Source organism: Chlamydotis macqueenii, chromosome 6 (assembly GCF_036417535.1).
Source record: "Chlamydotis macqueenii isolate bChlMac1 chromosome 6, bChlMac1.mat, whole genome shotgun sequence".
NCBI lineage: Eukaryota > Metazoa > Chordata > Aves > Otidiformes > Otididae > Chlamydotis > Chlamydotis macqueenii.
The window spans coordinates 23,058,447-23,326,751 of NC_141561.1; the positions used below are offsets into that span (position 1 = coordinate 23,058,447).

Sequence of the window (268,305 nt, forward strand, 5' to 3'; positions counted from 1 at the left end):
TTCCTAGTTTAGAAAAAATTAACAATTAAATGTTCTTAACATGATTACAATTAATTGTCATCAAGACATGCAGACTTACCCACATCGAGGAATAATGCTTTTTTTTTTTTTATGTACATTCTAAGCACAGACTGGAGATACACACCCTTTCTCCTTGCAAGCAGAGTTAGTCTATTTCTTAGACATGCTCACTATTAAGTATATTATGTGTTAGAGCTGAAACAAGGGAGCTGAGAGTGTTGCAATCTATTAGGTACCATTTTCTTTCTTCCTACCTCTTTTTCCAGTTTCCAAAAGCTCAGGTCTAGCATCTAACTTTTTTTCAGTTCTGAGGAAAAGTTAAGGATGTGATGAACAGCTTCATGGATACCAGGCTTATCTAACTTCCTAATTAAGCCTGACTAGTGAAATTTATCTTCTGTTTCCCTTGTATAGATATAACATTATACTTTTAACATGTTGAGATCCCCAAGGAGAAGCGATTCCTACCAGATCTTAAGTATTCACTGCTATCTAGTGAAACAGCCAGCCTTGCTGGAGAACCATTGCTCCTTCCAGTATTCTGCAGCTTGCTGTACAATACGTCCAAGAAGCCATGGATTTTGTAAAAGGGATTATCAGAAGTCCCTATGATAAATGGCTAAGTTTGTACAAAACTCTCACCCTCCTTTCCACAGTTAAAAACACCTAAAGTTCTTTGATTCAATTTCCAAGCAGTCTTTTCTTGGTATTTGCCTAACGTCCAAACCATGTTGATGTCATCCCTCAGAAAATGAAGTCGTTGGAGTAGAAGAAAGATACTGGAGATGTCAGACCACAGTAATGCAGGGCACTATTACTATTACCTGCAGTTGTACTGAGCTCTGCAGTACTGTGGTTAGCACGTTCCTGGGCATGGAGCACCTAAAATACAAAGGAGGAAGACAAACTCTCTTGTAGTTGCTCTTTGTGCAAGGATCTTTCAGCCAGTGCCACCAAATTCCACCAGGTGAGGGGGGTTATATTTTGTTTGGCAGCTTATCTGGAACCACAGCTATTCATCAGCCAGTGTTGGTGAGACTGAGGTCCGTCCATGTCTGTCGCAACATAAACCTAGGTACTAAAGAGACTTTATGAGAGCAAATGTTAAGTGCCATGAAATACAGACTCTATGGAGTGAAGCAGCAGCTAGGGTGTATCTAGCCTAAGGTCCTATGCACAGTTAATTGCCTACAGTTTACTTGGAGGTAATGCATAAGAGGGAAAAGTTGCACATTGGTGAAAGTCAAGGAGGCTGTTCTGGTGACATACAGTTACAAATTGGTAACTGCACTGTACTCATTCTGGTGAAATTTGATGGAGGCCAGATCACAGTCTGGCCACAGCAAGGAGACTGAGTAGGAGATAATGATCTAACAATCTCAAGACTCCCCAGGTTTCCTTAAACTAAACAACCAAGGGACAAAGCCCAGCTCATTCAAAAATGTCCATTAAATAGGAAAAAGTCCTTTCAGGTATATGAATTCCTCTCAGCAACCCTGGGTTTACCTACACACCTTTTTCTCTTGCCTTAAATTAAAGATGTGCTTGAACAAAAAAAACCTGATGGCACAGGACAGCAGTGCTATTTGTCGATGTAGACAAATTTTCTTTAAAATTATTTAAGTAGTGCTCAAGCTATGGAATTGGATCTATCTAATGTGGTACTGTATAGCTGGATGTGCAGAAAACGGTCTTAGATGACAGAAATGTCAAGGGTTTTCTCCTGATGCTGAGCTCCTCTGATGTATATCCTAAGACATTGCCAATGCATGCCTTTTGTCACAGTTCAAAGAGGATTGTATGCTAAAGTCTGCAATTGCTGAAAAAGGTGTAAATGGTGCTGGAAAGTAAATCTAATTTGCAGCTTTGGTTTGAATGACAGGTTCATGTTCAGCATGTTACATATTTTTATATTTTTCTTAAACTTGTTATAAGATTGTCTCATCTGATCAATTGATCTAAAAGTGAATGAAACCTAAGGCATCGTTTGTTAACATGTTAGTTCTCTGAGGTAAAATGCTTTGTTGTATCCTGCTAATACATCCTCAGTTTTTTGGTATGACTGACTTACAAATCAGAGACACCAGACTAAAGCAGGCTGCTTTCTTGAGGGCTGGGAGAAAGACTCACATTGGAGTGCTCCCGCTTGACCTCCAGACAAACCCTTTATCTTCACTAATGTGCATTATTTTACTTTTTGCAACATATACCTCAATTTCTGTTTTGCCATCTGCCCCATGGCAATTGAAACTTCAGAGGCTTGGCTATTTATTACTTACTAGCCATGGAATACAGTAAATTCTTTCCAAAATAAATATCAATGCTCACTGACAAACTGCGTATTGAAGAAAATAATTGTTTATGGCACTCGGCTTAAGCTGTTCTGGTAATCACGTTGAAAAATACAATATTTATTCATTAGATCAAATTTAATGAGGCCTCCTGGCAGTAATTATAAAAATTACTGTAGCAGTAAATTACTAATGAGTTGTGATGTGCTTCCTACCTGTGAGGAAGGGCTGGGGGTTGAAAAACCTGATATCCAGACAACACTAGGGAGGGTGAGATCTTGAGGCTAGGAGTCAGGCTCACAGCAGCGCGGAAGTTGTTCACTGCACCTGAATAGTAAAAAAAAAAAAAAAAAAAAAAAGCAGAGAGACTTATAATCAGGAGTTTCACTTTAAATAGACAGTAACTCTAGGTTTGTTTCCAAACCAGCACATATAGGTGAGGGAACAATGTTATCAATGGGAGGAAGAGACTTTTTTCTTTACCTACATCATCTTGTCTACAAAAGCAGCTGACATGACGTAATTTACTGTAGTAGATCTTAGGCTAGGAACAACTTCTTGCTTTCTAGTTATAAAGTTTCATGCAAAACATGGCAAAGAGGACAATGTTTTCTTAGTGCCCTTAAATCTTCAGAACAGTCACCTAAGGCAAAGGTTGAAATCCCCCACCAGCTTGCTTTGATGCAGGGAGTTTGACCTGGATTTCTTTCTTCTTCTGAGACAAAGCCTTAAGGAATGCAGAGGTTTTTGGTAGCAAACACAGTATGAATAACACCAAGGCATAAAGGTGTAAAAATGGTGCCACTTCTATCAAAAAGCCAGATTTCTACTGAATACAGGGTGTTGCTGCAGTAGCAGAGGCTAGCTAGAGAAAGGGGTTCTCCACGTGCTAAAATTAATGCACAAGTCAGTTGGCACATAATTATGTTTCTTTCTGTAGCTTGCAAAGGTGCCATAGATTTGACAGGTAGCCTTTGGTATTGTAAAACAGTGAACAGGCTAGCTTGTAGCAAATATTTGCTGCAAAAGATTGATCTTGGATTCAAATATCTACCCAAAATCAAACAGAAACAGGCTGTGAATTTTAATCTCTCATGGCACAGAACTGATCTTAAGAGCCTGAGGCTTGAAAAGGAGTGGGGAAGTCTAGCACAGTTTATCTCCTCCCTGTGCTGGTATGTTGCACTAAAAGGGACCGCTGGGCATGGGTACTTCCACACACTCATACACGTTGTGAGGTCAAAGCGGAGAGAAATGTGTCCATCCACCCTTGGGTTGTCTTCCAAAGCCCTTGAAAGAAGCAGAAATTTAGGTCTTTTGCACACAACCTACTTGTGTGCAGAGATGCTGGCTTTTGTGAAGCTGTGAGTTTCTTAAGCCAAAAGAGCCCCTAAGAGTCAAGCATTGCAGTACTGAGCCCAAGACTGAGTGGCTTTAGCCTCACACCTAAATAAATGTATATGCTGAAAAATACATACAATTGGGTCTCACAAAACCTTAGGCAAGCTAATAAATGAACAGCAACAGGTCAGCATACAGCAGGACTATTTTGCAGTTTCCATAGTTTCAAGAAAAATAATACATTTTCATTACCTCCACTAAAAAGCTGTGGTTTGCAGTGATTTACCTAATTCATATTATCTAGCTTCTTGTTATTGAAATAAGGCAAGAAGAGCTTTTGCCATGATGCAATTAGAAAAAGGCAACTTCTCTCTGCCAACCAGAAATTAACCTTATCTAACTTCATTGCCACAAAATTCACATAGCCTGCTCTGTCTGTGCTGTTCTGTCACCATGACAGAGCTAGGGCAGTCACACTGCAGAGAAAAAAACATCCATTTTTGGCTGTGAAGATGGTATCTCGGCTGCTCGAATGCTGGCTGCTTTTCCTAGCACTGCCACGCGTTTCCTCACGGACCTTAGGAAATTCGGTCTCTCCCTGTTTCCCTTTTTAAAGCAAGGAAATCCTCTCTAGGCTTTCCCTTGAAATCTGGTCCTGTCTGGAAGAGAAAATAAAGTGTGGGTTTTTTTATTATTAGCTAAACTGAATTTGGCAATGGACAGATGTTCACTTTGCATACAGCTGTGCTGGCTGAAGATGCATTTTTCTGTCTTTCTGGAGCTGTTGTGAGGCTAAATTAACACTGATAGAAAATTCTGTGATCTTCAGATAGAAAACACTTTAGAAATAGGAGTTACTGTGGGTTGGATTTTCAGAACTGCTGTCAGCCACAGCTGAAATCAGTGGAAGCTGTGGGCTGAAAAAGCTGGAACCCTGAACTACAGTAGTTTACATGAATGTAGAAGTAGTTCATGGCTGGTACAGGAATGTGGATCAATCTACATTAAAAGCTCTCAGGTAAATACAAAAGGTAGACTTGGTGGAATGATCCTTTTTTTTTTTTTTTTTTTTGCATAGGATTTTTTTTTCTTTAAACTGCGGCTTGCAGTTCTGAGGACTTATGCCCAGAAGGCTAGAAGCTTTCACCACAGGCTGACTGACTGTTGTCTCACGATGCAAAATAGGTTTTCAGTTAGTATTGTGAATTCTTATGGAATCTTACAGTGGCAAAATGGGAGCAATTTACCTAATATTTCTTCTTCTACACCTATGAAATTAATTTAATGTGTGTGAAGGGGGGGGGGATACTGTGGAACTAAACCTAAAAACTAAATAATAATGATGAAGCTTTTAAGAGAGAATGTCTCACAATCTGACATAAGTAGTAAGATTGTTACTGTGCACTATTACTATAATTAAATTACATTATACTAGTGCATTAAACTAATCCGTCAGTAATACTGTACTTAGCAGTAAGATTTTGTCATGTAAACATTATAAGCCTTTAAACTTCTGCATTTTATCTTGCAAAATGCAGGGAAAATACAGAAATTGGAGCAGCAGAATACAACATGAAAAGCTATAGCAGTGGAAAAAGGCCAGCTGGTTCAACATGCCAGTCCTTTTAAAGCAGGTAAGTTAAGAGTGTTAGAATACATTTACGAAAAGGGTGAAACATGAGATGTATGCGTGAGGTGCCTGCTATTACTTTGAAAATATTAGATACCAATCTAAAAAATATCTTTTTAGTATTTTCCTGAACTTCAGAACACATAAGGTTAAATCAGAAGCTGCTGAAAGTAAACTGTTAAAAAAAACATGTGAACAATAACTGAAATAAAGCTGCAATCTTTTCTCTGAACAGAGGCAGAAAAAGAAGGAGGCTACAGATCACTTAGACTATGATCAGTGAAACAGGGCAGCTGATCAGAGGGATGCAGCCTTTAGAACGACGTTAGCTCTTGCAGACCCAGGAAGCAGAATAATATTTTTCAATCTGAAGACTTCACTCCCATCGTAACAGATCAAACCATCATTCGGACCAGCAGATCCCATCCTCTCTCAGCCTGGTAAGCTGTTGTACATTTATTCTGGTGCTAGATCTTTTCCAAATGGTTTACTGGAGCTTTCATCCACACCCCGTTGACAGCTACCTCTTTCTCACCTTTGCAAAATACAGACCATCTTAATTGTTCCTTTTTGTAACAATGCACAAAAAATTACTGGGATTTTAGTAAAAATTATCAAGGAAAATTACAAGCAGATTTCTGTCCCTTTGCTTATGTCTTCCATAAAGAGTATACAAACACATGCTGTAAACTTACTGTATGCCACAGTGCTGTGACTGGAAGAACAGCCAATGTATTTGCCTCTGCCTTTAAGTGTTTAGTGAACCATCTTGGTCTGCAGCGATCTTGCGATCTAATTGTGCACTGCGGCCATGCTATTCACTGAAGATTCAGAATGTATACAGGGGTCTTCTTCTAGCTCCTGGGTGTAGGAAGAGGATGAAAACATTGAGAGTTTATTAAGTCTTACAAGACCACCACGCCTTGCCTCTGGCAGCCTCAGGAGTGGGAATTAGCCTTTACAGGGAAGTTATCATCCATAATACGTATTTATGCTGTCTCCAGCATGTGTAAGAATGCTCTCAGCAAAACTTAGGCTAGGCTATAATAATACTTTGCACTTCTTTGTTGCCTTTCATCTGAGGATTTCATTGTGCCTTTAAAAGCTTTCATTAACTAAAATTCACAACCCTGTTGTGCAGTAACTGTGCATTAACACCTCCACCATATGCAAAATACAGTTCAGAGAAGCAAGGACTGGTGTAAGTGGTTTAAAAAGCTGGAAAGAATGGGGAAAAAAACCCCTGGAATTGATTATTCCCACATCTGTGTGCTAGCCCTATGTTTTCTATCTAAAATACCTTAAGTTTGGGTTGATGTTTTGACTGCACTTTGCTGCATTTTTAAATGCTGATATGTGCCAAATTTAGCATTGTTTCAAAATTCTCAAGACATTCATTTCCAGGTTCATTTATTATCTGCTGGAAATCTATCCTTTGATAACTGGATGCAGATGTAGCAATGAGAGTGATATAGTTGCCTGTGGAGCAAGGTATGCATTTTCACTATTGTTAAGCTACAGGGTCTAGTTTCCCCAGGATGTGTGTGACTCTTGTGAATGCCAGTTACACACATCCCCGAGAAGAGAATATGCCCCTAAAGCTACAATGTCCTTCTTGCATAGCCTCCGATCCTCTACAAAGCTTACATTTCACAGGATTCAACAGTATCGCTTCTTTTGGGATCAATGAGAAACTCACCACCCATCTCCAGTATCTCTGAATTACAGAGCAGAACCAGATCAAACACAGAAGAGTTCCCTCATTTATCCTGTCTCTGTCATACATCAGAGTGTGTGCTGCATTCATTTTGTGTAGGCGGACTGGTGTCTAATGTACTCTGTGAACATATTTATAAAGGATTAACCTGTGCCTGGTATTCCTAAAAACTGATTTAGTTAAAACACATATTTTATTCTACTTGTCTCAACCATACAAATCAGTCCAGTTTAGCTTTGATATCAGTCATTTTTACTGGAGTGTAAGATATGGCACATTACCGGTAGTCCTGCTATGTATGACAGGCTTTTTCTTCCCCAGCCAGTATGTCTCAGCCAATTGTATGATCTGCGTCTGAGAATTTTAACCTGCAGTGAAAGTGTTTGCTAATAGAATATGCTACTCGGCAAACGCTGAAACACTGAGGATTTGAACAAGGTTCTCTTGCTTTAAAAGTGTTTAGAGGCAAACTGGGAGTAAAAGGTCAGGAATGACAGGCGCTGGGAAGGACCCAGATGCTCTGTGTACCTGGGATGCTGTGTGTGAGCACACACGCTCTGACCTGGTACCTGCCACGCTAGGAAGGATCCAGTCATGGGAAGCTCCTGAACTGCAAACCATTGCAGCCTAGCCCTCCCACCAGCCACCAGTTAAGTATATCTGTTTTAAAATATTTACTTTAACACATGCAATATTTAGATATTTGTTTTGTCTAGGAGAAGGATTAACAGGAAATACAAAGAATAGCTTAGCAATGGGAATTCTGACCCTCATCTGCAATACACAGAGAAAACTCCAAAATGTTAATGGCAATTTGAGAAGTTGCCTGCTAGGAACTTGGGATAAAACTGAAGAAGGGCAGATTTCTGATGAAGGGTTAGGGGTACTTTACCAAAGATCACAGCCACATGGAAAATGACCAAAGCAAACACTGGAAAACCTATTACTTCAGATGTGTGACAGCCAGACTTAAGGTTTCTTCTCACCTTGATTTTCAACCTGGGATTCAGGGCTTGGTTTTGGTTTTGGTGTTTTGTTTTGTTTTTTTACTTTGTATCAGCCTATACTGGGATACCAACTGTGTGAAAAAGCTTATAGAGTTTTGTTGTCAATATTTAACATCTTCCGGTAGAAAGGTAGTTGACTATATTTTTTACATTTATCTGGTTGCCTTTGAATTCAAGGAGTTCAGCTTATTTTTAATTCTGTTCTTGATACCATGATTTTTTGTATAATTTGTGTGTCAGATATTATTTTTTGTACCATCAATCTTTCATATTAGGGTGTAAGAAAACACAAAAGTCAGTGTTTGTGTGGGGAGGAGGATTCTTCTCAGCAGCCCATCAAGCAGTTTTTCTAGTTCATTTTCTTCCCCATTGTTTGAATAACAACTCAGAAGCTTGCAAATGTTTCTTTTTCTTGCCAAGACAGTAGTACTTTTGCCCTGGCACACATTAATGTTTTTTTTTTCCCTTTTCTTGTGTTTTGAGTGCAGCTGAAAAACAAATTCCTCTCTGTTTAACAAGCAACTTCCTCATATTAAGTTTTTTTCCATACCAAAGTATCTTTTTATATTTCAGCAGAGCTCTGCATTTGTATTTGTTAATTAAGTACTGACAAGCAAATAGCAGCAAGTGCAGCAATATTGTGGGCTTTCAGAACAGCCCCTCTGGAACCTGAGCCCGCCTGTCTCAAGGAACCATGGCAGCAGCCGTGCTTCAAGAGGTAGCCAGTAAGATAGCAAGTCGATATTCAGGAAACGAGAGTGGCTCTTTCAGAATAAGTCTAACCTCTTCTGCTATTCCATGTGCATTAGACTTAACGGTAATCTCAAAAATTTTCATGCAAGTAACACCCGTTTCACACTCCTCCCTGAAACCTAGATAATTTCAAGTTTTACAACAGCAAAATATTTTGCTGTCTGACTTCTCACCAATGTAAGAGACTTTCTTTAAGTGGAAGTTCGCTCATCAGAGGCCCTAGGAGGACATGGGCAGATGGATGGATGTATGTGTACATGCATCTGGAGTTCTTTTGTTCTCTCTCAGTTAGCTTTGATTCTTGAAACAACCATTTCAATAATTTCTTGGCTGGCTTTGCAGGGAAAAAATCTTGGTCTTTGCTGCTCCTGAAAGAGAGGTTGTCATAATGTTGCTCCCCCACTTGACTGGCAGGCACCTTTGCGAACACACAGCATGTTTCATCTCAGAGCACTCGATGAATATCCTTACCCCCCCGCTCTGGACCAGCCCACCTCTACTTGCAATGCTCCTTGCTTTTTCTCGCAGGATTGCAATCCCTGCCTTTTGTTCCTCCTTCTCAGGAGTTAATACCTCCCCACCTTACAAGTCAGCAGTGGATTCTGTCAGTTAAAAACCCCAAATAACAAACCCTCCTACCCTGAAGGCCTTTTCCTTTCAAGCATGTATTTTTCTAGCCTGCAAGGGAGTCAGTGCCATAACCCTGAGCTTTCATGGAATAGTTTCTAAGCCTGTATCTATGTATTATGAATATCTTCCAAAGGGGCAACGAACATCCCCTTTTCTGGCAGCTCCTGCATTTCATGACTTCCTCCCCCCCGCTACCCTCTGCTCCTTAAAAGCCCCTTCACTTCATCCCCTCTGCATGTAATGTCTCCTTTCAAATCCTCCTGCACTGCTGCTGTCACCTCAGCCTGCTCCAGCCATCGCCTGCCAATGCAGTCACAGCCCAGAGCCCAAACATATTCGGCTCTGTTAAGATGTCCCACTGTTGGTCTTTTGCAAATTTCCAGAAAGCTAAATGACCTGTGACACAGGCTTCCAATCTTTCTCTTCCATCCATGCACTTTTTCCCTATCTGGTGGATTTTTTTTCTGAATTTCTGTGGCCTGAAAAAGAAAGCATCAGCTTGTTTTTTTTTTTCCTTTTACCCCATTTAACATCAGTGGCATCACGTCCCCACCTTTCTAGCTGAGGTCTTCTTTTTTTTTAGCACTATTCAGTGTTGCTTCTTCCTTCCTAACAAGCGGCTATTAAGAAATGCTAGACACATCTTCTGCCCTGGGGATAGTTGACTGTCTCTAACCCAGAGACAGGAGACTGCTGGCTCAGGGGCAAGAGGCGACTCCTACACAGAAATGTGAAACACTAGGTGACATACAGGGCCAGCTTATAAAGGGAAGTATTAACAGAATTCATGTTCATTTCACAGACGTAGAAAATGATCCTAAAGACAAACTGAAGATCTGAGATTATTAGGGGATCTGATATAATCTTCTTCATTTAATCACTCATGTTTCCTGTTTCTGACACATTTGCTGAGCCCATGGTGCTTAAACTGTATGTATATTCAGATTTTTTCCCTTCACCTCTTCACCCCCTCTCACCTTACTGATGTCTCAGAAAGTGGCATGTCAGGTAGGTATGTAAGAGATGGAGCAATTTAAAAAACAGGGAGGATAAAACTGTCAGGATGACTGAGGCCTTCTTGGGCTTTGCAGGGCGGTATAGAGAGGATGTGCTTCCCTGCAGGAAGCTCACAGCTCCTGCTACTGACAACAATTACCATGAGATTTTTAGATGTGACAGTGATTCAAGTTTTGTTTTCAGTCTGTGTGGTTTTTTCTTCATCTCCCAGAACCAAGGGACTGATGGCCAAGCAGAAATGGCCACTCCACTAGTCATGTCCATGCATAATCTCTCTGGTGCTCCTGACAGACCTTCCTTTCACCTGCTCCCCAGTCCCTCCCCACATGTGCTCTGTTCCAGCAGGGAGGCTGTAGTGGAGCCCAGCTGCATAACACAGCATCTCCTGGCAATGTTTTTGCTCCCTAGTGACTCACTGGATTTTGCACTTGATGGCAAAAGATAATTTGTCACCTCAAATCCTACTAGTTCTACAAGACAGCTTTTATATAATCAGTGGGTACTTTTACCCTCTTTTCTCAAAACGTGAATATAAGGTCCAGCTTGACTCCCCCGTACGATTTTTTAAAGAAAGCAGCTGTGTTGTCCTTCAGTAAAACAGCTTGTAATTTAGCATTACTGCATTGTATCCCCTAGGCAACGCTTTCTGTCTTCAGGACATATATTTATCACAGACATCAGTATCTCTGTGATGCTTTAGTTTTCTATCAAGGGAAGCTAAAAGAGCATTTAATTCCACAAAGCTCTGATTGATCTTCACCACAATGTATCTCTGGTGTTTCTCTGTGTCTCCTCTGCTGAACAAGATTTCTTCGTCCTGTCTTGATCTCTTAGAAGGCTGAACTGATCTCAGAAGCGTGGGCTTGCTTTGCCTTCTATCGCTGTCTTTGTGCTAGGCTGAGCTTTCTCGTCCTTTGGTCAGCTCTCCAGTCCAGGTTAGCTCCATCAGCCGGCAGCTCCGTGCCTTACTCAGGAGGCTCCCGAGGACAGTTCAATGTATGTCAGCAAATAAATAATTTGCCAGCCTTGGATGGCTTTTCACTTTTTGTTCTCAGTTTCACTTTTGGTATTACAAGACAGCCATGGAAAGTAGGTAGATGGACACATCTTAAAATGAGTTCAGTTAAGATGAACAGAAACATGATGGTCCCACTACTTGCTCTGAAACTTTTCTCTAAGTTCTTAATGCAAACTGCTTTGTTAATTGTTGCTCCTTCTAGTGACCATTTCACCCTTGAGCTCAGAGCAGTACACTTCAATTGTTACAAATTTTGATCCTGAAAGACCCAAGAAACCAAGCTTGGTCTTCTGAGTAGGAGATACTGTGTGCTACAGCACTTGCCAAACCTATTTGATCAGCACACACAACTGGAGAAAAAAGCAAGCAAGCAAGGAAGAAGTGGGAATGCAAATTTTAGAGAAATCTTTCAAAGTCTGCAGTAATTGGCAAGGTAAATGCAAGGCTCTTTCTGCTTTTCATAACACTGGTAATATCAGTTTATGATAAAAAGCTATTCTGAGTTACACAATAACGTGAGATATTTGCCAAAAAAAAAGTATTTGGTTTCTATTCTATTTTTTATGATGGGCAAGAAGCACCATCCATACTGATTGACTGTTGGCATGCGACTTACCACTGAGCAACTGTGTGTTGATGGATAAGCCAGTCTTATCCAAGTGTCAGGAAGATTATGAAAAAAAAAAGAGCTGTCTGTAGTTGCTCCATCTCTGAGGAGATTGCCAACTCACCCTAACAAAAGAAAACATTAGTGTGCTATTTGCGTCTCACAAAGAGACTGTGATAAGATGACATGATAAATGATAGAGGGCTTTTTTTTCCCCAGTAAAAACACATAAGGTAGCTAAATCTTCAAGTGTAAAGAATATCTTGGCTCTTGCAATTGGGGTGAGTAATTTATTTTTTAAAAAGGGGAAATGGTCAGAAAAAGAAGAACGTAGGTTCTGGGTTTTCTGTATTTCTTAAATTCACTCTAATTGCATTAAGTAATTATATGATATAGTAATTCATATACATACGCAGAGAAGCACCCGCCTACGCATCTGTACAGGGAGAAAATGATAAAGGGCCAAATTACTAACTTGCTTTCAGATATCCCACAGAAAATTGTACACGCAATCAAGCTACCATTCTGCTGGCTTGCTTGCACTAATGGCTATTTGAGTGCCCATGTTTTGTTACTCTGAATTAAAGATCGAAAGGAAGGTAATTCTAGGTGGTGAAAAAGGAGGTCCCTTTAAAAAACTAGCCTTATGAATTAGATTTTCAGTACCTAGTCTTGGAGTGGTATGCATTAACTACAGCTGTGCAGGCATATACCATGATTGTCTGTGTAAATTGCTAGCCATGCCTAAGAAGCTACTTGGTTGCCCAATTCTGTGATTTGAACATATATTAAATGTTAGTGCAGCAGGTAAATTGCTGTTTGAGATTGCTAGATATTATGAAAATTTGGCCCTGCATGGTTAAGAATGTTATATGTTGCTATTCAGCACTTTGTTGAGACATATTATTAGCAAAAAATGCGAAAGAAGTATGATGAGTTACTCCTGTCCTTTTTACCTAGCTTCACTGCCTTTACCAGAGACGCAGTGAGATCAGGACTTGGGTGTTACTGTTACTGCACCTTTACTCACAGTTAATGGCCATCTCCTAATGATGGTCAAATGCCACATACCGATGTCTTTGAATGTGTTGATCATTTAACAGGATCTGAACTGTGTGCCTTATCCAGTGGGGATCTATATGATATAGAGTTCGTTTTTGGCATCAGAGTGTGTCTGAGGTATCAACAGCTGCCTTTCTTCTCTCCTATGGATTGCCTAAACCACACATGAACACACAGCGTAACTAGCAACCAGATCTGTTAGCAGTTACAGCAGAGGAGCCAAATTTCTACAATGTCAGAAGAGAAGAATGTCCCTGTCTTACCTCCGGGTCTCCAATGAAACAGGAGTTAGATCGTAATTAGAGGCCTTGTGTTTTGCTTCCTAATATCGAGAGAGAGAGATTTCAATCTCCTGAACAGTTTCGTGATAATTTTTTTCACACAAATTAAAACAAATAATTTGATATACAGAGATGAGTTGCATGTTTGGAGTAGGCAGTTTATGAAAGCACAATTTTTTAATCAATGAAATCAGGAAAAAAGCTCCCCTAGTATCACTCGCAGCTGCCTGTTACTGGCATCTACACTGATGCTATGTTTAAACCCATGCATCCCCTGAGATTAGTAAAGCAAAGCACACATATCTTCAGACCTAAATTAAGTTCTTGAAGAGAATGCCTTTCCTCCTATATCAGCAGATCTAGTCTCTCATATTCTGGAAAACAAATCAGTTTATGTGAGGAGCATTCTGCTGGTGTTTGGATGAAATATATTTTCTTCTGATTTTTTTTCTTTCTGTATGTAATCTAGCTCTGCCTTTACCTTCAAGAGATACCATGTTGTTATGAGGCAAGTGTTTGGTGCACCCACTTCTGCAATAATGTAAAGGAAATTATAAACTTTGTGTATCTTAAATTTATGCAATGAAAGCAGTTCTACTGCCTTCCTGTCATAGTATGAAGGATATGGAGGATTTATCCTGTGAAATGGAGAAGGAGTGGAAGACCTATGCAGCAACATTTCATGCTGTTAGGAAGAAAGGCAAATTCTGCCTTGTAGTTTGCAAATAATGGCATTTTTGCAACCTGACAAAGGATCCTAAATGGCCCAACCCTATTAATATATGGTAACACTCCAGCAAGATCTTTTTTCTATGTGATGCAAAATAATGCATATATTTATGTTTCACGTATACTAGAGATTCCTTATTACAAATTCCAGATTGAATTCCTGTAAAAAAACAGGTATGAAAATATCTAATTCTATTGAAATCGGGGGCCATAGGAGGAGAAAACATAAAATCAGAGACATCACACCATCTTGTGACAAATTTGCAGCCTCTTCTGTGTTTTGACTGACCTTGTCTTCCACAGCTTGGGAGACTCCTTTCCCAGTGACTGAGTATTTGAATTGCAGCTCTAATAGCATACGGAGCACGTTGTCTGCAGTTATTATTACAAAAGCAATCTTCACATTGGGGTGCGGGCCATAACGGACGGGGCTTTGGGGAGGTAAGATTCCATCCATATTTTTATGGTAACCTTCATAATCCAGGTTTGAACAGACTGCGAACCCAGAAGCAAGCACCGAATTCCTATCAAACTGTCAAATAAATAATAAAAAACCTGTCACCAAAACACTGGTGGCAATCCTCGCTAGAACGAGTAAGGAACCTGCTTAGGCATAAATGGAATTGTTCTGTTATGGAGTCATTGTTAAGAACAAGACTTTTATAACACTTTTATATCCATGGAAATTAATCTATTTTTTCCCCATTTTAATTAGCCTCTTTATGTCACACCCAAGTTCTGATGCTTGCAAGAAAAAAAAAAAGAATTTTCTAATAATCAAATTATTCTTCAGTTAGAAAACAGCAGAGAGATAATTTTAATTTAAAAATAAAGAGAGAGAAATATTTTAAAAGCAAAATGTTATTTCTTCCAAATTACAAAGTGCTGCTCTCTGGTGTAGCATTATTATTCTGTGTAGCAACTTATTAAGTGAAGCAATTTATGGTAGCATCTCTGAAAAATGCCATCCTTTATTGAAATGAAAGTGAGTAATAGCTTAAGGACTGTAAAATAAAAAGGCAGAATATCTTCTTTTAGACCATTACAAAAATACATGTATTGTCTATTTGACAATCAATACACTACCATAAAATAAAATGGAACTGTGATATCATCATCATAATTTCTATTTCAAATGGTTTGCTGAGAGCCAAATTGTGTCTTTTATGGAAAAGAATGACAAATGGTTTAATTCAATATCGCATGCATGTGTATGTATGAGCTGAAATTCTGTTGCAACTCAAAGCTGTTAGGCAAATATTTTAGTATCATCACAAGTTTAAAAACAACAGACATGTGGGAGTACATCCATTTATTTACACTTGTACTGACTTAAAATTCAAAATGTTATTTCATGCTTTTAAAGTACTGCTGTGGGATGTTAAATTACTGCTGAATTCTTACTGTTCTGAGATACCTTTCAACCTGCCAAGATGCATGATGATGATGATGATAATAATAATAACAGCAGTAGTGCTTTAAAATAATGTGGGGCTTCTTCCTGTAAGATAAATACCATTTGCACTAACCTCCGTTTTATGATTCAGCATTTCTGATGCAACAAAGTGAAATAATGAAAGTAAAATAACAACAGGTTTGTGTGGGATGGGAAAGGGAAAATGAGCACGTGCGTTGTCAGAATTTCTGCAGAAATTATAGGAAAAAAAAGCTCTTATAAATGGCACTTCCCTTTCCCCCCTCCCCGGGAAAAATTCCTCCTCTTGTTTTTACTATTCACTACATTTCCTTCTTTTATTCCATTTTCTGATCTCATCCTTTTGTTCCCCTTCCCTCCTCAGATGCTTCTTCTTCCTCCTCGCAGCGGGAGGCTCCTGGCAGCTGGGGACAGAGAGCCACGGCGGCAGGATGGCGCGGGCCTTGTTGGCAGGTGAGCGGCTGCTGGCTGGGGGCTCCAGCATCCGAGCAGAGGGACGACAGGAGCCCATGGTTCACTGCCGTGTACGTACAGACCCTATTTCACTCCTGTCTTCCTCTTCAAAATGCCTCTTTTCCCAGGGACAGGGTGGGTACAAAGCACTCGTGTGTGGCACTGGGAGCTTTCTACACCTGCCTTGCTCGGGGCTGGGGGGGAGGAGGAGGTGAGATGGCAAATGTGTTCTCAGGTGAGGATGGGGGCTATGAACCACCCCTCTCAGCTGTGCTCGGTGTGGGCTGGGAAGCAGAGACATAGGAGCTGCTGCTCTCTGCCTCCCATCTCCATCCAACAAGACGCTGAGTTCAGTGAGGGTCCCTCTGGCCGGGCATGGCCACTGCTGCAGGCAGCGATAATAACAAACTGCCCCACGGAGATGGAAGGGAGAGGACTTTTTTGCCTCCCTCTTACCGAAATAGTTTTCTCACCCACAGACACTTTGTAAGCATTGCCGCTTGGCCACAGCCTTCCTGGCACAGCATTACAAGACATCTTTGCTTTGATAAGGGATCAGAGGTCACCGCTGCAGGAGACCAGGGACTGATTTATTAAACAGCTAATCCTATTTAAGGTGTAATTCCTCAAAAAGAGTAGTGTACTGGCACCCACATAAATGGGTAAGAAAGTACAACAGCTAATGCCTGTATTTACTTTCCCAGGCACAAAACTCCAGCGCAGCGGGTGGACGCAGGTGGTTGCCGTTGACCGATTTGCCTCCAGCCCCGCAGGTGTGTTCCTTCTCCGGGACTGGTTTCTGCTCATGTCACAGCCCTGTCCTCCGACTGGAAACAGCAACAGAAGGCGCAGTGCGTGCCTTGCTTTTGCGGTCATTGCTTCAGCAACGCTCGAGGGCCTGGGCATCGGTAAGGGCGCACATCGACGGCTCTGGGATGGGGCACAGGTTCGGTCCCACCAGAAAGTTTCCCCGCAGGCTCCGGGGAGTTTGGCAGTGGTGGCGCTGGGGGTGCGACCCGGCGTGGAGAATCCCGTACGTGCGGCAGGAACACCTCCCGAGGAGATCGGCCGGCACCCCAGCCCCGCGGCCCTGCCCGGGGCCGGAACCGGAGGGCACACACCTCTTCCCCGGGGTCTCCCTCTCGCCCGGGGCAGCCCCGCGGCGGCCGAGGCACTTCCAGCCGTGCGACCGCGGGCCCCCCAGCCCGGGTTCGGCTGCCGGGGCCAGTCGAAGCCCCTTCTCCTCGGCGCCCGGAACGGGCGGTGCCCGCCCCCGCCTCCGCCGCGGTGGCGGCAGGGGCAGCTGCCGGCAGGGGGCGCTCTGGCTCCGGGAACGCGGCGCCACCGCCGCTCCGGCCGCGTCCCGCTCCCCGGCTCCCCCGCTGCAGCCCGCTGCCACCGCCCCATGGGGATGGGGACGGGGACGGGCGGCTGCCCCGGGCACCCAGCAGGTACCGCGGGTTCGCACCGCAGCGCGGGCTGCCGCGGGAGAGCGAAGAGGTTACGAGCTCCGGGGCAGAGCGTGCCCGCCGGCCTGAGGGGCCCGGCCCGTGGCGGCACCCCGCAGCCCCCCAGCAGGTGCGGCCCGGCCCGGCACAGCAGGCCGCGGCACCCCGAGGTACCCCGAGCGCACCAGCCGCAAACGGCGGCGGGCGTCGGCGGGGCGGCGCGGGCAGCGCGGGGCCGGAGAGGCTGCCCGGGCCCGGGCCCGGCCCGTTGGGGCCCGCGGGCGGGCGGAGGCGGGCAGCGGGCCCGGCGGGGGCAGCCGCCGCCAGAAGTTGGTGACAAACGGGTTTAGCCCGTGCCTGCGGCCGGCGGTTTTCTTTGTGCGTTTGTCAGCACTTCGGGTGACATTTCTTCCTCTGTGCCGTTGGCTGGCAATTTGTCTCTTTTTTATTGCTGGGGGAGATTATTCTGAACAAGAGGAAAAGGAGAAAAGCCTTTGTAATTTTTACAAAGGATTGTTAGAACATACTGTTTAAATAACAGTTGAAAAATAATTTTTTTTTTTTTGTAATTGGTGAGTTTCTTAGCATTCAGATTGATGCTCTTTCTTTAGTACAGATATGTATTCCAAAGAGATACTTGATTTCTTTGACTGTACCTTTGATCATAGCTTATAGCTACTACCTGTATATGCCTATGTTTGTATGTATCTTTTGAGAGTTTGTAATGAAAATTGTTGTTATTAAAAGCCTTCCAAAACAAAAATTAAAAAGGACAGAGGAAAACATGATAACCTAGCAGCCAAAGCACTCTTTCCTCTTCTGTATGATCCAAACATTTTGGACCAAATCTTTAGCGATAGAAACCGTTGTAATGAACCTAACTGATTTACCTTAGCTGAAGACCTAACTCCAGTGCATGACGTACTCAGAATATGTAAAAGACATTCCAGAGATACAAAAAAGCACAGTCTTTCATTTCAAGAAAAATCAAACTAAGCTTGACTAAATAAAAATAAATTCTTATTCTGTACTACAGTAATTATCTGTAGTGCAAATTCTTTTTTTCCCGTGCGCACAGGCATGTTTTTAACCAGAAGTTATCACATACACACCATGTATGTGATGCTTTAAAATGAAGAGAAGTAATTTCTTGTTTGATTTTTTTTTTTTGTGATAGTTATGCGGTTATTTCATTCTAGGATATGTGAACAAATCTTTATGAAATGAAATACATTCTGCTTTATTATTGCATATCCTGTACAGGCTTTTAGTGACTTCACCATTTCAAGTGATTTTAAAATGACAAGTTTAATAGTCACATTTTTGAAGTTTTATTTCTGTGGTGTTTTATTTGCCTGGTCAAATTTATCCAGTGCAGCAGCATGGTGATCAGGCAGCATTTCAGGTAGTGGCTTATCAGTTATTTTAATAGGAGGTTTCCCAAATGCCCCCTGGAATTAGATGTTCTTTAGGAGAAGAGGCAGGTTCCCCACACTCAAAACCGATTGCCCTGCTGACTTCCTTCCCTAGGTTTCTTCAATAATTTCTCTAATGTGTCAAGCCACTTTGCTACAAAATAAATATTCAGAGATGGGAAGGGAGGGGGGGAGAGGGAGGAAAAAATAGGCTTCCCAGTGAGCTATTGATTTGAAATATGAAACATTTTATTGATGCAAGAAAAACTCAGACATAAGGAAGCAGTTTGATATTGGACAATATTTGAAAAAAATCGTGTGCATCTGTTTAGCACAATATACTGCATAATGACAGCAATCTTCCCTGTTTGTATCTATTCATCTGATTATACAGCATAACAATTCTTTTTGCTACACATTTATTTACTAAAGGATTTTTTTTAATGGATAATAAATGAGTAAATCAGATATCATGTGCTTGGGAAAATACGTTAGTTGACTCCCTACACACAAGATAGTTGCAATTCATATTTTATGTGATATTCAGTGATTCTGGCATATACAGATGAAGTTACGTGCTTCCCTTGTGGCAAAGACAAAGGAAGTTTTAAATCACTATTTAGTACTCTTTCATCTAGGCACATGTTATTTCGAAGAGCTTCAGTTTTTAATACTGCAATGCAGCACTGATGTAATGAAGCGCTTTGACTTACTTGAAGTATAACCCAGTGGCCTTCTTTTGATGCTTTTTCCATAGCTATTTCTGCTACAGCTTCCTGTCCTTGACCCAACGATACATTGTGAAGTTCTCCTGACTCAATGGTAAATTCAAACTTGTTCCCTAAACAGAACAATATACTGTACTACTTCGAGCCAAATAATGAAGTGTTCAAACAAGCATGTGTTCTACACACAGTGTTTAAATGGCACCACATTGCATGAGTCACGAGAGTAAAAAAACAGCCCTCAAAAATATAGTTTCAATAAATCAGCTGAGCTAGGATATTGTATTACTTTCTGGCTAGGTCTTCTGTATTAGCAAAATTCTACTGTGTCTGAAAAGCAACCCAGAAGGGGAACAATTGATTCCTGCTAATGGATTCCCTACCTCTTGCCTATATAAATATTTCAATGCACACGGAAGTGGATACGTTAGAAATGTATCTGAAGAAAAAATAAGAAATTAAATTAATGTCTCACTAAAGGTAACATTGTGCACAGGCAGTACAGGGAGCTGAACAGAAGTCCTTACACTGGCACAAGGAGGTACTTTGGTCAGTTGAGGGTTAGTAAGTGTTCAGCATATCTAGGCAGTAGGGTCAAATCTGTTGCCCAAGTATACTTATGCAAAGTTGATAACTTGTGCTCGTAAAATGCAGAAGAGCAGACCGCTACCTCTTATTTCAGAAAGCAGCCAGTATTCACCCAGGCAGCTGTCTGAGTCAACCACTGTAACTTTCGTCAGATAGTATATATTCCAGATATAATGCTCTCTGTGCATTAACATGTGACAGCACTCAGCAGTAATGGGAAGGCTTCATTTGTTTCTCTGTTTTTGGTAGTTAAAATATCTAAGACCAGTGGTAGTGCTAACTAATTTGGTAGAAATTTCTTTTATTTGATGGTAAATGCTGTATTTTCTTGTGATTGTTAGTAAAAGGGTCTAGTCCAGACTAATCTAATGGTTCAGCATTGATAAGAGCACAAGTCCAGGAGATAAACATTCCTGGGGAACAGCACTACCTTCTTCAAAAATTTTTGTGGACAGTGAACACATTTTATTCCAAGTTACATTCGGGCAAAGTTCCCATAAATTAAGAATTACAGTTGACAGAGCCTTGGGGAAAACAACAGTTAAGGTGTAAGACCCGTCTATGGGGCATAATATTTTATCATGACTTCTATTTGGCAGAGATCCAAGTACAACACACGTTAGGGTCAATCACAGTGCAAAATCTGTCCTTCAAAGGACTGAAACTAGTAATGCAAACTGACAGCACGAGACATCCCGGCCAGTCTGCTGTCTCACAAAATTATTGGGTTCAGGAGAGAACTTTTTTGCTTTTCATTCTCTTAGAAATTTCTCTTTTTTGGACATTCCAACTCCATTGCTTCTGCTTATCCTTTCCAGGAGCCTTCAGTATCTCTGTTCAGGTAACAATATATATTCATCGGTGTCCACGCTTGACGGTGTAGAGCCAGTAAATTTGAGCACGAGCATATGGATTTTGAAAATCAATGTAATTAAAGTTTTTGATTTTTAAAAAACAGCATGTTGGATCATTATTATAGACATACTGTACCCTGATTTCTCTCCATGCAGAGTTAGAGAGAAAAATCAAGTAACTGTTGAAACAGTGGTTAATGTAAATTCAGAGTTCACAAAGCATCAGTTTCTTTTTCTGTAATGAAAAACTTTAGGACAGAACAGCTGTGAAATTAATAGAAAAGATTTGTAATATTTATCAGCATTTATTTTTGCAAAAGATTTGGATTTTATTTGTGGCCAAATTCCCTGTTTAAAACAGTTTTAAAGCTTTTTAAACCATGCAATACAGACTCTAGGTATCACAAGCTTGTATCATACACATATAGAAACATTCGTCATATAGTACATGAATCTGTTCACAGATTATGATTGTGTCGGCTTGCAAGACCAGCTAAGCATTCATCAATATATGGATACAATTCTAAACACAAGGCTTCTCTGAAATGTCTGCCTTCACAAATTAAATGTGGACTTTTGTGTGTAAGCCAAGCCTTTTAGTACGTCAACAAGGCTAGAAACACTGAATTGTACTAAGAAAGAGCATTAATTCAATATTCCAAGGTCAGTTGAACTTAGATTTCTCTAGAAGAGGAACAGTTTCTATTAGGAAATTGCCAGATCAAAGATATATCGTGAAATGCTTAAAATTTTAGAAGTCTCTAAGAACCAGACCTAAATTTGCCACTGTTGTAAAAAACAAAAAGGGAGCTCCACACCATTATTTATTGCATTGTACAGGGATGTGCTGTGTTCTGTTACTTGATATTTAATCCAGAAGTGCATTCAGCTATGTATTGGTAGAGAGCACTGAGTTATAAGCCATCAGAGCAGCAAAAGATAGGACAGAAATAAACTGTTGGCTGCAATTACCCCTTTGAAAAAGAACAGGAATTTTGAGAGGGGAGGGAAGGAGTTTCCTTGTTCCCGGTGGAGTTTATTATTCTCTGGAAACAGGTAAACCAACCCTGGCTCATGAAGATACTTTAGAATAGGAAATGTTTTGCCTTTGAAATGTACCAGATTACATGTCATTTCAAATTGTGTTCATGGTGAAGATACCCCTGGGACCACCTTACAAGAGCTTTATTTCTTGCCTGCAAATTAGTCAGTTCAAAACACTTCTCCTCTCATCTCTGCCTTCAGCTCTTAATACCACGCGCGCCATTCATAAAATAGGGGAAAAGAATGAAAAGACCCTAAATACAATAGTACAATTTAAAAAATAAAACAAAAGACTGTAAAGGCAAGAACAAGATGGGTTTCAGCCGACAAGGAAAAGAATGAAATTTTGGTGCATTTTTGGAAGCATTTCAATAAACCCTCTTTCTTCCATTTCAGCAGGGGGTCATTGAAACAGCTATGTTTTCTGAGTGGCAGACAGACAATAGCATCTAAATTATTTTTAAGAAAGCACTCATAGCACTAAGCACCCACTACTACTGAATCCGTTTTAGAGGAGAAGGGTGGAGGAAGAAGAAAGGTCAACAAATGTATCAAGTTCTTTGTGTAATGCCTCACTGACATTTTCCAACTCCCTCAACTGGCTTTTATTTTTTTATTTTTTTTTTCAGAATCCTGGTAAAATGCAGTAAAGGATTTAAAGTTATCGTCTGTCTCTTTCTAACTTCTGACATCTCTTTATAACAAGAAAGAGTCACAGCCAACTGTAACAGGAGGGCAACACAATGGATCCTGGTAAGACAGGGAAGGGGGGAGGTTCAACTTTGCTGCCCCTTTGCCCCTATTTCTTCCTCACAGAACAGAAATGCCATCTGTTCCTAGTTCTAACATGCATGCATTTGGTTTTCATTCAGTAATAACTAACACAGGAAAAAGATTATCAAGTGATCTAAAGCACTATCAGCATTAGCAAGTCTTCCCTATCCAGTGTTTTGTTTGCACCTCCAAAGACCTGCAGATGAAATGGATATGGGCAAGTGCCTTAATTGCCTAGAATTATTCTGTTCTTTGGTAGAGGACCGTATGGTCAAGGTGCGGAACATGACCACACTGAGGATATTTAGGTGCTTGGGTCAGAAAGAGATTTAGGAAAATCAAACTAGAGGATGGATGTTTAGATTCTCCAACCTGAATTCAGTACACTGATCTCTGTTACTTGATGCTGCAATACATCATCATCATAATGCAAAATCAAGTCACAGCGTGTTGTGTGAGGCTGGACAGTCAGTATTGAAATCTAAGCCTGTTTCAAAAGAGTCTGTGAAAATGTTTCTTAGGCTTCACGGTCAAATTTTCTGTATTCACAAGTAAAAAGCCCAACAACACCGAAACCACCCAACACCTTCCAGTTCAGCAAACTCAGTTTAAGATCAAAAAAACCCCAGTGAGAACATATTTTCTTCCTAACTCCCAGCAGGTGCTGAAGACCCCATGGGTCCCTCGGTTATGCCCAGTTATGCCCGATTCCTTGTTGTTGAAAGCAATGGGGTGCAGCAAAGGCAAGGCGCCTACAGTGTGCTATTTGCAAAGCAAGGTAACGTTTAAACAATAGGTGCAGTGGGATTTCTCTGTCCCAGCCCTTCAGTCATTTCACTGTTCTTTCCTCTGGCTGTCTATACCTGATTATTTTAGCAGGCTCTCATTTCTTCATCTTCTCATCTTTTCCCCGTTTGCTGCTGCTGCCTGCCCACTTTGTTACTTAAAGCACTTTAATGGCTAGAAGTTGACCACGTTGCCAGATGCCAGCTTTCTTCCCAAGGACTGGGGAAGGACCTCAGGTGTACCAGAACTGTTACAAATGTAAATAAACTTGTAAAATTGTTCAACAGGGCAAAGCCAAGAAAATGCCTAGTGAGTAGCTTGTGCTTCAGACTAGCTTATTTTGCACGAGTCAAGTATGTCTTAAGCTGTATCTGAAATCTGAAGCTGATCTGTCTGGCAAACCTACTGATGTCTACATTGTCAAAATACATGAGACAAGGTTTCATTTTTCCAAATTTCCATTAATTTCATTGCCTTATTTTCTTTCTTTTCCTCCTACACCAGGATGACATTTTTGAAGTGTACTTTTAAGAGCCTAATTTGATCAAATGATCCAAGGGAACTCCCTATAGACATCCATGATTTAATGCTACATCTGTTCTAAAGGTTGGCGTGCCTGACAATGGCAGTTGATTTAACCTCAGTTAATTTTTAGTTAATAAATATAGTGTGCTTTTTTTCTGAGTCAGGACTGTATTTTGTTTACACAGCTCAATCAGAAATGTATCAAATAAAGGCAGGGCCCAGCCAGGCACGGTGGTGAGCGTTCTAAGCATCCCAGTGTCGAGGAGAGCAGAAGATGCTTGGCACCTTGCTGGAGTCAGCATTGTGCATGTCCTTGTACGAGATGATTGTAGGTGACTTCCAGATGACCTTGAGGAGACTGGGCGGGAATTCACTGGTTGGCTGATTTATAATTCAGTACAGTAGATACACTGTGCTCTGAAAACAAGTAGGGTCAGCAGCTGAATCTGAATTTCTTTGTCCTCCCTTTCCCTTCTCCATTTGGGATTTCACTTTCTGGCTCACAGCACATGCACTCGAAGCCAAAGAAGCCTCTTTTATTAGGTTAGTATTTTCATCCTAGTCTTGACTCACATCCGTGCAGGCTTTGGGCTCCTCTGCTTTGTACCCATTTATCACTCTTTTCAAAGGGAAGAAGGAAACTCTTGGTATGGGTGCAAAACTTAGAAGAGATCTGTGCAGAATAAGAGCAAGAACACAGCTGCTCAAGACTCAGCATACTTCTCACAGACAAAATGCAGTGAAGGAAAAGATGGCACTTTAAGCTAAATCAGAGATCATTATACAATACTCTTTCCATTCAGCTCTTTCTAGAAGAAATATGTACATGTGGCAACAGCACTCAGGACATGAAGAGCTACTTTGAACGTAGATGAGGTTCCTGGTGTTTGAGATGAGCATGGATAGTGTAGAGTGAGAAAATCGGCTGTCCCTGCAGAGGTGCCCCCCAGCCACCACAATGTCTGTAAAATTGTGCTTTTCTGTCCTTAATGAGAAAGCAGCCTGGACTGGCTGACAGCAAATTCAATTCGTAGAAAGAGTTTCGGACTGACATTTTTTGGCTGAATAGGACGTTTCCAGGGGCCCGGCAGAGCTGGTTAGCAGCATGAACATCTCAAGCTACAGCAAGGAGACCCGAGCAGGAGTACACGAACCTGTCCGTATTCCCTTCTACTGTGGTGAAGCAGGAAGGCATGCAAATGAGGCCTCAAAATCATTAGACAAAGGACTGTTCTGTGGGCTGCATGGTCACATGTACAGATATACACACACAGAGTCACAAATGTGAGGTGTCCAGCGTTCATGCTGTACTGGTAGAGCTAACTGGTCTGCGAAAGCAAGCTTTTCTCTTTCAAACAGACCAATGTAAATGATAGCTGAGGGTGAAATGCAGGCGGTCAGGTTCTTTATGCTCAGCCTCACGTTGCCAGAGGGTTTTGCTCACTGCACTGCCCTGTGAAGTACAACAGTAAAAGCCTGTGACAGGAGGGAAAGAAAGGTGTAAGCCAGTGGTAGCACTAGATTAAAACAGCAGCACGCAAACACACTGACCTCTTCCTGAGTAGTAACCTTGAGTGAGAGCTAATTCACTAGATTGATTTTATTCAGCTTGTCCATGAGAAAATAGAGCACGGCAGCATTGACTGCAACTGGCCAAAAGTGCTTGCAAGCTTCAGCGATCTTTATGGTATTTATTTCAGCTTCCAGGTCCTTAAAGATATCGGAGATGTTAAGATGTAGTATTACACTCAAAGGCTTCTCATTGGAAAAAGGCACAGTATGTACGGATCTAAGAATTTTTTGTTAGTCCAGTTAATGTTTGAAGCAGTCTAGTAGTCAAAATTACGTAATAAATACAGGACCTCTTTAAAAATAGAGTTAAAATTGCTACACAAATATTCCCCTGTTCTCTAGTGTTGTGCTTACTCCTTCACTGCTCCTTTGGGTCTTAAGATTGACACTTTAGTATTTCTCAAAAGGAATGGGGGAGTATTACGATGAGTCATCACCAGGAGTGTGGTATTCATGGGAGGGGGATGTCTTTCTCCTCAGTCTGATGTCTACTTGGATTTAATTTTATATGTTTTCTTAACACTATTAGCGTACTGTGATTAAGTGACTGATTTGTATCATCTGTGTCTGCACTCCTCCCCATAATATATTCTAGAGCTACAGGCAGTTCAGTTCACAATAAGTAACCATTGTTTATTAATATAAAGTAGAGTTAAACTAAACCAAATCTTGTCAAGAGTACTTCACTGCTAGGCAATTGCTATCACAGCTAAAACAAGTCAAAATCTACTTAGGCCCAGACAACCCAGAGAGTTGCTGAGACCCTACATGTCTTAGCATGTCATGTCAATATGAACCTTGTTGCTTTTTACTGATAATGGCAAAATCCCATTTATTAGCCTATGAAGTCCCTTTGGATAGTTTGTGAATTGCAGAGTTCAGCAAGGATTGCAAACCCTCCTGTGACTGCAGAATCATGACTGAGCAGCAGATCTTGGAAGTATTCACACCTTCCTATCTTCTCTTGCATCATGACAATCTCTACAGGTCTGATTGACTTGTATTTCTTCATTGCCATTAGGAGACCAGCTAACAAAAAGTGTTTGATTTTCATCACTAATATAATTTGCACAATCAGCAGCAACACTGTGATTATTGAAATGAGAGCTATAGATTGTAGACCTAAGTTAAAAATTCCTGCAGCTGGAGGAGACCATGATGTCATCTGTAAGGGTATAGGATAATAAAGATCACATGGTTAAATCTCACATGCACTCACAAAAACATGCGTGCAATCAGGCAGGTTTTTACACATGAGGTAATTCATAACAATTTCTGAAATTGGGTCTGTACATAAACACAACTAGATCCCATATATAAGATTAGAGACTGATTAGAAACAGAAGGTTAAATGTCATAGTCACATCTGGTTAACTTTTGAGCTAAGCGAAAATATGAAGACTGGAAACTAGTATCCTCACGTATCTAGTGCATATTTCAATTCTATTTGCTGGCATTCTTCTGAAAAGACTCACTGGAATATTCTATTTATTTTCTTTCACAGTCTGTGTTCACAGATGCACATCTTTAATAACAGAAACACTTACACATTTCCAAAATTATCTGCTCAGCTTCTTGGTAACAAAAAAAAACTTTTCCATCAACTTGATACATGACTACGTATCTTACATATATGCAGTGTTTCTACCATGTGCTAAATAAAAGAGGTTTTGAAATACCACCAGTACAATAGTGACAAATGATGCATTTATTTTAAAAATATTATTTTCCATGGCAAAAAAAAATTAGACCTTGTTGGTCCGTTTTTGTTTCATAAGCACTCAAAGTTTCAACCATACCTATAAACACATGTATACTTACAAATATAGACATTCGTATCCTGGGGATCTGTTAAGTGTGGTCACTTTCAATGAGAGGATGGACAGTCCTCCTCATCTGGAGCTGCGCAGTGCTTACACAGAGTCAAGGCCTTTTCTGCTTCTCACACCACTCCACCAGCGAGGAGGCTGGGCCTGCACAAGAAGCTGGGAGGGGACAGAGCCAGGACAGCTGACCCCAGCTGACCAAAGGGACACCCTGCACCATATGGTGTCATGCTTAGCATCTAAAATTAGAGGGGTAGAAGAAGGAAGGGTGGGGGGGACAGTTGAAGTTATGGTGTTTGTCTTCCCAAGTCACTATTATGCCCTGCTTTCGTAGGGATTGCTGAATGCCTGCCTGCTGATGGGAAGCAGTGAATGAATTCCTTGTTTTGCTTTGCTTGCATGCAGGGCTTTTGCTTTACCTATTAAACTGCCACAAGTTTTCTCCCTTTTACTCTTCTGATTCTCTCCCCCATCCCACCAGCAGCAGAGTGAGCAAGCAGCTGTCTGGTGCTTGGTTGCTGGCTGGGCTTAAACCGCAACAGGACTCTGTGATGGTAATACCATGACAAGGCAAACACATGCATGCTATTAATGCCTGGATCATTGTTAACTTTTTTCTTTGGAAATCTCTTACTTTCCAGTCGTTAGGACAGCTCAGGCATGACACTACATGTGGCTCCAAGAACATTTCTACATCCTTTATGCAGACTGCAGGACAAGCCTGAAGCTATAAAAAGTCATCCAGATGAGTCCTAATTTTCAACTCTATGCCCATTAAATTCCTGCAACTTAACTGCAAAAACCTTTTCTTCATTATTTTATTGGTAGCATTCATTTTGAGTTTACTGACTTGCTCACTCTTTGGCCAAGTCCTTTGAACTCTGCTTCATTCACCATCTGACCAAAGCCTTGTTTTCCTATTTCAGAGACATACTGTCCATAAATGATAAGGTTTTTAAAGCACTCTGATGATGGAAAAGATACGCAAGTACAACTGATATAATCTGACAACATTTGCTTACTATTAAGGGTATATTTATCTCTTAATTAAATTAGATATGATTCCTCATTTAATAATGCAATTACTTTTAACATCCACTTCCTGGTTTGCATGTTCAGTAACTGCTTGCATAATCATGTGCATCACTATAGCAGAAAGGAATACCATACTCCCTGTAAAGCAGTTACGGAGTTGGAAAATGCTTTTATTAACTTTTCAGTATCCCCAGCTTCCATGTGGAGAAGCACAAGTTCAGTGGTCAGATGTTACTGCAGCCACTGTGGTAGAAATGAGTGTCTGAGCAATGCCTCCTGCTCACTGATCCATTGGTTGTGCCTGTGTTTTAGCTGGTCTTTTGGGGAAACGGTCCATGAGATGCAAACAGCTCAATGTAGTCCCAGGCTCCAGTTAATAATAGAAATAATGATACAGTTTTTGACAAGTTAGCACTATAAGGAGCTGTGGAAAAATGTACCAGAGAAAGCTACATTTATATGGTATGTAAAATGGAACACTAAAATTCTCCTTTTGCAGCTTTTACTTTAAATAAATTAAATAGTTTTATGGTGATTTTAAAAGTTTTGATTTATTTTATTTTTCTTGTGATGGAGACACAGCAGTTCTTGGAGAGCAGACACATATACATAGATACATTCACCATGGATAAGTGATTTGAAAAATACAGACTATGAAAGAAATACAATTCTAAAAAATAAACATATTTGGTTTAGACCCAAAGGAGACAAATTCAGCATCAAAATGATTATTATTATTGTAGCTGATGTAATTATTTTAGTTGTTTGTCTTCATTTCTGCTTCTGCTGCTGTGGGACGACTTGTTTTTAGCTTCTGAGCCAGAAGACTATCCCGAAGGAAATTACTGTCAGCAGCCAAAAAGAGTATCAGTAATTCATCCTAAAGCACTGTCAATTTAATTTTAAAGAAGTAATTTTTCTGCTTTATGAGTTCAAGCTGAAGTGGTAAGTTTTCAATTCCATAAATCAAACTATATTAATAGATTTGTGACAGACAATTTCCTCCAATTATTTCTGGGCGGAGCCATATACAGGCTGTGTCAGCCTCCTTCACTGAAGAAAAATTTGGGGGCGATAATCTTCAGTTGGTGGAGCTAACTGTTGAGCAGAAGTACCAGAATGGCATCCAAAGTATCACATCTCAAAACATTCCCAAATTCAGGTCATACCTGCAATGTATCATGTGAACATGGATGTGGTGTGTCGCCTGTACGTGGAAGTTTTTAAAGGCTTCAGTGTACTCTGATGAAGTTGCTATTTGGTTTAGTTATTAACACTCATATTTTGGCATTCAGACAGGGAAGCTGTATGCTGCTGAGGCTACCAAAAACCTAACATAAAGTAACAAGTACACGCAGGATCTTGAACCTTAGTAAAAGCTCTACTGTATGCTTAGTGGGAGACTTTTTGTCAGTGGTTACATGAAATGGTACCTACCTTTACTGTGCCATTCGATTTGTTTAACTACAGGCAGCAGGTTGTCAGCCTGAACAGCGTCTGTGCAAGGCAGCTCGTCCCTGAAGGCAGTGCCCTGCAGGCAGCGGACTCGGTGCCCTTCACTTTGCCTTGCCTGCAGAGCCTTTGATGCAAAAGGCTTAGGGCCAGGATAAGGAATTCATTTTTGCATTGCTTCAAATACCTTAACATTTGACAGTTTCAAGTGTGGGGTTTTGCTGAAATTGGCTGTAACGATGAAGATAATTTATGAATTCAAAAGCTGAATCCAAGCTGGTGTTCTGGTGTCCTCTGAAGACTGAAACTGTTCTGCATGAGTCTTGGAGTCCTGTCATGGGTATATTAATGTCTCTATGTCCACAGTTCAACTGTGTGTATATGCTGTCCATAAGAGATTTAACAGATTCAAAATGGAAAGCAGATTTGCGTATAAGCATTCTTTGTAGACTAACAAATGGTATCTGGGAACACCGATATAATTCTGTTCCTAGCTGTGTTGTGACTGCAGAGCCATCTCCTGGGTTGTAGTAAAGTTCTTCTAGATTTACAATAGCAGAAATGAGTTTAGAGTGTGTGTTCCTCTGAGCAGAGTGAGGAGCATGTTTGTGTATCAGGCTCAGCCTATTGAAGGCAGTAAAAGGTACGCTGTGCTGTGAGGTCTCCAGCATGATCAAGTGCTATTCCGGGAGCCTGTGACAGGTGTGAGAGTAACGCAGACTCTCATGAAATGTCCTCAGCTTGGGCCTTCCAAATGTTTCCAAACTGGCCTTATGTATCCTGAGTAACAATAAAACTAATTCAAGTTCTTTAGGTCTAAAAGTCCATTTAGAGAGCATGCTTGGAAGCTTTCTGTGGAGAATCATGAAAAATCTGGTGGAATCTACATCCTTGAGTCCAACAACAGCAGCCTGGCAGGCAGTGTGAGTGTGGTCCCATTTCTGCTCATCTGCACACTGGGGAAAAAAGGGCAGAATTCATTTTCCCAGGACACAGCTTATTGCTACAGAAAGAGGAAAACCTCAGCGTGCATTCAGACTCAGAACCACAACCAACATAGCAGCCACTTTCTAAGTCCCAACGGACTATAGAAATCCTTGAATGAAATGCTCCAGGCAGAGCAAGAAATTAAAGATACTCTTCCACGCTGGGGTGGTGCATGCGTCTAGATCAATACTGAGCGTAAAGAGCTTTCTGCTTGTCAATGCAGTATGAGGGTGGCAGCTGGGAGGCAGGGAACACACTCGTCCTAACAAGCAAAAACAACAGGCAACAGGGAAGGTAACATGAGAAAATGAAGGTAGCAATAAAGATGAGGTGGAAGGTACAGTACTGAGTAGGGCACTGTGATGGCTGAATTTGAAAGCATTTTGCTTCTCAGCTTGAAGTTTTTAATTAAGGAATTTCACAGTAATTTTGACTAAGCTTAAAGAGTAATAATTTCAGTGCTCTGGCTTGCTAAATACTTTCTTGCCGTCTAACTAAGCAGCAAAGATCAGAGCTGAAGGAACTCAGTGCATTAACGGCACTTTCTCTCCAGCCTGCGCTGTAGGCGAGTGCTGTCCTGTGGCAACCTTCTTGGAGTGAAATGATTTAGAGAGCTCAGACAAGGCAGGTAACGCGATAGGCTGGGGCTCAGGAGCCCTGTACGCTCAGACACAATCCTGAGTAGCAGAGGCTGTAAGGAAATATTTTCTGTCATTTACTAGAGGGACAGGGGAGGGAAGGAAGGATGCCTGGTAGCTGTAGGAGGGGAAGTATGTACGGCTAAACCAGAAGGATGGGAAGGGCTCAGGAATATAATGAGGAGGTGGGGGAAATGACACTGGAATAAAAGGGTGAGTGAATATATGAGATACCAACTCATCCTGGCCTTTCTCTGTTCAAAGCACCCCCTCAAAGGGTGGGTACAAGACTTGAATAGAAGGGATGGATGTCAAAATATTTCCATAAGGAATACAGTGTAATAAATCAGAGAAAAAGGTTAGAATGGAGGCAAGGAGCAAACGGTAGGAAAATTATTTTTATTCTAAGTGACTGGTTATGTCTCCTGGCTGATTACACATGAGGATGGTGGTGTGTTGGGGAGGACTATTCAGCCAGATAGAAAGGAGTGCTCAAATTGCAATCATTGAGCTATAATGTGTGCAGGGGCATAAATAAGGTAAGAAAGGGTCAAATAGACAAGTAAAAATCCAGCTAGAGTCAACATGTCTGGGGCACGGCAATCCTCAAGAGTTAAGATAACGATCATACAGGTGTAGGAAGACAGCTTTCAGGGGAAGATACTTTGAATACTTCCAGAACATAATTAAAGAGATAGCTGATGGAGAAAATAAGAGATTAGTAAAAAAATACTTTGAACGTAAATAACTTGCAAGTACTGGGTCAAATACAAGATCTATCATTTCTTCCAAGTTGTCTACCAAAACAGGGCCTTCAGCAAGAAATACCTGCTGTGTATCACACACCTAGAAAACCATACCAGCACAGGGCTGGCAAAAGCCAAGGGGTACAATGCTGGTGTACTGTATCCCATTTATTATACTTCCATAAGCTTAATGGAGGAAAATGCTTTAGCAGAGTTGTTATGGTTCCTGGGGCATTAAGAAAACACCTTGTGCAACAGCCAGAGTTCAGAAAAATATAGTTGCCGTGTTTCCTCTATAGCTCAGCAGGTGTTTTTACTCTCACTAGTACTTGTAGCTGCCAACTAGCTCTTTCTCTTTTTGGTTCAAATAGATAACTTTTACACCTGCACCAGGTGTAACTTTTATCCATTTGATCTCTGGCGCTGAGGATTAATCATTATATGCCGGGGGGTTTTTGTATGGCTATGGTATTGCTAGGCACTGCCCTTACTTTTCTGTTTAGCACTTGTTGTATCATCCATCTATACAGTGACCAGATCAAGACCTTCTGTTCCTGGAATGGGGACTTGGAATAATAAAGATTAAGTTTTAAATTCCTAGTTATGGAGGTGGTATGTCTCAGCATTCACTCGTTTGATTTTGTTGGGTTGGGGTTTTTTTTGGTTTTTTTTTTTTTGTTTTGTTTTGTTTTGTAAGAACAAACAGCATAGGTGGGAAAACCGTATCATTTCTCCTCACTGCTCTCAAAAGTCAGGGAAAAAACAGATGAGGACGCCTGCACTGAATCCAGCAGTCCTTAGTTTGCCTCCAAGAGGTTACTGGGAACTTAGTGCTGGGGAACTTCTGAACCCATCCAGCAATTACTATGGGAACCCTTGCCAGTTATACTTTCAGATATTTAAAGTGACAGTTACACTGCTTTATTTACATGCTTGTGTTTTATTTCCAGGTGTTTATGAGAACACAGAAGATTGTGCCTCAGCACCTTTTTTCCATGTGGTGACGGGAGACCGTTCTAACACTCCTAGCTTCTGCTGCCCAGGTACCCTCCACTGAAGCAATCCTTTGGTATGGTGGAGAGTCACACAGTGCTGATCGGATTACGTGCAGGCTCTTCCGTCCACTAGCACACAGAAATATAGCAAGGAAAAGAGAATACCAAAGCTTAGGCGGCTTGGTGTCCCTGACAGTCAGTGTAGTAAGGTGGAACAAACCGCAAAAACTCGGAGTTATTTTCCGTAGCAGCCTGGCGTTCCGAGAGACCCCGGACACAGAGACAGCAACTGCCACTCCACGCCGTTTCCCCCTTCCCCGGGCTAGCTTCAGGGCTAAGTTAATGATTCAGAAGATTCGGCACTGATTTCACTGCAAGCTTCCACATTTGCATAAGTAAAAGCTTATGCAGCTTCTGTAGGGAGATTCTTAGTGAAATTGCAGTACAAAACATTGATATTATGTAATTATAGCAGTTCATCGTAACTTAAATGAAATTGTTACTTTAAACTTGCTCTAAGTGGCTCACAATAGAACTTCTGTATGACACACCTACAAAACAAATGAGTTAATCACAATATGTGTCATTTTAAATTTTTCTCTTTCATTTTTCTTTCAATCATTCTCTCTTTGTAATTAGCATGAAGACTATCCTTCAGTCAAAACTAGCCACCTGGAAAGTTTCAGCTTGTAATATGCAGCTTTTTTTTTGTGAATTATGAATGTGCAAAAAAAAGAGACCTTTCTCCCCACACCCCCTTCCTCGCATATTTCAAATATGAATGAATGAATTTTATTCAGGCTTGCAAAAAAAAAAAAAAAATCATATTTCAGTTGATAACAAGCATGAAAAATTTCAGATGAAAGGGATTTTTTTTTTTAAAAAAAAAAGAGTATTATAAGCATGGGAGAACAGCAGGTTAAGACGGAAGTCTCAGTGCAGCCTTAACTATAACAATTGCTAGCAAGCAAATACTATATCCAAGCACTAAATCTTGCTTTGTGCTGCCCTGGTGCACAGTAGTGGGGAGAGAATAGAATAATAAAAGCCAGTCCCCTTATGCAAACAGCAGGGCATAGCACTCAACAGAATACAAGAAGAAGGTGAGCCTGCCTACTGTTATGGCTTGCTAAGCATATTCCCAAGGTCTGTGGGTTAGTTGTCACCGCTAGCTCCAGTCAGCTAGCAAAGGTACTTCAAACACTAGCAAGGGGCACGTTTTGGTCCTTTCCAGAAGAACATTTTACCAATTCATTTCGTCCAAAAATATACTGTTCTGTTAAATAAAGTGTTTGAAAAAAGTTCATATAAGCAATGTGGTGGTTTAAGAGGTCAAAAAGGGAATGGAATAGCTGCTAGATTTTTTTTTTTTTCTGAATAACTGTATATTTTGAAAAATACAGCACTGTGAAGAAGGTATTATATGCAAGCCCTCACTTACCTTATTACTTTCCAAGCAAAGCAGGCAGAGATTTTGGCCTACGTCAGTACCACTTTGAAAATGAACTATCACAGGAATGAAAGACTGTGATCTGGAACATATTTCTGCATCGCATTTTCCTTGTTCCTAATACTGCTCTCTTGATAAGCCCAGCTCTCGTTTTCTACCTAGAAAACAGGATTAAAGAAAGATTGCTTTACTCTTTATCAAAAAACTGCCCACTACTGTGGCTACACGGTAGTGAGTATTTCACTATTACCTTTTGGATTCGCATCGCTTAGAGGATCAACAGAAAGTATTTGCATGCGGTGAGCCTGGACATAAAAAAATCCCCTTCTATTCTGACACGAGCTGACTGTTGCAAGTTGAGTTTGGCAATAAGTGACCAAAATTGAGTTGTCAGCATCCTTTTGCATAGTAGAAAAAGTTGTTGCTTTCTTGTGCAGATGCAAGAGTTTCTGTGGGAAAACAGAACATAATCATGGTTCTGAATGTCTCTGTGGATTGGTAATGTCTCTAATACATAGATCGCTTGTGCAAATTCAGTCCCAGCTGGATGGGAAATTATTGAAAATGGTTGTTGTTTGATTGATATAAAATGAGTTGTCAGCTTGATTCAATGCCTCCAGGGCAGATGTCCACGGCATAATTGGCACCTGTCAGAAGCAAAGAATTCCTTGGTACAGAGTAACAAGTACTCATGCAACCACCCAAAATAGTCCTTGCGTGCCAGGGCTCAGAGAAGAAGGCAGGAAAAAAACAGGTTCTACTTTGGGGCAGGATCTTTTATGCCATAAAGTCAATAAGAGATTTGACACGACACTTGGTGCAAGCTTTTCCCTGGGATCCTGGCTAGGCACTATCAGAGCTCCTGCTGTTTGGTCAACACTTTCCCTAAGAATGAGAAGAAAACACACACACACATTAGGTTATTGTTATTATTGCTATGGTAAAGGTGTATTTATAAAGAAATTTTTACATACTTGCTAGCTATAAGAAATGTTGTGAACAATTATATATTCTTATTTCTTGAGCAGCTCTCCTCACAGCAATAACTTAATCTTACAGATAGGGAAATGCAAGAGAATCTTCTCAGCAAAAAACAAGGCAAAGAAACAGCTGGGACTGACAGTGCAGCAGTGTCAGCATTACACTGTTTCTAATAGTAAACACTGACCCATTGTTTAACACAGCCTGGATTGCAACGGATTGTTTCCTGTAAGTCACCAGATAGCTGTCGTATGGTTATTACTGGTTTTGACCGAGTGTGATACAGCTAACAACAGGAACAAATTAAATTTCCCATCACCAATCTGTCGAGCTGGCCACCTTCTTCATGGAGCGGGTGCTCTGGGAGGTACCAGCTGAAGGGCTTTCCATTAAAATTCATTTTACTGTCTTCATCTAGTGCATGGCTCAACTTTCCTGTTTCCTTTCATCTCTGTTTCCTCCTTTAGATTATTTTTCATTATGCCACCCCCCCCAACACAGACACGCTTTGCCTTTCATCTCTATATGTACGCTGTTCCAGCACTTGTCAGCCCCAGCAGGAGGGACGTGGTAGAACCAAACAATATGATATGTAAGGTGGAAGAAAATATTATTATCAGACGCCTCGGAACAATCATTTATTGTCACACTTTAAAGAGGCCTGTTATGTTATTTATTTTATTATTCTGTATTAGGTACAATGGTTTAATTTTACAGGCATTATTAATCACTAGAATATATTACACTTTCAGCCAGGATGTTAACATTTTAAATGCATTCATCTTGCTTCTTTAAACAGAAACAATGGGCCTTCTGCACTGCCCCCCCCCCCCTCTAGTCAATAAATCCTTTCTATTGATTCAGGAAATAACTCTAAGCACTGTTTGATATTTTAAGTTCCACTAGCCAGACTCAGCCATATAATTTTGCTTAATAACAAATGGATCTTCTATATTTTTGCTGGTTACTACATGTTTGGTTATAAAACTCTGCTCGAAAGTACTGGGTAGAAGATCACAAAACCTATAATGGCAGTGAGGCACCACAAGAGATTTCCTAAATGAATGTTACAATAGAATAAAGTATCTGTAAAAAGTGTGTGTGTGTGTACAAAAAGCAGCCTCATCTGTAGATGAATGATAAATGAAAAATCCATCAGTGAGTATGGATTCCCTTGAGCCAGTCTGGATCAACAGACAATATGGATTTTTGATAATTCATGGCTCTGCCATTATTTATTCTCTCCTGAAGTACCCATTGCAAATCTCAGAGAGATAATTAGAGAATTATCATATTGCTTAACTAAGTAGTGCAAATTGTATTATATCCTATGTATCCCAACCCAGGGCAGTATCATTAGCGTTGTTTAATTGTTACAAATATAGTCATCGCATTTTAATAAATTGCCTTCATTGTCGATATCTATGAGCAACTATTTCTCTTCTCTAAGTGTTCGTGGATAGGTTAGTTACCAGGTAATCTTACAGTTAATATATACCACTATGAGGCAAAATGTAAGGAAATGCAAAGGTCAAAAACATGTTTCTATTATGAAAAAAATGAATGATAATGACATAATTTTTTCAGCTCATCAGGTTCTTTGCTAAGTGCCTCTGTTATTGCCAGATCAGTAGTGTATAACAAAGAAGTGCTTTCTGTAGGCTGCTTCATTAGCCTGCCCTGTAGGACCTCACCTCAGACCTTTCACTAATCTGTTGGCCAGCTCAATAGCTTTGTTAGTTCTATTCACTTCTTCCTGGCAGCGGATTTTCTCAGCTGTAGCTCTCTCAAAGGCAGTGGTTAAGGCAGCCAGGATTGTGTCTAGTTTCTTCAAATAAAAACAGTAAGAAACAACTTTGGACATTGTAAGAACACATTAAAATATTTCTGCTGTCCCATTTTATATTTCTGAATGTTAAATTACACTGTGGAGAAAAGATGTAAACATTGACCATGCTCAGAATTTTGTCTAGGTCATGCTCCAATGGTGGATTCGAGAAAACCTGGGGAAAAAATGTGAGTGGTCTTCTGATTTCCCCCACTTGTCCAGAACAGTCTTCAAAATGAAATTACAAACTTAATCTTATATCAGTAAAAAAGAAATGCCACCTTGTCCCAGAGGATTCTGAAATGAAGTGAAATATAATATATTTCTTATTACAGCTGTATGTACTCTACAGGAGGTCAAAAACTCTGCAAAGATGGCTGTTTGAAAACTAAAGAGAACAGAAAGGTTTAAAGATGATAAATAAAATACTTGAAAATGCACAAGTTATTGTCCTTTGCTGACTTTCAGCTGGACTATACTTCCCAGTGCACAAACCGCTTCTGAAAATACAGCCTGAAATCCCCAGCTGCCTTAGATTTGGGAGCCAGCAGCTCAGTGTCTGGTCCATCAAAGCATTTAAGCACATAAACAGTCCCACTGGGTCAAAGCCTTAGTTATTCCCAGAGGGAGGAGTGGAAGATAATTCAGCATGGATGAGCGAGCATGAGGACAAGGCAAGAACAACACGCAACTCAGGAGAGTCGCAGGCAAAGTACCCAAATGATGCTGTGTGCAGAAGAGGAACTGGCTGGGGAGCTGATAAAGGAAAGATCAGAAGGTGCCGTAAGACCTCAGAGTAGCGAGGCACTCGAGAAGAGGTGTCATTGGGCACTTGTGGACAGAGCAAGCAGCTGGAGCCTGGGGCTGTCCAGGCAGCCAGGGAAACACACATGAAAGAGGCGTGATCCCCCAGCAGCAAACTCGGCTCAGCACATAGGTGTCCGTGCAGCTCAACTGATCTCAGCGCTACTCCCCAGGGAAAGTCAGAGTTGAGTACAGCTCTTGGGAGAGGGCTGTGTTTTATCCCAGCTGTGCTGCTGATGAGCTCTGTGCACCTCGGGCATGATCTGAGGACATCGCTGGGAATCTCCCTGGAGTAATGCTGAATGGTCTCCTCAAAGTGTCCTATTGCTTCTTGCCTTGAGGACAGCACAAGGCAGTACCTGCATGTAGTACAGGACATGAAAAGGAACAGGGTGACCGCACAGATGATAGATATTTTATTGGGAAGGTTTAGAAAAACAGAGTAAATTACAGAACAAACATTTCTAAATGGGGCCCAAAGATACCCTTTAAAGAAGGGTCCAGTTGGAGTTTAGCAGCACCCATCCAGCCTACAGGGATTCAGGAGGGAGCAGCGCGGGGGCATGTTAACTCCTGCCTTCGTGTGCCTCCCTGCAAGGTGAGAGCAGGCAGTGCCTGCATTAGAAACGTGCCCCGTCAGCAAGGCTGACTGAGGCACACCAGCCAGACCCTGGCCCTCCTTCCTGCACAGGGAAGGATCCAGGCACTGACTGGGAACTCACTATGCATGAAGACAAGCACCTGCTATGGTCCCAAGGCATGTCATGTGGCTGCAGAGGCTGGGGATGTGGCTCAACCACTTACCTGAAACTATTAAAAATGTTAGTGATAAATTATACTGGCAAATACATTTGCATTGTATAATGAATCATACTGGAAATAGCTCAGACAGCAAAAGGTATTATAAATAACTGAATTTTAGAGGCCTCTAAAATGACAAAAAAAAAAAAAAAAGCTTTTTAAATATATCTAGTGGTCTTGACTTTAAAGTTCAGGTCCCTGGGCCAACCAGGATTCTAACTTTCCCTGAGATTTCTGTCTCCCACTGCAGCGTACTCCTACAAATCTTGGTGCTCGATATACATATTTTGCCTATAGACAAATGGGGAGCAATAGGTCTGCCAGTGAGATCAAGGACCAGCAGTCAGGCGCTCAACCTAAGGGGACAGAGAGAGGAAAAACCGTAAAAGCTACCTGCGGTGCTGAGCATGGATGCTGCAGCTCTCATGATGGGGAGCAGAACTTGCTTGAAGCTGGTTTTAGCAGGTTGTTCAGGAACCAGGAATAATTTTTTTTTTTTTTTTACTGCAGTTTTGGCTATACTGAGCCAGGCTGAAACACATTGCGTGCTGCCCTGTCCTCAGACCATTCAATATTTGGCAAATCTTCTTCTGAAAGAATAAAATAAAAAGGAGGCATCTGAAGCGAAACCATAAGTGGACAACAGAGACATCAAAGATACATACATATGTGGTTTAACAATGGAAGAACAATTCCAGCTCATGCAGGTCAAACCCAGGACTTGAGGAAAGTGCCAGAGGCAGCGACAGCGGCAGCATGTGGATGGACAGGAGCCACACGGGGAACAAAGTTGCCAGCTCCTCCACGTATTTTTTTCATGGTTTTATCACACGCAACACCACATGCCAGGAAAGGTATGTAGCTCACTGTTGGGTACCACTTCTTCCCTCATCTTTTTCTACCTCATTTGCAGTATGAGCACCCCTTCTCAATACTACTCAATTGGCAAGCTGTCTGTGATGTGGAACCGATTTGGGCAAGGACAGAGAGGCCAAACTGCAGGTGAAGAGCAGAGGCGCACAGCACTACTCCCTATTCAAAGGGAAGCCCAGAGCAATCAGGCCCTTAATGTGTTACAATTCATTTGACTATCCACGTTTTTGACTTTCTGTAAATAATGTGCTAAATGGATAAAAGGAGATACCATTTTTCCTTCTTTCCTCTGAGTTACTGATAACAAGACAAGTTCCTTCCCTTACAGTTTGTGCATATAAATGTGATTAATGTAAAAAAAAAAAAAATTAAAGTGCCAAAATCTCTTTCTCTCTCTCTCTTTTTTTAAAGCATTGCCCTTTTCAAAACAAGGGGAAATTCAGTATAGTTTCAGTGCCACAGTGATCAAACAGTGTCACATCACTATGGCAATTGCTGCCCAGGCCAGGAATACAGATCAGCTTTAATTGTGCAACGCCTTATTGCTGGTGCATGTCAATCAGAACCTATGAATTGAGAAAAATTTGCTCTGTTCATTCTGTTAAATGATGTATCCAATTAAACCTGTTAGAATTCATGATCTTCAGTCAAGGTTAAATGAAAGTAGTTACTCCTGTCAGCTAGGTGATTAAATGCTGCCTACATCAGGCACATTTATGTGCAAAATTAAAATTTTGGTATAAAGCATGAATCTTTATGCATGCCAGTTAATTATCTTGCGGTTCCTCCATTTATTAAATGCCCACTGCATTTCTTCTTAATCATCAGCTTCCTTTCAAAACTTATTTCACACTCTGCATTATACCAAATTTCAACGTTTAAAATTAAATGCTTTCTCAATGAAAACTTCCTCTTTTCAAGGGTTTGGCTGTTGCTACGTTACTAAAGATGTCCATTAACAGGTTTTTGAGTCATTATGCAGAAAGTCTATTTGTGTTGTTTTGCTCGATTCTGAGAGAGCGTGATAGGAATCCCTTGAGTTGCTGCTGTCGGGCAGTTCCTCCTTCCCAGAACTATTTGAGCTCTGCTGTACATCAGCCAACTTCAGCACACGACGAGGCAGCGGTAAAAGTGACCGCGCTTGTGCTACTTCTGCTTTCTCGCGCAGGAACGGAAGGACAATGGGGCAGCGCAGCACCACACCACAGGGCACACGCAGCTGCCAGGGCTTTGCTCCCCACTGTCCTCAGCAGCGGGGCCAGCAAACCGAGGCTGGACCCGCAGGTACCGCGGGCACCACAGCCTCCAGCCAGGGCACTGCTGGTGCCCTACGCTGTGGGCTCAAAGGGCTGGCCCCCTTCTTCCTGGCAGCCTTCAGAGCTGTGGTTCCCTTTGGTTTGGCAACGTGATGTGTCCTGTTTGCCCTAGGCAGCTACCGTATTGCAATATCATATTTTAATCAGAAAAAAATTATGTGTTGCATGCTTGAAATAAATAAAATTAAATTGCATATTTATAAGACATAGTATTGGCAGGATTTAAACACTATATGAATTGAAGAACCAGAGTACAGGTGTATTATAGTGATTTGTAGCTGAAACATTTGCTAGAAATACATACAAAGCAGAGAGGGAACCAAATGCTAATTTAATACTCTAAGACAACGCTCCGTGCTCTTACAAGCACAATTTCACATATTCTATGTGAACATTTATCCCCTTTCATTATGAAAAGGTATTAAGAACCTTTGTTACAAACAAGCAACATAAAAAATATGTCATACCACTTCATGACTACTAATGAACAATACAATTTAAAACAGACTGGGAAATAAACTAGTATAACACATTCTACTAAACTAGTACTATAAATACGCACAAGGTTGTTATTAAAGATAAATGCACACAGTAATTTTCTACTTGGAGGTTTTACAGGTATAATTTTGAATCATACAATATTTTTTAAAACACATCACAGGGACGGAAGCCAACAAACACTGACTGGCAGCGATTCCTTGTGATCAATATGTGACGTCTCCATCTATCTTTGAGGGCCCACATAAATTATATCGTGGTAATGTGAACCTTCAAGACGGGTGATGTTATTAACTTGTTCAGGGTCACAACAGGGAGCGTCTGATCACGAGGATCTTCCACCTGTGGCATTGCCGTACAGCAGCTGCATTCGCAGAGATCCCGCAGACGCCTAGCGGGTGCCCTGGTGCCCTGACAGCTCGGGCAGGAGGGCTGTGGGCAGGTCAACCTCAGCTTCACATTTCTGAGGGGCAGCTCGTTTTCTCCTTACCGTATGTGCCTTTCACAGTGTCCAAAGTTGAGACACCTGTTTTGCAGCATGCAAAGGTAGGAATGTCACACACACGACTATGCCTAGCCCATGAGCCTCCCTGGGAAGCCACGGTGCAGAAAGCCACGGTGGCTGCTCCAGCTTTCTCTTCCCAGCCGGCAGCAGCCTCTGCTCCAGGCCCCGGGGAAGCAGCAGCAGACAAAAGACCCCTCCTCTCCTGCTCCTCTATCAGCTGCAAATAATGGACTTCTCTTTCCTGGCAGCTGCGGAGAAAAACACAGATATTTTCTCCTTTTTTTTTTTGTTCAGCAAATATAAGCTGTAAGTTAAAGCCCAGTATCTTTAGATACCTCAACAAAAGAGGAAAAAAGGGAATCTTCACACTCACAGAGAATAATTCCTTGGGGGCTCTGGCAGGAGATGGCGACACACCAGGGAAGGTAGTTGGAAAATAAGCCTCTCGCAGGTCTCTGGGATGTCTGTTGCTGAACCGCTTCAACTCACCCGGACCATCTAGAACTTATATTTAATTCTTATTCTTCTTTCCCTATGTGTTCTTACTTTCATTCCAGTCCTCCAAATCCAGATATCATAAGCTGTGAACTCCAGGCCCAATATGCCTTAATGTTACCCTCTGAAACAATACTGGCAGGACAATTTATTTCTGCTCAAAACAATTTCCCCATCTTAAAATTGTGATTGTTAGGATAACATCCCATTGAGATGAGAGAATAAAAGAGCTGCAGTTTCAGATTGTGTCTAAAATTCTAAGGAAGGCAAGCTGCACTGATTTATCCTTGGCATACTGTTTTATATCCATAAGAGCAAAAAACTTCTTTTTAGTGGCAGATTAAATTGTGCAGAAATGACTGACATTGATAAGGCAAACACTGCAGCCTGCTTAAACAGGCTGAGAGTTGCACATCAAAGACTGCCTGGCCACAAGAACATAACTGTGTATGCACACACTCTCTGGTCTGTTTGATTTCATAAGCAATTTTATGTTTGACACACATATAAAGCAATATAAAATAAAATTGGCATGAATTACATATTTTTAGTAGACAGATTTACAAAGAATTTGTTTTTTAGATTATAGTAATTTTCAGGAAACTTACTTAGAAAGTAATTAAGCATATTTTATCCATTAATTAATATTTTTCTCATTTTGCATTGTGCTACTGAAACAAAACTAAAAACTATGGAATGGAAGGATTTTTTTTTACTGAATATCATAAATGAATAGAACAAGGGTTGTTAATGTTTGTCATTTTCCTTATCTGTACACATGAATATGTTATATGCTCATTTCCATTGCAAATGGAACACCAGAATGATCATTGCAAACTGAAATATACTGTACATTTCATTTCTTCATTTATTGGAAAATACCACTGACAAAAATAATCAATTGCTAGTATTCTTGTCCTAAAGCTTTGCAACTCAATGAAAACTGAATGAATTAATGGTGTCCATCCAGAATAAAGCAGGCAACATACTCTGGAGGGTCATTATTATTTACTGCTGAAACAAAGTCAGTCTATGGAGCCCTGAACCATGATCGGACAATCGTGCAAGGCACTGTACAAACATGTGGTCACCTTGTTTCTTGCACATCTCTCCTCCACCTTCCTCACATTTAATGAAACAAAATAAAGGCAGAGAGGAGATGTGACTCCTTACCATAGCTACATCAGTGAATAAGTGCTGAAGAAGGAAAATAACTATTTGAGATAAAAGACAAGGCTGTCACAAGAACAAATGTGTATAAAATGGCTGTGAATATATTCACAGTGACAACTGGGAGGTTTCTGTCCATCTGAGCAGTGAGGTTCTGGAGTAGCCTTCCTACAGGAGCTGTGGGGCACAAGAAACCTCCCTAGGATTAAGCAGAAACTCACTCTGTTTGGGAAAGGGCTCACAGGCTTTAGCTTTCTGTCTACTACTGTGTTTACTTTGCAAAGTACAGTAATGTCCCATTCTCATTTGGCCCTAGAGACTTCCAAATTGTATTAATTAATTAAAAAATACAGTGAGAGATAGTGTATTCCTGAAGTATTTTTTTTTTCATCACAGAAAACAGAATCAAAGGAAGAAAGAGCTGTAAGAGCAGGGGTTAACCCTGAGCTTAGAATGACATTTGAAGATAAAGTAAAAAAACTACTCAAGATGGAAGACCTAGTACTCTTCACATAATGATGAGGCTCTATTGACCAGGAAAAAAAAAAAAAAGTAAATAAATATGCAGGAATAAAACCATAGGATGAATATACAACAGGAAGGCAAACCACACCATTCCGAACTGAGTGGAATCGACAGCCATGTATGCTTGGTCTTACTGCTAATGGGATACCAGGTCATATCCTGAAACCCCTTACTTATGCAAGTAATCCCACTAAAATCAACGGGAACCCATGACTGTAATGACTGCTTCCTTGTCTCCGCCAGGGATTGCAAGGTCAGGTCCATTTTCTGTGCAATATTGGATGAATGCTAGAAAATCAATATCTCTATTGAGACTTCTTCTTTTGGAGTAAAAATAAACCTGGATCATTTTGAGTTCAAATGTTCATTGTTCCTGAGTGTTTTTATAAATTCCTTTTGAAAGCAAAATGGTCAAATCAAAATGGAGTGTAATGCTCACCTTTTTGGTGTCTTTTACAGCTTGTTGTTATAACTAGCTTTGTAATGCCATAAAGGTTAAAGGCAACTTCGTAGGGTTTTTTTTTCTGTATTATTATCTTTCAGTTAAAATAGCCATAAGATCAAGGTCATTGTTTTATAATATTTTTGTTATAGCAGTTCCCTCTATTCAAATTACTTGGTGCTGAGGAAAGCTGAGGAAAGCGAATGCCAGTGCCCGTGGTTTCAGGAATTTTGCTGTATTATGCAAAAAATTTTGGTCTTTGTGCTATAGAAAATTCAAAGTATGGAGTTTCTTTTTTAATAAAAATATTTCAGTGAAGTCATAGAAATATAACTCATTGTTGTGGAGGATTGCTTGGTACCACAGAAAAAAAAATTACTCAGTTCTGTTCACATTACATGTTATTATTATACTTCACTATGGAGCACCTTCAACTATAATTTTATTTAAAATATCTAAACCTAGCTTGGTATTTTTATTCCTAGTTTGCTACTAATCTACAATTACATCTACTTTTAATTGTGTCCAAATTGAATTTTCATACTGAGATATGTTTAATCCCTGTATTTGGTTGCCTTATACTTCACTTGTGGTGTGTCAAAAGGAAATTCGGATTAATCTAAGGCATACAAATATACTGTTTTAAGGATTTTCTAATAGCTTCAGGTTGTTCTGCAGCAATGGCAAGTCCTTGTTGGCTTGAACAAAAGTTTAAGATCTATTTCATTATGGTGGAGATATGAAATGATCAGCTTCATGTCTGGCATGATCAGTGAACTGTGGTAGAATTCAAATAGTGGTTACAAAAGAGATCATCTTACAGAAAATAACAGCTAATTCCTTTAACCCTGGTTATAATCAAAATAAAGTCACATAATTAAGAGGCTAGTGAGTAGGAATTGGTGTGCTTTCTCTCAGAGAGTTCCTTAAAATTTTGAGAAAATACATCCCAAATCCATTCTGCATCCACAGAACCCTAGACTCGAAGCATTTGGTTGACCCAGCTCAAGTATTTTTCCCAAGGAATTTTATTTACCAAGTATAAATGGAATAATCAGTTCTCTTCCAGTCCAGCTTAAAGGGAATTTTGGTTGATCAGGAAATAAAGCTGCTTTGATGCCCAGGGTTCAGCTAAGGCAATTCTGTTGTTCCCGGGACCAATGCAAAAGTACGGACTTATCCTAGGATTCCAGCACAGCTGGATTTGTTGGTGGGCTGGGGAGCAAATCCAAGCATGCAGTCAGTGCTCGCTCCCTTTCACCCACCTCTGCACAGCTTGTTTCCCACCCGCTGCGTGACACATTAGCCGTAACTTCTTCCACTCTTGCACCGCTGAAGAAGTGACTGTAGTTTGGCTCTACGACTGCTAACAAGATTCTTGACAAAGCAACGCTCAGCAATGTATAACAATAAGCTGTTGTAACGCATATTTACCTAATCATGCACACTTTTCAGATACACCATGATCGTACTGTTTTCAGAGCTGTATTACTCACACAACATGTTTACTAGCAGAAACATTCATAATAGTAAAAAAACCAAGTATCTGAAAATCCAGGAGAACAATCAGGACCATTAAAACCTCACACAAGCACAGCACAACACTACAGCAACTGCTCACCAGTGTCTTCATTATCTGCCCTGCTTTACTGCATTGCCTGGTTGTCAATATTATTAATGCAAAGAAAGCTAACCCAGAACCCAAGGCAGCAGACAACACTATACAGTTGGTTTTTTAACTAACCGTGCTGGCTAGAGCATAAGAATAAAAATATTCCAGTTCTTGGAAAAGTATAAAAATTAGGCATCAAAACAGGTCAGATACTTACATATATCTTTTTCATGTGCTCATATGATAGGAGAGCAGATTGATAAAGGACAGAAGAAATGCTAAATATGCACCATGACAAACAGTGAAAAATTAAGTATTGTAACTAACATTAATTACACTCTGGTAAGATGAATAGGCTGCTCATCATTAATGAGAATGTACACCTTTGTCTAAGTTTCACATCTACCTGTGATAAATGTGCTAATGGCGATAAAATACATCATAGTAACATTTGAATTAACAGCACACTAATAGATTGACATACAAGTATGAACAAAGCATTTAATCATAAACATTGTACCACACCCAACAGCAAATTTTCTTTTTTGCATATATATCAAGCAAAATGGGTAAACATTACAATCTTATTTTAGTTTATGCTGAGATAATCTAATAGTATTACCTCATACTATCCCAATATTTGTAATCCAGATTATTAGATACTTACACAGCATTTTTTGGGGGAGACATCCAGGCAATTTAATTAAACAGTAAGGGGGATTTCCAAATAGAAAGGGTGGGGCTTGATCTCAGTACAAACTACCCACTGACTCTTGCCCATGTGGCAGGGATGGAACATTCAAGCAACTGCATGATGGGCTGACTCAAACGCCTATTAAAGGATTGACTTTAATTTATGCTTAATGAAAATCAAAGTAAGCCCACTAGTCTACAATGCTTATCTGTATCTTTAGGAGCCCTTCTCTCCTTAATTTCCAGAGCCTTCTTCCTGACAGAGAGGCATGAGGGTGACTGAGCTGGGCACGCAATGTGAATGGTCAACGCTACCTTCTGTGTCTGTGGAGCACAGAGCCACAGGCAGTTGCAGCCTCCCCATTTTGGAGGAGCTGGGATGAGCAGCTGCCATGCCATGCCCTGTGCCTCCATAGCAGCCCTACGGGGAAGGTCCTCTAGGTAGCTATGTCAGACCACTCCCAACAGACATGTTCCCATTCACCCATTGCCCTCTGAATGGCTCCTGAGGCACCTGGGCCTGGAAGCTACTTCTGTTTATCTGAGAAGGGCCATCTTGCAACACAGCTATGATGCCTAATGCCACTGCTGAGAAAGCAGATGGAAACACCTGTGCTTGGTTATGGGGTCTCAGCCAGGGGCGAGCAGACACTCTCAACTGAGGTGCTATAAGAGAAAGCTGGAAGTGAAAATTCATCACACTGCTCCGCCAGATTCACAATGCCTCACTGTTCTGCCCTGGTAGGAGAGACTTTGGTCCTTTGGCTGACAAATGATTTATATTGGGCATGGAGCCAGAGCACACGGGCACTAACTGGAACAAGCTTTTCTCCTTGCCCAGGGCCAAAGCTCCCAGTGTGGCTGGGAAGGAAAGGGGCTGGATTTCACTGCCCATCTCCTCTTATATGCTGTTCCCAATGTCTCCACTACAATGAAGAGCCTGGCAGGCAGCAATGGCGAAGTGGAGGGAAGAAGAACAGGAGGAATGTACAAGCTCAGTAGTAGCAAGTAGGGCTCTGCTGCAGGTGAGACTAACAAAACGGTATAAAGCTCAGCTGTAATTCACAGAACAAACATTGGGAATTAGTTAAACAGTGCCAAGAGGGAATTACTTTAACCTAATAGATTCCTGAAGGTCATTCAAACAGTGCAAGCCCATCAGTGTATTTTTAATACAATTAAGCAGATGGTTTAAAATACTTTAATTACTGCCAGGTCTTACCTAGGCTGCACAGTAGGTGACACTGGACCTGTGCAGTACCTGTTACAAAATGCTGTTAAAAAATCCTAAGAGACAGTATAAAAATAATGTACACTACTCAAGTACAATTCATGCATCTGCCTGGACCACAAAAATGCTCTGCAGAAAGTCAGCACGCCTATGGACACAAGTGAAAAATTGTGCCTGCTGCCATCCTTGTAAACCACACTGTGCCAGGATGACTTGTGCTGGTTAGCTGGTGGGGGAGGCTACAGCAGCCCCCCAGTGGGAAGGAAGTCCCCGCATGCAGAACAAGGCATGGACTCACAGCCAAGGCACTTCACTCTAGCTTTCCTCTTCTATCTAAGCTGACAGAGCTCTCCAGGAAAACTGAAAGTCTTGTAAACTAGTGCAGGGATTTCAAACTGTTTATATGTTTTATACTGTTCTACTACAGCACTAGCAAGCAAGCCAGCAATATCATACAGAATGACTGCACTGGTAGCTGTCATACTCGCATTGAAAATATTTATTTTATTCTTTCTTTGTTACACTAAATGGTACATCACCCTAGCACTGTTTTCCTTTGCATTCCACCTGGCAACTTATCGATTAGGGGAACACTTCTAGGCTTCTCCCTCCAATGCAATAATCTTTATAATTTCACATTTCTAAATGCTAAAAGTGCACTAATGCAAGTGGGAAGAATTCCCTCTGCTATTTCACATACTTAAGGATAAGATGTTATTGATTCATATGCTCTGCTCTGAAAGTGCTTTGCAAAGGCCGTAAGTATTATTATTTTCATTTTAGCAAGCAGGAAAATGGCACACAGATTGCCCAAGGTCACCCAGCAGATCAGTGAGAGAACCAGGATTAAATTCAGATCTTCTAAGTCCTCGTGCAGAGACTATTCTGCTGAGCTACTTTTGGAAGGGCAGGACCCTTCAAATGAAGCAAGGCCATGATACACAACCCATTCTCACAGTATAAAAATAATTTATGACATTCAAAATATTTTTTTCTCTAGTACCTTTAATGGCTATAATCATGAAGAGTTCTTTTGTTAAGAAAAGAAGAGCTGTAAGAAGTAAAATTTTAAAATTTCAAGCTGAAGAAATTTACGCCAGTTTAACTCCTACCTCTTGGACTTTAATGATGTTAACAACCCAAGGACTGTGTGCAGCAGCAGCTAAAATTTTGTTTGCACAAATTTTGGTTGAGCTCTGGGTCATTGAGATAATCTTCTTTTGCAGTTTTAACAATAACTGCAGCAATGTATTCCTTATCAAATTAATAAACTTTTGCCGAAATTCATCTACCTAAAGAAAAAAAAAGGAAAATATATATGAAGATTTATTAATCAGGTAATAAAATTTGAAGCTTGTGGAAATTTCAACATGTGCCACAAAAATACCAGCTTGACAAGTTCTACTTGTGTACATTACCAGCAATGGTAAAAAATGCTTCAAATTTGCTTTTCATATATATTTTGAAGGTTAGTTTGTTTATTTCTTCTGACACAAAATCTGTTCTTTCTTTCCAAATTTTCCCTTTACTGAAATTTATTGTGACCTGAAAATACAAGTCTGTCTTTACCAATAAATTGTCTCCCACTCTTTTTCTATATTCCCTCATGTAACAACAGTACCCTTAGGTTTAACTAGTAAGAGCTAAAAAAATATATTAGTACAGGGAAAATTAAATAAATGACCTCATATAGATAGAAAGCAAAATATAGTTTACATATTTCATTATTTTGTTATGCTTGTTAAAAAGAAAAAAAGTAATTATAAATTGTCATTAAAAGTAATTACAATTCGGGGGAACATTGCAGTTTTACTTCAGTAAGGCTGCCAATATATAGCACATAACACTTAGTTCTGGCCTTTACTTTGCATGAGCAGCTCCCACTGATGTCAGCATCTTCAGACTGACTGCAGGATAGTATTTTCCCATTGCTCCTATTGCTATTTTCAAACGGATAATGCTGGTTCTTTTAAGCCCACAGTTCTGAGTACCTTTAGTATCAGGCACAACCTTTTTATGCAGGCTTTTTCTCTGATCTCAACAAGTCTTCTGGGTAATCTAGCAATTTGCTAACAACAGCGCAATAAAGAAAAAATGAAACAAAGCTTTCAATCTACATGCAAACTACACAAATACTGTATGTCTTGATCGTGTTTTGCAATCACTGTTTTAAAAGTCTATGATCCTAGGGATATTCTAGCCATTCCAGGATATGGGACGTATGGGAAGCATGGGAAGCAATTTATCTCTGGAGACAAACATTATTAAATTGGGCTAATGACTGACTTACTAACATAAATTCCACTTGAAATGTGCAGTAATTTATTTATTTTATTCACCAGGGACTGTTGTTTTTCTGAAACAGATCAGTAAGAAACCAAAGTAACAAAGTGTTTTAGATTCGTTACTTTGCAGAAATGTAACTTTAAAATGTCTAATCTAAATAAGGTATTAACTCCAGCGGATCAATCATTAACTGAATTTTAAGCAACAACTTTTCGTTTTGTATTCTTCATTGATCGATAGGTCAAAACTGGGTCTTCCAAGTAGTGGCATGAACAATTCCTAGGACAGAACTGATTAGAAAACTATTAATGACTAACAATGCGGGATAAATTAAAACTCCACCTATTGAGTAGTCAAGATATGATCTTCATACACAGAGTTTCCTGACATGCTTTGCATTCCCACATGGGACTTCTGCAGAGGGATGTGTGTGCAGCCCTGCACAGACATTCCTTAAAGCATACTGGAAGACAGGCAGCTGAAAATCCCATACCCCTTTCAGGCTTTCAGCAGTTTTATGGTCAGCTACTAGGGTCAATTATTTTACTTTTTCATTTCAGTATGTTGTTACTTTGTATGGCCATCAACAAAGTTCCAGTCACTCCTTTTTTTGGAAGACTGGGGTTATATTCTCAAAGATATGGATAGTGACATCTGTAGAGGCTGAAACCTAAACAGTGTTCCTCCATACCATTGTCTCAAACAATTTTAAATGAGTAAGGTCCAGTATTATAAGCCTTTGATTTTCCCTTGTACCAAGGGGGACAGAGCAATATGTGAAGTGTATATCAGTATCTTCTTCACCTCAGAACTGTCAACCATATTTTTGTAATTACTTGGTCCTTTACAACAACACCTAATTAAAGAGAGGCATAGCCGGTATGCTTACTTCCTGACTGAGAACAGAATTTTGCAGTATAATACGATGGGAAGTGTGTCTTTTGAACTCTTTTTATTTATACTTTTCCATCATTTAACTTTAGGTAACCTGGGCTAGGCAGTGCATAACTGGAGAAAAAAGCAGAGACTGAAGACTGGAACACAGCCTTGACACTGTAAGCCTGCTATACCATGACTGCAGTATTGCTACTGGGGACTGCCACACCATCACTCACAATAACCACTACTTCACCCACCTGAAGGCATCCAGTACGACATCTAGTCTTGTTCTTAGCCTAACCCATCGGCAGGGGTTGTGCAGTTACACTGCTGCTGGCAACTAGAAAACAAATCCACAATATTTTTCCTCCCATTAAAGCTTCAAAAATGTTTGCACTTTCCTTTTCAGGGATGTGGGGCACAAAGAAGATGATTTATCTTCTAGGAAATTTAGTATCTGTTAAATGTTAAAAAATGTTAAAAAATCATTTAGCATTAATGAAAAAATTATTTTTCTCTCCAGAATTAACAGCTATTGATATATAACAACTGTAAGGCTTTGTAACCTTACTCTCTATTCTGTATCTCATCAGAGCTACTACAGAATGACTGAGAATTGGAACCTTACACGGAGTAAGTAGGATTCAATCTACCCATGCCATCCCATGAAGCAAGACTTCAACTTTAAAATGTGCTGGTGCTTAACTGGGCCTCAGAGCCTGCAAGAGTTGCAAAGGATGCAATTGTTGAAACTGAACCTTCGGTGCCTGACACTAGCAGGTACATGAAATTCATCAGCATGATAAGTGTTTCCTGCATGCAGTATCAATAGCCATCTTTCTTACATAGGTGAAATTAATCCTTCACTTGAAGCAATTTTCTCTCGGTCACTATATTTTATTTCTTGGTAGCAAATGGACAGGATGTGCTACATAGGAATCCAGCACAAAGGAGATGAGGCAATGTAAACAGGTGTGCTGTAAACCACTATCTACTTTGGCATTTCAGCAGTGCCATTACCAGCTGCTGAGCAGAATGATAGAAGTTAGTATTTCCCAAGCCTCAAGCAAAGCAAATGGGAGCTTTTTTTCCCTTTTCACACATAGGCATTATTTGGGAATTGCAGGCTTCCAAGGCATGGCAAGAACAGAGTACAGTGTTAGGTGGATGTTAGCTCCTCTTGCGACTGCCTGCCTAAAGTACGTTAGAGCAAGCAAGGCCGAACACTCTTGAGTTTTCGGCCTGTGGTTGTCTGATGTAGTCCAGTCCAAAGGAGCCTGATAATGACAGACCCCTCTCAAGAACAGTCACAGAGTTGCATTAATAGTACATTAGACTGAAATTTCTGAAGCTTCTTTGGAGAAAGATTTTCTGTGGCACCCATCTGGGAATCTGGGTTTTTGACATACATCTTGGAGCCTTTATATTGCCTAAAAACATATTGACATTTAAGAAGCGTATTCTTTGGCAATGTTTAAATATGCCACATTTTGCAGAAATAAGATGGCAAAGGGGCTTGCAATTAAGTTGGAAACATTTTTGGAATTTGACAAGCTCCTGCCATTTCTGTGATCTTTGATATTTTCTTGAAATATCATTAGAAAACCTACGCCTAGCAATAAAACTTCATGTAGTTGGACTGTTCAAATATATCACATTTCTTAAATGTACTTACATCACTTTTTCAATTACCTTCTCCAGGCATATCTTTGCAGTTTTCTAGCCTCAGGCCTCTGGACATTTTCCCCTGGAGACACAAGGCTCCAATAGTCCTGCGTCACATTGGTTACAGCTCGAGTAGGTTCAGAAAAGGTCTCAACTCTATCAGGTTTACCTAAAAGCTGACAAGATTACAAATCTCAGTTGTAAGAAGTATAGATCTAGAATTTACAACCAGGGAAAAAATTCTAATAATTCTACCTCAGAGCAAGAAATAGAGACACATTATCATATTTAAAATATTTAAGGCAGCATTTTCTGCAGTAAAAGCAGGGTCAGCTTTAGCAAGGTCATCTTCAGACTCTTGTTGCTGTTTCATATCTTCTGCCCGAGTAGCAACAACTTGGAAAATATCACACCTCCATTTTGACACCCACTGCAGTCATGCTGCATGGCAAACAATGATTAGAAGAAAATGTATTTACAGTCCAATTAAACCAACATATTTACAACCTAGTCCAGCTCAGGAAACCCCTCAACTTCAAATTCAATTGCACAGGTGCAAATGACAGCCTATTTAACACTTGATTTAAATGTCAAGGTTTTACAAATTAAAGAGGCTTATTATATATGCCATACTTCTAGCTCTGAAGGATACCATTTCTATATGAAAGCTACAAGACTTGTGAGTAGTCTATGCAGTTAAACAAAAACATAATTTTGACATCTTAAAATTTAAGCATTATCATTCTAGGAAAAATTGAGGCATATGAAGTGTCAGTCACAAATATGATTAATTTGTATATTTGCAAATGAACAGGTTATTTGTTAATGCAATAAGGCAAGTATGTGAAATCTGTAACACAGTGCCTTCTCTAATATTTTCCATCTCTTATTTCCATTAACACTCAATGAATACACAATCTGAAAGCATAGAGAAGTGCTATGAGGATGACTGTCACCAGCATCAGTAATGCTAACAAATGCCTGGCATTTCAATCAAAAGGAATGCACACACTGGACAGAATCAACCAATGGGAATTGATTCCCAACCAGACACTGTGCCAAATCACTTGAATTTATGCCCAGTGGCAATTGTGCAATAGCTGGAAGTTTGGATGCACATCCCTCATTGTGAGTACGGTCATACTAAAAGGGTGAATTAAATCAATGCAAAGCTGCTTTCAGTTGGATGTGAAGGCTAACAGAAATGTGTTCTAGTTCAAAGCAGAGGAGCAGACAGTGACACTTGTAACTAAACACTAGCTGGCAAACATGACACAAAGAAAAGACCTGAGGCAGCAGTCTCCATGTTGATGGGACGTGTATCACTGATGGAGGAAATCAAGAAGCTACTCTGTTTTCTATATTCCTCATCTTTCTTGGCAGCAAAGGTGAAACTGAGGGGAAGAGGAGGGGGCAGTAGGCAGCATCACAGCGCAGCGAAGCCATATGCCCTGCTCTTTGCTTTACCTTTAATGTAAAGATAGAAGACATTGCTGAGATCTTTGCATAAGACATTAAAAAGTAATGGGTACAGAATCTTCCATACATCAGTTCAAAGAATCAGGTTTTGACAGTGCAAAATTTCTTTTAAATTGCTTACCAGGTGCTTCATTTGGGGTACAAAGCTGAGGCCCTCTGCCTGACGTCATACCTCTGATACAGAGGTCGAGTTGCCATTGTACCCATTTCTATCAGCCATGGAGAAAAAGAACAGATTATCTTGTTCAAACGCACAGCTTTAAAAAATAAACATGGATCCACAGGTATTCAAACAGCAGAAATTCCCCACAAAATGTGCCCCCTCCACACATTGCCTAAAGCCTGCAGCCAGGTCAGTATTGGCGCTAGAGCTACCCACTTTTACAGTTGCTCTGAGCAGCAACCATCCCCCAGACAGAGAACAGCTGGGGAACATGGACAGAGGACAAAAACATTAGTCCTGCAACTCCCCTCCCAGGTGGATACAGCTTGAGCTATACCAGTGTGAATGAATAAATCACTATATAAGCATATATACTATATACTTATATACTATATAAGTATGTATCCGTAGATGTAAATGTTACATTTAGGTTTATATATATGCTGGTCTATTTACATTACAATCATACAAGACATCAGCTCAGTTCCACCTTATGTGGATGTTCATAGACGTATGTATATTCTGCTCATCACTGTCTGCAATGACTTTTCCTTTACCAAGTTTTTCTGTGTACTGTCCTATTTTGTCTTTGTTTCTCTGATGAAGTCCTCTCTCTCAAACAGCAAGCTTAGACCTCAGCTCTTCCACCTAAATGATAACAGAAGAGAATTGGTAATTAAGTTTTAACAAGATTTAAATTATATTAAAACCAGACAGTTAAAAGGAGACACTGCCTTGGGCATCATTGTAAATTTGTATAATTATTTTGAGTCCTCTGGAAGTTGCATGATTATGTTTCTGTATTTATAAAAATACTGCCCTGGAGGCACCAAAATGAATTTTACAGTCGACTGATTTGCATACTAATGTTAGTATTGTGGTATGAAATGTATTTTTTTTAGCAAACAAATGTCCATCACAATTATCAAAATTAAAAAAAAAATATATAATATTCTTGACATGGATTAATTAATTATTTTTTCAAGACAAGGTATGCTGTAAAGACAAAGAAAACCAGCACAGCACACTGATAAACATACAGGAAAGACGTGAAGCAGATGAACTAAACAAAACATATATGGTTTCTTAACCGGTTTTGATTATAAAAGTTTTGGTAAGTAAGTAAGTGTTAAGTAAAACTTGGGGTCTGATCCAAAGCTCCTTGAAGACACTCAAACTGAAGATTTTTAACAATGCAGTTCTGTGCATTTGCCTTCCTACAAAAACATGATCACTGTGAAATATCCTTCTCTTCATCAAGTGTCCTTAGATACTTTTCAGAATGAGAATAAAAATCAGGGATAAAGGAGATTACTTCTACAGCCTAAAATCATAATTAGAGGCTGGAACTGTAATGTCCAAAGTTTGTATCACCAGTATAGCAATGGCTCTGGTTTAATGGTGGAAGATCATGCACGTAGAGCCATCTCCTCTATGCTGCTACATACAGGAAATATTAGTTAGTTTAAGATTTGTTGTTCTCATTTATGAACCTACCCTGTAAAATCCTAATAGATTCACAGGGGGTTTTAATCTCTTATTTATCTTGAATGTCATGATTTTTAAGAGGCATTTTCATAGCCAGAAGTCCTACTCCTACAGTGCTAAGAAACAGTATAGGCTTTTGGAGCTCATTTAGACAACAGCAGAATATCAATAGTGATATCATACTAATCTGGGATCCAGTTCTATTATGTACACGTAGAGAAAACTCTTACCAGCAGTCAGTCAAAAGACAATGAACTCAATGAGAGATTTCTTTGTGCATAGATGGAAAAATTACAGTCATAGTTAACAGTAATCCACTTTGTTATCAAGACAAATCCATGGCCTTGCAGTTTATCTCCCTATGGAACTAATGTATTGTCAGCTGAAATAATGTGTTATTATCAGCATAATAATTATAATTGTATTAATCTTAAACAATTATTTAGATTAGAAACTTGTCATATTGTCCAAGTTTATGAGGAGAGGTAAACAAAAATTTTGTGATTTTTCCACACATAAAGTAGAAATGAGATGCTTGATGTGTGCCAAAAGTTAAAAGAGAAAGTGCTATCTCAGTGTCTAATAGTAGCATATAAGGTGAATTTTACAAAAATGGCTGAGTGTCAGTCAACTGCTAGCTTAGGGTAACACTTATTAGGTCATGAATGAGCTGATTGCATGTTCAGAACTACAATTTCCATGAAGTCTCATTCAAGGAGATATTAATGATCATTATTTAACTGTGACAAAATGGTGTCACAGAGGGAATGTATACCTGACACTCTCCACTGGTCCCTTGCAAGTGCAACTCCTGATACGTGATCTTCTGCCCTTTATACATGTTAACCAGAATGTTTAAAGGAAAAGCAAAAATACTTTCAAAATAAACATAAAATAACAGATGAGCAGTCAAGACTGAGTAAAATGTTTTTGTGATGCTTCAAGGTTGATTGCCAATCATGTGTATAATCTTGGGGATGAAATGAGCTGGTCTGAAAAAGCAAGCACAGAAAATTCTTGTGTTTCTTTTTTTAAAATCAAGAAATCTTCATTGGGTTATTGAGATCATTTGCATTTGGAATTTTGTACCCACAATCAACTGCAGGAAATAAATTACAGATGTGATTCTACAGAACTTGCCCTTGCAAACTGCTAAGCATCGGCTTTGAGAGAAAGGCAGGCAGGGGTTGAAAGCACCCAGATCTTTGGAGTACCAAAGATGAAGAGAATAAATTACAGTACTGACAACAGGTCAGATATGAGCACACAATCACTATTCTGCAGGGTAAGTCACAGCACATGGCACAGTATTTATGCTAGCCTTATGGTGGCTATGAAAAGATAGGCTGTGAAACTACCTGATCCAGTATGAAGTCTGCCAGGCAAAGCTTCTCTTCAGAAATCTTTGACTAAATATGAGCTAGCAGAGTGAGTTGTACTGGTATGGATCTTTGTATATATGAGGTTGGAATATTTTTGACTCAGAATCACATGCAACAAAACCATATTTAGTGTCTTGTACTCCCATGATTTATAATATCTGACTGCAGAGAGAAAAGTATGCTTACTGTTAGTAAAACATACTTAGCCTTTGTTTGTTTGTAAACATTCCATAAATAAAAAGCAAAGTTTGAGGGCAGGACTCATTTACCATCAAGGGTTTGCCAGAGATATAAGGAGGTTTACACATACAAAGTTATAAACAGTACTGCATTTAACAAAAAAGATGTATTTGGAAGAGCTACCAGTAAAGATATAGCTCATTATTTTAAAAAATAATTTTCCATTTTTCCTGTTTTCCCATGCATACCCTGAGGTTAAAAGTAAATTCAGAGGAAATATTTTTACAGGTACCCAATCCCACTTTATCAAGGAGATAGAGTTTAGCAGGCAAATGTTCCGAATTGCTACCTGTTCCAATAATTTTCTTTTTAATCAATGTTAATAATTGGGGATCAGTTACTGCTTGGCTTGACTCTGTGTGTGTGTCACAGAAGAAAGATGAACAGAGAGAGCATGAAGAGACAGCCAAAGGAGCCTTCCTTGTCTTCAGTCAAACTGCAGGAAAAGTCAGTCACAACTGCAGCGCTCTGGGCCAGCCCACTCTGCCCCTCTGGGACACAGCATGCCCCACCAAGGGCCAAGGGGAGGAGTACTGCCATTGCCACAGTTGGGCTCAGTTCACCAGAAGTGTGGCATCTGAGCGGCTCTAACGGTACTCCAAACTAAGGAAGAATCTCGGACTCTTTGAATTTGTTGAGACAATGTAACTCTGCCCTGTCCCTTGCTCTGGCTTGCTTGCATTGTGAACATTTAGTTGTAAGAGAAGTGAAGGTTAAACTGCTGCTAGGGCTACCTTTGAGGCCCTGGTAATCAGATTACACACAACAGTGTCTGTGTACCTGTGTAGCCACATTGTTAATGTAATACTATAGAAAGCTGATTTATTACCAGCATCTTGTTCCAGGAGTTTACAGCCCTTTTTCATACTTCAAATGCCTCATTATACAGAATCTGCACCTCTGGACTCTTTCTTTTCTGGGTGGTGTCATTTTGGAGTTGAACATTATCAGTTTCCATCATCTGGTGATGCATTACCAGAATAGATCAGAAAAACAGCTGGCTCGGTCTCTCAATCCTTGGCGTCCAGCAACAGCTGACTGTGATGATATATTACATGAACTCTTCAGTCTATCATTGTAATATATCAAAACAAGGCACTGGTCTGAAGGTGTATTACTCAAAGAAAGGCAAAGTCAAGTGAACCTGTCCAGGAGAGGGGTTCTGGTTTAATTATGGAACAGAAGTTACAGTACACTGCTCAGAGAAGGTTTGTTAGCCTCAAAATTTTGGTGTATTAGTAAAATACAGTTTGCATTCCTACACATGATATTATAGGAGAAGGTTGTGGTGTTACTCTGTTTGCAGACAAACACCTCAACAAGCAAAGTTCTGTCAAAACGTTGCAGTGCGCTATGTATCAGAGAGGCCGCACATTTCATAATTGAGCCAAGTGGGATTTGAGTTCAACTGATAAATATAAATACTGATTCATATTCTTTTCATTTCTTTATGGAAAATGCAGACAAGAACGTGATATTTGAGTGTAGTACTTGAAAGAGCATCCTACCAGTGGATTCTCACTGCTGCCTCATTTGGTGGCACTCTCAGCAGGTTCCCAGTGACGCTGTGAGTCTGAGGGAAAGCAGCAGCAGAGAAGAGGGCCTCAGGCATTGACAGGGAAAGAGCTGGAGCAGAAAAAAAAAAAAAGAAAAAAAAATAGAAATTGAGACAATCATCAGCAAATAAATACAAAAGATTATTTAATTAAAGACTTTTCATAAGAGCTTAATTTACTGTAGCTATTTACACCAGACTTCGCATTGCTGGATGAACAAGAATCTCCCATTGATTAGGACAGCAAACTTGCCACAGGAGTGTCTTGGGCTCTTAAACTGACGGCAAATCTGTTTCCTCCTCTTGGGTCACAAAGGGTGCAGTTAATAGAGTGTCTACATTTCTCTCTCAATTTAACCAGGGCTTCCATTCTGTTCAAAAGAAAGGAAATGCTCCCAAAATGTTTGCTCTGGATTGGATTCACACAGAGAGTTAGAGTATGAGCTGCATTTTTCATCTGCAAACCCAGTGATGACAGGCAGGGGATGATATGAAGTACAACCAGTTAGAATTAAGGCAGCAAAAAATTCACTTGCCTCTAATGTCAAAAGTGTTATTTCTCAGTATTGTTTCAAAAACTCAGCTGCCTCACTACTTTTCTGCCTAGCTCAAGTTCCAGTTTCTTTTCAGTGGCACTCAGGATAGCTCCTTCAGTGTATGCTACCGACTTCGCATCCCACTGTTTTCTCTATGTCCCTGCAATATTAGCCTCTATAATCTCTTTCTTCTCCTGCCTGTCATGCTGCTATATGCTCAGGTTTGTGTGCTTCCAGCAATGACCTTAGAATTGAACACTTTCCTCACGAAAATTCCTGTAACCTTACTTGAGTCCCTTTCCATCCTATCTACACAAAGTAAACTTTGTTTGGTTTGAGGTAGACTAATATATGCTAAATCAAAGACATACCTGAGAATGAACATTTCACCAATGTGTTATATTCATCAGGACAATTTTAGCTCTATATTTTTGAGAAGATCTAAACAGTCCTTTTTTGTCCTTTATTTATGAAAGAGGTGGCTCACATTGACACACATGACAAGAGCCCCTGAGTAAAACATGCAGCAAGAACAGATTAAAAGTGTCATCAGTAGTTAGTGAGAATGGACTAACATAGGGCTGTTACACTCCCTTTTGTAAGCCCTGAAAATGGTTCAGTGTGCTATAGATTTAGTTGTGAATGTGGATGACATGTCCTTTGCTGCAATATATCGCTGTATTGGTGTGGTGGGAGGGTGCAAGTGAGGATTAAGGACAACAGAGACATGGGATGACACGCAAACACCGGTTACAAAATAGCAGGAAGGAGAGGAATTGATTAATGGATGATATCCCATAAGGATGCCTCAGTGAGGGGATAGGTGAGACAGCTGCCAAGATAAAGAGTGCCTTAGTGAAAGCATCTTCTTTCACTAACTTGCTGGTTTTTAAAATATCAAAGTCCTGCAGAATTCACTTTTTCAGTACAATGTGAAAGAGCAGCTCCATAGTGGCACGGCCACCTGAGGTGTATGCCCTCTTTGTCACACAACACGAGAGCTACTGTGACCTCCCCAGCTTTCCTTACTGATGCAGTGACTCCATCTGTCCCAGCAGATAAGAACTTGGATTTTGTCATAGGAATACAGCAATATGAGTCAGAAATGCTGGGCAGTTAGCCCTTTCCCAGTACCAACTTCCTGGTACTGAAAGCAAAATAAACAGAAAATAAGGATAGGGTACTGTTTAAACACATTCAAGGAAAATCAGGAGATTAGGAACTTATACTTTGGTTGCACTTAGAGCATGTATCTTTGTTCAGTAGGAACACAGCTGAGCCATATAACTACTTATGGTTTTTTGACTGAAAGGGCTGGATTTGTCCATGATGGCCTGATCCAGTTGAAGATGTCCCTGCTCACTGCAGGGGGTTGGACTAGATGACTTTTAAAGGTCCCTTCCAACCCAAACCATTCTATGATTCAGGCCCACCAGCATCAGACCACACAGTGCCCGGTGGAAACCTCACACAGAGCTACAGAGCAAAGCTGGACAGAACCAGCCTTTGGCCACTAACCCTCACCCTCATACTTACGCTTCATCCTTCAAATTCTGAAGGGAATAATCTGGAAAAAACAACAGCTGCTGAAAAGTTTATTGCACCTCACAGACAAAAAAAAAGGCAAAGTATCTATGTTGAGTCATGTCAGCCTTTCTTAGATGGAAAGGACAGAAGGAGAGCTTTTGGAAGAAGGAATTAATTGCTCTACTTCTCTCTCTGGTGGATATTACCAATATTTGACCTGGTACAGGCGTTATTGGGATAGACAGAACAAAGGATGTTTTTATAAACTCTTATGTTTACACCCAGCAGCATTTTTAACCTGAAAAAAGTGTACTAGCCAGTCTGTGAACTCCATATACCAGTGAATTATACAAGAAGCTCCTGTATATTGTGACAACAGCCAAAGCTAGGCGGCCAGATAAGGACCTCGAGAGTTCTAACAAAATCATATTTTTGTTACAATTTTTTGCCTGTTTTCTCTAATCATCTTATGTGACTTCAGGGCACATGTGGTGAGTTGCCTAAACCAGTACCTAATACTGCAAGTTTTCCAGAACATCACTTTTCTGCTTCCAAGCACCACGCCCCGCCAACATGGTGATAAAAACAGTGGTTATATAGTATGCACCTGCTCACACGTATGTATAAATAAATTCATTTTAATGAGTTGAACAAACCCATTCACTAGTCCAAGGCACACCCACACAGTCGGTCATTTTTAAGAGGCACACAGAGCTGATAGACTGAAACCCTCAAAAGTTCATGCAGCTGAATTTTGTCTTCACTTTTACTAGCAAGCTAGTTTAAGATAAAAATGAACAAATCAAGGTCGACTACCTTGCATAGCTTCTTTTTTCCAAGAGCTCAGAGCAATAAACCCTGCAGAGAAGGTCACTATTTTTTTAACCTCATCTAGGAATCTAGTTGAGGTTAGTGTAGCACTTGATTCTGGGACTCTGCAACATCGGTGCTCCATTGTCATTCAGTAGGTGGACACCTAAGTTGCTACATCGTTCTGTTTCTATGAAAATAATTTCTTATCTTGACTACACTTATTTTTTTTCCATATTCTAAATCATCTTGAGCTTATCAGGGATATTTTTAGTAACTTACTGTTACCTTTTTCAGTGTACTTCAAATACCAACATTCCCCAGCCACAAGTGTCAGCATATTAAGTGCCGTTCAGACATTTGAACATAATATACTCTAAGTCTTCCATTGTATTACTAGTATGATAATTATTACAGCAAATGATAAAATACTGCAAAATTGTTTTCTCCCCCTTTAATAACATAAATAAAAGGAGCAATTAATTTCCTACAATAAAAACAGGCAATACAATAACGTACAAATGTGGAGTTTCTTCATTATTGCATCAAATTGCAAAACGGAAACATATAATTTCAAAAGGCTCATAAGCAAAAATGGAAACACAGCTGATGTTGCGTCAGCATGTAGTACAAAACTGTGAAGCTTGCACAGCTCACAGCTAGTTTCCTCAAATGAACCAGCTAGCATTTCTAAATGAAAATACATAACACAAAGAAGCTTTTCCTTTTTTTTAAGGCATTACTTACAGTATTTAAGGCAATTTTCCAGGATGTGACTTCTATATATCCATGCAATACTATAAGCTTATAGCATCACTAGTTATTTTAAAACCTTTCTATCGTGCACAGCTATGCCTATAGCTTTATTGGCACATCTTATGACAGATGACAATAGTGTTTTCAAATTCAATCAACGTACTTGAAAACTGATACACCTCCCTCTACACCCCATATATTTACCAGATGTGTTTTTAAAGCCTCTTTCCACACTGGTACTTCAGTTTGTTTGGTTTTAGGTTGCTGAGAAAAGGTAACATATTTTCTTTGACATCTCATGCAATTTTACAAGTATTCAAGGCACATTCTTTGCTTTGCATGGAAAATGTATTTGCACAGTTGTCAGAATGATGGACAAGGGGAGAATGATAGGAAGGAGCACTGATCTTTGCTTGTTATTACATACAATAGCCCAGTAGGAATCATGATGTGTTGGTGAGACAAACTGTGTCCCATCCTGCAACATATTAAGTTTGTCTCCAGGACACACATGACTTCACTAGGGTGTCTAACCTCATTCATAATAGATGCTAATCTTTTCAGGGCTGACTGATGACAGCACTTCCTGCCCTTCACGGAATTAGAACTGAGTTTTATCAAAGGACTCAAACTGCCTGCTAATTAGACTAATTCCCTTCATCATGAATTATTTATTTCCATTGGTAACCGATCACTGTGACATTAATGGGTTCTGCTCAACTTAGTTTCATACTAATATACACTATAAGTTAAATGTTTAAAAACTCCTGATACTTCACTCCAGGTCAAGTGTATCTGCACATAACTCTTGATGTTTTAAATAAAGTTTTGATAATCAAAGACTGTTAGAATGAAGTGCTCATATCTAAGAAAAAAGACAAAGGAAATTAAGAATAATTTTAAAATTCTGAAATCAAGTCGCTCACCAAAAAGTGAGGTAATACATACAGATTTATTTAAGATTAATAATAAGAGCCTTTTACTGCACTAGTAGGGGTTCAAGGCAATTCACAGACGTGAATGCATACCCTCAGCCAGAATATGTAGTGCCTGTGTATTCAAAATTCTGACCCAGTGCAAGACATTCTGGAGTTGTAATATCAAAAATAATTTCTGTACTTATGTAGCAAGTATCAAATATACAAACACAAGATAAAGAATACCTGGACAGACAGCAGCACTACAGTCCAGTACTGCAGTGTAGAGAAAGTCAAAGGCAGAGTGTGGGTCACACAAAGCATCATTCTGGAATGATGTCTGTCTTAGCAGCAGGATCTGAGCAGGACACCAGAGATCATCTGCAATACACACAAGATCTCTACAAAATAATTGATGGCTGGTTTTTGGCATCATTGTTCAAAAGTTATATTGACAACTGAGAGAAAATCCATAGAAGAGCAACAAAAAATTAGAGCCATTTAAAAAATATGACCAATGGGGAAAGATTGTGAATAATGAGATGACGGTGAAAAGAGATGACAGTATGATGACATCTTCACTTATGCAGAAAGATGTTGTGGTTAGGCTGGTGATCAGTTTCTCCATGTCCACCACAAGCAGGACAAGAAATAACCATTTCACTCTGAAGCCATGAAGATTTAGCTGAGAAATTGTGAAAAGGTCTCCCAGCTGTAAGGAGAGAAGCACATGGCCAACCTAGTAAGGAGGTGGTGGAATTCTTACTGCTAAAGGGATTTTGGCCCAGACTAGATAGGCAGATGATTGTTAGGGGAAGGTTTAGGCATATATGAATTCAGCTCAGTCACAAAATTATTTTCTAAGGCACAAGGAAATGTCAGCTCAGTTACTGTAACATAAATTTCTCTTATAAAATTCTTCTTCAGAATTTTGCTGTTTCTAAAGAAACAAATCTGTGAAGAAGAAAATCTGTGATTATTTGACTATTACTCAATGATAAGAATGTCTATTTTAGGAGCATTCTATACAGAATAACGTTTCAATTTTCTATAATTTAGCTGTTGGTCTTTTCCACTGTCATCACAGACAGTGAAATTGACTTTCATGCAACTAATTAATGGAATTTTTGTGACTCATGCACAGGACCAGTATAGTTTAGTCTGTACATTTTACAATGGCATTGTTTCCTATTGTAGTGGGTTGACCCTGGCTGGATGCCAGGTGCCCACACAGCCACTCTATCACTCCCCTCCTCAGCAGGACAGGGAGGGAGAAAATAAGATGAAAAGAACTCGTAGGTCAAGGTAAAGGCAGTTTAAAAAAGCAAAAGCAAAGACATGCGGGGAAGCAAATGAAAACAAAAGATTTATTCTCTACTTCCCATCAACAGTTGATGTCCAGCCATTCCCAGAAAGCAGAGCTTCAGTATGTGTAGCGGTTGCTCCAGAAAACAAATGTTGTAATAACAAATGCCCTCCACCCCATTTTTTGTAGCTTTTATCAGTGAGTAAATGTCATATGGCAGGGAATATCCCTTTGGTCTGTCTGGGTCAGCTGTCCTGGCTATGCCCCCTCCCAAGATCTTGCCCACCTCCAGCCTACTGGCTGAGAGGCGGAAACATTGCAGAGACAGCCTTGATGTTGTTCAAGCACTGCTTGCAGTAGCCAAAACACTGGTGTGCTATCAATACCTTTCTAGCTACCAATACAAAGCACAGCACTATGAGGGCTGCTATGGGGAAAATTAACTTCATCTCAGCCAGATCCAGTACACCCATTTACCTGAATTCTTTGGAGATCAGGAGACAACATACCACTTGGTCACCTATATCAACTCTGAACCTCTTCTCTTTCAGCAAAATTTAAAGACTTTCTGCACTTTTTACAGCTGGGCTCAAAGTTTCGATACATTTTATGCATACTCATGACTAAATGGTGCATATTCTCACTCATTTCACAAAGTCAGTTTAATTCCAGTTTGATTATCCTGTCTGTGAAATATGAGAAAATGTATACACAACATCAGAAGGATCAATAAGAGGCTTGTTTGGGGTAATATTTGTAATGGTAAGGTGAGTTTAAAATAATAGATGGCAGAAGACAGCTGGACAGAATAGTTTATATCCCTTAGACTAATAAAGACTTGGACTGTGGTATATTTGACAAATAATCTTTCATGTGATAGTCATAAAAGAACACATATCTTTCTAATCCATAGTGATAACAGAGAAGTTAGATAAAAATGAACAGAGATGATATTCAATAAGCCCATGTACATTTCTATCACAGTGTGAGACACATTGGCTGTGAAAATAAAGGTGTTATTTTTCCACTGTTGAAATAATACAGAATCAATGAGAGGCACTGTGAGCCTCAATGGCATCAAGGGGTTTCTGTTGACATTCACAAACCAAATGAGCAGAGCTCTGCTGGATTGAGATGTCACCAGAAACCCCAAGATGGCATTACAGCCTTGTTTTTCTAAGTTGTGGGGTTTTTGCAATAAACACATCCACTGCCTTTTTATTTTAATTAAAAAGTCACTTTAAAAATTTCTTCCCAAATTTTCCTCCCCGCTTTCTTTTCAAATTATCTGTCCTGCTCTGTCTACCTTCCTCCTTTCCTCCACCGCATTCTCCTACCTCCTGCCCCAACCATTCTCTTCTTGCCATTTGCTCTTTTCTCATTTACCTTCTTTCTTTCTGGGTTCTCTGACTCCCCAAATCAAAACATTCTGGAACGTGTGACTTCGCTCAGTGTGTTAGCAGCGCTCCCTAATGTCATTTCATCAGCACAATCCATTCCTTCAGCGCTGGATAGACGGTTCTTTTAAGCCAAAAGAAATGTCACTTGTGTACCGCTTGTCATTTGTATAGAACAAGAGACTTCAAGTAGCTCCTGATGCAGCAATATAAAATAGCTTTCATTTCAGAGCTAATAATACCTGACACTTGAACAGAGACTTCCATTCAATGTTCTCAAACCATTTCACAGGCATTAATGAATTATGTCTCAAAAGTGTGCTCTGACAAACAGGCTATTCCCATTTCACAGACGGAGATAACTGAGGAGGAAAGAGAGGGGTAATTTGTTATTACAATGTCTCTCAGGGCCCAGTTCTCCACTGTTGTATTTAAAGAGTTTCTATCACTGGCTTCAAGTCAACAGTGAGTAAACAACATGAAAGAGCACTCAGATGTTCCAAGTCTCAGTCCTTTAATAAGAGATCCTTCCCCTTTATATAGCAGAGTATGTTCTTCTTGCAAACTGGTTTACAGACACCTTTTTGGACATTTTATTTCATAATTCTAATTCATAAGTTATTAAGGAAGAGGAGATTTTGTGCTAAGTTTCTCTACCATCATAAGTTAAACCCATCTAACCCACCTTTTAATTCCTTATAAGCCTTTGACAGTGGGGGATTTTCTTAAGGCATTTTCTAAAGTGTGACACGAAATTTGTATTTTGTTGTAAAAAAATAAACTGTGACCAGAAATTTATCTTTCAGCATTGTGAAAACCACATAAGATCATAAAATAAGATGAGAGTGGGCAGACAGCCCTTAAAAATACATGTCAAATAATTTGGATAGACTGGTAACGACAATTTGACTGAATTTACAATTAAAATTATGAGTGTGCGGTGTATGCAGTGTTGCTCAAACCGTTCCTGAGCTGTGCTTATCAGAATTGACCAATATCATGAGATGTGACAAAAAGATGTCACTCACATTGTCCATAAAGGTCAGTTCTTTGTAGCTATTTTCAGAAGTTTCTGCTTGTTTGACAAATTGATAGAATAAAAGTTACATGAAAATATATTTAGATATATTTTTATAGAGAGTATATAGATACAAAAGGGGCACCAAGATTCGGTGTGAAAGGCCAGGGAAAAGCAGAGTAATAGGTGGGGCCATCAAAGACAATGCCTTTGAAACAAAGAAGTTTTCACTACGTTCACATGCACAATTTCAGGCAGGGTAAACATGCAGGATTCCTTATGGAACAGGGAGAGGAGAGTTGGTCAGAAAAAAAAATTGTTTGTTTGCTACTATAGAAAAGCTATGTAATTAAAATTGGTCTTGAGCAAAGACGAAAAAGCAAGTAGGTGTTCCAGTTTCTGAAAATAGGCACAGTAGGAAAAAAAATGAAGAATCTTGCACAGACTTTTTTGTTTGTTTTGTTTTTAAAAATCCTGGTCACTGAAGAGTCAAGGAAGCATAAGAAGATAAGTCTGAGTAGAGGGCTGAGGTACTCATGGGATATTGCATGGGACTAAGTGAATAATTTTGTGGGATGCTAGAGCAGTGAGGCAGGTTATTCTGAGAGGCAAAGAGAGCAGGAGGAAGTTAGCATTGCAGGTCTGGGAAACCAGATGTGAGGGACAAGAAAGCAAAAACACCAAAAAAATAATCAGCTATGCTGAGCAGCCACTCATCCTGATTTGCGAAAGGAGGATCACTGGAGTGAGAACAAAGTGAGCTGCACTGGACTGGGAACTTCTGGCAGCTGAAAAACATAATTTCTTCCTTGATTTAACAGTGTCATTATGCTTGTGGTATATATGCCCATCTCATTTAGGAAGGGAATTTATCTCCCCTTGTTTGTGGGCAACACCTTGAAGGCAATGCTGACCGAATCACTCCTGTATTATGACACAGTCTATGTCTTGTCTTAGCTAGAACAAAGTTCCCTGCAAATATGAGGTGCTCTGACACAATACATATAAATCATCCATCAAAACAAAACCATTGTCTCTAGTACCAGCCCACAAGCAAACTTCCATATGAAGCACATCAACCCAAATACACTCAGTCATAAATGAAATATAAATATAAATAATACAAAGGATCTCATGTTATTTACAATGCTTTTGTGTTTCCCAACTATGTAGAGGAACATCCCCATTCAAATTCCCAGCTACGAGTTGGAAAGCAAATATGCTTGCATGTATGCAAGATGCATGTGAAAGCCTAAGGGTACCCAAGTCCCCACCCCTGGTTTCATCCAAGTCTGGCAGCTAGCTCATCCACCCTCTCAGGAAAACTGCTCTCCTCTTTGGAGCTGATGAGATGGGATTTATAGACACCTGCCTAACTACAAAATCCAGCTGCTGCTTTTGAAATAAAAGAACAGGTCTGTGAGATTTGTTACAAGCCACCTACATGGATAAAAGACACCTCTGCAAATTCTATCGGTGAGGGGTTATTTGCAGAACATTGTTTTGAAATCAGTCTCCATGCTAAAATGAACAATTAGACAGTTGCCACAAAACCAGCATCGCGTTGGTTCCACATCTACACATCACCCATCAGAATGGAGCCCATATGTTTCACTGGACTTTGGGACATCATCACAACAAGCATGTTGTGTAGCAGCAACAGTAAGAGAGAACCGGGACCATAAAATACATATTCTACCGTACAGAACACTGCCAGCCACAGCCATGATTTGGAGGCAGCAACGTGCATGTTCAGAATTGTCTTCATATGTGGTCATATGAGAAACAGAATCAACTAGCAGAAAACTTCACAGGGAACTGCTGGATGTTTATAGTGGCCATTTATTAGCACAGCATTTAAGCTCACCAGAAGTCCAGTGCCTATAATACTAATTATTTTAGCCTGGTAATTTACAAGGGCAATAACTTTGAATTTATTTTTTTTTTTTTTTGGTGACAAGAGATCCATGCTCAGCTGAAGTTATGTCCCTGATAGTCCCAAAGGTAAAGTGAAGGTTAGGCACATAATGAGTATTTTGAACAAATATCCATAGGTAAATTCAGCAATGGAAATTAAAATCCTTTTTTTCAGTTCCTATAACTTTCCAATTCCAGGAAGTTAAAATCAAGAGATACCTGCTTTGTTTCAGAACATCCAATTATGCAACTACTACTGTTTCTGGAAATACTGGCCTGTGAGAATTACCCTTTCAGTATGAAGGAACCAAACAAAAAATACCCAAACAGTAAAACTTTGATATTTATGCATGAGAAGATTTTTGAACCATTCAGTGAGTCATTTCATGGAGCAATTAACTTTCCTTTTTATGCAGATATTTTTTCTTCATCTGCCACCTTTTTAATAGTCTTTTGCATAAATTGGTAAAATAATTTCTCATTCCCTCAGAAACAACAGCTGCATTGTGAACTCCCGAATTGGCATGTCTTTGGAATATATTATAATAATTCAGAAACTGCTGCCATTGCTGTCAAGCTTTCATTCATACGAAGGTTGCTTCAAACTCCCATCCTCCCTCCCCCTTTCACTGTTGTTGCTGATCTCAGTTAGATTGTCCAGCCACTTCCCCGGCTCTCCCAGTTCCCTCTCCCGCCTCCAGTCTCAGCCCTCTCTCTCTCAAGCTCTTGACACAAATCTTCTTCCCTTGCCCCTCCCTAGGCTGGCTCTCTGTAGCCTTCTCAGTCGAATTAGACACAAATGACTCGACTTGACTTTCAAAGCCCTTTTTGGCCTATCTGCTCACCACTGACCCTCTCATGTTCAGTATCAAAAGGTCAGCTCTTGCTTCCAATTAGTCTATGAGCCAAGGTACTTCCCCTGACTGTAATGCTTTCAAACAAGCCCAGTCATGCTCATTCCTCTGTTGCCCCTCACACTTGGGGAAGGAATTGCCTATCAGTATCTGTAAAGCCTTCACATTCTGCCTTTTAAAATCCCTGCTCAGATCTTCACTTTGCCTTCAGAAACCGCAGCAAGAACCAGGATGTTCATGTGCCAGGGCAATGCTAACCCACACAACAGGAGGGCTTCCTAGGAGTCCTCCCTTATTTGTACCTGGTTGGTGTTGGTCCTCTACAGTGAAACGCAAAATCTATTTGCCCTGTTTTGCAGCACCTCACTGGGGGAGTTGTTGCTGATAATGTGAACTTGTGGGTCCTGCAAAGATGCAAAAAAATAATGAAAAAGAGAATCAATAATAAGGAAAGCAAAGATCCTTGGTTTCTAGGGCCCAGACTCAACCACTGCAAAGCTCACATCAACTGAAAATTGTTACTGAATGAAAAGTCTTGGTCTGTCACCTACAACTTTGGGGTGGACCTTTCTCATTTCAGACAAAGCTGCGAAGCCTGGCAAAAGTGTACACAGCTCAGCTAAACTTGGATAGAATTCCATAGATTTGGCAATTTTTTTTTTTCTTAATCAGTTTCAGAGCCCTTCCCCAACTACTCAAAATTCTTACATTCTCAAAGAAACAATCGTCAGTGTACCTTGAGCAAATTCACCCACCTTGCCTCAGTGTTTCTGTTGAAAATAGCTGCACTGCTTTGGTTGCAGTTTTCCCCAAATTTCAGACTGAGGTACACACACAGGAAAAATTCATACTGATACAGATTATAAGTAATTGAAATTCTCTTAAGTATCTGAAATTCATTCATATGAATAACTGAAAACATAGCCATTCAATAGGAAGTTTAAGGCAAACTGATAGATGATGCTCCTAGTTCCATTATTATAAACATAGTGGTTTATTATGAAGATAATTGTGGGTTGTTCAAGTGGAGTATGGAGGTGTGTGTGTGGGAAGCAGCAGAATGAAGGTAGCCAAGTGAGCAGAGTGTAGGTGAATAGCTGAACAGCTTAACTGTTAATTTCCTTTTTTTTTTCTTTTTTTTTTTTTTTATAATTTACATTAGTATGCACAGCAGTGGGATCTAACTCTAACAACTTTTCTGAGTAGGGAAAAAAAAAGTCACACATAATTTGTACGTAACCATGTGAAGTACAGAAACACTATGTATTGCATTACGTAATGTATTTGAAAGTTGTAGCTTGTTGATAGAAAGGCCCTGCTGGGTTTCACAACCTAGGAATGTAGCTTTCATGAAGCAAATTATTCTTCAAGAAATGAATAACAATGTCATTTGCTTCATACCTCTGACACAATATTTAGCTCTGTCATTTAAATATAATAGCTCTATTTTTACAATGTTAGTGCTATTGATAAATGCAGATTGCAAGGAGTAAGTAAATTCTCTTAGTGTTATAAAGTAATTGTTTATTAAAAAAAAAAACAACCTAAGAAAGCTGACACTTATTCTACATTCTAGATTTTTTTTAAAAAGTTACCATTATTATGGTAGCTTAGTTATGGTAACAATTCAAGGTTTTTGTGGTCTAGTATTTTTAATACTCCAGTGTTACCTACTGCAGTCATCCTTGAGACAGAGAATAAAGATGAGTTTTCACGGACCACAGCTTTCAAGCTGTGTGGAAATGCCTATTTCCCATCTTGAGAGTAATCACATACATGCACATAGAAAAAGACAATGATATTTTGAGTGGTATTTATAAACTGAATCTAGGACAAAGTGCATGTTTCTGTCAAAACTCAGGTTTTTCATGGCTAAATTCACTGTGTATCCAGAAATCCCATAGTGCTAGTAAAATTGCCATCTTTAATAGGCATTTATTCCCTCTGGCACTGATAAGCGCAGCCTTTAGCACTGACATGAACACATCACCTTAAAACAGCTTGGCCAGCGAATATAAAATTTATACTACTCTACAAAGTTGGAAGAATAAAAAATGCCAAACTCTCTAGCACTTGTTTCATGAGTAATGTGTCAACACATGTATACATATTTTAAAGCAGATATATATAAAGATATGTAAGATATACTTTTTTTTTACACTTATTCAGAACATGTTTGCAAGCTTTTCTCTACAGCCATGCAAGCAACAAAATTATTAGAAAGATAAAAAATAGGGTGATATAAAGAAATGAGGGAAGGAAAAAACAAAGGAAAGAAGGAAAAAACGAAGGAAGGAAAAGGAAAAACAAGAACAACCTAAATGACAAATATCACAAATCTCAGTATCACAAAATCCAATCAAGTTGTAAGAATTTACAATCTTGATTCTTCTGGGTGTGTTCAAAGGACAGCATGTGGATCATTTCGTTCCCATGCTGTGCATAATGTGTAAATTTTGACTTACTCTCTACTCTTAGTTTGGCACCTTTCAGAAGGACTAAGCAGAAATAAAATTGAACAAACCTAAGAGAGATCCTCTAAACCTAGGAATACATTTCACCAGTTGTATTGCCATTGCTGACCTGCATTATCTTTAGCAACATTCAAACTATTCAGTTTTTGATTGAAGCTCTTATTAACAGACAGTCTGAAATAACACAGTATTTTGTGTTATTTCAGAACAGATAGTTCAAAATAACACAATATTGGAGGAGGGGAAAAAATCATATTAACACGTGAAAGAAGTAACATAAGCTTAATCAAATAACTCTACCTTCTCAAGGACACTGCTGCTGAGAGTATCCAAGGCTCCCAGATACCACGCATGAGTCAGTCAATGGCTGTGCAGTTTACCATAACTGGAAAGTTGGTTTTATTTTAAAAATCACAAAATCAGGAGAGACTTTTGGCTGTGTTGTGGGGGTTTTTTCCCCCCAATATCAGATAGGCACTTCAGGAGTTTATCACGATTTCACAGAATTTTATCTGAAGGAAAACCACATTTTCTTAGTCAAAACAATCTAGAAATGAAATTGTTTGGGTTTCTAATTTTTTAAAAATTGAAACTTTAAAATGTATTTAACAGTTTAAAAAGTTGAAATATCAGTATTTAATTTCGGTCAACAAAACATTTTCTTCAGCTTGAAAATTTACTAACACACATGTGGAAAGTATACATGTACAAGTATGTATATAAGTATCTATCTCTATATAAAAACAATTACTGTCTTGTCAAAAAGTCCTTTAAAATAGGTCCTTTCTAAAGGCTACCAAAGAACAGAAGAACTTCTACTTTTAAAATGTAAATCTTGAAAGAAAATTGTCAGGAGACAATGTGCTAAAAATTAGCACATATGCTCCACCAGAAAGTTACTTTTTGCTTGTATTTGCTCCTTCCTAACGTGAATGTTAAGAAGTTATGCAGACAAAGTCCTTTTAAAATCCAGATCACTTCAGGAGGTCTTACAGACTCTGGTACTATTGTGTACTGTCAGTTCAATTATTTTAAGTCAAAATTCAATAATATTCATGACATGCTGTTGGTCTATTCTGTGTTCATCATAAGATATTGGTGCAGTTCTATCCATCAGAGATGAAGAACTAGTCATAAATACTTCATGTCTCTACTATACAGAGCAATCCATGATGCAACCAAGCATATGCACAGCTGGATACAAATGTACACAATGCACAGCATAAGGAGAAGCAACAAAAAGGGGCAGTTCTAAAAAATAATGCCAGTTAAATAGATCTGAAATTAAAAAAGAGTACATTTTAAAAGTGTGCTGGTTTTGTGTAGTGGAGGGGCTACAGTGGCAGCTTCTGCAAGAAGCTGCTAGAAGTTGTTCCCCTTTGTCTGGTGGACCTGGCCAAGTCTAGGGTGGACCTGCCGCTGACCAAGGCCAAGCTCATTGGTTACAGTGATAATGCCTCTGTGATAATGTATTTATAGAAAGGGAAAATTAAAAAAAAAACCCACAAAAACAAAAAAAAAAAAAAGAGGAAGAAGCAAAAGTTGGGGCAGAGAGAGGGAGGCGCAAGCTTTGTGGGCCTCACCCTCTGACCTTCTGCTGGGTCCAACTCAGCCCGGCCTGGTCACAAGAAGTGGAGACGAGATGTGAAAAGAACCTGAGAGGCGTCTGCCTGCTGACTGCAAATAATTTTTTGTGAGAGGAATGGCTGCAGACGCCAAGGTCAGTGAAGAAGGGGAGGAAGGAGTAATGTTGCTCCTGGCAGAGATTCCCCTGCAGCCCGTGGTGCAGCCCATGGTGAAGCCGGCTGTGCCCCTGCAGCCCATGGAGGTCCATGGAGGAGCAGAGATCCACCTGCAGCCCGTGGAGGACCCCACACTGGGGCAGGCAGATGCCAGAAGGAGGCGTGGCCCACAGAGAGCCCGCTGGCACAGCCGTTCCAGAGGGACTGCACCCCTGAGAAAAAGGGTCAGTCTAGTCACTGCCCACTCCTTCACAAAATAAGAATCGCTCATTATTTCTCTTTCCTTTAGTTCAAAATAGCACTATCTGTTGGCCCTAACTTTAAGCACAAGTAGGTACATTACACCCTACATTTCAGTATGAATAATGTGACTGCCTAACTGTGCAGCACAGAACAGAATTGCTTATCATTTTCTTGCTTCTTCAGAGTAAAAGGGGGAATCATGAGGTTTTCTGTGGAATTATGAAAAATTCCTCCAAAGATTTCTCTCATCTCTGACCATGTGTGAGTCACTTTGGAGAACCAGAAAGCAGCTTCAAGACCAGACTTATATTTGCTGGACAGTAAATACCTTATTTTCTCACTTAGGCATCTCCTGTAAATATTTAAACAGTCACATGAAACTAACCTGTTGGAAAGGGCTGGATCACACTTAAAAATAGGTCAAGTACAGATTACAGAAACGTAGAAGTGGATCAAACGACATCCAACTGGTGAAGCTTTGTGGAACCCTACAAGAGGTCAGAACTCAAAATATCTCACTTTTATTATGTTTTGCTTTCTCTGTTTCAGGAAATCTAAATAAATAACAGGAGAACCTACCAGCACGTTCTTTAACCTTTTGTAAACAGGCATGGCTCCTGCATGCCGTCTGAAGAATTACTATATGAAGGTCAGTGCTTGGAGAATCTGATGGTGAACAGCACAGCAAAGATTACAGAGTTATCCAAAGCTATTCATCATCTGAATAAAGGGAAAGCAGTAGGCATTGATCAGTTCCCTGGAGAAATGTTGAAAGAGGGTGCGAAGGTCAAAACATGGAGGTTACACTATCTTGGAAAGGAATGAAATCAAGATCAAATGACAGAGGCAGGACAACAAATTCTCAATGTACTATGCACAGCATGTATGTTGTAGCACAGCTGAAGGGAAATTTCACAAAGCGCACAAACACACAAATACATCATGGAAATATATTGGCTGTCAAAAAGATGAGGCATAGGAATGCCAAAATATGACCACAGACAAGGCAAAGGAAAAGTAGGGAAAAATCTTACACAGCCACTAGTGTAAAAGCCAGTTGTATCTGGGACCTGTTTGTTGCAAATCTATGATTTCTACTAGTTATTAAACAGAATTTGTTAGAGAATAAACCCGAGTATACACAATATTGTATCAAAACCAGATGAGAATTGTGGAAAGAATTGCTGAAAGATGAAGAGACACACTCCTTAAGGCATGCACACTTCTCATTTTACTTTACAAAACCTTTTCCTCCATTTGTGAACTGCTTTTCCTTGGTCCCAGATCTAAAACGGCTGAAGCTGTGAACTTTTGGTTCTAGCTACCTCTATTCAGCCCATCACAACACAGAGACGTATATGAAATATTGGCTGTTATGCAAGTGTGCTCTACCACCAGTCCTACTGACATAAATGCTGTACTGTCTGGTTCAATTAGGAATCTAACACTAACATATCACAAATCAAATAATGAATTTAAAAGAAAAAGTCTAACATCAGAGCAGAGATAATAAAACAAATAAATGAAAAATGGCTTCAGACTGGAAATCTTGAGGAATTATTTTGGAAAAATTATGACGCATGGGGTTATGCTTAGAACCACATGAAACAAGCTATGCTTATGTTCTTTTCAATTTAACAATATTTTAAAGACCACATGTTACTCAAAAGCCTGAAAAATTTAATATGAAATTATTTCTAGAAAAAGACAGGAAATTCTATGCCTGCAACATTAACTCATCTGAATTTTATTTCCCCTTATCTTTAAAGGAATCATGAAGAATCCCATTTATTTCCATGACTAATGACATTACAAACATCAAGTTTGGTCCAGTCATCTGTATCTTCACTTAAGCCAACAACATAGGTCAATAAGCATTTGGCAGAGATTTTAGGTCACTCTATATGTTAAATTACTGTTTTACAACTGAACACCTACTGGGAGAATTGTAACAAATAGGTGAAGCATTTTCCACTGAACACTCTCTTCAGCATCATCTCGTAGTGATTCTCACCATGATTCTAATTGGCAAAATAAATCTGGTTGGTGGAAATAGCACATTAACAGATAAATAACATTTCTTTTCCATGGTTCATTCTCCAGTCCAGGTAAAAAAACCCCTGTGTGTATGTTTGCTCCATGCTAAAAGCCCAGGAAAAGGCATTCTCAAACATGCCCATAAAGGATACAAAAATACCATGCAAAAAGTGTTTGGATTGCTTTCAGCAACACAGCAGTATAAATAACATGAGATTGTATGTGCTTTCAAAATACTCTGGCTTGATTTTTTTTTTCCTTTATGCTGCCTTTACATTTGTGCAACTCACTCTAATTCAGTGCATTTACACTAAGAATGTACATAACTAGTCCCACATATCTGCTCACTTCCTTCATAAACGAATGTTTTTATTACTGTCAGCAGTACAAAGTCAGAAGTGGTTGTGTTCAACTCTCTCTACTTCACCCCGAATGTCAAATTTGTCATTTGTAAATCTGCCAAATTATATCCTACAACTTTCAGAAGTATGCTAGGGAATGCGTCAGCACGTTACTTCGGAAACAACATTAGACTTATGTTGGAAGCTAGAAATGGAAAATAAGGTAATTAGAATACTTTCCCAGTATTTTTGGGAAGCATAATCAAATAGAAAACAGCACTCAACTCGTGTAGCCTTCTGGCATCACTTACCCAAAGTTTAATTCAAGCTTCCAAAAATATCTAACCTCTTCACTTGCCCTGCAGAAGCGTGCCTTACTCAGGTCTACAGAGCTTTTTGCCATTAGCTCACTCCGTCAGGTGAGCTATTGCAGAAAGTCAGTGGGAGTTACTGTGGGATTTACAGTGGAAAGACAGTGGTTAAGTTTACAAACTAGCTGGCTCAGACACATACCTTTTCTTTTTAACGCAACTCGGAGCTCGGGAAGCTACTCTTAAGTATCCTTCAAAATCAATAAAAACATGATTTTGTCATTTCTGTCATTCAAGTTTTTCTCCAGAGGCAAAAAAGAGAATGAGAAAGACTGATCTAGAGTTTCCTTAATTTAGTCTTATCTTGCAAGTAATTTGAGGATTAAAAGGATGATTTTATGAGGCATCCTATGACTGGATTCTGCACATAAAAAGAATAAATCATTACATTGTTTTTTTCCTCACTAGCAAAGATAGTTTACCACAAACACTGTGTTTATTACAATTCATTGTACTGTATTTCTACCTGGTGAAGTTATTTGTCAGTTGTAAAAGGAAAAAAAAAATGCTGTCATCATTCCCATTTATTGTTCTTTCTCACCTTTAAATGTTGACAAATTCTGTCAATAAAAAAATTGCTAGCTATTCTCTCTTGAATCTGCCTAGCCAAACGTTTGTAATTCCATGTCAGTAGAAGAAATGATGCTCTTTACTTTGCCTTGGCTAAACAATGCAGATATAACCAGAAAGTATAAATATTCTCACCTACAATATAAGATTCATTACACAGGACTCACAGCCTACTTTGCAAATTCACACCCCATCACTTACAGTGATGTTAAATAGTGGGGAAAAGTAACAAGACCTTCCAAAGGTCTTAGCACTTTTCACTTTGGAATATCAGAGCACTCTACAAAAATAAGTAAATTCTGCCTCATAAGATCCTTGCAAATTAAAATCTTACCTGAAAGAAAAAAATAGCATCTAGGACAGACCACCCCCCAACCAAAACAACCCCAAACCTCAAAATTAAGGGCCATATTATGAATCTGTTATTGCTTTTGGTAGAAATGACATACACAGACACATTTAAATTAATTGGACTATTTAAGCAAGTACCTGCATACCAGTGGGGATAAGCAGCTCACAATTTGACTGCAGCGACACTGAAAGTTCCACATTATGTCCCTTAAAAAGCCAGTGTGGTGCAATGAGAAAGATATTGGCTGGTCTGGAATCAGTAGAACAGGACTCTTTTTCTCCTCAGTTAGAAAATGTGCTAGAGAGAACTTAAAAAGATAATGTAGTCCAGCCACTTTACCAAAACAGATAATTATGCAAGATATTTATCTAGCTTCCAGTAGAGCTTTCCCAATGTCCCTAGACAGTCTAGGATATTGTCAAGTTGCTTTTATCATCAGATTTTTTTTTTTTTTTATAATTCCCAGGATAAACTTTTGCTGGAAGTTACGTTAACTTCCTTTTCTGTTCTTCCTCCCATCCTTTTACTTATTCCTGTTTATAAATTGCAAGTTTTTTTACAGTGGCAACTGCTTCTAATTATGCTTATATATTAACTGACAGAATCTTTCCACTTGAAGTTTCCAGTTTATATTATAAAACAAATAATTCTACTTATTTTTATTCTTAGTTTTCTGCTCTAGTCAAATTTTCCAATTTTAATCATATTGAGAACAATCAGCCTTCATCCCAGTTTTCACTGTAATAATATTTTAACAGTGAAATATTACTGATTTCCTGCCATACTTTGCATGTTGTTGCCATCCCTCTCACAAGATACTATCAAGCAAAACTGCAAGACATTCTTTCATCTGACCAAAACGTCAAGAAAATGAAGAAGGGTTGTTCTTCTTCACTTTTATTTATTTATTTATTGTTAATAGGTGCTTTTGATTCACTAAAAGCTTTCCATCCTCTCAGCCTCTTATCTTTTTCCTCATCTTCAGGCTTGTTCTCACCTTGAACAGGCTCTTCTGATGTTCTTTCACTACTTCAATCAGAGTTAGGTGGTACTGACTTGGAGTTACTTGCCCTCTTTGGCTTGGATAGCAGTTAATTTCATGCTTTTATCCAGAATTTCACCACAGGCACCTCATTTTCTCAGTTCATCTTCTGTGAACTTCTTTTTCCAGGGATCATCACTAGCCCATTTTACCTCAAATGTGAATGTAAACAATGACCCCTGAACTGGTGAGAGCACAAGAGGGGGTGAGCCTGTACAATGGTGAAAAAAACATTAATTCTGTTTCTTTCACGACATTTTTATCTCCAACACTTACAATTGAAATGTAAAAGGTCTGGTTATCATCCCACAGGCCACAGCTGGAGACAAAACATCTCCCTCTGCAATGACAGCCATGACTGACACTTGCTTCAGGGTCAGAAAGGGATCAAAATATTGCTATTGTTTTAACGTGTCCTTTCAATATTTTTTTTTTAGTTCAGAAATACAACAAATGCAAACTAGAAAATGTCTTTGCCCAATGAAGCTTTTCTGGAAATGTAATTTAATTTAATTTTCTTCATCAGAAAATGTGGTTAATTTAATCTATATTTTTTATTATTTTGGTGACTTTTTGCAAAGTGATATATTTAGTTTTTCTTCATTTTTGGAAATTTTTAGACTGTCAAAATTGTAATTCAGTGGTTCCTTCTAGCACACACCTTTTTTTTTAAAGGTGGTGCAGATTTCTGTTGTTAGAATGGAGGAAAAGAAAGAGAGAGGAAATAGCAAAAAGAGAAAGAAAGGCAGGAAAAAGCAACCTAAAAATTTGGAATTGTTTTCTAAAAACAAAAATGTAAACTAAAATTTCCATATATGTTTTATTAGAAATCACTCATTTTAAAAAATCTTAGAAAAAAATTCAAATTTTTACTGGGATAGGAATATTATTGTCACAAATTACATTGCAGAGCAATAGTTATGACAAACATACTCCAAATCACTTCCAAATTGTCACCTTTTCTTTCTCAGTCTCTATTTCCAGGTTTCCCTTTCTTGTCCTCTTCTATGACTTCCTTTCAACGCACTCACTTGCTCTCTTCTTTTTTCTAGATATAATCTAGTGCTTCTCATCTCTGTACGCTTTTAGAAAATCTCTTTCTATGTAGTACTTCTCCATACCTTGGCTCTATCATCTTTAATATCTCTGCTTCTCTTTGTTTTATTCCTTCTTCCTTGCCCTTATGGTGATTCCCTAATTCGCTCAGCTCAACACTCATTCTTCACTTGAGTCTCCTCTATGTTCTCAATAGAAAACATTGATAATCATTCCTAACAGGACTGGCTTTCTTTTGTTACCTACAATCCAAATTCAAATATTTACATCCGAGGAGGAGGAGGAAAAAAAAGAGGAGGAAAAAGGGAAAACAAATCTTTTTTTTCCTGCGTATGCACCCCACAGATCTGTACCTGCTCTTTTTCAAATTCAAACTTAATCTAACATGGTGGACTGCATGCAAAACACTGAAGTGCAACACTGCTGGCAGACACTGGTGTGACATACTGGTTAGGCATGGTGTTGCAGAAGCACAAGCTACTCAGTTGCATTCTTCTGCTCAGAAATCAGCACAGAACCTCCAACAGCAAGGAACATAACTGGCATGATGTGAGGAGGCTTGTTTCCAACCAGAGATGCTTTGCAACATTCTATGCTTCATCCTCATCCAGGTGACAAGATCCACCTTTCCTGCTTCTCAGATCATGTTCTCTTACAACAAATCTGAGGTTATATCAACTGATTAGCTAAGAAGTCAGTTTCCAAGACCAGGAATAGACTTGTCTGAATTTCTAAAGGGAACAATATGAAGCCTTTCATTTCCATGGTCAGTATGAATGGGAAAGCAGAATAAATTATGATGTGAGAGTCTTCATTTTTTCATGGTTTTCCTCCCTGTGGAGGATTTTCATTTTGTATTTTATAAGAGAGTCAATCTTGATGTCAGTGATCTGAGGGTGGCAACATGGGACCCATCTCAGTCAGTGTCTCTAGGTACAGTACAAATAATAAGTAATGATCTTGGCAATATCCAAACTTCTAAGAGAATTTTTGGAAATAGTATCACGAAGATTAAATGCTACTTCTCATTTTTTAATCAGTTTCTCATAGACAGCAATGCACAGGTGCCTTGACCTTAAACTTAGGTAATTATTATAATTAAAGAGCTGATACTCCATTCACAAATGTCTGCTGCACTATCTCTATTGTCTAAAACCCATTATTCTGCACGTAGTTCCTTTTCTGTTCCCTGTTTCTTTGGAACTCTTCCAAGATTTCCTCAGTTATTGTTTAAAGCCTTTCTCAGTAAGTTAGTGTGTTGGTATTTTGTGCTCTGCATCTTATGACTTATGGATTACTCCAATTTTGGAGAGATATTTTCTATATCCATTCACAGACATTATTCATACCATATCCAGCAAATATAATACCCTTTTAATCAATCATTACTGCTAACTGCCCAAATAAAACCATCCTTTCTTTATTATGTTGAGCAAATTAGCCAAATGAATGTTTTGTAAAACTTGCTGCCTTTTTTGGTCCCTTGGCTCCCAGCCTGTCTCACTCCTCCTCCTCTTTCTTATTTCTTTATCAGTGAACACTACCCATATACTTCAGCTATATTTACAGGACTATTTGGTCTTATGAATTTTGTCACGAGAATGAAGTCTATACAAATGAAAGACTTTGTCAGTGTGGCTGCCAAACTGTATCCTTTTCCAACCCCAGGTTTTTGTCCAAATTAATTTTAAATGGTTTAAGTTGGGGAGTGAGAGGGAAGTACACACACTGAAGATAAATATTTAATTTCAATTTCAGACATTTTAAAGAAAACCAATGTATTTGTTAAAAGAAAGCAGTATCTCTCTCCTGCTTTACACTACAGGTCATCTCAGATAGAATTCCTTCTTCTGCCTGAGGGGTTTTGAACCACATCTCCTGGAAGAATGTTTAACTACCATATTATAGAGTTTTCATATTCTGGGATAAAGACTCTCTTGATTTCTTCTGCTGGTGCTATTCCACTTGGTTTAATATACTTAAATATACCGAGGACAGTGAAAATGACTCAATAACCTGAGGTTTGGGGTACTCATTTGGAAAACGGGACATCAGGGTTCAAGTTCTTGCTTCAATAAACATCTAAATATTTTAGACAAAGCAGAACTTTAACAGGAATAAAATGAAGGAACTTAAACCAAAGTATGACACAACACAGTCTCCAAGGCATTCTCATGGACAGTGACAACTGCTGAATTGGTGAGAGTATTGAGCCCAGGCCTTCAACAGATGAAGCACATGACAAAGTATGGAGATCCACTGATTTAGTGAAACTAGTGTGGACAACTGTTTTTCTCACTTGAGAACTGTTCAGCCACTATATAACAATTTTGCTGATAATTTTGTCATGACATAAAATGTATTTTAGTTTAAAAAGCTTGCAAAAATGTTCATCAAACCCTAATTATACTTCATTTTTGGTAATCACAACAATAGTAAAATATATGTTCTTACATATGAAGCTTGAGGGAAAGAAGGGAGATATTTCTGCCAAACTATATCCTCGGAGTTTAGAGGTTCAGTATAGTTCATTATCACAGAAAATAGATACCAATGTGGGATGGTAGGCAGGACAAGAAGGGAACAGAAAAGAAACAGAGTTATAAATATATAGTAATCTCTGTAACTGACCTTTTCATAAAAAAATAAGTGTTGTTGCTTAACATCTCTGTTGCTGTTCTGTACAACAGATGAAGGATGGATGCTCACTGTGGAGATATAACCTGAAGTTCCATTTCCTGTGAAGTATAGATCTTAAGGTGAAAACACATAATGATTTTTTTATATAACTCATATAAATTTGTGAAATGACATTTTGTATCATTTCTATGGAAAAATGAAAGCATATAGAGATCTGCTTCTGCTCCATAACAGCTTAAGGACTTACTTCAGTCAGACACTTAATAATATACCAAGTTAAAACATAAATGCAGTCCACAAAGACACACATTTACAAAGCTTGCCAAAGAACACCATAAATTACATGTACTACTCCATAGTAGAAATAGTGTAAGTAACATCAAATCGATCTGTTAAAAATTTACTTCTATCATGTTCCTGAATGTCCCTCCCTCAAAACATGGGTGCCTTTTTTAACAGAAATCCCATATATTTTCAGAAATTATGTTTTCTTTTATTCATAAAGTGTTCATTAATTAAAGCAAGCCAATACTGTCAGCAGAGATGCATCTGTTACTCTTAGGAGTCTCCAGGACAAATCCTGTTTTGGTGACGTCTGTCTTATTATTGTCCTAGTGGAGGAAGTGGCTAAAGACAGAGTTCTTTCTGATGTATATGTGTTATATGTGCAATTAAGTCTTGATACAGTGAAGAATCACTGTCAGTAGAGATTATTTTAATGGATATACAGTATTACTTTAAACTAAGTCTTCACCATCTGTTCATCTTAATTATAAATGCAAAACCAACATATCTTACATTAGCATCAGAAAATGGAGAAATATCAGTGACTGAAATGTCCATATATACTCTTTGTGCAGTACTGCATGCATCTGTGCCATTTTTTGTCTCCTCTTCCAAGCAACACAAATTGGGGAGCAGGGAGGAAAGAAGAGAGTAGAAAAGTGCTTATTCCTCACAGATAATTTTCTGGCATGGTTGAATATTTTTTCTGGCAAACAAGGATTCATTACAGAGGATTTTAATATATTATGCTTCAGAATGCTTTCCAAAAGTATGTACTCTGCTTGCACTCGTACCTCATTCTAGCTCTTTTTGACTGCCAGACAAGCAGGGAAAATGAAGGAAAGAGCCAATACATGCTAATACCATCTCATAAATTACCAAAAAGCAGGTTAAAAAAAAATAAACAAAAAAAAAACACAAAAAAACCCCAAACAATGTAGGAATATTTAGGGTTTAACCAGAAGAAGACATAATGAGGAAGTAAAATCTTAAAAATACAGCTCTAAATTTCTGACATATTACTTTTGATGGACCAGTTGGACTCTTAGAAAATAATAAAATAAGTGAGAGTACAGTCTCGATGGTGGAAATCCATATGTATAATCTGCTGCAATTTGATAGCTTGCTAGTAGGGGTTTGGTCCTACAAGCATGCATCACGATGGGAAGCAGCACTACCACAGTTCAGACTGAGCTAAGTTTACTGATTTTTAAATACTTCGCCATCCCCTTGCTGACTCAGTTTATCTGGAAATTTATTGTGCTTTGCAGGTGTCCCAGTCAAGATCAGTAACATGAATTTCAGGGTGCTTGACAATGGGTCCCAAAATACATCACTACTTGATATATGGCTTGAGGCAAACGGATGAGCCAGATAAGGAAAGTTTGCACATTGGTGTCAGTGTGAGTGGGATGGCTCAAGAGAATTTACTGCAATATAAAGTGAAGTTTGCATATAAATTCTTATTCTTGATTTAGCAGCTTTCTGCAAATTTCATATACTATTCTGTAGGTACTAAAATTGCAATATACACAGATTTAACTCAAATTGTAACATAAGAAAAGATCTGAAGTAAAACTATATCTGAGTCCTGGGCCAAAATAATCCCACTGAAATCATCAGCAGCTCAACAGTGAAGAAAGACAGTGACAAACAATGACTCAGATTTCTAATCCTGGCTCTTTAGAGAGATTCCAGCCTTCACAGTCCTGGAATTTGTGACACTAAAAAATAGGTTGCTTTTTTGCCAGAGGTCTAACACTATCAACAGAAAGAAGGCCAGAGCTAACACAGTAGGTACTACTCTCTCTCCTCTGGCTAAGTCTCCAGATACTTTTGAGTTCTACATCTTGTACCCACAGGACCAGGTGGCATCCAGAAATTTTCACTGAGAAACTCTGGCCCAGTTCCACTTGTAAAACACTTTCCAGACTTACATTGCAATTAAGATTTTGTTTTCTCAGGTAATCTAGACATTGTTCAGGGTGACAGAACATGTATCCTTACACGATCATGACACAGAATGAAGTGAAACTCAGGGAAAATGATAAACTAGTGTCTTACAACATACCGTTTTGTGCCAAAAACTGATGCAAAATAACCCCTGGCAAGATTCCATCACCCTCAAATTTTCAAACTAGTCCTCATCAAACATGAGACTCAACTTCTAACCCATCTTGCAATCAAGATGTGTCCAAATTCAAAACTTGGATTTGGCACATCCATCCTGACATAATCCATAGTATTACATAAATATATCAGAAATAAAAATGATGGTATAATTATCCACTCTTAAGTATAAGAAAATGTGCATAGAGCAGTCTAACTCCAAGCTGAGGAGACAAGATTAGCAAACAATCTCTTTTTGTATATTCTTATCACTAAATGATAAGCACTTCAAAGAGATGGTTGGCATTCTGCCATTAGGAAGGATAATCAAACTCAAAAAGAGGTATAGGATGCAGGACTAGTTGATATATAAACATTGTATCAGTTGCAAGTGTCTACAACTACAGTATAAAGAAAAACTTCTACACAAGTCTTTAAATATATTAGTGAAAATAGGTCTGGAGAGGTATTTCCCAACAATTTTTTACTTTGAAAGTTGTTAGGGAAAGCACCACAAATCATTAATGCTGGTAATTTGTACTGAGGAAACGTGTGTAGCCTTACATTATACCATCTTGCATAACAATATCAAACATGAAAATCAAAAACGTTTTGTAATAAACAGCATTTTTACTGATTGCACATGATTATGTTAAGCAGCTTCTTCTAACAGTGTCACAGAGGTGATTTAATAGCTCCTATAACTAATCTTCCCAGATGACCTATCCCCTCTGCTGATGAAGCCTATTCAAAACCTACTGCCCTTTGGCTCATTTTACCATCTTTTATTTTCAAACTCCTTTGATCATAAATACTTTTGGCAAAATTCTTCTTTCCTCTGAACAAATTTTCTGTGGATATCTCAACTTACCTATGTGAGTGATGTAATAGCAAACATGTCCTTATCACTGTTCTCATTATTATTATTTACCTGAAACCACCACATCATCAATAAGTATATTTAAAAAATCATCACTTATCAGGTATCTGACATCTTTGTAACGTACTGCAGTTTCCAGCTTCTTTCTTTCAGCTCTGAAGCAAAACGTGGCTCTGAGAAGGAAATTCACACAGTTTATTTTTTATAAACAATTGAAAAGAAAACCCATTTCCTAGAAATATGAAAAGTAAAGTGAATGTTTAAAAATGTTAGCATCCCATCCAAGTAACGTAGAGAAAACGTAATATGTAAAACCAAATATGCATGCACTGAAAACACACAGAATGCTGTAAAACCACAGATGTTAATAATCGACTTGGAAAAAAAAAGCCAACAAAACTAACCTGGAAGGAGTTAAAAAGCAAGTCATACCACTAGAGCTGGAACAGGAGGAAATTCAAAGTTACTATCAAGGTCAAAAGTACGAGTTCCCTGTGAGGGCTCTCGCTGTAGCAAGGCAGGGTCCCGCGGGCGCGGCGGGCGGCTGCCGGCAGTCCCTAGGGGGCAGTACATAATTAGCGATTTCAGATGCAGCCGTTGTCACAAAGGCAGGACCGCGACTCACAAACGTGAGCAAGCACTTTGTTTTCAGAGCAGCTTGCTGATTACACTGTAAACCCATATTGTTTGCCCCTATATAATAATGAACTACTTTCTATCACAAATATTTTCCTCCAGGATCATTAAATTTTCTAGTAAAATGCAGGAATTCCAGAATGTGTGGACAACAACCAGGCAGAATGAAAGAAAAGCAGTATAACACTCCTGTCTGGGGGAGGGAGGGGAGGTAGAAAGAAGACGAAATAAGCATCAAAATCATCTTGATTACAAAGGTAAAGTAAAACCTGAGTTGATATATATATATATATATTATAATTATTTGTATATAATTTGCAAATAAAGAACTACTATTGAGTTTATAAATCAAATTAAATCATTGATACAATAAAATTTTTATGACTCAGCTCCAAGATTGAATGATTTTTCATACAATAGGGTAAATGAGTCAAATTTGTATTTATGTTTCTAGATAAAAACAATGCAATACTTACAATGTCTGCCTGCTGAAACTATCAAATAGAGAAGTACCTTTATCCTTCAATTTTAAACTCAGAGCTAGCGATCAGAGCAGGCTCAAAGAATACTGACAGAGTACCTGCACTATAGAGGATTGTCAAATAGTAAACTGTGATTTCACATTTTGAATAATGTAGGTGCCAGGATATGGCCACCTTATAAGTGAGCAATTTTAATTGGTGCCTCTACATTGTGTGTATATCTGCAAGTCTTGATAATGTTCGGTTTCTTTTTCCTTGAGAATGCAGATATTAGGGGAATTCTGGCTATCCATGCCATATAGCAGTATACACACAAGAGACAAATATGGCCCATTCATATGTAATTTTCAGCTGCTCTTCCTGATCGCAAGTTAGAGCTGATAAATAAGATTAATGTTCTTTTATACCAAAATCATATTTTGGAAGCAGAAAGCAAATAAGGAAATTACTGCAACTAGACAAGATTTTAATCTTTTCTATGCCATTTCTTTGTTATTGTTGAGGACTAATATCTTTCTCTAATAGTTTCAGCCTTCCAATTCTGTCCTCTAAGCATGGGGTTCTGCACAAAGTGCTATCCTGTCATGAAGATTGCCATATTAAAGTCACTTTTGGAAACGTCACATAAATCAGCAGCTTTGCAGGCATGTGAATAGAAGTTAAAATTTCTCAGACAGGAGGATAAATATAAATTATCAGGACAGAGTCTGTCCCTGTTCTTTCTCAAGGATGCCCATTACAGAATTCAGCAGGAAAAAAAGCAACAAAAAACAAACAAAAAACAAAACAAAACAAAAAAAAACAAACAAAAAAAAGAAGGGAGCATGTTTTGATTATAATACACAGACAATCCAGTCTCCTCAGATGAATTCTTCTGGTCCATTGTAACTGCAGAAGAGAATTTCACAGTCCCTTAAAAGCATACAGTGTCTAGCATACTTAAAGGTCTTCTGTAAGTCTGCTTCATATTTTTTCATTGTTGCTGTTAAGATTTTCACTAACTTATTTATTTTTTTTTTAAATTATCTCTGATCAAAGCTCAAATCCAAGGCCTAAAATTAAACAGATGAAGGTCTGACAATACATTCAGACTGTCTGAAAATGTATAGACCTGAACTCTATCACAAGGGCATTACCTTGTATTTAGAGCAGGTTTAAAGCAGGATGGAAAAATCAGGGTTGCAATTTTATGAGAGATTCTATTGTTCAAAAAGAAAAATTTTGCTTACTAAGAAAAATTACACAGTTTCAAACTTTCCAAAAGAAGGGGAAGAGGAGGTAGTTTTGAGATAATAAAAACATTCTGAAAACTTAAAAATAACATGAAGCCAAGAAATTGAATGATTACTAGATGCAGAGCAGAGAGCCTAGAATCCTTGGAAGCTTAGCTTATATGTTTTTGAAATTCCACAAAACCAACACATGACATTTTGGTTGCCAAAATGGGGTTTTTTTGAGTGAAAATTTGCTTCATTATTATATATCAAAGTAGCTGTATTTCATATACAAGAGATTCAACAGAAACACCATTAATGTACCTCTTTCTAAAATGAAACTAAGAAATAGACAAATATACTAAGAGGAAAGGAGAATCAGTCTTCACTCAGTATTGCCTTCAACATAGCGCTGGGAGAGAGATTATCACCCATCAGACATACAAGAGTAAACTTTACTACAGAATTTTGCTGATGAGAACACCAGAAAATAACTTTTCTCTGTAGCTTTCATTTCTGATGTTCTGGACTCCATTACATAGTATTCTTTCATCATTGACTACATTTTATTATGCACTGTAAATGTAAAATACTTATTTTACTTTCTATAATTATAGGCATAACTCTAGTAAAAGATCCATCTTTGGAGCCTTTCTATTCGTGTAAAAATAATCATTTAGAAATCTATTAATACCACTATGGTTTTACTGACCATATATTTTGAGAAAGTTGTAATTTTTTTTTTTTTTAGGTTATAAGTCAAAATGAGGTAAATTTCACATATTTTCAATGAATTTCCAATAGATTAAATAACATTATCTATCTGTTACTACGTCATACTTGAAGTTAAATTTCTCCCTAATGCTGATCGCATGGACTTGAACGTGCTGAGTTAATTAGAAGCAACGTTCCCCGTCATCTCAGAACAAAAGCTAGTCACAAGTAACTTTGAAATGGTATAAACAAGGAGCTGACAACTTTTAAAGGGCAATTGGCAAGATTATATGTTTCTTTCCTAAATTATAAACAAACTGTGATAGCTGGAACTCAGTATGAGCCAGGAGACATTGTTTCCAAGGCATTTAGTTTTCACCTAGCCAGTTGGCTGGTACCGTATCACCTGTCTGTGAGATGGAGGTTTCCTAGCTTGCGCTGAGTTTTGGAGAACCAAGAACTGGGATCTGCTGTCTCTCACAGTGCTTCTCTCAGCACCACAGCCTTCATCACCTGCCTGGGCTGCACGTCATTTGTCAGTGACCCCTGCTCTGTATTGGGAACTTGTTTCATATGTTGCTGATACTGATTTGAACTTAGGATAGGTGACCAACTTTTTGCAGCCCAACCAACATAAACATGAAAGTTAAAAGAGCATTCCTTATAAAGACTGAGAAAGAAAACAGCAGATGAGGAAAATATGCACGCTTCTTGCTTTGCTTTCTGACATTGCTTATCAACGAAAAGCACTCAAAAGAACAGCCTACATATGAAACCAGACAATTCACGGAGTGGTATTCCAGGGTCAAAATTTACAGCCTCTGTAAATGGGGAGGGGGAAGAAGAAACTCTACGATCTGCTGTTGAACTTTAATCCCACTGCCTACACACAACCTGACTGGGGTCACTGCTTGTGAAAAATCAAACACTCTCCTGTTGCTGGCATTTGGGAGTTAGCAACGCTATATTAACAGTTGCAATGTAAGGACAAAACAGCACAGCAAACCAAAATCCATACCCTGAGCATCTCCTTAAGTCTGGTGACTTGATGAACTTCCAGTGAGCTGTGAAAGACTGCTAAACAGTATAGACTATGCTTGACACTACTTCCAACTCCAATTAAGAAAGCATTGCCATAAGGAATCTCAAGAATGCAGCTGATAGGATAGTTATAAAAACAAGACTAAGTTAGAGTATTTATTTTTGCTTGATAGCAGGCTTTCCCAAGATATTTGATCTATCAAAAGTGATGGTCTAGAAAATAGTAGTAAAATCTTCATAGAGTGATTCAAGCTGCAAACTACTGATCTGAATTTCTCTCTTTCCAAGAGCAGCCAGTGGGAATTAGATGGAAGTTTTGACAGAATCTTGCTCTAGATTTTGTGTTAATTCGACTTTTCTAAATGTAGTTTCTGTAGGAGAACTAATTTGCTTTAGTCCCATTCTCATTGAATCAACAGACAAACATGAAGTATGATTAAAAGTTGGCAATTTTCACTAGACAGTTGCAATAAAAATTGAGAGGTCAAAAAGCTACAGAGACATTAAGCTCATCCAGGTTTTTCAGAAAAATGCCAAACCCTACATGGTCGTGTTTAATTTTTTTTTTTTTTTTTTAAAGGAAAAGATGATATCTTATAATGTCCTGATACAGGAAAGGCTACAGTGTGAAATTAACACTCATTATATATCCTGGAACTCAGATTGGAGTGCAGCCCTGGGACATAAATCCATAGAAAACCTGGTTTTTGTTTTCCTGCTCCTAGAACTAATTTTTGGGTTTTTTTTTCCCTCAGTGGTAATCCTTGGCAAAAATACTGTTAATGAAGAATGACTCTTGCAATTTATCCACAGACAATATGTGAAATACCAGAACAGTGGAACTGTAGTCACCATCGCAAAGCGCTACTCTCTCCCTCAAAACTAACCTACTGAGTTTCTGGCTTTCGTTGTTGGTAAGCAATGGGGCTATTCTGCTTTCATCCCCAAAAGACAGATCTAAGACTACTTTCAAGTACAGTCAGTGGATGACAGCAATTTCTGCTTAGCACCAGTATTGGCTGAACCTCAACAAGAGACAATTCTATTGCTTAATTCTCTGCTCCTGTAGTTTTTGAGATACAAAAATTGTCATAGGTTGCTAATAAAAATGAAACATTTATAACCATGAAAGGATAAGTTTTTCATATGTGACTTATTGAAATTCCTATTTGGATAAAATAACAAGTTCTTCTAGCTGTGACTGAGGAGACTCTTTTCTATTCGCAGAGAAGCAGCACAACAAACTTACGCTATCTCAGACTGCGTGACATGTGGCCCCAGGCTCAGTGCAGTTTCTACATGCACCGCTTCCTGTCAGAGTAATTAAGTGCATTTTTCTTGATTAACAAGAATCCAAACAAGATAAAGAGCTAATTTGCTTTCTGATCTGGGTCCCAGTGGATGAAGCCTGTACATATTGCTCAGGAGTTCTTTACCATTTTCACTTTAGTACTGGGAAAAATCTAATGACTTTCCCAAGAATGCTATAAACAGGTAATTTGGGGATGCACTAAGGTTTTTATAATATGAGATATTATTTAAATGTATAGTTTAGTCAGTTTAGGCTTGAGGAGCTGCAAGGAGGAAGCCAATATGAACAGAAATGTTTCCTTATTTTATCTTCCCGTGAAAAGGGACATGAGCAGATTTTGAGTTAACACTTGCCAGCAATTCAAAGCTGCTATCAATTTAAATTTGCATGAGAAACAGAGGGTGAGACAATGCATACAAAACAAACCTGACCAAGGCCATTTTACAGTTCAAACAACATGGAATGCAATAAGTGAGCACCCAGCAAAAGTAATGAGTATTCCGTTCTGACAAATGAACATGGAAATGTTTGCTTATATGAGCAATCCTGAATTAAGGAACAGTGACTGTCTAGCAAATTTTGTGTAAAAAAAAAATATTAAATAATTAAAATAATTACAACTGAGCTGAATTGGTGCTGAAGTTGTCACCTTGCCACAAAAATTAAGTCTGTATAGGAATGGGAAGTAAAATCACTCGGATTTAGAGACATGGAAAGTATGCCTCAGCAACTCCACTAAAAGAAGATTTAGCAAGTTTATATGTAAATCCCATTCTCTCTCTCCATCTACTCTTCTAATGTTGTTTTCAAAACTCTCCAAATTCTAACTTTATAGCAGTAACTGCTCTTGTACGAGTTAAACCTTTGAAATATATTAAGCAAATGATAGCTGATCCATCCACCATTTGCAAAATATGGTGCTAGCTTAACAGCATTAAATAAATCTATTTCCTAAAGCTCTGTGCAGGTTTCTAACATGCAGAGATATATATTTTAAAGAATATCCTTAATTTCCTATCCACATAAAACATAAAATCTTTGAAAGCACTGTAACATTGTAACAGGGAGTTTTAAAATAGCCTGATGGGTCAAACCACAGTCTGCCTCAGGGCTCTATAGTGGATTTGACATGACCAGCAGCAGGCCCATGGGTCACACTGAGAAGTAGCCAACAATTCACAGTGGGTGAAGAGTTCTTGTAAGTGTTAAAAGTTAAAACGGTTACTTTTCATATTAAAACTGTGCTAAATGCCTGGCTTAGCATGGTCATTTGGGGCAGTCAGCCTGTATCTCTAAAGCTGTGAGGTTATTTTTAATACTCTTGCAGGTCATCTTTAAATGAACTTGCACTTCGATGATTATCTTTGCTAGAGCACGCATTATACCTGCTGAAAATAAGGAAACTTACATGTGCGGTACAGCATCCTCAGACAGAACACAGTTCATTGCAGTATGAAGCTCATTGTAGTGCTCTAATGATTCTGTTAAAATTCTGGTCAGCTTCTCCCAATCAGATACTAGAAAGTAACGAGATTCTCCAACACCATGGGCAAAGTGGCAGTAAATTAGTGGCTTATGGTTAAATACATGCTCATCAACACCCTGGTGGTAACAATATAGAGACATAAACAAGGATTCACCCAGCATATTAACCCTTTATCACAATTTTATCCTTTGTGTGTGTGTATGTATGTGCATTTATGAAGTCTGGGAACATTCCTGTTAGCTACAGAATCATAGAATCATAGAATGGTTAGGGTTGGAAGGGACCTTCAAAGGTCATCTAGTCCAACCCCCCTGCAAGAAGCAGGGACATCCCTGACTAGATCAGGTTGCTCAGAGCCTCATCCAGCCTGGCCTTGAACGTTTCCAGGGATGGGGCCTCCACCACCTTTCTGGGCAACCTGTTCCAGTGTTCTATAACTCGCATCGTAAAAAATTTTTTCCTAATTTCTAATCTAAATCTACCCACCTCTATTTTAAAACCATTACCCCTCGTCCTATCGCAACAGGCCCTACTAAACAGCCTTTCCCCATCTTTCTTGTAGGCCCCCTTGAGGTACTGGAAGACCGCTATCAGATCTCCCCGGAGCCTTCTCTTCTGCAGGCTGAACAGCCCCAACTCTCTCAGCCTGTCCTCATAAGAGAGGTGCTCCAGCCCTTTTATCATCTTCGTGGCCCTCCTCTGGACCTTCTCCAGCTGGTCCATGTCCTTCTTGTGTTGGGGGCTCCAGAACTGGACACAGTACTCCAGGTGGGGTCTCACCAGGGCAGAGTAGAGGGGGAGAATCACCTCCCTCGACCTGCTGGCCACGCTCCTCTTGATGCAGCCCAGGATGCGGTTGGCCTTCTGGGCCGCAAGGGCGCATTGCCTGCTCATGTTAAGCTTCTCATCCACCAGCACTCCCAAGTCCTTCTCCTCAGGGCTGCTCTCAATCCATTCCCCACCCAGCCTGTATTTGTGCCTGGGATTGCCATGACCCAGGTGCAGGACCTTGCACTTGGCCTGGTTGAACTTCATGAGGTTGGCACGGGCCCACCTCTCCAGCCTGTCAAGGTCCCTCTGGATGGCATCCCTCCCTTCCAGCGTGTCGACGGCACCACACAACTTGGTGTCGTCAGTGAACTTGCTGAGGGTGCACTCTATCCCACTGTCCATATTGCCGACAAAGATGTTGAACAGGGCCAGGCCCAGCACGGACCCCTGAGGGACGCCACTCGTGACCGGTCTCCACATGGACATTGAGCCGTTGACCACCACTCTCTGAGTGCGGCCATCCAGCCAACTCCTTATCCACCGAGTGGTCCGTCCATCAAACCAATATCAGATAGTGTTCTGATTTTTCCTAGCAGAGTCTGGCAGCATCCCATTTGCCATTACTAGAAGTCGAGCTTCAAGATCTCTTGGACTGTGTTTTCTCTCTGGAGACAGTTGAAAAGGGTGTAAAATGTAACGTAGATTTTGGTGATAGCTTTTCGTTTCAGCTCCTTTTCTGGAGGGAAATGAGTTCACCCCAAAATTACAAGATTATTTTTCCCAGGCTTTTTCAGCTATTTATATATCATTTCATGTAGTTTTGCTCTGTTTTCCTTTAAGTACAGTCTACTTCAGTGTATTCTCCATTGATTCCTAATATTCTCCTAGTCTTTACCATGGCATGCAAGCATAAGGTGGTAGCATCTGAACAGAAAAAAAGGTAAATAGTCTCATTACAAAGAAGAAACTCGAATAAGCATGCTTCTTCAAGTAAAACAGAGACCAGAATACTTCTTATGACTGCAGTGATTTTGTTTTTATCGTCTTTTCTATTTACTGAAATTATGTCCATTCAGACTAGGAAAAGAACAACAAAACAAATTTCTATAATACATAATTAATCTGTAAAGTATATAGTTCCAATATCATGACATCCTTTTCACCTTCCTAACGCTTAGAAGAAAATAATATGGCATGAAACAGGACAGATACAAAAAGATACATCTTACCTCAAGTTAAGAATCACACGTCAAAGTACCTTCTGTAGTATGGATAAGAATTTTGTTAAAAAGTTCAGTATCTTTTTCCTCTGCACGTTTAACTGAGCAAATACAGGATGATTTCATGTGGCCATAAGGAGATCAAGTCAATAGGAATCCATGTATCACTGCGTTCTCTGCAAAAACATTTTCATTCAAACACTTTTTTTTTCCTTATACATGATACTGTTAATCCTTCACTAGAAACTAAAATAGTTCAGTGATATGCATTCTTGGGTCACCAAAACATTAATATGTGCTTCCCACAGTATGTATACTTAATGGGCAATTAATGACCTATTGTAAAAGGAGTTATATAATGAGGTTGTGTGTGTGCCTTGGGAACAGTGAACCCTTCCCCCTCACCCTCCTTTCTATGACTTTCATCTTTGTAGTAATCCCATTTTATTTATCTCTTGACACACCTCCTCAGGAAAGCCTGACTGCATCCTACTGGAGTCCCAACTCCTGTTTAAAATTTCTTTTTTCTAGATTGCCTCTTTGGTTCTGTATTCTTCCCAACCTCACTCCCAATATACATTACCCTGACAAACTGAATACCAAAGGACTACACCAGCATTATAAACAGCACATCAGACTTGAGATTGCCCAAGACACTTTTTCCCTTGTTTCTCATGTGTTGTTCAGCTCAATCCTTTTGGGTACCCTTCATTAACTATCAGCTATCATTTTGCTGCTCAAACTCTCCATTTTCTCATTGGTTGTTATCAGTAAAAAATTCTAGCCTTATTAAAGGCAAAGAAAATGTTCCTTTTGACTTTGGGATTTCACCCAGAGTGCCACCTCCAGCAGAGTTTCTTCAAGAATGCTGCATTCATTTTAGGAGTTGGCAGATTAAAGTCTCTCTGCCACAAAGTGCTAAATGCAATCACTGGGGCTTTTGCAGTTTGGAGTTACCCTGGTACTTAAGACTAAATCCAGCAAGCTTGTAAACAAGAATTTGGTGAGCAGGTGGCTCATGTAACCATACTTCCCCTAACATCTTCATATTCATGTACAAGCTAATTCAATGTAATTATCTATTTTTATGCCTAGCACATGTAACTACTGGGAAGTTTTATTTGGAATTTTTCCATGATTGGGGTATTTCATGTGAAAATGCTCCTTTTTGCAGTGACCTTTTGATCCAGTTGTATTATAAAAGATATAAAAGATTCTAAAAACTGACATCCTGCTTTCCCCCTTGCTTCTAAACAGATGTTAAATAGGCAGCTATCAGGAACTATGGGTAAAATTCTGACCTCAATCCAAAGATGAATATTTCCAAATGCATTGAAAAAACAAATTGTCTTTTAAACCTAGAGATAACATATGAAAGAGCAGAAACTGTTGAAGTATAGAAAAAAACAAATTATGCTCTCCACAGCACAGTTGTCCCAGCGATACCTCTTACAACCAGAAAGATTTGTACTATGCTTTTTATAACATTGATTCCCTTTTGCCAACCTCACATGCACCCTTTCAGGCTTCCCAAATTGGTGCCATCTCCCACACACCTGCTGATGGTCTCACGCTACTGCTCACTTCTTGCCAGCTTGATCCACGGTACTAAAAATGTTCTCACACATATAGAAAGTGGCAGCTGAATTTGTTAAAAGAGAACCCAGACAGGAAGGCTGAACAAAAAAGCAAACCAGTTTGCAAAATAAATTAACACCAGATTCACCAAGTTGCCTAAAGTATGTTTAGAAATGTAGAATGTTTTGCTTCCACTTATTTATTTTCTCCATCCTTCTCACTTTCTGCCTGCAGCATGCAACAGGCAGTACAGGAATTGTGATGAGTGTGCTTTTTGTAAAAAGATCCTGCCAAACTTTGTGGGCATGAGGCAGCAGAGAGAAATTGGAGGACCATTCGTATTTGAAAAGATAACTGTCATAGCAACAGCTGAATAAGGAGTTGCAAAGGGCTGAGGAAGAAAGCATAGGACAATCATCTCCAATGAGAGTCATTTGGACTCCCCAGCACCCTATATGCTCCTCCTTCCCTGCAGTCTGCTCTGCAGGTAAGCACAGGGTAACTGTTGTTGTGTACTTGCAATGAGTGAAACCACAGCACGTGGCTGCAGCTTTACAAACCTGGGAGGGAGGAGAAGGACATCTCAGAGGTTGTGCTTCAGTTTGTTGGCTAAACAAACAAACAAACAAGAAACAAACCCCAAAACAAAAGAAGGAAGCTGGCAGCTTTAATCCAAAGCCCACATTTTGTCCTTTGCTGTGTCAGGCTTCAGCTATCAGATGTCTCCTTCATAGACTTCAGCAAAGTGAAGAGATACCATATAAGCTTTATGTGAACTGCCTTCAGTAGGGAATCAACCTACTTATCTGGGAACCAGAAATCTGCAGACATGTTTAACTTACCATGTGTAAGTGGTAAGTGTGCAGGGACCATGGATCTGCCACATTTAGGCTGTTGCTGGTACTTGAGTCAGCTTGTTCAAGTTTTGCACTCCATTGCACAGTAGCTTGCTGTACAGACAGGCTTAGAATCAGACATCTGGGAGTACTACTATTTGCAGTAACTGTTCACATTCCATTTTAGAGCAGTCTGGAACACAAACCTAATTCCTTAGTCATGTGGCAGCTTGTCATAGGTGCCAAAGTTTGGACCTTTCTTACTGTAGCATGTTTGTATTTTGCCTTCCACATTTCTGCAAAGTCATCTATCACATTCATGCTCTTGATGGGATTAGAGGCATGACTCCACTATTCTGAAAAATCAGTCTTACCCTTTTGTTCCTAATACTCCCCTTTTCAAGGAGGAGTGCCTTGGAAAGGCACAAGAAATAAGACACACAATATCTACTAGTAGATCTTGTAAATTTATCTAGTAAATACAGAACTTTTAACTATAAGCTTCACACAACAGAAACCCAGGAATAAGATTGTGACTGTTATGTTATGCATTACAATTAAAAAAAAAAACACAACAACAACAAAAAAAATGTTGCCAGGAGTTTCAGACCTAACTGAATCCAGTGCCAATTATGTGAAATATGGTCAAATTTATTCTCTTGGTACCTTTACACTTTAGAGTTTGTAAGATAACTTTCATGCTTATAGGAAAGTTGTATCCCAAGATTTTGTAAGCACTTCTATCCTGATAATTACAACACCCTAGATATCTTATGGCCGAGATCCTCACTGCCTGAGAATGCTTCATTCTTTCTAGTGGCCAGTGGGTCACCATAAGAAAATGGTCTCTCAGAATTTAGATGATGTTCAGTCATGGTAGTTACTCTGAGTATTGACATAGCCTATACATGTATATGAGAACTCTCCACTGAGTTAGACTAGAGATATTAAAAACTGAGTGTTACCTAAATCATATAAGAATCTATAATGTTTAATAAAGAGAAAGAGCAATATATACATACAAGAACTATACTGAAAGACTTGTATTACCTGGACTATACACATCAAATCTCTTAAATTAAAAACATAATTGAATCCATTCACTGTGGGTAGAAAGTTCTGGGTCATTTTCTGATGCAGACAGATTGCATCTTATATGAGTCAGATGATAGATTTCACTACACTGTAACTGTAGCTCCAGTGCTAGAAAAGGATATTTACAGTCCTGCTCTTTGTGGTGGTTAGAGTATCCATCTCTGGGAAGTGGACAACAAATAGAGAGAAATGTCTCAGATTTAAAAAATAGTGTGTGTGTAGAAATGGATAACTATTTATTTTAAAATATATCCATATGAGTATTTTAATAACACTGAAATCCAGAAATTGAAAGCACAAGTTAAAAAGGTTTTCACAGCCAAAGCACACAGTGTTAAATATCTTATTCACTCCCTGTCTCACTCGATGGAGATCATAATTACTATCAAGTTAGTATGAAACCTGTCAAATGAGCCTGACTTCAGGGCAGTGTGCTCCTTTGCAGCTGTTTTCTTTCCAGAATGCCTAATGATTTGTGTATATTTAATCAAATTGGGATAGTTCAGAGTATGAATGTTGTGTTAAAAAAAAAAAAAAAAAAAGTAAGGTAGATAGTCCCTTAGTGGAGTACCAGGCAAAGGGGAACTGTAATAGAGCTGTTACGTTCCTTAGGAAGCGTAGTAGATTGATCCTTTATTTTGGGTCAACCCAATTATAATTATATTATTAACATCTGTATGGTCTTTTTAACAGTCACCAAAAAAAGAAAGAACTCAGAAAAATTACCTGAGGATGGGTTTTTTTTTTCCCCCAGGTGCAGCTCAGATAGAACTGGTCAAATCAGAATCACTCATTTGCAGAACATTTCTTTATGGAAGAAAATAACCCACCTGTAAATCAGAAAGTTAAAAATAACATATCTTGAAGCAAAACAGAAATTTATAAAACTAATACAATTTTGTAGAAATTACACTTTTGATCAGTCAGCATTTTCAATTATGTCATTGGACATTCCTAATCAACCTAAATATAAAATATACTAATATACACAGTGTCAAAACTTTGATTCTCTACAGTGAAACCAAGCGGTATGAGAAACTATTTGGTATGTGTTTCTCAATACTATCTATTAGCAAAAAAAACTGTTGACAAGTTCAAACACAATGCAGACAACACCTCAAATGCTGGAAAGATGGTTTCAGGTAAACGCACAAACACAATTTATATATTTCCACTTATGAAAAAATAGTAAAACTACATAGATAAAATCACTGCTTCAGAAGGAACTCAATGTAAGGCAAAGAAACCACGCTGAACAATTTTCAGAGTGATTAGTTCAAATATAAGCATAGAAGAAATCTAACAGTGCAAAATAGTAGGCAGGCACAAGGTCTGCCACTGAAGATAAAAGGAATTCTGCACTTTAGGCCAATTAGGTCTGCTAATTTCAGTTGTCATTAGTAGGTGAAAAGACATGAACCTGACCTTGAACTTCTTGTGCGAGGGGATGAGTGAATGGTTGAAATACCAACTGGACCTGCCCACTGAAACACTGTCCCTGCTGTTAGGAGACTACTCTGTCCTGACTCTCACAACCAACACTGAATCCATTATTAGAAGCCAGCTTACAGGAAAACAGTAAGAGTAAATAATTATAAAATATCATGGTATTACTTTAGTATTAAGACTATAATCTTACATTTGATACTTGATCTTCTCCAAAACCCATTATTTAGTTTAGCAATATGAGTCACAACTGCCCAGATGTGAAAAATTTGCATGTCTAGTTACCTGCGATGACACACACGACCAGCCACACCAGCATTCAGAGCAAGGATTCGTCCAGACTAGGATGTGGTCAGCAGCAACCACCCGAGGAGAATAAAAACAATGCAAGCACATATAATACTTCTCCCCTAATACTCTCACAGTCTCCAAATGTTATCAGCTCAGGAGATTTTCTGAGTTGGTTGTGCTTTGTCTATACATGTAATGGTATATTTAAGCATTGGTTTCCCCTGGAACATGTGAAAACTTGCGTTTATTACAGCCTTTAGAAAGGAGTTGCAAAGGCCGTTTACCCATTGCATGAACTCCCTCTTCTGGTTTTAAATCTCTCTCTCTCCCATTCCCTTCAGGTGTTCTTGCACTGTAAGAGACATAAGTAGTTACTTCACATCTACCTTCTTGCTAGCAGTTGTGATTTTGTAGTTCCATCCCAGCTGAAACCAGGACAGCCTGTAACACATCTGCTCAGGTTGTCTCTTTTCAAGGGTATCAAGTCCTAGCCTCTGTACAGAAGCTGTTCACTGCTTTTTTCATCTTTGTTGCCCTTCTCTGCCCTTTTCCATTTCTAAAACATTCATTTTGCAATGACATGACTAGAATTGTACATAATTTTGAACATTCAGTTGAACCATGGCTTTATATAGTGGAATAATTATGTTTTCTGTTTGTTCTCTGTTCCTTCCCTAAAAACTCCTAAGAATTTATTTGCCTTTTTTTTTTTTTTTGACTGCTGCCAAGCACTGAGCTGATGTTTTCACAGAACTATTTATCCTAATCCTCAGGTTTCACTCTTCAGCGGTAATTGTCAATTCAGACTATCTTCTTCTACATGAAATAGGCTTGTTTTTTCCCAATGTACACGTACTTTACGTTTATATACACTAAACTTCATCTGGGTAATTTTATTACCCCATCACTTCAGCAATTCTTCACAGCTTGTCTTCATCATCACTACCTGGAAGAACTTCACATCATCACCAAACTTTGTCACCCCTATTTCCAGGCATCTTATGTATATTCCTAAACAGCATGGATCTCCCTGTGGAGCTCTCCTAGTGACATGTCCTCCACTACAAGAACCAGCCAGTTACACTTATCCTCTGTTCTCACTTTCTTGGCCAGTTGCTAAGTCATGTGGCAACTCTTTTGTATGTTACAGCTGTTTAAATTATGTATAAGCCCTTAGCTTAAGATTTTGTCAAAAGCCTGTTTGAAACGCAAGAAGCGTACATCAGTCAGACGATTCATGCTTGCTGTTCAAACAGCAAGCTGTTTCAGCCTTCAGAGCTTTTGGGTGGAAACTGCTTATTACTGTTTATTACTATCAATTATGTCCTTTGGTACAGTTAATGCATGCTGTCTTTTGGTACTCTTATTACTTCCTCAGTTTCTTCTGTTTTAGGCAGACCTTTGTTGATGTCCCCACTCTCTCCCCACAGAAAAAGGTTTCTATGTGGGAATATCCCCAGTTTTACTCACAGCAAACATCAGTACAAAAAGTGAGTTAGCGTCCCTGGAAAGCCTTTATCCTCTGAGTAGCCATTTTGTATGCTGGTCATCAGGTGTTTCTGCTGAAGTGATTAAAAACAAAAAAGGTTTAGTAGAGATTTTGATCCCTGCAGTTAGTCACTCCTTAAACTCTTTTGGCTAGACTGATCAGAGTTTTATATTTAGTCTTTAGTTTCCAGTCCTTTCTACTTACTTTGTTTGGACACAACTTCAGTTTTCCAAATGATCATTCCTATTTCTAGCAGCTGATTTCCCATACCAGTCTCCTTTTACTCTTTCTGAAGTCTTTCCCAAAGGATGAGGCATGCTCTGTTGCTGCGCCCTTAGCTCAATGATCTTTCTGCTCCCTGGAAGGATTTAATTCTTTTAGTGGCCCATTTTAGCTTCTTTTTAGTGGGCTTCCCTGTTTTCACAAGAGTTGCTCTTTTTGAAGTTCAGCACACTTGTGGTGGATTTTTTGGCCTTTGTTGCTCCTGTGGGGGGACTGAATTGAAGTACATTATGGTCGCTGTCACAGAGCGGCGATTCCATTGTGAGATTTTGAACCAGATCCTGCACATCACTCAATACACAAACAAGCTGTCACTCAGTGCGGTCTAGTTGTTTAGCAAGCTGATCGCACTCCCCCTCTCTGCTTTGCTGCTCAGCCAGCTCAGTCACAGGTGCATGGCTCTGTCGGAGGATTTGCGTGTGGGTCTGTCAGAAACGGGATTAATGGAACTGAATTGTCGTTTCCTTTAGCAGGCTATGCATTTAATAAATATGGCGAAGAAACAAGGTTGCAGAAACGTGTAGTGACTGTTGAAGTAAACGTTTGTTACATGCGCATCTTAGCGGACATATTTTGCCTGTCTTTGGAATTCAAACCCTAACTGCCTTAAAAATGGAAGCCCCTGAGCCTGAGCAGAAGTACAGGTGGTAGCAGCCAGGGTTTGGCACAAGGCAGGAAAAACACCTCTGCCACGCAACTGCCACACACAGCTCCTTTGATCTGGCAGACAAAACATAGCCTCCCCAAAACTCGGGAGCAAATTAATCACAAATCGATTTTAATAGACATTAAGGTTAACCCTTAAAAAAAAAGCCCCCTCAGGCAGAGTTTTGCTGCCTTCTCTTAATTTCTCATGAAAGACGGTACTGTGAAGTTCACTAGAGGCTTCCATATCTCTCTGCATTGCGTGTGGCAGGTTTACAGACCCTGCCAAGAACAGTAGCACCGTAAATCCTTACAACACAAAGGCAGACAAATAGTCCTGCTGGTGTGTGAAGGTTTGGAGACCTCTGTGTACTCTTTCACTGTACTCCTTAGAGGGTCAAAGGACTTTTGAGGAGACTCTGTCTTACACATAATTCTTGTTTTACAATACAGTGCTTATTCGCCTAGGTGGGCTCCTGGGGATGTCTTAGCAATGGATCTAACTAAAGGTTTCCCTCTATACTCCACCCCCTCAGCAACTTTTATCTGGTAGTTTAACTGTGTCATTCCTTGTCTGCTCTGTGCAAGACAGAGCACCATCTCTCTGCTGTGCAAGGCTGTAACAAAATGTTAGGATGTTCATTCTCTTTAAATTAAGACCTTGAGTGTTACTGTGAGCAAAAACATTTTGTTAAAATACTGCATTTGGTGCACCTACTCAAAGATGCTGATTTACTGAAAAACTTCCAGCAGTGGGATTCATGCATGTGACACACTGACAATTGTGAATTTCTTTTACAATCAGTTTCTGTCTGTCATACCTATGTAGTTACAAAATAACAAAGGCATAATAAAGCTCAATTGTATATTCACAGTTTGAGATTTCTATTGACAGATCTTCACACTGAATGCTTCTGCAAGAAAGTGTGATTATGTAGCTCTCTGTTAAAAGAACTGAAAACCTCTCCTTTGTTACAACTCTCTTACACACCATTTCTATCATTCGGAATCTTTTAAGGGATGTGTCAAAGTTGACAGGCCCAAATTTGGCCTCCTCTCACCAAATTATATTTGTAGATTCAGAATTCCACATCGGAAAAAAATCCCAGTAGTCAGTCTCTCCAAGACAAGGGCTAACTTCTTTGCTTAACTACAGGCCAGCCAATAAGCCAACAAGCTACCCTTTTATCCCACAAATGTAAGGTTCTGCTCATGTTCTGCACTATCCCTCCTCTTACAACCTACACATTAAGCTGGTACTGGGCTGAAAAATCACTCTACTTACTCATTTACCCAGAGGTTAGTTGGTTTTATTAGTTCATCTTGTTGCCTCTAACCTTCTACTCTACCATTGAGAGCTCCATTATATCACAGCCATGAGAGTGCTCTACCAGAGATTTACTTAAAACTTACAGAGCCAGTCTTCTGAGTTCTCTCTGTCACACATCATGTTGCATAGGATTAACAATGGCAGCTAGTTTAACTTCTTGGATCTTTTTTTCTAGCCTGCAAATTAGGTCAGTGACATTTTCCCAGTCTATAGGAAAGCTGGGTGGTTCACTTTGTCCAAAGGAATCCCAACTCTGTAGCAGCTAAAATTAAAAAAAAAAAAAAAAAAAAAAAGAAAAAAAAGGAGATATTTGATACATATATATACAATTAAAGAATATCTGTTTGATTTTGCTTCACTGAGAATCAAAAAGGATTCTGGGAATAAGTTTAAGTGTTTGTAAAAAAAAAAAACCTTTGAGATATGAGATATTAAAATGTGAAAAATGTGAAGTGCAAAAACCTAGGACTGCAAATCTGTCTGTTGAGCTGTTCTTGACACAAGAAAAGGAGTAACTTGAGGTCAGAAACACTATTACTTTCTTAGATACTAAAAAAAACCCAACCAAACAAAAAAAAAAAAACCCAAAGGAAAACCTAGGTTCACAGAATTGCAATGCTTGTTTTCTGATCACAGAATAATCCAGTATAAATCAAAAAAGAATTCATTTAAATGCATATGCCTAGATTATAGGTCATTGGATTATAATATCTCCTAGTCTAGATTTATCTGAGATCTGTATCCAGAAGACTACATTTTGATCCAAGCATCCTAAAGTAATTACTCTAAACTCCCAGTCAATCTTAGACACTTTTCCTTCAGACACATAGGTTTATCTTATAAGTGAAATAAGTGCAAAGGATAGGCTAAGGGCATCTTCCTTGATCCATCTCCTATCTCCCCCATCTTTTTGGAAAATCTAAAGGGGTACACAATGGTGATTTGGAGTTCCTGGACATATTATGCTTTAAAGCTTTTCAGGCAAAAATGTAACAGGTCCAGAAGCTCCCACACCTTAGTAGACCATTGGGCTTTTGGAAGAGAAACAGCAACATCTCTTTTTTCCCCTCAATTCAGCCAGCCCCAAAATATTTGGCATAACTAAAACTCTGACAAAACATTAACAGCAGAATATTTATACTGCAGTTAGCAAACAGCATATGTAATCCTTCTAAACTAGACTAGAAATACATTGCGCCCTTGACTTGAAAAGGGACAGGTTATAGAAAGTCAGGAACAGTGTCTGAAAAATACATTTCCCACCCTCAGGCTCTGCATCCTCTGCCTGTTTCCTTTGCTCACCCTGGAGTGATGTTGTGCCTTGGTTGCACTAGTTATTGCTTAGCACTTCTTGCAACCTTTCAGCACATCAGGGAGGCTTTCTAAAGCTAACTTTAAGTAGATCTTAAATGTAAAAAAAAAATATTTTGCTCAAACTGCAGGAAGAAGTCTACATTAAGCAATTCTTCTTTGTGTTTTTAAGGTCCCAATGTCTGCCTTGAATTTACTGTAGGTCTTCCTTTTTGTTTCAAACAACTCTATTCTATAGTGCCAAACTAAACTGCAAAATAATGCGGAACCCTTAGGAACCTACATTTCCCTTTGAGTCCACGTGTCTAGGTCTGTACATTTAAACTCTAGTAATAGAAGTTTTTTCCCTCAGATATGCTGGCCACTATTTAGACGTACAACAACGCATAAGCACCTCTGTGAGTGATCACAGAACTTATGTCTGGAAAATGTCACTTGTTTTCTATGGCAAATGTGGAAACATCTTCTTTTGCATTTAGGTCTTCCTCTTTCAAAGAGCAAACATCAGTTGCCTTCACAGCTTTGTGACTCTACGTCCACACCAGGTGGGAGCTCTTGGTGATCCAAGGACCATGAAGAAAGACCGTAACAGAAATCTCCACAAGTAGCAACGGGGAACCCACAGAAATCCTAATGTAAAATTGCATTAGTTTTCCCACATGCTCCTTTTATGCTGAAGTTTTCCCTGTGATGTTTCCTTGTAAAAAAATTTCCACAGGCAGATAGCAGGCAAGGAATCAGAGGCCTCACAAGCTAAAGCTCCCACAGTCTACCTTTGACTTGCAAGGACTTAATGGCTTTTATGGTGAGTTGTTTTCTTTCTGAAGGTGTTTTATTTCTTCTCCCACTCTGCAGTCCAGGGCAAGGACACATATCCCATGATTCCCTTTCTCTGAAATCTCACATACTTGGCGTTACAATGAATACTGCAGACTGGCTAGTTCTTATACCACTAAAAATCCTGAGCAAATCCTAATAACAAAAGTGGAGCCAAATAACATAAATAGGAACATCTTGAATAAATAGCATCAACTGAAAACTGTCAGAACTTTTACTGATGGCTGAAGTCAAGGCATTGTTGGATTACAGCATGAAGCTGAATGGAAGAACAGGCATTAGCATCAGTAATATTATCATCAGTTAAATTAATTACTTTTAACAGCCCGAAGGAGCGTAATTTCTCTCAGCGTTTTCTTCCAGGAGTTTTTGAGAACACCTGCCAACAGAGTAGATGATGTTGCAGTAAATGTTAAGGCAATGCCTCAGGGCTATAAATATCCAAGCAAGTGTTTCACTTTAAGCACAAGTCCTCCCAGGAGACAACCCAGGGGATCTACCTGACCTGAACTGCTCCAACACCAACTGCTTCAGAGTCTAAATGTCATTTTTCAGGTAGTAATTTGAATGAATTTCTCCCCCTCTTAACATGGTCAGGTACAATTAACTGAAATAATATGTGATGTTACTCATTAGTCATCTGTAATACCTCATGATTAATAATCAGAAGAGGTTACCACAAACATAACTTAGAATCATAGAATCATAGAATGGTTAGAGTTGGAAGGGACCTTCAAAGGTCATCTAGTCCAACCCCCCTGCAAGAAGCAGGGACATCCCTGACTAGATCAGGTTGCTCAGAGCCTCATCCAGCCTGGCCTTGAACGTTTCCAGGGATGGGGCCTCCACCACCTTTCTGGGCAACCTGTGCCAGTGTTCTATAACTCGCATCGTAAAAAAATTTTTCCTAATTTCTAATCTAAATCTACCCCCCTCTATTTTAAAACCATTACCCCTCGAGCTATCGCAACAGGCCCTACTAAACAGCCTTTCCCCATCTTTCTTGTAGGCCCCCTTGAGGTACTGGAAGACCGCTATCAGGTCTCCCCGGAGCCTCCTCTTCTCCAGGCTGAACAGCCCCAACTCTCTCAGCCTGTCCTCATAAGAGAGGTGCTCCAGCCCTTTTATCATCTTCGTGGCCCTCCTCTGGACCTTCTCCAGCTGGTCCATGTCCTTCTTGTGTTGGGGGCTCCAGAACTGGACACAGTACTCCAGGTGGGGTCTCACCAGGGCAGAGTAGAGGGGTAGAATCACCTCCCTCGACCTGCTGGCCACGCTCCTCTTGATGCAGCCCAGGATGCGGTTGGCCTTCTGGGCCGCAAGGGCGCATTGCCTGCTCATGTTAAGCTTCTCATCCACCAGCACTCCCAAGTCCTTCTCCTCAGGGCTGCTCTCAATCCATTCCCCACCCAGCCTGTATTTGTGCCTGGGATTGCCATGACCCAGGTGCAGGACCTTGCACTTGGCCTGGTTGAACTTAAAGCACTTCTGCAGTTTTTAGCATATTTGTAGTTTCCATTGTTCCAAACCTTGGAAAAAACAAATATTCCTGGCATATGTTTGGCACAACCTCCCTTAATTGCTCTGCTTTTAAGTACATTTAGAGAGGAAATGCCAGACTACAATGTAAAAAAGGAAATATCTTTTTCTGTTTTTCACAGTGCTGAACTGTGCAGTACAGGAAGTGGGAGAATAAGTTTCCCCACTAGGATGTAGACACAGAGGGGTTGAAAGTCCAACTCCATCTAGGAAATATCCTTTAATTTTTTACCTTTTCTGCCATGTTTGCTTTGCAGATGCTGAAGGTCCTCCAAACCTCATAAAGTTAAGTGAGGTCTTCAAACCCATTTTTCATTGGTAGCAGAGGCAATGTCAAGCCAGGACTTACATATTCTGGGGGTTACATATTTCTTTGCCATTGACACTTAACCTCCTTGCCCACTATTTTTCCATTTATTTTTGGTTCATTTTTTGCTTCAACAAATCCTATGCAGGAATCTCTGAAATAAATTATACCTGGCTCAATCGTCCACTGCAGAACTGCAGGATGTATGCAAATAATAGCTATTATTTAAAAATTTGTCTTTAGCATAAAGGCAGCAAAAACAAACCTGTGTATCACTCTATTCTCTGCTCGTGTCCAACAATTCAAAATTGAATAACCAGTGTGCTAAAATCCCTGTAATTGCAATTGTCTCTCCCTCCTTCTTGAAATGTAGGTTATAGAATTAATAGTTTATACCGGCAAAATAGTCATTTAACTTTTCACATTTATGACAATGAATGATAGTTATACTGCATTAAATAAGTGATTTGCTCTCCTAAAAAATATGTGTAGATTTGATCAAGGATAGGTAAAGAGAATGTCAAAAATTCTATCATAATTGACAGCATTTCTATTGAAGAGTTACCATTCATCATTAACTGAGCTGAATTACTCAGAGGCTGTGCATGTGGTATAAGGATTTTTGTCTCCATTTTTTAAAATCCTTTTTTTTCCCCCACCAGTACTACTCAGAAGTGACTCCTCTGATTCTTCTGCATCTTAAGTGGCACAAAACAAAGCTACAGGAAAGAATCAGGCCCATTGAAACGTAGGGAATGTTACAGTCAGAGACACTGAAGTACAGGAGATACTGTGTAGGGACTTGGCTATGGCATAATTGTCTGATAGTTCAATAGCCTTGGCAGATAGAAGGACCTCTTTCCCAGCTTCAGCCTTTCTAATCGACATAATCAATTCCCCATTCTCCAGAATGACATCTACAAAATATTGCAAGCAGACTGTCTCAGAAATATGAATGAAGACAACCTATCTGTAAAGACAAGATGCAGACATACCTCTACATTAGTAGCAAAAGAATGATTATGTTAAACTGTAAGGAAAGCTCAAACACTGATATAAACAACCATCCTTGGGTGTTTTTAATATACCAAGTTCACATGACAAAGTCAATTAATAGGCAAAACAAAGAAGTGGAAATACACAGCATTTAAGAATACACAGACTTGATACTCATCTTCATTTTTTGATAATACTGAAGGATTATGAACACTGCCAAACTAAAATGCAAACAGGTATTTCAGCAAGATTACATAGTATAGCGTTTGTAACTCAATGTAGTGAAATACTGCATTTTCCTGTCACTGAAAAGTAGTGAAATGTAATATTAGAATTATTGCTGTATCTATGAACAGATTTTCCAATATGAATGGTATGCCATAAACATAACTCATTCTACTACTGCATGATTATGTTGAAATAATACAACATGGTCATAAATGAAGAGAAATTATGTTGAATTGCTTGCTGTATTGAAATACTATTCAGGAAGATCAGAATTAAAATAGGAACACTTAGTAAATACTGCAGCAATGATTTTATTCTTTGAAAAGTGTCAATTGTATGTGAAAATGAAACTACAGATACACTTCAATATTTATCGCGCCAGGTACTTCATTCACACTGTAGAAAATAGCCGTATCAATGGCAGAAATGAGGTATGAAGTTAGCTTGTGTAGTGGATAAAATTATAATCTCGTGAAGTAGTGGGGAAAGAAAAAAATTGCTCTCTATAAATCTCAAAATGAAAAATAAAATATAGGGCTTTATAATGCCTTATCATTTAGAGGAACCTATGAACTGGAGGAGACAGACAGAAAAATGAATATGCTTCATGTGTCAGATGTGGTTTTTGTATTGGAAAACACTCCATGTAATTCAGACACATTGCAGTTATCTGGCTGTTTATATAAAACACATTAAGATAAGACGTGAGTGAAGTAGTTGTGGATGAGGAAGCAGAATTGTCTCAGGACTAAAACAGGCTCTGAAAGATGGGGTTAATTAGTCCAATTCTTGTTCTTGCCAGTAACAGATAGTGATTTCTTGGGCAAGTCATTTAACTCCGTTTTATCTCCTTCATCTGCATAACAGATATGCTATTATGAGGTCCCTCACTGGGATGTTATATAGTTTAATAGTCTTAACATTGAGGTCCTCAGGTGTAGGGTTCTACATAAACACAACTATTTCATTCTGACAAACGGCAGCACCTTTGAACTAAGACTGCAACCAGCTTCCACTTACAAATTTTTTTCTGTTATACTTCTGGCTTTGTAAATGGCCTGGTTTAAAATTTGCTATGTTGTTTTTCCTGAACACATGCAACATTGCATCTGTTTCTGTCAATAAAACTAATAAAGGAAGAAAAATGAAGAGAAAAATAAGGTGCTAGAGGGCATGCTTATACCATACAATTGAGCATGATGCAGAGACTGTAGAATTAACGTTAGCCAAGCTGATTACAGAACTGGGACAACCCAGCTAATCTGGCTAGTTAGCCAGCCTTCACAACGTTGTTCTGAAGACTCACCAGGAACTGTGAAGATTCACTGTTTCATACCAACTCAGCTCGTACTACCTTGAGGAATCAAGCTACTTATCATGGCATTGGCTGGCCTGGTGCAGGTTAGTCTGGAAAATACTAGCAGTAAACCTTCAAATTACCAGTGCTATTTCTGAAAAGTGCAAGAATTTTGATGGGAAATTTTTCTACCAAAAGCTACAAAACATAGACGCTCACTTTACAGATGAGACAACATAGAAATACAGAAAGACAATTTGCCAGAGGGTCCTCTACCATGATCTCCTTGCAGACCTTTGAGGAGAAAATTATCCTCTCAGACAAGGAAATCTCACTTTGATATGACCAAACAGGAAATATCTGAAAGATGCTTGAAACTATCAAATTATTAAACCAAAGCAGTGAAAGGTTCTAAAAGAGGACAGTACCTCACATGCAAAACTGAAGTAGTTCAACAGCCTCAGAAACAGTATGAGCATCATCACTCTTATACAGCCCATATAATAAACAAACATTTTTATTAAGCATTAAAAATGTCTAGACAATCACCACATAAAAGTGATACAAATGCAGGCCAGGAGCCAGCTGGATCTTTCAGAACAAAGGACTCATCCAACAAGTGCATCCTATTCATCAAGTAAAGAGACAAATGTAATGTTACAGCTTGATTTGCTGTGCCAAAGAACTTTGCACTTATCATGCCCCACAATACTGTCATCGTCCTTCAATGGAGCTGTCAGGTCCAGCAACGAGACCATATGGGAGAGCTGCCTCAAGTGCAAATGAAGGGAAAAAGGAGGGTAGGGAACTGGAGAGGTCCCAGCTATATTTAAAAGGAAAGTAAATGAATTCTCACTTTTCCCCTTCTCTACAGAACCTAAGAATGTATTGATGAGACCCTTGCAAGGTCATTAGGAAGTTCAGCATAGGTCAATATGGGCTTAGACTGTAAACTCCTAATCTGGAGCACTGACATTTCCCAGCAAAGTTGTTTAGAAACAAGACCTTGAGCTCCACCTGTTCAGGAAAAAATGCTTTCTTGGGAGAGAATAAAACAAAAGAATGAAAGAAACAGAAAAACAACAAGAGAGAGAAACCCTGAGGAAATACTAATCAGAGTAAAGGGTCCCTTCCAACCTGAACTATTCTATGATCCTAAACATGAGAGAAGAGATGGATATAGGGAGACATACACTCATGGACAAGGTTTTTTTGTTTGGTTGGTTGGTTTTTGTTTTTTTTTTTTAAATGAACATGCAATGTGAATTAATCCTTGTTCCCACTACAAGTTAATTTCCTTCCACTGTGAACCCTTTCGTAGTAAAAATAACATGCAACACCTCTCCTAAGAGACATTGAAGTTTATCACCTGGCCTTGGCTGTAATACAGAGGTCTAGGCTGCAGCCTAACAACATCACATGTTCACATGTGAGTGCAGCAGCACCTGGATGGGTACTGTAAGAGGAGAGAAAGAGGAAAAAAAGTGGTGACCTCTCTCTCCTCTTCCTTGGGGCTGTGCCAGCAGTTTTCTCATTACAGGCACAAACGTAGCAGCACAGCACACCTGCTCAGCAAGGCCTCCAGTACTTACAGGCCATTTAAGGGCATCGACCTCATAGAAGAAACTGCACATATGTGCAGTGGCACATATCTGTCTGCATCACACACCCTGGTATCTGCAACACCTGTCGTCTAGCTCATTTGATCCTGGATTTCCTACACGGAAGTACAGAAGTTTGGGCCCTGGCCCAAGTAAAAGGAATTTCAGTTTGCTCTGGCACAGTCTCATAGCCTTTCAGCAGAAAGAAAGCAGCTTTCAGAATGACACAAGAGGGACATAGTGGATCAGTGGCAAAGGTTGTAAACTTTGGACAGCATCCTGCAGACAACCTTTGCATTTTCTGTGCAAGTAATTCAGATGATTGGTTCCTGCTCACCTCCAGGCCAAGTCTGGCAAGTACAGTTTATGTCTGGGGACAAGACTGGGCAAGAAAAGCAGAGTAGAGCAAGATGTGGGTAGGTGCATACTGTATGTGCGGGCAACTTGCACACACTCCTCTCTTCTGCTTGTCACATGCATCCCTTCAAGGGATGGGTGTTTCCGATTTGCTTTTTCTTTTTCCTCTGGATGTGCAGGAGGAGAGAAAAGGAGTAGCCATCCTCCAACACTGACTCAGTTGGGTCCTCATCATAGCTCAATACTAAAGTGCCCAGGAGAGTGAGTGTTTTCTGAGGGCTCAGTCCTGGAAAGGACTGAGCAGGTGGAGGAGTCTGCTGTCCCTGCTAGTCAACAAAAAAGATACTAGGAAGAGGGCAAGTGGAAGGGCAGAGATTTCTTGTTTAAAGAGATTGAGAGGAAAGGTTTGGAAAGTGAAGAGCAATCAATCCAGAAGCACAAAAGCTAAGTTACAGGGGGCTTAGGAGACAGTGATTTCCCTGGTGTGGTAACAAGCCCTCGCTTGCAGATGCAAACTGTGCTGAGGCTATTGCAGAGATCAGCGCTGGAATGGCTAAAGGCCTCCTGTCAGCTGGTAAAGTTACCCCTTCTGCAATCCTTGTGTTTGAAATGGTTCCTCTTATCCTTACAGAGGGATCCTGTGGCATTTTTCACATTGATGCCAACGTGAACTCACAGATACGTTTGAAGATAGCCAATATCTAGCAAGAATGCAGAATGTAACTGGGTGCTCTATGGGTGTTGTGGTTGTCAGAGTACTTTTCAAAACAGATTCTGCCAAAAAAGAAAAAAAAAAAACAACAAAACTCTCACACTTAACAGATCATAGGAGTCTCTAAAGACTCTGAAGCAATGTCAAGTATGGTGCTTTAATTTGCATCAGGAGGACTCCCAACTCCAGAGGATGGCACAATGACAGAAAACTGCACTGAAACCCAAATGCTAAATAAAGTTAATTCCCACTGAGAAACACAAATTCAAAAAAATCAGCATCCATTTAGAAAAATGCAAGTCACTATAGTCTGAGAAAAAGCAGATACAGTGAAAAGGAGCAATATGGAAAGTAATTACAACAGAAAAGCCCCATGATGGAGACAAGGACCATAAGATTAGACTTGAACATACACTGCATTTTGGAAACATTGCCTTAGAGCCAGAACATCACTGCTGTGAAGCTTCAACTCATTACCATTCTTCCCTCAAATCAGGATCTCTGCTTAAATTTCATCTTCTGTTGGAGTGAATGTGGCGTGGCAGCACATGGTAGAAATTAGCAAGGAACCACTAAAGAGAACAAGGCACCCCAGATACAGCTATTCTGGTAGCAATTTCAAATGTAAATATCTCAGTTTTCTACCGAAGTATTTGGGGTGGTGTTGCTTTTTTTTTTTTTTTTTTTAAGTCAAAACTGTTGCAGAACCTTTGAAATTAAATAGTTTCTTTAGTCAGAAAATATTTTTTCACCAAAAACTAAGTTAGAAAATCTTAGCCAATGACTCATATTTGGATGAAAAATTAAATAGGGCTCCAAGGCTTGAGGTTCTCAACACATGTTTGAGATTATACATTAGAACTTAGATGCTTCTTGAACTTTTTTCATTGTACTTCTTCACTGATCACTTTGCTTTCTCTTTTTTAAAAGCAGCAGCTGTAATTTTACTAGAATACTAACAGTGAGAAAACTGCCAACAGCACTGAGTAGAACTTTAGAAAGAAAAACGTAGACACAATACCGGAGAAAAAGAGATGCATCAGACTGTGCAGTATTATCTTAAGTAAAACTTGATGTTCTCCTATTTAAAACTAGAAACACTAGAAGATGTACCTATCCTACCCTGACAATGTCACATGGTCATCAGTAGTAGCTGTTCTCTAATTAGGATTTTCTCTGACCAGAGAGATCAGATGCATTAAGCAAAAGCAGTGCAGCCTAATATTTGAAAGCACCCTTCAGTTTCAGCCAGTCCGCAAAAACCACATGAACATGTAGCTCATTGACAGCACTGCAGGGGCTGACACAGTGCACGACACTGACTTATCTGTAGGAGGGAGATGAAGCACAGCCAGGAGATGTATTCTGCCTTTCTCTTGGAAAAATATCACAAATCAAATTATTTTCCTTTCCTGCACAAATCGTTTGACCTCAACTGAGTAAGCCAATATTTACTAATGTACAGAGTTCATGTCTGAGTTTCCATGTGTCCCTGTTCTTGCTGACTGCAAATTCAGTTTGGCTTTCCAGCACTTTCAGCAAGATGTTCACCTTGTTTCAGTTACAAAAAAAAAAAAAAAATATTGCAAATTTTCCATTTGCCTCCTTTAGTTTGGATTTTAGAGATATATAAATATCTCAGAGTTTGGGCACGGTGCCCATTTTTCACTGCTTACTTTATGTTAGGAACATGAGTGGAACAGCTAAAATAATGAAAACCAATGAAATTATCTTATAAATTATAGTACTCAAAAAAAATAAAATTATAAAAGTAAAACGTAACACAACAAGCAGTGGTAAGAGACATAAACCATGCAAAACAAAAAGCAGTGTAAACAGTTTGGCCACTGTGCTATAAACAGTAAAATGCTGATTTTAGAGTGAAAATTTTCTTATTATATTGCTAGTGCCCTAAGTAGTAGAGTGCTGCTTTCTAGACATCCTGAGGTGAAAGATGTGGAGCCCAAAGCAGGAAGGTACATGATTGCCCTGAGAAGTGTGGCTTTTAGACTTCACGCAGAAGAGTTGAGTTGGTCCAAAAACAGTGCCCTTTTCTTTCATCATCTTCCCTGACCTGAAAAAAGCTGGCAAAGCATAGACCAAATTTTGTCTTTAATGTGCAATTGCCCGCGTGACTTTAGAGGAGAGATTATTAGTCTACAGTTTTATACTGAAACTATAGCTTTGAAAACAGGAACAATGACTTAAAAGCACACCTTTGCCTCATGCTGAGAGGCTTAACTGATGCACAGAAATTCATAATAATGGCAATGAAAGGTCTCCAGTATTGCTATATCTCTGGGAGTGGTGCATTTATTAAAGTAACTGTCGTGGAAACTTTTACTTCAGAATGTGGAAAAATCTGTCCCACACCACTTGGGAGGAATAGCAGAAAGACAGGTGAGCACCACATCACTCACATGCTGGCATGTGGTTTCCTAGAGGTACATGTAAGTCTATCAACATTAGGCAATGAACTCCAATTCAAGTGTCCTCAGGAGAAAATGTTCAGTCATAAATCACGTTATGAAGAAGCTGCAGGTCGAAGAACTCCACTGCCCTGGGAACTTTGCTGTTCACCAAAAGGAAAACATGGCAAGAACAGTCAGCTTTGCTTCACCTGCACAGTATACACAGTCAGAGCAGCCTGTGCATGCTGAGTCCAAAAACCAAACAATACTGAGCCTTAGGTACATATTATGGTCACTGATGTCTGGTAATGTTCACTGCTTTCACTGCCCATGTTCATTGGATTACTTTGCATGCGCTTCACCTTCATTTAGCTGTGCATTTAGCCCGAGGAGTGTGGGCATTCTTTAACAAAGCTGAAGTCTAATCCTGCTTTCTCTGGGGAAACATGATCAGACCAATTTATGCATGTAAAATTGTCTTTTTATTTTCACATGCAGAAGTCCTAGAACAGAATGCCTCACAGAGCACAAATAGAATTTAGGTTTTTCTACAGATTTTTTGAAACTACATCAAATCATTCCTTTCCCCTTCTGGGAAATAAAAAAAAAAGTTAAATGTCCAAATCCCAGAGTGTGTCCCATTAAGGATGCAGAAGATAAAGTTTTAATGCATTTACTACCTCCTATTGTCCTACTTCCAGAACATTGATTTACTCTTTTTCTTTAGCTCCACTCACCAGCTTTGGATCCCGAGTTATTGACACTGAAGTTAATAACAAATACCTACTACCTTCCCTGAGAACAGGCACGTAGTGTCAAGCTCAGACTGATATATCGTTCAGTACTGTAGGTAAGTGTAAAGATGCAAGTATGTAAAGGTGTATGTTCCATTCATGCATTATTACTCTAATTTATAGGAAGAAAATTACACAATAAAGTCCCCTCCAGTTAATGGCACTTAGAAATTTATCACAAAGCAGCACTGAAATATCCAGAGGTCTGTCAGCAGTGTAATAATCATCACATATTTGCAAGGCTGCCACAAAACACCACAAGTCAGAGTTGTCCAGAATGTTCAATATTGCAATGAAAAGCACAAACTGTAGTTCAAATATGTCTTCACTATGAATGTATTGGGTCATTTACCTTAACAACGTGAACGTGCTCTCATTATTATGTTCAACTTGATTAGTGTGTAGTCTAACATTTAAAAGTGCACTTCAGATGGAAGAAGGTATGAATGCATGATTGGTTCCTAATAAATTGAGCAACCTCCTAATGAACTGCAAGGTATCTATAAGAAACTGGTAGACACTAGACATAGGCACCCAGAACCAGAAAAAAAAAATGGTAATAGCAAGGGGAAGACAGAGTAGAATTTTCTAAATACATTTAATACACTGTACTGTAACACTCATTGCTATCTGAAGTAGGAGCAAATAGGAAGGTGTATAGTTCTAGGAGAAAGACATTATTAGAAATTTGCTGGGGAAAGGATCATTGCTATTAAAAGCCAACATGTAAATGCGCACTTTGGCTGATGTGATTTGGAGCCATGTTACACAACTGTATCTTATAATGGAGCAAGAAAACAGCATTCCCTCTCCATTGGTGTCTAGGAATGTTTTCTTTGAATGACATTGTCATACAAAAGCAAGTCAGAAGAAAAGTAAAATCTATATTCAGGGTACTCAGTTGATTTAATAAGGAAGATGAAATAAAGAATTTAGCTAAGTAACAATAACGAGAGAGTTCAAGTCCACAGCCGTTTGAAAGGAGCTGACAGAATTCCTTCTTATGAAATAGGAATATATAATTACTTAGCAATTAACTCAGATTACATACAAGAAAGAGTGAACATAAGAAACATTGTCTTACTACTGAAATGTATGAGGCTGCAAAATTCTTCTTTGTGGAAAAAGTAACTCAGTGTGAGACCCTACCTCTAAAGCTCTATACTGAATTAAGGGCAGATGGGGAATTCACCTCTGAATTCTGCACCTTCATATTAACAGCGAGAGCCTTACTGCTCCCCTTATCCGTGGATCAGACTGTCTCAGAAATGACATTATAAGACATCGCAGCCTTATTCTGTTTCTCTGTCCTTAATCTTTGCTGGCTGGATGTTTAAGTGTAGCGGATGGTTTAGTTTTTTTTCCCCTGCCTTCTCTTGTGATAAAAAAAAAATAATTATGAGGAGAGAGGAGGTAAGTAAAAAAAAAAAAAAAAAGCAGTTTGGCACTTTTTTTCCCCCAGAAAGGAGTAGTACTTCGTGTCTAGAAGCCTCCACTTCATAAGAAAATGACTGTTCAGCTGTGTTGTTACTTTATACACCCACAAACTAATGTAAGACTGGTCAACAGTGATTCTAGTGAGTTAGCTGCAGTGTGGCAATGCTTATCTATTTATCTGAGGTGCTACTACATGAACACCTCTGTTCTTCCCTAACCATGATTCCTGCTTCCCTGTAGCTGACAGCTACATCCTCCTGTTACTGAATTAGTAGCTATGGAAGAAGGGTTTCAGGATTCTAATGCTTTATTTTTCTACTGTTTTACTGGTTAGGAAAAAAAAAATCCAAACCTAAATCCACACATGCAAAATACAGTTCTGCACTAATTTGTTTACCTGGGGGAGATGCACTTCATCAGAAGGTAGCAGCAGGATCATCTACTAGTAGCAGTATCTCTCATGAAAGCTGCAAATATCAAACAGGAACGGCATAAACTTAATGACACACCTGCACCTGGCCAAAGCTGTGCACTCTCCTAGGAAACAAAAAAATACATCCTGTCGGCCCACCTCAAATTTGCAACAGCAAGCCAGGAATAAATGTTATCCCTTCCAGCATCAACAGTGACAACGAAAAGTAGTGAGAGTAGGTTTAGCAGTGACGCTCTTCAGCAGCACCTACTGGTTACTACTAGTAGAGCAAACGTCTCCTTCAAAAGTGAGAAGGTACCACTAGGTAGAGAGGCATGATTTTCCCCATGCTGGAATAGCCTACTGGACAGGATGAAGGAGTGAGCTTAAGGAAATAAGGGCCTGCAAACAGGCTCAAGGGGCAAATTGTGCTGTGCCTCAGTTTTTCTGTCTGTAACTTGAAATTGTTTCAGAACCTCAACTGAAAGCACTCAGCATTTTATGGTGCTGTTAAAAGTTCACCACTGTCATTGTTACAAAGAAAGAGAAAACAGATAGGAGAATATCTGATGCAAGAGAGAAGTCAATACTTGCAGAAGATGCCCAAACAAGGAGAAAATATATTTCTTTGGACAAGAAACAACAACTTTCCCTCAGGAGGAAAAATAAATAGAAGGCATGAACTATCTGGATGTTCACATGGTGTATCATGGACACATAAAGCTGCAGAATGGGGTACATGGCTACCTTTGCGTGGTGATGAACCAGCACTAGTAAATCCATCCTCTCCATATTCCAAGCAGCCAGGTTTCTGAGGGACTAATGACATGGTTTTTTTTTTTAACTCAGAAAAAGCCAGGAATAGCTATTCTGCAATAGTTTCCTATGTGAACAATCTCTTTCTGCGTGAAGAGTAGCCTTTTTGTTCAGTCTGCTTTGAAGTGGACTAAGTTAGACTGCAGAAAGAGATTCATTGAAAAAAAAAAAGTTCAAGGCAATGTGGAAGACCTATATCAATTCACCCTCTCCTATTTCATAAAAGCTTCCTCTGCCAGGTGAAACGCTCAGTCTTGGTGGAGCTAACTGAAGATATCCATACACAGCACAGCGTCCAGCTGTTTCTGAAGAGGTTAGATTAGATACAACAAGCAGTTAAGATGCAATAGCTCAGCCCACTCAAACCCCTAACACAGTATTATCCTGCTTCTCCAGTATTGCTTTCAGTACCTGGCCTAATCTGAGCCATTCCCTTACCACGTGCCACATTTGAAGAAAGAGGGCTCTACTCTCACAGTGAAATGATCTTTCATCATCCTGGTAACAAAATCTTCTGTTTATATACTGCCCATGTGTTTCTGGCTGAATATATCTGCAAACTGCCTAAATAACTGCAAACATACTCACTTAACAGAAATTATTTTTTCAAATAGCTGAAAGTAAGTAAAAATTCTTTAAAATCCCCTATCATAGCATCCTTTTGGGCACCCCCTATAAATGAGTGTGGCTTTCTCTATTGACAAGAGGGACACAAAAACCAAATGAATATGGTGCAGGGCTGAAGAGAACGTAGTAAGGACACTGCACTAAATTGGGCATATGACTTCAGAAAAATTGTTCAATGCTTCAGTCTTCCTTTCTACAAAACACGACTGATCATGCATTTTGGTAATGATAAAGTAGGACAACAAGTTCTGTCTAAGGGCCCAGTGTTATTGCTATTGCTACTTTGAGAAGTAGCCCAATAGGTTAGATAGGTTATCAGCTCCTTTGAGAAAAACAACCCACAAACCAACCAAACAAGCAGGGACAAAAGTATTCTGCCTGCCACGCAAGTGGTGGAGTTTTAGGTTGAGTCAATCTTTCTTTTTGTTAAGCACAATTAGAGCTTCATATTTCCTTGTGGCCCTCCTTTTTGGATAGTTGTTGAATAGAGGCAAATTCAGCTGGTCAAGTAACTGCAACCGCCTCATATAACTATGCCTCCCTGCCCACTGCAGCATTGTGGCTCTTGGGATCTTTCAGCTACGATGCCCTGGAGGCTGTGGCTGCAGCTATGATGTGTCTTACCAAACCCAGTTTTTATGACTCACAGAAACTCATTTGTGTGTGTGAATTACTGGCTTTTCAACTGACAGTGAGGAAGCAAAAAATCATCTACAAAAGAAAGCTTATCTACTTACATTGTAGTCTCACACATTTTACTATGTGTTTACTGCCAGAACGTGTTGCAGTTAGTATCTGAATCTCTGCCAGACTGCTGACAGACAGAATATGATCTATCTTAAGATATTTTTTTTTGTGAAGTGACAACTGCTAGTCTGTAAATACTGTGTGCAATAATAGAAACACTAATTTGACATAGCTATATGTTTCAAAAATGTTTGTAGTTTTCTTACATTTTTCATTCTCTTTGCAATTCCGATCAGCAAATGCATGATCATTGATGCCTGAAGTCACTACAGCATATTTTAAGATAGACAAATTTTAGGAAATATTTAGTTCACTTCTGTTGTTAAAATGGTGCCTTGTAATCTAGTAGCTTTAGATTTACCTATAGTTCCCCTTAAAATCAAACACAAATCTGAAATCTCTATATGTATCATGACAAAAGACACTAAGGAAAATCAGAGCAAGGGAGCAGAGTGGAAATCTGATAAACTTTTCCAGCTAATTACAAGGCTTGTATCTCCATGAGACAAACAAAAGCAAGACTGAAGCAAATGGAAGAGGAGCTCTAGATTCAAGCCACACTAGAATTTTCCCTAAATTTCACAGTACAATTTCTTCACTCCCTAGGTTTCACACAGCATTTTAAAATTAGACATTTGAAAACTTCAAAATTATCCATATACCGCGGGGGACTTAACTGGCATGTACAAGGCATCCTAGGGTACTCTCTAGCCCATTTCTCATTTGCATCCCCTGGAGCCCAGTTCTTCAAATGACAACATCAAAATCATCACATTCTACTGGCTTTCGAGGCTACTGCAGTTTTCTTGTATTTCTCTGTCTGTTTTAGAGCATACTGTGAGATGGCATTGGAGTATGTAATGAACATCCTTAAACCAAAAAAAATACCACTCAAAAAAGCCTCTGTCTTCATTGTCTCTGCTAGGATACCAATCATACATCCACCCCATTTAAAAAAAAACAATGAAAATTATTAATTTATATTGTTTTTACTAGAGCTCTGCATGGAAGAACCCTTTTTTGCCTTGATTCCTTTAAACTTGCATGTGTTAAAGGAGAATAAATGTACATTTGCAGGATGGCAAAATACAGCCACCAGAAATCTTAGACTCTAGTCAGCCCTATTCAACTCTTTTTTTTTTTTTTTTCTCCTTCACTGAGCTTTGCATAAAGCTAACCCAAACCCACATGGATTTCTATAATATCCAAAAAGAATGACAATGAGTGATGTGATGTAGGTGGAAACTGCCTGAAGAAACCTAAATTGTAACAGGAAAAAAAATTGACATTTTAGATTTTAAATGTTACATAGTTTTTATAAAGCTTCAGTCAATTTATTTTATTTATTCTAATGAAGAGCATTACAACTGCTTTACTGCACTGAAGCAAGCATCGATCACACCATTAATCACACCTTGTGAATAGTCACAAATCAAGTTCTAACAGCAAGCACTGAATCAGGAGCAATGAAGCATAAACTCCTTCACAATTTATGATCTCTCCAATTGCATCTTTTCAACCATTAAATTGCAAGATACCATAAATTTTTATCTTCTTCACTTCAGTCACATTATTGATTCTGCCTTGTGAAATATAGAATAGCTGTAAATCTAGGCTATTGAATTAAATTTAAAGTCTTGACTTCAGAAAAGAAACCCAACACACTGCCATGGCTGTTAATTTACACTGAGGAACAAATGATAGAAATATTAAAATTTAAATGGACAACAGGGATTTCAAAGAGCCATAGTTCTGTCAATCCTAGTCCTCGTCAACCTTGAGGGTTTTTCTTTTAGCCAAATTTTAGATCGCAAAATATAATAAAATATAAGCTGCAGGTGGATGAAGAACAGATAATTCTTGCAAACAAGTAAATTATTAAGAGGCTGAATCAAAGCTACTGAATAAATGTCTAGGCTTAAAATAACTCCACTGAATTCAGCACAATTTACCTAACTACAAAGCTGAGGTGCTTTAATACAAATAAAATCGGCATACTAGTGATAGCACATCATTAGTCATCAGGTCCCCAGTGAAAAGGCAGATCGCCTTAATATGTCTACGTAATTCTCTCTAGGATAGCACAGGCAGGTCCTTCAGGGAACCATGTGTCCATCAGAAATGAAAAGAAAGATCCATCAAGGTGGAAGCCTCTATGGATGGGTGGGAACAATAAATGCAGACAGAAATAAAAGGTCCCAAGGAACTGGAAGGATATTAAAGTAGAGGTGGAAAATATCATGTGTTGGAAGAAAACACAAATTGTGACTTGGACTTCCAGGTACTGCTAGAGAAGGAGGAATTTCCTGATGCTGTTGTGGGTTGCCCCTGTGAGAGCAGTGTCCGGCCAAGGCCAAACGCCAGGTGCTGGCTGCTGCTGCTCCAGATGCCCTGACTTTCCATGCACCTGGACATCACTCACAGTCCTCTCCCAGCCTCTGCGGTGTTTCTCCCTCCTGCTCCAGAGGAACAGAGTTAGTCCCCTACAGGCCCTTTGCCTTCAAGGTGAAGGCCTTATGCCAGCATGGCAGAACACTCTTCCACCATTTCTGTCTGAGCAAAGGAGCCTCAGCCTGACAGTGAACAGAGTACTGGGTGCACAGCTCCTTGCCCCACCACAAGCTCAGAAAGACTTCATGTGTTACACAGTTTATAGGATTCAGAGGCTTCAATACGCCTTATGGTACACTGCTTACATAAATCCCCCCGCCCCTTAGGATAAGGCCACATAAATGTTTGCTGACAGGAGGAACAGAAGCAGAGCAGACAGCATCAAGAGGTGGTGACTCACCTCTGCCCAGACCTCCCACATCATGCTGCCCAGCCACAGTCCCTGTACCTTGGCCTCCACACGGCAGAAGCAGCAGAGCAAGAGGATTTTCCCCTTCCAGGGACCCAGTGGGAGGCAGCCCCCAAAGCCACCCACCAGCTGTACTGGAGAAAGGAGGAGGGATGGGAGAGTGAGGGAAACATAGCTTAGGGCACAGCCAAGGTGAGAGCTGGCAAGGTAGGCAGGCCTCTCCCCTCACCGGGTGCACAGGGCGTGGAAAGGGGAATTTCATTGCCAGGAGCAGTCCCATGGTGGGACGGCTGCCAGGAGCGAGCTCCCAGTGATGGCTGCCTGGTCCCTGCACAGCTGTGTGTGGAGGAGGCTGGGGTGGAGACAAGGGTGGAGCACATCAGATGAGACTGCCAAATGATTCAGCCTTGGGGTAAAGGGGAGGCTAGGGCTTCTAGCCCAGGCTCTGTTAACATATTCAGAAGTAGCCTACAGGGATTCAGTTGTCTCTTGAGCCCAATCCTAGCTATATTTAATCACGTAAATCAAATAAACTAAAGGAGTGGTCTGAAGCGTTTGCAGGATCAGGTGTTGGAAATGAGGGGTGGGCTCATCCTTATCTGACTCAGCAGTAAACTCCCTTTCATTTCTTCATCAGCTTTTCCAGCACAAGTACAGTTATGTCTGTCGTGGTTTTGTTAGTAAGGGGGGGCCTAAGGTGGTAGCTTCTGTAGGAAACTGCTAGAAGTCGCTCCCCTTTGTTCAGTGGACTCGGCCGGGCCTAGGGCAGACCTGCTGCTGGCCAAGGCCGAGCCGATTGGTAGCAGAATGTCTCGTGATAACGCCTCTGCGATAACGTATTTAAGAATGGGAAAACAGAAAAAAAAGAGAGAGGAGAGAAGATGTGAAGAAGCTGAGCGGGGGCAGAGGCGCAGAGGGGGAGGCGCAGGCCTCATGGGCCTTGCAGGCCTCACCCTCTGGCCTCTCGCCAGGCAGCCGATTGGGCCCGACTCGGTCCAGCCCGGCTGCAAGAAGTGGAGAGGAGATGAGAAGTGAATGAGATGTAAAAAGGATCCTGAGAGACATCTACCAGCCTGTTGTGAGGAACGGCTGCAGACACCAAGGTCAGTTCAGAAGGAGGGGGAGGAGTAATGCGGCTCCTGGCCAAGATTCCCCTGCAGCCTGTGGTGACGACCATGGTGGAGCAGGTTGTCCCCCTGCAGCCCATGGAGGTCCACGGAGGGGCAGAGATCCACTTGGAGCCCATGAAGGACCCCGTACCGGGGGAGGTGGATGCCTGAAGGCAGCTGTGGCCCGTGGAGGGCCCGCTGGGACAGCTGTTCTGGAGAGACTGCACCCGTGGAAGAGATGACCCACGCCGGAGCAGTTCCACGAAGGACTGTGGCCCGTGGGAGGGACCCCACGCTGGAGCAGGGGAGGAATGTGAGGAGTTCTTCCCCCGACCATGAAGCAGCGGCGTAAAACAACATATGATGAACTGACCGCAACCCCCATTCCCTCTTCCCCCCTGTGCCGCTCGGGGGGGGGGGGGAAGGTAGTAGAGATAATGTTAAGCTTGGGAAGAGGGAGGGGTGGAGGGAGGTTATCTTGTTCTCTGTCTCATTATCCTGCTGTTCGTAGTAATAAATGAATAGTTTTCCCCAAGTCGAGTCTGTTTTGCCCGTGACGGTAACTTTAAGGATTTCTTCCTGTCCTTATCTCAAACCTCGAGCCGTTTTTCCTTATATTTTCTCTCCCTGTTCTCTCGGAAGGTGGGGGGAGTGAGAGAGAGACTGCGTAGTCTGGTCCGATCGGGGCTGAACTACGACATGCTAATTCTTTGCATATAGAAAAATTCTGCCAGATGTAGATGTTGCAACTGTTCTTAAGCTTTCACTTCAGCTCACCATTTTCCTATCTGCATATCAATTCAAGAGTCAAGAACAACACAATCCTTAAGGAACTGAAAAGTAATAATTACAAAACTGCAATTCAAAACTTAACTCTGTTACTTCTTGCACAACCTACTGGTAGCACCACATTACTTTCTCAATACAATACCATACCAGATTGTACTATTTCAGGCAGAAAGCTTATTTGGTACCACACCTTGCAGAGGTATAAATTACCCAAAATTTATATTAAAAATTTCACAGATTCCTATAAACCACGAAAGCAATGTTGGTGAGTTAATATTTTACTTATAACCCCAATGTGCTGAATGCATTGTGTTCCTGGGCTGCCATTTTTTTGCTAGGGAAATGAGTACTCATTGCTTGGGATTGGCATGGTCCATACTAAGAAATTAATAAACTATGTGCTGTGGCACCATCTCTCCAGTGCCAGTAACAAACATCTCCATAGTTCTTTTCATCAGAATAGATACTGCTTTCTAGCCCAAGGAGAAATGCATTTCAGTACTGACTGAGCCAATGCCCAGTAGAATCCTTCTACGTAAAACCACGTTCAAATACAGTGTTTTGGAAGTTCAACTCAGATTATTTACAATTAGATTCACAACTCAGTTATGCCAAATAAACACACTGTTTGTTCTGTGGATTCTATATTGTGCTAGTACTGTTCTATGGGTTTTGCATTGCTACTGATCACAGAGCTGCTTTGTTGTTTACTGTCACTTGGACTTCAATGCTATGACTTGCAAGCCTCCCTGAATCATGCAGTACCTATACAAAACATGCTGCTGCTTCTATTACTATACTAAACTAGTTCACATCTGGAGAGGAATAGTCACTTCCCTTTTAACCTCTGGTGTTTTTTCAGATAAAAAAGTAAACTTGTATTAGTTTGAGGAAGTAAATGAAAAGGAAATTGTATTGCTCTTTTTTTTTTCTTTGCTCCATCAGTTACTAAATTCAAGGAGATAATAAATTATCTAGATAACAGAGCAAAAGCTGAACACAAGAGACATGCTACTTTCTATAAATATTTTTATGGCACACAACAATAGAAGGGACCAAGCTTGAAATGGCCATAGGCTCAGCTTCAAATCCAGAAGTTTAAGTACTGTTGTCAGACTTGCCTTAAACTTCTTTGACTTACTTTGGTCTGAAATCTGTTTTTTTTAAAACTGGAGAGAAGATGTGCATGTCTGAAGCCTCCATGCATCCTGTTTTTGCCGCTGGCAAAAATTTCCATGATCATAGTTTTCTTTCATTTCACTTCCTATTTCAAGAAAAAAAAATAAAAAGCACAATAAATCAAAATACCAAACTCTAACTATCACTAAGCACAAACCTTCCAGAATGGACAGTGCTTGCATGTAAAAGCTTTTTCAATTTTGATTGCAAATTAAAACTGAGTCTAGATCAGTGGTGCTTCTCATGCTACTATGGAACAAACTAATAAAAAGAAAGAACTGTAGCCTAATAGGGAGATTGATATGTCTCTTACTAAACTCCCAGAAACATTTTGCACTTTAAGATTTGGGTTCATTGGGGAAGGAGGAAAACCCGAAAATAAATAAATAAATAAATAAAGGAGGGAGGCAGGGGGACAGGCGAGAAAAAAAAACTATCTAGCAGCAAGACTCTTGTTGGTTATTAAAAACTCCTGCTTAGGAATCTTGAGTATCCAGAAATAGTATGGCTTGTGGAAATAAAAAAACCCCTACTTTTAACAATCGAGAACCGTGAGGTGGCCAAAGTGTGTGTGCAGTATGGGGAAATATAGTGCAAAAGGTATTGTCAAAGCTGGTGTTCTGCAGGAGGGACAAACTGTAGGGTCTAGGACATTCTGTTAGTAGGAGAAGACATGACAAATGGGAAATCCTTAACCATATCTAGGTTCTTAATTTATAATAGATGTAATATGTACTATACGGATGACCCAACAGGAACACATGTAAGCTTACTTTTGACAAAAAAAAAAAAAAAAAAAAAAAAAAAAAGGCTCCCATTACTTATTATTATGTAATTATTGGTACCTTTGCACAAAAATTTCTTCTTTAAAAATTATGGCAGTTTCAGTCAAATTATCTATATGTTCCAGAACTTCTCTAGATAGTAAATTCCTACCATTTTCCATTAACATTACTGATCAGGTTGGATGTGATCAACTGCAGCCTTCTTCACTTCTGAACATTGCCAGCAAGTCACTTTAAGCTCTTGCAGATTTTTTTTTTAATGCAATGAACATTTAATAATCAATACTTTTCTTTGAGAATTCACCTCTGCTCTTCCCTTAAAAAAAGGACGGGAGGGTGCAGAAAAGTGGTGTAGTGCTCAACATCAGGAACAAATGGCTGCTGTCCTTAGAGTGAACTGAGCTTCTAAGGAATCAAGAATCATCTGACAAACCAAAATATAAAATTATGCAGGTAGCTACTTTTTCCTGAAGAAGGAGGAAGTACTTGTGTACTAGAACGAGCCCTCCAGCATGACAGGGCTCTACAGACACAGCTCGGACTCATATGGAAGGGTGAATGCTATAGCACCCTCTTAATGTTCTTTCTCCAGGACACAAATGGTATTTGTTTGGAGGGGTGAGAAGGAAGGCTGCCACGTGATGAAAAGGATGGATCCATTGTGCAACAAGAAAGTACTCACTGTGCTGTGAAGCCGCAGGTGATGGGGATACTACAGGGTTTCCAGTAAAGGGTGTGATTAGGCCTTCTAGTGGCTATGACCAGAATCAGCAGTCTGTGAAGGGCAGGGCACCAGTCTCTTCCAGAAAAAATGAGATTCCGCAAAGTTTTCCTTGGTCTTCAGAAGGATTCTGCCTTGCACAAAACTATTCTCAGAAGGATGGCTGGGGTTGTTCTCCTCTTTGGCTGTGTGCAGTCCCACCAGACAGAAGTAAGCAACGGAAGTCAGTCCTGTTAGGTATATAATTACTTTCAAAATATTTACAAGATGCATTAAAAATGTGTTTCTAATGTGACCTGCAAATCACCATTTACTAAGCAACAAATTAATTAGCAAAATTCTTTGGAGAATGTGAAAAACTTGGCACGGCAATATTTTAGTCAAATTTGGGGAGGATCTGTAGCAATCTGCGATAAAATCCTGTCAAATAAAAGCATAATTTCTAAGAAACTAATGCCAGTACAGACATAGCAATATTTCATGGAGGGAAAAGAACTCTGAGCATAGAGGAGAAACATGCACCAGAATAAAAACATAATATAAATCCCTGTCCCAGAAGCTATACCAGGTCACATAATAATGATCTATTGTATTTCTTGCTCGTAAAGGAGTCAGTTTTCACAGCTCTGTACATTTCCCAGGGCAGACTCTTCAGAATATAACTAACATGAAAAAAACAGGCAACAACTTTTTTCTCTTTCAAAGGAAGTATCTTGACTCCAAATAATTTGTGGCCTAAGCACTGGCTAGGGATGGCAGCAGAATCTTGGAGAGCGAGTGTGTAAAGGAATATGGACAACAGAATTGAGATGGGACTGATGCTTGCCTTAAAAAAAGGCTTATGTAAGATAAGCTTGGGCTTGATAAATTGTTTCTGCATATATGACATTTTAGGGACTGCTGATGGTAGCAACTCTCAGCAGGGTGGTGGATGGTGAAGTGATGCTGGGAGCCAGAGACAGTGTTGGAAAGCAAGAAATGATGTGATCTGCTCCGCTCTGTATTTTTGGCTGAATGTACCAGTAAGCAGATGAGTCACACCCTTCACTTCATAATTTTTATCTGGTTGATTGATATGAGAACACCAAGGTATTTCACTGAAGATAGATCTCAAACTCAGATATTAAAAAGATTCACCATGAATGTTCCTTATACAATGTTCAGTGTCTTTGTTCTGGATTGCTTTTAATATCCATTTTGTCATTCAGTAAATGTTTCTTTTTGTGCTCAAAGCAAACAGCCTTTCTCCATCACCACTGAGAGAAGATGGCATTTAAAGGTAGAGTTATTAATTAGGTTAATCTTAGACTGAATGTGTACATTACAAGAACATTTTACTTCTCAGCAGGGGTATCAGAAAGTGTTAAGCAAATGTTGTGAATTTTCTAATGGCCATTTGGGCAACGCATATTATCTCAAAACATTTATTGATCACTGGATGCAATTATTGCAATTCTAAACAATGTTAACATAGCAGAGTCAACCCTACCAGATAAATGCAGATCTGGTCCGTCTAAGAGAGAATGCATGGTGAAAGCAGGTATTAAAAACCCTAGAATGCTGAATGTACAGTAAACCTGGAAAGCGTGAGGAAGTTTGAACTGGATACTCAGCAAAAGATGGGACAGACCTACTGCAATTTTACTCTGCAGCATTTGGCACGCGAGGCAGGGTCGTGGATACCTGTACTTCGCCATGAAAGTAAATTAATAAATATTATCCATTAAAGATCCATTTAAGATACAATAACTGTTATTTACTACTCAGACTTTCTGCATAGGTAACAACAACTCTTCTCTGATTATTGGTTAAGATAATATTTTATTAAACTATCTGCCTCACACCCTCTGCACACTACAAGGGCCCAGGCTCTGCTCGGATTTAGCCAACAGGCAGTGACCTTTCCCATGTGCCAGAATTAGACTAGCAGTAACTGCAGAATAACATTGCTCTGTTATCCTCTACTATTACTGTCGTGGATTTTAAACTGATACAGAAATTTTATTGCAGAAGTCTCAAATCCAAACTAAATAAAGAAGCTTGAAATGAGATCTTTACACATCCAATCACGTTTCAGAAGTTGTGTTTCTCTAACAAGCTGCATACATGTTTCAATCCCCCAAGTCTGCAGAGGGAAATCATACTGTGCATACTCTATAAAGAATGGAAATTATGCAGATATTTACCATACCATGATTTTTATGATTTCATACATGAAACGTGCCTGACTGCTGAAGACTGTTTTCCTATTCAATAGCATGACAAGCAGATACCATGTTTTCCATGGCTCTGTACATTTAGTTTCTTGGGAGCAAAATTGCATCACTGCATAATTAGACAGTTATATTTAAGTGCACCTGCTGTGTCAATGACTCTTCTCTGTGCCTTGATGTGTCAAACCTGAAATTAGCTTGTGCCTTCTAGAAATGCCTGCAGTAAAGAGTGAGGAGATGCTTTTCTCTGAGGCCTCTACAGGCATTGCACCTGAAGGAGAGAACTTGCATTTAGATGCCCTGACCCAGTGATACATCAACACAGTGCTTTATAGCCTTCAGCAGGGCATATATTGCATTCTTTCTATGCCAGCCCGACTTCAATGACCATAGAAGGACAAAATGATGTTGAGTTCATATTAGCAAAGCAAACAACTACAGATGCTCCACATGCAGACAGGCATCTCTCTACCGTTCAGTTCTCTCATCTATAACAAGTACCTTTGAAACCAGGTTGGACAATAAGGAGTAGAATGGAAAATCTGCTCTTAACTGTTACCCACACTGTGCCATTTTGAGGAATGAGAGTAACAGTTTTAAAGTTGCATTGTCAAAATATAAGGAAGACACATGTCGGACAGGATGATAATATTTGCTCTTTACAAGAGTCGGTCTAGCTTTTCATAAACCCAGAAAAGTGAAACATTAAAAGTAACCACCAATATCTTTAACATAACAACAAAAGAAGTAATGACAAATAGTGGGAATTTGTATCGATGATATAACTCTGCTGTTTAATCAGATGGCAGAACTTCACCTAGCACATTTACTTACTCAGTCTTTTGGTTTAACAGATTTAACTACATATGTCATTCCTGAATTACGGCATAAAGCTGAAAGTGCTGACTGCTCCTAATTCCCATTGACTTCGCAGTTGAACGAAAAGGACACCTAGCACTTTGCAGAGTGAGAGCGTAGTATGTTCCTATGCCTGCTTCAGTTCCTAGCTTTCCTGTAGCAGAATCTCCTAATGCATATTCCAGACAGCTTCTGTTTGAAGTACCATTCTTCCCAAGCCCAACTGCTAATAAACTCCATGTAGATTACAGTCTGGAGGCTGGGATTTTCTCCTTCAGTCTACAGCAAAGAAATCTGTAGGCACTTTAATCTCTGTATTGGTAGTTGCAGTGTTATTACAGAGACCCACTTTAGGCTACACTTTACCAAACAGAATCCTTAAAGATTAGAAAAGCCACTGGTTCAACTTGGTGTATTTATTACCAGTGAGATGACTTAAATTTACCAGCAGCAACTAGTTCACTAGTAATGAAACAAACACACCAAAAAGATACAAAACAATGTTCATGTCCTATCTGCTGCAAGAACTAGTCTCAAATTCAAGTACAAATGAAACCACCTGACAGGGTTGGCTCACTTTCAACACGCCAGTCTCCCTCACTTTGCCAAAGAAGTGTTCCAAGTCTCGCACTGTGAACGGCAGAATATATGACTCCAGTGGCCCATAAAAAGAAGCAGAGAAAATGTAAAGCTGGCTGACAATGTCATCTGCCAGCAACAACTGTATGACTTGATAAATCTTTTCTGTTGTTTCTGCTCCAGAGGTACAGCTTCAAGACCAGAAACACTTGTAACTGCACACAGGCACTGCAGTTAAAATGTGCTCTCATATTTTAGTTTCCTAATGAAAAAAATGGAGGGCTAATTTCACACCTGACATACAGGTATGACTCAACAGAAGTCAATGGAACTGCATCACTTGCTGCAAGAATAAATTTGACCCAGAGTTCTCGTTTCATTTTAGCTTATCAAGAGACACCCAGTGCTAAAATTAGCTTACAGTAGAAGTCACATGGTCACATGAATAAATCTCTTCCCGCTAGTTCTGTGAAGATGCCTCTGGCTGTGAACCATAGCCATCTGTGGGCAATAATCCTGTCCACCTAATAAATATCAGGCAAAGTCATAAATTATGTGAGGCTGCACTGTACATTAGGATAAAGGAACAATGACAGATGGCAGAAAGCCCATGAAGTCACTGCAGGGGTGAATATAAGTGTGCAAAATGCAGTGAAGGAACTGCTGGGAAATGTAGGTACATACAGTCTTCAAAAATATTTTGCAAAAAGTAAATAAATGATAAGTAAACTGCAAAATATACAAGTAAAGAACCATTCTATCTGTGCTGCCATCTCACAGAGAAGGAAATGAACTTATATCTTTATGCCCAGACCATTATAACCATTAAGCCTTTGCCCTACCTTGTGGGAAGTGGAAAGCCACACATTCTGAAAGATGTTTTGAAGAGAAATTTTTTTCCAGAATTATGCAATGCTCCATGTACTTTACCTGGAAAGTGAAAGAGACAAAAAATGGAATTTTTTTTTCCACACTTAAGAACATGCAGACAAGTAGGACTTAAAACCATTCTTTTGAAAATTGAAAAATCCTTTAAACTGTATTTGCTCAACATTAACCTCCAATCACTTGGGTTAAAGATTCCATATTATTTCATATACTGATTCTCAAAGAACACTGGCAAATACAGCAGTGGAAATTTAATCTTGATGGAGCCTTCAGGTTCTTCTATGACTATTACAGTCACTACTGGCAGATATCGTACATCATTGACTTCCCACACTTCTCCCTACAGAACACAGTCCTATTTACACTACTCATAACATTAATCCAAAGCCACTGGAGACTTCATAGCCACTATCTGAAGTGCAAATCCCAACATACTTCAATGTTAACGTGTTTATCCCATGAATTCATCAAGCTCTGCATTGATCTTTCTTTATAAAGACAGTATTGCTTATGTGGAACAGTGTTAAACACAAGATAATTTCTGCAGGATTGGGGTTCTCATCTACACTACAGATTTGAATTATGTGTGAAAAGCCAGTGTCTGCTTTCCAATAACACTTACAATAGTGTTGCAAAATATCTGATAATTGAAATCTTTCAAAATCCTTCTGGAAGACTGAAATATCAACAGTTACCAAGACTGAAAAATGCACTATTATTATTCCCAAAAAAAAGAAATAATACATGGGAGTTTTATCAGCCTTTAAGCAGTAAACAAAATGCACTGGAACATTCAAGCCAATTTCACTGGTTGGGAGAGTAATCATCACCCAGAAAATTAGGACAAAATTTTCTGACTGAACCACAAATTAACTTCACTGCATTATAGAGCTGAGCAATTATACTTTAGATCACATTTTACAAAATCTGAGACATTCTTTAAAGGGCAGGTGATGGTTTAAGGCAGTTACAAATCTCCTTCTAGGGTACAGGGACCACGTGGTATGTTTAAGTCATCTGGAGACTGTAAAAGGAAAAGTCGTACCCATCTGCCCCCTATTCACACCAACCAGCAGGCAGAAGCCAGTCCAAAGTACACACAGATATATATTAAAAGACATGGTCATGGCTGCTGCTGTGTCCTCCTACTTCTGAGGAAAAAAAAAAAAAAGGAGGCAAAAATTTTCCAAGCAAAGCTTTGGAAACTCCCAGAGTTGAGACTTTTACATTGAACAATGCATTAAGAATATCTGGGAGGGAAAATTCTGTGCTGGCAGATGGGAGGATTGGATGATCTACAATGGTCTGTTCCATTTTTAAATTCTATCAGCAGATTTGTCCTCAAGTACAAACCCTCTAGGAGTTTCTTGGGGGCGGTGCATCCCTCCACAACCCCTACTGTGGGCTCTGGCTTAAAAGCCACAATAGAGTCCTTAGAATCTAACAACAAGAGCTATTCTAGGCACTGGTTAGGAAAATGGGATTTAAAGGAAGTTTCTACTATTGTGCAAAATTAGGGCAAAAAATCTCCTTTCAGATAAGCAACAAAGTATATCAATTCCAACAGTTTGCTCTCCTGCTGTTGTATCCATCATAAAGAAAGACAGTCTTTCTACAGTGAATAAAGGTGATCGTCTAATCAATTAAGATTTCATAGAAAATACGGAACAATTCAGCTGTCTGCCCCACCCTCTTCCCAGGTTGAAACAGGACCTTTCCACTCTACTCTGCATGTCACTTTTGTTAAAATGACAGGCACCTCACAGAAAACACCAAACATACGTGTAGAGAGAGAAGAATTCCCATTTTGAGATCCACCATACAAGTGAAGGGTTTTGAGCTACAAATGTCATTGCTGTATGCACTGGACAATTGCTTATATAGCATGATATGTATCATTCTTGTATACGTAGTTATTCCTGTATTACATTCTGATCATCATTACATTTATTTTGATTGTACCAATATAAAGAAAAGGTGTTTGTGAAACTGATGGGAAGTGTGCATCGCACAGAAGTACTAGTAATACAATTCACTGACCTATCGTCCATGACTGTTCAGTGATTCAGTTGAATACGGTCAACCAAGCACAATCTATTTTGGGCTACCAAGAACTGTGGCAGAATATTTTTTTAAAGTTGATGAAAACAGGCCCTTCAGCTGAAGTCATACAGTTTATTCTCTTTACCTGTAATCATGTAATATGTTATTCATTTATCCAATTTAACTTGAAGATATCTAGATACTTCCAACTCCTCCACCGAATGATGAAGAACCCCAAACGTTTACATGTGTTAACAGTCTTACGGCTAACCACACTCCACAATGACTTTAACTTCATGTTGGTATAGGTTTTACACAGCATCTTTAGTCTCTGATGAAAAGAACAATGTCAGAGCATAGCTACATTTTCTCTTAATCTGGAAATAAGTTGGAAATAAGTTAATTATTTGTGACTATTTCATATTCAGAACATGTAAGTAGAAAAAGAGACATAAAAATTAAATTTAGAAGGTTAGCACTGAACTGACAATACTTGTATTCTAACAGATTTTTTTCTGTTGCTGGTATTTGTTTACAAGAGCTTGCCTTGTAAACAAAAGAGAGAAGATTAAGAGAACAATAAATTGAACAAAGAATGAACTTGTGCCTACATGAGATGCAGGGAAAAATGCAGAGACAAAAAAAAAAGAAAAAGATATCCCCTAAAAATAAGTTACACTGTAGTTAACCAATCTATTAAAAAAAAACCCCAGTATTTGCATAACACACCAATTTTATTCAACTTACCTAGATTTCACACTGTGATGCATAGAATCTGTTTTTCTACTCTGAGGTTATGCTGTTAATGCTTTTTAAGTATTGAGCTTGCAACACACATTGTTTTACCAAAATATTTCCCTTTAAAAAAAAAACCAAGCAATTAGCAAGCAAAGCAAATGTTTTTGGAGAGTATTTGAAAATATAATTTATTTTACCTGACTTTTCCCTATTCTAGCATTTCCAGCCACAAAGACGGCCTCACAGCCAGCAGCACTTCTAATCAAAAGTCACAAGATTTTAAAATTAAATATTACTGATAAGCTGACACAGACAAACACATTTTACAAACACCTCTATAGCATTAAAAGCTGTTTAAAAAAATCCAATTGTATATTAAGGATTTTTTCTCCCCACAGAATTTTTCTGGAGATTTTCTTTAAGGGGGGAGAAGTAGTACATGTAAAGAAGTGTTGTCTCCTTCCCAGGGGTTTAAACTAAGCTACTTCAGAAAAAGCTGACTGAAATATGGAAGTGGAAGTTCTCAAATGATTGCTTTATTTATCTAGACAAGGTTGGGCTAGTGTTGGCACAACATTTTCAGATGTTTCTAACTTAAAGTATTATCATGAAGTGTATACAGTCTCCTCAAAGCAGTTACTGCCCAACCTTGCTCTTTACACCAGTGCTCTTTTTATATAGATCACTTGGGATTTGTCTAAAGATTTGCCTAAGAGCTAAAAAGGAATATAGATGTGTTCTAAACACATAGAAAGAAAGACAGAACTTAACTACCCTAATGCTTACATCTTACTGACATAAGGCAGATATCCCTATTGCAATTTCAATAAAATGCTATGATCTTAAAACATGGTATAACCATGCATGTTAATAGGATGCAGTACAGTAAACCTATGCAGCAGAGAGTCTCTGCAAAAATACTGCAAGATCTACTTTACCAGAACTGATGATTACCCTATGGAACTCAGCTTGCCTCAGACCTCAGATGAATGACAGAGGTCTCTGATCCTAGGCCAGATGAAGTCACAAAATACAAAATCAATCATTAAACGCATCACCATTTTTCTCAGGAAGTACCTGCAAAATAAAAAACAGCTTAGAGCTTCCATAACTGGCAGTATGAATATGCAAGCAAGGATTGCAGACAGAAGGGTAAGCTGTATGCCTGGTAGGGAGCAGGCCCAATAAGCCCGTTAGATATTAGAGTCATGAAACAGTGGTATAGAAGTAAAGAACAGGGAAACAGTTAAGAAAGCAAAGAGCATGAAAAACCTAATAAGGGCCTTACCATGCCGCAAATTGCTATCTTATTCACTCGACCCTTCTGGCAGTCTGTTACTGGATCATCAGATACCAGGACAATTCAAACCTAGCGTGATGATGTTCTGGGTTTGAGTCAATTTTTGAGAATTGTGTAGCAAATGGATGACCAGTTGGTCTAGCTACTCACAACAGCACTGGCTGCTGTTTTATTCATATTTGTATCAGTGGCCATCCTTCCTCCAGTACTTTTGATGCTCTTCCTCTCTGACTATTTTCCATCCCATTGAGAAGCTCAGGTAGCCAAGTCCAATTTGCCAGCTACTCAGGATTCTCCGAGTCTGATATAAAGTCATTTGAAACATTAGCAACTCTGCTAATTATCTCAGTCATTGCAGTCACCATGTGAGACAAAACAGTGATGCATGGGGAAGGCAGAGAGGCATGACTAGCCAGCACTGCAGACAGACATGGAACAGAAAGACCACTGACCGAGCCACAGATCCTTTACTATGCATTGATTTATACGTTATATGTCTTGCTAATCACTACAGCAATACATACCACACACGAAAGTCTGTTTAGGGAGCCTAACATGCCACTATTACTGTTTCCCTGGAAAGGAAATTAATGGGTCAAAACTTACTTTGCGGGTGTTGCTATGAATTTCAGTGTATCTGTGAGGAAGATAAGTATCACTCCAATATAAAATTTGGTAATACAGAATTTAAATCCATGAGCTAATGTGTACAGAAAAATTACTTGCAACATACATCATAAAAAAAAAATAGAAAATAAAAAAGACGACAGAGATCAGCAGCAAACAGGAATCACAGTAGTTACACTGATTTTTTATTTTGTGAACAGCATTGTCTTTAGAGCTCCAAGCTACAGTCACAATCATTGTATTCCATTTGATCATATAAATCACTTGCATAGATCCTTAAAGCCTCTCGTGGCTGACATTAGGTAGCATTAGTTACAAATACGCTGCCAATTTGAAGAGAAAGAAGAAATGCGGAAAAATAAGTTTTTTAACTTCCCATATAGTTATTTCAAATGCTTTCTATGTTTGTCAATCCTTTTCTGTACCTGTCACAGCCATCCTCTTCAGTTTTGTATTATAAATAAAACTCTGTGTAAGCACACATTTATCCTACTGTAAGAAAATTCAGAAATTACAAAGCTACAGAAAAAGAAAAACGAAGGCTTTAATGTCATGCAACTTCAGAAATCAGACTTGGCATTAGTGAAAAACTAATTGCAAATTCACTATAAACAGCATATGCTTAATGAACTTTTCTTCAGGAAAGATGATACAGACTGTAATTAAGTATAATTAATGTGTCAGATTCTGATAGCCTTAATCAGAAGCTTAATGTTTTGACCACTCTTTATCCACAGGTACTTTATAGGCTTGGCTGGAAGAATTCATTGTCTAGACCAATGTGGCATAAACCAACAAAGCATCACATCTTCATGTGACTCATGACAAAGTTAAAGAGTGACCATCAGACTGCAGTATTCTATTAGGTGTTTTAGTCCCAATTCGGCATAATATTTTAAGCCTGTGATTAAGGCTCCATTGAAATCAAAGCATTCATAGCATGTGCCTGAAGTTTAGTATGTGTTCCCACAGTTTTTTAAATATAGGTAGACTGTTAAAAAAAACCCCAAAACAACAGAAGTATAATGCTGTTATAGAGATTTGGGCAATTTGTTTCAAGAATACCAGCTGCTGCATAAGTTAAGAGAATACCATCTGGATTCCTAAAATGAACTGCTGTCATTATCTAAATTGAAGTACAAAAAAAAGCAAAACAAAAAAAAAAAAAAAAAAAGGCAAAAACAATATAGGTAGAGAAATAACTTTTAAAGTTCTCTGCGAGAACATTGTTTTTCAATCACAATTCCCATTAATAATATCCTCTCAAATCAATTACAGTGCAGTGACAGAACAGACTAGTGACTTTGGTGATTTAGTGAATTACCTGCTGAAAAGTCAAGTATGACAAAAGTTGGTGTAATGAGTTCCATCACTTCAAAGGAGGTAGTCTTCAGCCTCTCTTAGAAAGGCCAGCTCTGTCAGTCTTGCTGATGCTTCCTTCTTGAACTCTATATGAGAAGCAAAGCCATATTTGCTAATTTACTTTGAGTTAATGGCTTGGGTCTGTAGGCAAAAGTAGATAAAAGGTAATTTAAAAGATTTCCAATTGTTAAAGTAGAAATCAAATTAAAGTAATGAAAAAAGAAAGCCCAGTGTTGGCATGAAAATGTTGTATTATTATGTAATATTCCATTTCACTATTGTGCAAATCAGATATTAATATAGACACTGATCTACATAGATAAAATATGTATGTATTTATATGCATATTTATGTATTCACGTGTGTAGGTACAAACATATATATATACACACATATGCTATAATCTATTTAAGAGAAAGAAGCAGAAAACCCTATAGTGCCTTTTCTTACTGTTACAGCTAGTAAAGGCATTAGCCAGATGTTGAAACTCATAGACATCAAACAACAGTGATCATTATAGTCTTCAATCACCCCATTTAGAATTTACAATAAGCTAAGCAGAAAACCATTATTTCCACCTTCAATATAAAGTTTTCCTCAGGCTGCAAACAGAGTTCTGCAATGGACTGACACACCATCTGTTCTAACTTCAGAACCCTTTTCCGTGAAACTTCCAGCAAGGGGAACAAGCTATTGATGAGACCCAGGAATATAAGGACATCATTAGTTAGTATCACAGTAAGATTAAAATCCCTTGAGGGCTCTCACAAAAACCTAGATTAAAAAGAAACAAAGAGAGAGAGAAAAAAGACCGACATTATAATAACAAACCATAATATAAGGCATAAAATTAACAAACATTATGAATTAATCATACTTAGACAATTACAATCCATATGGCTAGTTAAATTCAATCTGCTACCTGTAGTGACATAGTCTGGATACTGTATATTCAATGCCAGTGCATTTCTCCCAGGATGTAATTACTTAATTTTGTGAATGAGAAAATGATGTGTAAAAGCCAATGTTTCCATGGATTCAATGCCCCAAGTCAGATAAAATGCATGAATGCTTATCAGATCTCATGGCAACTTTTAACCCTATTTCATCACATACATATTACCTTTAGGCATGTAGAAACAGTAAATTCACATTCACACTCGCTACTGAGATTAATACAAGAAACAAACTGGGTTCAAAGTTTAGTTTTCTGCAAACAAGACTCTTAAGATTTAGATGCCAATGAACAGCATAAGATTGATGAAATCAGTAATTCTTCTGAAGTTTTTTCATTACTTGAAGCATACACATTTGGATCCTGAGAATAACCACTTCATTCTTTCTGTTCCACCTACATTCAGACGGGAGATTTCAATCTCTCAGAGGACTTGGCCTTGAGATTCTGGTTCAATCCCCTCCTTTGTCACATATAGCATATCTAGTGACATTATACATTCTAAAATTTGGGATGTTGAGATCTCCTCCTCAAAAAAAAAAACCAAACACCCAGAACACCCCCCCCCCCCCAAAAAAAAAAAAAACCAAAGACAAAAAAAAAAAAAACAACCACCAAGCCAGCTCTCTAATACTTTAGTCCTATGTGGCCTCTGTAAGGAATTTTAAGCTAATGCTTGGTCCTTCCCTGTCCCAGTCTTGAGGTCCAGCCTGTTCTTCTAGAACATCTGGAAGATTCACCTAAAACAATGTACATTCAACATAAGCAAATCAGTCAGGTGATATAACAATATAGTTCATCACTTTCCTTGTACCCTAAACAGACATGAATTAAAAAAACATGAACATTTAAAGAAATAACATATACACACAAAAAAGGGAATTGTTACATGGAAAAAGACCAATAGGCACCTCAGAACTATCTCAAGCTTTCATTTAGTTATTCAGATCCAGCTGCTAGAAAGAGGAAAGAAGGTATTTTTATATGCCTACCAGAGGACTGGTCTTGGAGGGAGGAAAGGACGTCACCTTTCACTTACCTCAAAAGTCACTTTCCATAATGGTGACAGAACATCAAGAGATTGATGGTAGATAACTTTCCTGGTCATTTCTTGTGGCTTTAGCACTGAATAACCACAAGCTACTTGTATTTGCTTTTACTGGCACTCAAGTAAAACGTTACATTATTATTACAAATATGTAGGACTAGTAAACCACACAGTGAACAACAAAAAAAGATGAAACATTTTATGAAATAGTGAGGATTTAGCAAAGCTATGATAGCAACACGCTGATAGGTCCAGAAATTATCGTCTTCTCTTGCCTATTTAAATATCCACAAAGTAATATCAAAATCTAACACAGCTTTATAAGCTCTAGGTTTAATTCATTCCTTTCATTTAAGGAACATAATCACAACCAAGACATTTAATTAGTTTGACACCCTAGTCATAGAAATACAAGTTACTTTGCATCTACAAGTGCAAAAGAGCAAAAGAAATACATAATGACTGAAATACACAGACATTTGTTATCCTCAGCATTTTATTACTTCATATCTTACGACTGATGCAATCAGATACAAAATAAGTTATACACAAAGCATTTCTGTCGTGGGTTTTATTTTGGTGATTTTTTTTTTTTTTTTTCAGTGGACAAGTACAAATAAATGGAACATTTTCACTTTCCTGATCTCTGACTGGAGGACATCATTTAGAAAATATGTACTTTTCTTTGGGTCCATTATGTCATTTATCTTCATTATTTCTGACTTGTGACACCTACTACATTATGAGATTCCAGAAAGGACACTTGGTTTCCTTCACAGACAGTATGATGTGCCCCAAATATATTTAAAAGTTACCATGCCATCATGAGCAATCTAATCCCAGAGACAGCACAGAAGTCTTTAGGACACAAATGGAGCTCTCTCAGTGGCTGAGAGCAAAGTCTTGGCCCTGATGACTATGACCAGTAAATGCTTCCCTCAGTCAATAATATGTATGTCATTAAAGAATCCAAAGGGCACTCTTGTCAGTCTAGAGTGATTATTAACGCACATTTTGAATGGTTCAAATCATTCAGCTTTCAGCCATATGCTTTACAATACCTTGTGAGGAGTGCTATACTCACCATGAAATGCTGTGCTTGTCAGGTCTTATTCCTTAATTAAAATAATGTAATCCAAAACCTCACAGAACAAATGTTGACTGAAAAAAAATATGCTAATCTTACATGTATCTACTATTCATGTATTACTTTGAGGAGAATAAATTGACTAATGTGTTAATAAAATGAAACTTACCCAGCTATCTTGTCAAATGCTATTTTAATCTCAGCATTTACGTGCATTTGTTATGAAGAGGGTGCATTCTGACTAAAAGGAATGAACACTGTTACGATTAAACATATCTGACATGATGTTCTCATCTCAGCTTCAGGCAATGACACATGCACAGTAAACTCACACTCATGCAGTCATATGGCCAATGGCCTTACATCAAACCAAACTTACAGTAAGCAGGACAGCTTGATTTACTAAGGAGATACAGCTGATTATATTTGCTGTGAATTTGGCCCTGAGCACTCAGGTGAAAAATGTGGCCAAAGCTTGATCCAAGTACAGCCTGGTAGGACTGAACACTGAATTTCACTGAGACCAGAAGAATTTTTGTATGGGAAGGAGAAACTGAGCAGAATCTTCTCGCTCTCTGCAGCTACTTCAGGAAGTTATCAGCGTCAGGAAGCAAGGGGGACTCAGTCCCCTCACACAAGCAGACACACTTGACACTCTGTGCCAGGAAGGACTTTAAAAGTGTTGCACTTACAAAAACTGATAATTAAGGAAAAGGGGAAGAACAGAAAGACTAGTAAGGAGAAGGACTGGAGAAGTGGTGCCATTTGTCCCTTTGGAAAAGGCCAGGTAAACCTATATAATTATGCACCCTAGCTTTCTCAGAAAGGACAGATCTTTTAGCAGCTGCCTTTCCCCTACTCTCCGAAGGCACTGGAAAGAGATAATCAAGACCTGAGCTCATACAAGAGTGCACACTAATGACTTGCCTGCTTTCTCTCTTACTGCTGCTGGCATTCAAGTACAATGCCAAGAGTATTTCTCACATTCTTGCTACTGAATATGCTGGGAATCCTCTATAGTCTATTTCTAATGGATACTGCCCTGCCCCCCAAATTCTTTAGTATGCTTGCCTAGCAGCAGCATTACCAGAAAGTTTAATTTTTTTCCTCCAGCACCCATTTAGATACAATACAATGTGCAGAGACAGATTAACTTTCTCACAAGTCTCCTTGGATTTGCAGCTCTTCTGATGTCAATACTATTTCACATAGAAGTCTGAGACCGCCATTGTATAAGCTCTGCAGGGTGGAAAGAAAACAAACACATGAGACAGAGTTGCACTGCCACCATCCTCTCACTATGTTGTTGATTATGAGAATTTGTCTAATCCAAAGATAAATCAAAAGCATCAGTGGCTTAATGACAACATCAAATTAATTAACAAAATATCTATGAGCAATAATAATGTTTTATAGTAATCTTTGAACTTGGGCATTTCCAGACTTAAAAATGTACAGGAAACAAATTCTTAATACTAGCCATAGAAAAGGTAAGATTAAGAAAATCCCATTTAGTAGTTCACAGATCAATAAACATTTTCTTCTTAGATTAAAAGACCATAAATATCTCAGAATTTGATAAGCACAAAAGACTGATTTTATACTAAGCCAATTTTCAAAAAAGGAAGCCTATCTACTTTTCTAGAGTAATCATAAAACAAAAGGAAAAAGGCACTAAAATCTGAGTTTAGCATATACATAAAGTAAAATCTGTGGTAAATCTCTCTTGGAATACTCTGATAAAAATCCTCTAATAAAACAGTAATGTTTTAGTAGTATATGCCATCTTTTACTTAAAATATTTCAGATACTCAAGGGGGAAGAAACTTTCCAGTTTGGCATTGTTTTTTTTTTTTTTGTTTTGGGGTGGTTTGTTTTTTGTTTGTTTGGTTGGTTGGTTTTGGTTGTTGGTTTGTTTTTTTTTTTTTAAGTTAAAGGAAAATTTTGCTTCTCCCACAGAATATCACATAGCTCAAATTCTTAATACTGTTAGCTCTCTCACAGTCTTCTGTAATCTGTTTTACAATGCAATATGTCATTAGATCTTAAAGTCTTACTTATCTCAAGTCTTTCTAGCAAATTTCCCTCATGTCAGTTTCTTGATCTTCAGCTCTTAGCCTTTGCCTGTTTCTTACTAGTGGTAGTTTCACTTTAAGAGCTAATGCTAGAATTCAGGAAAAAAAAAAAGAGGAGAAAAAAGTTTTTCACATCCACCAAAAAAGAGCTCTGATATTTCCTGGAAGACTTTTTTTTTTTTCCCCTGGATTTACTGCTATGAAAATCTACCCTTTTCAATTCAGTAGTTCTACCTAAAAATCAGAAAAATGTTACTGTGCCACAGGATAATACAAAAGCAAGCCTGAAAAATCACTTTATTTCTCATTCAACTTTATTCTTTGACCAAGCACCATTGTGTACTGTCTTAATTTAAAGTACCACAACTGAAACCATATCTACAGAGATGCAATTGAGTTCATAAAAGCATTCCCATGGCTCTCCTTTGGCATAAACCTTTATAGATACTTCAAACGAGCAACAGTGAAAAAGAAAAGAAGCCAGCTGCAGTGATGAGGACTCAGAACACCAAGACAGACTTTTTTTTGTGGAGGGTTCTAAACATAGTTCATTTGATTCATGGAGATTTCAGAAAATATTATAGGTACTCTTGTTGCTACATATGCTAGAACGATAACCCTGTCAGCAGAAAAACTGATGGCACCTTGCATCTTTTCTGTTCGATGACAGAAAAAGAGGTACTTATTCATTCACTATGATGTGATAAATAAAAAGTGTACATTCAAAAGAGGACTCCATTGTGAGGCACTTTTTTCCTTTGGAAACATGCTATTCTAGAAAGATTGGGAAGCAGCCTGCCTTTAGGAGAAGGCAGAGATCCACAGAAGCATAGAATCATAAAATCATTTATGTTGGAAAAGACCCTTAAGATCATTGAGTCCAAACATTAAATAGACTTGTGATGCTCAGCACTTTCATAAAGAGCAAGGCACCACCTCATGTATCACACCTGAAGTAACTTCACACATCACAGATAGAAGCATAGAATCACACAAGAGCTGAGGTTGGAAGACACTTCTGAAGATCATCTAGTTCAAACCCCCTGCTCAAAGCAGGTCAATTAGAACAGGCTGCTGAAGACTATGTCCAGTTGGATTGTGAGTATCTCCAAGGATGGGGACTCTACAACCTTTCTTATCAACTTGTTCTACTATTTAACTTCTCTGACAGTAAATAAGTTGTTTGGGTTTTTTTTTTCTTATGTTTAAGTAGAATTTCCTTTATTTCAATTTGTGCTCATTGCCTGTCATCGTGTCACTGGGTGCCACTGAGAAGAGTCTGGTTTCATCATCTTTACTCCCTACCATTAAGTATTTATGCACATTGAAAAGGTCTGCCCTGAGCCTTCTCTTCTCAAGGCTGAACAGCCCCAGCTCTCTCAGCCTCTCCTCATATGTCAGATGCTCCGATCCCTTAACCATCTCTATGGCCCTTCACTGGACTTGCTCCAGTATGTCCATATCTTTCTCATACTGGGTAGCCCAGAACAAGAGCATGGCCTTGCTGCCATTCATCTCTCTTCATTTAGTGGTGTCTTATGCCTCTTATGTACTCCTAGTGCTATAAGCTTTACCATAAAATTATTCTCTCTTATTTTTGTATCTAACCATGTTTTCTGCTTAAACCAGATCTGCATTTTTATTTAATGGATGAAAGACTTCATATATCACAATTTATGACAGTTACTTTTATTCTCCTCTGCTAAGAAAAACACAGAAGAGTCCAGCAAGAGGGTTGTTTATTTTTGTTCAAGAATTTTTGAAATTATGATAATTAGTAGAACAAGGTAAATCATCATCTATCAAAGCAGTTCTAACATTGTAATGACTTATATCAAGTCTAGTAAAATAAGAAAATCAATTATTGCATTGTGAAGTAGTACAACTCCCTTCTTACAGTAATGCAACACACATAATCTCATCAGCAACGGTGGATATATAAATTAAGAGTATAAAATTAATCAGACTATTCCTGAATTAATTACGTAAAGAAAAATCAGCAGGCAAGGACAGGCTTGTAGATAACACCACACTTCTCTTTTTGCTAACGACACACTATATGTTATTCGGTCTGATTTTAAATCTAAAATAAAGAAAGCAGTCTCTCTAGGGGAGCCAGTGATGAATTTTACTGGCATTTTTGTCTCTGAACTATTTGCTTTTATATGAGACGTCACTCTTGTGCCCTTTAGTTTCACCTCCTATGTGTATCATGGTGCTTTCCTGTGATCTGTTCCACTTGTCTAGCATATTCAATATACTCTATGTAATAGCCATATCTTCATTGCATAGCACTGTCTACTTACCTCTGAAGATCCTCAGGAGCCCATTCTGTGACTGCACACTACATTTGCAGCAGCTCTAGCTAGGTCACAAACACATGAGTATCAGTCCTCATGCTTCATGATATATACTGTATGCCCGTGGGATGCTGCAAAGAGTTTCCACAGTTATCAATGACAAAATTTTCCACAGCTGGAGAAGTCCTATCCTGTATGTAAGTTTTTAAACTTCCATTAAATACTCAGCTCCAGGACACTAAAGACAAAAGTGTCCTTTTGGTCTGATCTATAGTCTGCTGCTCTGAATCAGCATTTCCCTTCCTTTCAAATTACTACTTTGATAACTATTCCATGACTCTCCTATAGGCTGCTAATATTAAGACAGAGTCAGTCTGATACTTACAGTTCAGTAATCACTACAAAATTCAAAGTTAGCCAGGCCTTCTGTATATGATATCAATTCTCATTAATTAAGAAATAGGAAAGTGTTGCAACTGCCATTTTGGCAATGAAATAGATAATACTGCAAGAAAAAAAAAGTTTAATATTTTTAATACTGAGGACCAGACCACCAGCAAATAAAAGGACCTGGTTCAGCTGACTGGAGCACTGTGTCGGCAACAGCCTCTCCCGTTTAGACCATAACAATCTAAGCACATGGAGGTATGACTACCTTGCTTTTCGGGTGCACTTATTCTAAACTGACATAAAGCTTCAAGTACATAGGATGTGATTTTATCACTGACCTGAGCAAATGAACTTGTCTATCACTTCATTAGAGAATAAAGCACTCCTCCTTTTCCCCTGTCTACTCATCTGAGGAAATATGGAACACAAATCAGTGGCATAAAGCGAGGGATACTGCATAAATGCTAGCCAAATAAGCTTCAGTAGAAAAGGCTTCTCCCTGTGTTTCTCTGTACGATCAGACCCCACTGAATTCTAGGCTTACTGCTAGATTACTAAATAATGTTACAGCTAAGGGAAATCAAGTTGTCAAAAATATTGCATTTGAAAAATACTACAAGTGAAAATTTTATGATAATTTCTTTGTGCTTTGTCTCCTTCCAAAAGCAGTATTGTTTCAGTGAGAGATAGTCACACGTTGCAATGCTGTAATCCTTTTTAACTAATTGCTAGCAAGTTGCTACATTTTTATACAGCCTTAGTAAAATACATTACTTTGTAGTCTATTCACTCAGAACAGCTGAAAATATAGTCACTAGAGATCACCCTAATTCTTGATCATTTCTGTTTTCATGTTTCAGCAGGAGTCAAACATAAGTGGTGAGATTTGGTATATGTTTTATATACCTGCAGAAACAGTCTTTATCACTTTAGCATGAATCAAAACTGAAGTGGCATGACTCAGCTAACTACTGAAGACTTACATATGCTTTCCAAATAACTGTTTTTCACAAATCAGAGAAACCAAATGGGTAAATACTGCAACAGATTAACTGCAGCTACATATCTGTTCATGTTCTGAAAGTTCACCAGAACTTTTAGAACAAAATGCAAATCTAATATAGATTAGAAGAGTACAGAACAAGACAAAATTATGTTACTCATTGTACTATGAAGCAGAACAATTGTCTCTTTGCTCTCTTCTTCCTCTGTAACTCAGTGGAGAGTTAATAGATTTGAACTCATAGTTCATCTGATGAAATTACTTCAACTTTACATACACTCAGTATTACCAAAAAAAAAAAAAAAAAGGCAAATTCATAACTGAAAACTTAACAACTGTATCAAAAGAGGAAAGGTGATCTTATGGAACAACTGGTCATAGCTACCCATATTGTTAGCTCTTCAGCTTTCGCAATTGCCTTGATCTCAAGTCCATGGTCAATGACCTTGCTATTGCCAATCTAATTATAATGTGACCGCCCACAAAGACAGGGACTTTAACCACCAGTGGGAACATTCTGCTTCTACCAGCCTGGACTGTCTTTTAAACCTTTAAGTCTGTTGTGGTCAAGGCAAAATTTTCAGCAGTAGTCACCTCAGCCATATATTGCCCCTCAGATGAACTGGGTGCAAGTTTTAAGTGGCAATTTGTTGCTCATCTGCTGATGACACCTGACCAGTTTGTACGAGGTATGGTTTAGGTTTTTTTCCTGGTGTAGAATAAAGTTCTTATTTCTCCAGTTGATTTATAAAAATCAAGGCATGCTAACTCTTGAAAAACGCATACCTGTGAGTTTTCTTCCTTGCTGCTGACCACAGACTTCAACAAGACATTCAATTATTTGCAGGGCCAGTCAACTGACTCTAGAAGGGAAAAAAAAAAAATAATAACTGACTTACTAAACTAGAGTGGTATCTGTTACATAAAACAATGCACTTGAAGAAATAAAATATCTGCCTATTATGGTCATCTTACCTTTGACTAAATTTTAGAGCACAGTGTAACTTGGAAGTGGAGAAGGTCTCTTTAATGAGTCTGGAATAGCACCCTCATCTCAAAAGACAGGTTTATGGAGCAAAGTGCACTGCTACACTCTGATTTTATGACTTCACTGTCAAAGGATACCAATCACATATTTGAATATATGAAGACTGTCCTCATTGGCTTCATGTAGCTCTTGTTACATTTAATAAATAAAATCAACAGAAAAGAGAAAACTCTAAACATTTGTATATATATAGCACATCGATTGTGTGCTTCTGCCTCACTCTGCTGGTTGCTTAGCTTGAGAAGCACAGTAAAAAAGGACAAAAACTATTGAGATACATCAGTCCCCATGACTCCAAACAAATAATTTATCTGCTGCAGCCCACTCTTTCTTCTGGTTTGTTATTTTAGATGGTAAATTTGGAGTAACAATTATGATTGTCAATGTACCAGTAGTAAGCAGTGAAATAACCAATGCACAGTACATGTTCTTTAAAATTACTCTAGTAAGAGCGGCTTCACACAAGTACACTCAGTATTTCAGAGGTTTCTGCAGACTACTTTGATCAGCTGCTATCAGTTAAATTACAGTTTCATCAGACTTTTAATTTTCTCACACTTAGCTAGCACACAAGTAACCTCACCTTTTAAAATAGCAGGAGGAGGAATACAGATCAAAGTCTTAGACAGATGTCGTCTCATACTGGTAGTTTTCCTCTATATTTTGCAGTTGACCTTAGTAAGAGTTACTTTGAAGATCCACAAAAGGGCACTGAATATCAGAACAGAATTACAAAATATTTCAGGTATGCAAAATGAAAATGTTTTAAGTGTAATCTGTTTCTGTATTCAGTTGTGATCACTAAATGTGAACCAAAATTAGAGATGGGAGAGCGCAAGTGGGCTTCAAAAGAACAGTAGCATTGTGATTGTGATGCTCCATGAGAAAATTCCACCGTGCATACATCTTCTTTCATTAGGTGTTTCCATAATTCCATCCATAGTGCTGTTTCCCCAACTCTTCAACCACAAAGCCATCTTACCCAGAAGCAGCATATGCCAGCATTCCCTCCAAATATAATAAAGTAGGATTTTCTCCTCTTTCCTTACCATATATAAATGCTTTTCAAGAACTCTCATCTATTTCTCTGTTTTCATTTTGCCCCACCAACTTTTTCCAGCCTCAATCAAGGCAGATTTCTTCACTTCCTACCCACTGATACTTTTCACCTGCTTGAAGAAATCCCTTCTCCTATTTATCAATCTGTGTTCTTTCATCTCCCACACTAGCAGGCACCAATGGTTCTCCTTGCTTGCTCTAAATCTCCCAGGCTCATTAATCCTCTTCTCCGCCCTTGATCTTCATCTTCTTCACCTTTGTGATTGTCCTCCATGTGCTTTCTGATATCTGTGACTTTCTGAAAACCTTTTCCCTTAGCACTGCTGTACGTCTGCTTTCTTCTGTGACCATCTCCACATGATCCTCTAACCCTGCAATATTTCTTGTTATTGCTGTAAACTGCTCACCTTGTACTTTGCTTGCAGGTCTGCCTCCATTGGCTTCTGAGGAATCAGGCTATTTCTTTTGTCCTTTCCTGATCAAGATGCTCTTTCTGCCTTCTGCTCCATGAGTCATCCTGCTTTGTTTGTTCTTGAACACCTCTCTGACACATTGATCCCAGAGCTTTACGATGATATAGTTAATCACATCTCCCTCTTCCCATCTGGTGAAATCTAAGTGACCAAACTTCCCTGTCATTTCTCATCAACTGTTTTTACCGTATGCAAGGAAGTTATTGCTCTTATAACTATTTCTAAAATTATGAAATTATATTTGGTGAGTGATAGCATTGCATTAAGCTGCCTCCTCTATTAAGAAAGAGGACTAGCATTTAAAAAAATTACCCACCATAGTTTGCTTTTCAAGTTCACTATAAACTTTTTTTAGATAATTAAGAAACTAACATGTTTTACAATTGTAATTCTAATTTCATACTATACTTGTTCATGCTTTTAAGGTTGCAGCTATTTGGAAAGTGCTGCAGAATATTATTTCATTTGGTGATTTCTACTGCCATGGAGAACCAATCTTGCTGTAAGCTTTGGAGACATACATTTTTGCTACATACACAGTAGTAGCACAACATAAGCACTATTGGTGCAACAGTATTTCATGTAGCTTCAACTCTTAACTTAGGGATGAAGTGATGAATCAATCTCCATGTCTGCTCAATACCTTGACCCCTTTCTTTAGACAATAAAGGCTAGCAATGGGACTTCTGAAACACAGACACCTATGCACAACCACCTAGTTGTGCCCTCAGTTTGTTTGTTTGTTTGTTTTAAACTCTGTAACAAGTCCATGATAGTTTATGGAACATAAATTCTTCAAGCTGATACTGACATGATAGAAACACTAACAAGATACAGTGATTCCATGTTTCTAGCTAAAATATTTTTAGCTGAGCTGAAGCACAAACAATAACAAGGACACTCATTCTCAGACAACCTCTTCTATCACCTATGGATGTCAACAAGAGACTTTTTATTGACTTGGAGCAGGTTCTAATTAGTTGGGAAGAGCACGTGCATGCTCCAGCACTCAGGGGATGAAATGGTTTGTTAGCAAAGCACATGGTTTTGATTAGTGGTCTAATGAACTAACGCCTCAAATCAACAGGAAATGCAGCATCTGGTCAGCATTTCATTGCTTCCTTAAGCTCTAGCCACACCTTACAACCCCCTCCAGCTCTCTTATGCTATATCGCAGTACAAAAGAATGTTAAGGAAGTAGTTATTTAGAAGAAAAAATAGATATTAATATATTAATTACTGTAAGTAATACACGAGGAAAGAAGTGTTGCTGGTTTTGATATTCTATGGAGCAAGTTTCTTCTAACTGAGGCAAAACTCTGAGGTCATCTTTAGTTTTAACTTTCTAATATTTTCTTCAGCATGTTCTTTAAATAACTGACTAGAGTTAATGATGTAAAGCACATTCATTCATAAACCTGTTTGTATCTAGTAGTTGTTGAAGTACTCTTTACTGACATTTACATCCTCTAACATTAAGATGGTGGTATCTGTGGAAAATAATTTTACTTGTTTTTTACAGAACCTCCCCCACCAATCTCTACCCAAAATTCTAATTAACGGGGATTCCATATTTCCACACAGCTTGTCAGTTTGATTATTTAAGTACTTATTCAGTGTACTAAAAACCCTAATCACTCCTTCAAAGCATGCAGCTCTATATAAGGCCTCCAGTGTCTGAAATACATAAGGATCATCATCATCATAATAGCATGGCAGCTGTGCTTCCTGAAAGCCAGAAAAGTTGGTCCTGTATACAACAGACACACCTCAGCTACTGTGTGCCATCTGCCTGGTTAGTGGTTAGACAGCCACCACAGACAGAAACAGCTGTTCCTGACAATATGAAAAACATCAGTACTTCCTTAAAGGCTTTGGCAATGTGGATAAACAATTTCAGTGAAAAGACTATTTTAAATTGCTGCAAATTTTCGATGCAACCGCTATTATGGATCACACCACAACAAAGTGATTATACTCAGTAGAATGGATTTTGTTCAGCAACTGTAAAGTGTTGAGGGCTTTTTCTTGGTTTGGTTTGTTCTTTTTGGTTCCCCCCCCCCCCCCCTCCCCCGCCTTACAGTTTTACAGAATACCAGTTAACAAGGCTAAGCGACCATTGTCCTGGACAAGGAGGTTTCATAGCACACTATGATAATTTACAATGCCTTTTTTCTATTTTATTATTTCAAGTAAAACAATTCTTACTTTCATGAGTTTATTATGGACTACATATCGCACTATTTATTTAGGTCATTTATGTAAAGAGTGGATTTCTGAGAAACCTTAATACTGTGTGTCTGGCCTACAGCAAAATTATTATTTACAATAAAGCAAAGCATTATTATACCAAACTCCTTACCACTATGGGGATGGGAGGGTGTTTGGAAATGGGGGGAGGTGGGGCGATTCTTGCTCTTGGCAGCCATGTGTTGCCAAAAGATGAATTTTATTCTGAGTAAACATGTTAAATGCAACATGTAGAAGGATGACAGGCTATAGAGGATGGATTAATAGATATACATTACACACACACAAAATTCATACTTACCCAGTTTTTTTTCTCATCTCCTTTGTTATTCCTCATGAATAAACAGCAAAGCTCTAGGTGTCTGACTCTGGAATGAAGCTGCTCATTCAGACTGGGGGCTCTGTGCCCCCTTTGGAGGTCAGAACCATCCCTTGCCTGCAGCTGGTTGTAGACAGGAATAGTGTAAGATACAACCGCTATCTCTCACCTGCCTAACCATGCATAAGGGAGAAGACATTGCATGGTGTCCCTTGTCACCTCCTTCCTGTCTGAGAGGTCATGGTCTGAAGACGGAGCAGCAAATTGCTATAAATAGGTTCGAGCAGTACTGAAGTCAGGCATGGAAAGAGTTAACAGTACAGACTCCACCTCAAAAACTGATAGGGAAATAAAACCTATTCAAAAAACTAAAAATTAAAAAATAGAATGCTGTCTGGAAACATTACACAATTGCTGTTTTATATTTTGTATGTATTAAACTTTCAAGCTATCTGCAATGAATGTGAGGTTTTCTATTAATTGTGAACAGATCAGTAATTGGAGGCAAATTAACAAGAAACCTGCTGTCACATTACAGCATACGTTTTTAATGGATGTCTTTAAACATTTGGACAAAATATCTGTATATTTTTAAATGGTAATTCTTTAACTGGTAAATGTAATTATCTTACTCTAAAGCAAAAAATATAAAAGGACAAAAATGGATTGAATCAAAATATTCTGTCATTGCCATACATAAGCCACTGGAATATCTTTTCAACAAATGAAATTATTCTTTATTTTATGCTTTTAAAAATGCATTAGTATAATTGCTCTGCAACAAATTACCTTCTGCGCTATAAGCGTGGCTACAACATCCCTCGCATGTACATCAATTGTGCATATTGTCATGATGTTCTGATGATCACCAGGGGCGAGTTCCCCTAACAGCATGTTTATAAGGGCATTCAGTTGAGCAATCTGCAAAATAATTATATTTCAATGGAGATATTACACTGTGGGGGGAAAAAAAACCCCAACCCTATTACATGTCAAGTACTAAATGGAGCAGTTACAGAACCAAGACACATTTATTGGTGCTTTTAATCAAAGAAAATAACTTTTGCAAACTAATAATGGTGTTGTTTTCTTACAATTTTAATTTGATTCCCTAATAACAAAAATACACTTTTCAGCTGGTGCCCAGAACTTAATTTCAGAACAGATAAATACTAGTCTGATACTGCACTTGGAATGCTAGTCTGAAACTGCACACGTGATAAAGGTACTAGATGTTTAAACTATCGCATGTATACTTTTAAATGTCTCTTCCAAAATAGTCACAATTTATGTCATGTTTACTACAGTAAATGCAGGAGGGGAAAAAATATATACATATATATTTTGTTGGACATGATGTCTCCTTTGTGTCAGAGTGACATGAAAAGCAGGATCACTGAACAGCCTCCTTCATCAGACCGCTATGTAATTCCCTATCCTGATAGGAATGGTGACACTTAAAAGAGTGCCTGCTTTCATGGCCCTGGAAGTCACTGGCAGTCACTATGAATTAGATTTATTCAAAGGCATCCAGACATCTTATTTTTAAAAAAAAGTTATGCTTCTGAACACAAACAAAGTATTTGAGGGTTTTTGAGGGGTGGGGGAGAGGGGGATGGAGATGGATGTGGACACTGGAACAGTCCTTCTAAAGTCCACTTGCTACTAAAACAACAATAAGCACAAATCTGCTTATTAAATGATTGCAAGACAAATCTTTCTCACAAATTCTGCCAAAAATATGAAGGCCTGGATCTCGCAAAGCTGATTCACGCAGAATTGGACCTTTACCAACACAGGTAAGTTTGCACTGATGCAAGAAACAGGATTTTAAACATACACATCCTTAGTAGCTTGATACAGTGGCAAGTAGGGTAAGGTCTTCTAGAGATCACTAGATTGAGTGGTTTACAGAATTTAAAGACCAAAGTGTCACAGATTTTATTTACACCATAAGACTTACATCTTCTCTTAAAATTACCATTTTTATACATGTTATGTATAAAAGGTTCACATACGTACATCTGGCTGCAGTCTTTCCGATTATTTCCAATTATTCTTCCAGATTCTTTAAGGAAACTTCAACATCCTCAGCTCACCAAGTCTCAATATCCATCAAACTACTTCTGCTGAATGGTCCAATAACCACTGATTCTGTAGTTTATTCTCACACACTGCTGCTACTGCTGTGATTTTTTTTCTGGAAAGTTGCACAGAGTTCCTTCTAAATACATTATCTAATTTCTAGCTAATGTAAATACTATTTTCTCTAACATTACATAAAAGCGATCTATACGAAAACCATTTTAAAATGTTATTAACATCACAGATTGTCGCGTTGCTCCTGAAGATCTGTCTTGCCAAACCTGCTTCCTGGCAAAATGCAAAACAGAGATCTGAAACCTGTGCAGGCCAGATGACTGCACTTCAGCGCTCTGGAGAACAAACCAGTCTCAACCGTATCGCCAGGCTCTGTGCTCCGGTTACACTGTGAAAGACTTCCATCTTGTAAAATACACTGATCGGCCTGCTTAGAACATAGGTTCATTATTATGACAAAGACTTTCAGCTTTTTTTAGACCATAAAATTATCTAGCATAGGTGCTTAGCAAGTCAAACTACTGACAATAGTTTTGCTTTCTTCATTACCCTTGCGGAGTGGCAAGAGTGAACCTAATATGGGTTTACAGAGAGCAGGATGAAAATAACTCATTTTTCGTACGCTTGTCTTGAATGACGTCTCTCTCCCTAAGCTCTAACAGTAGACATATAAAAGTTTGTGAACCTGAGAGACAGAATTTTATGAAGATTTCACTTACATTGAAACACAAGGAGTTCCCTCAAAGGAGAAAACAGATATAGAACAAAAAATGGTGTAAAAATCCTTAAACTTATATTTTTCTCAGTATATTGCTTACATGCTATCATGGCTAATACACTTGCAATGTACAGCACTGACTCGATTTATAGCCTGTGCTTCATACCAGTATGAAAAGAATTATTTTGGTGGCCTACACCCAAAGACACAGCAGTGGATCACTGTTCATATTACTGAGTGATTGCATATAATTTGACATCACTGAAACAATCGTAGCTCTGAAAAGGTTGAGCTCTGGGCTATTATGAAGACTAAATTAACTCTCATCACTTGAGCGAATGATCCATTCACACCAAGGTCAAAATCACTAGCTGAGCAGTGTGGGGAAGATGACACTACAAACTGACTGACCTGCAGTTGTATACGGAGAAGACTTTATATTTATTATTCTCTTAGACAACCCGGATTTGACTGAAAACATTAAATTAGCTATTTACTGTAAAAAAAAACCAAAAATCTTTGTGGAAAAAAAAAAAAGTCAAATCCAATCTATCCACCTTCCCCCCACCCCCTTTGCTACTTGGGTTCAGATAAAAGCCTAAGTGCTGTGTGTGAGTGAGTGACTGAAGGTTCTGAGGCAGGAATGAAAGTTCAGGAGAAAAATGGGTGAGATTTTCTTAGTTTCCTCTCAGAGTCTCTTAAACTAGCCTGTGGATCAGACACACTTGAGTGCACTGGTGAGACAGTAGAATAGGGAGGTTAGCAGGTGCTTAAAAGAAACAGACACTAGTGTCTCCCAAAGAATACAATTTTCTTTTTCTGGAGGAAGAAGGGTTTTATTTTTATTATTTCCTTTTCTATCCCCAATCTGAGATGATCAAACATGAAATCTCCATTTGGTAGGACAGTCTGATACACTGTTCTGAATGGCAATTAGTAGTTAAAATAGAAAATTTCTTTCAGAACAAAACTTTTTTTTTTAAATGTAGCCACTCAAAAAGGTCAAATCTTTTGAGTCACTATTAATCTCTGCATCCATCTGCACTGTCCCAAGTCAAGTTTTGATCCTCTGTGGCTCACATTCTCCAGGAAACACATATTTCAGATTGCATATTGCTGTGTGATTGTGGATCATCCTGTTATTGGCTGAACTACAGGAAGACAGCACGGTATGTCATGGGATATACAGACACAGGTCCTACTGTGGAGGTGTGGGAAATAAAAATAAGTAACTTTCCAGTATAGGCCCATGGGTACCCACAGCATGAGCTGCACAGCTACATGATCACTGGTACCTCTGCCTCATGCCACTTGATAGTAATGACTCAATCAAAAGCAGCTGCTATTTTTGATCCAACATTATATGGTTTGATTTACTCTTCCTGGGAGGAAGTTTACCCAAAGAATCATTTTCCCACACAAAATGTTAACATCTTTTTTGTTGTTGTTGTTTTTGGTTTGGTTTTTGTTTTTTTTGGGTTTTTTTGGTTTTTTTTTTGGGGGGGGGGGGGGGGCTGGGGGGGTAGTGTTTAAAAAAAAAAAAAAAAAAAAGACTAAGTGTTTTTGATTACTTCAATTCTTCCTGCTCCTCTCAGGGGCCTAGGATGTACAGCAGACAATTCTGCCTAAACCTGGATACACACTTGTTCTGGCTACTAAACCCGAGTGGATTTGGTTACGTTGGCTCCTCCAACTTACTAAGTTACTTCAATTCCAGTGTGTGAGGATATTTTCAGTTAGAAAGATGAGTCTCTACATTCTGATTACTAAACTCACTTCAACAATTTATCTTCCCATCACCTTTGTGTACAATTACATTTCAGAGACCCTCAGGGGGAGAGAGAAAAGAACATAGACAGGAACCATGCTTTGTACAACAGTTCTGGGATAACAGGATGGACAATAAAGATTCAAATTTTCCTTTGAGTTCCCTTCAATGCTGTCTAATTCGCTCTGATCTCAGGACTGACAGAGCTTCTTCTATTAGAAGTAGCAGGTACTGTGGTCTAGACAGGAAGTGTAAGGTGTCTAGCACTATTTGCTTCATATCTTTCTAATTCAGCAGAACGTTAGGCAAGAAAATACAACACTCAGTAATCTGACCTGTTCTTCACAAAACATACAGCTTTGAAAAGTATATATAACTGGTGTTCATACTGACAGATTTTTACTCTCATCAAATTTTAGGTAACATTGTCAAATAACTTCAAGTACTTTGTAATCTGCTGATAGACACTGAAGAATGGCAGTTAGAATAATTTTCATTTGGCTAAGCACAGCAATTAAAGAACACAATAATCTAAGATTAAAAGTTTCCCTGCTTTGAATGATTCCCTAAGAAGCTATGTTCAGTAAAACTACTGCAGAGAGGAAGCAGCATCATGGTGGAGTGAGACTCCTAGCTTCCACGAGGATTGCAGAGGCCTTCTGGTAAAGCCTGAGTAAGGAAAATCAGGATAGCACTTTTTAGAACTATTTCAGAAATACTGCAGTTGTAGTGTTAGAAATATTAGTTGTTATTGAAGGAACCAAACCAGTTTGAGGGTAATGAAAAATGAAACCAAAACAAAACGAACTGAGCCAAGCAGAGCTAAGTCATTCTTCTACCTTCTATACTGCAATCTTTCTAGATAATCTTACTGCCTAAACAGCTCTTTGAGATCATCAGAGAAAAGATGCTGTAAAACTTAAGGTATTTCCATTGTTTTAAGGTCCTCTGTATTTCCAAAGTGTGCATAAACTTTAAGTACTAATCCACCAAACAGTTCTGGGAACTAGAACAACTCTCATTTTGCTGAAATATAAATAAGTTAGACAATTTGAGCACATAGGCACAGCTGGCCAGTCTTAAAAATAAGAAAATAGTTGCTTCTGTCTTTCTATTGCACATCTGAAGTGTGAATATAACAAAATCATTCTGTTGGTAAATGGTTCATCAGTAAGGACATATTTTCTCCAGACCGATTCATATTATTTTAATCACAGTATTTGCCAGCTCACCTCTGCAAAATATTCTTGGTCTGTCAATTTCTAAATAAGAAGTTCCTTGCAAATTACATTGTCTTAATAAGATATTAAGGTTACCTACAGGACTTGAAATGAAGTCATTGCACTGGTGATAGCAGACTTGTAATTAGAAAAGGATTGCTTGTTTTCAAGAAAGGCTAGTCCAACATTAAGAGCTCTGGCCCAGGACTTAGGAGATTTGGTCTCTCACAAAAGTTCTGCAGGTGACCTTTGTTGAATCAGAAAACTTTAGTTCTCAGCTGTAGAATAGAGATAATAGCACTTTCCTATCCACGGGAGCTCTTATGAGGGTAACTAAATGTATTTCTTATATTTAGAAAGATTAGGAGATACAGAGATATACAGTAGGAAGGTTTCTCCTGTGGAAACAAAAACCTATGAAGAATTTGTGTAAAATTCAATATAGTTTCTGTTCAAACATTTGGAGCTCAAAGAGTTGTATTCAAACAAAAACATATGATAGATGCCCATTCAGTTTTCTCCCCTAAATAGAAGTCAGTCATTGTCTCATCAGTCTTTGGAAAGTGCCCTGACTACAGAGACATTCTTAAATTCCATTTTGATGTTATCCCACACTGTATAAAATATTTAAACACTCAGTGGCCTGATCCTTGTGCCCTAAATCAAAATGAAATTTTCATCCTGATACGAAAACCAAAGATTTCATTTTAGCCCAACCTAAATCAATTTTTGATCTATTCACCAAAGGCTATATTCATTTTTACTGAGTTTAACTTATTTATTTTGGCAGAGAAACACACAACTTTCTAATGTAGATATGTCACGATTGTTCAAGAACATTATAAATATTTGTTCAGCATTCTTTCAGCAAGCATCTTTCTCCAGAAATTAATATAAATGAATATTTCCAGAAAGTAAACACCAGGGGACTCCAACAGAGGCAAAGCAAATGAAATTAATAAGTGAACAAATATTTTGCCACCTGTCCACTGCTAATATTTAGCTTTCACCACTTACTAAGTAGGACTTGTTCTCTACAGTCATTTAACAATCTGTTAAACTTCTTATCTGAATAGGAATTCTCTGGAACAGGAGTCTAATAGTTCACATGAAAATCTAACCACTTACATGAATTTTATCTTTTTGAAACTGTTCCATACCATTTATTATCAAAGTTATTATCTTGTCTTTACCACTCCAGCCATGGGTTCTTGGTGTGACCAAGCAGAGGAGAGAAACAAAAAGCAGTACTTTTTTTTTTTAAGTCATAAAATGTAGAATTTGTAAGTAGAAAGACAAGAATTGCCTGTGGATCTGGTCTGAGGAGTTCTACATAATAAGAAACTGTAGACAAAGAATCCTGAAGAAACTGCAGTATAAGAACCCACTACAGACAAAACCTGGAGTGCTTCCTAGTTGAACCTACAACATTAAAAGTAAGACCAGCAACCAATTTTAACATTATCCTATATATTTTACCTGTAAATGCATTAAATTTTGGATCTACATACACAAACTGAAATATTTGTTTGGGGCTGGAGGTAGTAGAGCTGAGAAGCGTAGACTAGATGTTACGTTGAGTTTCTGAAATTACTGAGACTAGCTGATGGTGTCATTCTGTTCCTTAGAGAAAAGGTGAAGATGTCATATAGACACAATTATACTAAATTTAGAATTTATTTACAATTGAATATTTGAATTTGGACAAATATTTATCATTATGTTTTTAGGCTACTTAAAGAGAACGGAAAAAAGATTAGCATGAAGCAGATTATTCTCCAAAGTACTCTGTACCAAAGAAAAAAAATACCTAAACTAAAGTTATACTGCAAGGTATTAACAACAGCCTTAAATTATGGTGATATCTGCTCATATATACAAATAACAACAGAAGTTGAACTTTTTCTTTCATCTACATAGACTTACTACTTCTCAACATTGAGAGTCAACCAATGGTATCTATAAATTAATATAAGTACTCCATGCATGTAGATATGTTTAAGATGGGAAAGCATGAGGATTATTACCTTCTACACTTGTTTCTTCTGTTTAGCAGTTCTTTAACTCCCTGATCATGCCTATTCACCAAACACTTTTTTTTTTTTTAATACTTCAGTTTTATAAATAGCATATGAATACAGAGGCATCTAGCAGATTCTGGATTATTGACATGTGTCCAAATCATCTCACATTCCTGTAAGCCATCCTTGGAACTGAACTGGGATCAAAATCAAGCACAGTGAAGACAGTTCAAATCTTATAAAAGGCAATAAACCTTAATTTTATTACAGACCTGAGCTACAGTCATCTGAAATCAGTGGAGAAATACTTCTGTCCATATGTACAGTATTTATCATACTTTGTTCAGTAACATTAAGAAACAGAGGAAGGTCTTCTACCATTTGACCTTGCCTTTTCCAACAGTATGCACATAAAAGGATATATGCATATTTTCTTAAAAATTTGGACCAACAAAAAAAATAAACCCTTGCCACACCATCTTCTAGGGTCTCTGAGATTTTCAGAAGAGGAGCACCTACTGAATAGTGTCCAATAAAGACTCATAGCTTTACAGCTTTTTTTGGAAATACCAGAAAGGCTGAAGTAGCCTTTTAAGTCTAGTAAAATCATATAATAGTTTGGGTTGGAAGGGACCGTTAAAGGCCACTTAGTTCAACCCCCCTGCAAGAAGCAGGGACATCTTTGACTAGATCAGGTTGCTCAGAGCCCCGTCCAACCTGGCCTTGAATGTTTCCAGGGATGGGGCATCCACCACCTCTCTGGACAACCTGTTCCACCACCCTCATCGTAAGCAATTTTTTCCTTATGTCTAGTCTAAATCTACCTGCCTCTATTTTAAAACCATCACCCGTTTTCCTATCACAACAGGCCCTGCTAAAGAGCTTCTCCCCATCTTCCTTATAAGCCCCCTTTAGGTACTGGAAGGCTGCTATAAGGTCTCCCCGGTGCATTCTCTTCTCCAGGCTGAACAGCCCCAACTCTCTCAGCCTGTCCTCATAGGAGAGGTGCTCCAGCCCTCTGATCATCTTGGTGGCCCTCCTCTGGACCTTCTCCAACTGGTCCATGTCCTTCTTGTGTTGGGGACTCCAGAGCTGGACACAGTACTCCAGGTGGGGTCTCACAAGAGCAGAGTAGGGGGGCAGAATCACCTCCCTCGCCCTGCTGGCCACGCTGCTTCTGATGCCACCCAGGATGCGGGGAAGGAGTAAGGTGTTAGTTAACATTCACTATTGTCTGCATCTACCTTTTCTGCTGCCATTTCTCCTACTGCTTTAGTTGCAGTTTTTTATTTATCTTGCAGCTCCTCTGTGCAGTTGAAGAATGAAAAAGTCCCCCAATGTGTTATTCACCATTCCTGACAAACTTTGTCTTAGAATAAGGTGTAAACAAGTCAGGAATAAATGTATCCAAAATTCTGCAAAGCCAGAACATAAAGACTGTTGTGTTTGTAATTGCCAAGTTCTGAAAAATAAGATGACTTAATTTCTTATACTTCAGCTGTTTTCAGACACTTAACCATTGATTCAAAAGCAACACACATCCCAGATCCATAGTGCTTTGACAGGTCTTCATTTCTTATGCAGCAGACAGTTGCGAACAAGATGACAAGAGCAATGAAGAAGTAAGCAGGCTAGTGAATGCATCTTGGAGTTTGACTTCTGCATCTCATGTGAAAGCCAGATGGGTAATTTGCTGGTTACCAAAGAAGAAAAACTCAGAAGGATATTTTCAGAAGTACTTTGAGATTTGGGAGTTCAATCCTGTAATACTTGTTTCCCCAATTTTTTAAATCCCTTGAGTTCAAAAACCCTCTAATGAAGGGAATTTAACAAGCTACAGGCTCCTACATAATGCAGAGTACTCAGAACAGGAGAGATTATTTCAAGTAGCAAAACACCGTTCATTAGGGAAATGATCACATTTGCAAATCTTCTGAGCTCCATCTCCATGTGTTCAACATTTATTTGTTTCCATGGAGTTTTCATCCAATCTTTAACACTTGTCTATAACATTTTAAAAATAAACAAACAGCTCCTACAACATTCTAAGCGAAGCCTGAGGCAATTGAAAATGGAAGGAAGGTTTCCAACTCATCAGCAGGTGAATAGTTATAAATATGTATGGTATACAAATGCAACAATATCACTTTCAAAGTTTGAAATCTACTGATGCTGAAATTTAAAAGGATTTATGTTCTTTGTGCGAGAATTCTGTTTGTTGTAGGGAAAGAATCCTGCCTAAGTTTCATGGGTTTTATTTTTTTGTTTGTTTTCAAAGTTTAAAATATGTTTCAAAGGTATTAAAATTCCAGAATTATGAACCAGTTCACTTCCTCTAAGATGCCTTTTCGGTAGTATTAATTGAGGAGAGAGCTGAAAGTAACAAAAAAGACCAAACTAAATTTCAAAACTGAGGTAAGCAGATGTATCTCTCACAGTCCTAAGATGTATTCCTGCTTTCGTTGAGGATTAATTTGTCTCAAGAACCTCAAAGAAAATTCAATTAAGGTAAGCGTTTGATACTCAGGGAAACTGAAAGCAAAAGTATACATGATTTCCCTGCTTTAGTATAAGCAATGACTCCAAAGAAAACTGGATCTTTTAAGGAAATCGCTCATCTGGCAATATTAATAAAAAACCAAATCTCTCACTTCGACATCTCTGGAAAAATCACCTGGAATATGTATTCAGTAAACAATGTTGTAGTATTGCTACTTTAAGTAAATTACTCTGTGCATGCTCTACACCAATATAAAGTGACTTTATTCCTGAGAAATTAGTCCACTATGAAAACAACCATAGCGAACACCTGAACAAGATTTATAACTACAATTCTAAGTATCTCCCACATGTAAATCAGTGGATTAGAACGTAGAACTCCACCTGACCTTCAGAAACATATGGTTGTGCTTTGGGACTAAGGACGCATTGAGTTCAAAACTTCAGGTAAATCTCAAGTATCCCAAATTCTCATTAACCAAAACCAATTAGCTGCAATACTTCCATGTACTGTCACTAATATTCTGTTGCAATGGCAAAATCATTACAGTACAAGATACTAAAACTAACAGAATGGATTTAGAAATAAGCTTTACAAAAGATTTGGGTTCTGCTCATAAAATGAGTTCAAGTTTGGATCAACTTGTATTTAAACAAACTGAACAATGGTTTGTTCATTAAATAAATAAATAAATAAAAAATCAGGAAGATCTCTTGCTTCCTAATCTTGTCAGGCATTCTGTTTCAACAGAACAGAGGGAGCTTTTCCTATTCTTCCACAACAATACCTTCACCTCTGAGATAACTGTGCACTCATGGACATTAAAATAAATTTTGTCCCTTGCTGGAGACTGAATGGCTTGTGTACAGCTGCAATTACCTCTAAGGAAAAGCTGGTGAAAAGAGAAATCTGTGATGACCACTGAAAGGAACTCCTGTCATTCCAAACAAATACAAGTGAAGCTGGAAGCCAGATTAGTGACTTAATCATAAACTATAAGTCAATAGACAGGATCTGTTATAATCCATCCAAGGCCAGGTTTTCATAGTTCTTATGTTATAAAATAGGACTGCTGCAAAGGTTATTCTTCTAGGGGATTATTAAACGGCCATTTTGAAACCTCCTTTCTTTAGACTAAAGAAAATACAGAAGAAAACGAGACACAGTTGTATAATTTCCTGAAAGACACTGAGAAACTTATCCCCACCAGGAACCATGTTACCCATTTGCATTCATAACAACATGCATTTAGGTTTGGAACTTCTCCAACTTCAAACTGATTTGCCAAATTCCATTAAAAAAATAGTGAAAAAAACCATTTTGTTTCCTCCTTGACGACCTCTGAAACACATTTCAGCCTCGGGCACTTTTTACAGCCATGCACAACAATTTAGAATAGAAAAAAAACGACAGATCCCATACTCCAGCAGTGCCAGTAAATACCATTGCAATAATGTTATCATTCACTGTCAGATACTGAAAAGGTACAAATTGAGGCAGACAGTACGACCCTGTGGGTGCACATGGTACTGTGTGAGGCTTTTTCTTCTTACTACTCTTCATCGCTTATTCGTGCAGACACCACTAATGCATTTCCACCCAAAGGAGGGTTATGATAATGAACCACTAGTGCTTATTTTGCAAGACGAGTTAAACTAAGTCTGAAGTCTAAGCTTGTAATATTGTACAGTTCACAGTCAGAATAATTTCAGATTGTTTCTTAGACTACTTAAGAACAGAGTTCACAGGTTCAGAATACTTGACCAGAAACCCAAACTGCATATTTCAACGTTCCTTCCTCAACCACTTACTCTGCATATGTGCTAAGCATGAGGCACACCCAGAGCCTGTTCTGTGTCTAAGTCTGTTCTGTTTATGAGATATCCTCATACCTCTGTGGTGTTTCCTGATCCTGTCCATTCACAAACTGAGCTGAAGGCCTGGGAATGAAGCCAGACACTTTCTTGTGCAACACATGGCAGTAGCACGCGTAGAAAACTAAATGCTCTCCAGTCACTTAAGGCCTTGTTTTCCTACTGTACGATCCTCAGAAAGACTACTTTTTTTTGTGTCATAGCTTATGTCTGTATTACTTTGTTGCTGATAAGCCATGTTTCTGTGGCTATAAACACCTAAGAACTCATCTAAAGCTTGCTTAAGTAGATTTGCACCATCATAAAAGCACTGATCATATTTATTTTTCTGAAAGATGCTAGAAGATTTACAGATGAAAAGCATATTCAGAGGATTAATTTTATTTCCTCAGTTTGTCCAATCAAAATGATCAGTTCTGTCCTGAAAATTGAATTTCAAAGATTTGTCCCTCCCACATGATTTTTGCACTTTAAGTCAGCATTAGTGTAAACAAACTACAGTTCTAATCATACATTTACAAACTTGTGGGAATCCTTCAACAGTCAGACCATCTCTTCACGGTCCTACTTCATACTGACATGCCTCGGGTCCATGCTGCTGCCTGCAACTCAGCAGAACTGCTGCCCAGTGCCCATTGTCATGGGATGCTCACATCACCATGAAATCACCCTTATAATTAGAAAATCATAAAACTTCAAGTACTGTATTTGCAGTTTAAAAAGTATACAGAAATTCGCTAAGATTTGAGATGTCTATTTTTTCTATTATCCAGCTGAAAACCTATTGCATTTTAGATACTCAAAGAATTTTACACATTCAGAACTTCCCTGGATGCCTGTTCAAACTCAAACATCCGCCTCTGCAACAAGAATTTCCTGTGGTTCCTATAGTCTTAATCTGGATGCTGAAGGAAATACTGACTCCTTTTCACCTTACTTTTACAAGTGTTAATGACCTTTAGATGAGGTGAGGCAAAGACTTTTTGCACTCAAGAAGTAAACAGAAATGTGTTAACATGTATCCCAACACTTTGCTTAATAATTAATAAGTGCTATACAACACATGAAGTAAACATATTAAATCCAGCTGTTGGAAAGGGGCAGGAAAGGATTCAACTAGCATTTCATCACATCTCCAAACCCGAGTTTCATATACACAAACCTACTTTGCACGAACCAATCAGCAAGAATAATGCACACCGTTGTGTCTTGATCTGGACATCGCAGCACACAACACTTTGACATGATCATAGCTCTGCTTGGGTTTTGAGGTTTAGTGTGACATGGATCGAGTAAAACTTGACTGTGCTCCTTATCACTGACCCTTAGATTGAAATAAGAAACAAATTCTTATGGACAGATAATTTTCCCAGACAGAGCAACCAAGCCTTATACGCAAAAATAGCATAAGACAACAATTAAACACATATTACTTGTCTGCAAAGGAATAACACCTTCTGTACTGACCTTCATCTCTCTTCCTGCTGTGCCTTCCCCTAAAATCCTGTGGAGGTCAGTAATGCATAAAGCTGATAGGAGATTGTGAATACCAGGTCCATGCAACGTACTGATGATGAAATCTTTCCTCTGCAAATAAACGAAGGTCTGCTCACTGTCAACACTTCACAGGAAACTGCTGGAGTCGTCAACCATGCTGCTATAAACAAACATGTAAGTATATACATATTTAGGTATACACACATACTCTCTTTTTCACACACACACTTTTAAAATCATGAGCCGTGCAAATTAATATCAGAGCAAGAAAAAGTAGATGATCTCTGACCTGGACAGCATGCATTCCAGTCTAACAACAGAAGAGGCAGACAAGCAGAAGTATTTCAAATACAATAAGGGATAACAGGAAGACAACCACTAACTCAGTTTAAACAAATCTATGTTTTGAAGTTCAAGTGTATTGTTTGTTTGTTCATTTGTTTAATAAGAGTTTATTTGCTGTATATAGCCCTATGGAAATTAGTTTTTTAGGAGCTATGTGAATTAGACAAGGTGTTAGGGGGAAATTTGAGGAAGTTATTTCCCTTTTGAACATTTTTCCTCCGCTCCTTATTCAAGTAGCCAATCGTTACCCTCAGTGTGTCACACACTTAGTAAGTGGATTTGTTTCTGTCATTTTATAAATCAGCAGATGTATTCATATCACGTAGAATGCAATACTGAAATGGTAGATTAACAGCCCATCCTGTCTACTAAATACAAAGAAAGGTATTCTGACTTCTGTCCACTTTGCTGCTTAATAGTGCAGTGAATGAGACCGTTGCTGAGCAAACCAGTCACACAAGCTTTTTCCAGGTAGATAACAAAACAAAGCAATTTGTATATTTAGCACTAGAGGATAGATGTAAGGCTGCACCAAAAACTGAGAACTGTAGCCAGAATACAAGTGAATATCATTTTATGCTGTTTTATTATGAATAAAATATTAAACACCACCTTTGTCCTCCAAGTGTACATATATAATTTTATTTCCTGGGTGAGTCTGGCATATAAAAGCACCTAAATTAGACTGTAAAAGTTATCTGTGCACAACTTTGAACCCTTATTCTCAGTTATTTTTGGTCACAATTAGATGCTCATTAGGCACAGAAATGCATAAGGTTTTTGTGTGTGCAAAGGGATAAAAGCACAGAGTCTGTTACAGGAATGTTAATAAATACAGTCAAAATTTGTGAATGGATGTTTAAGCTTGTCTTGATCAGAAGAAAATTATACTGTCTTGTATCAAGTTAGTTAGCTGATGTAAAAATCTAGTTAGAAACAATTCATTTTACATTCAGTGAAGATCTAGTTAAGAGTCAGCAAGCGCATAGCACATAACCCATCCTGTCCTAAAGGCCATATCTAAGTAGGTCAGATGAACTGCATCCAGAAAGTCCTTATTTCTCTCCATTGACTATAACATAACCTGCAATGACTAGTCCAGGTGTCAATAACTGTCTTAATTCAACCTGCTAATGTATAGGAAGGCTACAAACTGTCTTTCTGCTACTTGATACTTAGATGCTTCTATTTTAACAGGAGAAAACATCTTCGTTTCAGAGATACTGAAGACACACTATTCCTTCAGGAAGATGGGGGCAGAGTTCCTGAAGAAGCTTCATGGAGAAGCAGAGATGCCATAACAAAGTCCATTTTAAGAAAAGAGAGTGTCAACACAGGTCTTTATGTTTGGATCTGAACTTTCCCATAATTTAGAAATACAAAGTTACTGATTCAAGCAGCTATTTGTCTTCTCTCCAAGAGGCTATCCCAGCTCTTCTACCAGGCAATATGCTAGAATAGAAGCTCTGCTCTAGTCAAAGTTAAAAATTCAGATATTCAACCTGTGAAAAAAAAAAATTGAAGCAGTTATGCAGGGCCTGACATACCCCAGCTCTTGGGAACTCTGGACCCAATCCAGTTTGTTATGGTTCTTTCCTGTCTGGACCCATCATGATAGAACATGGTGATCTGGGTTCTGTTCTGTAGTGACAGGTTATGACCAATTCCCTCTGAATTCAGAGGAAACTAGTCGCACGCATCTGGCAACTAAAGGGTCCAGCTCCTGGATTACCACCTACTTATACCTTTAAGGCATTTATTTTTCTTATTCAGCATTTCTATTTTCCATATGAAAGTGTAAAAGACATTCAGGATTATCTGACATTGTCTCATAGAATTGCTTTTCAAGGCCAAGTGGTAGTAAAACTTTTTTCAAGTAAGTAGGACTTGGGATTATTTTTTAGGAAGCAAGAGAGTGACGCTGCAAATAGATTCTTTATAAAAAGAGTCTCCTTCCATATATGTTTCCATCATAGCTCTTGCAAGCCTAAGCAAGGTGAAAATTACAGTAAAAACTTAAGAGCTTCGTTTTGAAAGCAGATACCTTTACAAAATTCTACATTTTTTCATTTAATGATTACAAACATATATATTTATGCAATATACGTTAACATACACATAGGCAAGGCAAGAATAGAAGGAAAGCAGTTTCTCTTCCAATTTCTTTGTGGAATGTTTACCATTGTGGTTCGGATCTCTAGTTTTTCAAAAGGGGGAAAAAAAAAAACACCACACACACAAAAACTTGACATCATTGGAGAAAGATCATAACCAAACAGCATATTGATGTGTTTACCCAGCATCCATTTTTTTTTCTTCTTTTACCTGTTTCGCAAACATTTTTGCTTACGTGTTCATAAATAGAGTTGTGCTTTAAAATACCCTATTATTCAAATGAGAAAACAGGGTGCTTTTTTTAAAGCAAGTGGTAACTACAAGAAAGTAAAAAGAAATTAAATGGAATAAGTTTCCAAGCGTCTTTTCCCCTTATAGTAACCATCTAATGGGTAGTTAAAAAAACCACACACTTTAGCAAGATGGCATCAACAAAGAAGAGTTTTAGCCACCTCTAATCTAGTATGCACACTTCAGAAAGACTTAGCCAGAAGGGCTTTCAGCTCAGCCTGCCACCTTGCAGTATCTTTGAGATTGCACAGAGAGAAGGCCACTATCTTGATATACACTGTGAGAATGTTTTATCCTTTGTCCAGAAATTTCTGATCTTCACTTTTTCTACACTTTTTTTTTTTTTGTCATTAGCGGCTGCAGTAGATGAGGGAGGTCATCATGTTTAAAAGCAGGATCATTGTCCAGCCCTACAACAAAAGAAGGCCCATACTGAAAGTATTTGGTCAGAGGAGTTAGCTGTTCTTCTTTCTCGAAGACACACAATGTTCCTCCTGTCAACGCATGACTTCAGTTGGAGACTCTTGCCAGTACCTTTGTCATAGCTACTTCTCTGCACAAGAAACAAAGCTGTCCCACACATATGGGATAGATTTATACTCTACAAAAGTATTACAGTTACTGTGCTTATGTGACACAGACATAGCACATCAGGCAAATCCTGCCAATTCCATTCTGGTTTTTAAGTGAATCCAAAAAAAAGAAAGAGGCTCAGACTTGGCTCCAGGCTTGTTGAACTGCTCCTGCTAGGTATATCCAACTTTCAGGCTCACTGGCTGAGCACCTCTACACTATAAGAATAGCATAGCCAGTTGTCCCACTGAAGAAGTATGTGAAAGAGTGAGGACACAGAGACTCCTCACCACCCTTTGTCTGGTGGATCCTCTTAGTGTTTATAAAAGTTCTCAAAGGTAGCACCAAAGAGCAACAATGAGAGGGCAGCATCCATAGTCTGACAGTCACATGTTTGGGTTGCCTTATGTTCCTGTTATAAGGTGGAGTGAGGCAGCATTAAGTCAACTCCAGAGGGAAAGTTTACGAAGAAAGGTTTTTCCTTCAAATGCAAAAATGGTTTCTGTGAATGACCTTTCTGCTGAGTGCACCTGAAGTAGATCCTTACAAATTCACCAGCTGATTTACAATTAGCACCTGTACATGCACATAGCACAGAAGGTAGGTACACATCCCCAGCAGTCTGAATCAAGATCTGAACCACAGCAAAAAAACAAACCCCCAAATCCCTGAAAATCCAAAAAAAAAAAAAAAAAAAAAGCAACCCATACCACATACTTACATTGCCCTCTCTCCCCTTATTTTGATCTAGTCAGCAGTAATTGAGTCCCACAAGCCTCAGTAACACTCCAATGACAAATGAAAGGACAAGGAGAAAGCACTGATTAAAAAAAAAAAATAGACTTCTACCTCTGGTTCCAAGTTCATAATCAGCCTACAACTAGATTATACTTCAGAATCATTTCAATATTTGATCAACAAAATTTTGAAAGAATACTTCCTTTAGTTCTTTTGATCATAGCAGAGAAACAAATGCATTTTTAAATAATTCATCAGTTGCTGACTTTAAGACCAAAATTGTGAGTCTTCCTCAAGGCAGAGGTCGTGAGGCAATGTACTTAGGTGAACTACTCTTTCTCTAAAAACATATTCCTAGTTAGGAAAGCTCTTTTTGTTACAGCTTTTTTGTTAAATACTTGGGAATATACCGTGATAAGTAACGTTGATGCAGTTTTTGTTTTCACTGTAAACTGTGATTAGTACTCCAAGCTTTTGACAGTGACAGAGATGTCATAACGGTTCATAAAATAATAGTTATTCTTAACTTATCCATATCCTGGAAAGAAACTTGAGCATCAAACCTACAGATGACTTTTTAAAAAAAATCTGTTTCTAAACCCATGCTGTTTAACCTGAAAGATACAACTTATTTACTGAATTAGGGTTCCTTAGAGGTTAAGCAGGTAATCCATGGAAACTCTTCCAGAACTTTTACTTAGGTGTCATTCATTAAATATGTTCCATCTCATGAACTATCAAAAATGATTTGATTTTTAAGCACTTATTTCCTTTAAATTTAACTAAAACTTTATTAGATTCAGTGAGTATAGCCCTGACAGACAGCCCGCATACATTTAAAACATCCTCAGTGGAGAAGCATAAAACATTTAAAATCTATATTTGATTTGACAACAGCAGCACTGTGTTTGAATTAGAAACAGATTAGACATAATTGAAGATAAAGAGGACACAAGCATCGCTCCCATTTTGGCAGAGTGGGCTTTAAATTTATCAGATTCATCCAGAATACATTACTGAGAAACATTGAATTGTTATCTTTAGATAGCCCTTTTCTAAGAGTTTACAATTTCTCAGTTCAGTGAAGCTTGCCACCGGCTTGTTATCAGAACAAAAAACGAAAAATCATTCAGTTCAGAGCACAGAACGGATCTCACCTCCAAAAGTACACGTTTTCTTCTGATAAGAGACACTTCTTTGGACTGCAGAGGTACCACTTCATGCTTTACAGTGAAGGCAATCTTTTTAAGATTCTTCCACTTTTCAGGTAATTCCTAACAACATTACAAGTAGATATTGTTCGTCAGTTTGCAGAGCAAACACCTCTCTTTCCCCTTCCCCCCTGGGAAATACACATACTTTCATTCTCCCCTTGTCCTCAGGCTTTTTTCCTTTTTTGAAAAATACTAGTTCACTTTGTGTCATTCCTTCCCTATGTCCTTATGCAGTGACAAACATGGACTCATTACTCAGGGTAATTACAAAATGTAATTAATGCAAAAGACTAAAGTTTGTTTACCATATCCTGCATTTTCTACTTAGAGCATGTTTATGTATATTAAATTTGGAAATGAAACTCAGCAATATTAAAAAAACACCCCAGTGATGAAACTCACTATAAAATAGTTTGATAAATACATTATTATTTTGACCCACCCATAACAAGAGGGCAAAAATGCACATAGTGACAACTGAATGTAGTAGTAAGCCCCAAACTCTGTGTTAAGTGCTTTCCCTCAACCTGCCTAGCTCTTAGCAAGGGGGAGCTTGACCCTAGTCTGGTCACAAAAAAAGTCATATTCCTTACATTGCTTTTAGGCATCCCAAAGGCTAACTAGGGAGCCACTCATCTGCTCTACAAGATATACTTGTTGCTGGCAAAAAGATCAGCCAGAAATGGAGTTGAATATGGACGAGGACTTGCCTACAAGATGCATAATTAGACACTGTAGTTTAAAGGCAAGTACACAAAGATAATTAAGGGTTTTTGTTGTTGGTTTGGAAAAATTACATAGGGCTTTTGCAAACATGTATGTTTACTTTGAATCTCATTCTACACAATTCCACAATTCTGTGACACACCCGAACCTCATTGCCTTCTTGCAAGTCATATTGCTCAAAATCCCATCACTATTTAAAACAAGTTGGTTAGAAGTTTAATAAACGCTAGCAGTCATCTGACAATGTATTAATAAATAAGAACACAATAAAATACCTGTCTATAAACTGTACTTTTAAAAGGATATTTCCATGGTGAACTTTGTTTTTCAGCTGCATTAAGAGGCATGAAAGATTAGAACTCAGAGGTAAAGAAATTATTTTGAAAGATTCCCCATTCTCATATGCAGCATAAATCTTTACACTTCCTGCAAATCATGCTAGGGAAAAAAAAACTAACTACAGGGACACCTTTAATCATTTGGAAAAATCAGGTTGAAAGCAAAGCTCTGATTCATAAAAAGAATTACTGTTTTACATACCAAAACAGTCAAATATGATAATGGTGCTATTTTTACTGCTTCAACTTTTGGTCTGTCAACACTTCCCTAATTAAAGTTATATTAAAGAGCATGGCTCAAATTTTCAAGATTATCTTCAATTTGCATGTACCATCTAAAACCATTTCTGCATCTCCACGTGCAAACAGGCACATACTCACGAGAGAACAGCAATAGCTAGCTGCTTCCCAAGGGAAGGGGAGCCAGGTCACCCCAGCACAGACAACACCCTCACCAACCAAAGGCACGGTCCCACAGGGCCTTAAGCAGGGCAGCAGAGCTGGGTGCTTGCAACTGGCTGCATCAACAGCCCCAGACACAGCCAGCTATGAACCAGGTCCTGGGTTCCTCCAGGAGGGGTAAGATGGACAGAGACAAGCTACAGCACACAGCCACGGGCATCTATCCAGGGGAGCATACCTACCTAGTCTGTAGGTCCAGGTTCACCCAGGAGGCAGGACCAGAGGCAGGCTTGAAGACAGGGACACCTACCTACTACATAGCTGAGAGAAAGAGTGAAGGCCCAGGGCTGAGCTTAAGTGGAGTCCCCGGGTAGGGGGTGGAGCCCCCAGGTGGGGCTGGGCAGGACCATTAAAGGCCCTATTGGTGCACTCAGGACCCTGACAGTTTGCACACCAGCAGGGAATTAACCTGCTAATTACCTGACCTACTTGCACAAACAAGGAATGCCCTGATCCTGCAAGATTAAGACTACTCAGTAAATTTTTACAGGATCAGGATTTAACCTGCCTCAGGTTATGCACAGAAAAATCTTTTCATTTCAGAGACAGAGGCAGAATTGATACCTTTTCAGCAGCTGTTTTCCAGGTCTTATTTATGAAAACTAAAATCAAATGTACCCCGTGAGTTTCTTAGCTAAGAAGCTTTCTTAGTCACACCTGTCTCCAGTTTCATTAACGAGTCTCTCCATTCGGTAACATTAATAACATGTAAGGTAAGAAAATGTCGAGTTAATTAGCACAGAGCACTTGAAAACTTAAGGCAAACCATATACACAAATTACATTAATGAACAAGTAAATGCAATCAAATCAAACATAGAAGCATTGTCTCAAGGCTTGGTTGGTGAGCTCTTTTTTCCCCTTCTTTCTAAACAAGAGAGAAATGCATTTCACATGTATGACAAGATACTATTGCAAAATAGCATGGCCTCATTTACACTTGATCATCTCCCTTTTCTGCATCCACTGCACATGGTTCAAGTAATAACCCTATTCAGGTTCTCAGTGCTGCAGAATCAGGACAGGGGCATGCTATCTGACAGCTGGAAACAGTTCAGGTAGGCACCTGAGGGCATGGGTACAGCACTGTGATCCACATCCAGGATTGCCACTAATTTCAACGAGCTCTTCTCCCAGAGAACAGATCTTCAGAATACCATACACAGCCAATTTTCAATGTAGACACCAGCTCTCAGGTTCTAAACAGTCCTGCTCTATTTTTTCAGCATAGTGAGAAGTGCCATTTTGAAGTGCATTTTAGATACAAATTTATAACAAAGATGACACAGAAATGTTAACATTTCCTTAATCATAGAATCATATAATGGTTTGGGTTGGAAGAAATCTTAAAGATCATCTAGTTCCAACCTCCCTGCCATGGGCAGCGGCACCTTCCCCTTCTTCATAGCTACTTGACTTATTTCTTACAGGGCATCAGTCTGATCTACATCATGCTAAATGAACACTCAAAAGTGAAACAAAGATTAAATTGAAGACAGAAAAGATGTCCTTAAAGCTAAGTCACATGCCAAGAACCGAGATATTTTATTGATGGCAATGACAATTACAACTTGTCAGTTAGCAGCAAGTTTCCTGTCTGCTCCTAGAAACAAGTTAATAGGAAATGACTGCTTGGATACATATATCTCAACTATTATAATTTCTGTTTCATGCATCATACTAACATAAAAAAATCAAAGTACCTACTGTCATCAGGCAGACACAAAACATTGCACTTGTTATTACTTACGTCCTCAAAAATGTTCATTTAACTTACAATAGTTGCCAGTGAGATGGGTTATGATTCGCATCCTTATGACTGTCAGTGTCACTTTCCAGTAGAGCTCAAAAAATTGTAATCTTGAGTCCAGGCCTCTCCACTGAGAGTTTTCTTTAGCCCATGAACAGATTCCTAATTCTGTGGAGAGATAATGAAAATATCTCAACTGGTTGGACTGCTATGGCTAGTGGAGAGCTAAGTGACACGCACAAACCCCACCTTTTTTAACACTAGGGTTGAAGATAGTGCTTTGCTGGCAAATGTAATGGACTCACTAAAGCCCAGTGTCAAAACTAAGGACCCCTCCTGCTTCTAAGGGTGTCACTGAAGAACAGTTTACAAATACAAGCTGTTGCCTGTTGCAAATAATACAACAATTTCCATTTCCACGGACTGCATCACCTGGTGGAGAAAGAAGAAAGAGGAAATTCAACACCCATAGAGCACAGGTTATGTAAACATGGTTCTGTGTGTCTGAGAACACAGCTTAGGACCTTTGTTTCCACTGTTTTCTCTTTGGTCCTAGCTTAAAAAGAGCCAGCCCTACAGTGATAGACTTCTAATGAACAGGTAAGTCTACTGAACAGGCACTGCTGGTAACTCTTCACATCCTTGCTGGGTACTGTGCAATCAATAGCCATGAAATTCAGAGAAAAATCAAGCTGGCAGAAACCAGAGGAGCTTCAGAAACAGAGTTTCCAGGCTGATTGACTATTTGCTCCTGTCCTCTTCTATCTTTTCCTTTGCTATCTCCTCACCTCATCGTTCCTCCAGCTGCTTCCTTTTCCATTCCCCCCTGTCCTATCAACATCCCTTCTTTTCTCAGCTGTTATTTTACCCTTCCTTTGTTTACTTTTCACTATTATACACTGTAACCAATTTACGGGTAATCTATTTTTCCTTGGATAAATTGGGATATATTTATGTATATATTCATTGATATTTGCTTCCATCTCGTATAAAAAATTTTGAAAAAGAAAGAAATTGCATAAAGATTTTTGCATGTCCTGCTTGTCTGGCAAAAACAGTCTTGCAAAAACACTTGCTTAACATTAAGTCTCTAGAAAAAGCGTTTCACTGTAATTCACAAACCACTTTTGTCTGCTGTCTGGGGATATATCTCATAGCTTATAGAGAAGGAAAATGTTGTGGATACATAAGCTCAGTAGTACTTGCAGATCTGGGAGCAGAAACAGTATCAGGTGTCCTGATGAGAAACAAGGCACTGGGAGAGCAAACAATCAACCAATAATCATAAAGAAACAAAGAGTTTTTGAGAAACACCCAGCCTGGAATATAGCTATAGAAGTCATTTAACATCAAATGCTCAGTAATACATGCCATGTAAAGCCAAAGATTGCCTGTGCACAATACACAAGCAAAAGTGGAAGGTAAATTCATGAACCAGCTTTGCAGACAGTCCATCCAGCTGCAGACTTCAGCATGTATTAGAAAAGCACTCTCAACTGGGCAAGCGAACAAGAGTAAGCTAAAAAAAATTAGCCAATATCATTCACAGAATATGTGCTGGCAGCTGATGGAAATGAGTGGATGCATTCATATAACAAGAGAGGCAGAGGTTAAGGAGAGCAGAATATGACAGTTCACAGTGAACAGATGGGAAAAATCCTTACAGCCTGTCTTGAGATATTAGCCTTCTTGCCATAAACCACTGGACTCAGCTGGGAAAAAAAATACATTCAAATGCCTAGGTGAAAGGTCAATTGTGACACTTTGTAAAAAAAAAAAGAAAGGAAAATTAGCAAAAGTAACAATACCTGAAAAGGTCTTTTCTGAGGTATTTAACAAATCTGTCTACAGATGATGCAGTATCATAGATGTTTTTGATTAGTCTCTTCATAATACCACAGAAATTGCCATTGACATTAAGTCCAAAGAATGTTTGAAATTCGTTTCACTGCTATTAAGAACAAGCTGCACTTCAAATAAAGTAGTGGATTTAAATGTTGTCTCAGTGTTTTCAGTCAGCTACTGAAGAGAACACTTGATAGCTTTGAACAGCCCATCTACAATCATGTGGTCTATGTATTCAGGATAGAGTTCCCGTTCATCAGAAAGAGGATCTGCCTGGAGCAAGTACTGATTGTCCTGGAAAAAGTAATTTAGAGAATCAGTAACAGAGGTTTAGAATTGCTCTTCCCAGTGTGGATTTCTTATCCCAGCTAACTGATCAGTCTAGGAATAAAGGAACTCTCACTTTGATGAAGAAGTTTACAACACTGTTTACAACATAATTACCTTTTCATTGTAACTTTTACAAGTACATCTGGAACCAATTACTGAACGCTATTTCCCTTTGGAGTTAGATTTGCATCAGCAAGTGCAAATATTTGAAAACAGTTTTAGCTTTTACTTAATCCTGGCTTTCCAAGTATTTACACCTATTTAGTGACAATAGCTACTCCCAGGACAAAATATTTACTGGATGTACTATCACGTAAGCTATCCGGTGGTTCTTTTCTACTGTTTCTTGAATCCTTCTCCATAGTTTGAACAATTCTTTTTCTTTTTTCTTCATCAAAAGACAGAAGAAAGGATTTCTGCCAGTTTTTTCCTTGACAAAAAAGGGTTTGACTCTATCTATACAATATACAACTTCACATTGTGCTTGAATATTTAGATTCTCTCATCCACATTTTAAACACAGTCTCCCTGTCATTACAGTCCCAGAGATCTGCACTCTGCCAAGTCAGAAGCAGGCATCAGTTGTTTGTCAAAACTCTCCAATTCATATACTCTGCTCTTTGCAGTGTGGTCTTCTGCAGCCTCTGGCGCAGCTTTCTAATTACAGTTAAAGTTGCAGTATAAGGAGAGTAACCTTTCTAAGGTTATCAGAAATATTTTTTTACCAGATTCCCTCCTTCTTTGTTCAGTCTATTTAGTCAAGAAACCCTGATAAATCAATTGTACCAAAACCAAGTTTATCTGTTATGCTGCAATAAAACATTGATCTTTTCCTTTAGGAAAAAAGAAAAGGACAAAAATCAAATGTACTCAAACCTCTAGTTTTAAAAACGTCTAATGTCAGGTTCTCAATTAATTCAACCTTGTTCTTATTAAATCAGCAGAGTCTGCATCCTATTTATACATTAGTAAAGAATCTGCCTTTCAGTGTAAACAGAATGTGCCAGGATAGCCTGTAAAACGGAACAATTCTGGCTATCTATAAGATGGATGACTGGGCAAAAGACAAGTTTCTCTATACTGCAGCTCCTCCTTTGTCTTCCTGCCATAGCTTCTATGTGAAATACTTAGATATCATTTCACAGACAATGCAGCCAAACTGGTACAATTCTGAATGCGGATGTTACCCTGTTTCAAAACTGGCTGTTATCAGCTTGTTCCTGTTATATAAGAATCAAATAAACAATACAAATACACAATCCTGTTACACTTCTTTGTACCCTGAAGTAAAAATTTGTTAATTCTGATACATAACTTGTGCTTATACCCTAAGAAAGTCTATTTTACTGGCTGTCCATATTCAGACTATAACCATTTTAACTAAAATCAATCCAACATCACAACTTTGATTAAAAAGGTCCATATTAAATTTTACAGAAAAGTCCAATATGTATCTGCATAGTTCCTGAGATGCCATTTCCATCAGTAGAAAGAAGTCCCATTAGGGAATTTTTTTTCTTTGTTTCTACAGGGGAGGCTGCACACTTCCAGTTAGTACTCACCACAGTAATGACAGTAGTTTTGTCAGTATACATGTCTGAGAACTGGACTAAAATCACCAATAGTTTTATTTTTTTTTTACAGTTCCTGAAAAGCATTATGTTCAGCCTACTACAAGGAGAAGTTTCATCATCTATTACTAGACTCATAAACCACTTATGTTTGATTTCATACATTGCCTGGTGTGAGAAATTAGTTCTGTCCATGCATTTATAAATTAATGCATTAGGAGTTACCCTTTTATATTCAAAGAAAAACATATACACACTCAATAAGACTACAATGTATGATTAACTACAAACTACAGAGTAACAACCATCAGCAGACAAGATAATTGGGAAAAATAGTTGAACATAGTTTGGTTTTGGTTTAGTGTAGTTGAAGATTTGAAGGGATTATTATGGTTATGTCAGTTTTCTAGTACGTTTTATATTCACAGACATCTGTCAAAAAGAATCTTCTTTATTTACCTTGTAAAGTGTGCCTCTTCCAATATGAAAGCACTGCAACTGCTCTGTTAGAAAAATGTTGTAAAATCTCAAGATATTACACGCCTTGGAGAAACAGTAGAAAGCTACAGAATCACAAAAGATTTTGTTATTCAGAAAAAAAAAGCAATCAGACACTAACTAAAAAGCTTTCTCAAGTTACCACATGATGACTACAGAATTTACTGAAGCAGAATTAACATCAGCCTCCTGAAAGCAAGAGCTACAAGCCTTTGCCATCTGTATCCTGCAGTCCTAATCAATTCATTTAGATGCCATGTACAATATCCTTTTTAAAAATGAGACTACTGTGTTACTACTTTCTGATTAAAATTACTTCATACCATCCAAATTCCAGAGAATTATTACATTGAGGTCTGAGGTACAGAGAAGGTGTAGATGCTGTGTCTAGCAGAGGTACATTTCTTCATTATATCAATCCATCCATTCCAATGCTCTCTCACATTTTTGCAAAATAGGATTTGTTTCCTCTATCTGCAAAATTCTACAGAGACAAAAGAGATTTCACCTCAATGTCATTTCTAAGTACACAGTGCGGTTATAACTTCAGAAAGTGCCTGCAGTGTTTTAAGCCCCATTGTACAATGTTTTACAGCAATACTTACAGATGATTGATGTGCTTAAAATGTGTTCTGTGCTGGAGAAGCCTCTCGAAACTCCTGAGACCATTTTAAACTGCCTGCAGTCACTGGCATGTTTTTATAAAGTGCATCACATCCATTCCTTAACTTAAACAAACAGAAACATTCACGGTGATAGACTGCCAGTTTTACCATTGTATAAGCTTCTCATAAAACACCAAATCCGCTCTCTGTGACTAAAGACGTAGCAGCTTCAGATCCAAAACACTCTGTCTCTGGGCAAAATACCTTAGGGCTCCCTGGGACAAGTTACATTGGGTGACAGAGGAGTTTTGGGTGCTCCCAAGATGCTTTCATTCATTCCTCCATGAAATATCCATCCATCTAGAAAGCACGAGGCCGCCTGCTGGTCACAGGCAAGTCCAGTTATTGCTTAGGAATCCTGCTGGCTTTTCTGACAGGTCACAGAAAGGTAAATGAATTTCCAAAGCCTGGATAACTGCAGGGTGTTCCTTTGGCATAACTTTAGCAATAAACCTATGGATGACACTAAAACAGTGGGCTGCAAACACAAATAAGGACACTGTTGTGTAGTCACGAGGCACATGAAGAGGAGAGATCTATCAGACCTCATGTGGTCTGTCACCATGCAGATCTTGACCTATATTTTAAGAGCATTCTGAAAACTGATTTCTGCTGTAACTGCCAAAATAGCCAATTGCTCTTTCTTTAGATTTTTCTTACAGAGAAGAGGTTTATTCACATTTTGTGAAGAAATTTCCCTCTCTTCCACATGGTCTCTGCAGAAATCAAATAAACTAGGAAAAAAAAATTCAATTAGGAAGATACTTACAAGTATGATTCAATGCTCATGGAACAGTTTATAAAAATGAAAAAGAGAACTTTATGAGCACGTTTCCTTATTTGTCACTCATGACAAAGTATACCTGTAATTCCTTATAAAATGATGTGCAGATCTGAGCTTTTAGAGACAGAAAATAGAACCAAAATGTCACTGGCTACATCAGCTTTCTTGGACATCTATGCAATCTCTGCTATAATTATTTTCCACTGGGATTCTAAAGAACTGGATGTGGCCTGTCAAATTTTTGTCTAATTCCATTTTATGCTTTAAGTGTTTTGCTTTCACTGAATTTCATCAGAAGGTAATTGGGTTGGGGGGGGGAGAATTCTGAGCATCTGCCTGTTCATTTTAAAGTGGAAGTTTAACATAATTTGAATTTCAATGAAATAAAACAAGAAAGTGTTCAGATTTCAAGTATTTTTAAATTTCTCATTAACATTTCAGCAGCCTCCAGAACTTGTGTTTTGGTTCACAAGAGCATCTGCCTTTAAAAATCTTTCTGTTTGCTGCTACTATTGCTACTCTGTCAAGTTCCTTTTTGTAGTATCTCCTTTTTCAAATCCTAATGCAAGGAGAAGTGATCCGCCATAGTATTAAGTATGAGTGTCTCATTTCCACACAGGCAATAGGTAGCATTACAAACTTGATCAGTAAAGAGAAAATTTTAAAATATTTAACTTTCAAAGCCTGCATTTTGGCCAGAAGGATTGGCAAAATACAAACAAATCCTCTGAATGGTACAGTAAATCTCCTCAGAATGAACTAAATCATGAAATTGCCATGAAATCTGCTTGTAAGCAAGGTAGAAATAGAAATAGAATTGTCTGTCTCATAACATTTCAAGAATTCTGATTTTGGTTGTATTTAGAAGCCAGAAGTGCCAAATGGGACAACGCATGAAAATGAGCAATGTTACAAAAGCCATGGCAGCATTTTGAGAAGATGAGTGAAAATCCACTGTAAGTGAGTTTATTTTGAATTCTGTTCAGCATTCTCCAAAGTCATTTGGCTAATTTCAGTATGTGTGGAAACATGTTTCCTTATTTTCCGATTACTTTACAAATAGAGTTATGAGCCGTACAAAATTTCCTCTCTCATACCTTAGTAATTGCTGTCTTGAAAATGAAGACTCTGTTCTAAGCATTGTTATGTTTCTTTCAAGGAGAAAGGATTTTTAATTTCTATCATCAAGGTGTGCAAACAAATAGGAAAAAATTTTGCTCGTCTTGTTAGCATATCGTAGATATACAAGTATGTACTTGCAGACAGTAATACTACTAAAAGCACTGCATAGCAGAAAAGAAAGTAAGCCCTTGGAACTAAACTCCTATGAAAATATAGCATGTGTCTAATGGTAAAGAGAGAAAAATCAGTAGGTATAATCCAGAGAAAAGGCAAAGAAAATTACTATGTTCCTGAGACTGCATAGAATAGAAAAAAGAATATAAAGAATATATAAAAAATCAGCTAGAAAATATCTAGCTGATTACTTAAATTTACGTAAAACACCAATCCAAATAAAACATGTGTCTCTGGTGAAAAAAAAACGGATAAATAATTATAGTAATTAATAATATAACAGGCTAGTGAAATTAATACATAATAAAGTGAATGTAAACTAATCGTTAAAACAAAATAATAATTCAAATTAAATTAATAAAAAGGGGAGATTTTCCCTACTTATTGTCTTTGATTCTCAAAGATCTCCTTTGATGAGGTAATTTTCTCATCAAACGTTGACAGAAGAACAGCAAAATTGGGATAAAATGTGGAACAGGTGGCAAGCCTTTCCAGTGGAGTACTAAATATCTGCAAATTTGTGGAAAATTCATTGAACAATAAATAAAGAATTGCAATTTTATTCTAAAACATCTTACTCTAAACCCTGCATTTTCTTCAGAAGTTATTTTGTTAAAATAACTTCTATTTTACTAATTAATTGTTTTTTAATTTTTTTTGCTTGAAAAGTAAACTAAAAATTGCACTAGGAACTGTACATAGAATCCTATTTTACAGTTATGTTTACTAGATTAATGTAAAGATTAATGTTTTGCATGAAATGTAACAGCATTGAGGAAGATATTATTAAGAACTGAATGATGGGAACAAATCTAATAAAGCTATTAAAAATAAAATATATGAAATAAAATAAAATATATGAAAACAAAAATAATAGAGAAATCTAGGTACCTTTAGTAAAAATGTAAGAAAACTGAACACAGAAGAAAATATAACTGTTTTCATATCTATAAATAGATATGAAAATAGATGCATGAATTATTTCTATGACTAGTAATTAGAATAAACTTTATCTTTGCTCAATTTGTAGAAGTGGTTCTGCCAGACAGTTAAGAATGGTGGCTGGAACAGCACTGTATCTTGTACCACAGGAAATCAGACTAGAAAATACACCCCAAAAAAGGCACAAAGTACTTGGGTGAGGACGGCAAAACTCTCTAACTTGCATTGTAGACCCATTCCAAAACACAGGACACTGGAACAGTGTTCTATAAATGTGAGGAAACACTTTGAAGTAGCATTGTGAGACAGTGCTGCAGCCTCGCAAGCAGTATAGGCCAGGAATTGATGCTTTTTTAGATGTGATCCTCAGGAGCTCTTAAACTACAACGAGTCAAAAAGCCAGTGGCACAAAGCTCCAAGGAAACTATTCTGGCAGAAAACAGGGGAACAGCTCTCCTAAAGCAATGGACAACCATTGGTCATAGTTTCTCCACATACACAAATCATTTCAGAGATCTTGATGGACTGAGACAACAAAACATCTTTTTCCTCCAATCTAGTTGCATCTTTCAGTTAACATCACTTGGGAAAAATGCTATAGGAGGTAATCCTACAAATTTGTAACTGTTGTGCAACTGCCTATCGAGTCTGTAACAATCCAGTTTGTTCATGGGAATACTCACAGTCCAAAATAGGTTTTCTTACTATGTAAATGTTATAATTATTCCCATGATACTGTGGGAAATGGCACTGAAGCTACCACTTCTTCAGATGTCAAGTCTGGAAAAGACAAATTGCATATGCCTTGTAGACAAATTCAAGAAATATAACCAAAAAAAGCTTATAGTGTGGTTTTATATAATTTCCCCAATAACATGTTTGCTCTATTTGAATATGTAATACCAGCAGCAGCCTCAGTTTCTGGCAGTTTGTGGCTAAATATCCCATAAAAACTAACTCACTTCTTCTATTTTGAACTCACTACATTCATGCTGACAGCCCAAATTACAGTATTTTATTATATTGCATCTTCGCTGTGTATTTTATTTATCTCTGTTGTGCCTTCCAGTTTTTGGCATCTATTCAAAATGTTTACCTGTGTTCTCCTGCTGTTTGTCCTCTGGCAAACTGCTCTGGGGGTTTTTTGTAGCTTCTTTTGCTTTGTACTCAGAGCAATATCGGTTTCTTTCATACGCTAGAAAGTTCATTACTTTAGAGAGCTTATGCAGTTTCTCAATGACACCAAATTGTGCTTCTGAATTGCTACACAGCTGCAGAGATAGCCCATGCATTAAATCACCAATTTTGACAATCTGTGAAACATTGCTTATAGATATGCTCTTTATGGCATAAAGCCAGCTTAATTTAGCAGTTAAATTTTTAAGTGAAATGTCACAGTAAATATGTATGTTACTTACAAGCAATTCACAATTCAACTGGTTTGCGCACTGTCCATTTACTATTTGCTAGAACTTCATGTCTTGGTTCTTTATGTCTCTTCACAGGTTCCAATAATACAGCAACCATAAAAATTGAAACTTTTCATGGGGCATCCAAGTTTGCTCCCTGCTGTAACAGCTATATTGACTTCATTGTTTCCAAATTTCCCTGAAATAAGATGTTTTTCCTAGGCCTGAAAAGCTTTAACAATTAATGCTTTTATTTGGCAATACATTCCATTGTGTAGCTCTTAAGAGTAAGTACTTTGTCTTCAATTAACTTTGGTTTTCCTCTAGAGTCTGAGTTTAGGGCCCAGTTTCACAACACGCATAAAATAACATGCTTCCGTTCACTTCAACAGTTGCACAGGTAACACAGAGTGAGATTCATTTGCTGACATTTATCATTCCTCATACGCATTGCAAAACCTTGTCATCTTTTCAATGTTTGCAAAGAGATTTTATCAACAACTTTTCTTTTTAATTATTTGTTTGCCTCCGTGGAAGACCATTTTTAAATAGTAGCTTTTGAGGAGAGAGCTTTTATCTGGTTTTTGTTTGGTTGAGATTTTACAAGGGTCACAAGCACCTGCACCTTGTAAAACTAAAAGGAATGTAGGTGTTAATGGCCCTCTTTCTTCTGAAACTTCCTACCACAGGTTGGAAATCTTACATATCAGAAGTGAACTAGATAGACAGAACTTGAATTTACAACATTTATAACAGAGAAAGACCTATGTTTTACTGTAGTACTTTTTATGGGACTAGTGAGTTATTTTGGTGGACATATCTGCTGGATAAAAAAAACCTCTGCTGTAAAGAGCTAGCCTCTCCCTGCGGCGATACATTCATCAGAATCACTTTTTCTCAACAGAGAGAGTAAATGCTTCCCACATTCCTCAGTCAGCCATATCCTATCAGTTGTCTGCTTTCCTCCTAAACCACAGTACAATGTCCATTTTCTCCCATGTTTTCCTTTCTCCCTCCCAGTTCTCCCTTTGTTCCGTCTCTTCTCCAACACACATGGTACGTTTGCACACTATTACAAACTCCTCCTCCTGCCTCTTGAATTTATGATGCATCTACTTTTATGTTTGTTGTACTTGTTGGGATGCATTTGTACAGCGCTAATGGTAAACCTCTTCTGTCTCAGCAGGAAGCTGTTCCTCACAGCAATTATACCTGATGGCTTGCTTTCCATTTTCATTCAGCTTCTCAAGAAATTGTATTTTCTGAAACCCTATGAATTCTCTCTTACAGTCTTACATAACTAAAAGTATTCAACCATCCATCTTTTATGTTCCATCATGTTTTTCATTTTGTTAGGTATTTGGATCATTTACTCATATATTATCTACTCTGATACTTTCTATTTTCCCCCACTACTTGTGTTGTTATTTTCTTAAAAATTTCCAGAGTTTATATGAGATCAAAGTACACAACTCCTACTGATTTTAGTAACTCCCATTGACTTTAATGCAAGTTTTGTGGCTAACTCCCTGGCAAGTCTGAAAATACAGGGTCTGGTGGGTATAATTTATTTTTTGTATCTTCTTTCAATAGGAGTTTAGAATCACTTATTTAAAAGAATAATTTTTTAAAAGCTTTTACTGTTTTTGTGATCTCACATTTTTATGACTTTTAATAGCTGAGGGACCAAAGAAGACATTTTAATGTAAGTTAAGAGTATTTAGCTCTGCACATCCAGATTCAGAACAAATTAAGAAAGATTAGTCATTTCCCCTTGAGCCATGGCCAAATTTTGCCCTTGCTTTTATTGTTGCAGTCTATGGTGGTCTTCTCTCTCCTACTGCAAATGAGAACACATCTTGAATAATGAATGAGTCTGCCACCAAAAATATGCAAATCCTGTTCTTGATTTCAGTATTTGGACATATCAATTTCAATTTTCCAAATCCTCTCTTCTGACTTGAGCTATTAATGATGCTAAGACAATTATCTAACTCTACCAGACTGCCTATTGTTCATCCAACAGAAAGTCCTATTTTTACTAGAATGTCAAACTATTTCTGTAATTTCTCATATGTCATTTCCATATTCTTCCACAGTGTTCCTGTATCTTAAGTAGTAGCCAGGGTGTCTACAGCTGTAAGACAAGGAAGCTTTGTCTGAAAAAGTAATGTATTCTTACAGTCCATCTGATATAACTGAGAAGAACAGGTGAACTTTTAGGCTCATAACCCCTTCATCTATATTTTAATCTTGTGTTCTTTCCAACAAGACTAAAATCCACTGTCAAACTCTGGTCACCTTAAAAAAAAAAAAAAAAAAAGTTATTTTCTCCTGCCTTCTTTGTATATCTGCAAAGGCAGGTTCTCCAAACTTGAGCATTTTTGTATCCATTTTTCATTCCGGACATCAAGCCAGTTCTCACATAGCTATCATTTCTAGTGCAATTGAAGACAGCAGGTTTTAGCTACTTGTCATATTTGCTTTTAAAGTCAATCCAGCAGTTTACAAAATATGAAACTTACATTAGGAATTAGGAATACCTACCATAAATGAGAATGTGAAGTCTTCATCCAAGGGCAGACTGTGATTATCCTTTATGTAATTTCAAGGGGAAAAAAAAACCAGAAGGATTTTATATCATAATATACTGGCAGCCATCTGCTGCAGTGTTCCTGAATACTTCCCATGGCCAAATGACCAAGGTGTTGGCAGAATCCTGAGTCACCTTCCCAGATCAGTAAGGAAGCTAGCCATGGAGAAGAGAATTCAGATTCCAAAAAGGCCAGGGTACTCTAACACACAAAACTTTTTGCATCCCCTGTTTCAGAGAGATAATATATACAGTATCACTTACCATGAGCAAACAACAGGATTACGTTCACTGTTTACCATCACTTCTTAGTCAAATAAGCTATGATTGGAGTCAGGGTCACCATATGCCCCTGCATATTAATTGATTTGCAACCATAATGACTGATATGATATTCATTGTGTTTTCAAACTGCTGCAAGGTTGTGTTGTAAACAGATTTTCACTATTAGCATTGAGTTTAGTTGGGGCTGAGAAGATATATCCATATTTTTCAGATTTTTTCATTCCCTATTTTTTTTACACCATTCCCTATTTTTTTTACACTGAGGAGACATTTACTCCATGTGAAAGAAAGCTTTACAGAAAAGTTTAGAGCATTTATCCAGAAACAAAAGTCTTGGGCACTGAAGAAAAACTATTTGACAAAATTATTAATTTCCCAATATTTTATATTAAATTACATGAAAGCTAAAAGCTGCACATTAACCAAATATAAATAAATAAATAAAGCTGTATAATTACAAAAAGAAAAAATAAAGGAAAATTAAACCCTGTAGGTGTGGAAAACAGGCTAGCTACAGCATGATTTATTTTCATTCTGCCACCCTTATTCACACTATGTCAAATTTTACCTCCAAGTCTTGAAAACTGCTAAAGGCAGATCAATTTTTACCAACATGAATTACACTAGTTCAAAGTACTATTCTAATACAAATTAATCACAACACTTACTCAAATATTTATCAAAATATTTCTCAACCTAGTAATTTCAGACTACAGAATTTTGAGATATGGAATAGATTAAATATTTTACCTTAGAAGCAGATTCCAGTCCTTTTGAGTCTTGAAATGAAGGATTTAATATTGTTCCTAAGTGGTGACCATTCATCTGCCAAGTGAATCTCACACAATGAGAGAGTTTCCTGTATTACAAAGGTATGGAAAGTTCTATCTCAGAATTCAATTACAAGTATCAATACTTGCTATTGAGAGCAATAGCCCCCAAATAGAGCTTTTTAATTTCAGGTTATAATTGAAAGTGTAACCAAATTATTGTATATTCTGTCGCTTTTGGCACCACTGACAAATATAGGAACTAATCCTGTACCTGCTACTCACATTAACACTAATGCAAGTAATCCTATTCAAATTAAGAATGTGTAAATAAATATTATTCATGTAAGTAAAAATTACAAGATAGGGTGGATAAATCTCCTGAAATTGAATTATACAATCCATTTATTTCGTTTCCTTCTTTAAGGTATGTAGTTTCACATGCCCAGTTGAAACTAAAAGTACAACCGGGAATGTAAGACCCTAAGCAGCAGATACTGCACAAAATGCAGTCAACAGCCCTGACCAGTTATTGAGCTTATGAAAAAAGCAGCTCCCAAGACCTCCCTGCATGCCTCAGTTCCTGTTCCCCCGCATGCTCATAGAGTCTAGGAGGCTTCTGAATCAAGCATAGGGCTCAATCTTATGAACTATTACTTAAGCAGGTAGAGCCTACTGCTATGACCAATCGCATTAGAGGGAATGAGATAGAAACAAACGTTGGCAGGATTACACCTAGAATTTTCTTCTCTATTTTTGTGCCTCCATTTTTTTAAAATCATATCACCATTCTCCTTAAAAGGGGCTGAATAAAAATACTATAGATAAAAACCAGTTAGATTTAGACTATAGTTTTCCAAGGTGCCTCGTACTTTCAAATATTTGCATGCTTAAAATATTCTCACGCACAGCTCCACAACCAGTACTGGACCATTCTAGCCACACTTTTTCTGCCGCGTAGCTGGGAATGTAATGAGCACAGCTGAGCTGGTGACGAGAGGAATTCACTTGTGTAGATCCAGAGCTTACTTCCCAGTCAGCTTCCCATGATTTCCAGTCACTGAGCCATTAGTCATGCTTCGATCTGCTTCTGTGGCAGCTGGACTTCTTGTCAGCCCTTACTAACAGTCCAGTGCTACGTGAAATCATCAGTCCTTCAAATGGCAAGGTAAAGGCAATTAGTTTGTAAGGTTAAAAGTAGAGTTTTGTGGATTGACTCCCTAATCCATGTCATCACTCTCAGAAGAATAAGTATTTTTATACAATTTGTTTAAAAAATAAGCAAGTCATAATCAGATCAAGCATGTGTCTTCTGTGCAAGAGTAATAATCACATTTCACCAAAAATTGAATAAGTCTATCATGTAAATGAAGGACTCCCTAAGCACACATTAGCAAGAGAGACCATAGCAATCTATCATTTCAATGATCCCTGAACAACAGGATCTGTAAGTAATTTTGATAGAACAGATTGTGACAGCTTCATAGGAATTATTACAAGTTGCATAGGCAAAACTCTACAAAATAAGATGAACCAAAATAAGCTGTAGGTTGTAGTGTCAATTCACATATGATCAAGCATTGAAAGTAGCCTTGCTAAAATCAGTGAAAGGGTTCACTAGAATAAGACACAGTAATGGTACTGAGATAGTCAGAAAAAAATTTGCCAAGTAGGACAATGTTAGAAAACTGCACTAGTCTTCTACTTGAGGAACAATTCTGGTTTTAAGAAAATGTTTCTCCATTTTACAGAACTCTCAAAGAAGACACTTACAATTACATACTTCAAAGACAGTGAGAGCAGATAGCAAAGACAGTGAGAGCAGATAGCAAAATATGGCGTCCTCCTCTCAACTTCTCTGCAAAGAGCTAAGAAGTTGCTGCCTGTGAAAGTGAATGAGTGGAATTTATGTGCCAGTCCATACCCGTGAATAGTCAGAAAATAAATAATTTAGAATAGTCCAAAAACGCTTGTCCACAGTAATTTAGCCTTTCATGTCAACACTTCTTTTACTACTGATGTTAGTGCATCTTGCCAATAGTAAGGTGTTTACATTTTGACAGCTTTGCATGAGTAAAAAAAAAAACAACAGAAAGTTAAAAAGGACAAGCTGAAAGGAAGAAAAGTTAGTATATGTCAACGCCCTAGCAAAACGCCAGTTTTGTACTTACAATGCGCTGCCTAAATTTCAGCATCTTCATGTCAAATAAATACTTCATTTATGTTCCCTCTCCTCAGGGATCACTCCACGTGTAATGAACAAAAGCAATTCAGACTGACACACACCATTTCATCAGTACCGCATTGTGCCTGACAAAAGCTAGTAATTGAGCCTTCCTCTTCCTCCTACTAAGTTCAGTGGGAGCCTTTGCCACAAAGTTCATGAGTTAGAGATGTCTCAATTCCCAGCAGTGTTGCAAGGTAGAAATTTGGTTTACAACAACTTTAAGACATTATAGGAGACCTAGGCCACACTGAATGCACACTAGAAGCCAAAAGCACCAGACTCCAACACACCTTGACAATGACTGATTTACCTAAATTTTAACACACCTTTTACACATTTTTTGAAACCTTGATGTCCCTCAGTGTTATTGTTCATCAACTTCGGACAACTTTTGCAAGTAAAGCAAACTAAAAAAGAAGAAAGGCATGTAACTTAGTAAAATGTGATACTAATAAAACAGCATGATACATTGCATATAACAGTTACCTCTACAGAAAGAGCTCTTTGGAAACGGTACAGTATTTGTATTTACTAACTTATAATCCAGTGGGCTGTGTTTACTTTCCTGTGTTTGCCTTCCATGCCCATGAAACTCTTCCCACGGGCACTGGACTTCTCCACTGAACACTTTTCGTCTCTGACTCCCAATCGCTATTTTCTTCAACTGAGGTGAACAGCTGTGAAAAGTTTTAGGGAACAGCAAAAGAGTTTGAGATATCAAAGCTTCTTCCATCCTCTTTCACCAATAAATTGTTTAATTTTGGTGACTTCAGCAAAAGTTACTTCAGTCACTGTCAGTGGCTTCATTCATGCGCCACTAACACTGGAAGATATCTTTTCTTTTTTACCCAATAAATAGGTGTGTTTGCTAAACACTGCAGATTGAGACAACCCCAAAATAGCTGCCCATTTAGTAAACAGTTTGGGCTAGCTACAAAATTTTGGCTTCAGTGCCTTTTGTAAAATAGCATTAGTGCTGGCAAGCTCCTCCTTGTACCTTCTATCGTATAAAAAAACTAGGGCACTCAGTCAGGAATTTGCAGGCACTTGACATGTTTGTTCCATGCTTACACCCTTCAGAGAGTGCCCACTTTGAGAATCTTTCCCTTACTCTCTCCCTGGGATTTCAGGTGGGAAATCGCAATAGATTGTCCTTCAATAACATTTCTTCCATTAAGCTTTCAAAACTCAAAATTCGTTTCCCCAATTCAGGCAGTCCCCAATACATTTACAAAATGTAAATCTAATAGCAATAAAAAAAAAAAAGTAAAAAAACGGTGAGTGTTATAGAATGCAAACATGATAATGCCATGACTTTATCCTTCCAAAGAGAGGATTACTTGGCACCAGGTCACAAACTCAGTGCAGACACAGAAGTGAGACCACAGCAGTTAGGGTCAGACTCAAGAATTTAAGTCTTCACTGAAACGCCAATTGTGTTTCATTGCCAGATATAAGTTCTTCTGCTCTCTCCTTCAGGGCAGTCAAATGCAAGTCAGCTCTGGTCCAAAACCCCCACATTGTCACAGCGTATATTAGCTCAGGAAAAAAGAGGCACTAAAACAGCTGTGGAGCTTTCAGACTGAAGTTGCCTTCTGTACAGAGCTGAGAAGAATTTGTTTCTGTTAAAATCAGTCTACACAGGCAGAGGTAGTTTGACTCACTTGTAGTTAAACGTTCTTCTTTCTTGATAACTTTGAAATCAATTTCACTGTACCAAAGCTATTTTTTGAAAAAAAAACAGATTGTAGCAACAATATGATTATGGGACAATTTGATTAATCAAATTTCAACTGCTGCAAGCAAACAGTTTTCAAAAGTAGAGTCCTTCTCCCCGGTAACTGCTAATTACAGCCAAAACATCCTGGCTTTCCTTGCCTCAAATGAACATACACATTGGTTTTCTGACAAATCATGCAGGATAGGCTGCAATATGTTCTTAGACCACTACTTTTTAAAAAATACAAGATGTAAAGTTGTATTTCATTTTGTACACAAATTAAATATTAAATTACCCCCTAATCTGGGGTAATTCACCCCAATATACAGTAACATTTCAAATTTTTTTTAAACTGAGAAAATACCAGTGCAGAAGCAAAGTCTCATTGTTTAAAAGCTTCCTTGTTTTCCAGGGCTCTAAGGGATTATCATCTTATAAGTATAAAAAGCATTCTTAAAACTTCTGAATGCATACACTTTGTTGGACATTGATTCTTTCTTCTAGGTCTATTTTGAAAATCTGCATAAGCTTATTTCAATTTATAAAAATACATATAATTATTCCCATAAGTTTGAAATCTTACACTTCTATATTTCAAAATATATGGTTCCAGTTTAATCATTCAGCTGTGAAATATCAGCCTGTGATAGTGATGATATCCTTGTAAAATAAACGAGTAAAAATTTTTTTTGCTCTTCAGAGCTTGAAGTATAATAATTAATACCCATTTTGTTTTAGAAGTGCATTAAATACAGAAAAATATATAAATCTTAACAGAAAAACTGACCAGAGATGCACATGCATTACTATGACAGTCAGGGCACATACTCAGTGGTACCAAGGAAATGTGTGGTAGAGTAAGGTAAATAAATGAAACAAATTTCTAGAGCTGAAAGGGACACAGAAGTAACAGCATTTGGGTCTTTGAGGAGGATCTCTTGTATAAAAAAAACCCATGGGTTAGCATCAACCTGGAAGTGTTTTCTTCCATTCTGAAGATTTTTATCCTTCTTCTTTTTCCAAACAAATGAAAAATGGCATTGTGAAAAAAAAAAAAAGGCAGAAATCTTTTTGGTTTTAATTTCTCAAAACAGAGCGATTCAGCATAAAAAAAAAAGCAAAACAACCAAACCACCATTGTAGCCAAATACTCAATATCAGATGTTCTGACTCGTTAAAAAAAAAAATGCTTTCATTTTTTTCCTGACAAAAATGTTTGCCAACATTGAACAAAAGTTAGGAATGGTTTGAATTTTTCAAAGATCCTTTTTATGATGAGTATGCTACGAACAGTAAAAAACATCATTCTACCCTTAGAGCTATTAGTGCAAGATGTAGTAAATATTTACATCCTCAAGCTTCATGCTACTCCCCTGTATAATGATATGCTGCCATACCTACACTGTCTTTATCTAAAGTCTTATTCATTAATGATTGTAAGGCACACTGAGAGGCTCACTTAAATGCATAATATCAGAAACAGCTTTTGCAAAGAACATCATAAATGAAGTGTTGTTATAATAAAATTCAACTTTTCTATAAGAAAAGGCACAATTACATTCCTATGTAATTTCTTAAACACTAGAAAGAATGATATAGAAAGTTTTTAATCAACAAAAATGCACTACTATCCACGTTTAAGTACAGACGAGATAATTCGGTAATTATTCTATTTTTAACATCTTATATTTGTGATCTGGAAGTCAAGTATAAGAACAGGCTTAAGTTGATCCTTACCAGACACCAGACAACTGAGGGTTAAAATCTGCATCTCTGCTTTGTTCCTGCTCTCCCAGGCCAAGGTGCAACAAAGAGGCCTAGCTCCAGGTGACTCCATGTGCCATATGTGCTGCATTTCCTGCACACACTAGGAGCTGAGAACAGCTAGTCTGATTCTCTTGCTTTTTATCAGTTTAAGCCTGCCCCCTCCTGTTGTTTATACATTTTATTTAATTTGTGCCTTTTTTTTAATACCAAGAACAACTAAAAACATATAACAAAAAGGCACAGAAGGGAAAATTGAAGTATTCCCTGAAAGACTTACAGCCAAATTCAGCCCTTTAGAGAATCTGCTCACAGAAGCATGAAATTTTCACAGATGTCTGGGTAGTGCAAGGGTAGCATGACTGACATGTTCTGCTGCCTTTGCTATTCAGAATATTTTTTGTGGGTGGCTCTGGGTGTGGTAGGGGTTTCTCTTTCACAGCATTTCAAAACACAAATCAGCACAGCCATTTTCAAAAGGGGAAGGTATATACCAAAAAAAGCTGACCCATATGCTGAGCTTTAGCCTCTCTGAGTGGTCCTGCTGACTTTGAAGGGGTCGTTCATATGCAAAAGGTACAGCATTGGGCATGTGCTAAGCTGTACAATGAGATTTTAGGAGGTACACCACCTTTGCTGAGGCACCTCAGACTGATTAACTGGTTCTGAATTCTGCCACGGAGAGGGAACAATGAAGACAGGAGGCAAAGGCATTGTGGGTCATGCTGCAGCTGTCCTCTACAGAGCTTCAACAGCAGCGATGCTGGTATGGGAAGGAAAAGAACAGGGAAACAAAACCATTCAGACTACAGTTTTTAGGCTATTATTATAGCTGCCATTCAGTGTATCCTCTACAACAAGAACAGCCTACATGCAAAGGGTAGTTCCTCACCACAGACTCTTCATGGACCAAGCATATTCACCCAGGTTTGCAGAGGCAGTAAAGCGGGAATCGCTGGCTGTAACTGTAATCCAGCCACCACTTCCCCTTGAGATTTGTCATGATGATGGTCGAAGCACTGCCAGAAACAACAGAACAATGAGATAAATCCAATGCTACAGGCTGATGACTTCTCAGGTTAATTTGGAAACTAAAAGTCTACAAAAGCAACTAGCATTGATAAACAGTTTGCATTTGTTGCAGGTATTGTGAACCAGATTTCTCACTCTCCAAATATCTCTACGCAAATCTCCCAAAAAAAAAATCAAAACATTTTTAAACAAATTCCATGCAGAAGTCTATTTTTAGCAACCAGGGCTCAGGGTCAACAGTGCTAACCCAAAAAACACTACTTGCAAGCAAACAACACACTTAACATTACAATCCTGTTCTATTTCCACATTCTGGTCAGTAAGACTGTTTTCTGACCACATTCCTGTAATTAAATAACAGCAAATCTCTTATTAAACACAAGGCCTGATTCTCATCTCACAGGAATTGATAGCAAAGTTGCTAGCCGAAGTTTAGAACAGACCACACTCTATTTATATCTAACATACGTAACATGCTAAGTTTTTGGTTGGTTTTCTTTTTTTGTTTTTGCCACAGAAAAAAAGATCTGGCAGCGTACATCTGTTTCACAGTAAAAACAAGATATCAATACTATCCAGTAATTCAGCTGCTTCCCAGCCTTTGGGCAAACTTTGGTGAAGTGAGCAGACTCCCTGTTTTCATACTTGTTAATTCTGCCAGCTTCCTCTTGAAGAATTTATATGAGAATATGTTCATTTTCATGCAAGTTAGAGTCTGGGGTTTTTTTTCCAAATAGCTTACTAGAGTAATAAATACGATCTGCTTGTAAAGCTACACCCTGCACTACGAGTTAGGGGCTGAATGTCTGTTTAGTAAAGAAAATACAGTAAACCAATATCATAATTGCACAAAATGGAATGCAGATACTATTCCAGCAGGTTACATTGAATGCCGATCACTGGGGAAAAAAAATAAATCTTTCAGATACTGTATTGATAACTCACAGCAACACTGGAAAAAATAATAAACTGTACATTGCTTTCTGTACTGAACACATTAACCACCAAAGAGGAGGAAGAACAGCAAATACACCTTCTGGAATTCTAGCTGAAAAACAAAAAACTAATAATATTTTCTGTTTCTCCCAGGACACCCCTTTAAATTATCAAGGTAGAGACTCAGTAGGAAGCTATTCAACACATGAGTTTCATCAATCATATCTGCCTTTGAAGTGAAATTGTTGTCCTCAGCTGCCTTGATTTCAGCCATTCCTGGCTCTCCTTTTGCCACTTACCAACCATTCTTTCGGTGTTGTCAGCACAGGTCAGAAGATGAACACAGGCTTACACGCACTACTCCCACAATTTCAGTTCAGAACAGGCTAAGTAAATGCAGCATTTGTACTGCCAGGGCACTGGAAAAGGGTCTTTGTGTAAAAGCAATGCAAGTCTTCAAGTTATGGCCTAAGGAACACTTCAGTAGTGCTGACACCTTTGAGTTACCCTCCATGTGTATCCTCAAACCGTTGACTGAGCTCCCAATTTCTTGTCCCAGCATGCATAGGATTCAGAGTTAATCCTAGAGCTGGCTGCCTGAGAAGACAGTTGTTTCAAGCTCCTAGTCAAGAATTTGGAAGTGACTGACACAGCTATAGATCCTGAGAGCCAAAGGTTTCACTCTTTTAGTTGAACAGATTAAAATTGCTTCTTGAAACCAGGACTGCAGAAAACCTAAAACATTCATCTCTCTTAAAGAAAAAAAAAAAAGAGTAGTGTTCTCCCTTAAATGTGAGAGTGCACACAAAAGGCAGAGGAGAAAAAAAAAAGAAAAAAAAAAAAAAGAAGAGAAAGGTTGTGTGTGAGCTATTCTGGGTTGTACAGAGTTAATTGTTCGAAAAGAAATTCTATCACTGTTCAGAGATGATCTACACAGTTCAGAGTATAATGTAATACGCTCCTCTTAAAGGAAGTTGTCAGTGTCTGATGAGTTTTTATTACAATTGCTCACTATAAAACGCACTATTTAATTACTAGCATGAAAGTGATTCTAGCATAAAGGAAGAAGGGGAAATGAGACCTCTCCACCTTTTCAACAGTTAATGCACTTGTGCACGTAAAAATACAATGCTTTTTCATGTGTATTTTTAATGATGCATTGCATTTTCTTAGATCTATGTGATGTAATTTCTCTGTTGATGTCCTTAGATATGGTACAATACTTGAAGCAATATATGACCACAATATATAATTGAAATAAATCTAAAATTCTTAAGATATTGGTCAAGAAGAGATTCGTGATTTTGTGCCCAACTTGATAGTCCATTAAATAGAACATGGCTAAATGTTCAGTTTCTAAAATACATTGTATTTCCTAAGACATTTCATGTTGAACTTCTAAGATAAGACAACTATTGCCAAAATGTTGAATTAACACTTCTACAATGCTGTGTATAATCTGTAACTTGACATTTTTTTAAGCCAGCCAACCACATTTCAAAATATCCATTCTTGAAGATTATACAGATACTACAATAAAGTAATTGTCAAAATAAACAAACTAACACAGAACATAATGACAGGAAACACAAACATTTTTGACAGTGAGCTCAGGTTTTCAACAAAGCAGAGCAAAAGTCCAAGTTTCTGACAAAGAGTTTTTTTGGTGTGCATCTTAGAATCTACAAACTGTAAGTATACATGGCCATTCAATATTTATATGCAGTATCAAAGAAACAACTGAACATAATGTGAATTTTCCTTACCCTGACTGAAAACTCTTGTACCAGGACAATGATATCCATTGGGAAAGCAGCATTATTTGGAAAGAGGCCAGATCAGACAGATGGCAGAGAAAGGGGGATCAGTGAAATGTTCAGTGTTGGAAAGTTTCAGTAGCAATGTAACACTTTAAAGGACAAAGAAATTAGTCTGTTCCTTCAGCTTCTGTTGTTACTAAAAACAAAGACAGGTATGGCATAAAGAAAACACATTTTTCTAAATTAAACCAAATAAATATAATCATCTGTGGTTTTGAGGAAAATATCTGAAATATTCAGTGAAATAAGGTATCAAAAGGTATATATTCCTTTCATATATAATAAAAAAATATTTTCCTATGTTTTCCAAATGAGTATACATTATATTTAAAAAAAAATCATGCCTCGTAGCTTGCTTAATTTTGAAGATAAGTTTTTCAAACTAGGGTAATTTGATTCTTATTATTTTTATGATCTATATGATCATCTTTAACTTTCAGTTTCCTAACTATGATAAAAACCTGATAGATTTAGTTCAGGTGTGTGATCAATAGGCTATGCACTTCAAGTCACTGCTTTTTATTTGCTGTAGTGCTGCTCACAAAAACCTGAGATAAGCAGACAGACACCGTCTGTTTTCATGTTTCTTGTACTGAGTTTATGGATGTCCAGTGAAACCCCAAAGTAAAGATTTAACCAGATCTAATCAAGCTATCAAACAATGATTCAAACAGATCTGTTTCTGTTGCCAACAACACACAAAATGTTGATGTGGCTCCATCATCCAGCCACTTTGACTCCCCACCTGGCAGTCTCTGGGAGACTGATAAATTTTGAAATTAAGCTCTGACTCATACAAGTGCATCAGGGAGATAGGTGGCAGTTAATAACGCAACAAGCATCTGTTAAGACTTTGGGGGGAATCCTGGCGAACTACAATGAAACCAGTTATCTCTTTCAGTCCCTCTGAACTGTTCAGGGGAATATTTTAGATAGCCACACTACCAGGGCTCCTGCAAACATTTTCATATTAAGCCCAAGTCATGTATACGTACATATTGTCTGTATTGGCTCCTATCCAGCTCAAACACATGGGCAATATGGATCCCACGGTGCCAGTCATCATGCTATACAATTATTTTCATTTGTGCTGCCACAAATAAAGAATTAAAGATAAAAGTGGTACCTCTGGTATGAAATCTAGCTTTTGTTGTTAAGATTATTTCCTTGCCCAATGACATAAAATTGATCAGTATGCCATTATGTGGATAAAACAATTAAAAAGTTTCTTAGAACTAACTCTGTCATCCTGGACAACAAAATTACTGCTGCAAGAAGCCACCAGCACATTTGTTTTCATTATAACCAAATGCACCATCCTCATCAAAATGATAATTTGACAGGAGTTTTTTTTGTTCAACTCATGACAATTTACCCATGTCAGTGTTTATTATCTTACTGTCATGAAAGCTCCTATGCAGACTGCCAGTTCATTATCTATACATGAGTTTAAAGCAGTATTTTGCTTGATCAGAAATGTCAAGCAACTTATCATTGTGCATTTGCCAAAATTATTTTGTAATAGGTCACTGGGTTTTTTTTTTTCTTAGAAAGCAACCTGCACTGAATCTTTTCTCGAAACAGTAGCTAGTGCATCTACTGGATTAGTATAGTGTCACTGGAGTACAGTGCTATAGTTTCAATGGAGTGTATCTCGGAACAAAAATTTTGGCTAGTTGTAATGAAAATAAGTATCAATTCTTAACTGTATTTTCTATTAAACACTTTTATAAATTACCAGATGTCAGTTCTTTTGTCCACTTACAATAATGTAAAGCTGGAAAAAAAAAAGTGGGTTTGTTATCAGCAAAACAACAAGATTCATAAATGCTGATTCTCAGCACAAATTTGAACATTTTGCACACTACTCTGGGAAAGTAACCAAGACAGCAAAATATAACAACAAGGATAAAGCCATGTAATGAAATACAGAAGACTACATCTGTGACCAGTGCTTCAGTTATGAGGAAATTTGCTTTCTGGCTGCAGCTTATTCCTTCAAATTTTAAGATCTTCTGTCTCTAAAAAAACCTCATAATCTCTGTTGAACATTTTCCTAACTATCACCAACCCTCAATACATTCACCTTCATATGATGTTGGTATGTACTTTCTGAAGTTGTATTTATCTTTTCTGTCTGAAATTTTTCTGAGGTACACCAGCCCCTGACTCACTCAGTCGGCCTCAACAGTCAGCAACACTCTTCTTGATGTTCTTTTCTTTCTTGACTTGAGGTTTAACATTTTCTTTTACTTCTAATATCTGCTTGCCTTTGCAGGGCATCTATGGAGAAATTCCCTGTAATTGTGCCCTCCTGTCTCTATCTCTTGTTTCCTTGTGCTCCTTTGTCTGCATCTGAAGTCTCTAATCTTACACCTACACTTCAACTTCTTTGGGCCTCTGTCCTTGGTTAGTCCTCTCCACCCTCTACCCCCCTCAAATATTACTTCTTTTGACTTCAAACACACATCCCTGTAGTGCACACATGCCAACACAAACTACCACAGTTCCCCAGCACCTGCATCTTTCTGTACACACTTTCTCATCCACTCGCTGGCAGCTTTCTCTGAATTGCTAGCTGAAATAGAGCTGTTACTCTCCCTACCCTTCTCTCTCTCTCCAAGTTGACTTCGCACAAGCTTTTCTGTCATAGCCACAGAGGATAATACTGCCATCCTGCCCATTACTCAAACATGTAATCCAGACATCATCTTCAACTTAGACTTCTCCATAGGTCCTCTCCTAATAGTTGCATAGAACTATTACAGAGCCTTGTTGCTTAACGCATGCTTTATCCATATAGATAAAAGTCTTCTCCAAGCTCTCATAATCTCACATCTTGGTTATTCCAGTATTGTTTCTTCCAATCTTGACAAATGGCACCTTGTTAGGTTGTCAAATAAGGACACATACACTTGATCCTACACTGCCCTTCATGCTTGGGAGAAGCTTTTCAGAAATACCTGTGCAGGATCCTGTTATCTTCAAATCCTTCCTTCAAACTCTCTTCTACCACCTTGCCAATTAAATGCTGAGAAAAATGTTGTGCTCTGCTCAAGGACCCACACTGTCATTGGGTCCTTCTGCTTCCCTGTTGCCAGTTCCACCTGCTGGCTTCTCTCATTTAACACCTGCACCGCAAGGTCTTTGGGCCAGGGACAGCCTCTTGCGTTTGTGTAGTGCCAACTCAGAGCAAAGCTCTTTTTATGACTAGGACTTCTGGAGAACATAGACCAGTATTGCAAACTACAGCAAAGCGTCACTGTGGTAAGAACAGCTGTCTCTGTCAGCATAGCTATCCTAACTGCAGAACAGAGAGAAACCCCAGCAGACCTTTCTTCCCACATTTGTCTGCTTGCAGTGTCTCGTAACAAAACAGTGTCTGCTGGGCTTGGAGGCGATCTCTGCAAGGGACACATCAGTGGCTCACACTTTGAAGTCTGTCTAGTGGTCAACCAGCCCTCTTTCCCTCATCAGAGAAAGAACAAGGTAAAGCTTTAAGAGATACAGCAAATAAAACCAGTGTCAAAACAAGCGGGAGCCAGATCCAGAATCTATTATATTTAAAGGAAATGCTAAATTTACTTTAATGGGATTTGTCAAAGGTCTGCTGTTATAAAGAAAAATAGGCTTTTGCTGAAATTGATCGAGTCATCACAGTAAGAGGCAGAGCTCTCTTCCAGTCCCACCACCGAGTTATCCAGCCATTCCCAGCCACCTGCTGGCAGTTCACACTCCCTCTCCCGGCTGCCTTCCTGTAAAACTAACATATTCCAGCTGTTCTGTGGTCCCTGGCCTTAACCCTCGCCTCCCCTTACTAAGTACTTACTGTCTTCCTCTATGTCTTCCCTTTTCCCAAACAACTTTGTGTCAAGCTCTTTACACAACTCTGTGATGAGGCCTAAGAGAAAGGTGAGCCATTTAAATTGCAGAGTAAAACAAACAAGAGCCAAACCGGGATCTTCTTCCTTTGAATTCAAGGATGGGAATTCTGGAGGGGTGAATATGATAAAAATAATGATCTGTTCTGGATCTGCATACTAACCACTTGATATTTTAATTCTAATGAGAACAGAAAAATAAATGATAAACAGGTCTTTAGCATTGCCCTTTCAAATTTCTATCTTAGGAAACAAAAATAGTCCTTGCCACTCAAGTTTTTTATTTACATATACTTCATATATACTTTACATAAATATATAGATATACACTTCCTTATTGTAGTTCCATAGGCAAATTGCTGCCTTGGTATATTTATAGTATGATATTATAGCAGATACAACCTTAGTACTGTTGTCATCATGAGTTTCTTCATGAAGAGAAAAAAAAAGTCCTATTTTGATTTCACTAACCTAAACAAAAAAGTATTATGAGAATTTCATATATATCTCCTTATCATCCACTTCTGTTCCCAGACACTGTGGTTCATACTGATAATCAGATACAGCACACAGAATGAGTACTTACTCTTCAGCTCCATCCATGGTTCCCACCTATTAGCAGAAGGGTAAATAAGTTCTAGCTGCCATTAATTTTTCAAGAAGATTGCTTTACTTTTCTGCATTTCAATATACATTTTCACATACTTAGGTACTGTATGTGGCCAGCCATCGTAACTGTTTCAGTTGGAATGAACATCAAGTAGAATCTGTCAGTAAGTCAAATGCAGGGAAATAATTGGGATTCTAAAATGTGAATCTGGAAGATGGTGGGGGGACAACACTTACACTTTTGAGAGAAGCCTCTCAGCAGTAAGAGGTCTACAATGGCTGTACGGATGTGAAGATAACATGGTAGCATACATTTAACCCCCTCCTTGCATTTCAGCTGTTCACATATGAAAAGTCAGTTATATTCTGTATGTTCTGTCTGTTTTGTGACAGGACATACACAGTTCATATTACAAAGTCACTAGCTGATATACCTTATTGCATGACTAACGTACCCCATCAAATTCCTACACACAGAAGAAGTTGGGGCTGAAAGTAAAATATCCATGAGTAATAACATTGACTTGCACCTTATTGGAGGTATTTACACATGACAAGCCAGCTGTTAAAAGGAGAAAGCTGATTCAGTGTTCTCTATAAAGACCTAAGACAGTTTGAGAAATAGCCTCAGCTACTAGGAACAACAAGGTTTTGGTGATCATCAAACATACTAACAGGAGGCTAAAGTGCACCTGGGTCTACATCTGAACTTTCATGTAGTTGAGAGTTCTTATCAAGAAAGGAAAAAGGATTGCGATAGGTTTTTTACTACAGAGAACTCGAACAACAAATAAAATTCATTCCAATTTTGAATTTTTACTTGTATACGGTGATATATATCTACATTCTCAATCTTTAAAAATAGTTTTTAAATTATATATTACTTCTAAGGGCATCAGGAACTGTACAGCATAGAGAGTAATTAGAGTACCATATATCCATAGGAAGTATTTCAACAGATAGATGTAGAAAAACAGGGATAAGATGGATTACCCTAAAGCATGCAGGAATTGGTTCAGAGATGTTCCAAAATTTTGCAATTGAATTCTGAAAGAAACAATGAGCAAATATGGGAAATCCTATGCAAACCACAAAAAAAAAAAAAATCCTGTGGATGAGGACTCATCTTCTCTACTGAGCCCATATCCAGACTTTTCCCTGCCCCTGAGGAAGCTAATCAATGAGATATGGACTCTAATTTTGATATTTATTTCTAGATCAAGAAAAATTGTTCCTTGGTTTCTTTTACCTTTTGTAGTTATGGGGTTTTAGATCCTGCCTCTTAAGGAGGCAAAAGCTGGCCAGTCTTTAAAAGCATAGTAATTGCTATTACAAGTTCCTGAGTAAGGTGTTTAGAATTATTTAAAAGATCCGATCTCTGGGCTAGCTGGCATTTTTCTGAAGATATTTTCTAATTTTTTTTCTTACTCAGATGGCTTCAAATGGTAATTTGGGCAGCTGGAACCTGGGGGCATATTTGCTTCATTACATACATTATTTTGTCAGCTGGAGCTGATTTTTTGTTAATATACAGATGGACACAGAAAACCTTCAAAGACCTTACAAATATATTGTGTTTTAAATGTAAATACCACCCTGGTATCACTAATAGCCAAGGTAGCTTGTTTCTCTTAGCATTCTATGCCTAATACACCAATAATCTCAGGGTTTTATTTTGCCGGATATAAATTTTCATTAAGCCTGAGGAGGGCTCTTTCTGTCTTTCCTGACTGATTCAGGTTTAATTGGCCTCTAAGGATAGTAAGCTGCTTGAGGGTTTTTTTTGGAATCTGTGTCCCTCTGCTTCTTTGCCAAATATTTTTTTTTATTTCATCTAGCAATTTGTTTCTATCAGCTTCTTTTCCCCATTTTCCCTGCCAGAGACAAAGCAGCTACGTTTTTTTAATCTCATTCTATTTATATGCATTCCCCCCCATCAATGTTCTCAGAAGAAACACTGTTTTTCAGGTAGCTCCACCTTTTCTTTTGAATTCTATTCTGATACATCCTTAAAAAAAAGGTTTATTCAGAAGATTTTTGCTGTTTGTTTCCACTCTAACTGAATCGCCATAATAGATGTGTGGGCTGACCATGCCATTTAACCTCTTCCCGGAAAGGCCAAATCGAATGCAAGGAAGTCAGAACATAATTGAATCTAAGATAGAGACCGGGGGGGGGGGGGGGGGGCGGGGAGGGGAGAAACCTCCAAAAAACCGTTTGCATAATGAATTCAAAATTATGCAGAAAAGTACTTTTGTTTCAACTTTCCTTTTCTTTCTTAAAAATTGTACAGAATTATTGGAGTTTATTTTTCTTCTTTTTAGGAAGAAGGAAGACTAGGATTCTTATATGATTTCCTTTAAAATGAATTAAGAGTTTTACTATCATTGTGCATTTTCCTGATTTTTCATTCTCTTCTGTGCGGGGACAGAAACCTCCATTTCAGCAATATATGATTTCCATAAGCAGCAATGAATCTATTATTTGCTTGCTGTACCTCTAATTGTGCTTTCAGAAACAGTGCCATTCTGCGACAGTGATTAGCATATTTCTAAGCTGGTAGATAACAATTTGCTTTTTTGGCCTGCCTTTGTAGCCAGTACTCTTCTGTTCCTCTATATAGCTTTATTTATTTAAGAAATTTCCAATCATAAAGTTTGTGTCAAAGCCATCTCTCTTTTCTCTAGATGATCACAACATTCAAATTAATGGCCATTTCATATGGCTGAGTTCTCAGAGAGCCAAGCTTATCCTGAGATGGATTCTGATCTCTCAACAGATGATACTTGGGTTTTCAGTAGTGTAAACTACAAATTTTGAACCATGACATTCTCAAATATGCTGTCATGTTCATGTTGTTCAAGAACCTTTAAAAATGGAAGAGACAACTATTGCAGAATTTGATTAATTTCTGGATAGCAACAGCAGAAATTGTATCAAGAAGAGTCTAGCAAAAGTCAGTAATTTACTGTATAACATTTTTTATGTCTAAGAACTAAAAATTGCACAGAAAGGCTAAAAATGTATATTTTGTGCTTTCTATACAGAAAGAGAGGACAGAGGAAAGACTCCAGAGAGATAAAAAGAACGGGAGAGAAATAATAGGGAGAGGATAGAGAAATAAAATGTTAAAAGAGAGAGATGACTGACAGAAGCAGTCTGGTTCTGATCCAAATGTGGTGGAAGCTTCCCATTAAAGCAACAGTCTCAAATTAACACCTTGAATGAAATTCTATATTCACTGAACATCAAGAGGGACAAGATTCCATCACAGTCTTTGAGACAAACCAAATAACTTGAGCGATGTTTAAGACTGCCATTAGAATGTCTTTCTTGAAAGGAATGAGAGAGCATGGAAGCAAATAAACAGTTTCAGGCAAGTATTTATGCTTACCTTGCTGAAGAGAAGCAGGAAAGCACCTTCTCCTAACTTGGATGCTTGCTTGTAACTAGTCTTGGACCCTTTCACTACCTTCGTCTTCCTCTGAACATGCAAAATTTTCATGCTTCAAGAAATAGGTATCTGAGATAACAAGCAGTGATATTTCTTTGCCTTAGTAAGTTTATATATACAAAGGATATAAGTCAAAGGACACAAGGTATCTTTTATAAACAGTGAAGCCCCACATTCCCTGGATAAGCATCAAATACTGTACCTGTATCTCAGCATGGTTTTGAAGTTTTGGGATGGCAGGACCACATTTTGTCTGCTATACACAAATCTTCTGCACACACTAAATTGACAGATTGCAGACTGTGCTGCCAAACATAGAAACTAAACAAGAAAAGAGTAGCAAACTTTTGGCCTCTGTGGTCCTTTCCAGTTACTACTTCGAGTGTTCCTTAGATTAAGCGCAGGTTAAAATATAGTCAGAGAAATGTCATTTTAAATTGCAGGGATCACTAATATGTACTGAACAGTTCACTTGAAAAACAAATCACATGTTGTATGCACACATCAGTCTTTAAACATTAAGGTTGCAAACTGTTTACATTGGTCATGACAAATATGAGGGGGTGTTTGGTGTTGTTTTTTTTTTTTAACTTACATAACTTTATTAATTTAAAAAAAAAAAAGGTTGTAATCTTTTACAGCTGTTTACATGCTCTGGTCCTGAATCTGCCATCTTCTAATAGTATCTGGCGCTGAATTTCAAAACTAGCCTGTTTCTAAAGTATGAAAAAATTCATGAACATTGGGAGAAAATTTATAGCACTTACTCAAAATAATAAAAGTGTATCACTTGACCTATTTTTTGTAGTGTAACACTAAACTGAGCTCTACTGTGGCAATCAATCTCTCACTGTTCTCATAAAAGTAGATGCGAGCCTTACCAAAACAAAAGCATAAAACTTGTCTGTAAGCAATATTGTTTATGAATTTGTATATTTAGTTATGCTTTTTCATAAAAGTGAGAATGAGGGTTTTTTCCTAATTTTACAGGCTTTATTGTATGACATTACATAGATGGGATAATACAATCTTGCACAGATTTTTAAACCTATGTGATGACTGGAAAAGACATTCACAAGTTGCTCTTTTACCTTACTTAACATTCACAGATGTAAAGATCCCTCACAGTGACATCAGGCCACAGTTAACTCTTTGCCCCCTTTTTACGTGTTCAGCGTTCAAGAGCAGGGTCTTCAGTTTGTTTTTTCACACTGCCTCTCTCGTAAGCAGGACAGAATAAAGTTTTGACCATTTTTACCCGTAAGCTTTCTGTCTCATACAAATAAGCAGACCGGAAATATCTGTTGCTCTTGCTCGAAGAGGCAGGAGGAGCAAAGGGCTTTTTAAGAAATATGGAGAGCTGCAGAAGAGGCATTGTGTTAAGTGAGGCTGAAAATGAAAGCAGTGAGAGGATTAATGCCGGGAGATGACAGTTTACCCTCCTTACTCTGCTCCTGAAGTTGGAACTCATCCACGATTGCTCTGTATTCCCATTCACTACTGTTTAGTATCATACATGTACCGAGAGGGAAAACTGTAAAATATGCCAGATCCTCCAGTCCCCCTGCATTTGAAATATTTCTCATTGCTATTCTTTCCTCTGAGGACAGTTAAGACTTCCAGGGAAGCGAGAAAACACCTCCTGCTTCAAATCTCAGATGAGCAAACACATAATTGGACATACAAAAAACCTAATTAGCACAACTGAAAATGGTACTATTTTAACTCTTCAGGTAAATACAGATTGGGGCAGGGTAATTTTTTTTAAGGAAATGTTAAGAGAAGTCCCAAAATGACAATAAGTATGGATATAATTTTAAAAGGTGTGTTATTTACAGAAAATATTTGAATAGCTCCTTTGGAAGCACTTCAAGCTGTTAAATAATTAGGTACTTAGGACACATTACATTTAGTAAAAACATCTAGAAATGTACATGGAAAAATGATGTTTAAATCCCATTATCTCAGATGGCAGCTTTGGCACAAATAACCCCAAAGAGAATTACGGATTTAAGCCGAGAACGTAAGGCACTGGCCTACATATGACACCCCCTCACAGCTGCAGTGACCCTCCTTGCTTCTCACTGTCATGGCAGCATGCTGAGCAAACATCGCCCAACGCCACATGCTCTCACCTTTGGCCCACACCCCCGCCAGACCCACGCCACCCTTAGGCCCCACTCACCCTTTTCCTCCTCAGCCCCACACACCGCTTCTGCCGCCTGGTAACAGTGAAGGGGCCGGGGGGAGTTTAAGGCTGCAGTGCCCGCCGTCCTATCACTAGGCCATGGATCCCCCACTGCAATCAGGACTCAGGCCAGCCCTTTGGACTGGTCTCCAAAATAAATAATGTTGCTTGAATTGTGCTCTGTGTGTGTATGTGTGTGTGTGTGTGTGTGTGTTTGTGTGTGTGCACGCATGCCTGCGGAGGCGGACGCAGTGGAGTTGTGGCCGAGGAACCTGAGGGCTGTGGGGGCCTGCACGTCCCCACGGGGCCTGGGCCTCTTAAATAATGTACTAATATAGCTACAAATGGCCTAGAGAGATGAGAAACAGAACCTAAGTACTAGAAAATGAAGTAAATTACACTAACGTGCTCTGTGAACTAAAACAGCTTTTGAAAACTAAGCCCATTCACCTGTCTAAAGGAAGTGGATTCAGAGTATGTTAAAATATTTACAACATCCATGGAATGGTGCAAGTCAAAGCAGAACTGTCTTCTCTGCTGCTGCTCTTGTGACTTCCCAACCAATTTCACTCTCTCATTTTATTAAATAGAAGATTAAGCTGATAGTGAATTAACTCCCTTTCCTCTGTACCTGTCAATTCCTGTTGCTCTGAATCTCCAAAGATTTGCATTAATATTTTTTTTCCATTAAGCCACAAATGCAGAAAATCTTCCCTTCATAGCTTTTTCCAGTTCTCTCTTTTCTATGCTGAACTCTACCTGGTTTATCCTAACTTATCCTGGTCTGTCCTCTGGCCATTTGATACTCCAAGACTTCAGACTTCACAAATAAAAGCTTTTCACTTCCATTATAGCATCACATACAACCATAATTCTTTATTCTCACAGTTCTCACTGGTCTTTCTTACTCTTCCAGTCGTATGTTCTAAGGTCACAGCTTCTTCGCCCTTGTACTTATTATTTCTTCCTATGCTTTAAGCAAAAAGCCATTATTCTTTTTAGCCACATTTCTCTATAAAGACTGTCTGTATTGTGGCACGTGTCAGGTGACTTAAATGTAACTTCAGTTTCATATTTATCGGATAGGGCCTATGTTTCCTTGGTGCCCTGCTCAGCATAAGCTCAAAAAAGTTACCACTACACCAAAACAGTATATAGCACATGCATGTCTGTGCACATGCAGATGGGGTTTTTTTGGCGAGCGAGAAGGTGGTGTATTACCATCTCCTTGCCCGTAAGGAAAAGAAACACCATTTCTACTTCCCACTGTCTAGCACAAAACAATAAAACTTCTCAAGCTATCAAGGTGTACTGTTAACTAACAAGGTGTAATTTCATAAGAAGTACATACAGTAAACTTAAGTCAAAAGAAAAAAAAAATAGTGTTTTATTAACTACCACACTGTTATAATACACTTTAAACGTACAATAAGGTAGCCTTTAAATTTGAGGTGGTTTTAAGAATAACAAATGAACAGATTTCCAAATGTTTGTAAATAGGTGAACTGCAGTAACTATTGTTGTACATTTTTTGAAAACGGTATAGCACTTACAGACTGGCTATATAACTTCATTTTGTACATTTTTCTATAATTGAAAATATAAACAGTAATTAAAAAATAAAAAGAAAATTCAGCATAATAAAAAACATATATGTTTATCAGTTAAATGTACTGGATACATACAATTTTTAAGGGAAGAAGCAAAAAAGGAAAGATGGCTGATATTTAAATGCAGATTGACTAACCAAAAAACTAAACAACAAACAAGTAAAAACCTCATAAAACCCCTAGTTCACTATGACTATATCCATAATGTTTGGGAGTACTGTCAATATGGAAGTGACTTTTCTATTGTATTTGCATATGTTATGTTTTACTGGTAATTTACATGATGGCTTTTAAGGCCCTGGCAGACAGATGGGTTTTGGAAAAAGATTTGATTAAAATCACTGCTGAGACGCAATACACCTTATTTTTGGTCCTCCAATGTTCAAAAGAAGGGATATACTTCACTATAACATTTGCCTTACCACCCAAATGCCTCAACCTATACATATTTATTTTTTTTAACATTTTAAGCTTTTTAAACATTGGTTATATTGCCCACCTTGGTTATTGAAAGAATATTAACAAGACATCATTTTGGCAAATTAAATCTTAAACATGGCTTTTCAATAGGATTTAAAAGGTGACTATCCCTAGAGCTCCATGTTAAAATGTAGTTTTCAAAATCTTACAAGAGTAATGCTTAAAATATTGTACATAGTTAACCTAATTAAAATAATTAGCTTCAAAATGACAAGTTGATGAGCTAAGTAAAGCCTACACTATGTAACATTTGCTTGGAAACTTGATTTGTCAGTTATGCATAATAAAAATTCCAGTCATCAAGAAAATTACAAAATTTCTTTTATCATAACATGATTTCTTTTCACCCATCAACTTCTTTTATCTTACAATAGATAAATACCAACATGTTCTCATTTTTTTACACTAAACCACACAGGATTGATGCATTTGGTTAGACTACCATTTCCATCATTAAATTCTTTTTTTTTTTTTTAATATAACTTGGTAAAATTTCATCTCTTCTAGATTCCAAAAGTACCTACAAAACCCATGCAATTTTACCATTTTAATATACTATGGAATATCATACAAAGTAAGGCATTTCAGTGTCATGTATAACCAAGTTACTGTCAATCCAAAAATTTTTGCACATCAATAAAAAGATATCTAAGAACTTAGGAACAATATTCTTCTCACTACTGTATAAAAATAACCACAATTAATAGGTATCTTGTGTAATATTTACTCCATTGTCTCGTTTCCCGAAACTGTGACAAGCTGTAAAGGTATTTCAGTGTTGGTAAGAATATCCTGATTGCTGGTGCCAGATGTATTAACAGTTCCTATTCCTGAAACAGAACCTTGTTGAATATTTGCAAGGATAAGTGTTGTTCCTCCTGCAGTAATCAAAGTATCATCAGGTGTTGCTTCTACTGATGCCAGCACTGTACTGCTAGAGTGAATACCTTTTTTATTCTGATGTGTTTTAATGTGTTTGGCAAGGTGGTCACTTCTCATAAAGCGTTTTGAACATTCTGGACAGACAAATTTCTTCTCACCTGTCACAGAAGAGAAGGAAAAAAAAATGTTTTCAAGAACATTAAAAATATCACATGTACACCAAAACCTGACATAACTTACTGCCTTTAAGAGTCAGAACTCTAACATCTATACACAAGAGAAAAGCCATACATCATGTTAAATTTCTAGACACCCATACAAATCCTTTAAAGTAACCAATTTATTTTTGTGTGTCTCACTGACTTTGGGGAGATCTTTCAGGCAAGCTAAAGAATATTGCCATCTCATATCCTCAGGTTGCTAAGTTTCACTGCTATTATTACCAATAACTAACTTTTAAGAGGAGAACAAAACCTCCCAAATGATGGGCAGGGACAACCATATGAGCTCCTGCAGAATCACACTTAAGACTGACAGACAAGATCACAGGGTAATTCAGGCCTGAAGGGACCTCTGGAGGTCTCTAAGTAGCATCAGCCATGACGTCAGACCTGGCTGCTCAGGAATTTATCCAGTTTGGATGGAAACTGCAGAAGCTCTCTTGGCGTCCTCTTCCAGTATCTGGCTGTCCTCACAATGAAAAACTTTTTATTTATATCTGGTCTGAACCTCTCTTGTTCAATTTGTGTCTGTTGTCTCTCATCCTCCCACCAATGCACCACCATGAAAAGTCTGTCTTTGTCTTCTTAATCGTGGCCTTGCAGGTACTACAAGGTTGCTGTTAAGCTCCCCCCGTGCCCCTACTCTTCTCTTTGTGCAGCTGAATAAGCCCAGTTCCTATAACCTCTCCTCATGAGACAAATGCTTCAGCTTCCTGGTCATCTTGGTCACCCTTTAGTAAACTCAATCATGTTGATCAATGTCATTCTTATATTGGGGGCTGAAAACTAGATGCAATATTCTAGATGCAGTCTAACCAGTGCTGAGAAGAAGGATAATCACTTCCCTAGAACTAGTGTCTCTGCTTCTGTTGATATAGCCCCAGCCATCTTTGCTGCTGGCTCTTGCTCATGTTCTTGTTGTCTGTCAAGACTTTTCAGTAGAGCTGCTTCCCAACTAGTCAGTGCTTAGCCTGTGTTGCTGCAAGGGTTAATTCCATCCCAGGTGCAGTACTCTGTATTTATCCTTGTTGAATTTCATAAGGTTCCTATCAGCCCATTCTTTCAGCCTGAGTCCCTCTAAATAGCAGCCTTGCCCTCAAATGCATTGACCGGTTGCCACAGTTCGGTGTCATCTGCAAATCTAGGCAGCATGCACTCTGTTGCCTCTTCCAGGTCAGTGATAAACATGTTAAAACAGGTCAAAGGATACATCCCTGCAGTTCTCTACTTTTTATTGGTATGCAGGTACACTAGGAGCCATTAACCACACCCTCTGAGCTGGATCATTCAACCGGACTCTTTTTTTTTAAACCCAGCTGGCTGTCCATCCAGACAGACTGTAACACCCCAGCTTGGGTTCAAGCATCCAGCACGTCTAACAAAAGAACACCATTAGGTACAAAACACGAAATATTTTTCATAGACATTGCAAAGACAGTTTTCTAAGCAATGTAAATACTGATAAGCACATAAATTATTTATCTATTTTCATTGGGTTTTTCAAATAGTCTAATTTTCAAAGGTAAGCATCCTATAGAATGCAATTACAGGTTCAATTTGTAGGAAAATAGGTAATATAGACAATAGATTTGAAACAACCTGCTCCTTGAAAAGGTGGAAGATCTAGACTAATTTTTCTTTGTATTAGACAAAAGGAGAAATGTGAACCTGGAGTTTGTAATGTGTGGTCTAACCATGAAACTAGAAGATGTAGAATGATGCACCATCACATGCTCTTCCTTGGTTCTGTGAATGACATGTAATCTCTTGGACATCTAGCCCTCTGTTTTTATTTTTCTTTTTTAAAATTAAAGAAAAATATTGAAGTTTTAAGCTGGAACAACAGTTCTAACCTGTTTCAAACAAATGAAATGCATTGCTGAACCTGAATCAAAATATTCCAATTAAGTTATATTAAATATTAGGTTAAATGTCAGTTCTGACTCAAAAAAGATAGTAGTTTTTCCTCCTCAAACCTACTAAAAAACCCAAAGTGTATGCATAGCTCTAAGTATTAGTTGATTTTAAAAAAGTCACGCTACATTAAAATCAATCCAATATAAAGACCTGTTCTCCTCTTAAAAGTTATTTATCCGACCTCTCTCCATGACTTCTCTTTAGTTAAATGCACCATAATAAAAAACTGAAAACCTGTGTGCGTTCTTCGGTGTCGCTGAAGCTCATCACTGCGAGTGAATCTTTTGCCACAGAACATCCAATTACAAACAAATGGACGCTCTCCAGAATGCCAGCGGAGATGAGCTCTCAAATGTGACGTTTTCCCATATACTTTGCCACACCCTGGTATGTGACAAATGTGTTGCTTCTTTTTTCCCAAGTTGGAGCCTCTGTTAAAAAAAAAAAAAAAAAAAAAAGAAGAAGTTAATTAATTCTAATACATTCCTCCTAAATACCGATCATACATTTAAGTGGGGTTGCCTATACCAATAGATCTGCAAACAAAACTGAGCAGCTTCCCATTTTTGTTTCATATATAATCAGAAGCCAGTACACTCCATATGAAGCTGGAACTAAATTCTATAATACTACTCTGATCCTGCAACAAACTAAATTCAACAGCGTGTGAAATTTAAATGATAGTGTAATCTTTAGCAAGCATACATGTATCTGAAATTGGAAATACAGTCATCACAGTAGTTTGTAGTATTTAATGCTGAATTGCCCATATTTTAAATTTCTCCCAGTTTCAGTTTTTACTATACCAAAGATAGTTTTGGCAAAGAAAAACACAAATTACTGCAATTGCCAAAACGGAAACTGGAGATTTTGGCAACTGGGACGAGAACAGATGGGACTTTTGGCATCTTGGGGAAACCTGAGAAGCAGTTTGGAGTTGGAGGACAAGCATACTAACCTGAATATTTCCACTAAAAGGAGTGGCAGTGAAACAGCTGATTTTGCTGACATTTAAACTAATTCCTTGGGATTTCAGGGAAAAAAAAAACCAAAAAACAAAAAACAAACAAACTTCCATCAAAATGAACACATAATTCAGATAGTATAATCCAGACTACTGAGCTTGATGCCTATTTTGAGAAGCAGCCTCACTGAAATGGTAGATGATTTGATTCAGGGGAAGCACCTAACACAAAAGTCAAACTTTTTCTTTTTTTTTTTTTTAAAAAAAAAAAAAGAAAAGAAAAACCACACACACAAAAAAAAAAACCATCCACACCAGAGAGAGATAAAAGCCTCTGAAGACCCAGAGAAAGAGATCATTCTGGCCAGCACAGGGCATCATGATTGATTTTAGCCAATTTAAGTGTTTGCTGCTAAAAGGGGCACTCCAGGGAACAGATCTGGCTGACAACGCAGCTATATGAATGGTAAATGCTGGTACAAGGGAGGATATTGGAAAATGCAGCCAAGCATCAGGCCACCTTATTCATCAGCAATGTTAACTTGGAACAGCTTAAGTGGATTCCGAAATCACAGTCTTGGACACTCCATCCTCCATGACTGATTATACAATTTTCAGTTGCATCCCCAGGGCAATTTTTTTTCCTTAAATTGGATGCTGAACTTCTGCCTAACTGTCCAGTGGCTGAAGGATTTGTCAAGCAACTATTAGACCTAGATTCTCATCCCTGCATTCAGAACAATTCTGGTTTACATCTAATGAGGGTTCAGGGCAAAATGCATATACCTTTTAAGGAGATAGCACTTACAGCAAGCATTTTGAACAGGCACAGAAATTAACTGTAAGAGCTCACAGCACATAAAGAGAATTCCAACCTAACCACATATATACCTGTAACATTCCAGAGAGTCCAGAAAAGTAAGGACATAAAATCCAATTAAGTCCTAGAAAAAGTTTCTAATAAGTCTCAATATAGAGTGATCTTCATAGTGCTTCATTAGTCACTTTGTCTCAGAAGAAAAAAAAACTCTCTCTGTTACATACAAATTAGTTGTCATGACAATGTAGGTTTTGACTTCAGAGCTAATTCAACGGCAGTAGAAGTATACAGCCCAGAAGGCTTTTGACCCTGCTGTGGTAGCAGCAGACTCATAGGAGCCTACAGATATAGTAATAGAAGAGATTCTGCTTATCTATCTTTTCTTTGTTTGTTTTATCACCGTCCCCCAATCCTTAGCCTCACAGAAAGTTCACTTACCTGTTTATCCAGCTTTCAAGCAAGAAATTCTCTGACACTTGACCTGACATCTTAAGCTCTTCTGTCATTATTGGCTTTGCTAAGAATACTTTTGACTTAGAATCATAGAATCATAGAATAGTTAGAGTTGGAAGGGACCTTCAACGGTCATCTAGTCCAACCCCCCTGCAAGGAGCAGGGACATCCCTGACTAGATCAGGTTGCTCAGAGCCTCATCCAGCCTGGCCTTGAACGATTCCAGGGATGGGGCATCCACCACCTCTCTGGGCAACCTGTTCCAGTGCTCTACAACTCTCATTGTAAAAAATTTTTTTCTCATATCTAATCTAAACCTACCTCCTTCTAATTTAAACCCATTACCCCTTGTTCTATCACAACAGGCCCTACTGAACAGCTTCTCCCCATCTTTCCTGTAGGCCCCCTTGAGGTATTGGAAGACCGCTATCAGGTCTCCCCGGAGCCTCCTCTTCTCCAGGCTGAACAGCCCCAACTCTCTCAGCCTGTCCTCATAGGAGAGGTGCTCCAGCCCTCTGATCATCTTTGTGGCCCTCCTCTGGACCCTTTCCAACTGGTCCATGTCCTTCTTGTGTTGGGGACTCCAGAACTGGACGCAGTACTCCAGGTGGGGCCTCACCAGGGCAGAGTAGAGGGGCAGAATCACCTCCCTCGACCTGCTGGCCACGCTCCTCTTGATGCAGCCCAGGATGCGGTTGGCCTTCTGGGCCGTAAGGGCGCATTGCCCACTCATGTTGAACCTCTCGTCTACCAACACTCCCAGGTCTTTCTCCTCAGGGCTGCTCTTGATCCAATCCCCGCCCAGCCTGTATTTGTGCCTGGGATTGCCACTACCCAGATGCAGGACCTTGCACTTGGCCTGGTTGAACGTCATGAGGTTGTCACGGGCCCACCTCTCCAGCCTGTCCAGGTCCCTCTGGATGGCATCCCTCCCTTCCAGCGAGTCGACGGCACCACACAGCTTGGTATCATCGGCGAACTTGCTGAGGGTGCGCTCTATCCCACTGTCCATGTCGCCGACAAAGATGTTGAACAGGGCCGGGCCCAACACGGACCCCTGAGGGACGCCACTGATGACCGGTCTCCACATGGACATTGAGCCGTTGACCACCACTCTCTGAGTGCGGCCATCCAGCCAACTCCTTATCCACCGAGTGGTCCATCCATCGAACCCATGCCTCTCTAGTTTAGAGAGAAGGATGTCGTGCGGGACAGTGTCAAATGCCTTGCACAAGTCCAGGTAGATGATATCCGTTGCCCATCCCTTGTCCACCGATGCTGTTACCCCGTCATAGAGGGCCACCAAATTGGTCAGGCACGATCTGCCCTTGGTGAAGCCATGTTGGCTGTCACCAACCACCTCCTTGCTCTCCATGTGCCTTAGCATGGTTTCCAGGAGAATCTTAATTTTCTTTTTTCCAATGTCCCAAAAGAAGATAATTTCTTTGGACGAGGACAAACATTGCCTTTTTTACTTCTCCTACCTCAGCTGAAATGTCCATTTTTGGTAACCTTTGCTACATCTAAACTGGCAGGTTCACACTCTTCCCTGACCTTTCCTCAAGCCAAGATTAAAAAGCAAAATTAACTGTAATGTCAGGCATTTAAGTTTGTGCTATGCCACCTACACAAAAGCTCATTATTCACAAGTTTTGAACATTCCGCCAATCTCAAAGGCATTTAGCAAAATGTCTTTAGACTGCCCCCTTTCTTTTCTAGTCTAGCCCAAAACACCCAGCTCCCCAGACTTAAAAGAAGACATTTTCTATATTCCTCTTTTTGCTTTACTGCAACTAGTTCCACAGTTCTCAGTCTCTGCTTTCACCTTCATGTAACGATTCCGTTCTAGACAGCTCTTCTTCAGGTTCTCTTGCTTGGTGGCTTAAGGCATGCAGCAATTGCGGTGCAAGGCAAAGGAACACCCATGGCTCTTCTCCATTATACAGTCTTGGTAACTGAAAGAATTCTCCACAGGATCCCACTATCCTGTCTCTTTAATTGCCTGTCCAACTCCATGTAATTCTAAGAACTGCTCAACCTGCACTTACTGTAACAAAAATTATTTCTACATTTGATAATATATTTCTGTATGTAGAATATTTTTCTTGTATTTGGTATTTCATCCTCACACCTTCTCCAAGTATACTATAGTTTTCCCCTCCACGATAATCTGTGCAAGTATTTTGTAACTTTGCATGATACAGTACATAAATGTGACACAAATGACAGGAAATCACACCAAAAGTCCCTTACCATAATTTTAAGATTCTTAAGTCAATCATTTGAAGTTGCTTAATTGCACCTTTAGCCTAGACTGAAGGAAACCAAGGTTCAACATTGTCAGCTTACTGTGCGTAGGTGGTGTAGCACAGGTAATTCTGAGCACCTCACCTAACTGGTGACAGAATTCCTTAGTGGACTCTGAAGTTCAAAGTGAGGGGAAAGGTAGAGTTTCACAGAATGAAATCCACAAGACAACTGTCAATGAGTGAGTGTATTTATTCTGCACAGCTTCATATAGGCATCTGCATGTTTGCTTCATGTGTGCTCTAAAGTGACTGGATATGAGCCAAATTCTATCTGGACGTTTTGCAGCTGTGACAGTCTGGCACTATGCCCTAATAAGCCATGGTAAGAAGCCTTTCTTGCTGCACTGGCCAATATGCACTATCACAAAAGGATACGACTCAGTCCCACTCCTCATGTGGAGTCTCCAGATCAATATTTAAGTATTTTCATAGTACATTTTAGCTTTATAAAGATCGGAAACTATGTTTTTCAGTAACCATGCAGAATGCAATGGTTTCAGCAGGAGCCACTTTAATCCACCAAGAAACTGGACTTTCAGTCCAGTAGTACTTCAAGGAGGAACATCAAGTATTTAAAGGGTAAAACATACACTTATTAGTTATTTTAAGAATGTGTATTTTAGAGCTACGTACCTGAAGCGGTACTCAGAAGCACTGTTCCTCTATAAATCCAGACAGTAGTACTTATATCTCAACTCCAGATGTATTGAGAGGAGGGTGAAATCTCCAGATATAACTGAGAGGAGGGTGAACTTTCCACCTAACTTCAGACACTCTAACTAGAAGCCTAAAACAGTCTGTTTGGGATCAGAGTCATCCTTTGAGGTACGTAACTCACTCACTCTCCACTTGCTTATCCCCTACTTACTATATAAGCATGAGGCTATAAGGTTTTAATTTACACATCTAATACATCATCCTCTTCCTTTCCTATCTTCCTCCCTGCCAAGACAGGTAAAGATAATAGTGGCTTCCTACTTCACAGGACTGGGTACAAATAGAAATCCTTTGAAGACTGCAGTGTAGTCTAATTCTGTATCAAGAGTCAAAAAAATCCCAATAAAAACCAACAAGAAAAAACAGAAAGAACCCCTCAACTCCCCATTGCATCCAGAAAACAGAAAAGACAAGAAATGCCAAAACTAAGGCTACACGAAAGATGAAATTATGATGAAGTCTGCGTATGTAAAGCCACGTACCATCTTTTCCTACCCCATTCAGTGCACAGGAGGGACAGTATTCATTGAGTGAAATGCTATTCAGCTTTTTTATATTGATTTAACGTGTTTTTCTTGTCTTACTAGTTTCATATTATTTAAGTACTACCTTAAATACAGAATTATTCATTTCCCTAGGGTTTTTTTTCTTCCTTCGTCATGGGCACTCACAACACTCACAAGTGTCTAAGCAATTCACAAACATTAATGAATTTATTGTCTTGCAACACTCCTGTGTAATGAACTTGAACTAGTACAATCATTTCATACATCCAAATATGAGGCAGAAAGAGATTAAGGCCAAAATTGTCAAACACCCACCAGCTTCAGGTGTCAAGTTCAATATAGCAGAAGCATATTTTCTTAGAGTACTGTAGATGTTCACAATTCAGCTCAATCGACTTCTTTACAGGAATGAACTCAGTATTTCTGCAGTGGAAAAGGTGGGGTGGATAGACAAACACCTCCAAAACTTCAGAGCCCTGTTGCTGCAGTCCCGTATCTTGTTCCCTAAATGCCTTCCAATTTCTGCAACAAGTGAAGCAGGTGCCAATCATTACACAGCCCTGATTCACTCCCTGTGCATCATCCATCCCATCCACTGGACAGCACTGGGGTCATATGAAAAAAATAGTATGCAGTCATGTAATTAGAAACCAAATGATAATGTATATGTGCAAGGGATTAAATTAAAGTTGCCCAGGATATCTTAACTTCAGCATTTGCCAACTTCCAAGTTTTCAATTTTCCAACCTTAACATCATTTTAAAAATTGTGAGTGCTATCTGAAAAAATTCATAAAAGCAAATGTCCTATTATCTGAAACTCCACGAGTCATCCGCAGAGTTGAAAGACAAATTGCAACTCAGAATTGCAGCACTAGAGATAAACAGTTAACTGTAGCAGCTATGGAACATAGAGGGAGAAGAAAAATATTCCTCCAAGTGGGCTTACTCCTTTTTGCTAGGCTCTGAATGAATTCTACATTCCTGTGGGAAAGTTGCTCTAGCAACTGTAAACACTTTCACTCTTTTTCCGTTTCCCCTCCTTGGTCTCCTTCATTATCCTGTTTCTATTCCAGTCCTAATTCTTTTCACATCCTGACCTCTTGTCCTACTTTTCCTACTTACTTTGTACATTTGATGTGTCCAGTCCTTCCTTTACAGTGGATTTCAGATTCTCACCTATCTAAACTTGGTCCTAGCTCTTATTTCAACTCCTTCTCAAATTCCCATATGAGTTTCAGTCAGACTACATCCCTTCCAGACTTCATCAAAACCACCTCTCCAAAAGATTCTTTCTTGGGCTTCAAATTTAAAATTTGGTGTTACAACAACTCCACTTAGGAGGAAGAGGATTTTAGAGTAAGTATATCTCTGAATTAAAGCCACTGTAGTTTGGAATAGAGCACGAGGAAGATGCAATATGTGAAATCTCTATGTTTCCTAAGAGTATGGACAGTGCAAATCACATTTTCAGAGTTTTCTCCCTGACTGAATCAAATCTCAAGTCAGGTTGTACTTTGGGCAGATATCATGGCACAGGCAAGGTTCACCAAGAACTTAGAAATGTCTGTGCCAGCTTTCAGTAAACTACACACAGGAGAGGAAGCTGATGGACAAGGATGGTATATAACCTTAACTGCAGATATTATCACTAGCTTCATTCATGATGTTTTTGTCTTAAACACTTGGTATTTACTGAGCATGGTTCCCTAAGATATTACCTCTCCATGCTTGCAAAGAAGGTATCTAGAATATACAGCAAAAAAACCACAAGAGACACAATAATAGACATTATTCAGTCAGTATTCTTAAAACTCTTAGAGCCATAGCACACTGATAGGTTCTTTAAGGAGAACTCAGTAATTTAAACTATAGTTCTCATATAAATAAGACTTCCATTTTAGAGAAGAAACTATTATCAAAATGGACAAATTTTAGTGTACTGGAAAGAAGCCCCTGCACTATTATATAAAGTACAAACACACCTAAATATTTTTACTTTTAAAAGGCAGTCTATTATCCTCTCTTAAATCCATAATCGAGACATTTAGAAGGAAGTGGTTTGGAATAGAATAAAATCTTTGTAATAACAAAAAGCTGAAGAATACTTTCATGAGATATAGAACAATAGAATATGGCTTCTTATGCAGCCCTGAAGTTTTGTACAAATTGGAACTTAGTACCTTTTTGTTAGCCAAATCTCCACTGACTTTGACTGAAAACAATCAGTCAATTCAAAATTTGGTATTTAGAGTTACTATAGATCTTGTACATCTTAGGAAACCAGCAAATAAGAAAACAAGGATAACTGTATTTTTATCACACTCTAAAGTAATCAAACTGTGGGGAAAAAATGGTCAATCAGTGAGGAAATGCGGGAACACAGGATTTAATCAAGTCCTTGACATTCGATAGGAAGCCAATCACAGATACGCATATTCCAAAATATTTCATTTTCATATTATTTCGGGCAATGTTCTATCCCTCTCACTTGTACTAGGTGGCATCTAACTCCAGATTTTTCCAATTAATCTCAATGGAGTAACTCAGAGAAGATGGAATAATCTGTCCATCCATCTGCAAACCCAGAAATAAAGGTGACACTCCTTTATTGCATAAGGTCTTTTGCATAAGCCTCTAGTTTTCTCTCACTGCAGATAACTGCTGTTAACTAAGGCTCCTTTTTCCTTACTCATTATTTGCTTTCATCATTACATGCGTTATATGACACTGAACATTACATACCTTCCACCACCTTCTTTGCAGTTGGGACATGTGCAAGCTACTCGTCGCAATCTTTTTCCCTCTTGATGTGGTTGGTCCCCTTCCTCATCTACCACTTGTACTCTCAAATGTGTTAGATCATTGGTATTCAGTGTAGAATCACCACTGAGCTGCCACTCTTCTGGATCAGGCTCCTCTTCTTTAATCCTAATATCTGAGGAAAAGAACAAACACAGATCCATAAGTATCTTATTAAATTGAGAGAAGGAAACCATAATGATAAAATCTTTTTACTGTTGAGAGCACTATGTCAGTCAAAAGTCAACATCCTTTAGTGCATACCAACATTGCTTCTGTGCCCTTGTAACCTGTTAACGTATTTTAAAAGTTTACCTTACTATACATTTCAAAGTTGAAGACAAGCTATAATAAAGTATTAAAGTTTAAGTTTGAACTGTTCTTTCTAGGGGAATGCTGTCACCAGAAGGATTTGCTTGCTTGAAACTTGGGAAAAACCGAATAACAAGAGGTTGGACAAAAGTTGAAAAAAAATGTAAATGCCTGTTTCAAATTAACTTGAATAGTCATTTATGTTTCCACAGGATTTCTCAATTAGCGTGACATGTAGTAGAAACAGCCTTTCTCTATGATCTTCAGAAGTTTTCAGTATGCACAGTGATACATAAAGTAATACGAGAAATCAATTAAATAAAAGATTTTGACCTAAGAAAGACCAACATATCTAAGGAAAACAAACAAAAAAAGAATCATGTCTTTGCTCCATTTTCCCCTTCTAACCTCAAATTTATGCCTTTTCCGCTACACATAGAGAAGAAAACACTTAGGGAAGAATGTTATTCAGAGAGAGGTAAGCAACACACAAACCCCTTCAACATTTTTATGAGCTAGTTGTCCAAATAGGTCTTTGCAGTTTCACGGATGCAAAAAAGCCTCTGCAGTTATCCTCACAGGATGGACATTTGCAAGTATGTGTACCCTCTCCCTACAGAGCATTCATTCAATCTAATCCAGGATCTAATTACAGCACCATAGGACACTGTGAAACAACTATTTTAACAAATTTACATTTTAATAGGAACTTTTTTCCCCTCAGACACTATTCTGGACTCCCAATGAGCTGAAAGTCTGTAAGTCTAGATTTCAAAAAAAGACATTTTCTATATATCATTTTAGAAAGCGGAACCCTAGCCCCTTCTTTGGTTCAGCAGAGTAGTTTACTTTGGATTTTTTTTCAGTGAAAATTATTAGCCACTAGCACAAACCAATAAGCAAATCATCCTTTTTTTTTTTTTTTGTTGAAGCTTCAAACTAAAAGCTGTGTGTCTTTCTGGATTATCTAAGAGACTGCTTTCTCTGCAGAACAAACTCATTTATCTTGTGGGTTTTTATCCTTAACTCAAACCCCAATCAAACACTGAAACCTTAAGTGAACACTGTGGCCATCTTAAATTCTTTCTGGGAGTCAGTGTATCAGCCATCATCTGTATAATGAAGACAAAGTTGCAAAGATTGGATAATAAAACATCAGAAAAACTGTGCTGGGTCAGATCATAAACGGCATCCTGTCTCAGTAAAGATAAGGAAATAAATTAATGATAAAACACCTAAAGAGTAATAGTTACCTAGTCTACCTTCCAAATCACCTCCAGCACTCATCTCTTTAGAGACAAAGGATGTAACTACACACAAAAATTTTCTTGGTGCTAATAAAGTCTCAGTCCAGTCCTTCCCAACACCACAGTTTGCCTTCCTTTTAGTTGCACAGGTATAACCATTTGCAGGACTGTGCTGTAAACATCACTGATGTAACTGAAGTTAAAATAATTCTCTAGGAAAGCACTGCATTGGGAAGAGAATTCCAGGTCAGAAACAGGGAAGTCTAGAATATTTATCTGGTTTGGCTGCAAAAGTCCACACTAGAAATTGAGTTTGCATTAATACCGCAGGCTCTGAGCTGTGGGAATCCAGGAGCTAGCACACTCACTGTTGCTGACTCTTTACGCATACGGGAACATCCAGTGGTAATCCACTGTGGTAAGCTTTTCAGTGTCCAAAGTCACCTGCACGCTGAGCTTCGCTGTTATCAAAAGAAGTTCACAATTTCAGACAGCAACGTAACAAGTATCTTTCATGTGAAGACCTAGAAAATCTCTATGGTGACTTCCAGTCCTCCGCACTAGCCACCAAACTATCTTTCCTAACAAATTAAGTCATTTTCTGAGACTCATCTATGAAATAATTTTATTATATGTAATAATTTGTATATATATGTTATATATTAAATTCATTTTACATAAGCAAAGATTAAAACACTATACAGCATAGAAAGAGTTTATAGAATTGATCTTTCAAATTGGATAATATGAAGTATACTAATACACTCACTTACAGCAACTCTAGAAAAAGGCAAAAGCCTGGTTTACTCTTATGCAGCTGGGCACATAATGGGAATTTAAATACAGCAAAGTGGCAAGGCTGCCGGCACAGGCTAATTCAAGCCAGTTCTTTAGGACTAGATATGTTACGCGCCATACTCAAAATTATTTTGCCAATCAAATGTTCCACAAAATGTACAAAAATAAACAAAATAAATTTAGTTTTATTTAAAATAAGAATTAAAGTAGGGTTAATAAAATAAAACACTGTATTAAGATAATTTCACTACGATCTTACTAACATTAGCCACTAGCATATAGTGAGTTTGTAAAGTCAGTAGCTGAATCCAGTTAGCGCTGCACACACATAATTCAAAAGAGATATCAACATGTCCTAGCAAAGATGAATAGATGAAATTAGGGCATAGATCAGTGCTCCCAAGACCCAACACCACCACTGAAGTCAAACATTCCGTATAACGTATTTCTTCTGTTATATTGACACTTCAAAGTCACATTCTAGTAACAGAGATATACCTAACAGAAACATGTCCAGAATGTCTATTACTCACGCCAGTATCCAAGACTTTTTACCTTCAACTCATGCAATGCTTGTTCTACTTTGCAAACTTTTATCATGAGTTCCTTCCACTTTTTTCCATCTCTCTGTTCCCACTCTCTCCCAATAACCACCATTATTTCAGCAGCATAAAGGCTCATAATAGTTTTATTATGGTGGAGGCATAAATGAGAAAATTATTTGAACCAAAAAAAAAGGGACACACAAAACACTCCTAGGAGTTGAGAATACTGGAGAAAATAAAAATTTGCATAGATATACAATAGTTTATAATATTATTTTTTTAAATGCAAAATTGAAATGAAATCAAAGTAGTACTGTGCTTGTAATTTTGTGCTGTATTTCCTAGTTATCTTGAGCAGAAAGTGTGGCTATTGCTTTAGGTGTTCCTTAGAAGGACCATCTTCTACTCCAGGCACACAGAAAAGTACAATGTGAACTAGCAATTTACAGATAGGAATTTTTAATACTTAATTATGTAGATTACACTTTAAATAAAATAAAATTAAAAGAAATATCAAAAGATGAAGTGTTTATCTAGCCTCTCCAGTATCTAGTACAGTGGAGAGTGGATTGTATCAAATCCTGTAGTGAATGTGATTGCCTTAACAAGGTCCTTGGAACCAATGAGTCTGTTGCCTTCCAACTAAGTTTTATATTATTGCAAGAGATGAGGGAACATTCCATTACTACTTTGGAGGGAAGGAGGGGGTGCCACTGTAATTTAGAGAACAGTCGGAACATGAAGAAGTAGAAGGGGCAAACCATGGAGAAGAGCAAAAGATAGTGAGTCTTCTCCAAGGCAATGAAACTGGAGATTATGCTAACGCATATAGATAGCAATGACTCTGCACTTCTCCCTTGGTGTTCCTCTGGTCATGCTCCATTCTAATTCAGTCTCAACTGACAGAATACAGGTTTTACAAATACTCTGATAAAAATTAGGCCTACAAAAATTTACATAATCCCTAAAGTCATGGCAAGCTGGTGCAAACACTGGTAAATTTGAGGCAACTTTTGTTTTCTACCAATTAAACACAGACTAAATGAAAGTTACATTTTCTTTACTACTATTTTATTTCCATGCTTTCAAATTTCTGTATGTCCTTAATTAAGTTCAAGAACTAGTACTAGGTACGTATGAAGGGGAAATTCAGACAAAGACACTGTTTCAAACTACCTACAGATTCTGAAAGCCATATATTCTGTTCAAGTTCTTCTTGGTATCTGTGAGCTAATTTGGTTTAGGTTTTGCTTTCCTCTAAAGGACAGAAATTGGGATCTTGAGGTACAATGTTGTTCCAAAGGTAGTATTTCATAGGCACAGAAAGCCCAGAGCTGGCTACAATATGGAGCAAGCTTAAGTTTATTTGGCAAATAAAAACAATAACTAAGAGATTTGTTTAAAGAGCTTCAGAGAAGAATAACTAAACTGACAGGATGAAACTATGCAGATGCAAACGCAGCTTAAACTATTCTTGAGTACATTTCAACTATAATCTAGTGTGGAGAGAATTACTGCTGCCCACTGATACAGACAGGATATTTACCTACTCCACCATGTATCACAGTAATGTATTGGTTAGGCTTCGGTCTGTTTCAACCAGGACTTAAAAAAAATGCTGTTTTCTTCATCTATGAGAATAGTTATTAGTGTGCCCAATGGCCTTAGAAACAGAGATAATCTGAGAAGGGAGAAGGATGCAGTGTAAAAATGCTTCATTTGAGGACTACACCACCACTTTAATTTTTTAATATATGTCCCTCTGCAAAATGTCACATAAAGGCACTCAGTATTACCTGTAACTGACTCCAGACTGTGGGCTTCTAGTTCAGCTGCTTTTCAAGATGCTGAAAGCAATCCTGCCTTTTTACTCAGCTAAGCTTTACAAGTTCCTGATCTGAAAAGCAGAAATATGGTCTTTCAGCTGAAAACAGATTTGCAGCAGCACTGCACATACCTTCACACCAATTTCCTCACAGCATCACAAATTGACTGTCTGCAGTTTCAACGTCTTGTAATCAGTCATGTCTATTCATTTATTTTTCCAAATAGATGTTTCTCTTCTCACCTCTCGCAAGAAAACAGATGTGAATTCTCATCTCCTTTTCATCTTGTTAATTTTGTTTTCAGATCTCTATACAGTGCAACCCGCATTCTATCTATCTAAATTAAACTCTCCCTACTAGTTGGCCAGCTGTGAAAGTCTTTCAGATAGGAAACTCAACAAGGCTAATGCTACTCTGACTTGCCCCCCCAACTCTTAAGTGTGAATTTAGTCCTTTTTATTATGTAATAAATTATAAGGCAACAGAAAATTCCCTATAGAATGTAATCTTGAAATACCTGTGAACCTCAACTCAGAAGAAAGCCTGTCATCTAGTTTCAATAGCTTTAAATCAGATTTTAAGTTTCTGAGGAAAACAACTGTTGTGTACAAGTCTAAAAGCAGGACCTCACAGTACTGAATATTTAAGCAGTACCAGCAAAATTATTTGAAATAGATATCTAGATTTTTTTTATTGCAAGAAATGACACATACTGTATTTCCAAGTAATCCTATGCATTATTCTAAGCCAATTATTTACAAATTTTAATCACAAAAGTACTTAAGCCAGCGCTACCACAACACATATGCATCTAAGTTACTACCCTATAGTAACTGCAGTTCTTTGAGATACGTTGTCTACAGGTTCTAAAGATTTTGTGTTCTTATGACAGTAATGCCTGCTGCAGTATGTCTTTATTTTTTCCTTTTTCCCCATATTTGAAAATATAAGAGGGAATAACTAGAAAGGGGGAAGAAGAGTTGATGATGCTTGATACAGAAAAAGCCAAGAGCTGCAGAAATAGGTAACAAAAGCAGGAGGACACACAGTTCTGTCAGCAGGGTTAAGTAGTGCTACATAAAAGAGTACTAGACTGCTGCTATCGTCAAACAACAGACTTGCCAGTAGTTAATTCAGGAAGGCAGAACTGTTCAATAAGTATTTCTGTTCTGTATTTAGGTAAAAGCCAAACAATGGTCCTATCACTAGATAGGAATGAAAAGCTCCCCACTGACAGTAAGTCAGGAAGACGTAAAAACAGCTACTGAAATAAACACTTAATAAATCAACAGATTAGGATAATTTTCATTCAATAATTTTAAGAGAAGGCTGAAGAGCTCTCTGCAGTTTTAATGCTGCAAGCCTTTGACCATACGAACGCTCCAGTGGGTTAGAGAACAGCTAGCACTGTGATTAATACTTAAAAAGGGTAAACAAAGACTCAAAGAAGTAGGGAAAGAATTAATGCCACTCAAAATGGGATTATGGGAACAACTGGATTAAAAAGTAATTTTTCTTTAAGTCAATGATGACACCATTGTTGATACAATATATTTGAGAGTTCTGCACAGCAAGTGACTTATTAGGATACAGTAAAACATTTTGATTAAGAAAAATTAAGAACAAAGTATACGTGGAATACACGGATTAAAAACTGGCATAAAGTTTAAATACAGATTGAGAACTATCATTTCTGTCTGATAAATAATGAAGACATCACTGACAATGTGTATTTTTTCCTCCTTTTGTCCTTAAAAATTACTACCTTTTGAAAAAACCTGTCTTCTACAAGCAATGAAAGACAACTCATGTACAATCCAGCCTTCAAGAGGGCAATCACACCTAGGATCCTGGTGGTTATTCTTGGCATTACGAAAAGACTGCTGTTGTTCTTGGTAGAAAATTCAGATGCTTTTTATGAGCAAGATGCACTGACAAGTTAGCTTGAGAGATCAGAACCAAAGTATGAGATCCTGCCAGGAGGTTCAAAAGGCAAGAAAACTGCACAGAACCTGAAACAATGAACCTGAAGTGTTGAAACTGCAACAAGACTGAAGGTGAGTTTCCAGCCTTCTTTTTAAAGTGACGCAGTACTAGAAGTGAAGTCCCTTGCCTCTTTCACTTCATGGATACTTGCCATACATCCCCACAGGTATAAGAGAGTTTTCCTTTTGGTTCAGGAGTATCTTGTAAAAAGGGTATTTGAAAAACAAAAAAAGGAATGAGTACCTGAAACTGGGCAATATATTCTTTTGTGAACATCCTGAGGATATCTGAGCCTAAGACAACTCAGGCTAACCTCCTTAACCTTGAGAATCTAAGTTGCACCACCAGACACTCAGCATACATGACACAATATTCACTTAAGAGTAACATACATACAACAAAGTTTCACCTCACCACCATGGGCTATAAGAAAATTAATTAAGACTTTGAGCTGTTTTGGAACACGGAGCAGAAAAGCACATGAAGTACAGACACAGGAAGGACGCAGCAGTTCAGTCTTTTCAAGAATTTGAAGAAAAAATACAATTCTATTCCACAGCAGTAGATACTGCATTAAAAAATAGTCAGACTAAAGTTACGCTAACTTTCTCACACTTGAAGTGAGATAATTTACTAAATGCGGTTATAAGCAAGATTGTGAAACACATACAAGCATGATCACCTAATTCTTCCACAATTTATTAACTTCCTTGGAAAATTACAAGAAAATAAGGAATGTAATTTAAGTAGGCTAAAAGCAAACTATTTACACAAGATTGGTACATAAATAGCTCTAATTCCTGCACTAACTTAAATTTGTCAGAGTTTCCAATTTAATTTTGCATACCAAAAATAAAACATTGGGGAATGGTTTTTAACTATTTTGATTTACAACATGCAAACTAAATGCCTCAAACGTAAATGGGATAGCCCAAAACAGATGTTGTCAGATGAAAATATTTACTTAAAATCATTTCTTCAGTTTACTTCATGCATTTCATAAGACTTTTCTTAACACTCAGATTCAATTTCATAGTAACACCATGTCCTTCTCTCAAAAGCTTGGTATAAAGAATGTCTTAGAAGGAAAAACTGCGTAACTGAAAGTAAAACTAATGAGGTTAAAATCTGGAACTTAAAAAGAGAGAAAAAAACTATGTGTAATACTGAACACCAGTCAAAACTTTTTATTAATTTCTAAATGCCAGAAGAAAGCTATGCTTTAAGTAGCATTCTGCACTACTTCACCAAGAGCATTAAAACAACCATCCCTGCAAGTAAAACTGTAAATACTCCAATTTTAGGGTTTTTTTTGTTTGCTTGTTTGGCAGTTTAGACTGTTTTACCTAACAGATCTCAGATGAAAGCTTCATAGGATACCAGTAGATTAAAGATAAGTTTTCACTTGGGCAGCTTGAAAACTGTCTGCCAATTTTTTGGCCAAATTTACAGCAGCTAAATTACTTCAGCTTGATAAAGACCTTCAGGTTCTGGCAGGAATGGAATGAAGTCCTCACCACAAAGAGCCAACCACTCCCACTCTCTATCAACTGGTGTAAGTTGATCAACAGGCATGCCTGTAAGCTTCAATGGCAGCATGCAGATGAATCCATACATAGCTGTGTATACTCCTGCAGAGGAGGAGCAGGGAAGAAAGACTTAGAAATTAAGATCTCAGTTTTGCAGTGGCACTTTAAGTCAAATTTTGAAAGGAATCACTTTGACTTTCTTCCAGATGTAGACCAATTTGGAAAACTGTTTGTAGGGGTTTTTTTTATTTTTAAATAAATTAATCTTCCAGCTTAGTGTTTCTAGGTTGATAAGCAGCAAAGTCCCTTCTCAAGCCAATGCTACTTTCTTTCAGGTCACCTGCTAGTTTCTCCAGATGCTACTGGAATAGTCAAAAGTAGTAATAAAAATTAAAAAAAAATAATAATAATAATAAAAAGAAATGCATCCAGCATCTTATAAAAAGTTAAGCAACCTAAATAAGACCTGGTAAAACTGCCTTTTTTTTCAGGAAATAACCAACCTAAAACTGTGATTCAGTACATTAATAAATTAGCTGAGACACTATTACAATTAGATTTCAATTAACACTGTTCATCTCCTCTGTCTGAACAACGGCATTAGGGAAAAATGAAGTCCATTAACTAAAAAATTCTTTCAAATTGACAAAATGTAAGGATCAGAAACATGAAAATCAAGTTGGTACATTTCAGTACCTTGTGTTTTTCCAAATGGTATGTTACTTGATATGAAATGTTTTAACAGGTAAGTTGCTAAAGAGTAATGTGAACTGTGTACATCATGGCTCTTTTTGTTACACACAATGCAGTATTTTATTATAAACTGCCAACAAAAAGAGTAGACTACTAGAGAGCTTTCTCAGGTTTAACTTCCCCTCAAGACTAGAAGATTGAAGCCAGAAGACAGGTGAGAAAGATACCTCTTTGCCAGTGTTTAACACATAGATACTATTTGACACAACTTTTTGTTTTGAAAAGCAATGCTGAAGAAAGTTTCAGCTATGACTAACCAATACCCTTCCCTTTTCCACGGCAGGACAACACTAAGCACAATGAGGAGGAATATGAGCTCTAATAAACATTCTAAGATAAAACAAACTCAGCCAAGACTTTTCAGAACAAATTCAATGCAATGGAAGTCTCTGTGTATGTACACCCAGCAAAGCAGATTATTTTGGTAGAAGCAGAATTAATGGACTTTTTTTTTTAAAAATTGTACATTTACTGGACAAAGCTATTAGGTTTGTATTAGAGTTCTGATGACTTTTCATTACATAAACAAAATGCAGGACCTAGGTAAAGATATTTTTTCTTCTCACACACTCATGAGAACAGTAAAGATGCCCTCTGAGCTTACCTGGAAAGCAAGGCTTGGAAGAACACCTCTCACACAGCGGGCTACAGCTACCAAAGTCTAAAACCTAACCCACAGTTTTCACAGCTACACCACTAGCAGAGCAATCTATGTTATTTGGACTTCAGGTAATTACCAAGCATCTCTGATGCAAGACTAGAAATACATTCTTTTTATTTTTGCCTCAGGTAGAAAAGTTTTGTTAAATGAAAACAGAAAATACAGCCCGACTGTATTTGTTATGGAAGGAAGTGCATTATCCAAGCTGGGGGGGAGAAAATACAGGGAAATCCTTCTTCTCTCGCTTCAAAACTTGTTGGTAGTTTGCAGCAAAGAGGAATCAAGTAGCCTCTCACCCTTTAGTTTTAACTTCTCTCATTCTTCTGTCCCTTCCACAGATCTCTTTCAGTTTAAAACTAAAAAGTTTTCCCTCATCTGCAGATCAGAAAAGCAACATATTTTTGATTGCAAAAAATATTTTATTATTTCACTATCTGCTTCTAATTTTATATTTATTCTTCCACCTGAAGAAAGGCAGCCATACCATATTGTAAGGGATTATAAATAAGAAGGGGAGGAACATCACTTGGAAAAAAGTGATCTCAGACAACTTTGATATAGACAAAATACCAGATGCATATGGAAAAGACACTGAAGGTCAATCAAGACAATTCAGTCTAATTTGGTTGGTCAGAAGCAGTTTCACATTGATCGTTACTTTGGAAAAGTGAGTTTCTTGTAACACAAAGGAGGAATCAATTAAATTCTCCCTGAATTTAGAGGATGGCAGTTTTAATACCTTCCAGTCCATTTACTATTCCTAGACAAGTAGGAAAAATGTCACTATAAATCTCCACCCTATCTTTAATATAATCAGCTGTTTATAGCTATTCACTTCAGGCAATAGTTCCTGCTATTCATCTGCTGCTTCTGCCTATAGCATCACATTTCATATATCCCATTTATGCTCTTCCCTTCCCATGTGAAATTCCTCACAGGAAAATACAGTTAAGGAATGCTAGATGGAACTCCCTTGCATTTTATTACAAAACATCGTTAAAACACTCTCAAGGGGTGCCAATAGACAAACTAGTATACACAGCAGGCTCAACTTCTTTTTCATGTGTCTTTTCGTTCCTCTCTCCTTTTCCTTTCTAGCTTTCTTCTCAAGTTTCTGATATGTTACTCCACAAGCAATAATATTAGCTATGTGATCCTATACCAAATATAAATCTCAGCAATAAAGAAGTTCTCATCCTCCCTGTTTTTCATATTAGCCACAGGGCCCTTTTTCCAAGAGTTAGATTCTGATATCTGAGTTCAGCTGAATTATCACATACAATACATGCTTTTTGTTACTGATGTCTATACCCGCTGTCCTCACAGGTACCAACATGTGATGGAGACTAACCAAGACTGGAAACAGAAAAATTAAGAATCAAGACAACCCAGCAGAGAAAATGCTGTAAGCAGCACACTCATCTGTTTAGTGCTGTTGCCTACAAGCCAATGAAGAGCAGGACTATCTAGGTTTGGGTAACTTTGCCTTGATACGTCCATAATATAGAAGTAATTTCCAAAAGAAAAAGAACTAGAAAAAAAAATCCTAGGTCATTATTTTAAAATCAAATTTTAGATTACAAAGGGAAAGCAAGCTTCCTGACGTAGAATATACCAGTATCAATAACTATATAAGTATTATAATCAGTAGGCTTTTTAAACAAGCCCAATTCAGCAGCTCCTCTAGGCATTTTTCACTCAACAGTGCATTCTTCTCATATGCTTAAATCAGCATACAATACAAAACATTTACGTTCTACTTAAACATTCATGCTTCAGTATCTTAATGAACCAGACTCTTGGATCACATGATTATAGCAAAACAGCGATTCCCAAGCTACTTTGTGCAACAGTTCCCTCCCAAATTACCTCTACTGCTCACTCTGCCCCTCATAACTAACCTGGGTACAACCCCTCAATTATGAGACTAAACAGCTTACGGTACAGAAAAATGTCTTGAACCTTGGTCATCTCTTATTCTTTCTTTCAGGTAGCTATGCCCTGAAATTTGGAATGCACTCTATCAAATTTATCAAAAATAAACAGGCATGTTTATTTTTTTTCTCACATTAGGCAATACCTATTTTAAGAAAACTGCCTTTCTTCTCTGCTCACAGGGATAAAACACACTGCAAAATTTATCATTAACAATTGTACATTCTGAAACATAATGCAAATAAGTAGTAGTGGAAATTCACATCCATTCTTAAACATAGCCTCCATTTTGGTATTTACATGATTGTTTCACTTCTGCTTACAAGAGTTTTGTTTATCGTACTTACACTGATATTAAACCAGTAGGAAACAAATTTAACAAAACAGCGGATCAATAACAGTACCTCAGGGGGTCTGAAAATTTTTCAGGGGAAATAAAATTGTATCAACAGAAATATTTGGATTTTCCATGAAACTTCATCTATTCAGGACTGGGAAGAATGGGGTATGCTAATGACTCTGCTGTCTTACAAGAGTGGTAGTTGATAGTCAGATTTCCCACTTCACAATTTAATATGCAAATCTTCTCAAGTGGAAGACTTATCAAGCACTGATAAACATTGTATTAGAAGTGCTGTTAATACGACCAGTTGGGAGTTACAGGAACTTATACTAAAATAAGTGAGGTGGGACTATGTTCTACCATTACAGTGGTTTCTAACAGAACAGCAATTTCTAATATGATCTATCACCACTATGTTTAACCCACTGTATTTTGTACTTTTCTGTAGCAAGAGAATAATGTTGCGATTATCATCATTCAAACCAACCACATGCAATAATAAAAAATAATTTTCTGCAAAAAGAGTAAAATAAATACCTGCAGGACTGCCAGCATTTTCTCCTTGATGCAGCTGAATACCAGCAGAATCTATAGAGTTTACTGTAACTGTCTGTAGATTTGGCAATTGCGCAGTGCTTAGACTAACTGGAGTTGATGTCAATGCCCCACCTGCTGCAACTTGACCGAGAGTGAGAGTCTGCACAGGTGTTAGAGTTATTTGTTGACCAGGTGCATTCTGAATTTGCAAGTTCTGCAAGTTCTGAACTCCTTGCACTTGAAATGTCTGCCAGGTTATCTGCCCAGAAGGGGTCACTGTTTGTGCCTGAATTAAAAAAGTTCCAGGATTCAGCTGCAGTTGAAGATTTTGAAGAGCCTGTTGAGATATACTCTGACTTGCTTGCACACCATGGATTGTCTGTTGCGCAATACCTTGTACAATCTGGGCTTGACTGGTTGGCTGCTGAGACTCTTGAAGCTGTATGTGTTGTACAATTGGCTGTGCTGTGGAAACCTGAATATTCTGAGCCTGTGTGTCATCAGAGACTGATGTCTGGATGTAATTTCCCTGAAGATCAGAACTGTGAACTTGACCACTAGTTGTGGTCAAGTTGTTTGCATTTTGTTCCAATATACTTGAACTGTCTATGGTAACGGGCAATTGTGATGAAGATGACGTTGGCACAAACAAGTCATTATCAGTGGTGGTTTCTGTAATTTCAGGAGAAACTTGCTCACCAGTCCTTTCAGAAGTATCTGAACTATCCATGGCCTGTCCAGTATTTATCAAGTGCCCATCTGCATTAATGCCTGCTGTCATGGTTTGAGAACCACTGCCAAGTCCCAGAGAATCTAGATCAACACTATTGATGGGTACAAAAGTAATATTTCCCGGCAGTCCAAGCGGGACATTAGCAACTACTTGGGCTTGGCCAGGAAAAGATGAACCACCAATTGCAACTCCCTGAACCTGGACTTGACCAGACTGTGACAAGATATTCTGAATATTAGCTGAAGGTGCTCCAGAGGCAATGATGGTTTGATTAGAGCCAGGAATGATCTGAATTTGACCAGTTTCTTGATTTATACTGCTATTATCAGAAGAGGCTGCAAAGCCAAGTTGAACTTGCTGACCATCCGCTGTCTGGATCTGGGGTATTACTTGGTATTGTACGTTAGACACTGTACCATTCGACGAATCTGATCCTGGTGCAACAGAAAAGATTTGTTGATTTTGCAAACTCTGAATAGGAAGGACATACTGCCCACTTGAAGTTACTGTGGCAGCACCTGGGATCTGTACTATATTACCAGCTTCATCCTTTATAGTGGCAGGAGCTGCAGACAAGACCTCCCATCTATTTGGAGTTCCTGTTAATTGTACAGAAGCCAAATCTCCTGTCTGAATAAAAAGAAAAAAGAAAAGACAAAATTAAAACAAGACACATACAGACTATATGCTAGAACAGTCATGCAATTCAACACTAGAGATTGACACACTACTGGAAAACATGCAGTGCAGCCCATATGAACAACAGCAACTGGATTAGAACTACAAAATACACATTTTGTAAGTGAGCTAATGCCTAAGTCAGGGCAACCAACCTGTGGTTCGTGAGCTGCATGTGGCTCGTGAGCAGGTCAAATGCAGCTCCTGTGCCATGGCTACGTCAGGTGACCAGCAGCAGGGTTATTCTGATGTGGGGGCTGCTGGGTAATCCAAATCCCTGGCTGTGGGAAGAAGGGAGCTGGCAGGGGCTGCTGGAGCTGTCATCACCAGGTTACCCTGGGACTCAGCTACGCTCTTTACCTAGTCCAGCACCTATCGCACAGAAGTGGAGGAATCGCCGTGAAGCCAGTGTCACCCGTATCTCCTGCAGCATCACTGCCTTTTGACTCTGTTATATATGGTATCGATATGCATGAGACTCTCAGCAGTATAGAGTGTTAAGAGGTGACTTAGTCACAGGGTTGGAAAGATTGGATAGCCTCAGTGTAAGTTACACATAATACAAAGTCCTAGTATTTATAAGCTTGTACGAGTTATTGTTTCACTAGGGAAGAAGGCATCTAAACTAAGGACTTTTACACTGAAATCACAGTTGGATTAGTCATATGTGTCCGTTAGGGGAGAAAAAACAAAAACTACCTTCATTAAGTTGGAACAATAGAAAAGGTCAGTGTTTCAGAACAGACCCCTGGATGGTTAAAGATTAAAGAACCTAAGGACTGATGCAGTATGCTTTTGTTTCTTATTCAGTAAAGAAAAGGTAAATTGCACTTACCTTTCTTTACCAAAGCAAGCTTTTACAGAATAGAGTATTAAAAATTAGATTTAACATCCTGCAATGCTTAGCACAGATTTGTGTGGCCAACCGACTTGGCATTGTAAATAACCATCAATCTAAAAAAATGTAGTTAAGTTACTGCTTATCGGTTTTATGGCACTACAGTAAACCAATGGAATAACATAGTATTTAGTAACAAGTAAGTACCTTGTCTTACAACTCATTCAGCTCTGTGAAACAAATTTTGTCTCTTTGGCAGACTCCACAGGACATAGAAAGAAAAGCTCTAGTTTGTCCTTCTGCATTGATCCTGTGGACCATTCCTGGCAGGGAAGTTACCAGAGCATATCACAGCTTCCTTCTGATGCTGCACTCTGACTTTCTTTAGAATAAAACCTGGATATGCAAAATACAGCACAAAGCTTATTCTTCTCTAACACAGCACTGAGATTTAGCCAGCCTCAATGAATCCCATGGCATGCATCCAAGTGCATTTAGTCCACAGTGTAGGCTGGGACTTCGCTAGTTTCACTTTCTTATCCTATTCTGAGCTGCAATACTAAAATTTTTACATGTACAAGAAAAATACTCTATTTAAGTCTGAGTACTTATTAAAAAAATAGTTTTACTGTGCTTGGCAAGCTTCATTTCCAATAAGGAAAGACACATCTTGGTTCTAAATTCCTCTCAAGAGCTGTACAAATAATAATTGCATCTCAAAAAAGAATGCTAGCCTTCTTTTGCCCTCAAAGATATATATAAACTTTCAGGTAGTTTATTAGTAAATAGAAAGAGCATCACCAGAACAAAACTAATTTTATGGTCTTAATGCTTCAAGGATCAGAAAGAGAAAAAGGAGTAATGGTAATTCAATTTTATTATTTTGTTTTCCTCTTATACTGATTAGCCTTTAATGTAAAGAACATCTTTAAATCCTTTAGTCTTTCAAGCTTAAAATTTATGAGATTAGAAAAAAAATATGCAATATTCCATATCACACCATCTTGCCAAAAAAGCAAAAAAAAATTAATTTTCCTCTGCTACCACATTAGCTTTATACTCTTGTTTTTAATATTGTTTACACATAGGTACTGGTTGCTGAAATGCTGCTTTGAAAGTTTGTAACTACTCTGTTTGCTAGTATATAAATACTTATTAACTGAAGGCTTTATAAAGTAGCAAAAGACCCATATAAGTTGTAGGTAAACATCAGTCAGAAAATACCAAAAGTAAAAATGACTGTTATATGTTTAATGTGTATCATTATAAAATACACGTGTAATAATATGTGCTGATAGTATCTGTTAGAACAATAGAGAAAGAAAAAGTAATGGGAACCATTAAAAGTTTAAGAGTTTAAGACTACGTACAAGCAAGTGCTGAATGTTTCAGCTGTAACTGGACTGACTTAATACACAATACTATGTCTATGTCTACTCACACGTAATAGGTATAAATATTCTCCACAGAAATTATTCAAAGGGAACATATCTCCCTCGTGGTATGGAAATGACCTACGTTATTCTTCTCCTCCCCAAACATATGTTGATTTCCATATTGCCATTCAATGGTCTCTGCCCTTTTCATGTTGGGCACACATCTCCTCACCTTTTCATCATCTAGTGAAATCTTCCCTCAAATCCTGCTCTGTAAGGGTTTTAGCTCAATACAGCCACTCTTTTAGTAGATGCAGTTGACAGTCCATGGAGAAATTCAGGGTAGCCACGCACATGGATATGAAGCTATTGCCACACATAGTACATGAAATGCCTGTTATTCACATGTTGCTCTTACAGCTGGCTATATCGGACACTACCAGATGAATCATGAGGAGGGAGGGACAAAAAGAGGGTGAGGCTTTCAAGAAGCTACCTGGCAGCTATCAAAATTACTAGTATTAAAGTATGAAAAAAACCCTGTATGGTAAAGAGTATTTGAGGATGATCTCTAACCTCAGCTGGTCATCAGCTTGTCATACCAAGCTTGACTGTTATACCCTTTCTCAACGCCTGCTGAGCTAGCAGGACATTCCTTGGACTTCTTTTCCTACTAAGAAGAGTAGTAAACTTTCATTGCATCCTCAAGCAATTAAGCATTGTTGTAGTAACTCAAAGTTCTACCACTGATGTAGAAGCAGCAACATCTACAGCCCACTCGCTTACTGGTCTTTACAGTGCAGTCCTAATAGACTAGAGCTTGTCTGCTGTCTCTCAGCCATCCATGAAAAATACTTAAGGGGGTAGAGATAAAGCAACAGTTCTTTTCCTTATCAACCGATACTCAGGCAGCAGTTAGTTATTTGGAAGCTGCTCCTTTAAGAGAAGGCTGGACAGTTGCAATCCAAAGGCTCTGTGTCAAGAGGAAGGGACAAAGATCTGAGGAAAGTTCAGCATTAGCGCTACTCAGCCAAGGAGGAGAGAACAGGAAGCAACAGGGAGTTCACTGGAAGCAGTATCAGGAAACAAGAGAAAGAGACAGGGACAGAGCAAAGAAAGTAGCTGCCACAAGGCACAGGAAGAATTAAAATCCAATGACACATCCACCTGAAGAAAGGTCAAGTACCACCAAAGAGTGGAAGCAACAACTGCTGTTCAGCCTGTCTTTTGATTCTTTAACAAGCCTTGTATAATTTCCAGTGGTTAAAATAAAGAGAGCTCTCTGAGCCAAAATTCTCATCCCTGAAGAATGAGGGGTCATGATAAATAAAAATCTAGTAATTGTCTTGTTCAATTTGTTTAGAGAAAATTAAAACAACATTAAGTCAAACGTGGAAGGAGACAAGATAAACATATACAGAAGATAAAGTACCTTTAAAAAGTGATCTACACCATGCTGAGGGATGGGACTCGGTTGAAAAAAATAAAACATCCTTCATCAAAGTAAAACTGGAAAGGGTAGAAACATCCCTGTAAGAACTGGTATATGTTGTAGGCACCTTCATTTCAACATGTCAAATATGATTAACTGGACACATGCCATTACCCTTCAGTATTTTATTGCTAAAGACCTACCAAACATTTATCTGTGCCAGTCTATTGAGGACTGCTTTTTGCTGCACTTTTCAGAAAGTCACTTTTGCCCCATTTAGTCCTGGAGCAAAAGCATCAGCAAAATGAGCAGAGGTGGACAGATAATGAGTCACGAGCTCCTAAACATTTAAAAATCACATACCTAATGAACAACATTGGCCACTGCCTCATCCAAATTGTTGTTTTATGAAAGAGTTAGGGCTCTAATGCATGAGTTTAATACCATGTGTTTACCAAGCTACAGTAAACTATCTGTGCATTCTTAGGTCATTACAAATATAAGATAAAAATGCACTTGCCTCAACGCCTTCATTAAGGTATGAGCTAATACATTCTATCTTGTATTTGCCATAGGTTAAAAACATGTTCAACACCAGTCACTGTGGTTCAGCTGACACAAAGCTGCTTGTTAAGGAAAATTAATTCTGTTGCATGCTTCAGACCTATGCCAATGAAGCAACTGAATTCAGAGAAACACATCTGGCCAAATCAAAAGTTTAGAAAATCAAAGAATGTTTCAGGGAAAAAGTATTATCTGGGGCTGCTTAAAATGTTATTGTAAAAGGCAAATCCAATCTGCTGAAACATATGTCACATTCAATTTTATCTCATTTAAGGAGCATCTACATGTTTTTGTTTGAGAAGGGCAACTGGATCCAAAACTTTAATAGCTCATTTTTAATCAGCAGAAGTTCATAATCTGGGTAAGTTAAGACAATAAAATGTCCTTGACATTAATAGCAACAAGAAAGCTGCAGTATTAAGGAATGAGACATGGTGACAAGGAAGCATCTTTAACCAGATTGTATGTAATTTTGTTTATTAATTATTAATCTATCATGTGTATTAATCTCTATATAACTACATGCCAAACAAGACTTTTATGTAGAGTTTGTGTGAAATGGTTCATTTTCCTCCTGCCTTCAACTCAGGTGCTGAAGGCTCTATCAAATCATTAAGAAGGGCAAGAAAGAGGACCTGGCGGCCTCAACTTGATTAAAGTTTTGGGTGCCTTCGGGAAGGCAATGGCACAAATAACCTTGAAAATACCCTTGAGAGAAGAAAAAAAAAAAAAAAAAAACAACCTTCAAATAACCTTGAAGAAAAACAAAAGAAGGTGATCAGAAGTAGTCAGCCTAGACTTAGGAAGGGGAAATGATGCTGAATTAACTAACCTGACAACCTTCTATGAGGAGATGACTGGCTTGGTAGATGGGGTTAGGCAGGGGATATTATTTATCACTACTTTAGTCAGACTTTTGACTCTGCCTCCCATAATATAAGAAAAAACTGTTTGTTTTTTGTTTTTTTTTAAACCGTAGGAGTGAACAAACACTGGAACAAGCTGCCCAGAGAGGTTGTAGAGTCTCCATCCTTGGAGATACTCAAAACCCACTGGACACAGTCCTGAGCGATCTGCTCTCATTGACCCTGCTTTAAGCAAGAGGATTGGACCAGACAATCTCCACAGATCTTTACCAGCCTCAACCGTTCTATGAAATCTTACACTTCTTACTAGTGTTTAAATACCAGAGAGACAACTTTTTGGTTTATGCTGTCTTTAAATATGAAAATGTTTTAAAACATATGTTTTCTTACTTTCTCTAAAACTGTAAAGAGACATAAAACAAAATTTGTTAAGAGCATCCTTAAAGCATCTGTAAAAGAACTTCTATGCTTGGTTCTGATCCAGCACAAGGAAGACATAATCGGAATGTGAAAATCAAATAATATTTTAAAAGATGAGCTTCTGGACAGCAGCAGGGGAAACATACTGTTAGGCACTGCATTATACCTGAAACTTCTCTGTTTTGCTAAAGTATAAAACATACAGAGGCATGACAATCCCAGGCAGACTCTTCTGTGGTGGCTGAACACATTCTGGCACATCTGTTCACATCCAGAAACTTAGCATCAGGAAGCTAGATTATCACCAACAAAGGAGAAAATGGATGTCAGAATAACTCTGAGCTTCCTCGAAACCATAATCTAGGCCAGAGAGCTGAGAAGTATGGATAACTGACACATAGCATTCATCTGTATTTTTGCCTAGTGGAAAACATGAAATTTAAAATGTCTTAATATTTCTCTGTCCTATCAGTATTATTACTATTCCCACCGAAATTCAAGTTAAGCTAGTTACATCTCAATTCAAGTTAAGCTAGTTGCATCTCAAATGGTTAATGTTCTGATCCATAAACAACTAGAATTCAAGATTTTCATTAAGTTCTGTCAAGCACTCCGATACTCAATTCTGAAGCTCAAGATATGCCAAAGCAGTCTTGTAACACTCCAACCTTTACTTGTATAAGATAGAAATAAATGCTTTGTCTACAGCAGACAAACGATACTCATCTTTCCCACTTTGCTAACTATTAACCTCTCCAAATGTTTTCCACATATTGTTGGTAAGCAACAATACAAATAAATAATTCCCTCTGCTTTTTTTTCTTTTTTAAAAAAAAAAAAAAAAAACAAACAACCTAAAGAATCAGAGGAGCCTGCAGTGCACTAGATGCAACTACGTACCACAGTTGGGGCAGTCATCTCTGACAGCTCCCATTCTCTGGTGGCTGTCAGTGCCAGCAGCTTTCTGAGCCAGCCTGCCGCTTTTCTCAATTCACCTGCCTTCCAGTCCTCCCACCCTGCACTCCCATCAGTCTTGCACTGGTATCTTCACCTATGCCAGCCATGCCCAGCACAACCATAAGAATGGCATTTGGGAGCATGACAGTTCAAGAGAGTGTCTTTACCTTTGCATTGCAATGAAGTAAGAGAACATAAACAACTGGTTATCATCTCAACTCTGTAGCTTCTTAAACAATCATCTAAACATGTGATAACCGTACAACTGACCATCAAAACTTTGCTGGATCTAGACTTTAGAATCTGGTTTCTCCCCTATGCTTTGCTTCTCCTTTTCACCTAATGCTAAAGTCTCTCCAGATGTTTAAACTGGAATGAAACTAGACTATTTATAACTAAATGAAAAAGAACCCTAAATATGAAAGTTTAAAGTAGAATTATTAGTCAACAATAAACAGTGAAAAAGCAAGACTCAAACTAAAACTTCTCAGACTTTAAATTCCCAAGAGAGGGAAAGACATCCAGAGAGGTCAAAACATGTAACCTGTCATTCTATGTCAGGCAGTAGCGCACAACATCCCAGCAAGGCTTTGAAACACACCAGCAGATAGCAATATTTGAGGGGAAGCTTCCATGGCAAGCGTTTGAACCAACCATGGATGCAGCAGTATGGCAACCGAGGAAAAGATTTTACAGTAAGCAAGGCACAAACTCAAGGCCATCTACATTAAAACCAAATGCTATCAGGCAAAACACAAAGCACTGGTGTCAGATGATCGTAGGCAGAATAAATCATGGTGTCAAAGCCTAAGCTGAAAGACCACAATCTCCATAATGCACAAAGACGAGATCAGCAGTAATGCCTGCTAGTATTTTGTCATCCAAAAGTAAATATAGCTCTAACCAGAATCCTGGGCCAAGCTGAAAACCTGGTGGACTAGAGGCAGCCTGCCCAGTTCATTGACAGGATGAAAGGGAGAAGAGGGTTAAGTTTAGTTCTGTGAACTGTTTTCTTCACTTGCTTTTCATACCAAGAAGTTGCCACGTTTATTTTATTTCCACACTAATCCTTTCAGTGGCATAAAAGTGCCATCCACTCAAACAGCAGGCTTGCATTCAGATACCAACATAGAATCAGAATAATTTCAGTTGGAAAGGACCTCTGAAGGTCACCTTGTCCAACCCCTGGGCTCAAAAGCAGGGCCAGCTAGATCACAGCACACAATCACATTTGCTCCAGCTTTTCCCCAAATCTCAGACACGCAATATTCCCTGCATTCCTATGGGAGTTTTGTTGTTGCAGTTGCATTGAAATTGTACTGCTGGTCTCTTGGGGAGCAGCTGCAGCATACCATTCCAGCCAGGAAAGCAGTGTGCAATAACTGGCTAGCCTAGCATACTGGCTCCAGCCTTGCCACTTCCTACCAAGAGAACATCAGTAAAGTATTAACAAAATAACCTCAAAAACACTATCCTTATACATGCAAGCTCTTCAAATGCTTCTAAAAAGAAATGCCTAGTTTAACTTCTACTATCCATTCATGTGTTTGAGAGTTCTACCACACCTCCAGCAGTCAGAATTGCAGTCCAGGTATAGAAGATATCAGGAAAGGACTGTCTCCCCACCACTACATTAGGCACCATCTCTCATGCACAGATATCAAATTGATTGATCTATACTCCTGGGAAAGGGATGAGCATCACAAACCTCAGGAAGACAATATGTCTGTGTCCATGCATACAGATTTCATATGCCATATGAGTTATAATGCATCTACAATTTAAGCCTTGTTAGCTCCTCCCTCCTTTTTCCACCTCCCAGTAAGACGCACTCAAAGGACCAGAAAAAAAGTGTCTTTATTGCACTAAACCCCTTTTGGCATTCTGTTTTTCACAAGGAATATATTTCAGGGACTTTAGTCCCTCCCTTCCCTTTACTAAGGTCATCTTAATTAACTCCTGTGTTTAGTTCTGCTGCTGTAGGTATCTCCTCTGGTTTATATTTAGTTTCCACCCAAAATATTCTGAATCATTCAAGAGCTATGTTGTAGGAGTGTAAAAATTACCAGAATGCTATAGCCTAACTCATAGCAGATATGTAGGAGGGGCCTATTTGCACATATGAAAAGTAGTGAGTTTATATTAATATTTAATTTTAACTAAGATTTTGGCTTCTCTTGAATTGCTTGTGCCTTGCCCTGAAAAGCCCTTTGTACATAAACATAACAACAGATGAATTTAACAGGAATAAAGTAGTACTATTTCAAAATCACTTTGCCCATTTTGAACTATCATGAAACATTAGTCCTGTACTAGCACTCTACTACCCCATCAGACCTAGCACTGGTCATGCTAAGCGATCAGCTCATCCTCAGGATGGATTACAGCTTTAAAATGAGAACAATCTTAAGGTGGATATAGGAAAGCAAGCTACTATTTAAGCATCATCCATTTTTCAATGTGTATGTTTATGCATCTGGTATTTTCAAACAAATTGTAGAGGTATCAGGCACTTAACAAAGTCTAGAAAGATTTTTTTTAAAGTGTACAGCTTAAGAAAATAAACAGGTTCAATAGATAGGACACTTGAAAGGAGGTCAGAATCTTAATATATTTTTGAACTCTGTCATTATTCTACAACATGCTGCATAATCTCAGACTACTGTTTTGCTGCAGCTTCCCTTTCTGTAAAGTAAACTGAAATGCACAGATGAAAAGTATTTTAAAGTGTAGCACTCAAGTATTTAGTAAACTTAACATTATCATTTAACATTTGTTAAAAGCTTGCCAAAGCCACTTCATCCACCAGTACAATGCTCTGCAGTTTTTTATCCTATTTGCAGGATCCTGAAAACATATAAGGCTGTTGTACAGCAAGTTTAAAAAGCAAGACTTGCTTTAAAAGCTAAAAAGGAGGGGTTTTTTTTTGCAAGTTTTAAAACCCTTTCTGTAAAAAACAAACAAACAAACAAACAAAAAAAACCCCAGAGGTAATATATGTGCTTTCCCAAGGACTAAGGCCAAAACATACTTCATTATGCCATTTTAAAAACTATTTTGGAACTCTCTTTTAATATACCATATTTTTACGTACCAGTTATTTAGGAATGCCCCATCTCTTTTCACTTTATGAGCTTATGTCAACAAGAGAGTTTAGCTAGACCAATTAAGGAACACACGAGTTTCCATCAGGCTTTTGTTACTGGGGTGGTTAAACTAGCTTCAACAAGAATATATTTCTAGTCTGCAAGATCCATCTCATCACACAAGGTCCCAAGGTCATCAAGGCTCCTTTGAGAGCCGACAGTGCATGAGAGATAAGGACAGAAATTCAGTTTGCAATACGAGGGACTGCACGATAACTGCACCTAGAAAAAACAGCGTCGATACAGGAAGCAGCCTTCCACCACCGCGTTCGCTTCTAAACAGCCATTTTACTTCTAGCGACATCCTTCCCCACAGCCAGCCTTCATTTTGTGTTCCTGCCTGGGCGCGCGGTTCCAGGCTGACAGCTAAGGAGAGGGTACCGGAGGTGCGCTCAGGTGGAGGTGATATGCCTCCCAGCCTCGCCGGGTTCCGAGCGAGCCGCTCCGGTGCCAGGGCCGGGGGAGGGAGATTTCCCGCCTCCCCCCGTTTTTGAAAGTAAATGAAGGCGCCGCTCCCAATGGCGGGGGAGGCTAGGCTTCCTCCTCCTCCCCGGAGCCCGGCTCCTCCTGGAGAGGCAGGGGAGCCCGGGGACCCCTCTCCTGGCAGGTCGGCCCTGCTATCGTCCCTCCCCCCGGGCGGGCAGTGCCGTGTGTCCCGTCCCTCCCCCCGGGCGGGCGGGCTGGCTGGCTCTGCTGTCTCTCCCCCCGGCAGGCCGTGCGAGAGCGGCGGGGCGGGCACTCACCGCTCCGGCAGAGTGAGAGGCGGCGGCGGCGGCAGCGGCCTCATCCTCCTCCGGCGACGGCGGGCCGATCTTGCTGCAGGTGGCCGCCAGCAGAGCGAGCGGTGACGGCTGAGCGTCCTACCCACAATGGGCGGGTTCAGGGAGAGAAAGTGGGTGGCGGTTAGTGCGGGACAGCGATCGGGCTCCTCACAGACGCGCACACAGGAAGCGGCGGCGGCGGCACCGGCTCCCGCACCCGCTCACAACGTGTCACCCGGGGGAGGGGGGGGGGAAGGGGCCCGGCCGGGCCTGCGCTTACCTGGGGGGCGGCCGCCGCGGTGGAGGCCGAGGCGGCGCCGTTGCCGTGCTGGAGATACTCGCTGTGGCTGCTGCTGTCCACGTCTAAGGCAGCCATTTCCTCTTGTTTCACGGGCTTCTCGGGAGCTGCGGGCACAGCGGGGAGGGGGAGGGGAGAGTCACTGACGGGAGCGATCACCCCCCTCCCTCCCTCTCCCTCCCTCCCTCCCCCCCCTAACCCCAGCGCTCCCCCCGCCCTCCCGCACGGAGCCCTCCTCCTCCTCCTCCTCCTCCTCCCCGTGCTGCTGCCCCTGCCCCTCTTCTCCCTCCTCCCCCTGCTCCTCCTGCTGCTGCTCTCAGTGCCGTTCTCGCCTCGCTCGCACACGGACGCTCCGGGGCCGGAGCGGGGAAGCGCAGGGCCGGAGCAGGAGCAGAAGCAGGGAGCCCCGCGGGGCGGCTCGGTCGGTGCGTACGTACCGGTCATGGTGTGAGTGCGAGCGGCTGGCTGGCTGGGCGGGAGGCAGGCAGGCTGGCTGGCTGGCTCGCACACAGGCCCTGCTGGCTGGGGCTAGGCGGCTGCCGCCGGGGACATGCTTATTGTGCTCACGGGCTGAAGCGGCGGCGGCGGCCCGAACCTACTCCGGGGTTTTTTTTCCTATTTTGATTGACGGTGCGGGAAAGCCGAAAGGTGGGGCTTGCAGCGGGAGAGGGGGCCCGGCCGACACCGCCGCCCGCCCGCCCGCCTGCCAGCCCGGAACTCCCGCCTACGCCCGCGCGCGCGCGTTCATTGGCTGCGCTTTGCTGCTGCCGCCGCTCGCACTGGCTGCCCGGCCTGCCAGTCACCCGCCAGGGGCGGGGGGGGGCGCCCCATGCCGAGGCGGCTTCCTGTTTGCCAGGGCTTGTGCGAGGAACAATGAGCGGGATGCGCCGAGAGCCCGCGGCCTGCTCCGGCCCGGGCCCGCGCGGCCTCTGCGCCGCGGGGAGGCGGCCGGGGCGACGCGGCCCGCGGGGCCTGGCCGCCCGCCCGCGCCGCAGGGGTCAGCGCAGAGGCACAGCTGCGCGGCGGCGGCCTTCTCTTTCCACACGCACACACCCCTCCCCCCCGCGCTGTCCCCGTCCCCCCGCCGCGCAGGCGGCGCGGTGCGCGTGTGCCCGGGAGGCGCCGGGCTGGAGCCGCGCTCGTTTGAAATCTCCTTGGCGGGGGTGTCGGCTCCGGGGCGGCGGCCGAGCTGCGCCCGGCCCGCAGCCAGCGCTGCCGCTGTCGCCGCCGCGCTTTGTCCCCGCCGGCGCTAAGATGTCGGCGCGCCGTCCCCAGGGGAGCCGGCTCGCCCGGGCAGGCCCTGTCTGGCGGCGGCCCCGAGCCGCCGCCGGGTGCTGGAGCCCGCAGGGCAGCGCCCCCCTCCTCCTGCGGGACGGGGGATCCGGGTCAGCGCCGGCCTCCGGAGCCACACCTCGATGGCCGGGCCGCGGGCCGTTGCATAAGCTTTTTGGCTGTCGCTGGCTCGCACCTGGCTGACCCAGGCGGGCTAAATCTAAAAAGCTCTTCTGCCTCTTCTGTAAAATAAAACCTATCGAGGAGAAGGCCGCGAGTAAGATTTTGACGTGACACGGCCTTCCAACAGGGCTGTCGACGGTAGCAACGTGCTCTGCCGTGAGCTAGCGGGCCAAGCCTTAGCACAAATCGAGCCTTTATGCCAGCGTATCTTATTTTAGTCATGTTAAGGGGAATTAATAAGGTTTTGGCGTCGGTTTGCTGCTTTGTCCCTTGTGTTATGCAACACAAAGGAAACCGGGAACTCTCAGATTGCTAAACTAAGGCAGGAAATAGGTTTAAAGCATTATGTAAGTATATGATGATACAGAAATGGTTATTAGTGGGGCCTGTTTCCCTGCTGTGCTCTGTAGCTTGTGAAGGGCTCATGTAAAGGGGAAGAACTTTATCGTGGCCTTTCCTCACGTCTAAATGCACGTGCAGGATGATAGGACAGTGTGTAGGCAGAGGCGGTGATTTTGACCCTTAGGTTGTCAACTCCCCTGATGAATTAATTTTTCTTAGTTACCTTTCATGTGGTGTTCCAGGGATTCTGTGAATGAGGCCGAAAAGCATTGGACTGAAGAACTCAAACCTACTTTCCTGTTACAATATTTAATGTAATTATAACTGAGAATTACCTAGGAGATACAGTGAGCATAGTCTCATATGTCTGTAGTTGTGCTGTGTATTTGAAGCCACAGGCCAGCCAGATGAACCTGTGGAGAAGTTTGTAACTAGAAAACCCAGAAATAGAGTCAGGATTTTCAACAGCCTCTCTGCGCAGAGAATAAACAGTGCTTTTTAATCAGTCCAGCACTATGACCTTGCAGTAACTGCCCAGGCTTAGCCTAGAAACTATTACAGAGCAGGAAAAAAGATTCACTGAAAAAATGTGAATTTAATATCAGGAAGTTATAATGGAGGAAGACTGCAGTATCTTCCCTGTTAGTGGAAGATTGCTTTTACTGTGCGATGTGTCATCTTATTTTAAGCCCATTTACTTTTGTCGGTATGTTGAGAGTGCTTTCAGGTGACTTGTAATAGTAAAAAAATTAGTCCCAAAGCTATCTGGAACAATTCATTTTTTTTTTTCAGTGTAGTAAAAAACCCAAACCTCACTTCTGGTTTTAAAATGTTTGTATTTGTTTACATAGCCTCTTATGATTCTACTTTAGAATCAGTTGTTGGCAAGTTAACCTATCGATGCAAGAAAGGAAGCTTTTTTTGCAATTCATTATTTTTATTATAATAACACTCAGAAACAAAAGTTGTAACTAGGAACAGAAGTCACATTTATTTTGACATAGTAATGTAATAATGTCAGAAATAATTTTTAGCCAGTAAAAGCTAGGATACACAGCCTCTAAAAATGAGTCAGTATATATATGTAAGCAAATTTTAGAAGAAAAATGAAAATGTAAGATTACATGATCCACAAGACTACTGTCCTGTCTGAAAAAAAATCTTCTGCAGCTGATATAAAATCTGCAATTTGTTTTGCAGTATCAGAAGTTGTTGGTGAAATGTCTGATAGCCTGTCATCCTGAAACCAGAACTCGTACTGATGACTTGGGACTTCTGATAACCTAGGAAGTGATTCATTTAAAGATTGATCTGAGAGAGAAATCATTCCTGTTTGTATGGTGGAAAGGTGGGAATTATGGTTAAAAAACTGGCCCTTGCTCATTAGCTGGGCAGTTCCAAATATTATCAATGGTATTTTGCTTAAGGAAGATTATACTGTCTAGGACTAAATATGGGTGTTGGTCTTTCTTCTGCAATTGGATGTATGCCGAGAGCTCTGTGACTTCAGTGACTGTTGTCAGAAGAGTAGTTTATGGATCTCACTGCAGGCTTGGGACATAACTGCAATGCTTTAGGCCAGAAGGATTTGAAATATCAATAGTGAGAAGTTTCGTTTATTAAGGAATTTTTCAGTACAATAAAACTTGGATGTAAATAGGCTTAGGCTTCACAACACTAGTTTGAGGACCAGCTTTTTCTAGTAAGTACCTAAAATTAGGGAGTCACCATGATGATAATTTTACATGCTGATAAAAAAGAAGCTAAACATAGTAGAATATTAATAGACTACTATAAGATAAATTACAAGAAAGTTGCAAAAAAGGTGTGCTATTATGAAAAAGGAGTGTTAAGATGAGACTCAGTAAAAAAATGTTACGTAGAAACTGATTGGCAATAAAAATAAACTGTTTTTATTTACCACTCCCCAGAAGAGATTAAGCACATGGGAAGCAAAAGAAATTCAAGGAAAAAAGGAAATGAGAAAAGACATTATTGGTAGCTTTTTGCTTATCAATGTATTAGCATCAAGACGGTCACTGGAAAAATCCTGGATGTATCAGGAAGATCACTGTATCCGTACTGGGTGGCCGTTCTGTTAGGTGGTGGTCTTCCTGCTGAGTTAGCACTGTGCTGATATCCCCGCAGCTCCATGCCCAATTAGAGGAGCCATTGTTTCCTCTTTCTTGAGATTACCCACCAGATGTACTGTATCAGTATGTGATCTGAATAAAATAACCATGAGCAGTTTATTATTAGAGAGCCTTGCTTCTTTAAGCCCTTGCCTCCCGCTTTTAGGCTGCTTGTGGTAAACTGCAGGTCCTCTGATGAATTCTCAATTCATTTGCTGAAAATAGTGTGTTGTAATTTGAGTTATATGGATACAGAGAAAGCAACACTGGTGTATACATAATGAGAATACCTCCACTAGGTAGCAAAATGCAGCTATTTCGGAACTGAAATGCAGCCCTTGCGGTAAGTAGCAGCAGAGTTCAGGAGAGGAAGTGGTGCCTACCAGCTTCTGATGAAACTTCAGGGAAGGTTTTGAAAGATCGAATAAGATGCAAATGGGAAAGAACACTAAAACTTAACGTCTACCGTGTAGTTCGGTTGTAAGCTCAGTGCTGCATTTGGCCACTGTGACTTATCTCTCCTTGGTTTAAGTCTTAGAGCTCAGTCTCTGAGGATATCAGCTTAGTACAGAATCAGAAGGAAGTGCACCACCTAACAGAACTTCCATCCAGTACAGTGCTTCTGTACTTGGAAATGTCTTTTCTGTCTGTATACTCCTTTGAAACTTCTGAGTTTGGACATATTATTTCTGTCTTTAGTACGCCCTTCTGTTGGTGACCCTGCATTTATTTAAAGGAATGTATTATTTAAGGGGCGCTGGTATGTGGTCCGCTTCAGTTTTCACATCTGTGTTACTCCATTCCTCTGTAAAGTGGTGTTTTTGCCGTGCTGAAGCCTAGAATGCAACTGGACAAGACGGGCAGGAATGCATTCTCCTGTGGTGTGTTCTGTACCACTGGGAAAACTCAGACTCTGGTCACTTTAGTTTGAAAGGCTGTGTTTAAAATAACATTGAAGAATCAGTAGGGATTCAACAAGCTACCTTAAAATGCAGCCTTTACTGAATGGACAAGCAGAATTATCTGTAAATCTCATGCTGAGAAGTTAACTAGGACAAAAAGTAACTAGACAAAACTCAACAATTCAGAGGAGGTATCCTTTTGAATTTTAGGTACCTTCTTTTACCTTAGTCATCTGCTTGAAATTTCAGTAGAATCTGGAGGGCCGTATGTTTTGGTTTCTAAGTGCCAAACATTTACTTGGTACTACAAAACCAAGAATAATCACAAGGTTCTGAATCAGACCTATTAAACATACTAGAATTCAACTTCATTCTGAATTTTGACCTTCCTTTCCAATTTGTTTAAGTCTTAGCAAACAGGAAAAAGAATCTAGCTGCTAGTCCTAGACATGGCACTTGTAATTGCTGCATCATGTATGGGCCCGTTTGCTTAAGAATATTGGGAGATCTTTACATAGGACTGCAGGAAGGACTGACAGGTTGACTTGTGAGGTTTCTTGAGTCAGCATGTAGTAGTTGGAAATCAGTGCATGACTTGAGTCCATCCCCTTAGAAATCAACAAAGAAATGGTTCCTTACCTAGCATAAAATCGGCGAGGAAGCAGCAGTGGTCAGAGAAAGGTGTTGGCTGGGGTCATGTCATCATCCCCCCAAAAGCACCTCCCTATCCTGAGATGAGTGGCTACAAAAGCACAAACTTTGCAAGGCGGGAGCAGGCTTGGGCAGTAGGTGTGGTTTGACCAGAAGAGGCTGAGCCAACCTAATAGCTCATTGACCTCGCCATAATTTGATCAACTTATAGAAGTGCCAGAAAACAACCCCAGCAAAAATACTGCTCCCCACATTGCAAGCTAAACTGAGGCAAATGATACACAGTGGGGGACAGGGCTCTGTGAGTGGGAGCAGATGAGGAGAGAGGTAGGACTCCCTTCAGCAGCAGCAAGTAGATTAGTTCAGGGTGTCAAGCTTGCTAGGCTGCACAGGAACTTGCTTTTGGCTATGTTTGTGTAAAGTGCCTGTCAGTAGCCCGGAATTTCTAGCCTCTAGAGGAGCATCTGAAACATCGAGGCATTTATTTGCATAGTCCACTGCCTGAGTGTGATCGTATCCAAGTGTAACCTTATAAAAGACAAATAGTATTTGTTAAAAGTGAAAATGGATTTTAGAAGAGCAATTTTTCTGTTTTAAATGGGAAAATAATTCTAAAAATATTAGTTTCTGCCTGAAACAACTCCATTAAAGAGAAGTCAAAGAGAAATCTGTGGTACCTGGATCCAGCTGTTCTCAGGGGTGATGTTTGATTCCGCTGATCTGCTCATGTCCAGTGGAAGCTGTTGACGGGATAAAGAAAGGCCTAGCAAACTAATGGACAGCACAGCATTCACAGCAGGAACACACCAGCTCCAGACAGTTTCTGCACTTGACTGGAGGTCTGTGACACACCACCTAGCCCACAGTAAGAGGAAGAACCTGTGAATAAGTGGCCTAACTACCCGGTCTGCGTGCAAATCTACAGGCTGTGACTCTTCACCAACACAGATGACAGATCTTCAAAGAATGGAGCCAACAGAAAGTCTGTCTGAGCTCTACACATGCCACTGTGTGAGGATAGTCCTCTGGAACATTGTTTCTAGCCTAGTCATGGTATTTATGCTTTTTTTTTTTTTTAAGCAATTAAGGCAAAATAAGTCATGTTCCCTTTTAGTCAGAAATTCTTCCTCGTTTGTTACAGCTGCAACTCTCCCTGGGTGATAGTATTTTTGTATGTTTTGCAAATTGTCAGATTCCATGGGGACGTCTAATATTTGACTGGTAAACAGGCTCTGTCCTTAATAACACATTAGAGAAAACTAGTTCTGCTGTTTTTTCTTTCTCATGTTAAACTGTGTGACTAAGGAGAAGAATTTCAGTGTATTTGCATGGGGGCTTTTTTCCCATTAATTGTATTGTCATGTTGTTAGTTGTGTATACAAATAAATAAAGAGTATATTGGTTATATCTTTTCTGTAAATTTTGGGTGAGTTTTATTCAATTGGCAATATTCCATCTAAGAACTTCTTTATTAAAAAAAAAAATATTGTTTCTTACAAAGAGGAAACCAATTCATCTAATCTCACTCCCATTTGCAGAGAGGTGGAAGGAAGGAGCAGATAGGTATGTAGGAAAAGCTGCCCTTTAGCAGCTAAATCACTAGACAGCTCTTCATTTCACCTCGCTTAAATAAGAAATACACATCTCTTTTTCAAGCTTCCTAAAAGTTACTGCCTTTGGGCCCCATCATTGTCCTGTTTGTTTATGCTTAATTCCTACGCTTCCAAGGTCATCAGAACAGATGCAATTTAATTATAGAAATAACTGGGGGAAAAAAAAAAAGTCATAGATCCTTTAGGTAAGGTTGGAACAGTTGTTCAGAGGAAGTCATCCATAACTATGACTTGCAGAATCAGTAATATGACATCTAAAGATCCTTCTCCATAGCCCATCACAAATTTGGAATGGAAATAGATGCATAGATAAATTCACCTGAAAGAAAAAAAATTATATATATATATATATATCTATGTCTTGTTATGTACTTCTTGTCTAGCATAATTCTGTCTTTCTCACAATTTGGCATTTTACTTTTAATAGTACTGATAGAAAAGTAGGGCATTGTGGAAATGAAAGAGACTGGCAAATTATATACATGCACATATGTTTACTGAAAAATTGAAAACTTAATAGCAGGAGTTAACATGCTCTGAAAGGAAATATTTTTAGAGGGATCAAGTGATGTATTTTTAGGAATCTCAGTCTGAATTCCAGTTCCCAGAGCAAGATGAAGCAGGACTCTGTGGCTCCCTCTAGGAGAAGGAAGTCTGAGGCTGCAGTCCAAACCACATCCCAGGCTGTCTCTGCACATCTCAGGGATGTTGGTGAGCAGCTCCAGTTCCAGCAGCCTAAATGCCAGGGGGTTAAGGTGGTCTGAACAGTGAGGTATCAAGTGAATGTCTCTTCTTCTACTTAAAGGAGATTCATAAGCTTGGATTGGAGCTCTAAACTCTTACCTATCTTTAGTTGAGGAAGATTTTTTGGTTTCTTAAAGAAAAAAAACCCACAACAGTCCTTGAACAGGATCTTTGAAAGAGGAGTTGTGGTCAGCAACTTGCAGAAGAGAGCTGGGGGCCATGTATGGCAGAAGAACCTTCCCTGGGAGGTGTCTGATGCAGGATCAACCTGACTTCACAGCAGTTCTCAGCGTTTTGTTTTAGCTGGCACTAGGGGATTGCACGCAGCCCATGCCGTCCCTGGACTGGCTGTCTCGGATGCCTCCAAGGTGCCTGATCCACTCTCACTCCCCTGTGAGGAGCCCCAGTTGCTGAACAGAGTTCTGGCATGTCTACGGTGGCATGTAAAGCCTTTGCAGTTTTGCCTACAAGCATGATTTCGTTAAAGTAGACATAAACATTAAGAGCAACAGAACAAATTAGGTTTGTGCCTTTCTACTTACTAACTTCGAAAGAGGAGGTGGAAAGTTCTAGGGTTTGTTTCAGGTTTTTCTGTGTCTACGCTGCAGAGAAGTCAAAATTTGGACAAGACAACAGTAACGCATGTATTCACCTTACCTTCCTGCAGTACCACAGACAAGCGAAATTGCATCACAAATACCAAGGGAGAGAAAGCTGAGTGAGATTTGAAATTCCAGTTCTGGTCGTAGAAAAAAAACTGTTTTCAGGGGGAAAAATAAGATACTAAATAAAATTTATCTAAAAAATGCCTCAGTAAGAGAATCATCAATCTATTTCAGTGTAAGTCTGAAAGAGGCACATTTGAGGCTTGAAAATGACAATAATTAATACACTGATGGTGCTGACATAAAACACCAATGGACATTTTTAAACTGGTAATTAATCTCTGGCTTCTGTGGACATGTTTTAAAAAAGGCACATCATCTTCACCTTTTTTGCAGCTCACTAGCAGTCACATAGTTCACACTGCTCAGACCATGCTGCAGATCACTCTTGGTCCTTTTGACCTGTTTTCATTTCAGAACGACTGCACAACCTTCCTGATCTAATGACACTTGCAAAGTCTGCACTTCCTGCAGGTGTCCTTCCTGTTTCTAAAAATTAATTAACAAAAGTTAATTATTTTTAACATATTGTTTCTCTCTCTTGTGTCAATTAATACCTGAATTATTGAAGTGGATCACTGCTATTAGTTTGTTTTCACAAAGTTGGAGAACTCAGAAGCTCCATTATCCTATTAATTACTTAGAAATGAAGGGTAAAATGCCTTCCTTTCTGTGGCAAAACTTCAAAAGATGTAATGGAGACAGGATCTCACAGCAAGCCTGCATTCCCTACGCATTCCTGCAGTCTCAGCAGGACCACTCAGGCACTGGAGGTGAAGCACGCGAGCTGTGCTTAAGCATGGGTATGCAGTTCCAGGACAGGGATTCCACTACATCTTTGACTTTGCAATAGTAGTGCCAGATTTTCAACAACAGATGTTATGTTTAAATAGAGTGGTAAGTGAATATTCTATATGCTGCGCACAAAAAAAAAAAAAAAAAAAAAATGTTCATCCTTTTCCTCTCCCAGAGAAAAAGCACTACGATACTTTTTTTCCTAGCCTGGATTCCTACAGCAATTTTAAGAGTTTTGAGATCATTATCTCTTCATATGTATGATAAATCTCTGCATGTGCGCATGTGTGCACACATGCATGTGCGTGCTTGCACGTTGTGCAATAGAGAGGGAACAAGAACAAACAGTAGCCAATTTTAACCACATCTGACAGAGCAATAAAAGGCTAGAAGTGGTACATTCCTATACATTTAATGGAAACAGGCTGTAAAGTAAAAGGAGCCCCACTGCAGCGTGAGTTAAACCCTTATTAAACACCAAGAAAGCTGCAAAGATGAAAGGTGTTATGAATACCCACCCACAGGAAAAGCTGCAGTTGGAGCTTCCAGCTACGTAGACCTAGGAGAGTCCAAACAAGAGATTACCCAAGGGAAACCAAGCTCCATCAGGTCCGTAACTCACGGAACTACTGGTTTGTGCTGGATTTCTATTCCATTGGTGTCCAGCTCTGAAGATGACATACTCAACGTTTGCCTTTTGACTCTGGGGAAGAAAAGATTTTATTATTTCTTTTTTTTTTTCATACAGACTTCTCAAGTCTGATAAGCTGAAACCTAAGATTAAAGGAAGGACCAGAATGTGTTCTCAGAAACCTCATGGAATATTCTCACCAGAGTCTCAGGGATCTGCATGCAGCACCCTAGACAAAGAAAAAACAGCATTTTCAGATTCTTGAACTCTGGAGACTGGAGAAAAACTGTATGCCGTGGCATGGTCTTTGGTCTTGTTTAGACTAGCAAGAGCCACTGCTGTTAAAAAGCCTTTTATTCCATTTTCTGACCTGTCACATCACTGGTGTCCAAGGGTCTGGCCAGTCTCAGAAGTTTGGTGAGGGATACACATCTTGGGCCTGTCAACTTTCATGATTTTTCTGTAATAGAGGTGTGGTATCCATGCAGAAGACCCAGCTGGAGGAAGGAGAAAGTCAGGCTTCTCAGCACTGTTGTGCCTCACCAGTGCAGCTCAGGGGCCCTCGGCTCTGCTGATTTGTGGGAGACACACACACCAGTGCCACGTGTCTTTGGCATCTCACTTGGATGTCAAAGGAAAACTGAAAGCAGGAGAGGGTCCAAACCAGGTGCTGCATGATGTACCGATAAACACACCCTCTTCATGACACTTACCCACTGTAGTGCTTGTCTCAGTCACGTTTCCTCCCTGTTTGTAGCTGAAGCACATTTTACAAGGTTTGTTTACTTCACCTCAGAGTTGCATGTTCGTCACCTGTCAGTCACACATCCAGTCACGCAAACTGGTACTCCAATATTCGCAGTCCCCTCTGGATGACTGCCCTTTTGTGTCCTAGTCACAGTAACTCATCTTTCATCTATACCTTTCTTCTGCACTATACACTTCAGACCCTCCTTTGCAAGGCGTGTTCACATCTCTAAAAATATTATCCAGGAACTTTTGATTCTTCTTCATGTTGTGTGGCAAGGAAACTTGGCTTTCAGGCTCAGCAATCTTGCTCGTAGGTGCTGAGATAATCAATGCACATAGACCACCTTGGATGCCCGTAGCCATATCTAGCGGTGCTCTGATTCACAGTCCTTCTTGCCCCACACAAAGGAAGGGGAGATAATGAAAGAATACAGCAGCCAAATCCTGCTAGTCTCCTCTTCTTCCCAAAAAGGTTAACTCCAAGAAAAACAAAAGTGCCCATTCTTGTCACAGAGTGACAAAGGGATGTGTGTGGCATTGTTATTATTATTGCTGCTACACGTGTGTGAGGTTAGCCTGAGATATTTTTAATGAACTTCTAAATTTTTTTTACTCTTTTTTTTGCTAAGAGAATAATAGTGATCTGGCACAGTAATAATTATCTCCAAGGCTTGGAGCAATAAAATCAAATTATGGTCTTCTAAACTAGCTACATTTTGCAATTTTATGGGAAAATAAATACCCATTCTCGTCGGTGTGTTATACCTGTCAGTCTCTGTTTTTCCTGCACTAATCTAAAATAAGTTAGACAAGTAGCCTCTTTCTGTGCTCTATCATTCATTACTTAAGGATACAGAGAGGAAGTTAGAACAGCATGTTTGTCGAATAAGTAAATATTTAACAATTTGACTTTCAATTTAACAGTATAAGGGAACAGCATTATAAAAACCTTAGAAATCTGGCAGTACTCATGTGGGGTTTTTTTGTGTGTGACACTCAAGTTGGTTACTGGAGCCATTTTATTTCCTGGATGAATAATTCCTGTAGTAGGGCAATTCAACATAAACATCTGCAATAAAACAGGTCAATTAAATCTGCAAGTTAATTCTAGGCCAGAGGGAGAAGGCTGCCATATTCTTGCTGTTGCCTGAGGAGGTAAGAGCCCAGGGCAGTACGGCTCTGCGTGGACTAGGAGTTAAACACGTGCTTGATTTCAGAGGTGCTGGGACCCAGGCCCTCACAGTTCTGTAATTCACAAGAATGCTCCTAGTTGGAAGTGCTGTAGTCAGAAAATGGTTCCTTATTCCCATGACTTCCAAGCAATGAAGGAGGCAGACTGGGAAGCAGGTTTCTAAAGGCCACGGGGTGGGGGCGGGGGGGGGGGGGGGGGGGGGGGGGGATCAAAACCCAAACAATTTTAGGGGTTTCCAAATGATCTGTGAAAATTTGTAATCTGCCTCTGGGTTTTCCATAGGGAGAAGAAACTTAGTCAAAGTCAGCATAAAGAGCCCCAATTTGGCTTCTGTAAAAAGTGTGAGTTAGGTATTACTTCTGTCAAATGGAAATCAATAGGAATTAAAGTATGTTAATTATTTCCTACGGGGGCAGAGAGGCAGCCACTCGCACATCAAAAACAAGTGTCAGCCAACGTGACAGTGAGCTGATGCTCTTCTCCCATTTCCTCATCAATTTGTCTGCTGTTTGTCCACAGCCGATACACAGGTCATCAGTATGATGATTACAAGCAGAGAAGTGGCTTCACAGAGAACATAACCTGCTGTATCCTGAGTGAAAAGGCCTCAACCTGCCCGGTATCTCATGTTTAATTCAGGTCCCTGTTCCTGTCTGTACCAGGCCGTTTGGGACGTATTAACAGAGTCTGAGAACTCCCAACTGGTGACTATGCAAAGTATTTTCATTACTGCAGCTAATCTACAAAGACAAATATTTTAATGTTTACACTGTGAGAAACAAAATATCCTTATCTCCCAATATAAAACATTTGCTCTTTGTTGGATACCAACACTGTTCAACTCCAAAACTGTTTGAAATCCTGGCTTGTGACTTATCTAATTGAGCAGTGCCCGTTATAGAAGGAAATCAGAGAACTCCCTCAGATACTGCTCTGCCTACCTGTCTGAGGACTCGGTCCGTTGAGGATGTTCTCCTCATAAAACCTCTGTTGATCATGGAAGAGATTATCCTCATTTTGTAGACATGAGTGAGATGTGCAAGAATATCTAGCGCCTTGCCAGAGGTCACACATGAAGTCTCATGTCAGAACCAAGAAATAAACTTCTTTTTTTAATCTCAATCCATCCTCCCTTTCACCACCTTTCCACCTCAAAAGAAGAAAAATGGAGCAATGTTCTTCCTTGTCCTCTGTTTTGAGTAGGAGGCTAATTATTTGGCTGCTGCTCCATTCTGTCCTTTGGAAAAAGTTTCTCCTTCCTGTTGTGGATTTTCCACATACACATGCCTTCACAATTTGCAAACTGCTGCCACACAGCATCAGTCCTGGGAAGCAGCAGACCAGCTACGGACACAGCTCCCAAGCAGCACCAGCCCAGCTCATGGTACACCAGCCGGTGCCATGCATTGGTAGCTGGGCAGAAGGAAAATAACTCAAGGCGTTAATGGTGGGAGCGGCTCTGAATTCAGCAGCAACTCGATGTCCTCTTGGGTGCTTTAGTGTCCAAGCAGGGAATCCTGCAAAGCCCACACAGAGCCTGCCACTGCCTGGCCTGCGCTCTGCGGCTTGGACCATTTCACGCACGCTTGTGCATAGGAGGTGTATCATTACAGCCCCTGGGCATTATAGTGAACTTGAGCTTTTCAGCCTGGATGTTAATAGAAGCCATTCCCAACATTTTGTCAATTAGTGCTATTGCCAACATACCTCTGGAGATTAGTTGGATCTGTTCCCCCTCTCCCACCCCACCCCCCCCAGTTTGTGGGGTTTTTTTTTTAAGGTTGTGCTATAGTTAAAGGAAAAAAAAAAAAACAAAAACAAAACAAAGACGTTTTTCCAAGTCCACCTATGCAGTATTAGTTCTTTGTGGGACAGTGCTCCTCTCTCAGTCATCTCTGTGTGGTTTTCAGTCATTGCCACCCGCCCATCTAAGTTGTTAATTCTCTCTGACATTTCCCTGCATCTTTCTTCCGGAGAAGAAAGGGGCCATTGAAGAATATCGTGCAGAGTCTCAAGCAGTTCCCGAATTGATCCCTCCAGGCTCAGGCTGGTGAGAGGGAAGCACGGCTCAGAGGCAGAGCCTGGCAGAATTTGTTGAGGAACCTTTGAGCCAGCAGCATGCTGCTTGAAAAGCCTTTCTCCTTCAGACACGTTCGTGCCTCGAATCATTACCAAATATAGCATGTATTCTTTAAAAGATACTACTGTCCCCACATGAGGTATCTAAAATTGTTGGAAAAAGCAAAGCTGAAAAGTACAATGATACCCGTTGCCATATATGATATATGATTAAATGAAACTGCCCCCACCGACTGACCTGGTGGCCATGCAATCCTTCTCTTTGCTCGCCTGGGTGGGCGCACGAGATAGAACCGGACTCCTCGGGGACACGGAGATATTTGCGCACACACATGGCCGCAGCTGGCCTCCTTGCGTGCGACGGGCTGCGCTGGCATGCCTGGGTTCAAGCAGCCTGTTTGCACATCGGAAGGGGCATTCAGGAGGATAATCGTTAATAACAGGAAGATATTAAAAGTAGCCAAGACAAAGACATAGCATTCCCTTGTCCAGACGCACTTTGGGTCTCAACTCTCGCTGTTGTCACATCTGGCCATCACCAGAAATGGTCTGTTCCAATATTTTGCTTCTGTCGTGTAGATAACAGCATTACCAGCTCCCCTCCCGCCTGGGCTCCAGACCCAGGCACCCAGTGCCCCCTCGGCCCCTTGCCTTTCTGCCCTATTGCTCTCGGGCTGCTCTTCCAACACCACGCAGTGCAGGGTGCTGGGTGAGCCCAAGACAGCCAGAAAGAGCCCAGAGCAATGCATTTGTTTTTAGATTTGAAATGAAATAATGATATAAAAAAAAAAAACCAAAACAATTTGCATGGTTTCCATGACATATCCTTCCATCAGGAAAGGTAGCTCCCGGGAAAAGGTTAAGGATGAGTAGGAGAAGGATGAAGTCCTTCCTCCTGCTACTTTTTAACCCCCTTCTTGCTGTGTAAGTTTCGTTTTTCCATTCCAGGAAGCAGGCTCGGATTTTAGTAGCAGTTCTTGGTGTAAAAAACATTCTAGTTTATTTCACATAAAGAAGAAAAAAAAAAAAGGTTTCTGATTCAGTGCTTACACTGGACAGTTGTTTTAGTTGCAAAAATTGTCAAAAAAGGAGGGATAACTCCTTCCTTTCTTTTCCCCTTTTTCTCAGTATCTGGTCTGCTTCCCCTGTGGCTGGTCTCCGAGTTTTTCTCACATATCTTGTGAGATTACTCACTCCATCCATCACTTGTGCATTTCACACACATTTATTTTCCACATGCATTTGCTTCCATGCTGAAGTCCCAAGTGAGCTCTGTTACGCAGCACAAACCCGCCGTGTATCAGGTGCCCGAAGCTGCGGTCGCCTACCTTGTGTGCAGGCCCTGCTTAGACTTCTCTCTGTTCAGGTGTGTCCTCAACGTCCTTCCCTACTTTACAGGTAGGGATACAGCTTCTCCTTCTTCTAGCTCTTCTTCCAGCTGTGCACAGTCTCCCCCAGGAGAGGAGCCAGGTGTTTTGGGCTGATTCAGGCTTTGCTGTGGGGGCCCAAACCCTTCAGAGCTGGCAGTCCCAGCTAGGCTCCTTTGCTGCTTCCCACCAGTGCCACCCTGAATCACGTTAAGGCACATTTGCCAGGAAACAGTGACCCTTGAGCAAATACCCTCTGCTGTTGCCACATAAGGTATGAAAAGCAAGATCGCAAACACCGCTGCAATAAGGTGTCCTGTATTGTGATGCACGTTTGTTTGGACGTTCAGATGCCCAGCTCATCTCAACAGCGCTCTGACTTACAGACAGCGTTTGCCTTGGTGTTTCTTTCCCGTGTAAAGACTAACCGTATATAAGCCACTAGTCAGGTCAAAACTGAAGGCTACACAAGCAAATGGGCTATTCATCTGCTGTGTAATGTCTAATGGTGGTAGGAATTGAGCCCTAAGAAAATGGCAACCATTCACTGGGAGCAGCACACTTGGAAATAGATCAGGGGAGTCAGAGTAACAAGATGCAACTTATGTACCAGAAAAGCCCATACTCCGGGTTGTACAAGCCTGTTGCAAAATAGCACTTAAATTCTGCAGTGATAGGTGGTTATGCTGCTTGGTTGAATGAAGGAAAGAAATGGAGGGGAGGAGGGAAAGCAAACTGTCACAGCTCAGCGGGTCGGAGCCCGGACAGCCTGCCCGCTCTGTTGCTCTGCCTGAGCACCTGAACATTACCATGTTTGCACACCTGAGACACGAGTACAAATACATGCCCTAGCTGCTGGCCAGCTCATCGCTTCTGCCTCACAGTGTTTTCCATATTCATTTCTGTATCCTTATATTACAAGGCTGATAAATACAATCCAGACATTGAGGAAGTGGGAAGACCCAGTGTTCTTCCTCCCTGATACGGTGTTCCTAGAAGGTAAATCTGGTGAAGGCAAGTCTTACCCCCATGCAGGAACTGAAAAAAAACCCACACATACTATTAGCTGATGTCTTTGATCCACCAGTTTTACACGTGGAGCACAGCATGCCTCCCGTGGAATTTGGCTGGCGGCTGTTTTCCCCTCCTGCTGCCTGTGAGACCCCAGGAGGTGCGATGTGCGTCTGTTACAGCTGCAGGACAACAGCTGGGGGTCAAGAAAATCAGAGGCAGAAGGGGCATCAAAACTATTTTCTGACTCATCACAAAAATCAACAGAGGAAAAAAAATATCCTTAACATCCTCTCAAGATGTTTTACTATTAAACATTAAAAGTTATACAGATGTGATAAATACAAGTCACTCCCGAAAAGAAGAACTTTGCAAGCAGTTATTAGAATACTACACAGTTTGTAGTAACACTATTAAAACCCCCAACGTATTTACAGTCTTCTCTCCTAAACCAGGGGTGTGCCAAAATGCGAAAAAATAATTATGGTAATAAGAAGACTTACAGACAAAATGGGCTTGCAACGTTTCCCAAACCTTGAATAGCGGAAATGCATTGGGATCCTGTCCGTTCACATTCACCATTGGAGCGGCAAACACCAGGTTTAAATGTCAGGTCTCACCATAGGAGAGACACTCTGCAGCTCCTCCTGGCCATCCAGGAGCAGGCATCTCCCAGCTTGGTCTCAAAGAACTTGAAAGCAGCAAGTGAAACAGCATGTCACATTATCTAGACTCTCATTAATGAGCTGTTTCTAGCTGCTGTAGGTTGGAAGTCTCTGAGCATGAACTGATACCAGTCCTCTCAGCTACAGTGGTGCAAATAAAACTAGTATCTGCACAAAGGTCAGAGAGGATTTAATGCTGAACGCGGTGCTAACAGATGAACAGAAGGTAACAATCAATCTATTTTAGTGTTAACAGTCAGACCAAGTTTGGGGTTCTGGGAGGAGCCCACACAGGTCTTTCCTTCTCAACGTAAGGCAAGGATCCAAGTATCTCCTAAGTGAACTGCCTCTTCTGGTGTTGCTTTCTTAACTGCTCTACTGGATTCACCTCTAGGGACTGCAAAAGCAAGCATCCCCTTCTGTTCAAGCCCAGTTGAGCAGGCAATAGCAGGACTACCAGAGTCATATCCAACTGGCTTTCCAGGGAGGGACACCTCAATGGGGCTGTGCCATAGCCAGTGTCTTGGTAAGCTGGACCAACAGTGGATCATTCTGTGATGTGTCTTACCCCAAAGTTCTTGCTTCACTTTCCTGATCTACGGTATCTTCTTTCTGTTCCCTCCATCCCTAGCTATACTTAGTATTTATTGAAGTTTTACTTCTCTTTTCTTCAGCTTCGTTTATTCTATTTTCTTGTCGTTCTCAGGATTTCCACCTGAAGCTATATGCTTTATTCTCTCCTTTCAACACGCACATTTGGAGCAAGCAGCACAACTGTGTGAGCTCTGTGCTTGTCCCTGCGCAACCAAAGAGAAGAGGGGCACAGAATAGAAATGAGAAAAAGAAACAAAGGTTGACTTCCTTGCAGCCACCATGCTGCCTCTGAGCAAGGCTAGTCCTCCCATGTAAGCTTAGAGTCACCAACCCACTCCATACCAAAAGCAATGACTTTAGCAATCCAAACGTCACAAGGCTTTGCCACTCTCTGCCTGACAATCACATAATGGAGAAAGAACTCACCCGTTAAAATAACATCTACAGCAGATCGCTGAAATGCGAAGCAGCTGCAGCATTTCCATCACTTCAGCACAGAAAATACTTGGCTCCCTGGGAGAAGTCACCTTTGTTCTCAGTCTCCTACTTTTTATGAAGTCTGGTGAGTCACAGTGGCCTCAGCATTGCACCCAGCCCAAAGGGCAATCCCAGCTGGTGCGTTCCTACTGTGCCACTGCACTGGGACTTGCAGGGAAAGCTCCTGTGTAAGGTCCCAGTTCCTCCACTGTGCTGGAGTCGGGGGAAACGGGTTGCTGCCTTTGGCCGATGGCCTCTAAGTGCTCCTCAGAAACCTGAGGGAGATCAATGGGCCTTGTGAGCTCATGCATATGCCTACCTTGGTATGATTATGGGGTCATAGACTTCAGGGGAAAAACAGACCAGTTCTTCCCTTCTACCCCTTCAGTCAAAGTAGTCTTAGAAATTCCTTTTAATAACAGCAAGCAATTTTTAAGTGGCTGGTGTCTTTCAAACACTGAGCGATATCATGTATTCAGAGAGCCACAGCAAGGTTTTTGTCTTGAAAAAGCTTAATTTCCTGGAGCACATATCAAAATCCCACCCTATGAATCGCTTCTGTGCAACAGAGCCCTGCTTGTTAAAATTCTGCACAAGCATATTTCCTCCCCGCTCCCTCAGGTACCATTTGCTCTATGTACACTACAATAACAAATGCGCTTTTACTAAGATTGAACACAATAGCCAGGTCTTTGTAGAGGATAATTAACAGCCAGCAGTGAATCTTAGCATTTATTCAATGGGGTATGAATGAGTTATGAAAATCATTTTTTGCTGGAAAGGTAATGGGATATTGTTACGTTTGCATATGCTTTGCCTCCTGCGTGATAGCGTGTTCATAGTTTAAAGTCAGAAATATGTACACAGATACTATGCATTTGTATTCAGGCAGTTATACTTCAACATATTTGCCTCTCTTTCTGTCATTAACGAAATCCCCACTCCATCTGTATCTAATCCAAATACCTCGTGTCCATTCTAAGCGGGATGAGTAGGCCTGAGCCCCTCCAGCTGTTCTTAGAGATGTGAAGGTTCATCTCTGGAATTGAATTTCCACAGTCTTACGTAAACTATCTAGATTAGTGCCCTCACAGAGGATACTTCACAGAGCACACGGAGGTAAATAACAATGACATTGCACAGTTCTGAAATATGGGGAGACTCTAAATTTATGCATGCTTTTCATTTTGTGATAGAAAACAATCATGTTGTTCTTTGCTATTGAATAGCTAAGTATGTGTGAAAAGCAGCAGCTCCCACTTGCAGTAGTGTATATATATCTATAGAGCATATTTGTGTATGTATATACATTGTATATATAAAATACAGAAATATCTCTCATTTCAAAGACTAAAATCCAATTGTAGCATAATGTAAATGAGAACATGTTTTTTTTTTTGAAAGTAGAATACTAACAAGCATTGGCAAAAAGGCAAAAGGAAGAAAAAATGTTCAGGTACATTAAAAAAATAATAAATAAAACCAAAGTTTCATTGGGACTATTCCCAAAGCCCACAGTTTTGGCTCTTATCCAAGCTACCAAGAGATTACTAAGAGAAGCAGGGACTCAGGCTGGGGAAACGCACCCTTTTGCTGCTAACTCTCAAAACACACTTTTCCCACTTTCTTGCAGCCCAAGAAATGTTGATGTTCCAGAATTTACTGCAGAAAGTGCCCAGCTCTTACCTGGCTGCACATTGCGGGCTCACTCCTGCATCACCAGGGCATGGCGAGACGCGACTGCTTGGGTCCAGTAGCCGGACTGGGATGTGGCGAGCTTTGCCGCTGCTGTTACTTGGTTTTGCATGAAATGCATGAAAACTTGGGACCACTGCCGGAAAAGGAACCTTTTAATCTGACCTTGGGCTTGTGAAATGTCTGGAAAAGCAATAACATGATTGCTGGCATGCCAACGAGTGTGCCAGGCAACCCGGGCTGGTGTAGGAGTCCCAGCTGCAAATGGGCCATGACGAGGAGTTTCCCATTGCTGATCAGGGTTTGCGGAAGCTAGAAACATGGCTGTACACGGGCACTTCACACCAGTGCTCCTGACAACGGACTTCACACCATTTCTGTAATTGTTACTGAATAGGTGTTTTTTTTTTTTCTCCTCTCCACTGCAACCTAAAAATCCCCTTTCAGTGCAGCGAGTCATTTGCACTGAAGGTGTGTTTCCAAAGCGGTGACCTTAAGAGAGTATGGGGAACAAAAAACATTGCAGCCCTTGGCTGCAGCGCAGCAGCCCTCAAAGGTGACCTACAAAGGCAGCTCGTGAGCCTCTGACCTCCCCTGCCCTTTTATCGTATTTTAAAGGAGTCTTGATTTTTTTTTTTCTTTGAAAACTCGCAGGGATAGATGAGAGGTTCTGCACCATGGTTTGTTTGTTTGTTTGTCTTCCTCTTGAAATGTAGGTCCTGTCTCTCCCAGAAGGGGTTCTGGGTAACTGGGCGACTAATGAAACAATAATATTGCCCGAGATGAGGGAGTGAATGTCTAGAGGGAAAAATGCATTTTTTTTTTAATTTATTTTTTGTTTTTAATCTGACTGCTTAGCATTCCTTCCTCCTAGTTAGCATCTACTGGAGTTCAGTCATCAACTGGCACTTTGGAGAAACAAGCTTTTTGTAAAACATCCAAGAGCTCCACTCCTCCTAGCAAAGCCTCTGTACTAAACACACAGCTGCCAGCCCACGGACCGGCGTTTCAGGCAAGACCAACATTTAGTAGTGTGCACATTTGGGGGTTAAACAAAGCAAAATAAAGGTCTTTTATGTATCTGTCCACTGCCTTTTTAACCATTATGCAAAAGAAAACAATAAAAATAAAATAAAAATTGCTCTGTAAATCACCTGTGGACAGCAGACATGATGAGTTAGAGATGTTTAGTTCATTCGCAGGGATTTCTTCCATGCATAGTAAAACACCTACTCCATAGTCTTTGGCTAACATATCCTGCACCGTGGTGTAAATGAACGTGTAACATTTTGAACCGCTGGCCAGAAGGCCACTCGACAAGTACTGCACTTGAATGTATTCATTGCAAAGACGAGTTAAAAACGAGTCTGCTTCTGCACAGGTGCAAGAAAGCCACTCTGTATGGGAGGGGTTTTTAGCATTAAATTCGGTTCAGTAGATGACAATGGAGATGCATGAAATGAATTTGTAACAATGGGGCAGCGAAGCATTGTTTCTGACCCTGCTAAAATCTGGGGTGATTTGCTGATGTCCTCCCCGGGCCCACCCAGGCCTGTGGCCCCGCCAGCTGTGCAGCTCCCTGCCTGGGGCTGACGGCGCTCCAGCACCTTTCCTGGCTCCGGCAGCCTCATCCCGGCGACAAATACAAACACGGATTACTACACCAAACACGTCAGGCTAAGTCAATAGTTTAATAACCACTATTAAGGCTTTTCCAAATCCATTTAACAACTGTAAATTATTCCAAAATAAAATAGCCTCAGCCAATCAGCTGTGTAGTCACTGACCCACAACTATGTGCTTATTTCTCAATTAAGCAAATCTCCGCACCCTGGTTGGCTTTAGCTGCTGTTGTGGTTTTGTACGTTGCAAGATCCAGCACATAAATCCCTGTCTTCTGCCCGAGAGCCTCAGCTGGCTGTTCTGATACCAGGTACTGCAGCCCTCGCTGGCAGGAATGCTGGTGGGCAGGGGATTCCACTCATCCCTTGCCACCCCCTTCTGTTGCATACCCCGGCTAAAGCCATGCCGCTGAACCACCCCTGCCCTGCCAGGGTGCGGGACCACCGTGAAGACTCGTGCTTGCATGTGCAGGAGAAAGGTCACTTACCAGCTGGCACTCTCCCCCATCTCCCCGGGACCAAGCCAGGGCAGCCGCTCTCACCTCTTGGAGTAGCATCCCAACTGCCATCAGGCTGCGGGGCTCACTGGGCGTCGG

At 39.1% G+C, this 268,305-nt stretch overlaps 1 protein-coding gene and 1 long non-coding RNA gene across 7 annotated transcripts; one reads left to right on the top strand and one right to left on the bottom strand.

The window, feature by feature from the left end:
* The first annotated feature begins 16,801 nt into the window (after positions 1-16,801).
* Positions 16,802-128,661, top strand: LOC147600210 (uncharacterized). Of its 4 annotated transcripts, XR_015258927.1 has the most exons (5): positions 17,339-17,443; positions 22,696-22,819; positions 33,358-33,450; positions 51,896-51,967; positions 128,495-128,661. It is a non-coding gene; the product is annotated as an uncharacterized LOC147600210 (long non-coding RNA). The 4 variants fall into 4 exon arrangements; XR_015258925.1 differs by lacking the exons at positions 17,339-17,443; positions 51,896-51,967; positions 128,495-128,661 and adding exons at positions 16,802-16,900; positions 40,180-40,757; XR_015258926.1 differs by lacking the exon at positions 128,495-128,661 and having other exon boundaries at positions 51,896-52,022.
* Positions 128,662-209,466: 80,805 nt separating this feature from the next.
* SP3 (Sp3 transcription factor) lies at positions 209,467-247,351 on the bottom strand. Of its 3 annotated transcripts, XM_086750883.1 has the most exons (8): positions 246,765-247,343; positions 246,310-246,434; positions 246,012-246,128; positions 235,531-235,621; positions 234,259-235,425; positions 221,730-221,922; positions 213,451-213,647; positions 209,467-211,236 (listed from the first exon to the last, which is right to left on the bottom strand). In XM_086750883.1, the coding sequence occupies exons 1-8, from the start codon at positions 246,769-246,771 to the stop codon at positions 210,920-210,922; spliced, it is 2,214 nt and encodes a 737-aa protein (XP_086607009.1). In that variant the 5' UTR covers positions 246,772-247,343; the 3' UTR covers positions 209,467-210,919. The 3 variants fall into 3 exon arrangements, with proteins under 3 accessions (XP_086607009.1, XP_086607008.1, XP_086607010.1); XM_086750882.1 differs by having other exon boundaries at positions 234,259-235,621; positions 246,765-247,351; XM_086750884.1 differs by lacking the exons at positions 246,310-246,434; positions 246,765-247,343 and adding an exon at positions 239,316-239,392 and having other exon boundaries at positions 234,259-235,621; positions 246,012-246,120.
* Positions 247,352-268,305: the final 20,954 nt, after the last annotated feature.

Excerpts from the sequence above, each read along its gene's own strand:
- SP3 (XM_086750882.1), bottom strand. Across the intron at positions 221,923-234,258 it reads AAATGCTGGCAGTCCTGCAG|ATATTAGGATTAAAGAAGAG; the intron begins GTATTTATTTTA and ends TCTTTTCCTCAG. Across the intron at positions 211,237-213,450 it reads ACACCGAAGAACGCACACAG|GTGAGAAGAAATTTGTCTGT; the intron begins GTTTTCAGTTTT and ends CTTCTGTGACAG.